The sequence below is a fragment of the Hippocampus zosterae genome, chromosome 7, assembly GCF_025434085.1.
Source record: "Hippocampus zosterae strain Florida chromosome 7, ASM2543408v3, whole genome shotgun sequence".
NCBI lineage: Eukaryota > Metazoa > Chordata > Actinopteri > Syngnathiformes > Syngnathidae > Hippocampus > Hippocampus zosterae.
In genome coordinates, this window is record NC_067457.1 from 21,845,562 (window position 1) to 22,068,540 (window position 222,979).

At 43.7% G+C, this 222,979-nt stretch overlaps 1 protein-coding gene, 1 long non-coding RNA gene and 31 other non-coding genes across 34 annotated transcripts; 31 read left to right on the forward strand and 2 right to left on the reverse strand.

The window, feature by feature from the left end:
* Positions 1 to 1,440: 1,440 nt before the first annotated feature.
* rbms3 (RNA binding motif, single stranded interacting protein) lies at positions 1,441 to 173,181 on the reverse strand. Of its 2 annotated transcripts, none has more exons than XM_052072594.1 (14): positions 171,926 to 173,181; positions 134,729 to 134,883; positions 122,519 to 122,577; positions 107,752 to 107,843; positions 59,124 to 59,281; positions 54,633 to 54,712; positions 32,074 to 32,180; positions 27,748 to 27,791; positions 26,935 to 27,031; positions 23,710 to 23,760; positions 14,544 to 14,654; positions 9,243 to 9,344; positions 6,773 to 6,897; positions 1,441 to 5,928 (listed from the first exon to the last, which is right to left on the reverse strand). In XM_052072594.1, exons 1-14 carry the CDS (start codon positions 171,998 to 172,000, stop codon positions 5,925 to 5,927), a joined length of 1,260 nt encoding a protein of 419 aa, XP_051928554.1. In that variant the 5' UTR covers positions 172,001 to 173,181; the 3' UTR covers positions 1,441 to 5,924. The 2 variants fall into 2 exon arrangements, with proteins under 2 accessions (XP_051928554.1, XP_051928552.1); XM_052072592.1 differs by having other exon boundaries at positions 134,729 to 134,886; positions 171,926 to 173,180.
* On the forward strand, positions 138,744 to 138,856 carry trnal-caa (transfer RNA leucine (anticodon CAA)). Its single transcript has 2 exons — positions 138,744 to 138,781; positions 138,811 to 138,856. It is a non-coding gene; the product is annotated as a tRNA-Leu (tRNA).
* trnal-caa (transfer RNA leucine (anticodon CAA)) lies at positions 139,016 to 139,128 on the forward strand. Its single transcript has 2 exons — positions 139,016 to 139,053; positions 139,083 to 139,128. It is a non-coding gene; the product is annotated as a tRNA-Leu (tRNA).
* On the forward strand, positions 139,288 to 139,400 carry trnal-caa (transfer RNA leucine (anticodon CAA)). Its single transcript has 2 exons — positions 139,288 to 139,325; positions 139,355 to 139,400. It is a non-coding gene; the product is annotated as a tRNA-Leu (tRNA).
* On the forward strand, positions 139,560 to 139,672 carry trnal-caa (transfer RNA leucine (anticodon CAA)). The gene is made up of 2 exons: positions 139,560 to 139,597; positions 139,627 to 139,672. It is a non-coding gene; the product is annotated as a tRNA-Leu (tRNA).
* On the forward strand, positions 139,813 to 139,925 carry trnal-uaa (transfer RNA leucine (anticodon UAA)). Its single transcript has 2 exons — positions 139,813 to 139,850; positions 139,880 to 139,925. It is a non-coding gene; the product is annotated as a tRNA-Leu (tRNA).
* trnal-uaa (transfer RNA leucine (anticodon UAA)) lies at positions 140,085 to 140,197 on the forward strand. The gene is made up of 2 exons: positions 140,085 to 140,122; positions 140,152 to 140,197. It is a non-coding gene; the product is annotated as a tRNA-Leu (tRNA).
* On the forward strand, positions 140,356 to 140,468 carry trnal-uaa (transfer RNA leucine (anticodon UAA)). Its single transcript has 2 exons — positions 140,356 to 140,393; positions 140,423 to 140,468. It is a non-coding gene; the product is annotated as a tRNA-Leu (tRNA).
* On the forward strand, positions 140,628 to 140,740 carry trnal-caa (transfer RNA leucine (anticodon CAA)). The gene is made up of 2 exons: positions 140,628 to 140,665; positions 140,695 to 140,740. It is a non-coding gene; the product is annotated as a tRNA-Leu (tRNA).
* trnal-caa (transfer RNA leucine (anticodon CAA)) lies at positions 140,901 to 141,013 on the forward strand. The gene is made up of 2 exons: positions 140,901 to 140,938; positions 140,968 to 141,013. It is a non-coding gene; the product is annotated as a tRNA-Leu (tRNA).
* trnal-caa (transfer RNA leucine (anticodon CAA)) lies at positions 141,173 to 141,285 on the forward strand. The gene is made up of 2 exons: positions 141,173 to 141,210; positions 141,240 to 141,285. It is a non-coding gene; the product is annotated as a tRNA-Leu (tRNA).
* trnal-uaa (transfer RNA leucine (anticodon UAA)) lies at positions 141,445 to 141,557 on the forward strand. The gene is made up of 2 exons: positions 141,445 to 141,482; positions 141,512 to 141,557. It is a non-coding gene; the product is annotated as a tRNA-Leu (tRNA).
* trnal-caa (transfer RNA leucine (anticodon CAA)) lies at positions 141,717 to 141,829 on the forward strand. Its single transcript has 2 exons — positions 141,717 to 141,754; positions 141,784 to 141,829. It is a non-coding gene; the product is annotated as a tRNA-Leu (tRNA).
* Positions 141,989 to 142,101, forward strand: trnal-caa (transfer RNA leucine (anticodon CAA)). Its single transcript has 2 exons — positions 141,989 to 142,026; positions 142,056 to 142,101. It is a non-coding gene; the product is annotated as a tRNA-Leu (tRNA).
* Positions 142,261 to 142,373, forward strand: trnal-caa (transfer RNA leucine (anticodon CAA)). The gene is made up of 2 exons: positions 142,261 to 142,298; positions 142,328 to 142,373. It is a non-coding gene; the product is annotated as a tRNA-Leu (tRNA).
* Positions 142,533 to 142,646, forward strand: trnal-caa (transfer RNA leucine (anticodon CAA)). Its single transcript has 2 exons — positions 142,533 to 142,570; positions 142,601 to 142,646. It is a non-coding gene; the product is annotated as a tRNA-Leu (tRNA).
* Positions 142,787 to 142,899, forward strand: trnal-uaa (transfer RNA leucine (anticodon UAA)). Its single transcript has 2 exons — positions 142,787 to 142,824; positions 142,854 to 142,899. It is a non-coding gene; the product is annotated as a tRNA-Leu (tRNA).
* trnal-caa (transfer RNA leucine (anticodon CAA)) lies at positions 143,060 to 143,172 on the forward strand. The gene is made up of 2 exons: positions 143,060 to 143,097; positions 143,127 to 143,172. It is a non-coding gene; the product is annotated as a tRNA-Leu (tRNA).
* On the forward strand, positions 143,332 to 143,444 carry trnal-caa (transfer RNA leucine (anticodon CAA)). Its single transcript has 2 exons — positions 143,332 to 143,369; positions 143,399 to 143,444. It is a non-coding gene; the product is annotated as a tRNA-Leu (tRNA).
* Positions 143,604 to 143,716, forward strand: trnal-uaa (transfer RNA leucine (anticodon UAA)). The gene is made up of 2 exons: positions 143,604 to 143,641; positions 143,671 to 143,716. It is a non-coding gene; the product is annotated as a tRNA-Leu (tRNA).
* Positions 143,876 to 143,988, forward strand: trnal-caa (transfer RNA leucine (anticodon CAA)). Its single transcript has 2 exons — positions 143,876 to 143,913; positions 143,943 to 143,988. It is a non-coding gene; the product is annotated as a tRNA-Leu (tRNA).
* On the forward strand, positions 144,148 to 144,260 carry trnal-caa (transfer RNA leucine (anticodon CAA)). The gene is made up of 2 exons: positions 144,148 to 144,185; positions 144,215 to 144,260. It is a non-coding gene; the product is annotated as a tRNA-Leu (tRNA).
* On the forward strand, positions 144,420 to 144,532 carry trnal-caa (transfer RNA leucine (anticodon CAA)). Its single transcript has 2 exons — positions 144,420 to 144,457; positions 144,487 to 144,532. It is a non-coding gene; the product is annotated as a tRNA-Leu (tRNA).
* trnal-caa (transfer RNA leucine (anticodon CAA)) lies at positions 144,692 to 144,805 on the forward strand. Its single transcript has 2 exons — positions 144,692 to 144,729; positions 144,760 to 144,805. It is a non-coding gene; the product is annotated as a tRNA-Leu (tRNA).
* Positions 144,946 to 145,058, forward strand: trnal-uaa (transfer RNA leucine (anticodon UAA)). Its single transcript has 2 exons — positions 144,946 to 144,983; positions 145,013 to 145,058. It is a non-coding gene; the product is annotated as a tRNA-Leu (tRNA).
* Positions 145,218 to 145,330, forward strand: trnal-uaa (transfer RNA leucine (anticodon UAA)). The gene is made up of 2 exons: positions 145,218 to 145,255; positions 145,285 to 145,330. It is a non-coding gene; the product is annotated as a tRNA-Leu (tRNA).
* On the forward strand, positions 145,491 to 145,603 carry trnal-uaa (transfer RNA leucine (anticodon UAA)). The gene is made up of 2 exons: positions 145,491 to 145,528; positions 145,558 to 145,603. It is a non-coding gene; the product is annotated as a tRNA-Leu (tRNA).
* Positions 145,744 to 145,856, forward strand: trnal-uaa (transfer RNA leucine (anticodon UAA)). The gene is made up of 2 exons: positions 145,744 to 145,781; positions 145,811 to 145,856. It is a non-coding gene; the product is annotated as a tRNA-Leu (tRNA).
* On the forward strand, positions 146,016 to 146,128 carry trnal-caa (transfer RNA leucine (anticodon CAA)). The gene is made up of 2 exons: positions 146,016 to 146,053; positions 146,083 to 146,128. It is a non-coding gene; the product is annotated as a tRNA-Leu (tRNA).
* On the forward strand, positions 146,288 to 146,400 carry trnal-caa (transfer RNA leucine (anticodon CAA)). The gene is made up of 2 exons: positions 146,288 to 146,325; positions 146,355 to 146,400. It is a non-coding gene; the product is annotated as a tRNA-Leu (tRNA).
* On the forward strand, positions 146,560 to 146,672 carry trnal-uaa (transfer RNA leucine (anticodon UAA)). Its single transcript has 2 exons — positions 146,560 to 146,597; positions 146,627 to 146,672. It is a non-coding gene; the product is annotated as a tRNA-Leu (tRNA).
* trnal-caa (transfer RNA leucine (anticodon CAA)) lies at positions 146,831 to 146,943 on the forward strand. Its single transcript has 2 exons — positions 146,831 to 146,868; positions 146,898 to 146,943. It is a non-coding gene; the product is annotated as a tRNA-Leu (tRNA).
* A 28,516-nt stretch (positions 173,182 to 201,697) lies between the features above and the next one.
* Positions 201,698 to 203,190, reverse strand: LOC127605068 (uncharacterized). The gene is made up of 3 exons (XR_007963449.1): positions 203,088 to 203,190; positions 202,215 to 202,489; positions 201,698 to 202,082 (listed from the first exon to the last, which is right to left on the reverse strand). It is a non-coding gene; the product is annotated as an uncharacterized LOC127605068 (long non-coding RNA).
* Positions 203,191 to 222,979: the final 19,789 nt, after the last annotated feature.

Sequence of the window (222,979 nt, forward strand, 5' to 3'; positions counted from 1 at the left end):
CAGCCTTTTTCCGAATGATTGATGCACGGTGTATTTCTCACGGAGCTGATTTAACTCATGACTGCGCTCCGAGGCCCATGTGGCCAATCAATAGCTTTCATCAAAAGTCAACCGAAGCATCAATTAAAAAGCAGGAGGTCCCTGTTCTTGTTGGGATTGTGTTTGTGTGTGTGCGTGTGTGTGTGTGTGTATGGAAACGGTGCTGGTGCACTCGGAGCAATTTTCTCGCTGTATTATGCGCAGTGTGTATTAGCCTGCCATGTGATGAGTTATCGAACCACATCTCTCGCTTCCACCCGATGGTGAAAGTGAAGTGAACGAATAGCGAGCGCGCATCGAGTGGGACACACTGAACGCAGTTCAGGATGGCTGAAGAGATTTCTGAAAGAGGAGTAAAAACCGACAGACTGAAAAAAGGGAATAAAACGGCACCTGAAAACTGGAGGGGGGAAGGACAGGACGGAGATACGATTTTTTTTTTTTTTACCCTCTCAAATTTCCCATCCCGGTCAAATATCTCGGTATGTACATGGGCGGAAAATCCAGTTAGCGCGAGCTGTGCCGAAGCTGCATTTTTCCAGCGACGACATGCTTCCAGTATGTTCCTTGCACAGACAGTAAAGGCCCTGATGTGACTTGAAGAGAAACAAATGAGGGTCATTTACTGCAGGGAAGTCATTGTCAACAAACCGCCTAAATTCACACACGTAGATCAGTCAAATTTGGAAAAAAAAAAGGAAAAGTGTGATGAGCACCATTGACCCCCCCCACCCCCACCCAATAAGTCAGTCACCAATAATGCTGGTGCTGCGTGTTACCTTCATGCCGTCATATTTCCTAAGTCAGGGGAGAGACATCGCAATTGGATTCTTTTTGAAAATCGTTCCATCGCTTGTAAGGAACGAACCTCCACGACAGGCTTGTTGGCGCCAAATTAAATGCTCCACTGTGTCAGGAGTCATGGACGGATGATCAATTTTTTTTTTTTCACAGAGGCACGCGTCTCTTTCATGAATGTACTTGCACAACTATTCTAAAAAATGGGACGCGTACACACCTGAAGAAACGCAACAATTCACTAGCTAGTTCAATGTTTACGCCTGAAGGGGGCAGTCACGGTACACATTTTCAAGACAACCCACCCGATCTGCTGCCGATATGTGAACAGGGTTCCAAATTCTGCATGAATGATGATGATGATGATGATGATGCCGCAAACTAATGTAAATGAGACACAATTTGCAGCGGAGCACACGCATGCCGCAGTCGCGCCATCAAGGAAAACTCCACTTGCGTTTGTTTAGCTCGGTCATATTTCAGATCTGTGGGGAACTATAATAAATGTGGACCAGGAGCAAACTCACTCTTCTTTCTGCGCATTGATTCTCCATTAGCATAAAAAAAAATGATGCATGCCTTCCTATTTGAGGTGTTTTTCCCCCCCTTCCTTCTCTCATAATTCCATTACGATTGAATCTCAGGCCATTTTCTGGGAAATCGCTAGACTCGCCAATGTGCACATTTTGTATTACGAGTCCTATTTGGATAATTAATGTCAGGAGAACTTTATAGCCGCGCCACGGCCGTACCCGCGTTGAGAAACACTATTGCTCAGGAAAACAACTCCTTGCGCACACGGGAGGCGAAGAAATCACAGGAAAGGAATAAAAAGTGGGGGCCGTGGTAGTACTACCACGGCCCAGAATTTCATAGGAGGTAAACCTCAGGTATGGATGGCGAGCGACGGGTCAAACGAGAGCTGCGATCAATCAAACAGATCAAGAATGTAGAAGAACAAAAAATATCGGAGCTGCTGTAAAGGCAGCCACCGATATCGATGCTTTAATGTTACGTACTTGGCGTTACACTTTTCAACCAAGCCCCTTAATGTGCTTTACACAACACAGAGGCCGTGTAGAATGACATCTGTTAAAAGGCACTAAATGTACAGTTCGATTGCAAAGAACGAAACACGACCAATCCGAATCAACCACACTTGCTGGAGCCAATCCAGTGAGAATGCAACAGCACAATTGCGAATGGAGTTCAGCGCTGTTGCAAAGGAGACTTCAAGTAGCACTCTTCCCACCTGTGGCCCAACCAGATGTGCCCGGGAGGGGGCAAAAGGTCGGCTACGTCTTTTCAGGCAGTGTCAAGCACGTGGAAGGAGCTACCAGGAGACAAGCTAGCAGAGCAGGAAGGCAACAACAATAGAATAGAAGGAGCACTGCCGACGACCTCCCGGAGGCCGCTAATGTGCATGCTTGTGCTCAAACTGACTCCATGAGGGTGGTGCGGGAACTGACTAGTGGGTCAGATCCAGGTCTGAGAGCAGATCCCTTTTCCAGACTACAAGTCTAGCGAGCTACGTTGTGTTGGAAAGTCACAATTGCGATTCGATTGTGATCTCAAATGTTCACTTTGACTGAACGCCATTCTGATTGCAGTCCTCGATGGGTCATTTTATTCTCAATGAATTCTACTGAGAAATCAATAAAGTTGCGGCCCGGTAGTCCAGTGGTTAGCACGTCGGCTTCACAGTGCAGAGGTACCGGGTTCGATTCCAGCTCCGGCCTCCCTGTGTGGAGTTTGCATGTTCTCCCCGGGCCTACGTGGGTTTTCTCCGGGTGCTCCGGATTCCTCCCGCATTCCAAAAACATGCGTGGCAGGCTGATTGAATACTCTAAATTGTCCCTAGGTGTGAGTGTGAGTGCGAATGGTTGTTCGTTTCTGTGTGCCCTGCGAATGGCTGGCCCCCGCCTACTGCCCGAAGACAGCTGGGATAGGCTCCAGCACCCCCCGCGACCCTAGTGAGGATCAAGCGGCTCGGAAGATGAATGAATGAATGAATGAAATCAATAAAGATTTGCAGATAGAATCATTCATTAATCAGAATCTGGGAAATGCGATTTGTGGAACACTCTAAATCACGGGTAGCAAACTCAAGGCCCGGGGGGCCAGATCTGGCCCGCCACATCATTTTATGTGGCCCGTGAAAACAAATCACCTTACATGATGCTTGCTAAAATCTCTACCAAGCTTTAAAATTCTCATATGTAATAAATAACAGACATATTGTAAGAAAAAATTGTCCCTTGGTGTGAGTGTGAGCGCGGATGGTTGTTCGTCTATGCCTGCCCAGCGATTGGCTGGCAACCAGTACTGCCCGATGACAGCCGGGACAGGCTGCAGCACACCCGCGACCCTTGCGAGGATAAGCGGATTGGAAAACGGACGGATGGAAAATGCGATAAAATGCAACAACACTGGATTTAAGATTCGAACGGTTCATCGGGCAGCCAGGGCTTGATTACGATCATCAGCAAGTCAAAAAAAGCTTCCCCTCTTTTTCTGGAAGGAATTGTTATATTGAGCGACAATGGAGTGGATCCGATTGTCTCAGAAGGAGACAAATTGGACTGGTCAGGCCTCATTTAGAGCATGACTGAAATTGGTTTGCGGTTCTGCTTCTGCACTCCCACATAAAGAAAACAAAAATCATGGAGGGCATGAAGGTTTGGGGGGGGGCACAAGGGAGAGAAAGACACTGAGGTGATGCCAGCGAAACAGGGAGGGACAAAAGTTCTAGCACCATTGTGGGGAGGAGGTGGGGGGGGGGGTTAATGCTTGAAAACAATTATCGAGGATGAAATCTTGTGGATGGAAAGGTCGAATGAGATGAGCAAAGGTTTTTTTTGTGCAACCCAACAAAGAAGGGTATTGACAGCTGGCCGGATGCTGATAATCGTATCGGCGTAACGCCAGATTGCGGACCGGACTTCACTACTCTGGGCGTGCTGGCAGATTTACACTCGACTGAAAAGAGACGCTTTGATTGGGCATGATTGAAGTTGAATGTGATCACTCCCTCTGCTGCGCAGCCCTCCCTCCCGAGTGTGCCAGCCCGGGCTCATCTAAGAAAGTACCAACATCAGATCTAACCTGCCTCCAGAGAGAATTACGCCATGCGCCGTGCTTTGCAGGATTGTCACTGGTCAGGAATGTGAAGCCCTAAAAGTCAAATAAAAGTCTTGCAAGATAAAACGAAAGCTCAAATGCTGAAATGCATTATAATCGGTTTGGACTCTGGTTGCTTGTACAACTTCAAGACCAGTTGAATTTCCTCTGGAATTGTTTCTTGTAATGGTGACGATGTATTGGCTCTAAAGAATGCAGTAAAGAACCCTCATTTGTTTTGTTTTGATGAAGTTAATGTCATTTAATATCCAACGGCCGTGTTGAATTCGAGCAAGATTCCCCAATCTGTTTATTTGAATTTCCCTGTACGATTCTACAAAAAATTTGAAATGGAAAAAAAAAAAACTGCCATTGGTGCCATGTCATGCATCAAAATACATTTTTGACGCATGTGTGAGTGTGTGTGCATGTGATTTGAAGGATCCTTAAGGACCGGCGCGGCCGTCAAGGTAAAAAAAAAACAAACAAAAAAATAACAACATCAAGAACAACCAGAACAACAACAGCAATACCAACATTGACAACATCATTAACATCAACAACAACCAACAGAAAAAAAAGAGGCGTGGGAAAACAAACACAAAAAAAATCAACAACCTCTTCATCTTTGGTATAAAAATGGCCGTCCATGGGCTGCATTTGATCCACAACTAGGAAAGACTACAGAAATTGTCAACAATTTCCTCTATTGCTTTTGCACTGATTGATCTCAACCGTAAGCTCCTATACTCTATCTACTGTTTTTGTTTCACTGCCAGTTTATTTTTTTGTGTGTGTTTTTGTACATTTTATACATTTTTTTTTCTTGTTTTCATGAAGATTTGCAGTGTGACAAGCAAAGCGGGCTAAAAACATTTTAAAGCTCATAAAAAAATGTAAAATGTGGCAGATAAAAAGCTGTAATGTCATTGACGGCAACATTGCTTCGTAAAATAAGAATGATGACCATTAAAAAAAAAAAAAGCTGCATCCACGACACAGCACATTTCCTTATATTTTTCTTTTTTTGTTTCCTCATTGTGAAAAATCTCTTCAGCGCTCAAGTCTTTTCCGCAACAGGCATTTAGTTCTTTTAACACATTTGTTACATCTGACATAATCGTTATCAAAGCATTCTTCTTGTGAAGAAAAGGAAAAAAAGAAAAACTCTTTTCTATTAAACCTGTACAGCTTATGTGATAGATTCTTCTTCCTTTTTAATCGACTTATCCAGTTTCTTGAACCTTCCAAGTGGTCCAAAATATTGATTCGCTTAGACTTCTGTCCCCCTCATCCCCAACTGCCAAACAGACGTCAGACTTGAACTTGCGAAGTCTCTGGTGCCCTTCAAATTAAGGCCATGAAGATTCAAGAAAGAAAGAATCCCCCCCCCCCACCCCCCCCCCCCGCCAAAAAAAATTGTTTTCAAATATATCTAGAAAAGTAAAATTGAACACTAGAACATAAAAAATAGTGAAAACAACCTTTAGCTTAGTTTCTGAGGAAGACAATCTCTGTGTGTATCTCAAACATGACTCCCCATTTCTAATTACAAAATAAAGTTCACCTTCACATTCAACCTTTTTTTGTGTCGTTTTTCTGTATTTTTTGGTTGTTTTTTTTTTTGTCTTGTTTAATTGGTTGAGGATTTTCTTTGAGAAAATTTCCTAGCTTCAGCCCGGCCCTTTGGGCAGGTTTTCACACATAACAATTTAATTTCTTTGCACTGTGCCCCGTAATATCCCACACCCCTTTTCTCAGCAGCCATTGCTTCCTTGTTTTTTTTCCCCCCTAGTTGACCAGGTCGAAAATGAAAAAAAAAGTGTCTTTTTTTTTTTGGTGCCTGGGCAATCTGGAAGCAATCGCTTTTTTTTTTCTCTTCCCCTACATTCCCCTCTCACATTCACAGTGCAGCCACCTTTTGTCTCAAGGCAACGCTGTCACAGGAACATTCTCTCAGGCCGTTGCTATCTGATGGGAAAGGAGAAGACACGGAGAGAAGAGATATAGTTGCAATCAAAAGATTCCACACGTACACAAAAATAAAGATGGCACACCAGGCTGGGCGACCGAAACTAAAAGAGACACTTGGAACAGCATCAGAAAAGTTCTAACTGCTGCTAGAAGAGGCGGCAGTAAGTCATAGACATGCAAGTCACAAGCCTTAAGCAAGTCCCACCATACTGGGGGGAAAAATATTCGGCAAGTTGAGTCGCCACCAAATTTCAAGCAAGTCGAGTCATTATTTGGTTCAAGCGAGTCAGGAGTCAAAACATACTGGCATGATGGAGTGATATTTCGTTTTTCACTGACCATACAACAAAAAGAGTATATTATCGGTCGAATATATATGAATTTTTTTTTAAACTAATATTTATATGACTGTCACACTGTTAATTATAAATACCGAATGTGGGAGTAAACATGTATAATTATCATTTTAAAAATAACATAAAAAATACATACATTGTTTTTGGCACCAATTTGTTGCCAAAATCTGAGTGTACGCAAATGGGTGAATGAGACTCATTAATTTTGTGAATTTCTTTGTGAAGTTCAGTGAAATTTATGAGGGCCCTGCCACATCAAATATGGCGGACATGGTCATGACCCAAAAAGTACTAAAATGTAGTCAATGTACAGATGTCTTTGATTAAATAATGATTAAAAAATATATATTAATGGTAGAGTTATCTTCTGTATTAGCTTCTCAATTACATTTCGATTTGAAGTTCACTTCATATTTGACAAACTAAATTGTCCAGCTCACCTCGAGCTAGCTTAACTTGACAGCTAGCTTAGTTGTTAGACTTACTTGGACTGGTACGAGTAAGCAGAAACGTGGTCGGTGGCACCGTCGACTTGAATCTGTTGCTGCTGGCCAGTCACCTCCTGTGATGAGGGAGCCACTGTCTGCGGGGAGGCATCCGTCACCACTCCCTGAGAACACACAGTTGAGGTGAAGAGGGAGCTTGGGATACATGAGCAATGCTTAGGAAAATTTAGCATCCCCACCACCAAAAAGGCTAAGTGTTACAAGCAGGACTAAAACCAAAACAATACGTTTCACAGCACTAAAAATGACAAAAACAATTGAACTGGACATCCGTAATTTAGCTAATTTGTGTTTTGTTTAGTTTTGTGTGTGGTGTTCTTTTTTTTTTTAAGGTAAATGCTTACTTTACGGGAAGAAAAGGTTCGAGTGCTGCCGTTTGTCATATTGTTCATTGATTTACATGTAAATATCGTAAAAACAGATGTACGCTATATAGTCATAATATAATAAATTATGATTTTTTTATCATAAAAATTGGGTTGACGCTAATGAGGAAATTCAGATTACAAAAATGCGGCTAATTGAAAAAAATGTGGAACTCAGATGCGCCGTCGCTTCACCGAGGACTGAGTTGTGCGTGTACTTCTTAAGAAGGCCAATCTAAATAACAGACAGAAATCCACCCAATCTTAATTCCTCATTGGTCACGAAAACCCTGAATGTCAGGACCACGTTTGCCCAGCATGGTGTCAATCACCGTTAACAAGCTCTCAAGGATACTGCTCGCTGTCTATATATCAGCCCCTCCAGACACCACATGATGCATTGATATCCACCCGGCTGCTAATGCCGGCACTGAGAGGACACTGGCGAGCAAGATGGAAACGGTAAACAAGGGGCCCCGGGCGACGCTGCAACTAACATATCTCCGCCGCCGTCCACGCTCCTGCGTGTGCCTTTCAGAGACGAGAAGAGAAACTAATGTGTCTGTCATGGGGGAAAGTGGCATCGTCTGTGCTTGCGGGGCGAGCCAGAACGATGCGGCTGATAGATGTGTGTGTTTCGGCTACCGACAATCCTGCAAGCCTGTGTGTGTGTGTGTGTACGCGTGAGGGAGGGAAGACAGCAGTGGCTGGGCACTGTATCTCACTTGAGCTCCTGTCATTTGACACACGACTGATAGTCCATCTAAATACGACCGCACTGTCAGTTGCCAGACAGCAATGCCACTCATTCCGCCTTCCTGATTTGTCATATGCTCCAGAAGTGACTTCAATGTAACATAAAAATACTCTGAATTATGGTGGCCATATTTGGGTACCGTATTTTTGACACTAAAAGGCGAACTGGATTATGAGACGCAGCTTCAATGAATGGCCTAATTTTTTTCATACATTGGGCGCACCACATTATAAGATGCCATCTAGAATGCATCCACTAGATGAAGCTACGCTCAAGGAAACGCCAACAGAATGATCAGATGTCAGTGACACCTGTTTTAAAACTTGAAAATGGCATTTTCAGACCCTTTCAGACCCTTTTCAAGTACAGTCAATATAAAATGAGGAGTTGGGATTAAATGTGTGGCGTCTGAAAAGACATCTAAATACGTCTTTGAGAGTGAATGAGTTAATAAAGCAGCGACGCTATTCACCTAATCAACAGCAAGTTATATCGCAAGTTTGAACTCTGCATTGTCGGCATGTCTCGAGAAAGGAGCCATTTTGGGCTCAAAATATTACCGTAATGACCCTACACAAGCGGCATCAGATTTTAAGGTGCACTGTGAGCTTTTAAGAAAATGGGAGGTTTTTAGGTGCGCCTTTTAGTGCGGAAAATACGGTATTCAAAACAAGGAAGTGGGCAAATGGGGGGCGGGGAAAAGGAAGAAATGCAAACGAGAGGAATGCTAACTGATGTATTTAGAGTGGTGTTCAACTGCATGCGAAAGAGGACGGCTGGTAAAGTGATGTAGAGTTTATTTTATCGCGTGGTGTTGGCTGCATGAACAGCCAAAAAACAGCATACAACTGAAATTGCACTAAAAGTGCAATGGAGCAATGCATGCCAACTAAATTAATGTTTACTGGATTATTCGAAATTCCTGGCAACAGTTTTGTAAGGTAAAATTGTATTTATTATTTTTTTTTGCTGACTAAGGGAATAACATCCTGGACAATTTTAAAAGTTACGGCGAAAAAGGGTTGCTCGCAAAACCTCTGACTCAGCTCGCTGTACTTTTTTATTTGTATTAATTGGTAAGGGGCCAGCACATTTCAGTGAAAAAGAAGAGCAATTGAAAGTATGCTGTGAAAATGTGCCCTGTGAAAGGGGGAGGGGTGTGTGTGTGTGTGTGGGGGGGGGGCTGTTTCTGTGTTGAACAAGAGGTTCACAACTGGTGAATGTTATTGGCACATAAGTGATTGGGCTGTCAGGAGTAATGAAGTCTTCTTTTGGTAAACTGTCTCCCGATTATTGATTGTGAGCACAAGGTGCAGGGGAGTCTTACTTCGACAGGGACGGCTGTTGGAGGCACAGGAGTGTACTGGGGAATGTAGGTCCCTTGCATAGGCGCTGCTGCTGCGGCGGCGGCGGCTGCGGCAGTCATGTACTGAAACACACAAAAAAAAATGACATCCATGAACGTCCCCGCAAAGAATCTTTTTTGAGAAAGTTCCCTCGGGAGTCAACAGAACTTCAGGCTATTGTTATCCCGGAGGTGTCCTTCGGAGCTTGATGTAGGTAGAACCAAAATAGCAGGCACTAAATTGTAGTTTGATGAACGTAAAGATAATTTTGAGACAATTTGATTTGCATCTCCGATACGTGGGGCACGATACAATTCAAGACTGGTTCATCTGACATCAGAACATAGTCACGGGAACCTCTCGAAGCTGCACTGTGATGGTCTGCTAGCCTTTATTTTTTTCATCTCCTGAGACAATTCGCTGGCTAAGTCCAGATCAGTTCAATACATTTGCATTGAATGTTTAAAGAAAAAAATGTGCAAGATAGTTGAATGCAGTCATTATTTTAAAACCAGTTTGAATTTTCAATTGTCACTCTTCATACTGTGCATTGGGCGAAACTATACACGCAATGTCCTTTGGAGGGCGCCAGAGGAATATCGGTGCACTCTCACATGAGAGCCAAACACAGGAGCATGTGAGGTAAACTAGCAAAAAGGAGGAGGACGAGGAGGAGGAAATGCCCCGCTGTATCATCAGGACTTCACAGGCAGGCAAATGTGCATGGCCACAACTGAGAAAAAAAAAAAGGAATGAAAGGAGAAGAAAGAGAAGGCCCCTTGCCTGTGGCATCTATATTCCTTTCGTCCTGCTTCTCCCGTGCCCCCCTTTTTAAGTGGCTCTTAGCTCGCGCCGTGATGGACGTTTTACAGATGTGACACAGGTTGGGTTACATGAAAGCTAGGGGGCTTTCACATGTAATATGAATGAGGACGCAACATGGGGCTTTTTCGGTTTCTTTTTTGTCTGTGAGTGCCAGAGAGACTGTTTTTAATGACTGCATGCTTTCACATAGAGAATTATTTCTCTGGAGTGTTAGCTTGAGGTACTTGATTATATGGACTATGGGGATGGGATGGGACAACCCCCCCCCCCCCCCCCCCCACACACACACACCCCAAACCCCACCCCAATTGACTCATTGATTGACTCGGTATTGGACAGGACCTTTTATACCCACAAACTGAGGAGTTGAAGTGGGATGGGTAGATGGGGGGGGGGGGGGGGGGGGGTTGTACTCTGGTCAATTGAAGAATCTCAATTGTCCATAGGTAGAAATGTAACTGGAAATATGCCCTGCGATTGGTTGGCAAGCAGTCTTGGGTGGCTCAAAGTCAGCTGGGATCGGGTCCAGCTCAAACACATGCGTAGTAGAAAATGGATGCAAGTCAAAATTGTACAAACAACACGGTAAGTCATGATTTCATAAAAAATGAAGTTGCAAAATTTTTTGTAGTTTTTTTTAAATTAGGAAAACAAAAAAAAAACAAAAACAAAAAATATTTTTTGAATACTTTCTCAAGCCAAAACAAACAAAACCTAAAAAAATGCTAAAATAATGAAAAAAAAATCAGTAAAATAAAAAAAAGTTAAACGGCTACTAAAAACTAATTAAAATAACATAAAAAAAAGTCCAAAAAAAAAAAAAAAGAGCGAGACACTAGAAAGGAAGCCTTTCTACATTATAGCTGCCAAGTGGGACCAATTCCATATTTTCCATTTCCTGTAGCTGCAGTATAATAGGCATGCGTCCCATTACTTGAATAAATAGTGGATATGTTTGTGTGTCTCAAGGAAGCTGGAACGATCGTGTTGCAGTACACTGCAAACGGATGTGGCATCAGATTCAAGTCACCAGGTTTCCAACTTCACCTCCAGCCAAAAAAAGTAATTCCGTTCTTCTTTGCACCCCCCCCCCCCCCCCCCCCCCCCGCCCCCCAACTCCATCCCTTACTTGTATTAAAAGTTAGTGACAGCAGTCCACTGTAGAATGTAGTAATAGCATTATTTGGCTGCAGGCCCGGCGTAGTGTCATTACGAGCGCCATTGCTAATGAATCGGGCACGGTTTACCCGCTCGCCGCTAATGAGAGCAGCTAAAGGCCATCGACGTGGGTGATTAAACCCACCCTCTCCTCACTGTTTCCGGTACGCACGGCCAGGAGGTTGCCCCGAGATGGAAAGTCGTAATGCGAGATTGACTCTCGGTGACTTGAAGGTTATCTCACCCTCCTGACTGTCACGCTCACAAAAGGGCTGAGGTGAAATATCCCAGATTTGGTGACACGCTGGTACGCCCGCCTTCTTCTCTCTCACCTTCCTGTCACTTCCCCTTTCCCTCTCATCCCGCTTAGCGGCTGAAAGGACCTATGAGATTGTTCAAGTGACCTTCTCCTCGGCAAATCAGAATCATGCATACCAATTGATCTGCCTCCCTTTTTACCCATTCGGCCGACTCGCTTGCGAAGGGCCGCGTGAAAGCAAATGAGAGGAAGAAAGTGATCATTAGCGAAATCTGAATGTACCTGTCAAAAGGGAGACTTCCTATTTGAAATCTTAGAGTTGGCTTCAATTTAATTTGGCGCTAATTGCGGGGCCCCATGTCGACGAACGACAAATTCGCATTCGCAAGGCTGAAGGGTCTTCGTCTCCTCTGTCAAAGGAATGGAACCGAGCGGAAGGTGCTTCACACAAATCTGTCTCCTCGGGACACTGCAGCTGTCAGTTACCACTGTCACCATGACAACAGAAACCTCGCTTGTATATACCGCTGACATGAAAAAGGATCGACCGTGGAGGGAAGGTCACCTCTTGTCATGTCAAAACAACGTCGCCGACGCTCAAACATGGGCGGAAAACCGAAACAGAATGAACATCGAAAATTGAGTCGCTGTTTTAGGCTATCGAGCACAACTTCTTAATAACCAACCGACACCAAAGTGCTTTCGACAACTGGCGCGGGTTTGGCGTTTTTGACTCCAATTTGACTCGCCCGCGACCTGACACAGGGGAGCTCGGTTTTGCATCGATATGAGATTTAGCGAGCTGTGAAACAATAACAGACACTCAAGCAAGAATACACTTTTTACTGTTTAAAAGCAATAAAGCCGCATGGCCGCACATTAAGGGCGGAAAGTCGCAGAGTAACTCAGACGAAATGACGCGGGGATGTTTTTCCAAGAGTGTACTGGCGTGAACAAATTGACAATAAATCCACTCTTTATTAAATCAAGAATCTTGCACAGCAGATAATGTCTTAATCTATTATAAAGCTTATAGTTCCATTTACGGTTTTGTAGTCTTTCGCTTGATATGTCAGGGTTACAACCAGCACTGCAATTGATTGATGTGGCTTGGTGATTATTTTCACATAACATGCAGCGTTGGTTGGAATAATGCTGAAATCACGACTCCAATACAAGCCTTCCTGAATTATTAAATCGATTGCATTTCTTCCTTTTTCCCCGCCCCCATTTGCCCATGGCCTTGTTTTGAATACCGTATTTTCCGCACTAAAAGATGCACCTAAAAGCCTTCCAATTTCTTAAAAACTCACAGCGCGCCTTAAAACCCGATGCGACTTGTGCAGGGTCATTACGGTAATATTTCGACCCCACAAGAAAGTTCAACGTTAACGAGTCAGCGTTATAACTTGCTGTTGGTTAAGTGTCGCTGCTTTATTAAATACGTTTTACTGACGTCTGATCGTTCTGTTGTTGTTCTCTTGAGCATAGCTCCATCTAGTGGATGCATTGTAGATTGCGTCTTATAATGCGGTGCACCCAATGTATGAAAAAAATAACAAAGTAGTCCATTCATTGAAGGTGCGTCTCATAATCCAGTTCATTTTTTAGTTTGGAAAATATGGTACATTCCAAAGCAGTGACCAATACACGAGCGCTGAGTCACACGTCCTAAGTACAAGGTGAAGTTTTTCCTTGCTTCGCCGGTCACAACGGGCCAAACGTGCAAGATGAATGTCATCAGAAGCGATTTCTCGGAAAGCGACGCTCACCAAACTCGGAACATCGCGTTCTTTTCGTGATGGGAGGAGGAAAGCCACAACCATACGCGGGTAGCGTTTGGCGAGCGGCCGCGAGTATTTTTGAGGTCTGGCGCCGCTTTTTGAGGACCTTCACAGTCAAGCTACATTCCCACACCGAGGGCAGCAGTTCAATGGTAAACCTTGGTTTGGTTTGCACCACTTCATGTGCTTTCCAGAGAATTGCACACGCGGTTCTTGCCTTAAAATGGAACATTCAAGTTGCAACCGGGATTCTAGTTGATCCCCAGATTTTACCTGCCAGAAGATTTGGGTTGTCATGCATCTCATTTCTGCATTTAACCCTTTCGGGTACAGCGGTTACTACAGCTTATCATGTGATCCCATATATACAAATATAAATTATAATATCCAATTGACAGTAAAAATGCATCATTATTTTGTACTTTAGTTCTTAAATTTCTGTTTATATTTTGTAATTTTAATTAGTTCTTCAGGTTTTACCATTTTATTTTATTTTTTAGTAAATCATGTGACCAGAAGGAGGGTGTTCAAAACGACCCCCGGTACACGTGCACATCATGTGGGCCCAATAAAACCTAAGCAGGCAGAAAGTGGTGGAGCAAAGAAACTAGCAAAAAAAAAAACCCACAAAAAAAACCCTAAACTAATTAAAAAAAAAAAAAACACCGCCTCTACTCGACTTTCTTGTTCTACTCAAACAGATCATCCGACATCATAAGCCATCATCACAGATTAGCCTACAGGATGTCTAATCCTGGCTGTTAGCACATCTGGGGCAGATTATGCGACGCTTGGTCATTCATGACAGGACCAACATGGCGTCGCAGTCCACGACGGCTCAAGCGGCAAACGCGTCGGTGTACGGCACCGCCGTTTCAACCATGCGCACACCCACATTGTGACTAAAATCTGAAGGCAGAGAAAAGCTGCGCCGTCGGGCGTGAGGGTTAACGCAAGGGAAGACTGGTGACAACTTTAAGCCGCCAAAGATCCGGGAATGGAGGTGGTTCTTGATTTGAAGGCAGCGAGTGCAAGCACGCGTATGCCCGAGTGAGAAAAGCAATGGGGGTGATATCGTATGAGCTTTTGTGTGTTTTTTTTTTTTTACCATGCACAAACCCCAAATCAATCAAGACTGACCAATGGTATACAGTGTTTACAATGAAGCAGAATTATTTTTGAAGCCCTCCGACATGCTCATGCTATCAGTGACCTCAGAGACTTGCTTTGTCCGGTCAATTGCAAGGGTTACTCACACTTCCGGTGGTGCCCAGGGACAGATGGTTCATCTGCTGGGTGAGGGGACCCATCATGCTGGCAGGCTGCATGGACATAGTGTGGTCCATGGCTGGCGTGATCACTGCACCCTAGATCGATATACAAAGCCAAGCACAAAATGTTCAGCCCAACTACTTATACGCATTAAATTCGTTCTTCAACATTGGCCAGTTTACTACATGCCAAAAAAAGTGTTTGGGGGCTTTTGTAGGAGGTTGCTCTGGGTTTCCAGTTATCGTTTTTTTTTTTTTTTGTTCCTTATAAAGACAACGAGATACAGCGATCCCTCGCTATATTGTGCTTCACTACATCGCTGTCCCCCCCAAAGTACTATATTCAGAAAAAAATGCAGAATGACTCAGAGGTTTTGTACATGACTGTATGCATGATTGGTTCCGACATGGACCAATAACAGTACCAGTGGATTTATCCCATCAGCTGATTGGCTAGATGCCACACCCAACACCTCCCCTTGCGTCTCATCAGGTGCTTGACTCTGATCAGTGTCTCGTCACGTGGTTGCCTCTCTGATCAATGTCTTATCACATGGTTGACTCTGATCAGTGTCTTGTCAGCTGTGTACTCTCTGATCAGTGTCTCTTCGTGCAGTCGTGTTTGTTACGTGCATGTAGCATGTTAATCGTTTCGTTGTTCGGGTTTCGATCTTTCAATGGAAAAGTAAGCGTTTTAACTTTGAGACCCCAGAGACTCAGAAATGGAGTCTGAAGAACTCGTTCTGGCTCCCCGCATGGCTGTATTCTAAGCCCACAGTTGTTTTGCCCATTTACGGATTAACAGCATCGAGGTCGCAGCGGAGTCACAAAGGATGTTGTTCATGCAAAGGGGATAGAAATGTGAGAAACTGAAAGGAATTATAAAGCAGAGGAACAAGATGGTGTTAGGAAAAGAGATAAGCAATGCAGTGAAGATAAGAAATGGAGGGGAGGGAAAAAAGGTGCGGGGGACTAAGGCAGGTGTCATCCAGTATAACGTTGATACTGCCAGGGATTAAAAAAAAAAGACAAGTCATTAATTACCAATAGAACACAAAGATTGGCACTGTTTTCGCAATCAATACACTCAGCCATCTTCTCTCCATCAAAAGGGTCAGGATGTGCTGCTGGTGCATAAATAATACTAGCTGCTGTGGCTCATTGATTGCTAAGAAGCTTTTTTTTTTTTTTCCCCCGTCCTCAGTTCTATTCCCCTTGGTGCAATGCTCGGCAGGTTTTCCCTAATGGCTGGATGCGAATGCCGGAAGCTTTTACAGTGCCAAGGAGCACAAGGGAAAAGCGTTGCGCTTCCTTTCCCTGTCAACGAGAGCACCACTTCCCAAATGCTGATGCTCATACATAAACCCTTCAAGGTATTTTTGACAGCTCAGCTTGGGTCTCCCTTCTCTTTGTGTTTGTGTGTGATTTAAAAAAAAATGTCAGCAGACAAAGCCTGTCACAATTGTATATTTTCATGGTGCAAAAAAAATAAATAAACTTGTTTCGATTTGCACACCAATGATTACAGTGTGAGTGGCCGGATATCAAGACGCACAAGAAAGTAGAGTGAGAGAAAATAGAGAGAGAGAGAGAGAAGTTATGGAAGAGCAGCAGGGAAGGTGTGAGAGGAAGAGGAAGGCAGAGGCGAGAGAGGACGGAAAGGAAGTAGCACCTGTAACCGATTCAGCCGCTGACAATGCCTTCATAATGGGAAAAGGGGAGAGCAAACGGAAGGGCTTAATTCACAGACGTGTCGGGGAGAGTTAAGCCGATTTGTGATTTCGATTTTCCGTGTTTGTGAGAACGAGTGTCTGAGCGAGAGAGAAAGAGAGGGCGAGACGGGCGGGGGTGTTAGCTTGCGCGCGCGAATGTGCGTGTGCATGCGTGCGTGTGGTTTTATGTCCCTCAGCCAACAGACTATAAAAGAAAATTAAAGACACACCACAATCGGAAACAATGGACAGTAAATAAGAAACGTTACAACCAGCAGTCTATTATTATTTTTTTTTTAATGGCCGCCAATTACTAGCGAAAAGCGACTTCAATGACTGATGGATCGCTGATCAGTATCAGACGGTTTGCGCACTCGGTCACCGCACGCTCGATAGAGCGTATAAATGTCACAAACACAGCAGGTGTTTAGCCTGACTGATTCAATTATGACACGGGTGTCAAACTCAAGGCTCAGGGGGCCAGATCTGGCCCGCCACGTCATTTTATGTGGCCCGCATATGAAATATGTCAACTTCCATCATCTTTTCTAAAATGTCGACCAAAATTTAAAATTCTCAAAGGTAAATAAATAAGAGATATATTCCAAACATTTTTCTTGTTACTAAACCACTCATGATAGTAACCTGCATAGTTAAATCAACAATTATTCTTGACCGAACTAAATGTGGCCTGCGCCAAAAGCCGAAGCCCTTGTCATTTAAGAGCAACTAAAACTGATTGGGCGAAATGGAATGTCCAACCCTCAGTATCTGACAAACACGATTAAAGGATATCTAAGAGAAAAAAAAAAATTTACTGGCATGGGACCTTTAAATCTGTCAACAATCTGAACTGGAGTTCAACGAAATGTATACTACCAGTGCTATAAAAGCGACGTATGCAAAACATTCCAAAAGTTTACGCGGTGTAAGATATAAATAGAAATACAACTGTATAAAATGTGGCCGAGAGGGAAATATCTCCTGTTCTCCATTGGTACCTGATCCTATTTGATCTAAAATGCTGGAGGTAAGCATTCCGACATCTCCGATAATTTTGATCTTTCTGCTCCTTTGCCGCAGGTGAACACATCCAACACGACGCCTTGGGCGTATCTACTCTATCATCGCTTCAAATGTTCACTGGCATCGTGCTTGCCTGGTGATCATTTCCTCACCCCCCCCGCCACTCCCCCATCCTCCGAGTTCAACCGCCTGAAGACACAAGAGAATCTCACGCTGGACGCGAGTATTCAGACAGTAATAAGATCAAAAACTGACCCGCAGGGAGGATTTGATTTGCAAATACTTTGCAAGAATTTGCTTCCCCGAAAGGTTCGTATTCACCGAACAAACTTGCACCCGCCGCATTATGATACAATTAGCGAGAGCGCTTCATCGCTGACCACAGTGCAGGTGTGAGCATTTTGTATTGGTGTACATGATCTGCGCACGTGTGTGAGTACATCCACATCCTGTGTGTTTTATTCATGCTGTGTAAAAAAAAAAAAAAAACCACACACACACACTCATAACCACCTTTTGTCTGCTGACTGCGGACAGAGAATCCACCCTGAGGCACATTTCTATTCATGTAAGTCCCAAAAAAGGAGCCAGCGTGTGGGGGGGCTTTTCACTCTAATCCGCAGCATGAATCCCCCTCGGAGCAAATATAGCACTATGGCTGTTCTGCGACTACCGACGTAGTAGGAGACACACTGAACTTATTTCCAAATACCTGGACTGAGTGAGTCGAGAAAAACATCAAATAGTTCACAAGTGCTCAGTAAGTGGCCTGCAGCATACCGTAAATCGAATTCCAAAATGTCCGTTGGAAAATATGGTCAATAAATAACGCCTGGCCTGTTATGACATTTCTCAAACCTCAGTCTATATTTCCTCTTCATCAGGATATTACTGTGCTTTTTTTTTGGGTGGAAAAAATATGAAAAAATAAATACGGTAAAATAATCCGCGACCCTAGTGAGCATCAAGCGGTTCGTTAGATGAATGAATGAATGAAAAATATGTCCGAAAAGACAATCTGGTCAATCATGACATTACGTAAGACCTTCCCTTATTTGATTGAGCTTAATTAAAAAACAAAAAGAAAAAACAAATGTATTTAACTAGCCCTAACAAAGTTTTCCATTACTTATTTTATCAGATTAAAAAATATATATATATAAAATTTTAAAAAAGGGGCTCAGTTTGAACTGTTTTGACAAATAAAAGTAAGTAAATAAATAAAAAAATATGAATCTGTACACAATGAACAATTATTTCGAAATGCGGGTTTAATCATATTTTATAAAATATCTCTTTGCTATTCTTTATAAACGATGAGCAACTTCCCGAGTGTTCGGCTTGTCTCTTGACTTTTGGGCGTCAAAATAGCACCGGTGTTGGCAAAGCGGAACCGAACCACGTCGGAAAATGGCAAAAATCCCAGAAGAATTGATCAACACAATTGAATAATGACCGCGAATAAGACGCGGTGGAGGATGGGTTCGCTTCGTCGACGCAACACGCCGACGAAGGATTTAGCTCGTCCGCCGAGGATGTTTGACGCTCGTCTAAGTATTTTACCCTCAACAGATGAAATGAAAACGAAGGATGCGATGGATCCATCACCACCCGTCGATTCATTTGTTCGTCCGTCACGGGCAATATCTCTGACGAACGACGTGGGGTTGAATTTCAATTCCGCGTTTTCGCTCTTGCTCAAAATTGTCAATTGGAATGTAATCGACTTGCTGGGCTACGAGTCCAATTACGGTGACATATGACAGTTGTAAGCAATCGCTTGGCTGCGATAGTTTGCGTTGGAATACATTCCATTAATCTAAGCAAAGTACTCGAGGTAATGAGGTAATTATCAGAGCCCTCTTACTGAGGAGAACATTCGATTTGGATGGACGCATAGCGGCGTGTGTTTGTCAGGATCAAGGTGCTCGCTGAAGCATGTAACACTATTTGTCACATCTTTGCGGGAGGTCTTTTTACTCCCCAGCCACTTCGCTCCAGCACATCTGCAGGGCATCCCGAGGTGTTCCCTGGCCAGAGAGGAGACATACTGTCGTCTCTCCAGCACAGCTTTGTTAGCAAAAAAAACAAACAAACAAACCCCAAAACACGTCTGGAAGCCATTAAAGTTGCACAACGACAAACAAAATTGATTTTATGCGGTTTTCAGAACAGGAAGGAAAAATGAAGCGGACCGGTTTTTACCACGCAGTTATGATGTAAGATGTTTGGATTGCAGCGGGGTAATAGCTACACTCGCAATAGCGATGACGATGACAACGAAGCAGAGTGAAAGACGGCAGAGGTAGGCAGAGAGTGATCGGGGGAGGAGGAGAAAGGTCAACTGTCTCAAATTCGGCCTCAGTAGTCAAATCCATGAGACTGACAACGTTCCTCCCTCTATATCCGCAGTGCGTTTTTAATGTCAAGCACCGATTCCAACACCCCCTTCGCCACTCTGCTGTCTGATTAAGGCAGATAGTTACGGTCCAATTCTAAGAGGGCCCCCCAGCAAGCGTCTAACTGGCACCGAGAACTGGCTGAGGCGCAACAGAGAAGAATTCAATATTTCACCTACGGCATGTAAGGGCCGATGCACTCCAGCAAATACACATTCTTAGCACAAACGCTTTTAGTGAAGGGGAGGAGGTTAAAAAAAAAGTGGGGGTGGGAGGGTCTGGCTAAGTCATGGGGAAAGACAGCAATGCTGCGCTTGGTTGGCGCTACGGCTACGCTTTGCTCTTTGGAAGCGTGAGAATTTGAGTGTGTGTGACTGCTTATCTATCTGTATGTAAGAGAGATTTTGCTGTACTTTCATGGATCAAAGCAACAACAAAAAAAAAGATCAGTAGTCGTGCAAAACAAAGAATCCGAAAAAAAAATGATATTTTGTGGTGTTACTTTGTGACAAAAGAAAAAAAAAAACAATACAACTCCAGGAGCAGCTAATAAGCAAGGTTATTAATGAATTACCTTTCCTTCCTCAGTTATGTATTTATTCATAATGATTAAAGGAAAACATTGGAAATTTGAAATAGCCGAATAGGAAGCGCATTGAAGGGTTTTGAATATTGCAGCTGAGGAGAATACCGGTTTGCACGTCTGCCACAAGTAAGAAGGAAATTCTTTGAGGAGGCCCGTGAGTCCTTGAATGTTTGGCTAATTTGCTGTGATTCAATGAGATGCTGGCAAGCTGCCTGCGTGTGTAAGGGGGGCCTTTCACGGTTCAGGGGGGCTGGGAGCAAGCATACTGTAAGCCCGGGCCATAAAGCGAGACAGCTTGGTAGCTATCATGCACTGATGGTTTGTGATAGCCGGAGTTGGAGCCGAGCAGCCGCTTTGGTGTCGGCTAAATCAGCGAAACACAATGGGGGAGTGGCCACGGGGACAGATACGGACACATGGCTGGCACAAAACTGTGAAGATGCACCGATGCAACGTGCCAACAATTTCAAGAGGTCTCGTGACATGTTGTTGGAAGATGGACAACAAGACAGTCAAACAGGCTGGATGGGGATAATTGGCATGCTAGGAGTCACGCAAACGGTATGGCAGCAACACGACAATAAAAACAACGACGTCATCGATAGAGGCTTTTTTTTTTTAATTATCCGTTGCTAATTTCAAAGAAATCACATTGCATTGCAATTGCATTTGGAGAGACACATACAGACGATTTGCAAACAAGCTTGTTCAAGTAGAAGGAAGTATTAGCTAACAGTGATTCTCAACTGGTGGGTCGGGTTGCAAGACCTATTTTATGTAGTAAAAAAAATGCATTTGTGTTCTGATTTTTTTTTTTTCAGAACAGCACTGAGACGTGCCGGTTTGGTGCGTAAACCCAAGGATATCGGATAGGCTTCAGGAATTGTTATAGTCACGAGCGACGATGTAAACAAAGACGGTGCAGTTCCACCCCTGTCTTGATGTTACGTCAAACTCATTTGAAAAAGCGTTTTAAAATGTTGCACACATATTTTTTAGAGGCTACTTTTAAACACAAAAAACAATGTTATTCTTCTTAACATCTTGAGTGAGTCTTCATGAGTCGCTACTTTCGCAACAATAGGAAGATACCGGTCGCAGGGTGACGACAGTTGAGGACCACTGACCGAGAATTTACTTGGGTTGTGTGGAATGTTTGACATCTTTTTGAGTCTCTAGTGGGACACACAAGATTTATTGAAAGAATTAAGATTACATTAAGATTTCATTGAATTCAATATGATTAAAATGTACAATGTCTGAAACTAGCAGATACATCAACTGCAACTATTATTTTAGTTATCGATTAATCGGTCGATTATTTTGTCGGGTAATCGACAAATTGGATTTTTAAAAAAAGTTTTAGTTTCCAACCTTTTCATAAAAACCAGGACATTCATTCAAATTTACAGTGCTGAAAATGCACCAACATTCATTAAATAGTCTTAAGTGACTGGTTTGGTCTGTCACATGTCAGAAAAATGTTGATCATTTTAAATCGCGCATGGTCTTTAAATGCGTACTCATCGCGATATATCAATTGATATAAAACATTTCCGAAATTCAAAAACACAGTTCGCTTGCTAACTGAATCATGTCGCTGAAACAGGGTCTACCACGTCCTCATAAAAATGCTAACATGCTAATTTTTCTGTTTGCATGTACATTATTCATACATTCATTCATCTTCCGAGCCGCTTGATCCTCACTAGGGTCTCGGGGGGTGCTGGAGCCTATCCCAGCTGTCTTCGGGCAGTAGGCGGGGGACACCCTGAATCGGTTGCCAGCCAATCGCAGGGCACACAGAAACGAACCACCATTCGCACTCACACTCACACCTAGGGACAATTTAGAGTGTTCAATCAGCCTGCCACGCATGTTTTTGGAATGTGGGAGGAAACCGGAGCACCCGGAGAAAACCCACGCAGGCCCGGGGGGAACATGCAAACTCCACACAGGGAGGCCGGAGCTGGAATCGAACCCGGTACCTCTGCACTGTGAAGCCGACGTGCTAACCACTGGACTACCGGGCCGCGCGTGTACATTATTTCCTTGCAAAAAAATTTTAATTTCTAATAGCATCACATCTTAAGACAATGAACATCAGGTTCAGATATTTGGGTGTGAAATAGGGATGCCTCAAGTGCACCTTAAAGTGATTTTGACCCACCTAAGGTTTGTCCTTGATTTGGGTCACGTAAGTGGTAACACATTGTTCGAAAAACAAGCCCTTTTTGCAACAATAGCTTTCCGCTGACCACAATAATTGCCCCAAAAAGTGGAGTATGATGCGAAACACCGAGACGCAGCGGAGGCAGAGTGAGTTCAGACAAAGAAGTCAGGAGTTCATGCGCATCGAAGGCAGGGCGTGAGTGGATTGGAGGGCAGCGGCTGCTGAGAGTGTGTTGGCCTGTTTGGTGACCCGCTGCGCCCAGATTACATGTTCTCTGTCCCACAGCGGGAATGGCAGTGAGAAGGATCGGTCTGAGTGGTAAATGACCACAGCGGGCAGCATCACGTGACTGCTTGAAAGCACTCACGGAGTTAGTGCCGGACCCGACGGTCCATTTTCTCTCACTCTTTGCTAACATTAAATTCTATCGACACATTTCATCAATGGCGCCATCGTCCATTTTTTTTTTTTTTATGGCACCCGTCTACAAAAATACCAAAAGAGTGTGATTGAAAGCTCAACAAATGCGTTGTCCAATTTGCCTTCAGAGATGTTGACTGCAAACCATCCTGCACCACGGCCTTGAGAAAAGACCGCAGTGAATATGAGCCGCGTGACAGTTCGTGTTCGCGCTGCTAAAAGTTTATTGCGGCAGTGGGCGCCCCCTGAAGTGTGATTGTTTGCATCTGTACTTAAAAACCGAGGAACTCCAAAGAGGGGTGACTCAGGTAGAAGTTGAGTATCGGCCAGCCCCTCAGAGGACCGTTTCCTTGGATACTGCTCCACGTTGCGCTGTAGCAGCCTTTAACTAAGGCATCTATTATGGTAATCATTTGCTGTGACGGAGTTAAGAGGATATTAAGGAATCAAACGTGCCGCTATTACTGATTTCCCACTCCCATTCAATGAATGAACTGAAAGAAGAGAGAGAACAAAGTGCACTCGATGTGCTTTAGGGGGCACAAAAAGCCCCGAGCTAAGCCTCTGGCAGAAGGATTTAAAACATTTTATGGAGCTAAACAAGAACAGTTATGCCGCTAGGATCAATTAAATTGCTCAACCCAAAAAGCCTTGATCACTGATGTCTTATTATCTTCACCGTGACCAAGACTATTCGAGGACATGTTTTCTGTGTTAGAGAACAAAACCCAAAAGCTGATCCGCCAAAATTTACAAAACCATCACAAAAAACTGGAAATCGATCCAGCCTTTTCATGGGGGCATGTTGAATGAAAATGAATGGTTGAAGACTTACTGTAGGTTGCATAACGTATTGTTGATGAGGCATCCATGATGTACTCTGGACCTGGAGGAAAAATATATCAGGGTTTAGAACACAGGTGTCAAAGTTAAGGCACGGGGGCCAGATCCGGCCCGCCACCTCATTTTATGTGTCCCGCAAAAGCAAATCAACTTCCATGACCCTTGCTTAAATCTGTACCAAAATCTCAAATTGTCATATGCAATATTTGACGGTGACGTTTTGCAATAACTTTGTGACCCGGTTTACACTCACTTGAACAATAACTGACCAAATACTTGACTGATTTAAAAAATAGCGAGCCATCTTTGTGTGTGTGTGTGTGTGTGTGTGTACAATTAATAATATGACGTAATGATTCAACATTTATTCGGGTTCACTGTCGTAACGGCCCTCCGATGGAAGACGCAACTTCAACAAAAATGAGTTTGACACCCCTGGTTTACAATGACACAATGCCATTACATACGTCGTTTCCTTTTTGACTTTCCGCATAAACTGACATCCACAAATCCTCTGGGGAGTGGAATTTAAACGTGGATGAAATGGCTTAAATTCACCAAGTTTAAGCGACTCGCAAAAACTACCAGAGGTCTTGAAAAAATGGACCTCATTATTATGAACGGTACAACTTGCTCAAAGACTCCATTAATTAGAGCCTTTCTCTCTTATAATTAAGTCACGGAACACATCGTCTCAGAGGTGGAGAGCAGTCGGCAAGGGTGAGGATGGAAAACAGGATTTTCTTCTTTTGTGGCCAAAGAGTCAAATGAATACCAAGCAACACAAACATGCACTGTCCCCAATATTATATACGGGCTCTGACAGTTAGGAAGAATAGAAGAGCAAAGCAATTTTTTTCCCGACGCGCTGGAGAGAATTAGACAGCTTGGAGCAGACAAACACACAGACTGGCCACTGATCCTGCTAAAATGATTTGATTCAACCAAGACAAACAAAGAATAATCTGCTCTAAGAGCAATAAATCCTCTGAGTCAAACCAAACCCGTGATTTGGACGCGCATCTAAACAAGCATGATGCTCAACAAAATTAAGCCAAATCTATTTGTTTAGACAGGCAGTGTTTGCTCTCCCCGGCTTCGCCTAAGATGGACTGAGTTCATTCCGCAATGAAAATGTTGGCATATTTAGGATGATAATGTCACAAAAAAACAGAGATACATAGACAGGAAAATGGTACAACAGTAACCAAAATATTTCGACGCTGACTTGCAGCTACAGTGAGTGCGACATTAACCCTTTCATGCACCCTGTAACTTGAAAACACGATACAATGTCCACTGTAGTAACTGCTGTCACTGAAAGAGTTAAAAAAGAAACATGGGGAAAAAAAAGGATTCCCCATTTGAATCATATTTTTTGGTACTCTAAATTTTCAGTCAATCAGTGTTTGTCAAAATGTGACTGACTGACAACCAGTCCAGGGTGTACATCGCTTTTTGCCCAAAGTCAGTCTTGATAGACCAAGTGGATGGATAGAAGAAATATCAGATCTTGCGCTTGCACGCAATCTCCCGTTTATAAAGCCGCCTTCCGGGAATGCACGCCACTTACAGTAAGTACAACCAAAAGCAAAATATGAATGAAAATGTTTATCAATTAATCTGTTTGTGTAATAGCCCCTTACAAGGACTGTGGCAGTAAGTCGGAAACCCAAGTCGGAAAACAACATTTTGTGTCAGAAATTGAGGCGCTTCAGGGTGAGGAGGAGATTATACAGTATTGTTTGCTGTTCAAAGGATTGATGGAGAAAACTAAAATTACAATGCCGGTGGCAACATGTCGCTGATACAGTGCTTGGATTTACAGGGAAGGAAAGATAAACTCTTGTATCACATGGATGTGATACAGTGTGTCACAGATGGGGGGCACGCAGCACATTTGTAGGGAAACAATCTAAACAAACAATGTGAATGCTAACTCACCACCTAGCTGGACAGCTAGCTAGAAAGTTGGCTAGCTAGCTAGTAAGAAAGTTAGTTCGATAGCTAGCCAGAGATACAATAGATAGCTAGCTAGATGGATAGCTCTATAGCTAGCTCTATAGCTAGCTAGCTAGCTAGATAGATAGATAGATAGATAGCTAGATAGCTAGATAGCTAGATAGATAGATAGATAGAGAGGTCTACGGACATTTGAAAATGATCACGACAAAGCCAAGAAACATTCATTTTGTCTGGTGCATGTGGCAGCTCGAAATGACTTTGTCTTTTCTTTCCGTCTCGTTTCTCAGAAGATGAAGGACTCACCTTCCCGCCGTGACTGGCTGAAGGGCAGAATTACTGGCTAGGTGGCGGAGCTGCTGCAAGGATTAATATTCCTCAAAAGCCCGGCCATTGTTTTTGATAAATCAATTTGGGAAGCCTTCCAATGGCAGATTACAGACGCGCCCTGGCCCACTTTTATCCTCTCCCCTCCTTCCCACCCTTCCACGCGCAGACCCTTGACGGGTTTTAATCAAGTGAGCCGCAAAGTCGGGCGCCGCAACCTTCAGCAACACAATCTCGGCCGACTTCTACCACTTGAGCCGACGCCATTGCCGCCGACACCACTACCGGCCCACCTTTCCTTTGTTTCCATCTGTCGCTCCCGGTCTTCCACCTATCCTTCATCCTCCTCTCTGTGGGAGTGTTCTTGTCTGTCTGTGCATACCAAGCATAACTAATGTTAAGCGATAGCGTCTTGAGTAAGGAGGACAAAGTAGCGACGACGCTTGATGTTTAGATTTTGCTAACGCCGCTGCGTGAAATGCGGGCTGACAGAAAACCGTTAACACGCCTGACATCTTACACAGGGCAATTTTCACAATCCTGATCTGTTCTGTTTCGTTACCGCCACGCAACACAGCTATGAAGAATATGGTAGCAATTTTAACTGCGCTACAAAATGAATACTCCCTTCACTGTATCAACTGAAGTGAGGTCACAAAACTAGATGGGAGGAGAGTTTGTTTGTCCACGGTACTTGATTTTCATCCTTTTTTTTGGTTGTTTCCCTTCAGATGCCTGTTGTGCTTTCCGCCTATGAAACAGATGTCATCGTGCACAGCTGGGGCAGGCAAGGAAATGATCAGAGAACGCATGCTGTTTTGCAACCTGTCCCCCCCATTCCATTTCTTTCTCCGTAGACAAATAACAGCCCCCCCACCGTCAATTTCATATGCAGCCATTTCTCACGATGCCGCGTATTACGGCCCACCTGATATGTGGAAACGGGTGAAGCAGCGATGAAGGGCGTGATGGAGGTCTGTGCGATCATGCGGTTGGTGGCGATGCTGTAAGGCGAAGAGTAGAACCTGTGAATCGTCAAAGAGGGATGTTAAGAACAGTGCACAGCAGAGAGATAAAACTTACTTGTTGTTATAGAACTGCAACAAACACTAGCATTAGTCTAAGAAAACTGGATTTTTTTTCACATCAAATGGCGCATTGTCATTGTATAAAGATGATTTTATTTTGTCACCCCCCCACAACTAAGGCCTACAGAGCATCAAGCTGTGACTGCCTAGATTAAGGAGCCAGCTGGTGTGCCGAGCATGGAGAAAAATCTGCGCATTTAAAGGAAGCAAGGTTTGAGTTTGGGCAAAGGGAAGTGGTCTGAAATGCTACTTTAGCACATTCCCCAAAGTCTGAGGTTTTGCGATTCTAGTCCAACACTCGCCCGTCACATGACCTGAAGACAAAATCTGAAAACAATATAGAAAATTGCTGTTTTCATTTTTTTTTTAATGAGTGCGTGTGATAGGGAGCATGGAACGAGTTTCTGGGCAAAGTTTCTCCGGGACCCACAAAGGGAGACGCCTATTTAAACGCATTCTCCTTTTGTGCACAGCTGCCACTCTTTACCTGATCCTTACAAAGAAAAACTGATATTACAAGTTGGTATTGATTACCTTAATCAAACAAGGAGTTGGAGGGACTACATTAATCTTTATGTATGGCGGCCGTATTGATTTGGTCCCCATTTGGCAAAAGGTGAGTGTATTAAAAGATGCCAAGGTCAGACTCTTACCCGTTCTGCACTGCAGCAGGATCATATGTTAATGCCATGCCAGTCTGGAAGAGAACAAAAAGAAACACAAAAGGATGAGGTACAAATTACAGGATCAGAAATAGATGACAACAAGGCCCATTGGACGAGAAACGGGGGAACCGAATGATTTCATCATGATGGTCAATTACACTTTTGTCTTTCACACCATGATTGGGATCATTTCTATTCTGGAATGCGAACGATGCGTTTGCCCAAAAAACAAGGAGATCACGGAGCGCCACAGCAATTCATTGGTCCATTGCACAAGCAACAAAGACGCTTATGCGGGCATCAAAGGAACTTATCGGCGACTGATACAGTCGGCAATCATTCGCCGCAAGCGTGGCTGCAGATTCGGGAACTGTTGAACCCAAATCTTTTCCAGACGTGACCAAGTGGGACCAACGTGGGAAATTAGTGCTTATTCGCCTTTTCAATCTCTACTCCCCCCCGAAAAAAAAACAACTTTGCTGAGATCACTTAGTGTGCCCCAAAATGCATTTTTGACGCATTTTTGCCAAAGGCATTTTTGTCGCGGGCCACATTTTGGTTACCGTTTCCCTTGGGGGGGCCGTTATCACTGAAACCATATAAAGAAGTCAAGAGTAACTGTTGATTCAACTCTTGTTTAAGTTACGATTATGAACAAGAAAATGCTTAGAATGGCTCCCTTATACATTTATAACATGAGAATTAGTATTTCTGGTAGATATTTTAGAAAGTATGATGGAAGTTGACATGTTTGATCTGATTTTGCGGGCCACATAAAATGAAGTGGCAGGCCGGATCTGGCCCCCGGGCCTTGTGTTTGACACCAGTGCGCAACAGAATCATATATGCTATTATTTTCATCCATATATATATACTAGCTGATGAGCCTGCAGAAGGCTGGTAAGGTGGTGGTTCGCCGCCCTCCGGGCGGGTCATCAGTTAGTTCCTGCAGAAGGCTGGTAAGGTGGGCCTTCGGCCCACAAAAGTGTTGTTGCTTGGTTCAACTTTTTGTTCATCTTCATTGCTTATCGCGAAAATAAAGAGATGTTTAGCTCCACTAAATAACTAATAATTTTATTGCAATGCTTGTGGGTAGACAACATTTTTTCGCTAAGATGCCCGCGCGATCGTAATGAGCCACTGCCTGAGCGGCGCAATGGCGGCGCGGTGAAGTAGGTACGTTTTGAAAAGGGACAGACGGAAGGACAGACCGCGTGCGGGACGACGCGCAATATATATATATATATATATATATATATGTATATATATATATATATATACACTGTATATATTATACATGTACACACACACACACACACACACACACACACACACACACACACACACACACACACACACACACACACACACACACACACACAAAGAGCGTATATAACTTGTGAAAGCCAAATGGAAGATTCAGATGTCAATTTGTCGAAGTAATGAAGGATGATATTTCATCACGTACAATTCATTTTTTATGAATGAAATGATCAAATGCCCTTGAGGGAGGTAACAAAAAAACGAGTGAATCACCAGTGAATGTGGATGATTGTTTAAATGAAAGCCGATCGAGAAATCTGCGCGATGCGTTCCGTCATCTGCATTCCTGAAGGTTCTCGCTCCCAGAGGAGAGCTAATCCGATTTCTTTTTAACCAGAGGTTACTGAGGACGGCAGATTTCATCAACATAAACACACGCGCGCACGCACAATCACACACACCGAGCTTCCCTCCGCTTCTCTTTTCTGTTAACATCAACTGGGATTGTCTCCCTTTTCGCCTTTTCTCCCTCTTCATCCTTCAAGCCCCTCCATACAAAATCTCTTGGCCTTGTTACTCCAGAGAATCACCTGCACAGAGCTGAGGGAACGATGGCTGAGAGAAACCAGTGAGGGCTGGGGGTGAGGATTGGCGAACCAAGACCAATTCCACAAGTGAGGGGATCTTGAGTGAACGATAAAAACCCCTTTCGAACACAGAGGCGTGTGTGTCTCGCAACGTCGCAGGATCAAATTCACCCCCCCACCCCCCAATGACGTTGAGCTCGCTTTGAACACCCAATTCATGATCCAGCCGCCCCTTTGTTACGGCGCATATCTTTCAGCTTCTTGTGCGTTCGCATGCTCACTAATAGCGGTGGGAGACATGAGCAGCTGTCTGGCGCCCACCAAGCCTCCCCCCTAAGTGCTGCCCTTGGTTTGATGTGCTGATGAATTCCACAGCAAAGCATCTCCTGACCAGGGACTCAGCATGGCCAATGAGGGATTACTGATGCAGTCAGCTTCTGGCTTCTGCCGCCGCTGCTGCTGCAACGAGGATAAAGGGAAGAACCATGACAGGCTGCGTATGCTGCTGGTTGACCCCCAAAACTTTCAAACACAGTGAAAAGCTGCGGCGGCCCGGCTTCAAAGACAGTACTGAACTGCGAGAACATACTGTAATTCCGAGTGGTTTGAGTACTAACGACTCTGAATTCTTGTCCCTGGGGTTTGTACGATTATAAAGCACCTGTCAAGTCACAAGCAGTAGTGGGATCGGGGTGAAATTTCAGCACAGCATCAAAGGATGGTGTTTTACTTGTTCTTTTTCTTCAATTTTTTTTAATGGCTTTGATGCAACATTGCCAAAAGATGGATCACATGCAACCAAGGGAGTTTAAAAAATATATTTAAATATACATTGGTTGTGTAAAGATTTTGTGTGTGTAATTGCACATCCACTAGACTAGGGGGCAGTGACGCTCTCATTTATTATTATTTTGTAATTCAGGTAGACTAAATAACATTTTAAACTTATTCTATTTTGTAAGTCAGTCTATTTTTTTCCCTTTTCTTTACTGGTAGTAAGGAAGAGGTGTACTTATAACAATTTGAGACAAAAAGAAAGAATTGGTGGTGCACAACAGAAAATAATTGAGAAGCACTACCGGAAAGGGAATAAATGTTTCATAACAGCAACAGCGTAAACCTGAAATGGACAGCTTCCCTTTCGACTAATTCTGATTTTCTTTGATTTGTTTGAGAATTCAAACAAATCAAAAGTTGCCCAGCATCTGTTCATGGCTAACCTTTGACCTTTGTTCCACTGTGTACTGTTTGGCATACAGACGTTGGGCATTGGTAGCACGGAGACGAGTTTGAAAATCACTTCTGTGAGGAGACTGAATGTCATTATTAGCTTATAACAATAGCATATTTTGTGTCATGGCCCCCCCAAAAAATGCTGGATCCTTTGAGAAGACAAGATTTTCTGTTCCGTCATTCCTACAGTGAAGGCAAACAGAGAATTAGACCTGAAATACAGCCTCTATTCCAGACTTTAGCCCTTGAGAAGCAGACACAGATTGTTCCGGAGCCTCAAGCAGGAATGACTAACAACTGGATTTTTTAAAAAAAAGTGCTTGAGTTGAAAAAGCACTTTCAAAGTTTGAATAAATTTGAATGTCGAAGTTAGAGACTTGTGAATGCTGTCAGCTCAAAATTTATGTTGAGAGCACATAACTCGATTGTCCTAGGTTAAAAATAGTACTCGTCTGTTTGTGCGGTATTTGAAGTCGTTTGCCAACCTAAACAATACCATTTATCGGATCAAAATGTGTTGATCCGTGGTGACGAAAAGAGAAAATCAATCAATCGAGCTGCATCTTTGTGGCATCAGCATCAAACCGTCACGGGTGTAACCACGGTCGGGTACACGTTAGCATTACGGCTTTAAATGAACCCTTTGAGGGACAGCGGTTACTCCGGTGGACAGCTGATCCTGTTATCAGGTTTATAAGGTGCATGAAAGGGTTAAGCGTGCATCGGTTGAGCTGTGTGCCATCGCCAATTGATCATGTAAGAAGCCGATTTCAGCTCACGGAAAGGGCGGAAAATGATAGCAGGGTTTAAAAAAAAATTTTTTTTTGGTCCCATTTTGCCGTTGCTGGGTGTCTGATTGCACTGCCTGATTGTACATGCATGGCCAAGTCCACACTTTTTTTTTTTTTTTCGGTGGACAACAGGGCTGACCCAGGCAATGTATGGGGCTGCAAAGGTGCCGAGAGGGTTGGGGTGGAGCAATGTGATTTAGGTTCAACACGCTTCACTGCTTTGGTGGTTAGGGGGCTGCTGAACATGTGATGGACAGACACACGCGCACACACCTTTTTTTTTTTTTTTTTTTTTTTGGAAGGAGAAATTTCATCTCCCCAAGTCCCAACATTGCTGTTTCATCACAACTGTCGAACACACTTGAACGTGCGTGTACGTGTCAAAGGAGAAATCTGTGTTGCTACGGTTTGTTGACGGCATCTGCTCGCGTGACACTCACCTCGCCTTCCCTGTGCCACGGCCTCCCGTTCTGAGGGTACTTGCTCTGACTCTGGCGCTTCTTTTGGCCACCGTCGGCAAATTTACACAGCAGCGGCTCCGTGGGAGCTGCGGAAGCAGAAAGGGAGGACAAAGCCGCGTTACACAGGGCGACATGCCGTTGACCCCGCTGTGGCCCTTTGAACTGCACTCCAAATCTCTTCCTTCGCTCCGTCCCACATCCCTCCCCCCCCCCACACCCGCTCCCTGGCCTTCTATAAGAGCTCTCAGGCAAAATTCCCAGATGGCTGATGTTGGCAGAGGCCCACCCGAGCCCATCCCGAGCTGGCGGCACATGAAAGAGCATTGGAGGGTATTGTTGAAATAATAATCACAGTAATCGCTCTTGTAAATACCTCCGAGATGGTTCTGTGGGACCGATCTGTCAGCCGAAGCTTATTTCTACAAGGCGTTCCTGTTTGCTATCATCCCTTTGTGTTTTTACTTTGACAGCCACGGTCTCTTTTATTGGAAATGGTATGCCTTTTCCCCCCTCCCACTATGAAGCCATCGCAACCGTTATTCGACCGGGCTGTGTCATTAATGTGTAATGAGCATGTATGATTTAAAAAATGCATTAAAAAATCATGTTTCCACCTTACATGGCATTAAATATATTGTACAGTGAAACTCCTCTACAACGAAATCAAGTTTGCAGCAAGAAATTTTTCACAACAGGGGGGTTTTCACTGTAGCAAATATGATCTCAGATGTAAACACACAAGCACGCAAGCGTATATGTACACGGAAACGCAAGTGTACTCTTTATTTTTATTCCAATAGTGCAAAAGTATTAGCATACACTTATTTGACACATCATATAGTCAGCGTAGAAAGAAGAAAATGGGAAAGAAATTGCGAAATTTACGATCAGGATTCACTTTCACATTCATCAATTTCTTGGATAATGTTTTTTATTTTGTTTCCTCAGTCTTGCATCTTGATCACCCTCTCTTCCAGCATCAGAGCTCTTCTTGTCTTAGCTGCTTGACATCCAAAGGTCCGTTTTGTAGCCATTTTAGCAATGCAACGTTCTTGCTGAGTTTGAATCTAACAATAACAAATACTTCCTGGACTACTGCACATGTGTAAACCAGTGTGGTGGTGGCTGTTGCCATTTCCGAATGAAGCAGTAGAGGTCACTGTTGGATTAGACTTCGTTGAAGTGAATCTCGTCACGAGGCAAGAGCAAAGAAAAATATTTCATATCAAGCAACAGGGGGTTTTGTCGTTGTATGGGGGGCAGGAAAGCGGGAATGGTGTTAATGCATGAATATTTTTTCACACTAGGGGGTATTTTCGCCCATGTAGGTTTCGTTGTAGAGGAGTTGTACAGCAATTAGAGCCGGTCATGAATCACGCTTCATCACAATTGCTCATCACCATGTTTGCAGGTCCGCTAACTAAAAGGGCTGCCACATGTGTCAGTAAAGATGAAATAAACACCGTAGCGAGGCCAACGTGCTGGCGTATGACCATTTCAAAAGGTTAAAGTGTGAATATTTCTTTGTTAAGGCTGACTAGCACAACCGTAAAGAGGATAAGGGTCACCAAGATGCAGACATTGCTCATTGGTGGTATCGAAAGAGAAGCTTCTCAATCGTCAGCGAGCTTTATCCAAACAGTGCTGCGGTGCACCTGTTGGCCTACGAGGGACCTGACATCTCCTCCTGTCATCGCGTTCGCATTACGAGCCCGGCGACTCGTGACGACGCGGGCAGTTGACAAGGCGGCTGCGCCAGAGATGACGCCAACGAAAAGAACTGCTGACGCTGTAATCTCCACTCACAGAGATGTTAAAAGGCGTTGAAAGTGAGAAAGTATCACATTTCAGGAGGAAGGAAAAAAAAGACAAGAAATAAAAACCCGATGCTGTGTAAATTGAGGAGAATAAATCACCAATAAAAGTGATGAGAGCGCATGACAGGGGACTTGTGCATCTTAATGAAATGATTTGGGCATTAATGAGCGAACATGATTTGTGGATTATTTTATTTTGTCTGATGTCACTTCAGTTAGAGCAGCCGCGCTGAGAGACGGACGGGATTGAAGTGTTTCGTTGGTCGGCTTAATACTTCTGAGATCCAGATATCAAGTGTCGAGCCGGGCGGCTTTGTATGCAGAGTTTGCATGTCGTTACCCGCCACAATTTCAAAAAATAAGTAACAAATAGATGACATCCGTTTTGGTTTAATGAAGACTCGAAATTGTTGATAGGTGTGAATGGTTGTTCGTCTCTAACTGGCCAGCTTTGTGGCAAGACAGTGTCTGGCCCAAAGTCAACTGGGATCGAGTTCGGCTGTGAATAAGCAATTTTTTTTGGTGGTGGAGGGAGGAGGGTTACCCTGATCAAGTTTGCATTTCCTCAGCGGGGTGTGTGGAAAGGACGCCGATTGCTGCATCAGCTTCATGGTGTGACATGAGAGAGAGAGAGAGAGCGCATGCAACTCGCCGCATTATTCAACAAATCGCAGCAATGCTACATGCTACGATGCTGAGCAAGCAACATGAACATCGATTCTCTGTCGACCTATCAACAGACGGCGGGAGCTTGCGCCTCCGCTTCCCGAGTGATTCATGCCATCCGTTTTCAACCGGCGCACCGATGGGAATAGCGATGTATGGCTATGGCAATGATTCGTTGAAATTACTCATTTATTGCCTGTTGTGAGAGAACATAATGCTCATAATTTCCACTCGGGGGTCAGGGGGGTGGTGGGCAAAGTTACAGCCGGGTTCAGATAATTTGCGATATTTTACAATGACAAATATGTAAGCAAACATGGCATGACGAATTACAGAAGTGTTTATGAAGGAAAACTTTTCAGGCTAGGCAGAAGGACATTAATGGTAAAGGAGACACGAGGGTGCGGGGGGGTGGGGGGGGGTTGTTCCCATCATTCCTGGTACTGAGGGATATAATTAGTGAGTACATTCGTAAAACCTGACAAGGAGAAAGTCGATTTTCCCCCTGTGGCAACATCCGTGGTTCATAGCAATTCGAAGCTAAAGACCAGTCAGGAATGGTTAATTTGACAAATACATGTCTACTGACTTCTTGATCATAAATTCTGACATTTTAAATGTTGCCCCCCAGTCATTCTCACCATCATCAAAAACATTTCAACAGCACTGACTCCGCAAGGGGAGATCTTGCAGGACAAATAAATGCATTCTACATGAGCGAAGAAGATCGACAGGTGGATAGATTGATTGCCATATGCCGTAAGAGTTTGAGCATCACTTTTTGAATTTTCAAAGGCATGAGAACATAACTTCTATGAGGCACCGAATTAAAAAAAAAGAAATCAGCAGCAAAAGGAAACTTAATTTCGAGGTGTCTATGGGTTCTCGTTGCTTCGAGTCAGGCATCTCTGAGAAGCCATTCGGACGTCTTGATCCGTTTTTATTGCAAGGACGTGTTGGGAGAGCACAAGGATAATGAAGAAAGAAGAAGACATCGTTTTATTGGAATTCAGATGTTCTCTGACGCTGCTCGAGGGGATCTCTAATTGGATCAACAACTGTCTGATTCCCATCAGCCGGCTTGACCTGTCTGCCCACGTTGGGAAGGCAGTATTTGTGGGAAAGACATGGCAAGGAGAAGGTGGAGGGGGGGTGGGGGGGGGGGGGAGGGAGACGCAGTCGGAGAGAGAAAGACAATAGGAGAAGATAGTAGAAGCAACACATTTGTGGAAATAGCTTCTGATGAAGTGGTCCGTGCACGGATGGCATTTGAAATAAAAACTAACGTGGCAACAACCACTAAGATAGGCAATAAACTGGAAAACAATACACTCGCTAAGTGTCGAATGTGCTCCTATTAGTTACTATAGCCCTTAGAAAATCAATGTACGAAACCACTCGGACAGTCAACGGGATTCATTCCAAAGAAAAACCTCACAACCAAATTAGAAAAATAGCTTGAAATAGCAGATGCAGCATTTCCTCCCCAGGCGGAGTCAAGGGAGCACAATCGTTTGCGCCCCGAAGCCAGATTAATAAACCGCACATGCCAACCACGCCAACGACACCGTTTGAATGGCAAATTACTGTGCAGACAGCATTGTTCCGCACGAGAGAGAGAGAGAAAAAGAGAAAATGTACGGCTATTGAGAATTCTGTTTATTTTGGCATCTGCTGTGAGGGCAATATTTCTCTCCGTTTCAAAAAAACAAACAAAACAAAAACTTTCGAGTTTAGTCCTTTCAAGAATGAGAAGAGCTCTTAACAGCATGCCGTGTCGAGGAAATCTGAAAAAAAAAAGAATTCAAACACTGCCACCTATCCGTCGCCATGTAACGATGCCATTTACAGCCCTCAAGGCGCGTCTCCGACGGATCGCAGTCAAGACTGCTCGCAAGGGCCAAACTGTCCTCGCATCCTTCAGCATGCAAATTCAAAGAGCCCGCAAGAGGTTTTGCTGACGAGGAAGAAGACACGCGTGACTCGGTGCCGAGGTCCGATTAAAAAAAGCGTTGGCGCTTGGAGGAAAATGTGCCTGAAGGTACAACAAAAAAGGAGCAGTGGGAGTTATTGAGAAAAAAAAATCTGAGCAGGCCGCTATGACAAGCGATCCGCCTCACACTCGGGCGAGATCTTGGTTCGAATCTCATCGAGGGCTGCGCCCGCTTTTAAATGAATAAACGCTAGCTTGATTGAGGACTCTAAATTGTCCATCTTGTACATGTGAGTGTAAGTACGAATGCTTGTTTGCTTGCTATGTGCCCTCCTGGCTGACGGTCAAACGATCAAATGCTACTCCGCTCCTCACCCAGAGTCAGCCGGGTTCGGCTCCAGCTCCCCATAATGAGGACAAGGCTATGGGGTAGACGGGAGCGGCATAACGAGTCGGGTCCTCCGCTCTGCGATTGATCTGCCATTACTTCACATTTCCCATAGAGGGCCCCCCCTACGGCACACCGGCCACTATAAGCCCGAAATGATATTATGGATTACAGGAAGGCGAGAGCCGTGAACGTGGGTGGCAGAGGCCTGATCGATGAGCCGTTGCAACACTTGAAGAGTGATGTGATGTGGGTTAGCGCTGACATGCTAATCCATCTCCTGCAGTCTCCCACAATTGCATCCATCTATCTATCTATCTATCTATCTATCTATCTATCTATCTATCTATCTATCTATCTATCTATCTATCTATCTATCTATCTATCTATCTATCTATCTATCTATCTATCTATCTATCTATCTATCTATCTATCTATCTATCTATCTATCTATCTATCTATCTATCTATCTATCTATCTATCTATCTATCTATCTATCTATCTATCTATCTATCTATCTATCTATCTATCTATCTATCTATCTATCTATCTATCCATCTATCTATCTATCTATCTATCTATCTATCTATCTATCTATCTATCTATCTATCTATCTATCTATCTATCTATCCTCAACTTGATTTTAACTCATCCAGAGGTATGTGAATATCCGCGACCCTCTAAAGCAGGGGTGTCCAAACTTTTTGCCAAGGGGGCCTGATTTTATGTGGTAAAATGTCGGGGGGGCCGACCTTGGCTGACATTCTTTACATTGAACTACAATATTGTTCAACAAATTTTAAGTAAGCCAGTCTGTTTCACATTTCCATTTTTATTTTAATTTCAACAATCTTAAGAATTTCTTTTGGTTCATTTGAAACAGGTATATCACATGCAACTGCTTATTCACTTGACTTTTTCTTAAACAGAAGTCCCCCAAGTGCAAATTGATTGATTTGAAACAAAAAATGTATCACCATGACTTTTCAATAGTCACAAAACCTTTGACTCGAACAACAGGGAAATGAACAAGCAATACACATATCCACAACTGCAAGGATCATTTGAAATATGACATATCAGTCAATATAAACACGGAGTGATGTCTTGTTAACTCGTGAGTGATGCCCTCTAGTGTCTAAATGCTATTACTCATTTAGTGAATGCTATTACTCATTTAGCCACTAGGGGGAAGCAGTACTCTATGAAACATCACTCACCAGTCTACGAGACCTCAGTCAATGCAACACGTGTTCCATTGCGCCCAACCTGCGGGCCAGACGGCACTGATTTTATGACAGGGGCCGAGGGCCGGATGAAATTCGACCGCGGGCCAGATTTGGCCCGCGGGCCGGACTCTGGACATGCCTGCTCTAAAGTCTGACGAACAAATTTACATTTAAAGCGGAACGAGCCAACGGCGTTTAATTAAACGTAGCAGTAAAGTGCCGTTTTTATGGTTTTCTGTTGTCAGTTCCCGCGTTTTAAAAGAGGGGCACTGACTTACGGCCAGAGCCATCACGCCGACATCTTGCTTCCAGTAAAACGGGCCTGCTTTACACAGCTGCCTGGTGTGGCAATTACACGTGACCACATTGTACTTGGCTGAACGTTAGGATCGTATGAGAGTGAAAGCCATATTTGTGTGGCGGAGTCTAAATAACATCCCAGCTAAGAAAACAACATGAGTGACATTCGGATGCATTTGGACGGAAGTGAGCCAAAATCGACTCGCTTGGCTTGGTGGAGCTTTTCCAGTCAACCGGCCACTCCACTTTCATGCATTTAATTACGTTGGAATATTGTCAAACTCCAATATCAAAACCTTTCAACCAGAAACACTCGACTTTTGATCAGCGTTCTTACAAAGTAAATATTCTCATTTCTTTAATTTTGGAATCCAAAAGATGTTTTATTTTGAAAAATAACCAGATCCTCCGTTACATCCGTCAACAGTATGTCACTCTTGACGCAGGTCACATGATGGGTTATCGCTAAAATGAAACCCGGGAGCTAGCAAAATGAGTAAAAATACAAATGTCTTTGGGAAGGGGGGGGGGGCAGCCAGGAGACAGAAGAGGAGCCTACGACTTTCAAGAAAAAGAAGGCTCCATTTAATAAGACAGTATCAGGAGTCCTACTTAAAAGTTCCCTTACATTCAGGAAGTGGTCATAATTCTACAGCCGGTAGATGAATCAAAATACTTTTAGTAGACATTTTAACTTGTTCAATAAATGACAAAAAAACAACAACAAACTGTTACAGTGAAGCTATAATAATAGACCAAAATAAAAAAAACTTTACCGGTCTATGTTTTATAACGCCTTTTGGTACAAACTACAAACTGAAGTCTCTATTTTTTTGGTCTTATTTTGTTCTCAGACAGTTTTAGCTACGGTCGACAGACTGCGCCTGTGGGCTTTTTCTTACGTTGCTCCCGTCTGCCTTCCTGCTTGTGTGGGCCGACGCTGAGACTAACCCTGTCCCTGTTAGCCGAGTAGGATAACACTGCCAACGCCTCCGGTGACGTGTGAAGCCTCCCCAGCTACAGAGATGAATCATCCCGATTGTAATTTAGTATAAATGCCCATCCACCTGACCTTGAGCGAGCATTTATCAGATTGTTGATGGCCCTGTTGCCTTGCAAGTAAACCAAAAAGAACCAGAAAGGAGACAGACCTCCACCAAGGCTGATTAATGTGGAATGGAAAGGGAAATTTGTAATAATCACTGTGACAAAATTTTGGGGAAGATACAAAATTTAAATCCAGTTAAAGTTGGATTTTTTTTCATATATTTGCGGTGCACCGAGTGGGTATGAGCGGTGCGCAATTACTCGACCCCAATAAGGACAAGCAGTGTGAGAAATGGATGAATGGGTGAGCACCAAATTGCACCGCTCAATCATGGAATATTATTATCCACTCAAAATTTGTCAGGAGGTTGTGGGGTAATGGTAGCAAAAGGAAGAAAAGCAGGATGAAGCTCATTGAGGGGGGGCACAACGAGGCACACTTGGATGAGACACAAGTAGGGAGGTAGCTGGGAGCTGACTGGTTGACATTAAGTTCGAGTCTAAAGGGAACAGATGAAAACTGAGATGAGACATGAATGTGGGGCGCTGAAAAACAGAAACAAATTCATTCCCAACAAAGTCAACGCCTCAAAAAAAAAAAAAAAATCACAGATACATTAAAATCAAACCTTAAGAATGACGGTGAACTGGATTGATAGACGGTCGCATTTAAAGGTGAGCTTTGGCCTGTCATTCATGCTATTTTGGGGGCAGCTCCGCTTGACATTTAAAGAGTTCGGCAAATTCACACCCAAGGTGCATTTTAAAACAGCCCGCTATTGTCGGCCAAAGAGGAAATCAAACAAAAAATTGAGTTTTCGCGGCCTATCTAAATGCTCGCATGCTTCCCGTTTATTATCAGCGCTGGTCCGTGGATTCAAAACAACTTTTCACTTAACCTTAACTTTTATGCTACCGTTACCTGTAAATTGATTATGACAGCTCCAAAGGTGAGAAATGTGCTTGAAAATGAACGCAAGAAGCAGCCCCCACCTCCACCCTCACACCACCCCACAAAATATTAACAGGGCCTTTTAAAAATACGTGGTTTCATTTTTCGAACAAATCTGTTTTCGAACAGCCTTCTGGAACGTATTATGGTCGAAAACCGAGGTTTGACTGTATTTTCTTTGTGAACGCCAAAGTGATACGATGCTTAGTATGCAGTGTACACTAACACTAAAATATATAATATCAATAACACACACACTAATCTTTTTTTTTTTTTTCGCGATCAACTGGTTGGGCACCCCGGCTATAGACAATAAAAAAAATGAAATTACATCCTGATAAATGAATTACCAATAAAGAGGCCTCGATACTGTACCCAGAGGTGATCGATACGGCCTGACGATAGCACGGGCGGAGGGCACAAGCCTCTTGCCGCACCATCAGTCAGATCGATGATGTCACTGGTGATTGACGATCGATGCTGCCCTGCGTTGTTGATTGACGGTCAAGGTTCCTTCCATACTGTATGCGCGCACACAGCGATTGGGGGAGGGTGTGTGGGGGCGTGTGACTTTTGTGACAGGGGGAGAAAATTTGCTCGGCTGCAGCGACGGCTGCCAGCTGTCAGCGGAGTGTTGCCGAGGCCGTAATGAACATCGCGATGAAAGCAACGATCCGCCACTTGACAGAAGCTGCAGGTACAGCGTTCCTTATTTTAGGTTTGTTTGTCCCCCCCCCCCATCCAAAAAAGAGCAGCTTCGCAAACACACAAAGGCGTGTTGCAAAACCGGCTTGATATTTGTCTGCCGTTTGGTCTCATAAGAATCAAATCTTTGATCCAAGTTGTCGTGGACGTGACGTGCATCGATTTTGCCTTGTCTCGCTCTTTGCTTTTCAGTATGCTGCCTCTTAAAAATACATATTTTTGAAAATACCATAACCTAACATGTATTTTTTATTTTTTTTAAATTACAGATGGGGCATCTTGTGGTCGGGATCGGTGATGGATCGGCAATCGGACTCAAAAATCCCGATCGCGTAATCGCCTAATCAGCTGTTATTTCGACCCTTTATGAAGATTAGCTGGTAGCAGAATCACAATTAAAAATACAGGATATCTTTCAGAATATTATATTTTTCATTTGTTTACTTCACTAAAGCACAGGTGTCAAACTCAAGGTCCCGGGGCCAAATCCGTCCCGCCACATCATTTTATGTGGCCCGTGACAGCAAATCATGCGTGTCAACTTCCACGAACCTTGCTCAAATCTGGACCGCAATGTCAAATTGTCACATGCAATAACCAGCGTCGAGTTTTTGCACTCATTTATTTTATCCTGTTTATATTCACTTGGATGATAATCAAATAAACAAGAAATAAACAGTTGACTGATTTTAAAACAGTAATCCGTCAACTGTATTTGTTGGGTACAAGTAATAATACAATGCGATGATGACATAACTCCAAAGTGGCCCGCGACAAAAATGACTTTGACGAAGAAATGAAGCCGTCTTGCCTTGCCTCGAGTCACCATATTAACGCAGAGAGACATCATCTCACATCGTCTCCTTTTATAATCTTTGGTTTTGTTTGCCTACGATCATAACAAACCGAAGAGAGCCGTCTTTTCCCAACGAGGGAATAGTCAACATTTCAGCAACCTTGATTCATTCATCAGCTTTAGCAGCCATGCGTCACAATAAAAATACAAATCAGGTAAACATTCAGAGGCAGAAAAGCTTCTTTTGAGTCGCTCTGACTTTCTCGGATTTAATGAAAGGCTTTGTTTTTCTCAGTCGGCGTTAATGGATCACAATCAATACGGGAGAGCCATGTTCTCAACGTGTCCTGACCCTTGGGGAAACACTAAGCGCTAATGTGGGAGGGCAACATCGATATCTCGGAGCTTCCCAAGCCCCGGCGAGCTAACGCGCAGCTACTGCGTCTTCCCGCGAGTTTTCTGTCAAGGAGCCACCATTGCCAAATCAAGGTCGTTCAAAGTGGGCTGCAGTTTCTTATCATACGACAAGAATGAACATCCGGAGACCGGCACAGCAGAATCCTACGACGCAAACAAATAAGACCGTGATGGAGCCCGGCGCCAAGCCCAGACGAGCAACGCCGTCGAATCGGTTCTCATCTGTCACCAATGGCAACCGAGCCACCAACCGCCACGCCGAGCGGCCTTAATTAGGGAAAGCTGATGAGGTCTGATGAGGACGCTACTTATTGAATTCCCCAGCCTGTTATTTAGATAATGTTGAAGAGAAACGGCCTTCCTATCATTTTTCCCCATTCGCTTTCTCAGCAGGGGGTCTCCTGGCTAATCCACTCTTGTTTGTAATGGCTGCGAGAACGGTGAGGGCTTGGACACGCTTTCTCCTTTCCGCCAAATATCTAACACTCCCCCGTGGTTGATTTGACGAAATGATGTGCCAATATCCGGTTCCAAGATCCCCAACACTCATTGGAATCACTTTCACCCGGTTTTGTTGTTGTTTTTTTTTTGTGGGGAATTGGTGATTTTTTTTGTTGATTTATTAATATTTTTGGAAGAGCTGAACAAACAAAAGAAGGTAGGTCGGAAAGAATGACCTCAGAGGTACATTTATCCAAGTTGTACTCTCAGCAACAGTTCATTTTTTCGTAATGCCCCCTAAAAAAAATTTTGGGTGGCGTTGGGCGGGGCTGGGCTGCAAAGTGGCCCCTCTCCTCTTTGTCTTGCCTCTGCACAACTGACAACATCTTTGAAGTTTGTTTTATTGTCTTTTTGAGTTTTTTTGTTATGTCACCATTTTACAGAATTAGAATGTGCCCTGCGATTGGCTGGCAACCGATTCAGGGTGTCCCCCGCCTACTGCCCGAAGACAGCTGTGATAGGCTCCAGCACCCCCCGCGACCCTAGTGAGGATCAAGCGGCTCGGAAGATGAATGAATGAATGAAATAGCAAGGAATAAAAATGTGATGATGAACGCAGGACCAAAAATGGAAACTTAGGACGCTAAGTGTAATAATAGAACTTGCTGGTATTATATCTGGTTGTTGTTACTATTAGACTATCTTAAGCTAGCTAGCCCTCTCTACTTAATTTCAATGCTTTGCAGCTCGTTAAAAAGTGAGCAGGATTATTTGAAAAAAACTCTTTCGAACAAATGAGTTGCTCCACTTCTACATTCCAATTCAAAACTGTTCACCTGGACGGATTCAAACCATTTCAACTCCAAGTCGCACCTTGCACATTTCAACACTTGAATTAATCCCGCGGCGTTTTACTTCTTGAGCTCTGAACGTGCAGCATGGGGCATCAATCTTTTCCAATCGAAGAAAAGAAATCGTTGGCATGAAAGAGAACAAAATGATCATTTTTTAGGAGGTCGTTTACCGTAGCCTTGCGGATCTCAAGTGGGGCGGTTGGATACTTATGAGGCAGCGGCATTTAAAAGCTTACACGAAGAAGCTACAATGTGGAGTTCACCAGGGGGCACCGTGAATCAATAGCGGCTCGACTTGGAAATCTGCGGTATAATCCTTGATCTCCGAGGCCATTTGCTTTGCAGCATGAAATTAGATATACACTGACTACGTGGCTCCTCAGTCGGGCCCCTCCCTCCACAGAGTCGGCAGCTCACTCGACAAATAAGACATCGTGAAAAATTGATCTGGATGAATCCGTAGCGCAGATTAGATCTGCCCCCCCCGGACCCCTAAAAAAACCTGACTGGTTCGACGTGGGTCTTAAATCTGTTTGCGGACGTGTAACAGGATCAGGACAGACTCTGTTGGCTCGATTATCAAAACTGCATGTTTGGGGAGGAAAGGAGTCAAAAGTAATTAAGAGCATTGGGATGTGTCAATTCTCACTGGTTCGACACATCTGGACAATTGCATTTTCTCCATAACGCACCGGGCCTCTCCTTTACCGGGAATGTTGTTTTGTACTGCCGACAGTTTGCCCTTGAAATAGATTAGCGTATTTCCCGCACTATAAGGCGCTTCGGAGTATAAGGTGCACCTTCAATGACGGGCCTATTTTAAAACGTTTTTTATATATAAGGCGCATCGCATTATAAGGCTCATGGAATAGAAGCAACAATAGTGGCTAAGGTTGTGTTACGCATCCACTAGACGGAGCTACGCTAAAGGGAATACAATACAGCTTTATTTATATCGCGCTTTCACAGAACATTTAAAATACTACGTCCAAGAAATCAGAATATTTATCCAGATATAAGGCGCATCGGATTTTAAGATAGGATAACCTTTATTTGTCCCACACTGGGGAAATTTGCAGTCTACAGTAGCAAAATTGGGAGGGGGGAAGAAAAAAAACAAAGTGTTTCATTGCACAAAATAAATGTTTCAGAAAGAACTGTACACAGTTCAATAAAAGTGCAATATAAAATATAGCATTAGCAATATATTTAAGGCGCTCTGTCGGCTTTTGAGAAAATTTAATGCTTTTAAGTGTGCCTTATGGTGCGGGAAATACGGTATTTTTACTTCCATTGTTTTTAAATGCACTACTGTAAGAATTGTAACCATATATATATATTTTTTTGCAACCAACCAAACATTACTGTCCGGAAAAACACCAAAATGACTACATGATGTTGACTACTGGTTTTACAGTTGCAAATTGCCCCAAAAAATGTAATTGAAGCACAGGTGTCAAAGTCAAGGCTCGGGGGCCAGATCTGGTCCACCACATTATTTTATTACTGTCATGTACTCACATTACGTCTACCATAATCACTATTTTTGTTTCACATTAATGTTTTTGTTGTTTAACGGCGCTTACTATTGTAGAGCAAATGAGTTCTTTTAGGGTTTTTTTTCCCTTTACTCTCTGAAGCCATTGCGCTCTATGTTTTCCTCCCTTAGAGTGTACTCTAACTGGGGACAGGCAGCTGTTGTCAGACGCAGTGCAGCACGGCAACAACAGGGGTGGTCTCTTGATAGCACCGATTCATACTTTGCACCTGGCGCACGGGAGAAAAGAGAACAGAGTACCGGCAATTACCAGAATTCTCTCGCTACGCACCGCAAACCTGGCGGTTTGCTCTGCTGTACTTCACTCTGAAGGCTGTCTTAGGGCCAAACCGGAGGTAATGAAAGCAACACACTTCTAATGGACTATTGATGTGCGAGTGTTGGAGTGAAAGAGGTACAAAGAAAGTAGCGAGGGACAATTTTTTTCCCCCTGCTGGTGGGATTGGTGTAGTTTCTGTGCTTTTTCTGATGCCACCTACAACAGGGATAGGAAGGCTTTGATGATAATGAGAGTGAATTATGTTTTATCCAGTAACACCCCCCCATGAGCTGAGCAAAAGTAGGGGAAATAATACGGCAATATTCAGGACGTCTTGTACTCCTCGTCAACAAGATATTGAGTCATTATCCTGCAAAAGCAGTGGAATGCTCTGAGATGACTCTAGTCATAAAGAGTATGAGGTGCGACCGCACCGTCAAATCCCACCAAATTTCCCTTTCAAAAACACAATTAAAAAAAAAATGTTTTACAGAAATTATAACGTCCAGGTTTTGATTGTAATTTGTGTTTCTTTCATTTTGACTGTAATTATTTTTTTAAACAGTTTCTGTTTTTTAATGCTTCTTTTTGTTTACTTTTAAAAATTAGTTTTAGTATTAGTTTTAGTTTTTTGTTTTTTTTCAAAACCATGTGGCATTTCTCCTGTGCAAGTTTAAAAACGGGTCAGAATTGTACAACTCCACACACGCACGCGTGCACACACACACACACACACACACAAAAAGAGATATTTTAGAAAATAAGCACTTGAACAAAAATCTACAAATCAAAAACAGAGCCTAAATAGCAGTTATTGTGAGATCGTTCTATAATCATTACGAGTACTCACTCACATTGTACTGCGAATGGTGCCATGGCACCAAGTGAGACTGAGAGGAGCCTCTTTGATTGGCGGTGGAACCACTAAGCTGTAAAAACTCCCACAACGGGGCAGTCCGCCCACTGTCAGATCCGCCGACCAGCGCTCATCTACGAAATTATCAATATTGCTCCAACCTGCATGTGGCCCTAAATTGCTTCGCTCGCCGCACTGAATGTAGGATGAAGACAAAAATAGAACCCGAGGCCGCGGACGTGCAAAACTAGTCCTCCGTGCTTATATCCACTATACGTGGCCAAATTAAATACATAATAATGTTGCAGCTAATGAGCGCTCTAGTCGATATTTTGGCTTGACAAAGATCAAAGTTTTACAAGCCTTTTGATGTTTCCTTTTGTTGATCGGAGTGCGCTAAAAGTGCATGACATGGTGTTTTCGGAAACACCATGTCGGTGGATTTAATGGAAGTAGACCTACAGCTGCGGTAGGAAGCCAGTGTAGACAGAAAAAGACAAAAATAGCCTCGGGTGATCAGAAAACAAAACATTGACATAGCAGTTGTCATTTCCGTCCTCATACGTGAGAATTTCTACCCTCGTTCTTTGGTTCATACACACCTTTTTGTCCCCTACCCTGCTGGCAGAGCGTTGGATGAATGAATGGCTGTCCATTCCTGAAGGTCTGGTGATGGCGACGGAAATAACTTGGCTGACTACCGTGACCTCTGCTTGTCCCCACACCGCCTGTGTCCCTTTGTAATGGAGGTTTGCATGCTATTTTGGGGGTGGTGGTGGTGGTGTGGGGGGGGGGGGGTCAGGTGGAAGCAGCTTGATTTATCTCACCGCATCCTAGCGCAGTGACATTGACATTGCCAAGTGTAACTGATACCTGCCCGGGGGAGGGAGGGTGTGGGGGGAAAGTTGCTTCCCTGAAACGCACGCGGGATACACTTTGTCATAACTCATTATTGCTCCTGGCTTGCCCCAAAATAACTTCTGAGCAATAACTATAGATCAAATGATATCTGTGTCTATGAGTGAGTTATAAAAGAAACAAATGACGAGAACCAAGGCAATCCTGCTCCGGATTGCCTGCCGTCACGTCAACCCTGCTCACGCACCCGAGAGGACCATCTCCTCTCGACTCACATTCATTTAACAAGCCTTACACACAGCTACATTTGCAAAAGAAAAAAAATGTATTATTAATATGCTTTATTATGAATTCATGGACATTTTTTACATTCTGTGGCCTCCGTGCACTACACCTGACCTTATAACTGAATCGCTTGAAAGCATAAGAGCTTGAAAAGTGAGTAAAAGTGAGAGAAAAGAAAATAAGATCAGCCTCGGGCGCTTCTTTTGCGTGCACTGAAATTGAGGCTGCTCAACTACTCCATACCGAGAACTGCTGCAGGCCGCAGAGGTTGTTTCATTGAGTTCCACTGGTGCTGTTATTACACGACACTTTTGGATCAAGTCAGTTTGTGAACCCCCACCCCCCCTTCCCCGCCTCCCTTCCAGAATAAACTCTACGTTTTATTATTGCAAACTTGAGGGAACTCTCACAAGTTACCGCAGCGATCGCAGTGCCATTCGCCAGATGGACTAGTGTGACGCATGCCACGGCTGGACAGAAGAATGTCCACGTCCATGTCGCCCCCCAACAGATTACACACAACTAGAATATGCGGGGTTGGGTGGGCGGGGGGTTATTTTGACAGACATTCAATAGACTGGCATATCAACCCAGAGTTGGGTAAAACCGCGTTGAGGTGGACTAAAAATGTTCATCCTTATATCACCTTTCAATTTCACACGAGCGTTTTGATGTAAGGTGCCATGTTTGTTCTTAAACCGAGCAAGAAAAGCAAAAAACAAAAAAAAAACCTGGAAATGTCATCTGTGAGCATCTCATTTAGAACAGAATTGATTGAAATCCAACGCCTAAGTGTATTTCCCATAACACGCAGCCTTAGCGACGACATGAATTAGAGTTCCATGTTTTTTTGTTTATTTAAAAAGAGTGTAGATTTGAAGGGCCGAGTTTGATTTAATATAAAACCGAGCAAGTACAATGCACTCGAAAAGGTTCTGCTTCCTTCTGAGGAATCGCAATATATTTCAACGTGGAACAATTCGATAGGGTTTGATTTGACGTGCGCGCATCTTTTATACCCCATTTAACATTTTAACATTTACAGTACATGTTTTTACCTACTGTACATACAAAATATACGTTTACGTAGACATATAAAGTCTCTTTCTTTCTCTCTCTTTCTCTTTGTTGTTAAAAATGTGTTTAGAGCAGGGGTGTCAAACTCATTTTTGGCGCGAGACACATTTTAGCTACCAGGGGTGGGGGAGAGGGGCTGTTATACAAATAAAGAAGTGAGAATTTCAAATTTTGTTTGACATTTTAGAATGCATCACGGAAGTTGACATGTTTCATTTGCTTTCGCGGGCCACATAAAATGAGGTGGCGGGCCAAATCCGGTCCCCGGGCCTTGAGTTTGACACCTGTGGTTTATAATAATAATAATAATAATAATAATAAAAATAAAATAATACATTTAATTTATAAGCGCCTTTAAAAACACTCAAGGACACTTTACAATTATAGTATTTAAATGATCGCTAAATGGAAACATGATCACGAAACGGACATTTCGCCCCCGCTAAAATCGGAACCACAGCGCAGGTTTGACAATTGTCCTGACACAGATTGTATTCGCCGTTTCCATTTAGCCATCGCAACATGGCTAAAACGCCAACGCCGCGAAGGGAGCGTGCACAAGACGACATCCGTGGGCATTAGCGCGAGATGGAAACGGGGGTCGTGATGCGGGCGCGCATGGAAAGAACGGGCGATGAAAGGCGACGTCGGCCGTGAAAATAAAGAGAGCGAGCGACGGATGAGAGGGAAAAGCTCAGACGACAAAAGGTGCGAAGAGAAACGCTACAAGCGAGGTGAGAGGCAGAGAGATAAAGGGAAGGACGGGGGATTGGGGGGGCGGGGGGATCAACAGCGGACAGCTGGGCCGACGGTGCACAGGTCAGGCTCAGGAAGTGGCTGAAAAGTCAATGTCACGCTTTCATCTCGCCTGCCGCAGATGCGGCAGCCTAAACTTTCCTCAAACGTAACCTTGCAAAAAGCACGACTTGATCCAACTTTCTCCTCTGTTTCGCAACACCACCCATCACTTCCCCCCCACCCCGCCCTCCCGCTGCCCTCTCCCATCTGTTCTCCCTGGCCTTCCTCTCGAATCCTGTCACGTTTATTCATCTTAGTCCGCACCTCCGCACCATATTTCTCACTTTACGTATCTTTCACTCATGCAACCTTTTCATCCGGCGTTTACTCTTCATTAGATGCGGATGAGCGGAGAGCAAAAAGTCCCCGAGATCAGCCAAAAGCTAGCAAAGCATCCCTCCTCTCTGTGGAATGACACAGGTGAAAACATTCCTATTTGAGTGACACGTCCTCACAGCGAAGTCCCCCCCCCCCGCCCCCCTCCCCCCGCCCACACCTTCTTTTCTCGGCTAATTCATGACTGATATATTTCCGCGGCGAAACAAACAAAGCGTGACAAATCCAGATTATTGTCTGAGGCCGAGATAAGGTTATAATGAGAAAGTGCATCAAGGGAAATTGATCGGGTGTTGGGGGGGGGGGGGTGTTTTTCTTCCTTTTTCAGGAAGCTGAATGACTTACCGGGGTTGCCAATATTAACTTCCCAAGTCCCGCGGACTCGCATGGGAAAGCGGTAGAATGCGGGAAATGGTTGAAGGACAGATTTCATGAAAATATTTTAACTGTGGAGGCGTACTGTAGTTAAAGTGTCTCACCAGAAAGAATAGTCCACCAGGAAATGAATAAATAATCACAAATAAAAAATTCTACGCATTTAGTTCCGCAAAACCTGGACAGTATGGGTGCAAAAACAGAATGACGTCGCAAAGCATGGCTCTATAATATTTGTCATATCATAAATTCCATTCAATTATTCGCCGTGGTTTCACTTTAGTAAATTGCTACACTCTCCAAAAAAAAAATTCAAAGTGAAATCACAGTACCTTTGCCCGACTTCTTTATACTTTACAACTCACCTTCACCTTCGAAAGCAATAAAGTACCGGCAGTACTTTTGTGTAGCCTTGTTAAAGGAAAAGCTCTCATAAGAAACGACATAGAAGACATAAACGTGATTCATGGCGGTGTTTCAAATCCGCACAGCCGGTCCCAGATATCATCATGGCAAATATCTGCCTCTATCGAGACTTGGTGGCATGTTAGTACATGCTAAACACTATACGGGCTTAACGACGGGCCCGTCGACGGGGAGGCTATTAGCTTACCCGGGGGGTCGCGGGTGGAGGTGGAGTGGGCAGAGCTACGGAAATGAACAGAGATGACTCAAGTATGACTGGCGGCTTCTGAAGGGCATTTGGTGACTTAATGAGGAATTTGCGACTTGCCTTAATTCTGCAGAGGATGTTTTAATATTGTGGGTTGTCTGTCATGTACGTGCGTGTGTATACACACACAGCGGTAGCTCTACTTATGAAACTTAATTGGTTGTGAAAGAAATCTCGTAACTAGAAAATTTTGTAAGTAGAGACGTGTTTTCCATTTAAATGGCCTAATCCGTTCCAAGCCTCCCCAAAAATGAGACAAAAATGTTTCCTAAAGCATCAAAATGTGTCAAAAATACATGTTACAATTAGATCATTGCACAATAAATGAGAGTTGTGCAGAATGTAAAAAAACAAAGAAGAGAGAAAAGAATAAAAATGGTCATTTCAGTTTTAACTGCATCCACATTGTTTGTTTGCCCTTTTAGCTCATGTTTTCTCTCAGAAATGGTTTTTGCCTGTCATCTTGTAAATAACTAATCCATGGACGTTTGCTCTTGTTTTTTTTAATTCTTTGAAAATGTCCAAAGCAAACATCAGCATAGTGAGCGATCGCCCAACTTGGTGAACCCTTTTTCTGGCTGCTTTTCGTATCTTGAAATTTCTTTTGTAACAAGAGGCAATATTTTCCTGGACAGTTAGGACGGCGGAGAAAATCGTTGCACTGCCCTACCCACTCTTGAGGACTTGCACACTGCAAGAATCAAGACAAGGGCACGGAAAATCCTCCTGGATCCCCCGCACCCTGCCCACCACCTTTTCCAGCCACTCCCCTCAGGCAGACGCTACAGATCCATAGGCCACTTAAACAGCTCCTTCCCTCGAGCCATTAACTCCTTAAACAGTCACTGACGTAGTCACTCTTCTTGTACTACAAAATGGTACTACAAAACTACTGGTTACTCTAAAATGGTTCAATGATTTTGTTGTTTACGATGATACTAGTGCAGCGTGTTATACCGGAGACAAATTCCTTGTGTGTTCTACATACTTGGCCAATAAAGATGATTCGGATTCTGTTGAGGCGCTTCGTAACTTGAACATTTTGTATGAAGAAACGTTCGTCAGTCGAGGTACCCACCGCATAGAAATCAGCCTTGCGCGGCTGTATTTTGTGTTAGGTCCTTAAAGCGCATTTCCTTTCAGCTGTTGTTTGACTGCTGACAGCGCCATCCATACAGTGTGTCAAATGTTTCCAATTTCCCCTCTGCCAACCTCCAACAATGCCACGGGACGTACAACAGATGAGTCGCCAGCCAAAACACGACGCCGGCTAATGTATCTGCAGTTTGAATGACATTAACCATAAGGTGTCGTCTCTAAGCTGTTTAATGCATTGTGGGATGACGGGCTTAATCAGACTCAGCGGAGCCGGCGGATTAAATCACTTTTATCTGCACTGCCTTTGACTTTCCCGTTGCTCGGGGGTTGCAATGTAAATCATAATGCGTCCCTGTTGGTCACACGTAAGTGTACTTTATTGCTGTAGTCACATTTCGTAGATTTCATTTATTTTGTCCATTGAGTAAATCCACATGCTCTGACCCCCCCCGCGCACCCCAAAAAACAAAAACAAGGATAACTCTTTGTGCTCACCTAGGCATGATTTTTCTAAACAGTGATTGTTCTCTCTGCACGAGGTCATCAATCTCTCTAAACGCGGCGCTTACAATACAACGCGTTTGGAGCATACATGCTCAAGAGATTGGATCCGTGCGCGAGCTATATGCGCGATCATGGTTCGACGACGGCGGCGGCTGCCGCCTTGCTCGGAATTGCTAAACAGCTGTAGCGCTCCATCACAGCTATCGATCATGTCCCTCTTTCTGAATCCAAATCAGACGTGGGCAGAGCAGAGCGGCTCGAGTGGGCCCGTGTGCTGGACAGCTACACGCGGCTCATATCAACTAGGCATCAGTGAACAAACCTGACGGCTGATTACATGCAGCGCGACACGTGATCGCCGTCCAACTTGAATGCATAAACAACGAGTCAGAGGACAGATTTTTTTCCTCGCTGTAGAATTTCCATCCATCCATCCATTTTCTGATTCGTTTCATCCTCACAAGGGTTGCGAGTGGGGGGGTGCTGGAGCCTATTCAAGCAGTCTTCGGACACTTGAACCAGTTGCCAGCCAATCGTAGGGCACACACAGACGAGCAACCATCCGCACTCACACTCACACCGAGGGACAATTTTCGTGTGTTCAATCAGCCCACCATGGATGTTTTTGGAATGTGGGAGGAAAGCGGAGTTACCCGGAGAAAAACCACACAGGCACGGGGTGATATGCAAACCGGGCCACCGCTGTCGAATTTCTTCATTGCTAACGTTGATAACATTGCAATCAAGCCAGTTTTTAACCCTCAACTCATTCAGTACCAGCCAAGTCTGAAAAGACGTTTAAATACGTCTTTGGGAGTGAATGAGTTAACGGTGACGAGGGTTACTACAGTGGGCAGCTTATCATGTCATCAGGTTTCAGGGTGCATGAAAGGGTTAAAGTGCAATTTACCGTGTGCAGCAGTTGTACTTTTCCAAAAGTGAAATGATGGGAGGCGCATTGAAAATACAGTATGCAGCGCATTGACATTCATTGGGGGGCGAGGAGAAGGGGGGGGGGGTCAACATTAGTGGAGCGTGACTGTATTTATGCTCGTGCGGTTTGTGCGCGGGTAGAGAGCAATGGTCACGGCTGTCGCACGGGTTGATACACGCACACGTGGTGGTGCTGCGCTTTGTGTTCCCCAGGGGGGGAGTTGCGTCGGACCTGTCAAAAAGAGGATGGATGAAGAAGCTGCCCCGCGCGGCGAGGTACTCGGGGGAAATACCGCGGTGGTGGAATGTCCGCGTTGGACACGGCGGTGGGGGGTGGGTGGTGGGGGGGTGGGGGGGGTTTGGCGGGAGGTTTTCTGAAAACATGATCATTGACGCTGAAAAATTACGCCTCCTTACATTTTGCAGTTTGCTTGTTACATATCTGAATGATCCATTAACAATCTTGACAGATTTTTTTAAGAATCCAGGCATTCATAATCCCAGTTGAGGCAAACATTTAATTTAAACGTAATTTTTTTGGTAGAGTAAAGAAGGGTTTAAAAATGGCCGGCACTGAATGAGTTTTAAAGACGAAGGTCAATCCGGCTATTACTGCTTTAAAGGTTTCCCCTAATGGCTCAACTTGAATGCAACTACTCACCTTTTGCCTTGAATAGCTGCTGGCTATGCAGTGGCTGAGCATCGATGGAGATTTTAAAATCCAGACTCTCTGAGATATTACGTAGAAGTGGAAAGCAATTTATAGGGCGTCTTTCCGCCATACTGGTCGGACGGAGGTGTGAGTATTGTTAATGAAATTGCCCCGTGGGTGAAGGAGAGCTCCTTGGTGGGGCTTCGTCTGCCCGGGAGATGTCGAGCGGTACCTGGCATCAAAACTGCTTAGGCGGCACTTTACGTGCCTTCGTTGAGGCCTTGCCCTTTGGATTTTTTTCTCTTTTCCTCCTTGACTCCCCTCCGCCCCCCCCATCCCCTCCATTGCATTCTCATTTTCGTGTCTCAAGCTTTTTGAGCATTAATGGTGACTTTCAACAGAGAAGACGACATGCTGCGCACAGCCCCCCCCCCCCCTCCCCCCACTCAACTTGAAAGAGGACGCGGCGACGGTGAGCAGAGAGAAGCGAGTGCAAGCTCTTAGCAAGATTGCAAAGAATGTCACAAAGGCATGAGGGTGAATATTAAGTCGTCGCTCGCTCACTTTCTCTCTCTCGCTCACGTTTGTTTGAGAAGTTCCAGCCTGGCGCGAGTCGCAAAACAATCACAACGGCACATGTGACACGCGGAGTTATCATGAGTGAATCCGGAGGAAAATCTCGTTGCTTGTGAGCGCAATCAGACAGAAAGAAAGGTGCAAAAAGGTCTCACTTGGAATTCCTGGTGGGGTCTTCAGGTATTTTCCGTTGAAATGCTGGATAACTACTTCGCATTTCTCCGTCGACTCCATCCTGTAACAGCAGAGGACACATTAAGTGTTTTGGACTCAGTCCATTATAGCCCCCCCCCCAACCCCCATCACCCCTCAAAAAATAAAAATTGAGTACAAGTGCAGAAAATGGGAAACAAAAATTGTCGTTTGATGCACCACAAAGCGAAACGTGGCCAATTCGGGACCGGGCGTCGCTGTGATATCAGATGTTAGAAGGGTTGGCAGAGTGATATCAGAGCGCAAAAAGATTTGGGCGGATTTATTCAGTTTAAGTGGCGGGGGGAAAATGTGGTGTCCCGGTGTCCGCAGGGTTAATTCTGAGTTCAACTTGACAGTTGTCAACGGACTGCCTGAGCAAAACAATGAGAAAAGCCAATGACTTCTTCCTGCAACTTCAGTCGAGTGCCGCGCTTGATTCGCTCTCACCGCCGAGAATACTCTTATCATTCTGTCAGCCGCCCACTCCTCCGTCCTCCTTCTATCATATCTCCACCGTCATCCCTCTTTTATCCTTTGAACAGAGCTTCTTTATCGCTCGCTCTGCCCCATCCATCTTACTCCCAGCCCCCCCCCCCCGTCTCAACCTCTTCCTTTTGACGGCTCTCTCATTCCTCCCCGTCTTTCAACCTTGCTTATTTCCTCCATCTTTTACTCTTACGCCACTCTTTTCCGTGCTCCGCCGCTTCATCTTTTTGTTTCTGCGCTCGAGCGTTTCGACATCATCCACCATCTTTTGCGTCCTTCTTGCGGCTCTTTGTCGACTTTTGGAAGATGTCAACTTTTGCACTTGCGAGAGTCATCCATCTTTTAGTTTTTCGGCGTCGCAACATTTCACTCCATTGCAATGGCACGTAACCGGTTTGGGTCATCTCAAGTGATGTTCAAAATGCTCGCATTGTCCTTCGGCGCACTTTTGGAGGGTCGAGTCAAATTCCGGTAGCATATAAAAAAAAATTTTTGGATAGCATTTTATAAAGATCGGAATGAAAGATTAGCAGCATTAGCTCGGCGGTGTCACAAAGAAAGAAAAACACAACATCACAATATCAAAAGGGAGGACATCTGTATCTACACCGGGGGTGTCAAACTCATTTTTGTCGCGGGCCACTTTGGAGTTATATCTTCCCTCGGAGGAGGGGTTATGAAAATTAATTGGATTGCTAGTTTTGAAATCAGTCAACTGTAATAGTTTGCTCAACTGTCGTACAAGTGTAAAAACTGTGACAAAATGACTGTAAAATCTCAAGGTTATTTATTACACGTGACAATTTGACATTTTATAGATTTTAGCGAGGATCATGTAAGTTGATCATGATTTTTGCGGGCCATATAAAATGACGCGGCGGGCCGGATCTGGCCCCGAGGCCTTGAGTTTGAAATCTGTGCCCTATACCAACATGGACTTTTTGTTGCATTAGGACATAATAATAAGCTTGCAATGTTAACTAAAATGTGTTTCTTTCTGGCGTATTTTTGGGACTTCATTCAAATTGAGAACAGCAAAATATTTAAATTATTTAAAAAAAAAAATTCTTAACGATCGAACCTGAGGGGTTCGGCGAATCGGTCTCAGGGGTTCGACGGAGCCTCTGCCACGGAGGGTAAGACACACCCGACTCAACATGTCAATTAGTTCCGACACGCCCGCTTGGCCATCACTGGCTGCAGATGATCACATGACATTTTTGTCCAATCAGTGCTGTGGGAAATTTTGCTCGATTAGACGTCGTGATAGTACATCTTACAATTTAAAAAAAATATATACTTATTTCTTGAATTTTTATTTACTTTTTTCTGTTTTTAATAAATGCGTTTTTTTTAAATCTTGAATTTGATTCCACTCATGTCGCAGTCTGAATATTCTGTACTATGTCTAGTGTAAAAGTGGTACAAAGTCATGACTGCGGTTTGTGTACTCTCATTTTTTTTTCCCACCCGGAATTGAAATCTTAACATTGAACCGCCTCTCCGAGTGCCGCTCGTGTCTGCGGGTAGACGTTCTTATAAGGCAATGATTTATGTGGTCGAGTTTCTCCATTTTTAGAAAAATTCTCTTTCGTATATCGCCGGGTGGGATGGTGTTCACTGCCCATGAAAATCTGACGGAATCCATTTCTTTTCACAAAAATTTTCAGTGATTTTTTTTTGCCCCCCCCCCCCTCACCCCCAGCAATGATTCGTCGACTATTCTCATTCTCGGCCATTGTTTTATTCATGGTCTTCAAGGCCCCCTCCGGCCATTCATTTTCTGCCTCCTATTGTGTCGCCCCCTTCTCGTTCTCCAACAAGAGAGCAGGGAGGTAGACAGTAAACAGGTGGGTAGATGCGGAGTCAATAAGGCCGACAGGTGGTTTTGTTTCATGGGAAAACGAAGCGCTTAGCCAGACTGTCTGGCGACCGCTAAGGATGTTGAGCTCGCCGGTCGCTGGCTGAGCTGAGCTGAGCGAACCAGGCTGGCCGTGAGGCAGGCGGCCGCTTCTCTGCGCCGCTGCTGGTTAATGGCATCAAGTGCTGCTGTCTGCAATGATTAGTGCTCAGGCTGGAGTAATGGGCTCTGATAACAGTAATGGATCAGCCCACAAACACTTAGCTCGGTTTACTCTCTAATGCCCCTCGAGGTCCAACCTCCAAGCAGCTGTCGGTTGACGCGGGGTAACACGGGACTCGCAAGATTTAGATATAGTGGAACGTCAAAAGCGGGAATGCTAAAAAAAAAAATTCTCTTTTTGCCAGGTCAGCATATACTGCAGGAGTGGGTCAGTTTCCGCAAGTATCAAAAGAGATGTGAAGGAAAGAAAGTGAGAAGAATGGGTTTATGCAGCGCGGTGATTCTGAAAGTGTGATGCTCGTACCCCGAGTGGTACTCAGACTCACTCTAGTGGTATAATTTTCTGATTTCTAGATGCTGGTGTTACGGAAACTCATTCAATCGCAGCCATTTTCACTGGAGCAACCCCCTCAATCCCAGCGTTTTACTGGATTTTGACTGGTCTTGCAAGGCCCACAGAATATTTGCTTCTAATGCCATATAAATACGGAGCCTACCAAAATAAAGTTTAGACTCTCTTCTGTCAGCAAAAAAAAAAAAAGAAATTGTTTCCATCTTTTTCTATTCTTCAGCATTACAAAATGGCTAAGTTTCATGAAAATGGCGATTCCTGGGCAAAAAACGGAGAAAAAGAGCTTTTTGTAAAAACATGCATTTCAAGCAGGGGAACACCACTGCCACCTACTGGTCCCTTTTTTACATGATTTACAATGCAAACAGCTAATTCTCATTCATAGATTGCATCAGATCCTCCTCCTCTCTATGACGCAAAAAAAAAGACTAAGACATTCTTGGTAGGCGGGGCCTAATTTTAAAAAGACGTACAAGCACGTCTTGTGGAAGGAAAGAGTTCAAACTTGGCATCATCCGACAGTGATTTGCAATAGCATTATTATTATTTTTTGCATTACGTACTTTCATCTCAAACTGCTTCAAACAAAGCGTGTGACGGAAAAGTGGTTAGGACTGCACGACTGTGTTATGTGTTGTGTTTATTTATTTTACTTTATTTTAACTGTTTTGTTAAGCGCTTTGTTACAGCTGCCGCTGTTGTGAAAGCGCGATATAAATCAGCATGTATTATATTGTATTGTATGTATTGTACATCATCTTTTCAGTGAAGCTAACAGAAGATACTATCCGACATTAGATCGGAACATTTGCCGACATTTGCAACGGCGCTGTTTCAACTGCGCATATTCAAATGATTTCCCCCCAAAACATCACAACAGTGTCAGCAAATTAAGATTAGCGTCGGCTCTCGGGCAGATGTGTCTACTTACACTGCAGACACAAACGAAAAGATTCTGATCGGATTTTTATCCACATATAATAGAGGGTTGATTCACCAAAATCTGCATATATATAGTATGTATTAGAATGTCGATATTGTATGTATTATTCATGTACAGTTGCCACATATGGTGCTGCTCGGATTTTGCTCAGTCTCTGACGTTACAAATATGTACATACATCTTTAGGATTTTTGGTACTTTCGTATCATTTTGTTTTTTTCAACTACCGTCCACGTTGCTGCAGGGCAACTGGAATTTCAATTATATTGTACCCTGTTTTTGGTGCATGTGTAGAGGACTGCCGGTGCATATTCTTGTATTCACATTTAATTGCCTGTTGCTGCTTCTGTCAAAGCTGATTGAAATGGGAGGAATTTTTTTTTAAATCACCAAAGCAGGTGAAAAAAGCCAAAATACAAAAACTTCGCACTCTTTTTGGAGTGTATAGTGAGTACAGACCGACTATTATTTTGTTTGATGATGCATAAGAAGCAGGTACGGGATGTTATTCTACATGAATCCAAAACTAATTTGGGTCTAATACATTCAAATTTCAATTCTTAACTGTCGACCGAGTTATTGTTTACCTGGCGAAGCCAACTCCCCGGCTGACTCCGTTGGCGTCCCTCAAGATCCTGGTGGAGATGACATGACCAAGAGGTTTCAACATATTCTCCAGCTCCTGCTCGTCCATCGAGATGGGCAGGTTGGAGATGTACAGGTTGGTCGGGTCCTGCTCTTGTTGCTGCAAGGGCACAGAAGAAAGAAGAGAGAGGAGAAGGTATGAGAGCTGAGGCGTCACAATCATGTATCGAAAGCATGAAACCCGCTTTGTGACGGGGCAACCCGTGGAGTGGAGTAAAACTGCCGACTGTGCAACCAACTGCTTATTGCGCTCCCATACAGTGGTACCTCTACTTACGAAATTAATAGGTTCTGGAAGAATTTTCTTAACGAGAAAATTGTGTTAGTAAAGACGCGTTTTCCATGTAAATGGCCTAATCCGTTCCAAGCCCCACAAAAATTCAGGCATAAATGCATCAAAATATGTAACAAATAAATGTTACAATTAGATTATTGCACAATAAATGAGAGGTGTGCATAATGTAAAAAACTAAGAAAAGAGTAAAGAATGAAAATGATGGTCGTCTATCTTTTAACTGCGTCGTCATCGTTTTTTGCCCTCTTTAATTCATGTTCTCGCTCAGAAGTTGTTTTTGCCTGGCTTTTTGTCAAGAACTGATCCAAGGACGTTTTCTTTTGTCGGTTTTTAACAATTCTTCGAAAATGTCCAAGGCAAACATCAGCGTAGTGAGCGATCGCCCGACTGGTGAACACTTTTTCTGGGTGATTCACATTTCTGTAAAACTATCGGAACGCCTCATGGCCCCAGGGGCGAATGACGAGGACGCTACATAGACACCTATATATCCATCTACACACATGGACACATCCAGTGTCCACTTATCCAATGGGATGCCAGGAAGATGCCAGCTAATAGCCAATGGCAAAGCAGCTATAAATATGTTGCGTTCGGGAAACTTTGAGCTGCGAGAAGCAGACCATACTGTATTTTTATCTTTCGTATCTTGATCCTTCATAACAAGAGGCAATTATTTCCTGTTGAGGCATTTCGTAACTTGAAAATTTCATATGAAGAGACGTTCGTAAGTAGAGGTACCACTGTATTTGGAAATAGGAGTGCATTTATCTACAAGGAGTGTGCAATAGTGCAAGGGCAGGCTTCATGAAAAAGTGAAAGATTATAATTCATCATAAGGCGCGGGTTAACAGTTAAGGATAATTGAGTTTATTAGCACCCGGGATATTACGTTGCGATACAGTTACTGAACTTGGTTATCATTGCATTAACATTTTTGCTGGCATAGAATGACCAGGGACACTTTTTGTCCAACATAACATCATAACTCTGTCCGCATATTCTACTTGGCCGCGCTGGGACTTGGAACCCTTTAATTAGCGCTTCAGTGTACGGTCTGATTGGAGTGTCACGGGATGGCTTATTAGGCACCGTTAACGCAATCATTGCTTGCTCTTAAATGTCAATCGCTATGGTAGCACCATCGATTCGCAGAGTGTGTGCCTATAAATCAATACTGCCGTGGCCTGATACAAAGCGCTTCCTGACCCACATTAGCATTCGGTAACTCTTTACCTCTTGATGTCTTAAACAAGGACGGTCAATACTCCATTCCTGTATTGCAGAACCTTCAAGCTATTCTTAGTCATCACCACAGATAATATCCTGAATTCCAAGGTTTAAAATGTGAAGCAGAGATTTGTCGGGTCGATAATGTAAACGTGTTTTTAATTGCAGTGCCCCGAGGTTGCTGTTAGCTAGCTAAAAGTGCACAGCTGGTTGTGGCTTGAGCCCGAGGTAACAGAGGGCCCGGTGAGTGCAACTGTTGAACAGCTGGGCCCTGCAGTGCAGCCAGACAAGTCAATCAGTTATCAAGCCCGCAAGACAGAAGGGCTCAAGTCCGTCAAATTGACTACAAACTTGGGAAAAAAAAGTGTTCTACGAACACAGCAACAACTTCTTCAGATGATTAAATCTAATGCATGGCGTGTTTGAAAAGAAGATGTGATATATTACAGTCCCATTATGAGGTGTGATTCATGCATTCGAACATGTCAAAGCCATTAACTGAGAAATTAAAAATAAACAAATTAATTAAGGCTATTATAGAATGGTACAGAAAAATGGCAACCACGGAGTTGTTCGTGGGGACGACCCGATGGTCGAGTGGTTAGTGCACAGGTGTCAAAGTAAAGGCCCGGGGGCCAGATCCGGCCCGCCACATCATTTTCTGTGGCCCGCGGAGTAGAAGGCGCACCTTCAATAAATGACCCATTTTAAAACGTTTTTCATATATCAGGCTCATTGCATTATAAGGCGCATAGAGTAGAAGCCACAAACGTGACTGAGGTCGCGTTATGCAGCCACTAGATGGAGCTACGCTAAAGGGAGTACAATACAATACAATACAATACAGGTTTATTTAACATTTAAAATACTATGCCCAAGAAATCTGAATATTGATCCACATATTAGGCGCATCGGATTACGGAAAATGGAATGCCTTTAGGGGCGCCTTATAGTGTGGAAAATACTGTCGATATTTTGCAATAATTTTTTTTCCGTTTACACTCACTTGAATAATAATTGAACAAACTCTTGTAGTGGCTGTTTTGTGATTTTTTTTTTTCAGGGTAATGTCAATCCAAAATTGGCCTGATTAAACTAGTGACACATTTCCTGTATTAATGCGCGTGTACGTTTGAATGAAGCGCTGCCTATACTCCACAGGCGTTTAAAAAAGATGCGACAAAAGTGCGTTGATAGCGGTGCTCAGCTTGCGGCCGGATTATCACGAGCGAGCTTCATGTAAGCACGGCCGCCTCGCTAAATTTTCCCTTTGATGACGTTCCACGCTACAAAGCCCTTAACACCCAGATGAGTAGATTATGTGTGGCGGTGGTGGAAATGGGAGCGTCTTAACCGGAGGTGAGATGGGCTGGCACATTCCACAAGGAGATTTAATTTCCTTTAATGTCAGCCTCGGCGTACGCTTTGCTGTCAGGCTATGAATGGGAAGAGTAATTGAAGGTGTGCGTGCATGCGGGTCTGTCGCCAATCTGACAGTAATTATGCTTTTATGTATTATGCCTATTGTAGCTAATGTAAAAAAAAAAAAAAGATGCATTTGTGTCTATTCCTTCCTCCCAGGGGTACGAGCTCACCCCAGGTGGATTGGCATTTGTCTGACTCATTGCCATTGACCACTGTTGTAGAAGGTTAATGGAAAGGCTCGAGGCTGGACTGGGCCTTTGATGGGCATAATTCCTTCACCTTGCCATCAGGAGGAACAGGAGGAATCCAACTGTGTATGTGACAGGAAGAACCGGGCTGTTGCGGCGATGTGTCATTTACCGCTGAGGAATGGCCCCAATGTGCAAGAGCTGACAGCCTAGCAGCTATTTTTTTTTTCTTCCCACATTTCAAGCCCCCTGCTCTGTTTATACCTGCCTGTAATTTCTGAGAACATTAGCATTCGACAAGGCAGGCGGTGTTAGTCAAGAAAGTAAAGGAGGAAAAAAAAATTCATGTATAGATTGACAAGAGAAAACAAAAGTGAAGAGAAGCAGAATATATTTGCAGCATCCGACCTCAAAGGATTCCTGGCACACGTACGGTAACGAAATAATTTTGGTTACAGAATCCTAAGACACAATTCTCAAAATGAAGAATCATCAACAACAGAATTCATTGGTAATTTCACATTTGACGAGTGGGCACCGGATAGACGCTCCAGAGACAAAACTATTTGCTTCCAAGCAATTCAAAAGTCCAAGCCTGATAGTCAAGGCGATAAGAAACTGGCCACAAGCATCCAGTGGGACGGGTTCCATCTAGACCAGGCCTTGCCGTGGCCGATAAAATAAGCACATGTTTAGTGTCATGTGCAGAGTTTATCTTTGGAAAGTAGACATGAGTGTTGCCAGCGTTGCCGCAGAGGTCGAAGGGGGTGGGGGCACTCTGCTGGGGGCTCAAACCAAACACAGCACACTGCATCAAATTGGTCTGAATGGCTGTCGACCCGGAAGGAAGAGTCTTTAAAACACGATGCACAAGAAAGGCCACAAAGAGTTTTAAGATAAGAAGGCTATTGACATGGATTAATGGGACCGCTTCCTGTGGTCTGATGAGACCCCGATAAACCTATTTGGTTCAGATGGAGTCAAGAGTGTGTGGCGGCAACTAGGCGAGGAGTACAAAGATGAGTGTGTCTTGCCTCCTGGCAATCATGGTTGTTGGAATGTCACGGTCTGGGGGTTAAAGTGAATTGCGGGAACCACAAATGCTAGCTAGCATGTGCTGTGACACACTGAAGCAGATCATTATCCATCCAGTATTCCAACATTGTCCCAATCCCAAACTCTTTTCCAAGACCACCATTCATTCATTCATCTTCCGAGCCGCTTGATCCTCACTAGGGTCGCGGGGGGTGCTGGAGCCTATCCCAGCTGTCTTCGGGCAGTTGGCGGGGGACACCCTGAATCGGTTGCCAGCCAATCGCAGGCACCCAGAAACGAACAACCATTCGCACTCACACTCACACCTAGGGACAATTTAGAGTGTTCAATCAGCCTGCCACGCATGTTTTTGGAATGTGGGAGGAAACCGGAGCACCCAGAGAAAACCCACGCAGGCCCGGGGAGAACATGCAAACTCCACACAGGGAGGCCGGAGCTGGAATCGAACCCGGTACCTCTGCACTGTGAAGCCGACGTGCTACCCACTGGACTACCGGGCCGTCCTCCAAGACCACCACGGTGTTGCTAAAGAAACTAGGGGGTAAGTGTCATGAATTGCCTTCAGACCTAAAGCCTATCGAGCCTCTGTGGTGTATCCTTTTTATCGAAAGTGGAGAATCACAAGGCCTCTGAAATCCACCAGCTGCTGGATGTTGTCATAGAGGAGTGGAAAAGAATTCAGATGCTAACCTGTGACGCTCTGGTGAACCTGATGCCTAAAGAGGGTTAAGCCCGAGCTAAAATTTAATGGTGGTCAAAGAGAATATTGCCACATTGTGTCTATTCCTTCCTCCCAGGGGTACGAGCTCACCCCGGGTGGTTAGAGAATCCTAAGACATAATGCTGAAACTTTCCCTACTGTCAACAATTTTACGTTACACTTCTCCCTACCCCCCCCCTAATCAATCCATGACCTTCATTGACCCCACTGGGGGCATTTTTCTTAGGCTTTTCTCTTTCTGTTCTCCCGCTTCCATCAATACGGCCTACTCGGGAGATTAGCAGGACGCATAATTGGCTCTACAGGGCTTCGCGGTTACCCGTGTACACACTGGATTGATCAACCTATCTCGTCACCTCCTTTTTAGTCCCTCCAGCACTCCTGTCAAGTTGGGTAAGGTGTAAGAAGAACAATGTGTGCCAAAAGGGGATAAAATTTCTCTATGGAGATTTTTCCATGAAAACAGTCAAGTAAGATGGACGTTAGGGGGTTTGACTGAATGTCCTTGAACGACCGTGGACAAAAAGAATTTTTCAATAAATGATCCCTCTGAATGTTTTGAACTCCTTTTTCAATGCCCGAGCGTTAATGCTGGCTGCAGGAGCTGACATCATGTGGGTGGAGGGCTATTTCCTTCAATGAGGTCATGTTTTTATTTTTAAGACTCCAAACTTGATAATGAACAAACTACGGCTGGCCTGAGCATCTTCCAGACGCAATCAACAATTGGCCTCACCCAAGCAACATCATTCTCGGTGAGCAAATCATATCGCATCTTGACACAGTAAATCCAGATCACACCTTGGAGTGGTCGCGAGCCCAAAATTCTCATCTCGGCTTCGTGCAGCACCTTACCGATGAACTTCCAGAGGTCATATTTGTTCTCAATGCTTTGTCGTCACTCAATTGAAAGCTTCAACACAGCTCAAAGATAACGAATCTTTGTCGCTGCAACAAGGTCAGGCGCTCACCTATTTATGAATAGCTCTGAGCGAAGACCAAGTCACCAATACTTTTCATTCATTCATCTTCCTAACCGCTTGATCCTCACTAGGGTCGCGGGGGGTGCTGGAGCCTATCCCAGCTGTCTCCGGGCAGTAGGTGGGGGACACCCTGAATCGGTTGCCAGCCAATCGCAGGGCACACAGAGACGAACAACCATTCGCACTCACACTCACACCTAGGGACAATTTAGAGCAGGGGTCACCAAACTTTTTGAGAGTGAGAGCTACTTCATGTGTCCTGATTGTGTGAAGGGCTACCAAATTGATACGCGTCTGAAATAACATTTGTACAAATTAAATTTAATAATATTAGAACATTAGCTAGCTAGACGTATACTGTAGCTAGCTAGTTAGATAGCTAAATAGGTCCTCACGGGCTACCTGGTGCTCGCGGGCACTACGTTGGAGACCCCTGATTTAGAGTGTTCAGTCAGCCTGCCATGCATATTTTTGGAATGTGGCAGGAAACCGGAGCACCCGGAGAAAACCCACGCAGGCCCGGGGAGAACATGCAAACTCCACACAGGGAGGCCGGAGCTGGAATCGAACCCGGTACCTCTGCACTGTGAAGCCGACGTGCTAACCACTGGACTACTTAAAAGCTCAAAAGATTCGAGGTTCGCCAATCGCTCGCAGCGCTACGCTCGGCCCGGATACAAAGATTCAATTAAAAAAAAAAATGATACAAATGACCAGATGTTGCCGCAGAGCGATAAACATTATACATCACTTCATCCCGCAACAACATTCTCCCCATGAGTGCAATATATGCTAATGGCAACGGCGAGAAGTGTGTCGTTGTCGTCCACAGGCGCCGAGGCTGTTCCGGTTTCAACATTCACACTCGCATTCACTTGCATAATGACAGCACACCTCATAGAAGCTCACTCTAATGCACACACACACACTGTAGCTGTAATGTTTTCATACACACGCGTACGCACAATCGCTCACCGAGTGTCATATTACGGCTTTTGGAAAAAATACTTTTTCGAGCGGCGTTGCATTATAACCGCGATGACAGATGGCAGCATAAGGGACAATTACAGGTGATGCATGATTGAGCCCGCGGCTTGTCTAACATGCTTAGACTGCACTTTGTTTTGGGTTTTTTTCTTCGTGATATTTGGGTCCTTGCAGTCTGCCGACGTACGTCCCCTTGTAAAAATGTTGAATGATGAGTTTAATATTCAGATGCTATTCTCCTCGTCGTCGGTTGCGAAAGGGATTGGTGTGATTTAATACCAATGGCGAAGGGTCTCAATGGAGTGGGATTGGTTTACCCATGAAAATAATAAACTTCGCGCTCAACTGGGACCGTTAAGACGACGGTTTTTCCTCGGGTGAGCACGAGGTGAGCACGATGCAACTCCAGGGGAACAATTTCTAATCACTCTGGATTTGACGCTACATAAAACTTAATTGTATTGTTTTTATTCTGGGTTACTTGACAAGTGCATACAGTATATTTATCTTTTTTTTCAACAATGTAATCGTCTCGGTTCACTCTGGCAGACGCGCGGAAACAAATGCCGTCGTTACATAGTAAAACAGACGCAAGACCAATATATTAGGGTGCCATCAATGTCACGGCTCATACATTTTGATGCGGGGTTAATGTGAATTTAAATGGGTGGATATGCGCTTCGGCAGATTAATCACGACCCCCCCTCCCGATTTGATTTTGTGTCTCCCTCGGTGAGCTAATATTCCAAAGATTAAAGTTTCATGCGGTGCTATAATAGAAATGTATTATTAAGACGGGAAACGGGGGATGCTGACCTTACCTCAGTTCGCTAGCTAGCTCATGCGTTTAGCGCTCAAGAGGCACCACCTACATATGTACATTAAATGCGCTTTTATTTCTTTGTGGTCGTTTCCATCCAAGCTGCGGTGGCGCTCGCGGTGCCGCCTCGCCGAAGACAACGTAGCACAAATGTCTTCCCCCTTTCGAGAATACATTTTCATCTCCATAACCTTTGTATTTTTCCATTAGGCTGTTTGCATCAACTGCTCATTGTATTGTTGCTGGGGTAAATGTGTTTTTCTGTCTTATAAATCATTCATGATATCATTTCTGAGATTGAATTTTTTTTTTTTTCCCTGACGGAGATCATGCCATGGCAGAGAGTGCTGCTGATAGTTCAGAGGAGGAAGAAGGGAGGCATGAAAAATAAATAAATGGCGATGAGCAATTTGATTTCCACTTTGAACCTATGTGGAAACTTTTAGCGGCTGGAATGAATCGAAGCTATAATGTGTCATCAACAAATCGTTTATATACTGCGTCGGCCAATGGGAAACACTGAAAAAGCAATTCCAACAGATCACCATTGGGAATCTGCTTGGTTAATATTGACAATTGAATTCTGGGTTCACTTGAATGTGTGTATTTTTCCAATTCATTTTGACTTTTTTGACCGTGTGCAAACTTAGCCGCTGCAGACGGATTTTTTAAAATTTACCGAATGGGCTGTTTGTTGGCAGCCAAAATGGTTGCACTTCACAGACGGGCCATCCAGGGGGCTTCACAGGGGCCATTTGAGTCCGTACCGATGTATCCAAACGAGCCCCGACACAAGATTGGTGTTCCAAGGCGATATAATTGCTCACATCGCACGCATTGCCCCGACTACATCATCCGCAAGGGGAGAGTTTGCAGTTTACCTGTCGACATCTTGCACAAACACCTGGCGAGTTTATTTCAATGTCAAACACGGCATGTGGTTATTGATGATGCATTGAAGATGAGTTGACCCGATAGTTCACGCTCCACTTTTCTAACAGCAGCTATTAATTGCTTGATTTGTGTATACGTTAACACGACTTAATCCGGCAAATAAGAGTTGCTCCTCCTAACCTGGGAAGAAGAAGTCTTCGGAATCCTCGAGGCATTATAATCTTGCCTCTTGAGAGATGCTCTAAATATGTGAGCTTTTCGAGTCATTGACCACGCCCTTCCACTGAGTTGAATGCATCATCAAATCACCACGCATGCTCAGTCCATAGTTCATGGGCCAAATGAGCCGTACCGAGTGAATGTTACGTGACTTCAACCTTATTCCTCCTCTGTCTCGCCGGCGCATTATCTGTGGGAGGAATTTGCTCAGCCAACCATTTAGGGTCAAAGCATCAAAATTTGCTGTCAGGGAAGAGAGCAAAGTCACATGCATGCGCTTTGACATGCATCAGTGATTTGTAAACAACAGTAACTTGAATCTGCCTCCACAACTGCACTGAATGATTTCGACTGTTTTCTTATATTTAATGTATATGTTAAAGCGAAAGAAAACCCTGTGTATGCTCTGAAAACGGGTGTCACTCTCCGTTTCCCTTTGCATGACTCGTTCTCCAAATGGAAGCACGATCCAATTTTCACTTATGAATCTCGCGCAAAGTAAATAGCGTAGGCTGTTTGCGTGCTCCACAACCGCACCACGAATAACCCGGGGCCACAGACTCATTTGTTATTCTTTAATGTGCCACCGCTCACCGGGGAACAGTAACCCCCGCTGCTGTGAAACTACACCACAATGTGAGCATTTCATGGGTAACTGCGGCAGGAATTCTTGGCCCCGCTTCTGTCACGCCAGCGCGGAGAAACAACACGGGCGAACGGCGAGTGGCGCGGAAATATTGAAATACATATTAAAGAATTATTTCTCAATGGGGGAAACGGGCAACAACAAAAGTAATAAAAAAGCAATATTGCCAGCGCCATGCGGGGAAAGCAACTCTGAACAAATCAACATTTATGTGGCATCAGTCAAGTTCAGTGGCGGAAGCGAGGCAATGATTTTCAATTACCAAATGCGGAGGTGGAGTATTAGTCCTCAATTCAATCACACAAACTACAAATACAATTACACTGCGTATGCATATGCTAATTTTACACCACATTCTTAATATATTCATATCCAAAACAAGAGCCGTTATCACTTAAAAGTATCCTGCCTTCACAATCATCAATACGTTTTGGAATTAATACCTATCTGCAGTACAGTGCTACCTCTACTTTCAAACATCCCTTCATACGGAATTTTCAAGTTACCAAACGCCTCAACAGGAAAATGGCGCCTCTTGTTATGAAAGAAATTTCAAGATACGAAAGGTAAACGTATAGTATGTGCTGCTACTCACAGCACCGAGTTTCCTGAACGCAACATACTTGGAGCCGCTCTGCCATTGGCCATTACCTAACATCTTCCCGGCATCCCATTGGCTAAGAGAGACCTCTATAATATGTGTCTATGTGTGTAGATGGATAGGAAAGTGTTTATGCAGCGTCCTCGTTATTCGCCCCTTGGGCCATCAGGTGATAGTTTTACGTCAACGTGAATCATTCAGAAAAAGTGTTCACCAGTCCGGCGATCGCTCACTATGCTGACGATGGACAAAGCAAGGTGTCCTTGGATCAGTTCTTTACAAAATGCCAGGCAAAAACCACTTCTGAGCGAGAACATGAACTAAAGAGCAATTCAAAGTTAAATGACAATTATTTTTATTCTTTACTTATTTTTTTTTACATTATGCACAACTCTATTTAATGAGCAATAATCAAATTGTAACATGCATCCGTTACAGATTTTGACACATTTTTATGCTTTAGAAAACATTTATGCCGGCATTTTTGGGGAGGCTTGGAATGAATTAGGGCATTTACACGGAAAATGCATCTCGAAGACAGTTCTTCCAGAAACATTTAATTTCATAAGTAGGTGTTTCACTGTACTGTATATTTTGAACATTAATGAATAGGAGGCTAATTATTTGACAGATCTGACAAGCGGCGCTGCCTGCCAGAGAACAGAATGGAACGGGGCTACCGTGGTCCTTATATTAGCATATAATCAGGAGAGCAGGATGTGGAAGGCTCCACGGGGTATCCACCGTTTTCATCAATCCTCTTTGTGATTTTCATTAATACAAGCTGGCAGGGCAGTGGTTTCGTCTGCGTGTTCTCCCCGGTGATTTTTCTTTGCGGGGTTTGAGTTATGTGGGTGACAATGGGAGCCAAAAAGCCCGAAAACAAGCATACCGGAGCTCCCATAAAGTCAGTGAATTTGATCTTTGGGGTCTTTTATTCACGGTCCAATGATGATTTGATTGGAAATGCTGGGGTTTTCTCATGTAGCGTGTATTATTTGTACTAATTGTTGTACGAGACTGTTGACGGTAGTAATTGGGACTTGGGAGAAAGTGGCATTGATGGACGGAGGAATTAATTTTGTTCTTTAAAAAAAACAAACAAAAACGACAAGTCCGCATAAGTTCATGTTTTGTGTCTGGCACCGGTGTACTGTCCGTATATGTCACCTTTGCATAAATAGAAATAATATTCATGTCGTCAAGTGCACGGCTCCAATTAAACGAAGGAATGAAATGAGATTTCGCCGTGTGTTAGCAGTTATGGAAACATTTCATGGACATTAAGCAACGTTAATGAAACATGAGCGAAAACCTGACAATCGAGTCAAACCGCCCCAGAATAATGCTACGAACCCGCAGAGCATTTTGTTCCCATTTTTTTTGACAGCTTCCCTTTTGGCACAAGACTGTATGTAGTCAATCTGGAGATTAATAGGCGTGCTTGCGGGCTAAATTAAGACAACAGGTATTGGGTTGAAAGGAGGATATTGGAAGACCGCAACCAATAAAAGTGGGATTCTTTTCTATGACTGTACTTTCTTCCACTTCTCACCATCTATTCAAAACATATACGTACATATATCTTTTATGGGCCACTTTTGAGTTGCGTCTTCCCTCTGAGGGCCTTTATGATGTTTCATCTCATTATCGCATTTTTATTTGTTAGGGTACCAAAATTATTGTAAAATCTCAACGTCATTTATTACACATGACAATTTGACATTTCGGTACTTTTTTTTTTAACAAGGACCATGCAAGTTGACACATGATTTTCCTGAAATGTAATATGTAAATGTAGTATAGTCCCATCAACGAAGCAAACTCAAAACAACATTATCAATCAATTCGACTGACAGCAAATCCTTTTTTGTGACTTCATTAGAATATCTTACGGAAGGCTGAAATGATATATTGAAATGAAATAATGCTTCGTACGGCGCAAGGCGAGGCTTCTCTGAGACAGTCGCCTTGCAACTTGGCGGCGGAAACGGTGCAAAGAAATGACCGCATCCCGACAAAACAAAAGAGAACGGCGGACAATGTGAAATGATGGGTGAGGGATGAGGATGGGTCACCTTATCTCGAGGTCATCGTGACTCGGGAAGACGCGTCCGAGGAGAAACGCGGCGACTGACTTTTCAACAAACGTCGTCCTTGAACGCAAACACACCTGCTTTAAGACTCCAGATAATTAAGTGTCATACGCATCTCGGTGGGGTTTATCATTTCCATAGTCACTCCATTTATCACCGCTACACAAAACGCAATATCACTCTGGAAAAGTTTCGCTCCATTATTCAAGATGTGCTGTTCGGATGTCAAAGCAACAAACGATTGAATTGGAAAGCAAGTTAATGGGGGGGCGCCCTTAAGAAGTGACGCTAAGGACTAGTGACTATTGCGTTAGCGGCCAGAAGCTCGCTACTAGCTGCTCGTCGCTAGCTGCTAGCTGCGAGTGCCTGGCTGGTAAAAACAAGTAGCCCGGCGGCTGTTGCTTTGTTTTGGTTTCTTTTCCTCAGGACTTTTCTGCAGGACCACACAATTAACAGAAAACCAGGCAACTTCACAAATCATCCAACAAACTATCTCGTCTGCGTACTATCTGCAGAGAAACTAATGAGCAATTTAATTAATCTAAGGGTCTGGATCATTAAAAGAGCTCGCCGTTTGATGCCAAAATCGACTTTCATCTTGGTGTGGCGACAGCTGATTAGCTCAGACAGGTTTACATGCCCGTCTGTTTAAAATGATGTAATGTTGGAAGATCATTAGATGTAATGAGTTACAACGAACTGTGTTGAAAATGGGAAGGAATATTTAGAAGGGAGCGCACAGGGCCCTGACTTGGTAGACTGGCGCCGGTGTACTCAGTGTCAAATCGGGCGGAAATTTATTTTCGGACCGCCGCAAGTTTATTGTACACAATGTTGCGCCACTCTGGCGTTCCGGTGCCAATACTCCACCTACAATTTGGTAACAGAAAGTGGTATGCGCTCGGTGTAAAATTGATTGTGAATTTGGTAGACGCGCTAAACCACACTGGGAGTTCCTGCCAAGCCGACCGACGCATTTGCAAATTTGGTTCCAAATAGTAGAGTCGATTTTAGACTTGCAAGTCTAACTTGAGGCGCAGGTGGTGCAACCACGATTTCCATGGAATACACTCGACAAACATTTCCACCACAACACAATTTAAACCTCGTTTTTTCAAACTTTATTCATCCATCCATTGATTTGATCATCGGCTTATTCTCACAAGGGTTGCAGGAGTGTTGAAGACCATCCCAGCTGTCTTCAGGTAGTAGACGGACAATTTAGAGCAGGGGTGTCAAACTCTTTTTAGTCGCGGGCCAATTTGGAGTTGCATCTTCCCTCGGAGGGCCGTTTTGACAGTGGAACCACAAAATGATTACTTGTACACAACAAATAAATTGCTTACTAGTTTTGAAATCAGTAAAGTCAATTATAGTTTGTTCAAGCTCAACGTTATTTATCACGCAGGACAATTAGACATTTCGGTACAGATTTCAGCCAGTTGACACACCTGATTTGCTTTCGCGGGCCACATAAAATAATGTGGCGGGCCAGATCTGGCCCCCGGGCCTTGAGTTTGACAACTTGGATAAAGGTATTTACATGTATTTGAATCAATCAATTCAATGCATTTGCTTTTTATTTTTGGGGGGGGGGGGTGCATATATAAATGCTTTTGCTTGCGTCCATAAAAATTATACGGGGAGACTGCAGCTGTCAAGACATGAATTTGAAGACGACGGAGGGAGTAGTTTGTCCTTTTACAAGCCACAACAAGGGGATTCGGCTTCATTACGTCACAGTGTGATTAACAACACCTCCGTCCTGCCATTAGGCTGACCTTGTTAAGTCTGTGAGGTGATTACATGGCGCGTCACCATCAAGTGGTCCCGCCATTACTGACAACAGCATACACTCCAATATACTGTACAGCCGTTGCTGTGATGTTGCTCACATTTTTATGTTTCAATGTGGCGATGACACTCATTACGGGGTAGGCGCCTACGGTATTTTCCGGCTTTTAGTCTCGAATAATTTCTGTTGCTGCTATCATCCCTGGCTGCTATAGTGAGAGTAATTAGAATCAGATGATGCTAGCTTGATTGGAAAGGAATGCATCAGGGGCTACAGGGCGTTTCTGCATGAAGAAATCAGAAAGGAGCACAAGAGACAGTAGGTAGACATGGCGGACAAACGAACAGCGAATTGTGGCTGCTCTGACTTTAATAAACATTTGGTGAAATGTGTTATAAACAAATTCCAAGACTTGGTAGAGTCTGGTTCTGGCTTAAAAAAATACCTGAAATAAAAAAATATAACGGGAATAGGACGCAATAAGGCCCAAGATGAAATTCATTCCACTTTTCAGATAGTCACTTTGTGTGCTTTCAGATCAGAAATGACTTCATAGTGAGGATTACAGCGGCATAGACAGAGAGCAATACATATTGCATGATGAAAGTTTGATATACACTTGACAACAAAGGGACAGAATATTAAAGGTTAGAATCCATTGGTAAGAGGGCAAGTTTCATTTTAACTGTGCCAGAAGCCAATTCCAAGTTGGAAGCAACTGCTAGGGAAGCAAAGGAAAGCGAATGAGTGGAGCGGGGCGTGAGAAGGGGTGGGGGGGGGGGGGGGGTGTGCTCGACCGAGTTGGTTTCATTCTGCTGAAAGTCGGGCCTGATTGTTTGCTGTTTGTATGCAGCTTTCACCGATGCGTGGGAAGAGTGGAAGATTCCCCGGAGGCGCTCGAGGCTTCATGAAGACACACACACCCACTCGAGAGCAGGGACTTCCTCATTTACTCGCCACCCACGGGGCGGGGTGGGAGGGTGGGGTTCAATGCAGAATTTGGCCTCTTTGACAAGAGGGGGCACTGTTTCCAATAATTGGCTTGTTTATCCAAGGTGGGCTTGGTTGACCGGTACTGTAAATGTAATAGTGTGTCTTGGCTGCAAAACTTGTCGCGGGTTATCATTATTATTTTTCGGTCCATTCAGATTTCAGCGTTGCCGTGTTGCTATACCCGTATAAACTGTCTAATAATTCTTGCCTGTACTTATAGAGCACTTTAAAACAATCACAAATAGCCATCCATTCATCCATCTTCGGATCCGCTTTTATCCTCACAAGGGTGGCGGGGGGTGCTGGAGACTATCCCAGCTTTCTTTGGACAGTGGGCGGGGGACACCCTAAACTGGTTGCCAGCCAATCACAGGGCACACAGAGACAAACAACCAACACTCACCTAGGGACCAAGGGAACATTTAGAATGTTAAATCGGCCTGCCATGCATGTTTTTGGAATGTGGGCGGAAACCAGAGTACCCGGAGAAAACCCATGCAGGCCCGGGGAGAACATGCAAACTCCACACAAGAAGGCCGGAGGTGGAATCGAACCCATGACCTCTGCACTGTGAGGTCGACGCCCTAACCACTGGCAAAGAGGCCGCCCCCAACCACAAACAATAAATTAATCACGAATGCAGCCAAAAGCACAAAATTAGTCAAACAAAAAAAAAATCAAGGCTCATGCCGAGACAAAAGCCGACGAATTAAGAACAAGTTTTAAAGATGGGCAGTGAACGGGCTCCCTCTTACGACTATCTGTCAAGAGCAGCAGCATTTTGAACCAACTGGACACACTTAATGGAGGATTGCCTGATTTCAAAGTGAAGTGCATTACAGTCATCTGAAGGATTGATGGTTGAAGCTCCTTTGTTCTCGTCTGCTGCCGGACCTCTTGCGATGCTCCCCGAATGTGTGTGTTACAGCGTCTAATTAGTGCGGTGCGACCGGGGTCCCAAGCAGACACACAAAACTCATTAAATTCTACCAGCCTGCTTTTTCACCGGCATGCTCTCCTTGCCCCATATTAATCTTTCCTCCCACCCGTGCTTTAATCCTGAGCAACATTTTGTTTTTGTTTTTTTCCTTTTTAATGGGAATAATGGCTTTTGCCATACGATCACCCCAAGCATGTACATTCTGTTTGTTTTTTTTTGTCCTCCTCATTGAAGGCTTTCAATGTGCTGCTCCAAGGTCAGGTCTAATGAGCATCTGAATAATAAAACGCCACGTGTTACAGTTCCCTGATGAGTGCAGCAGGTCGGGGATGAGATGAGTGCATTTTCCGGTTGCTCTTCCTTCTGTCTTTGTCACTTCTCTCCGTACTTGCCTTCATTTCGAGACAATGGCCTGGCTCATTTCCGGACTCCCCTCCCGCCGTCTTCCTCGCGACTAACAGAGCCACACAAACAAGGTCATTGAGACTGCTGTGAGAGGAAGATGTATCATTTACTGGGAGATGGATGACATGATGTCTCCGCGAAAAGCTTTTATTTTGACCAGAAGTATTACTGCAAGCCTCCGGCTCTCTCTCCCCACCCTCTTCCCTAATTGAACAAGGAGGAAAAAGACAACTACCACTTGGCACCGCAAAGGAAATTGCCTCTTCAGTGGCGTGAAAAAATACACAATTCATTGCTGAAACACGACTGCGTTCTTTCAACAGCCTGGCCGAAGAGGGCGCAGAATTGAGCGTACAAATTGGCAATGCGGGGAGGGGGGGGTCGGGGAGGGGGGGTCGGGGGGTCAACCTTGATGGCCTGCGCCTCTCCCACAATTGACTTGCATTGGGCTTGCATTTGACGTATATTTGTTGGTTAGGAAATTGTCAAGTGCTTGGACGTGTGCGACTTCAAGATTGACACCGGTAGTGTCAAGGAAAGAGCAGTAAATGTAGCCGCGTCACGGCTCAAGTGACAGCTCCTGCAGGGGGCTCCTCGACCAGACAAGTGCAGCCGTTGATCCCTTGAGGCCCCGCAGCTGCCAGATACGGCGGGATGCGAGTATGTGACAGCAGGACGGCCAAAGTGCCATCCCCAACAAAGAGAAACCTCACGACGGGTTTGGCAGAGGAGCAGCTGCCACTGCAGCATTTCTGCCCATCGCATTTAGTTAACCTCGCGGATGGGTGAGCGGTTGCATGAGATTGACATTCGCCTCTGGCACAGTCAGTGCTGTCAAATTAGCGGCAGTAGTCGTGGTTTTATCGTATTTATGATTTCATTTTGAACCGTTCTGTTCAGTTTGGTACAACATGAATTTGTACAATAGTGCACATTTCAGTGCTGACCAAAGTCGTTTGAGATGGTAAGGCAGTGTAGAACAACGGAGAATTTCCACTTCGTGTGAAAATGGGATGCATTAAAAATGAAAAAAATAACAATAAAAGACAAAAACAAAAAGACTTAAAAGCCACGTTTCTACTCTGTGGTTTGATTCATTGATTCGGACGGGCAAATGTCAGTAAATACAGTGGTACCTCCACTCACGAAATTAATTGGTTCCGGAAGAAATTTTTTTAACTAGAATATTTTGTAAGTAAAGACACGTTTTTCATGTAAATGCACTAATTCGTTGCAAGCCCCACCAAAAATTCAGGCAAAAATATTTCCTAAAGCATAAAAATGATTCAAAATACGTAACAAATACATGTTACAATTAGATTATTGTGCAATAAATGAGAGTTCTGCTTAATGTCAAAAACTACGAAGAGAGTAAAGAAACCAAATGAGAAAACAATATTCGGAATTGAACTAAATCTTTTGCAATGCCCGTTCTGGACCTTTGCTCCCACACACACACATTTACATTTGATATTCAACATGTCAACAAATGTTCCATCAAGTTACGGCCTTACTCGGTCGGGTGCGAACCAGACCAGATTATTCTGATATTTTTCTCATTACAATACCGCGGCAATCCAAATTGAACCGTTTTGCTTGGTGGAAATGTGGCACGACAGCCCTGTAATTTAAAAGCCCACGGTCTATAAAACAAAAACGAATTCTCCATTAGAAACACAATTAACTGCATTAGCAGCTGTGACCCTGAAATGACAGTGTTGAGAAAGTTGAAAAATAAATACAGAGAAGAAAGTAAATCTTTAAGCACAGACTATTAAAAAAAAAAGATCTACAGCTGGGACACCAAAACACATATTGAAGCAAGAGAAGTTCAAACTCCGGGATATGGACTTTTCCAGCTCCCATGGCTCATGTTTTTGTGTTAAGTCCATTCAGGTCATTAGTAATTGTGTTTTGCTAATGTCGAAAGCTACCCAGGCAGGTAGCCATCCCCGGTTATAGTCACGGCACACCCATCTCTTTCAGGTCTCACCGACTGTGATGGTGACTCGAGAGAGGGATTGCAGGGTAAGGCCCTCCAGGGACTCATTAGTGAGGAGAGGAACTATTTGAGGGCAGCGTATGGAAGAGTACCGAGCAAAGGGAGTTTTTTTTTCCCAACCCTCCCCTGCCCTCACTCCCTTTTCCAAGAGAAAACAATACCCAGAAGTGTGAAGCTACACCGGAGAAGAGCAGTACAGTCTTGTCGCTTGGGCTCGTTACGTGGGCAGGTCATATGGATTAAGTTCGATGAGCCTTATGATGAAAGCTATGAAAGAAGGAAAAGTGTAGAGGCAAAAATAAAAAAAAAAAATGCTTCTTTCCGTGAGGAAGATTTTGAGTGGAACAGCATTGCAGTGTCAGAGTAATTAAAAGTTGGCATTCAATTAGGTTAAATTGCTTTTTTGATTCATTCATGCCTTGTTATGCAGGCGATGTGGACTGTTGATGTCTAACGTGACACATGGTATCCAACATTTATTTGAGGCGTGGCATTTATTCATTTCACATACTTTCAAGACTATGTGACGCTACTTTTTCCCCCCACTGCTTTCCGAACCCTGTGGCTTTTAAAGTGACACGGTTTATTTGGGAATTTTTTTTACTGACGAGCTTCACGCCGCCACTGGATTTACCCAGAGTTCTCGTCACATCTAGCCAATGAATTAACCGAACACGTCACAGCCATTTGCAGTTTGGAGCGCGGTCGCGGGAGTGGCGAGAAATGTCGAAGGAGGAATATCGAGAGTATATTGTATAAAGTGGAGCGAAAATAATCATGAATTGAGTTTAAAGAGAATAGCGATTTATTGAGCAGAGGGAACGAGTGCCATAAATACAGCGATCGCTACAGTGCGACCCCCGTCTGTTGTGTTTTTGAGCGACCAACTCCCACCATCGCTGGCATTGGGGACAGCAACTCCGGCCATGGTGTGACATCCCCTGTCAACTCATTCAATCCCAGCCATTTTCGCTGGAGTAACCCCCTCAATCACAGTGTTTGATTTTGACTGATCTTGCAAGGCCCACAGAATATTTGGTTCTTATGCTATACTAGCTGGTTCGCCGCGGCTCATCAGCTAGTTCCTGCGGAAGGCTGGTAAGGTGGGCCTTCGGCCCACAAAAGTGTTGTTGCTTGGTTCAACTTTTTGTTCATCTTCATTGCTTATCGCGAAAATAAAGAGATGTTTAGCTCTACTAAATAACTAACAATTTTATTGCAATGCTTGTGCGTAGACAAAATTTTTTCGCTAAGATGCCCGCGCGGTCGTAGTGAGCCACTGCCTGAGCGGCGCAGTGGCGGCGCGCAGCGGCGCGGTGAAGTAGGTACGTTTTGAAAAGGGACAGACGGAAGGACAGACCGCGTGCTGGACGACGCGCAATATATATATAGATAGATAAACATGGAGCCTACCAAAATAAATTTGGACTCTCTTCTTTCAGAAGAAAAAAACTAAATCGTTATTTATTCTTCAGCAATCGGCATTACAAAATGGCTAAATTTCATGAAAATGACAATTCCTGTGCAAAAAACTGAGAAAAATAGCTTTTTGTAAAAAAATGCATTGCAAGCACGTGAGTCACCACTGCCACCTACAGGTCGCTTTTTTCCATGATTTACAACGCAAACGGCTTATTCTCATTCACAGAGTGCATCCGACCTCTCTATGACGCACAATAAAAGAAACTTACATGTACAAGTACGTCCTTGGTAGGCGGGGCCTAATTTTAAAAAGACGAACAAGTATGTCTTGCGGAATGAAAGAGTTAACAATTAGGTTTTTTTTGTAGCTTAAATTTCTCCATATATTTGTCTGCTTTGTTTTTGAAGACAAAACTAATTCCTCACAGGTGCTTTGAAAGATCGATGGAAAAACCTCTTGGAATTATATCTACTTTAAAATCTGGTGTGGTCTTGCTAGGCATTAAAAAAAATCTCACTGACACACACACACACACACACACACAAACTGTCAAGATTTGGTTTGTCATGCATACTCCCAGTTGGCCATAAGTATGAATTTGCAATCTGAATGAAACACAGCCAGTCTGTTATCATCCTTCTTTAGATCTGGACCAAATTAAAAGGACCGTACGTGCATAGTGATTGCAGACACCGTTTGAAATATGAACACCATACAATCTGTTAAAATCTGGAATTCTGATCTTGTTTTTGCCTCAGCCGTGTCCCAAAGCGATCCAATTGACAAATCAACTTTCCATCCCTATTCCGTCAGATGACGAAAACAAAACCAACAAGGCAGAAAGTGGCTGAGCATGAGTTGTTCGTTAACTGGTAGAACTTGTCTTTAAAAAAAAAAAAAATAAAATATATATATATATATATATATAAAAAATAAAGACCCCCAGCATTTACATTCCTCTAAATCCATGCCTTTCATGCCAAGTCTGCTTTCAATATCAAAGCTTTTTGGAGAGCCTCTGGTGAGATGATAACAGAGGGAAGGGGACTTTAGTGAAAAATGTAGGATCTTGAAAAGGACCAAAGAGATGAGGAGAACCAGCGATGGGGATGGGAGGATATCAATCGCCCCTGTAACTGACAAGTATTCTGAAGTGAGTTGAATATTATTTAATTTTTTTCATAAACCACACAGAACCCCCCCCCCAAAAAACGTGAACATGTCACAAATTCTGATAAGTGTTTCTGGTGGACGGGCTGCTTCATTACAAGCGGCGTGCTATTTAGGTTTGCCTTTTTTTTGTTTTTTGTTTTTTGTTCCGGTAATGATGCGAGTTTGTGCATGATTGCGTGTATATGTGCTGTATTCCTCCAGCTGAGAACACCTGGATGCAGTTTGACGCACGCTGTGGCTTAGTAACTAGCAAAACATACCACGCATGCTAATTTGGACGCCCAAAAGTGCGTTTATCTCTAACCTGCAGACCATTTATTCAAACGTATTAGAAAACAAAAGCCAGGTCATACATTTATATTTTATCCATATGATTCCTTTTGTTAAACATCCAGCCAAGACCAAGGTTGAAGTAGTTTTTGTGTAACTGCGTGAGAAGAATGCCACAACTACAACAACCAATAATGAACTTGAGAATCGCAGCTGATAAAAAAGGTTCCAGGAAGTAGTTTTTAACAACAGTTTCAACTAGGGGGTGGGGGCGGGGGGGACTTGTTACAGGCTTCCTGTGTTTGGCTGCCGCTGCATCATTTGGTGCATTAAGTCCCCGTGTCATCTCATGAAATGCAAAACAGGCAGCTGTTCTCAGACAAAAGCAACAACGTCGGCGCGCGGTTCTGTTCTTGCTTCGGTTTTGATCTGATCTCATTTGCTACGGCGTCTCGCGCGCATTAAAGCCATCGTGACTTATCTTGCTCAACATACTGTATGTTATCGAATGCTCAACCCTCTTTAAGATAAAAGGAAACTACACGCGCCAAAAAAAAAACAGTTAATCGGACTAATCAACACGCGACGACATTCAAGAGGAGCATCAGATGAAGGACAATCACTTCGGGGATGAAGTGGAAGGACGGTGATCCCGTCTCGAACAAGTTCGAGAGAGGAACACCATGGTGTTTTCCTCTCGCTTGCATTTGAAGCATACGGAGAAGCCACGAGGGAAGCGTTGACCTGCCTTCCATTCTCTCATTATCACTCACTCCGATGCCGTAAACAACACCCTCCAGGCAGAGACACTGAGGGGAGTCCCCGACCAACCAATGCAAAGGCTGGGCTCATAATTGGAATTTAATGCATCTGTGCATATTATTAAAAATTAATAAATAAGAAATAGTACACATCATAATAGTATAGAGAAGACAAGATGTTTTGTATCACGATATTCATTTCTGTTTATGGGGTCATCACCAGATATTTATTTTTTTTGGCCATGAGGTTTTCCAAATGTGAATCACCCAGAAAAAGTGTTCACCAGTCGGGCAATCGCTCAGCATGCTGATTTTTGCCTCGGACATTTTCGAAGGATTGTTAAAAGCCGACAACAGCAAACGTCCTTTACGAAACGGCAGGGCAAAAACCACTTCTTAGAGAGAAGATGAACTAAAGAGGGCAAAAACCGATGCGGACGCAGTGAAAAGTTAAATGAACATCATTTTTATTCTTGATTCTGTTTTTGACGTTATGCACAACTCTCATTTATTGCGCAATAATCGAATTGTAACTTGTATTTGTTATATATTTGGATGCATTTTTATGCTTTACCAAAAATTTTCGGATTTTTGAGGAGGCTCGGAACGGATTAGGGCATTTACATGGAAAATGCGTCTCTACTTACAAAATTTTCTAGTTAGAAAATCTCTTCCGGAACCAATTAATTGTAGCGCTACCACTGTATTAGCATTGTCATTCTTTCATACTTCATAAACTGTGATCACTCACTCTCACATTTCATTTGGAATTATCCGGAATTTATACAGACTGCTTTGGCTGAGCTGTTTCCTTGACACTTTGAGAAAAAAAAAAAATGAAACAACTACCGACGGCTAAGCTCATCTGGAAGAACAGACCAGCATGGAAGATATTATCAGGACCTATTGAAGGCCTCATACTAATCAATCCATGGCAGAAATTCAACAAGCCATGATATCGACCGACGCATAAAATGAATGACTAAGAACACCAAAGACGTGATTTTTTTCCCGACAATTCATCTTCCGTGTGTCTGCCTGACAATCAATGGAACAGCTTCCATAATTAAACCCTCCCAATGCTCGAGCGTAACCTTGGGAAAAAAGCCAGCATTCGTAACCAAACGATTTAACACCCGCACGACGTATATAAAAACTCAAAATGCAAAAAACAGCACGATGTCTGTCAGTCCCCCCCCCCCCCCCCCCCCCCCGCAGAAGAACAAAAGCTCCCAAGGCAACACAATGGCAGTTTACTTCTTTTTGTGTTTCTGACTGGCAGTATCCACAAGAGGGAAAAATATGAGTTTTTCCTCTGGGAGGGAGTTCACGGCATATTGAGTGCTTTTCAAACGGAGGAGGAGGAGGCCTGGCATATGCTACTGAAAACAAGATGAGATGCAGGGAAGTTGGGTGAGTGAGCGGCATCCTGTGTAAAGCCGCTCCAAAATACGGTATTGCTTTACGATTGATGTGCAGGCCAAATCTGTATTCTGAGCTATGATGGTTACACAGGAAGATGCACTCGTACACCCACTCTGGGACGCATGCAAAAACTGCAAGCATTGTGTAGTGGAATGGTCCTTTTTTTTTTTTTTCAATTTCAGCGACCATTTGTTGAGCGCAAAAATAAAAGTAAACTACAATTTCCTTCTTCGGTACAACGTAACACCAAAATAAAGGCTTTTAAAATCAACCGAGACAGCTCACGGCTGAAGTTAATTGGCAAAAACGGAAATGGACATTTTAGCGATAATTATTCTTAGTTGTAGTTATTTTTATAATTTTAAAGTGGAGTTTGTTGTCATTTCTTTCAGGGACAGCGGTTACTACAGTGGACAGTTTCTCATGTTAGCAGGTTACAGCATGCATGAAAGGGTTAAAAGCATTTGCAATATAATATATTTTTATTATAATATATTTGCGTGCCTGTGTGTGTGTGTAATGTTTATATTGTGTTTATGTAATTGACAGGCGATGTGACAAACGCGATGTAGTTGTACGGCAGCTTTTATAAACGTCACCACAATTCCACACTGTTGTTATTGTCCGACGCAGACTTTTTCAGCACAAACTACGGAAGACCTAAAAGATAAAAATGATGTTATGCTATTTTTAAAACTTGGTCTAAAAACACTTGTCCGAAAAGCGGACATGCCATTAACTCATTCAGTGCCAGCCAATTCTGGACCAAGTCTGAAAAGACGTTTAAAAACGTCTTTGGGAGTGAATGAGTTCACATCAACATTTCCAAAAAAAAGACAAAAATGGACATACGAGAAACTCAAGTTTAATTTTTCGACCAATTTTTTTGGTTCCCATGTGCTTAAAATGCAAGCTAGCTCCCGTATGCTTAAAGATAATATGTCACAACTCTCGACAATTTGTTAAAGAGAGACAACGCCTCCAAGTAAAGCTTCCTTCATCCATTTTAGCATGACTGCTGCGTCTCAGTGCTCTTTTTTTGCGGCACACCTTTCGGTAGTTCGCCCGAGGTACTAAGTCAGCCTTGGATGTCTGCATAAATGGAACAATCGGCAGCTCATTCTGAGTGAGGACACCTTTTTCAAACGATACAAATCCTGCCGTTTTGCAGCATCAACACGACTGTGACGTTCTGCGGAAACAAACGAGGCAAAAACTGTGTGGAGCTCCCAAAGGAAGGCACTGTTTTGAAATGGATGCTACAAGGAAGGAGGCAAGAATCTTCAGCCGTCATTCCATTTGCTGCTGAAGCAATGCTATGCTGACCATTTAAGATTCGCTCTGTAAATAGCAAAAAAATTGCAAAAGGCTAAAATCCAACATAACCCCCGTCTTTCCTACATTATTCATCGTTTATCGGTGGATTTGTATTGCATATATTGAAAATGTGGCGCTATATTCCAAGGTGGTGCAAATGTCGAACCGTTTCAACTGCATCCCGCCACACGTTAGTGAAATGAACACTGTGGCTAACAAAAACGGAAATCCAATGATCAAAAGTTAGCGGGCTTTTTTTATTTTTTGGAAACCCTTGGCAAGGCGCAAAAAAAAAAAAAGACTTTTATGGTCATGCTGGCACAGTTGAGAGCAATGACCATCTGGTTTCGCTGTGTTTACTTCTCTCTGGGTTCAGTAGTAAAGAAGTGGATCCAGACTTTTTGCATGTAGACACCACAGCCGGGCCTGCACTCAATCACCACCTTGCAGCTTGACCGTCTGCGTATATTTTAATGAAATATCAACTTACTATGAAATTGCCCCCGCCCCAGAACCCCCCACCTACAAAGTGTGACAGACAACAATTGCGTCTAGAGAAGTGTGATATCCTAGACAGAGTGTATGGAACTAGAAGAGTAGGCCTCAACCTATTCAACGCGGTCAGTGGTTTCGTGCGCACAAACCCCCACACACACAATAATATTATAATCACCGCTTTCCTTGGTAATGAATTTTTTTCGGTCATGAAAAGAGCAGCTGTTTCCACGGACAATCCCACCAGCCGGATTAGCCAAGCTACCGGGGTTGTTCCCAGGTCAGTTTGCCAAACCCGCGATGTGATGTCATGCCGCCACAGGACAGTGGACTGTACACGCAGTACGGCGGGCTGGAATGTGAGTAAGTAGAGGATGAAAAGACAAAAGAAAGAACGGGGCGAGTAGAACACATAGACCGACACAAGATAACTCCATGTGCTTCCCACAGCTAAAGCGAGACCCCCCCTAAAAGCATTTACACACCGTGGCAGCTTGTCGGCAATGCAAAGAGAAGAAGAAGTAGGTTTGTAAAAATGACTCTGCTTTTGCACTTATTCCAAAGAAAGTCTTGGGGGGGGGGGGGGGAATCCATCATAATGTCCACGACTATTGGCGTCATGGAGACAACCTGAAGGCGATGACGAATGACAAAATGACAAGAGTGACAACAATGACCTTTATAGATTGAGCCGTGAGTGCAGTACCGGAGCACCTGGTAAGACGACCGTGGCCACACGGATTTAATAAGTGGTTGCGCATGACTGAAGGTTGAGACCATTGCCAGTCTGCCAGTGATGAGGTCACGGCATTGGGGAGCTCGCGGGCGGCCAGTTAGTCATCAACTTGGCCCATCCATCAAGTTGTTTGGAGAATAAATCTAAACAAAGTACCACCAGGACATGCCATTCATTAGTCGTAAAGGGTGTAGTCCAATATTCGATCGGAACGAGAGAGGGTCATAGTAGGGATGGAAGTAGTTTTAACTTCGGGCAATAAATCCACCTAACTACTGCCATTACATTTGTGTTTATTTACTGGGAAAAAAATTAAGATTAAAAGACTGCAGCTCGCTCCTTTTATAGGCCGTTACCATCTGCCACCTTCTATATCAGCCTCACTCTTATCCCCCCCTCCTTCCCTCTTTTTTCTCATTCCCTCTTCCCTCTAATTTCTCGAAGCCCGAAGGCTGCTTTCTTTCTCAACGTCACTCCGAGATACAATCGCTTTCAAACTCAAAATGCGTCCCGTGGTGAGAGTTCATCCGCTTCTATCATTTATGCATCTTGCCGAGAAGCATTCAAGCCTCCCAGGCTGCTCAAGTCTAAACAAAGAAAATGAGATGCCAGCCTCTCAAAGGGCCATTTTTTTCCCCCCCTAAAGAATCATCCAATCATCCAAGTCCAAAGTGTTGTCGAGACCAATTGAAGGCGAAATCAGCAAAAGTAGCTCCTGGGAATTGGACTCCAAACCTCTCTGGAAATATTCTGAAGTGCATGATTACTGCGGCACGTAGCCGACCAAAAATGTCACCCTGCCCTTTCCTCTTGTCACAAAGATCCCGTCAGAGTCCTGGGGGCACCAACTAATTACTCTTCACTGTGCCATATAGGACGACGTGGCCACATGTGTGTATGTCACTGTGTGTGTGATCTCTCTTGAGCGAGTGCGTCGTCTACTAGGGTACAACAACAACAAAAAGTTCTGTAAGGTCAGGCGCAACTCACCATCAGCTCCTGGGAGATATGACAAGTGGATGCGCAATAAACAAGCGAGGTCTTTACTTGTCGCAAGAAGGAGCAATTGGATGTATTTGTTGAACGGCGGAGGTAAACAAAGGTGTGAAGGGGGGCTTACTTTTACAGAATGGCGAGAGATTTAAAGCTAACGCAGCAGAAATGCAGATAATGAAAGTGGGGAGTTTGCGTTGGGGGTGTGGGGGGGTTGAGATTCCATTTTAACAGTCAAACAAATAGCACCCTTCCCTTTAGTGACTGGGTAGAATGATGCATCTTGCGTTCTGAGACCGTTTAATTTCCATTTATGAACATTGACACAATCTGAATCTCGGGACTTTGTTAGCCTAGCTTAGACCATTAGCCTAGCTTAGACCATCTGCTATATTATACAACAGCGATGCCTTGCCGTACCTTCGGGAACTGAAAAAGGAGGACAATGTTCAGTAACAAAAAAGAGGCGGCTCACAATCTCAGTTTGACTTCACCCTCCAAAGCGTTTTATAGGGTTGAGGTCGGGGCTCTTGACGTCATATGGTTACGACCGCGCTGTGTGCACTGGGACATACTCACGCCGAAAGAGAAACAAACATATTCCCAGGAAGCAAATAGTGACGGCTAAACTCAGAAGACAATGTTTACTTTGTGTATCCAATCGCAACACCAGGGGAGGAAAACCACATTATTCCCCGAAATGGTTCAGCTTTAATGGAGATGACAACCCACCCTGTCAGCCTGCCGCCACCGGTGGAGCAAGCAGCATAGATAAAAAAAAAAAAAAAAGAACAACTGTGCAAAAGGCTAGTTTAGAATCTTATTTAAAGGCAGCGGAAAAGGAAGTATCAGCTAATTAAAGAGGCCAACCACGGGCTACACCTGCTTCGATATTCAAATTATGTATCAGACCTTTGTGGTAGAAGAATCCAGCCATCAGCAAGTTGTGGACGGGGAGCTTCATTAGCACAAACATTGCTTGCCAGCTAACTCGGCATAATTTTACTCCCCCACTCGACCCCTGCGTGTGCGTGTATGTGTGTGTGCGTGTTCGTGTGTGCGCCCTATGAGTATCATGGCGCAGCTCCATTAGTTTGTAAAGATCTCTGTGTCCACTACACATCAGTCCCCCACGAACTATTTTTCATTTTGATATGGATCAAAAATCCTGAATTGGTGTCAGGTTTTCGACAGTGAGATAAATGCAACGCTTTTGCAGGAAAGTTGCGCTGCTTGAACTCGAGGGGGCTGGGGACGGTGCCTTTCTCAAGGACACCTGGACTGTAGCTAGCAAACAGACTAGCATCTAACGCTAGCAACCAGTTGCAATTTTGACATTTCCAAGTCCTTACAGATGAGCCCCCCGCCCCCACCCCATTAGTCATGTGCTCATTGCAAAAGAACCAATATCGTTCAGATCGATTGTATTTTCAGCACACATGGCATCTCATTGGTGGGCAGGATGCTAATTACTGCAGAGCAGGGTGGTCAAACCCATTTTCGTCGCGGGCCACATTTTAGTCACCATTTCCCTTGTAGGTCTATTATGACTGAAATCATATAAAGAAGTGTTTAAGTATTGTTTAAGTTACTGTCATGAGGTGTTTGCAAAAGCAAAATGGCTACAATATCTCTCTTGTTTGTTACATGTGAGGATTTGAAATTTTGGTACATTTTTTAGCAATCATGGAAGTTGCCATGTTTGATTTGCTTTTGTGGACCACATAAAATGATGTGGTGGGCCAGATGTGGCCACCGGGCGTCGAGTTTGACACCTGTGCTGTCGAGCAACCCTCCACACGAACGTGCAGTGCATTTTTTTTTTCTGTCGGAATATAAATAATCTTACACTGAAAGAGGCATGCTCCTTAAAACAAGTTGGGCCTTTCAAATTCGTTTTGACCCTTCCCTGTCTCCCGTTTGCCTTTGTTCTTTTCAAGAACACACACTCTCGTCTTCTGAAAACATGGCCCCGAATAGACGCTATCCAGGATTGTCGTAGCCTGCTAATGCGGCACAGACAGATTCTCAGATGTTATTTTTGGCTTCTTCGCAAATACCGTGGCCACGAAGAACCAAGCAACCATGACAAGTTTATTCAAAAGCAACGGATGGAAGCTATCGATTTCATTGCCCAAAGTCAGGGAATTGCACTGAAAGGCATCAATCCGTCAAACTGGCAACCGCTCTGGTGAGGGTCGATTAAGACAAACTGATGTCAATCGAAGAATTACCCAAACGCAGTCTTTTACGTTCTATTTTGGATTTTAATTTGATCATTACCAACATGGTGGACTTTCTGACCGTTGCTAATAGACACATTGTCTACTTTTTCCAGGCTCTTTTTTCCAGAGTCGCCTGCAGGGTTGTCCTCAGAAGAGCTAATCATTTTAGCGAATGAACGGGCTAGTCTATCCAAGAAGGAGTTGGCAGAACGTGCATGACCTTCATTAGTGGCCTGTTTTCCATCAATGGCTTTTTGGTCCGTGACTCCCATGAACTTATCTTCTTGGTGAACTAGAACTTTGTTGGAAGTCCAATATTTCTTTGTTATCTGACATTTTAAGATCATATCCCGTTGGCTGGGATTAGAGTTTGAAGTCAGCTAAGCACTTTTGACACGATTTGAGCATTTTGTGTGGAAGGTGTTTCGACAAATGTTTTCCATCAATGAAAAGGCGTGATGAATGAGCAAAAAAACTCACTGGGTAATCCGTGCAATGCTTGGGCACGCTTTCATCAGCGACATTATTTGAGGTTTGTCCTTATGGGGACGAGGGTGGTGTCGAAGTAAAACCAACTGCAAGACCCAGACAGAGCAGCAGCTGGGAGAGCAATTAAGTATTAAACGTACCTTTGTGGGGATCATTGAGATGCAAGAGAAGAGGAAGGAGAGGAAATGAAAGTGGGGTGAATAGTAGCCAAAGGAGCTTCTGAATCATACACTTCATCTTTCTCTCTTACTTCCTTTCCCCTGCCAGCAAAAACAGTCAATGCTCTTTCGCTTCTGAGGCAGTCAAAACCAACTGAATGGTTTTTAAAGGAATTAAAAGTCTGACAGAGGACACTCGGGTACATCTGCAGAACATGTACTCGACGCAGCTAAATTGCTACCGCGTTGGCTCCTTCTCTGACGCTTTCCAACAGAAGCCAAGGCCTGGAGAAAAAAAAAAAGGCACTTGGCTCACATGATAGCGAATGCAGCTCCTTCCTCCATCCTGCCACAGACGAATCGACCCTTCGCTTGAGTCTAATTGATGTTGTATCGGTGAGCAGTGGCTTTTCGATTATTTAGGCGGGACATTTAACCAGCTCTCAGGCTGTCGGCAAAAAAAATAAATAAATGTCTTGGCCTGAAATGTTCGTGATACACAAATGCATCAAGTTCATTTCGAATTGATTTTACATTCATAGACCATATTAGAAACAAAATACATCAATTTTTGAGGTTAAAATCCATTTCCAAATTGTTCATATTTAAAAAAAATAATAATTAAAAACAGGGTGAGGACATTATAAAAACTGACAATCTCAACAAATAATAGAATTCTCAAATTGATCATTTGGATGCATTTCTATGATTTAGAAAACATTTATGTCTGAATTTTGGGAGGGGCTTGGAACGAATTAGGGCATTTACATGGAAAACGCGTCTCTACTTACAAAATTCTTGGGTTAAGAAATTTCTACCACAACCAATTCATTTCGTAAGTAGGACGTACCACTGTATCCAAAACCCGCGTCAAAGAATGTCGAAAAATAGGATGTTGTATTCCACTTTGATTGACAGCCTAGCTCACCCGGGGTGCATTGTGTGCCTGATTGAAGGGCCACCTGTCTGATATGACAAGGTGATCCAGGGGTTGCAGTGCTAACCAGGAACACAGCGCTTGCCCCTTGTCGCTGCTCGCCGGATCCTCCTTGTTAGCAACAGGAGGTGGGGGGGGGGGGTCACCTTCCATCATCTGTGCGTTCTCAGTTTGTGCAAGCGGTTCTATATTGGCACTACGGATTAACTCAGCCTGCAGTGATGGAAGTTGGGGTGGTTGCGAAGAATATATATGAGGCGGAACATGTACACATATTGTACACTGATTACCGGCGCCATGAAAAGATAGGGGGCTGGGGCTGCTCATTTATGGTATGACAATAATAAGCCTTCTAGAGATGGATGCCTGTCACCCAAGAAAACAACACACCCAGGGGACAGAGAGACAAACTTGATCACACTATTCGGTTTTTGCTTTTGGTCTTTGCTATTTTTTAGCCTCAACCTCCAATGACTAATTTCACGACAGTGATTGGGAGGGGTGAGTCAAAGTTCATAGGCCCCACAGCAAACAAAAAACTAAAATAACCTGTGGCAGGAGCGGAGATGACTTCAACTGCCTCGAGCAAGCTGTTCCCCTGGCAGGCATTGCCGCAACGTACGAGCGCCGCATACGCCAGCGTCTCAGCGAGTGTGCACGCGGGGTTGTAACGACGGGGCGCTTCGAGAGTCAGGAAACCCTCGACATGCAAATCAGTGCACGCTCACGAGATGCTGAAAACAGAGTGTGATTTGTCACTCAGTCAAAAGCCAGTTGATCCAACCTCTCTCTCAGCCTTGCTTTTTGACACATTCTTTTTCCATACATCCATTCGTTCCATTTTATATTCTGGATATCAGAATTTGACTCGACTCACATGACTTGGATTGCAAGGTTTGAAAAATGGAAAATGAGAGACAAAATCTTTGCCGTCTTCTTTCAGCGACTGTGAAGCAAAGCTAACTGGTCAAATATTCCCCCGTGTGGAGTTTGCATGTTGTCCCCGTGCCTGTGTGGGTTTTCTCCGGGTACTCCGGTTTCCTCCCATATTCCAAAAACATGCATGGCAGGCTGATTGAACACTCTGTGTGAGCGCGGATGGTTGTTCGTCTGTGCGTGCCCTGCGATTGGCTGGCAACCGGTTCAGGGTGTCCCCCGCCTACTGCCCGAAGACAGCTGGGATAGGCTCCAGCACCCCCCGTGACCCAAGTGAGGATAAAGCGCATTGGAAAATGGATGGATGGATAATATATGCTGTGACTGAAGAAGATTTTATGACTTGAACCTTGTAACGGTGTAATAACTTCACTTGCATGAAATTCAATGAAGAGTCAACTTGCTTCATTTTTAATTTACAGTTATAGGGGGGCCGGATCAGATCCCAGCCAATAAAAAATGATGTGAATCAAAATTTTGAGTCGACATCCTTTCATTAAAATCGCATTGTGTTCAAATGAGGCAGCGTGGTGGAATATTATGTTTACAGAACATCAACGATGTATTCCGGATGGATAGTTCAAAATGAATTTGGAGGCCATTGTAATGGGACTATAACTAGGTGGTCATGGCAACCAGAAGTATGAGTCAAATGTATCCCGTGCGAGGGGTGGGGGAAGTGGGTGGGAGGGACAAACGCATCAGAACCTTACTCGGTAATTGAGAAAATGAGACGTGTTGCCATTGGGTAATTCAGCGGCGGCGGATGGCAACACGGGGGGGGGGGGGGGGCAACCTCCCACCGTTGCAAGCCTGGATTGAACACATACTCATCATTTTGTCCTACGTTCATCAACAAATTCATTTCAACAAATGGGAATTTCTCATTTCCCCACACAAAAGCACCCCCGCCCCCAAACCCTGAACCCCGAGCCTGAATGTTCATGAAGAGCCACCCCCCCTTTGAGCCTTTAATGCCCCGACAATCAGATTAAGGATGTCGGTGTAAGCCTCGAATTACTCATGTTATGATTTGATTGGCCAATAATTTGATTGCGGCCACATCTAGACTCTCCCCCCCTGGTTCTTCAGATCTCATCTTTCCCTTTCCCGCCTTCTGTATGTCTACAACACACACACACCCACATACAACACTTTGCTATCTCTCATGTGTGGCTGTCTGCTTGGGAGAGAGTGGGTGCAGTCATGGGTATTGTCGAAGTGGATTATCAAGAGGAAAAGATGCTTCCTAGCCGTAAATCAGATACACCATCTTAAAGCATCAAACACAACCCTAAAATTCTCCAGAGAGAGCCCCACACCCTTTTATGTTCATTTTACTAGACGACGAAGCGCTGTATGAATAAATACAGTACAGGAAAGGGGGGGGGAGGGGGATAGGTATGCGTGGTGCAAAGGTATCAAACAGGACAAGGGGATGATGGGATGCATGTTCCCTTTACATGCCCATTGGGACATTTTTTATTTTTTTCCGAACAAACGGATCTTTGTCGGAGAAACAACAAACGTGCGAAATGTGTGCCAATGCAGCTCGGGTGTAAAATCAAGCTTGAATAGTAATCAACATGCGCTGACCTTCTATGATCATGACATTACGGTCCAACGGGTGTTGCAGTTGTTATGATTGCCAGGTGGACCAATGAACTGAAATGCATTTTGACTGTCCAGTCTGATCATGCAGTCGAAAGGTCGTCCTATTCATCCCAAAGTTTCAAAACTGACACTTGAGATGGTCAAATGGGACATTTTCAAATCCAGGCCACTTCGTTTTTTTGTCAGAATGCAAACAGAGAGAACTGAACTGCGTCTTCAGCGTTTCGTGATATTGAACAAAAAGCTTTGATCCAGACTTAAAAATGTGGCCGGCTGTGCTTTGATCCATCCTTTAAACTCCATCGGAACAAGTTGCTGATGCAACAACGTCCCACTGGACCGCAACGTCGGTTACGCGACGTACAACCTTACATACCGGTCGAATATCTTTTGTGCGTAGTTTCAACGGGGGCAGATGAGATTAGAAGCGATGTAGTGTAATGAACAAAAGCACCGCAGGGACCCTGATCATTATTTAACATGGCGGAAACTCCAAAACCAGTCAGCTTGCCGGGGGTTGAGCGCTCACTACAGTATCAAAGGTTGCAAGCAGTTTTTTTTTCTCCTTTTGAGGAGTGTTCAAAATTTCCTCAGTTGGATTCAGACTTATTTAAGCTCTTATTTAAATGTACTGAAGCGATGCACGGGAAACAGGAAATGGGTGCACGGAGCATTTTATACATTTTAGATTACAGTGTTCCCTCACTTATCGCGGCTAATGGGGACCGGGGACCCTGCCGCGTTAAGTGAAAAACCACGATGGAAAAACCAAAAACGCGATGTAGGGAAGCCGCGATAAATGAAGCGAGATAGCGAGGGATCACTGTACATTAATTTGTATACCGTATTTTCCGGAGTATACTGTAAGTCGCAGTTTTTTTTTTTCATAGTTTGGCCAGGGGTGCGACTTATACTCTGGAGAAATTTATGTGTGAAATGGTTAACACATTGAAGAGTAAGTGCTGGATATTCTACCTCCGGAGTTGTTTAAAAGTAACACCGAGCCTGAAGATTTCATTGGATTTACGCTGATGGTTTGGTAAAATTGTTAGCATATTCTTTGTGCTATAGTTGTCTAAATAACTTAATGTTACGTGAACAGACCAGGCACATTCACAGTTTGTTGTTTAAGCGTCATCTAACGTTAACATATCGTACACTTATTCAGCCTGTTGTTTTATTTTTATTTGAAATTGCCTTTCAAGATGACATGGTTTTGGTGTTGGATTTTATCAAATAAATTCCCCCCAAAAATGCCGCTTATATATATATATATATATGTTTTTTTCCCTTCATAATTATGCAATTTGTTGGTTGGTGCAATTAATCCGGAGCGACGTATAATCCGAAAAATACGGTACATTAAATATAAAGTATTTTGTTGTTGTTAACCACAGTGGACAGCTTATCATGTGATCAGGTTAACACAGTGCATGAAAGGGTTAAACAACCTCGAGGTACTGGTAAATAAGATAAGAAAACCTTTATTAGTCTCACAATGGAGAAATTCCCAATTCACAGCAGCAAAGTTATGAAAGTAAGAAGTAGAACAACAAAATATAGGAGCTGCTGGAAAGGCAGCCACTCTCGCGGCGCCATTTTGAAGTAAAAATAACAAAAATAACACAAGACAACACATAGGACACAGACAGTCGTTCAATCTTCACCAATTTTCTGCATACACTTTGTTGTCTGAAGCAGTTCTAGATGAAAGAGGAGAGGATCAAAGTGTCCTTTCTCCAGTGGATCAGAGACGTCATGCTGAAAATGTGCACACGTCTGCTACAAGCTAAGTTTTGAAAGCAAACACAAAGCTGTAGCATCCATTGACGAAAAGAGATTAGTTCACTTCTCCTGTCCCACGTAATCCGCTTCAAACTCCAAGCTCCAAATCCGCATCGGCACTCCGCGCCAACGCTCCTTTCTTCTCATCGTCGGCTCCTCAAGACCTCCATCCATCCAGCCGCAGACCGTTCAACAGCACCGATCTCTCCGCTGAACAAAGCAGGGCTGTGAAAAATGCTGCCCATTACAGGCGCAAGACACAAGCGCCCCGGGACTGTCCAGCAACGACAGTCAAATGGCGCCGACATTCCTCCAGTCAAAAACAGTGCTGGTATACCCATGCTGCCGAGAAGGCGCAACCACCAAGCACAGAGTCTCCTCCTTGATGAATGTCGTGGCCAAAAAATGCTGAAAAAGGTCCACATCAAGTCCACACGATGTAACAACAAACACAAAGTGACAAAAGAAACACAAAAACAACAAGACTAATGATGAAATGTGAAACATTTTCACAATTTTCATTGACCTTGCACAATCTAGGGGGGACAATTTTGGATCGTGTATTAATCGCGGGAAATTTCAGTATTCAATTCTGTTCAACAACCACATTTTAGGTCTCATTCTGCGACGCGTAGGCTGTTCTTCTGCGATTGCTACCTTCAAAAACGATTCTTTAGAGCATACGACTAAACAAATGAGCCTCAGAGACATTTCCCATCTGCAGTATGTCATCGGAACAGAGACGCATGTGGAAGCGCCCTCAAACTGAGTTGATGGTTTGATGGTAATCATGCTGTGTATTTCCTCTCTTTTCTCTCTCCCGTCGACCATTTTCAGTATTAACTGTCTTCAGCTGTCATTCTCCGGCGGAATCGGCTACGAATCCAGCCGGCACCGGCTTCTTTGCAAGAAGCGCAAACACAGGCATATGCAATCATGGCGGCAGACAAATCACAATCCCTGGCAGAAACAAACTAGCAAAACATGTTTGACACACACCGCGAAGGTTCCAAAGAACGCACACATACGGGCAAACATGACAAAACAACTGCAAACGCTCACAATCATCGCCGGCAACAGCCGGGAGAAGTTAAAAGCAGGTGACGGAACATTCCACGAGAGCATTTTTCAGATGTGTGAGAGAAAGGTCATGACTGTGTTATTGTGGCAAGCGATGGGATGGAGGACGGGGGGCAGGGGGTGTGGGGGGGGCACAACCGCGTACGGATAAACCAAGAGATAACGCAATGATTAAAGGCGAGATGGCAGCACGATAACAAATCGCGTAAACAACACTAAAATGGCATGAAGAATACAGCGATAACGCTCTAATGCAATGTCATGTACAAACAAGTGCTACAGCGCAAAGCCAAAATTCGGATATACCCGGAGGCTCCAGAAACATAGGAAAAGTCAGTGGATTGTATTTTCTTTTTTAACTTATTTTTAAAAAAATAAATTAGTTTGTTCATTCCAATGTGTGAAATTCACAACTGTAAAGAAAATAAAATCCAAAATATACCGTATTGGCCCGAATATAAGACGGCCCTGATTATAAGACGACCACCTCTTTTTCAAGACTCAAGTTTGAAAAGAGACTTTTTGAACACCAAATTAATTTTTATACAGAAAATAATTACAGTATATCTGAAACAAATGATTCTAACAATATATTTAAAGAGAAAAAGCATGTTATTTTTCCTCATTCAAATCTTAATATCTGAACATTTAAATATGTAAAGTACAATCACATTCGTAAATGAATGGCTTCTGGTTTTTGAAATGTAAATGACATCATAACTTCTCCTCAGCTGCCGGTTAACCTGGCCAATCCTCGACGCACTTTTCTCCAGACTGTCCCTACGTTTCTCCATTTTCTGTTATCTCTTCTATTATTTTCTTCTTTTTTCTTTCTGACCGCTATTTTTAAAATTTTTCTTTTGTGCTCCCGCGATTTAAATTGTTATTCTACGTTCACTTTGGCCAGGGGAGTCAAGTTTAGCATTCGCTTCAATGATATCTGGCGCCATCTAGCGTCGTGAATGGGTATAATGTCTAGACCCCGAATATAAGACCACCTCCACTTTTCAGTCTTATATCAATGCAAAAACCACCGTCTTATATTCGGGCCAATGCGGTATTTCTCCACAGTTTTATTTAATTATTATTACATTTCAAATGTTTTTTTAAATAAAAGAGGAACTGCCTTATTGCTTCACTCAGTTGTAACTAACTGTTTTTACGCTAAACAGCGTGCCGAAGAAAGACCAAGAGGACATCGGAGGCTTGCACTTGACAACACGTGTGCTAGATACATCAGGCTGTCTGCTCCCACGTTCTCCCTCGGAACTGCTGAGGTTGCTTCCATTAATTCTGCCGCCTCTGCTACTTCCCTGCGTGTGCGCGCGTGCGTGTGTTTACGCCATGGGGGCCCTGAGGTCCTCGAGGTTGTGACCGTTGTGAGCTCCGGCAAACTCCAACTGACCTTGGCGTTTCACGCCTCGGAGACAAACTAAAAATGATGGCTCATCAAATCCTGCGCTCTCCATGAAAGGTCAGAGAAGCCTTTTTAGCTATGAGAGCAAAATTAGTCGTATTTCCTCAATCGGGACACATTGAGAGTGGGTCTTTTCGAAGGTGATATCAAATAGACGATTAACAAAAGTTCAAAAGGGCCTGCAGAAAACGGCGAGGGCATTATTGCAACAAACATGACGTGCACCGTTTTTTTTTTTTTAACAACACTGAAGGACGGTGTTGTTGGACTGGGCTGATGGATTAATCCGCAGAGGGTAAAGTAGCCAAAGCCTGGACTCCATCGTCCTCCTGCATAGCATTCACATATGAATGAAACCAGCGGAGATGGAAAGAGTCGTAATAATTCAACATGACAGCCTTGGTGTATAGGAAAAGGCGAGGCAGCGTGGTTGCGGAAAGGAAGGCACATCCATTAAAAAGGGTCCCAAAATATCCGACTCGATCCATCGCACTCGTTTGACAACCCTGGTTAGCTAACTAAGGCAAACCAAACTGAACTGTACGATGTAGAAAGAATGTCAGAGGAGGCCAAGAAGAAAACGTTTGCAAATCAACCTGAATGAGTATGTAATGTTTACAATTTTAATTGTTCAGAAATTCTTGCTTCGTTCCATTTTGTCACCTGTGTCGCTACGGTTTTGACGATCAATTTCAGCTCACGCGGGTTGATTCATTTTGTGAATGTCCATCCATTTTTTGATCCGCTTTGTCCTCACAAGGGTTGCGGTTGGTGCTGTAGCCAGAATCGAACCCGGTACCTATGCACTGTGAGGTCGACGCGCTAACCAATGGGCCACCGGGCCGCCTGTTGTGAACTTAAACACCCAAAAAACGTTTCACGTGAATAAAATGTGGTTAAAAAAAATAAACAATCTAACACATTAATTCTTCGTTGGGCACTTGGATCCGAATAGTAAAGCTGGACTAACTGCATCATTTTCAGAGTGGTGGCTTATTTGTTTATTTTTTTACTGGGGAACAAAGACACAAAGTCTCCAGACAGCATTTTATCTTGACGCCGTTCCTACATTTAGTGTTGTCACCGCGCACGTGGCGTGTTTTATAGAGCAGGTTGAATAGCAGTTCAATTGGGCTGCGCTCCGCTGACCACACAGGTTCATAAAAAAAGTGATTCACACATGTTCTATTGATGGATTGAGTGATGAATTGCGCGCTGTTAAGCTGCAACCACGGAGCAGCTCAGGCCTATGAAACGCATCCATCTGCATGTCCGCAGCTTACAGGGATTGTTAATTAAATCATAGCGCAGTTGCTCCGTCGTTTACAATATAGCGTGGATACATACGGTTGCAGTCGGGGTTGTCAGTTCTGCACCGCTGGCAGCGGAAAGTGCTGATCGCGACATTGCCGTGTCGCCGTCGCTCTTCTCACCGCAGCTCCGACTTAATGAAAAGTTACACAGATTCGGTCCTAATTGCCACAAATGGAACCGGAGTTAAATTCCGTCATCGCACCGCTGGAAACTGTGACCGAAGCTCGGCGCCGCATATTTTCAGATTTTTATACCACCCGCACATAAAACGCGATCGTATTTCTAACCAAAGGCAAGCAGCGTAATGAAATGGCTAAAACGATACAAGGCGAGATAACATTTTAAAATAATAAAAAATACAGCACTCTTGAGGAAAGAAATCAACTCTCATAAAATTCAATGAAAGAAACGTATTGCGCGAGTACGTGCCTGCGCGTCGGGCAGGTAAGGCTCGATAATGGGATGTGCGGAAGGGTCGCGGGGTAGCTGGCACGGCGGAATCTAATCGACAACCTAATTGGTATGACTGATGAAGACAAATTGAAAACGGGTCAGCCGAGTGAAAAAGAAAGCAGGCAAAAGGAGACGGGTCGTGTGCACACGTAGTTCAAAACGCGTCAGTAGTGTCAAAAAAAAAAATAGATATATTTTTTTTAAAGGGCCCAAAACTTCAGAAAGGTAACTTGCTGGTCGTTAAAAATTTACCAGACATTCCCTGAGCACTGAAATCGTTCCAATGACCCCCCCCCCCCCCCGCCCCCCGCCTCCTCCCTCCCTCCCTCGAGCCTTGTCACAGTTTGTTATCTCGGGGCCTAGCTAAGTAAATAAATTGAAAGCGCTTCACCTGGCGAATGTGTGCCACAAGTTGAGCGTGGAATCCCGATCCTTTGAACGTCGTCTCCGTGGGGCCCGGCTAATTGAGCTGGATCAATTCGCGGCGAGCGCGAGCAGGTTGGCACAGTTGCCACATCAAAGAGATTCTAATAACAGCACACGGTGGCCATTATCGAGCCTGGAAATGCCATATTTGTGTTTGCTTCAAATCGAGCATGGCTGTGCTGGAAAATAGTCACAACGCGGGAGGGCGGGGGTGGGGTGGGGGGGGGGCATTGCCGTTTGTATTCCATGCCTGTGAGGCCATTTAGGAATTATTGGGGGAAGCTTGTCACCCGGACACGAACGAAATATCACCGCACCGACCGTAGTTCAAGAGCTTCTGTTTCAACCAAACTGCTCTAATTGCAATGTGGTTTGTGACACGGACAGTCGTCGTCGAAAGTCTTCAAAAAGTCTTACGCCGGAACCAAAACGCCTGAAGCGTCTGGAAGAAAATAAGTCACGGCCGCCCGCAGAAAGCTTACCAACTTTACTACTCCAGTATCATTTTGTTTATTTCTATATTGATGTCTTTTTATGCAGTTCAGTTTTGCTGACTTTATTTTTAGCGGTGTGTGTTTTAATGTACTGCATATTTGCACTGTGGTTGAGAGGTGCACAAAGAGCACATTTGACAATAGAGCTTGAACATTTGTAAGTAGAGACGCGTTTTCCATGTAAATGTCCTAATCTGTTCCAAGCCCCTGAAATTTCAGACAGAAATGTTTTATAAAGCTAAATATTTAACAAATACACGTTACAATTAGATGATTGCACAATAAATGAGAGTTGTGCATAAAGTGATGCTGGTCATTTAACTTCATTGCGTCGTTTTTTTTCGGTCTTCGGTTGATGTTTTCCCTCAAAAATGGTTTTTGCCTGGCGTTTTGGAAAGAACTTATTTTTAACGATCCTTCGAAAATGTCCAAGGCAAACAGCATAGTGAGCGATCGTCCGACTGGTGAATACTTTTACTGGGTCATTCACATTCACGTAAAACTATCGGAACACCTCATGGTCCGAGGGGCGAATGACGAGAACCCTGCATAGACAGATCTACCCATCCACACACACACACAGACAAATTCGGTAGAGGTCCCTCTTAGTCAATGGGATGCCAGGATGCTGCTCGGTATCAGCCAATGGCAGAGCGGCTATTTGCATGTTGCGTTCAGAAAACTCGGAGCTGCGATTAGTCACCCATACTGTATTTTTACCTTTGGTATCTTGAAATTTCTTAGTGCCCGAAAAAAATCTCAGTCTACGAGTGTCAAAAAAAAGTATAGTTTTTTTTTTTTTATGAGCTTGTAGCACACACCAGCCGGCGAAGACATTTTGTCTTTATGTTGAGATTATGCCTGCCTCCGCCCCCATTTATCTCTACGCCATTCGCCCCAGTCCACAATGATTTCCAGTTCATCTCTGGGTTTCTCTCGCCACGGTTTTCTCATCATTTACCGCAAGCGGCGCTCTGGCGAATGATTGAAGTCTAATTAGATGGCAGAGACAGTGGAAAACCAGCGGAGGTGCTTGGGAGCCGGAGTCTGTCAGATGGTCCGTTTCACTCTCGCTGGCTTTGTCCTTCAAAACTAAAGAGTTCTGCAGTATTGGCGTGCAGGGCGGCGCGGTGCACTCATGTCCGCTGAAGCTAATTATGCTATGACAAATGACAGCCCAGTGGATGATTATACAATAGCCATTTGCTCCTGGATGTGCAGCCTAAGATGTGTTATAGTATTTATTGCGCAGCCATGTTTATTATTTGGCATTTGTTAATTACCTCCAGGGAAACTGGAAAAATCGTCAACGTCGGGGAATCACAAATAAAAAACAATCAAGCATGACTGGGTTTCGACAGCAGGAACATAATCAGTTTAGTTTTTTTTATGTTGTTTCGTAGATGAGCGGAAAATCAGCCCGCCACTAAACGGTACTCCGTCACGAGGTTTGCTTCGAACTATTTCTTACCCCAATTAACTCTTTCATTCCACAAGACGTACTTGTACATCTTTTTAAAATTAGGCCCCGTCTAAGTCTTTTTTTTTTTGCGTCATAGAGAGGAGGAGGGTCTGACGCAATCTGTGAATGAGAATAAGCTATTTGCATTGTAAATCATGTAAAAAAAGCCACCAGTAGGTGGCAGTGGTGCCTCACATGCTTGAAATGCATGTTTTTACAAGAAGCTCTTTTCTCCGTTTTTTTGCCCAGGAATTGCCATTTTCATGAAACTTAGCCCTTTTTGTAATGCCGATTGCTGAAGAATGGAAAAAGATAGAAACAATTTCTTTTTTTTGCTGACAGAAGAGAGTCCAAACTTTATTTTGGTAGGCTCCGTGTTTATATAGCATTAGAACCAAATATTCTGTGGGTCAAAATGCAGTAAAACGCTGGGATTAACGAGGTTCACCTTCACCTTCTTCACCTATTCCTTGACCTCGGTTGTGGTCGTTGGGGCGCCTGTGAAGACCCTTTCACCGTTTCTTTCCAACCGTCTCGGTTTTCTGCCTCTCTCTGGGACTTTGCGAAATCCAGGTTGGTCCACTCTCTGATGTTGTCCTCCCACCTCTTTTTCTGCCTTCCTCGTTTGCGATATCCTTGTACAGTTCCTTGTAGCACCGTCTTTGCAAGGCCTGATAATCTCGTAACATGGCCGTACCACTGTAACTTCCGTCTTTTTACGATGGTGAGTAGGTTGTCATGGTGCCCGATAGCTTGTTGTATCCTATTTTGAACTTCCTCGTTTGTTACATGATCGGTGTAAGGGATGTTTAATATCTTCCTGTAGCATCTCATCTCCATTGCAAGGATCTTTCTTTGGAGATCTGCCGTGAGTGTCCAGGTTTCACATGCATATAGGAAGATTGACATGACAAGGGAGCGTAGAAGGTGGATCTTTGAGCGCAGAGCTATGTTCTTATCTTTCCAGATGGTTTGGAGTTTTGCTATTGCTGTTGATGTTTGAGCAATTCTTGCCAACATCTCTGGCCTCGAGCCCTCGTCTGAGATAATAGAGCCTAAGTATTTGAATGACTGCACAGTTTCTAGTTTTTTCCCACTGACTTGGATATCAAGATTGATGCCTTGATTGTTGTTGGTCATCAGCTTTGTTTTTTCGGCAGATATTTCCATGCCATATGAGGCAGCTGCTTCGTCCAGGTGTTCTACTAGTTGCTGTAACTCAACGAGGTTGCTCCAGTGAAAATGGCTGGGATTGAATGAGTTAATGATGACATGTTTGTTTTGAACCGCTTCTGGCGAGAAGGAGCGACGTGATGGACACTGCCGAGCGGGCACTTGGATCCCCCCAAAAAATCTGTCCAATTACCCGGGCCGTATTTACGAGACAATATATTTCCCCGAATTATCCACATAATTAGGCCTATGTGCCCTGAGGGTGGCAAGCGGGCTCCCCCGCGCAAGCAATGTTGTCAGCAACCATCTGTAACGGCGCTCCGAGCCAGAGGTCACACCGCTGTCGAGTCAAACTATGGGCTCTTATTCTCCTAATGCGGCGTACACATCAGAGAAGTAACCTTTAAAAAGGGGATAACGTGAAGACTGCTGACTGAATACAGCCCACCCGCAGGGGGAATTCTTTCCCCGGCAAATATAAATGCCGTATTGACAGCAAAGATTCCCCGTCCACCCCCCCTTGAGAGCAAAAGGGACAAGACCCGAAGCGGAAGGACGTGCAAATAAACAAAGACGGGAGGGAGCGAACGCCGTTAAACCCCGCAAAGCATGTGACTCGCCGTCGATGGGACGGAGCAAGCGCCGCGTTCCCATAAACATTTGCAGAATCACTTTATTGAGGCGCTTTAATGATGCTTTTTGCATAATTTGCCCACAGTAATGTGAAGTGAAGGGCAGGGCGAGCCTTTATGTCGTTTCCTGTAGCTTCAGCGGTCCTGTTATATATTGGCCACTTTAATGAGGGACGGTGACAAAACCGCGCATCCTCCCTCCTAAAATTCACAAAACCGCTGCTGGAATAAAGCGAAGCCCAACATGAATCACATTGTGGGAATTTCAAGGGGAGTTTTTAAGACGGAAACACATTTTTCGTGACGATCTTGTGAGAACTATGTCGGTCCCGATTCGCGTCACTTTGTGTCCGCAATGTCAATTTAGCAAAACGGGTTTGCGTCGCGTGATCACCTCTTTGTCTTGAAGCTCAGCGAAGCAGCATGTGGCTCACGGCGCTGCGTGTTGATGATCGCAAGAAGGCTCTTTGCCCACTATCAGTCAGAACATGCATTTTGCGCATGTGCGCGGTGCAATTTCACCCCTTGAAAGACACCCCTTGGTGTTTTGCAATATTTATGACAACAATTAAGAAAATACTACCACAATAACGACCGCGGTTGTGTCCACAATAACAGAGATGCTATTAAATTTACTTAGCAGTTTACGAGCAAAACACTTTTTTTATACTTATTTTTTTTAACATAATTTTTTTATGTAATTAAACACATCTGTTTTGTAGTTCATTTTTGTTATGAAAAAAAAATCATTGATTCAAGCGATGATGTTCCCTAACTGTGGTAAAAGACAAAATAAGCCACAAAAAAAAATAATAATCATAAAATAAAAAAAATATTTTAGTTAATTGCAGTTCCGCAAAGGTACTTACAAAAACAAATAAAATGCCCACGATGAGAAGCGTTGGTCTAATTTCAAATGCTATCAGCAGAAGGCAACTTCCGGCAGAATCGGGATGATTTCCATGAAGACTGGCTGTTGTCTGAAAGCAAGCAGCTGTCAGACGGAATTACCTCTCTGACACAGACACCACAACTGAGGGTGCCCTTGCCGTAATTCAGTCTGATTGGCTCAAGGGGAAAATGGCAGCCTGTGGAGAGCGAGGTGAGTGGCGGGTTGACAGGTTTTGCGTCTGCAAAAGCGAGACTGAGACCGTTATCGCTGACACTGTTCACCGTTTAATTAAACCTTTCGTTCTATATCTATTTTTTTTTTTACATAAATTGCGTATCCTATTTTTGCAACCTTGGGTGAGGTGCGCCGGATGGGAGTGAGGGTTGCTCGGACTCGTCAAAACACAATAAAGGCAGCGATAAGGCAGCGTAACGATGCCTTAACCTAAATTCCAGACATAACACAGATGACATAGCGGGGAGAAAACGCCAGGTGACTTTAGAATATGCAAATAGTGACCAACATGCCTTTATCTGTGAATAAAACAGGAACTGCTGCAAACGGCTAGCGGTCTCATGTGTCCGACTGATCCAGATCAAGTACTTAGTTTTCATCATGAGCTCAGATCCATTATTAAATGAATGAAAATGGATTCATGTTGGATGAGCATATCCACATCATAACATTCTCTGTTCCGGCTACAGAAGAAGAGACACTCAAACTCACCAAAGAAGCTAAGTGCTCTTATCGGTGACTTGTGTGAGGTGAGTGACAGGAGTGGGAGGCTCAGGGGGGAAGTGTCCTTTAGGGGTCTTAATTATGGCTCTTCTCCTCCCTCTCCCTGTCACCGTTCCCCAGGGGAGGGCAAGACAAAAGCGGGGCAATGTTTCATCTCTGGTGCATTGGTATTTCAAATTCCGAAGGGGAGTAAGATGAGAGTGACATCCGGGCCGTTGGGCTGCATATCAAGACACACTCGAAGTCCCCCCCCCTCCCCCCCCCCCATTTGTATCTCTCGTCCCTTCACAGCTGTGTTTAAAAGAAGGCTTCTTAAGAGTAAATGCAGTTTAATAAAATTAGGGCAGCAGGGGGGGCAGAAATTGATTACAGCGATGGTTTCACTTAATGAGCCCAAAGCCCGTGGCTCTTATTTGTTCTTTAGCTTTTACTTTTCAGAGGAGAGATATAGGTGAGAAAATGGGACACGAGTGGGTTGTCGAGCAATTTGAAATGCACGATGAAGCAACAAGCACTTAGCCAGTCGGTAGGCTACAAACTAGTGCAACTATTCTCCGACTTCCGACGGCGCTCTCTACCTCAACTCATCCACAACTGTACTGACCTTCCATCCTTCTAACCATTTTTTTACCTGTCCGCAATGTTTTATTACATCTTTCAGTCTTTGTTACACATTTCTTGCTTTGTTTGACCTTTTTTGACATATCTGAGTTTTAAAAATGTGTGTGTATTCTTGTTTTAAACGGTCTATATATATTTTTTTTCATCCCCTATCTTTTAATTCTTGTTGTCAAGCAGAGGTGTCAAAATAATTTTTGTCGCGGGCCACGTTGAAGTGACCGTTTTCCTTGGAGGGCCATTATGACTGTGAAAGCATTTAAAGAAGCCAAGAATAAAGGTGAATTGTACGATTGTTTAAGTTACGGTAATGAGGGATTTGGTAACAAGAAAATACTAACAATCGCTCTCTTATTTATTACATATGACAAGTTGAAATTTTGGTCCAGATTTTCGCAATCATGGTAAAAGTTGACATGTTTGACTTGCTTTCGCGGGCCACATAAGATGATGTGGCGGGCCAGATCGGGCCCCCGGGCCTCGTGTTTGACACCTGTGTCGGTAGAGTGTCCGAGTACTGTGAAAAGAGCTTTCAAAACAAATGTATTATTATTATTGTTATATGTGTACTTTGCCGATATATGACACGGCCTTCCTAGTCCACAAACACAGTCGATTAAATTCAACCGCTGTTATGTTATTGTTGTCATATACCGTTGTTATGCCTTTATTGTTTTCTTGCTCCTTTTGCTCCGCTCTCTCATCTGTCTCAATGCGCCTCCTCTCAAAACCTTGTTGTGTCTGATTTCCAAGAAATATCCATCTCAATACAAATGGTATCGCTGGGAGTATCTCGAGAACAAGTGGCACAAACTTTCTTGTTTCATTTGGCATGCGCAAAGCCGCGGTGGCAAGCTATCCGAGAAGGGTTCGGCGTCAAATTGTACGATTAATAGCCTCGGAGTTAAAGTCAGCTTCACGGTGCGCTTCGCACAGCCGCAGTGAGGGTAGTGAATGAATACAGTCAATGTAGGGGGGAAAAGTAATCACGGCTGATTTGCCAGAAACAAAGTGCTAATGCTAATCACTCCTCCTTGCACACCGCATGATTAAAAACTCAGAAAATTAACTCAGATTCAAGAGTAAATCTGCTGATTTGAAATCAGGTTAGGAACAGGCGTGATGGTGAATTTACAGACTGCGGACCGATGCACGCCGAGTGACGCGACGGACGCTAAGTGAGCCGAGGTCGCTGTGCTATTTTTTTGTGCGCGGCCCCGCCGCAATAACTTTTGTTGCGATTTGAAATGTGTGTGTGTGGGGGGGGGGTGTATATATTGTGATTTAATGAAAAGTAATTCTGTACAAGGACGTTAGCCACATTAGCCCGCTATCGTTAGCCACAGAGGGAGGCTAGGCTAGCTCTACGGTGGCCTGCTTATGTAAATATATTGGACTCAACTAATACATACGAGCTGAAGGAATGATGGATGTGAATACAAATTAGCTTCCGTTCATCGGAGAAAATATCGATATTTTTAAATACTATAAAATAAATAACAGTGGTGGAGAAGAGAAGGGGCTGCCGAATGATAGCCCGGCAGAGGCATTCGAGAGATGTGGAGTCTATAAAAGCCAACTACGCCTTAATGTCTCTCGCAAGTGTGATAAAAGCAGAGTGCTGTAACACGGATCGTTTGTGTGAACACAACACGTGTTCTTAAAATGGACAAGAGTGTTGCGTTGGGCCAAAGGACCTCTACCCTGAAAATATGGACAGCGAGGCAAATGACGCTCTTAAAAGGTAAAGAGCAAGGCATCCTATCAGTATTCCAGATGGAACGGACTCTTATAAATATTAGAAGAAGGACACCGGTGGGGAGAAAGGAAGAGCCAAACGATGCATTTGAGAAATGGCACACCTGAGCTTTCAGCAGAGAAGATCATCTCCTGCTGTCAGCTCTCATCCCATTTGATCAAAATAATTGCCACCCTCATCGTTATCATCAAGTCTGTCATCTGCGGTTGCGCCGTCGCCATTCTCCATCTCATCAGCGTGTCTTTGACTTTCCGTAAGGAGGTGGCTGAGGATTTCGGGATCCGATTTAAAAAAAAAAAAAAAACATCCACATCTCCGGTAAGAAAAATCACTCCCAGCCATCACCATATTCATTGCCGTAGAGCGACCGACATTGGGACTCTCAGACGCCCCGAAAAAGAAGGAAAAAAATAAATAAAAGCTTGATTTAGCTTGTGCAGGCTCTCAAAGACGAGAGGCGGCCGTGCTGCGCGTTTGCCTCGGCTGATTTCTCCTTCAGTCTTAAAAGGCAATAATTTTAGATGATGCAAATTGTGAAATATGAATCGCTTATGACCATTGACGGATCATCTGCTTGCTTCACAAAATGTCGCCATTTTCCCGCGGTTTCATTTTGAGGCCGGTTCAAACATTCCACAGACTCGCGGTTCAAAATGACCCGCGCGCTCACTCTAAACAAATGCAACTCAAGTGAAAATAGTACGAACGCTTCGCCGCCATTTTTCTTCCTATGTAGGAGCATCACCAAAGCTCAACATCCCAGACAATATAATTAGCCACTTGTCAAGCCCACGTTTAACGAGATCCACGCATAAATATGCGAGCGCCGGGGGGGTTCACACCGTCATCGGCGGTGGACTGCGGAAATAAAAGCAGCAAGGCGCATTTACCTCTCCAACAAACAAACAAAAATCCAATCCTGTTGTGTGTAAATTCAAACTGAATAAACCCCCCCCCCCCATCTCTCACTGGTGTGTCGCTGGCAATGTGTCTTGAGTGTGTGGCGTGAAACAAGTGGAAGAAGGCGTGTGCGACAAAAGGCCACCGATAACACACGAGGAAGTGGAAAGGGAGCCTACCTTGGCCATTTGCGCCTGCACCCCGGTGGCTTTGAGAGACGACACGGCTTTCTGCGCCGCAGCTGGGCTGTCAAAATCAACAAAGCCATAGCCTGGAGAAAGGGAGAGAGAGAGAGAAAGAAATGTAAAAGAGGGAGAAAATAAAGACCGGCATTAGTAAATGGGGAGAAAAAATTCATGGCGAACAAGGAGAATGACAGACGCTTGGTAATTGCAGCAGTAATAGGTTAGTAACATGACTACAGAGGCTGCCAGTTCTTATATCTGGTGAGCACTACATTGTTTGATAATTAGCAGCACTGACGTTCAGGGGGATGCTATGCATCTTAATTAGAGGCACGGATGAGCGCTTTTCTAATAACAAACTCTGCCCATCTCAACCTCCGCGCAGAACACGCGCATCAGTCTTGCGCTCGCGAACAGCCGCGGGGGCAAAGTCCACGATGAGTCGAACGCAAATGTGGGCATTTTGGTTTGCTTGTTCCTCATTGTATAGACTCATTGAACCCATAAGTAAGAGCTTCAAATGAGGACTGCGAAGCACTTGCGACAGAATATACACGCGTGTGCGTAGATTTCTTTCTACATACAGTATGTGACCTCTTTTAATCCATCCATCCATTTTGCGATCTGCTTTATTCTCACAAGGGTCGCGGGGGGGGGGGGGGGGGGGGGGTCTGGAGCCTATCCCAGCCGCCTTCAGACAGTAGACACTCTGGACCGGTTGCCACCCGATCGCAGGGCACACAGAGACGAACAACCAGTTATGCTCACACTCACACCTAGGGACAATTTTTGAGTGTTCAATCAGCCTGCTATGCATGTTAATGGAATGCGGGAGGAAACCGGAGTACCCGGAGAAAAGCCACGCGGGCCCAGGGAGAACATGCAAAGTATACACAGGGAGGCCGGAACCGGGATCGAACCCACTACCTCTGCACTGTGAAGCGAACCACTCATCACTGGGCCGCCGGCTTGGCTTTTATATTTAATTAAATTTTTAAAAAAATAATTTTTGGGTCAGTGAGACTGATAGGATGCTCAGGGGTGCAGTTTGTACTAACACAAAAAAAAAGTCTCATATTTGCACGCAGACGGACACAAATATTTTGGATTTTTTTCCCTCTACACACCTCGCGATCGACTTGGGATAAGTCAATCGCGAGCTACCGATCGATCGCGATCGACGTATTGGGCACCTGTGCTCCACAGTGTAGGTCGCACACCCGGCCAAACTACGCAAAGAAACTGCAATTTATAGTCCGTAAAATACAGTGTGTGTGTGTGTGTGTGTGTGTGTATTGTAGACGCATGACCTTGTGATCATGTCACAACACTGGGGTAACCGAGGTGGCAAAACCCTGCACCCCGCCTCACACCCGTTATCCTTTCATAATTACACTTTCTTTCTGAAACAGTGGATCAGAGGGCACCATTGACCGCTTTTAATCCGCCACCAAATTTTAATTAACACAGACGTGACACCCCCCCGATACATCCCGGAGAACGTGGCGATCTCAATAACTCATAAATCACAGCCATGGGTTTCATTCCCTCAGCTTTCCTCTGTGTGATGAATTTCCAGATGGGCTCTGGCTGTTCATGTCGGGGAAAATATGAGTGAGAGAGGGAAAGAGAAGAAATACAGAGTGAGAAAGAAGGGAGCTTGGGGAAGGGGGGGTTGAGGTGTGGATGGACAGAATTACGATATTTGCGAGAAATATAAATGTGAGTTTATATGTGTGTGTGTAAGAAAAATTACAGCATCGGCTGGAGGAAAAATGGCAGCGACTCTGGTGGGCCGTCAACCTTTGAGATATTTGTTACTGTGGAGAGGATTATGGAGGCTGTGAAATGGGGTCGTGTTAATATGCTGTGTGTTGAGCGGCGCGATGCGGGCCAGCCAGATTCACGGTCTCTGAAAAATCAAAAGCCCGAAAATGATTTAGTGATGCTCCGGAGAACATTCTGTCAAGTAACTGCATGTACGAGTGGGTGCTTGAATGTGACACTTTTTTTTTTTTAAATAAATCATACACTCGTAATAAATTACCATTTAATTAATGACTTTTATTTTTAAATAAAATGAATATTAATTGATATGCATCATAGAGAAGCTCCGAAGTAAAACACCATGAGGTCCTCCAAATTGGAATGGATTTTGTTTTTGCCGGCATCAAGTGTCAAAATAATGCACTGATGAAATATGAAAACCGGTTCGTTTCAAATAAAGGGAGGAATATTACATAATATGCTGATAACGTGGAGCAGGGCTATGCAACAAGGGGAAAAATGTGAAGTGGGGTGGTGGGGGGGTCTTGACCCAAACTCATGACGACAAAAAGTACACACAGACGTTACAAAATTGCGCATGTGAAACGTGTCAATATATTCCCCATCTCGGAATCCAACATTTTAGAATTTACGACTGAAGATCCAGACAGGGGGGAGGGCAAGCCGCCTGTGGAAGCCTCTGATTCTCCATTTCATATTCACCCCAACCACCACATTTATCAAACTTTTAGGAGTGTTTTAGAGAATGCTGACCTAAATGTGGGCAAACCATGAATGAATGCAAGAGTGTGTGTGAGTGTGTGTGTGTGTGTGTGTGTGCGAATGAAAGGCAGTTAAAGGGATTTTCCAGGGGTCAGCTGAATCAAGTGCAAAAGACTGAATTGACAGCAACCTGCCTCCAGGAATTAAAGCATTTGGCTCCTCCCACGTACCGCTCTGGTAACTCATAGGCGTACGATCTGTGAAATGTGTGATCTTGAGGCTCCAAACTATTTATGGACAACGTTGGATGTGAGAACACAGCAGGTACAGGTATCCACTCTCTACTTGTGGTTTTAAGAAAGAGCCCTTTGGACAATCATAATTGAAATCATGGCTCTTTCGAGTTCACGATTTTAACATTCAAATCTTTTTTGAAATTATTTTAAAGGACTGCAAGTCTGATTGCGAATTATTCATTTCAATTTTCATAGATTGGGGTATTTAAATTCAATAGCTCTGATTGTGTCCTTATACTATCTTGAAACAAATCAGGGCTATATAAATGCATCTGGCTTGACGACTGTCACGGCTGATGTAGAAGTAAATGTAGAAGTTGCAGTTGGCAGCCAATCGCAGGGCACATAGAGACGAACAACCATCCACGCTCACAATCACACCTAGGGACAATTTGAATGTTCAATGAGCCTGCCATTCATTTTTTTGGAATGTGGAAGGAAACCAGAGTACCTGGAGAAAACCCACGCAGGCCCGGGGAGAACATTCCAACACCACACGTGGAGGCTGGAGCTGGGATTGATCCCGGTACTTCTGCATTGTGCGGTCGACGAGCTAACCACTGGACCACTGGGCCCACCCTTCTTATAAATCCATTGATAATTATTTAGACTTTATCATCTTCCGAACCGCTTGATCCTCACTAGGGTCGCGGGGGGTGCTGGAGCCTATCCCAGCTGTCTTCGGGCTGTAGGCGGGGGACACCCTGAATCGGTTGCCAGCCAATCGCAGGGCACACAGAAACGAACAACCATTCGCACTCACACTCACACCCAGTGACAATTTAGAGTGTTCAATCAGCCTGCCACGCATGTTTTTGGAATGTAGGAGGAAACCGGAGCACCCGGAGAAAACCCACGCGGGCCCGGGGAGAACATGCAAACTCCACACAGGGAGGGCGGAGCTGGAATCGAACCCGGTACCTCTGCACTGCCGCCCATTATTTAGACTTAATATAATCAAATGAAGAGATATTTAAGGCTAACAATTAGCCAGCGAGCCTCTGAGTCTGATTTTGCAGAGCCCGTTCCAATGGGAGCAAACCATTTTACACCAATACAAAAACACCCCGATGTCGGCACGGAATACCCTTGAAGAAGAAAAAAAAGCGGAGGAAATCAAGCCAGGCACAATCTGTTCTGCGGCAGTGTTCACGGCGGGCCTTCTAAAGTTACTCGCACAAAGGGGAATGCAGGTGGGGGGCTGGGGAGGGGGGGTGGTGGTGCTGCTGCAGCACCCCCTGTGAACTCAGCTTCTGTAGTAACACAAGCATCAACTTTGTACCTGTCACTTAAAAGCTGACTGACTGCATGCTTGTTTTCTGCTGAAACGAGCACGCAAAGGCACGAATAAAGCTCCTAAAATGTATTGACACAAGCGCACAGGCAGGATAACACACACACACACACAGACACACACACACACACACACACATATATATATAGGCAGTCTTCTTGAAGGAGTAAGGGGGAACGAGCTGTCATATCATATTTCCTGGTCTGGCTCCAAGACGGAGCCTGTCAAGATAAAAGGGACTATCGTCAATCAGTTACTAGCGGACGGCGCTTCTCTTCTTCGGGAGACTGAAAGCGGTGCCGTTCCGCTGTGAGCGTGTCGTGTTTGTGTGTGAATGACACATTGGCGTGGGGGGGTGGTCACTTTTGGACATCACCCCCTGGAAGGGGTCGACAGTGATAGAAAGGTCGCATAATGCATAAACGTCCTCCTTGGAGACCTGAGATAAGAGCGTCATTAGGACGCATGTATCGATGAATCAATTGGCCATGCAACATTCATGCAGTCGCTATCAAATTATGCAAATCCTTAATTACCTCAGCGGTGGGGGTGGGGGGGGGGGGAATTCCACCATTCTTTATCTGCTAATCGTCTGGATTGTTTGGCGTTCCTACATTCCATATTCGCCACCATTTTTCCGGCAGAGTTCTCCATTTTTCACATTCTCATATTCATCACTAATGACCCCATTTTGCACAGGGTACAATAGAATAATACCCCCGCCCCCCAAGGTATGAATAATGAACCAAATAAACGGCATATAGCGTTATGATGGTATGCAGCACGAGCACAGCAATTGTTTACGTCCTTCAGGACGAGTTGGACAACTGACGTGAGTGATTCATCATCAATGAAAATAATTGAGTTTGGCATCTTTTAATACCCATTTGGTTAATAAGGAAGATAAATGGGGTAATCAACACCCAAATATGGATGACAACACTGAAATATGAGTCCTTCGATTCATGGAAGACCTATTTCGGTGACGAGCGCAAGTCTAGCATAAAGCACAGTATTTTGTGAGACACTGCACACGTAGGATTGGGCAAAAACAGGGCGTTTGCGCGGTTGTGGGGTGGAAGTAGAATTTCCCCGGCTAACCCTTGTGGCGTTTGCATCAAAATCAGGGAGTTCTGAGCACAGCACGCATGAATATGCCATGCTAGATGTTGCGGAAACAAAAATAAACTGGCTGAAATAAACTTTGTGCATGACAATGTCATGTAAACCGCAGGCTCTCCCCTTGCGGACGATGTACATGTGACAAGGCTGCTTTAACGCAGTTCCAGGCAGACGTCTGTGACTAGTGTACTCGATCACCCACGCAGTAGCTGCAATCGTGAACCACCCAGCCTAGCCTCATTGGTAGCTAGCTTGCTCTGTAGCATAAGTTGCACCCAACTTTCCTCGACCTGCTACTTATCACGTTTAGTTGAGATACAGATTTGTATTTCTCAGTTTTGCTGTTCAGTGTGGTTAACTGATGCGCAAAATGCTAATTTTGACTTATTATTCTAGCTAGCTATTATTAAAACTACTCTCGACAAACATCCCCTCGTGTACTTGTTCGGAGTCACCATCTGATCCGTCTTGTGAATGGAGTCGATAACAATGAGCAACAAAATAAATCTCACAGGCAGTTCCTTTGTATATGACAATGTAATAGCGGTTTGAGCAATTAACTCATCAAGCGCGCAACATGGATTTATGAACAAGGCATTCATTTCCCGAGGCAGGAAGCCCATTCGCTGAAATATACTGTATTTCTTGGCATGTTTTCTAGCAGGTGTAGGAGTGTCCTTATCCAAGAGCTGCACTCAACCTCGGCAGAGAGCAAAATGCCACGGGTCGGGGGACAAGTTGACCAGGGGAAACTCGTCGTGCGGCATATTAATTGACTAAATTATTGTTATCTGTTGGCAGAATGAGGCGCCTATGTACTATGTTCATACGATTACAGAACGGAATGTAAGGAATTTCTGTTTCGGCATGTCTGTGCTCAGAAAAACAAAGCAAGGTCCATAAAGGATGAGTTTTATGCGAAAGAATGACACCAAACAGCGTCAGTGACTTCTCACAAACTATTTTGGATGAGGGGTCAAAAAAATCCCCACAGACGCATTCAAAATTTGTGGAAAAAAAAATATATACCGTATTTTCCGCACTAGAAGGCACGTTTTCTTAAAAGCTCACAGCGCGCCTTAAAATCCGATGCGACTTGTGTATGATCATTACGGTAATATTTCGACCCCAAAATGGCTCCTTGCTCGAGACATGCTGACAACGCAGAGTTCAACCTTAAGGCGATCGGTTACGCAGTTGAACACGGAAATAGAGCAGCTGCAAGAGTTCAACATTAACCTTTATTCAAAAAGTTTTACTGACATCTGATCGTTCTGGCGTTTCCTTGAGCGTAGCTCCATCCAGTTGATGCATTGTAGAATGCGTCTTATAATGCGGTGAGTCCAATATATGAAAAAAAAGACAAAATAGGCCATTCATTGTAGGTGCACCTCATAATCCAGAGCGCCTTTAGGTGTGGAAAATACGGTATATATTCCCACAAGAGCGGAAGCTGTCCGAACAGCGTACGTCTACAAATAACATTAAAATTCATTCTGCCATTTACGGTGTCACCACATTTATACACGCGAGGTTTGTAATAAGAACGGCAATCACATCGGGTCCGGGCTTGAAAGCTTCGGCGCAAGGTGAGGGAGCAAGCTAAATATTTGAGCAACGATGGATCAATGGAATCCAGCAGGGGCCCTGGGAACATGGATAAAATCTCGAGACAGAGCAAACATTCAAATGTGTATCAATAAAAAGTGCCCTATTCATTTGTACGGATGTCTCTGGGTGAGTGTGTGTTTGTAATTCACAAGAAGCAGCTTTGGCCGACCTCAGCTCACAAGAACTATTTTTTTTTTTTGGGAGGGAGATCTCAGCTAATCAGCAAAATGATCATTCCTCGGGGGTTGGGTGTGGGGTGTGGTCCGGGATCTCGTCAGGTCAGGTCTTGAATTGGCGGCGTGCCAGCCGCAATGAAAAATAAATAAATAACGAATCTGTTAGAGACAAACACCTTGGGAAACCGATTTCTATTTTGAGCGGAGATTCTGCGACGGATGTATGTCGCCTCGCCATGACCTTTATACACACACGAGAACATCCCACATTGCATGCAAACGAGCGCAGGAAGCGGAAGGTCAGAGCGAAAGGAATGTAGACCCGATGGCGCGATTTGCTTCCATTTACGACAAACCTGGACAATCCGACGCCTCCTTGGCGAGAGGCCAATTTACTGAGGAAGCAAGGAAGCAGTGGGGGGGGGGGGGAGTGGAGGGGGCGTGGCACTGAGAAAAAGGGATTGTGTGTTTTGTGTGATTAGCTAACAAAGGCTGCGGGTGTTATCCACTGAGGTTTTGCATACGGAATCTGTCCAAATCAATGTGATTATCCCTGTGCATTTGCTAATTACAATCGTTAATACGCAAACATAAGCAGGAACACAAGCATTCACTGCCCCTCTCTTTTCTCCTGACAATCCTGACACTTTCTGCTATGCGGAAAAAACAAAACGAAACACAGTGGGTCTACTTGTGTCTATAAACAACATACTTTCATTTATTTCGTTTAAGTTATTTAAAGTAAAGCGCTTCGTAGTAGAAATGCACAATTGGAGAAGATCACATTGTGTTACGGAGACAGTTTGTGTCTCCATTGAACCTGCCGTATATATGGGTAGTTTGCGCCGCTGTGAGCGTGGACGCAGTCGAAACAGCTCCTCTTAAAATTAGGCGCGTGAGAGACACACGGTTCTTGTTGTGGCGGAAGCAGAAACTGATTTATTGGAGATTTGCACATGTTCCTTGGTTTCTCCTTATGCTAAATTTAAGCAACAGATAACATAGCAAATACTAAAAACATTGATGCACTGTAGCGAACAGTAAAATAAAAACTTTTTCAGTTATCCAAATGCAATTGTGACCTCCCTCTATTTCCCCACTGTCGACTGAAATTTAATGTCAGCCTCAGTGGGATTATTCTTTAATTGTAGTCTCATACTAGATGATTTAAAAAAAAAATTAAAAAAAGAAGTCAGTTTTGGTTCTAACTTTAAACAAAATTCCTCCAGGTACATAATTCACTTTCAAAGGGCAGAGGGGCGAGCAAAGCGAGTCCGTAATTGCACCTGCACAGTGTACAACACAGACAAATGTTGATATCTCAGCCCTCTAATGAGAAACCAATAATGCATGCAGAAAGCTTTCTTAGCAGTCATCCTACCCCCCACCCCCACTCCTCAAAAAAAAAAAAGCCCACACCAAACAGGCTCTTCTCGAGGGGCCCATCTCATTCATCAATAGTCCTATGCTCACAGTCTCCACTCGGCCACCGATGCAGCAATAAATCTCCTTGTATTTATTTATTTTTTTAATAGAACATCCATTGCCTATATTTCTCCATTAGATGGGTCCGTGGTAAGCGGAAGTGATGTTTTGCTCTGTACTGGTCAAGCATTTGACAGGCCTTTAAATCGTGTCATAAAACTGCTCCATGTGCAGCAAAAAAAAAAAAGACGACTCAAAATTCATCACTGCAACGTACATCGGCAAACAAACAAAATGACTGGTGGATATTTCTGCAGATTTGCAAGGTAAGTTTTCGTTTTGTGTAAATGCTGCTGACTGAAAAGGATTGGCATAAAAAAAAATGAAAAAAAAATGTGAACAACTGACTATTGTCAAAAAACGCCTCAAGAGACTCCACGTCTCATCGGTTTCCCCACAATTCAGTGCAACGGGCCAATGTCGCGGCGCATCAGTCAGGCCGTCGAATTTTCTCCGAGCTTTATCTCACAGAGAGCGGAGAGGGAAGCGGAGGTTCCTTTAAAGGGTTGAGGTCATTTCCTCCGTCTCCAGGCCCTAGCGAGGAAAATAAAATGTCTCCATTTGGTCTGCCCTGCTTTATTTCAAACACTGCCGCCTTTTCAAGAACCGCTTCTGGCAAATGAGCCGTTCGGGTTTCTTACAATGGGTTCCTTTTTCTCTCCCTCAGTCATTTTCTAGCCTGTAAACGCCAAATCACTTGTTTTATTTCTTCCAGAATAGGGGGGAGGTCACACCAGATCCTTTAAAAAAGAATTTTAATGGGGAAAAATTACTAAGAGACTTTTCCATAATGACAACAGGATATGAAATGTCGCACGATTTTTTTTCCTACTCTGGCATCTTTAACATTTTCAACATTAAATGCTTTGAAAAAAAAATAGTTCGGAGCATCACCGACGATGGACCATTTGATTTGTCCAAAATGTCTTTGTGAGATGGATAATCATGATTCAGGTGAAAACCTGTTCAGTGCCAAGGAAGTTTTAGTACGGAAAATACGGTACGTCTTACGTATTTTTTTCCGCCCCCCCCCCTCCCCCCCGTCCTAAAGTAAAGAAGGGTCTGAATATAGAGAGTACTGATTGTATTAAAGAAATCACAAATAGTATGTCCCGAGACCTCTTTCTAAATAGGATATAAAACAAAACTGGAAGGGGTGGGGGAGGGGGGTGGGACAAACAGAAGCGACCATTCAGAGTGTGCTGGAGCAGACCAAGATGCCTCCTGTGACCTGTAGTGCACGACAGCACACAAGCAATTCATACAATTACTTCCTGTTATCGGTTTCCACGAGACCAAACGAGTGTGTTTATGGGCATGTCTCGTTTCTACCCGCTAACATTAGAAGTCTAACAAACAACTAACTGTTCAAATTTTTGTGACGTAATAATTTCAAAACCCTTTTCCACCATTAAAAAAAAGAAAAAAAAACTAACAACGGCAGCGTAAACTAGGATGAGGTGGTTGCACAAGTGTGCACACCCTTCCAGAACTGGTGTGCAGAACTAATCACGTCACGTTAATATTCGGTTGTTTAGTTTAATGACACCTCTATTTGAAATTTGTATCCCCAATTGGTTTGTACAGCTTATATCAAGGGTTTATCCTCACAAGGGTCGCGGGGTGGTGCTGGAGCCTATCCCAGCCATCTTCGGGCAGTAGGCGGGGGACACCATGAACTACCCATTTCCTCATCCCACCCCTTGCGGTCAACTTGGGACCAGTTCACTGGCTCCCGGTCAATTCTGGTCGACATATTGGGCAACCCTGCCTTAAAATCAGAGGTAATTCAGTGACTAGCTTAGCACCGTTGTTTGCGCATGAGCGGTGATGCAGTCATCTGATTAGTTGCCCTCTACGTCAATCAAGTAACGGTGCGATGATAGGCTGACGTCGTACGTTCTGTGTAGTTCGCGCGCCTTTTTCGAATGGCATCGCCACTTCCGAGGCGTTTGACGCTTGTCGTGTGAAAGCCCGGGAGCCACATTGAACCAGCCAAAGAGCCGTATGCGGCTCACGAGCCGCGGGTTGCCCACCGCTGCGCTAACCTCTGGACCACCGGGTCGCATGTTGAATGTATTAGAAAACGGAGAATCGGGCGTTCCAACGCTTCTATTCTTAACCGCAGCTACTATGGTGTTGTTTCTTTTGAAATTTTGATCCCTGGGTGAACATCCCACTCCCCTGACCTTCTCCCACACCCTCCCCACGCGAAATCACTTCTAAAATGTACCCTTGAAAGAGTACAAATGAAGCTCTTGTTGCGTGTGTGTGTGTCAGGGCAATAGCGTGCGAGCTCTGTCAAAAGAAAGAAGGAGAGGTTCATGGAAACATGGGGTAATAGAGGAGGAGAGAGGCCAGAAGAGGTAGACAAGCTGTGATGTTAGCAGCAGGATTGATGGTTCTGTTGCATGGCCACTACTCCTGCCAGAGCACAGTACACCTCAGGCAGTGCAGGGAGTGGAGGGGGGGGGGGGGGGGGGTATGATTAGTCACTCTCAATACGTGTGTTTGCACTCTTTGTGTTGGAGTGTGTGGGAGAAGTGTATTACATTGTGTTGACAAGTTTTGTGTGTGCGTGTGTGAGGTGGTACGGCAAACTGGGCTTTATAGCCATCTTAAAACTCTGGTGAACTGTCAGGAAATATACTGATATGAAACGTCGTATAATGAGAACATATTTGGACACCACTAATTAATAGATTACAGTGGTACCGCTACTTACGAAATTAATTGGTTCTGGGAAAAAAAATTCTTAACTAGAAAATTTTGGAAGTAGAGACGCGTTTTCCATGTACATGCTCTAATCTGTTTTCTAAAGCATAAAAACGCATCAAAATATAGTCAAGTCAAGTCAACAGTATTTCTCGAGCACTTTCAAACAGCCATCGCTGCATACAAAGTGCTGTACATGGAGCGATTTAACATACACAATAAACAGTAAGACAAATCGGTAATAAAGGCGGTAGAAAGCACCAAGCAGTAAAATCAAGAACAAATCTAAGTCATGCTGAGTCGAACGCCAAAGAATACAAGGAGGCTTGCCGAATGTTCAGTGGGAACATATATAGAACAAATACATGTTACAATTAGATTATTGCACAATAAATAAGAGTTCTGCAGAATGTAAAAAAAACAAAGAATAAAGAAGAAAAAAGGTGATTTAACTTTCAACTGCGTCATTGTTTTTTTTTTTTTGCCTTCTTTAGTTCATGTTCTCTATCAGAAGTAGAAGTTTGAAAAGAACTGATCCAAGGACGTTTGCTTTTGTCGGCTTTTAACAATCCTTCGAAAATGTCCATGGCAAACATCAGCATAGTGAGCGATCGCCGGTCTGGTGAACACTTTTTCTGGGTGATTCGCATTTACGTATGACTATCGGAACGCCTCATGGCCCGAGAGGCGAATGACGAGGACGCTGCATAGACATATCTATCCATCTACACACATGGACACATTCAGTGTCCACTTAGCCAATGGGATGCCAGGAGTATTCTAGGTCATAGCCAATGGAAGAGCAGCTATTAGTATGTTGCATTCAGGAAACTCGTAGCTGTGACTAGCAGCCCAGACAGTATTTTTACCTTTCGTATCCTGAAATGTCTTTCATAACTAGAGGCAATATATTCCCTGTTGAGGCGTTTCGTAACTTTCCTATGAAGAGACGCTCATAAGTAGAGGTACCACTGTATTCGTTTTGAAATCACACAAGTCAATCATAATAGTTTGTTCAATTATGTTTCACGTGAGTGAAAACAGGGTGACAAAATGATTACAAAATCTCACTGTTATTTATTACACAGTGACATTTCTGTCGAGATTTTTAGCAAGTTGACACACATGATTAACTTTCGCGGGCCGCATAATATGGCCTGGCAAGCCGGATCTGGCCCTCCGGCCTCGTGTTTAACACCTGTATTTTAGCTGATTGCTCAGACATTTTTGGCCTGACAGTGCATTAGGGACCGGGCTCCAGACTATGTTGTTGTTGTTGTTTTTTTTTTTTAATATAATGGCCCCTGATTGATAAATTACTGTAGTATCGGTTTTCAGTCCCTATAATTGTGCTATGTGACAAGCAGCAAGTGAATATATACAACAGACTGCTGTCCGATCAGTGTGACGATACATCGGCCACACAAGGTTTCATACGAAGGCAAGGTACCACCACTGTCTTACAATGCTAAAAGTGAACTAAATCAAAGTTTACCAACGTACGTTTAAAATATGCCCTTGTGCAGTTTATCAGCGCAAACTGAACAGATGTTGCAGGTGAGGAGACGTCATTGGCCAAGTTTGAGATAACGGCATAAAAGGCAAAGCTACACAATACATTTGGATATGGAATATATTTCCTCAAGACACACTGAAAACAGAATTTTTAAAAAAGTTTTGTTCTCAGTCGCCCGAAACTATTTCTGTGCGGAGCAAGAAGGTCAAAATGCACACAGAATGCATTTTTCAAAAGATTGCGGACATGACCAACATTTGCATTATGTCCGGGGATTGTTGTGCTGTGTTTAACCCAAAACTCGGTCCATTTATTCCAAAGTATTTAAACACAATTTGAGCTCCTTTCAACACCCCCCTAAAAACAAAACAAAAAACACACAATATTTCTCTTTTCAAGGTTACACAGCCCTCTCGCTGTCTCCCTTTACATCTCTGTCCAGCAAGTGCTCTCAATGGACGCAATCCATCCTTTCCACTCATAAAATATGCGTGCCTTTATACTATACACACACTGTATACATACAGTATTTTTATTTTATTTATTTTTATTCCTGTCATCTCAGCAGCACTGCATTCTGGGAGGGTGACTCATAGGGAAAACCCGCGCGGTGCCAAAGTGGAGAGGAGTAAAACTTGGGTCAGCTTGAAATGGAGAAGAGCAACCTGTGATCGAGCCCGAGCTATTACCTCATCCGAGAAATAAGTTGACTTCACCTCTCCGCTGCCTTTTCCCGTGTTAAGACCAGCAAAACTCCACATCACGCTACTCGAAATCCCCCCTCCAATGTACAGAAGCTATGCATCGATTCTTTTTCTCTCTCCTCTGCCTACTACACCAGCATTTCCCCCATTTTGTATTTTCCCCATCTAAAAGAAAATGGTCCTTTCCAACCACATTTTGACCCCCGCGTATCCATGCTAAGATAAACTCAAGCGAGGGTTAAGGAGCCAAGTTCGCCGCCCCTTTTGAGACACACTTAAAGCAATTATAGAATGATCGAACGTCAGTCGCTTTTTAACAGGGCTGCTTGGTACCGCAGGGCAAGTAGTAAAGCCGCACACTCACCCCAATCATTCTATTTGCCCTGTCACTTTTTTCCTCCCCCCTCCCTTTAAGTTAAGCCCAACCAGCCTTGCTAGCAGCTAATGGACAAAATTCAAACGTATTTACAAGGCTGCCGTGGTTGAAAAGACCCCGGAAAAAGATGATCAGAATTTCAATTTCTAAACAATGATGCAATTTTAGGTTTGTTAATTGGTCTTATACGAGTACAGTGGTACTTCTACTTACAAATGTTTCTTCAAACGAAATTTAACGAAAGATACGGAAGAGAAAAATACAGTATGGGCCGCTACTCACAGCTCAGAGTTTCCTGAACGCAACATACAGTATATATATAGCTGCTCTGCCATTGGCTATTACCTACAATCCTCCTGGCATCCCAGTAGCTAAGAGGTACCTCTACCGAATGTGTCTGTGTGGAGATGGAGAGATATGCGTCTACACAGCATTCTCGTCATCCACCCTTCGGGCTATTAGGTGCGTGAAAAGAAAATATTTGAATTTTGCGGGGGCTTGGAACGGATTAGGGCATTTTAATGGAAAATGCGTCTCTACTTATAAAATTTTCAAGTTAAGAAATTTCTTCCAGAACCAAATTAATTTTCGTAGTATTATACATTTAAACACGTAAACCGAACAAAAACTCAAAGTTAACACTCATGCTAATTTTACCCATTAGTGACCACACTCACTCAGTGATACTGCAAGAAATGGAAGAAAAGGGAATCCGAAAAAGCACGAGTGCGACAAGTCATTAAATTTGATCCAATACCGGTTTGGCTTGTTCACTCGTTAATTGCTCTTGTACTCGAGTATGTTCAAGGACATCTGTGTGTACAATGTCTGCTCTAGAAACAATTAGCAATGAGCCAATCTAAGATCAGGAGCATATGTACACACGATTACACAGTAATGCAGTATATTCTGTACGTTCTGAAGTTGGGCTTGACATTTGGTGTGTTCAACTTGATTTTATGTACAAATGACCTACCTTTGCACTGGTTGGTGTTCTTATCCAGAATGGCCTTTGTCGACACGATCTTTCCGTACCTGCAAAGACAGAAAAGTAAATGTGTAAACAGTTTGCCACGTGTGAGGATTACTTTGATGTGTGCCTTATTTTTCTTTTGTTTGTTTGAATTGTTTTTTTCTTTATGTCAACTTGGGGCTCAACTGGCAATCCCAATTACGTTCTTGCTTTGTGGCTTCACAATAAAAGCCATTCAATGAGATCTACTGTCTCCGGAGCAATGCATGTTAATTGAAGAGACCAACGCGTGCTACAACGTGGTCGGACAAGAATATGGTTCTCTATTGGCTGCCGTTCCATTTCGAGTCATTTATTAATACTCGGAATTGTAAAGTAGCCGACTTCTATCGGCCACTGAGAGAAGCCACTTGAGGTTAATAAGCTCAAGTATGGATGACTTCAAATCTACACGCTGCTCAATGACATTTCTGAGAGTCACTGAACATTTTTTTTTTTCAAAAAGGTCGAATGCCAGACAGGTCGTGGAGAAGTTAAGTGGTTTGTACATGGCATTCTGATCAAAAATATATTTTTCAATTCTGACTGAGAATGTAGAATCTATTGAGAAGGCCCGGCTGTCTCGTGTAGAGCCACGCAGTGACCGGGGGGCGGAGCTTGGGGCATTGCCAGCAGTACAAAAAGGTGTTTGAATGACGATCATGTTAAATGAAACTAGTCTTTGAATCACTAAGCATTCCAAAAATGAAATCCCAAGTGTGTGTTTGCTTTTCCCTTGGCTCGTTCGCCATCAGCCAACAGTTGGCAAAGAAGAAGTGTGATGACACTCAAAGCATGAATGGTATTATTGCGACTTTGATCGGCGCTAAAGACTTTCCTGCCGCGGTTGCTCGATACAATATGTCAGGCACATCTGATGTCCAACAATATACTGAGAGGGAGCTTTTTAGAGGAGATGCAAGAGGAAGAAAAGAGTGCATTGGACGAGAGATAAGGAGGCAAGCGGATGATGGATGACAAGACACGGGTAAAACTACTGATGAGAGCATTTGGGGGAATGGGGGGGGGGGGGGCGACAGAAAGGAAAATTCAGAAATCTATATCTTACCAGAAATAGTGATTCAACCTAAACTGTGTGTATCAGACATGTTTGGAAATATTTGCATTTATTATTATGTTTTTTTAATCTGACATTGCCCTCAAATTGCACTGCCGATAAAAAAAAAAAGTGTCTGCAGGTGTTGCCTAATCAACACTGGGAATTAACCGCATCCGGGAGGTGTGTGATGTTACGATGAAAGCGGACCCCAAATTCGCAAGCATGTTCAGAGCAGTTGATGGAAGAACTCCAAAGTTTCCCATTTTTGGTCCCTATGATGTGACTGTGGAAACAAATCTACATGATGTCCCCGTAATATGACAAATACACACACACACACACACACACACACACTCATGCTCTGTGCGGAAAGAGCAGTGAAGCATCCCGGCCCATATTTCACCAGTGGGGGATAATTGTGCCATTTCTCAACGAGTGGCGGGGACTCTATTTACTGCACGCTGCGGTGGGGTGGGTGGTGTCTCTGAACTGATGAGCTCTGAGAGAGAAAACTACCAGTTCGTACAAATTCAGACACTGCATAAGTACACACACAAACACACACACAGAGACAATCAGTGGATTGTCACTCTTCAGTAGATAAACAGGCCATATGGGTAATAGGCATGTGCATTCTCTTCCAAAACACAACAGGGAATACAGAGCAGTGCACGTTCCCTTGGAAAGACACGTGTGCTTTGCTGTGAAGCTAATATTGGAGTTACTAGCCTGAGAGTGAAGCAAACAAAACAAAAAAAAAACAATTACTCATTGAAGTCAAGATGATAGTGATAGCATAAATATTAGTACGGCTAGCCACAAACAAATGAGTATCTGTTAGCTAGATAAACGCGCCACCTCTACTTGCGAACGTCTCTTCATTCGAAATGTTCATGTTATGAAATGCGTCAAAAGGTAAAATATTGCCTCTTGTTACAAAGATATTTCAAGATATGAAAGGTCAAAATACAGAATGGGCCGCGACTCGCAGCTCCGAGTTTCCTGAACGCAACATACTTGGAGCTGCTCTGCCATTGGCTATTACCAAGCATCATCCTGGCATCCCATTGGTTAAGAGGGACCTGTACCGAATGTGTCTGTGTGTGTAGATAGATATGAGTTTATGAAGCATCCTCGTCATTCGCCATGAGGCACAACTCTCATTTATTGTGCAATAATCTAATTGTAACGTGCATTTGTTACATATTTTGATGCTTTTTTATGCTTTAGTGAACATTTATGTCTGAATTTTGTGTGTGTGTGGGGGGGGGGGGGTGTCTCTACGTCTCATGCGTCTCTACTTACAGCCATTTCTAGTTCAGAAATTTGTTCCAGAACCAATGAATTTCAAATGTCGAGGTACCACAGTATAGCTACATATGACTCAAAAACATGGTTAGAATGTTAAACATGGTATTGCATTAAGATGTATCAATTTTTACAAGGAGCGTTGGGTTCGAATCTTCAGTGTGGCTTCCCCTGTTCTCCACCCATGTTATTTGGAGAACAAACTGTCCAGATGCGCAAATGTTTTTTTGTGTCTACGCGTTATTGCCTGGCGACCAGTTTAGGACGTACCAGCGTCATACTCTATGTCATATTGGAGAGATTCCAGCGGTGCTGTAAAATCTTTCCGTTGATTAAAATGCCTAGAATCGTGCATAATATTGAATTTCCTGAATGATCTGGACATTTTCGCTGACTATTTTTTTCAATGAATATTTTATATCTGAATACATCCATCGAACAAATGTCAGTTTAAATCCAACTTTGGGTATGAATAATTCCGGTCATAGCTGCACGTTTTGAATATGGGGATACGGTGGGTTGAGTATAATGCAGTATTTCAAATGCCAACTCATTCCTTTTTGGCCTCGTTGAATTTTAAGAGATGGCCCATCAATTTGGTCCAAAGAGGCCTGACAAGAGCACGGCGGTTGAGATGAAAAAGCAAGGAGAAGTCGGCAGCTACCTCCTACCCGTAATGGAGACATACAGGTAAGAGCGCGATATGAATGGATGTGGCGGTGTGCAGCTGCGGCCGAGCCTGCCCGGGTGACTCTGTGGCCTCAACGGCAGGCGGGCCTGAGGGAAGCTTTGATGTGACAGAGGCGGTCCCTGTGAAGCGCAGGTTTAACACTGTGATGCTGCGGCCGGGATGCAGGGCCTGTCTCGGTTAATCCTATTTCAATCACTCTCACAGCCTCTTATCTCTGACTCGGCTGGCCCTCAGCCCTCCCCCCTCCTCATCCATCTTCTCCTATCTCCTGCTTCTACTCCTCTCTGTCGCGTTTTTATTTATTTTATCTCTGTAAAATCGAGCGTTGCTCCTTCCTCTTCTGTATCCTTCATTGTTCTCCTTTTGTCCAGTGGCAATCCCATGCTGATCAGCATTGTGATGTAATCATGGATCAACACCGCAGGATGCCCCACTTTGGTGGGCGTGAAAACATAACTACGTTGGTTTGACAGCTGTCTGAATGTTTGAAAAGAGAACTCGTGTTTTGCTCCAGTTCCCCGTGTTATGTTTGGGGCAGCTGGGATACCGCACGCCATTACTGGATGGCGAAGAAATGGTACAGACGGATTCCGTTTCTAGGGTGAGGCTAAAAGGAGTGGCTTTTTGCTTTCAATTTTACACCTCGTCTATTTGGGCGGGCGAACAAATGCAAGTCAAATCCACATTGGTGCAGTTTTTGAACTAGTCCATCGTAAAACATTCTTAAGTCTTTCATTACACAAGACGTACTTGTACGTCTTTTTAAAATTAGGCCCCGCCTACCAAGGACGTACTTGTACGTCTAAGTCTTTTTTTTTTGCGTCATAGAGAGGAGGAGGGTCTGATGCAATCTGTGAATGAGAATAAGTCGTTTGCATTGTAAATCTTGTTTTTAAAAAAAAGCGACCAATAGGTGGCAGTGGTGCCTCACATGATTGAAATGCACGCTTTTACAAAAAGCTCTTTTTCTCCGTTTTTTGCACAGGAATCGCCATTTTCATGAAATTTAACCACTTTGGAATACCGATTGCTGAAAAATTGAAAACGATGAAAGAAGACATTCCAAATTTTATTTTGGTAGTCTCCATGTTTATGTAGCATTAGAACCAAATATTCTGTGGGCCTTGCGAGATCAGTCAAAATCCAGTAAAACGCTGGGATTAGGGGCTTGCTCCGGTGAAAATGGCTGGGACTGAATGAGTTGATGAACTTGAATATTTGTATGTACAAACAGACTATTTTTGTGCGTATCCTCACAATACCAAAACCGCCATAACAATACCATACTGCAACCGCCGTAATCAAGCCCAATGCTCAATTGAAGGTGTTTTGCAGGAAATGTTATGTAACATGTGGAAACAAGACATTACGGCTAAACATCCAAAATAAAAACTAAAACAAAATGACTTTCAGGAGTTGAGGTACGAGAGCACCAAAAAAGAGTGATGAAAGTCAAGTTTCCTGTCCAAAAAGAGGGGGGGGGGGGGGGCAGCTGGACCTAAATGCCACAAAGACAAATAAGGCGAGATGTTGGACACCTGGCAGAAGGCAGAGCAGCTGTACACTCCACCATCACCACTGAGTTGACGTCATGAGTACACCACTGAGCGCTTCGCATGGCCTTGGAGCCGTTACTCATCCGCAAACATAACCCAGCATGAGACCTTTTTTATTTATTTTTTTATTAACGAAATTAGCATCATGCCACTGTGAGCTGATAACATGAGAAGCTGTCCACTGTAGTAACCGCTGTCCCTAAAAAGGCTTAAAACAAAAAACAGGACTACCGCTTGAGAAAACAAGTGGCCTTCAAACTTAGCTAAACTGATGGTGTGTGTGTGTGTGTGTGTGGGGGGGGGGGGGGGGGGGGGTCAGTTTACTGTAAACATTTACACGCGCATGACATCACAGGCATATATTTCGAAAAGAGAACTTGAACTATAAACCACCACGCAATGTTTAACTTCCCATTGCGACTCATTTTTCTGATGTTATTTCCACTAATAACTTTCATGTGAAAAACAAATGCTCCAAAAAAGTTTTTAAGGAGTTCATTGGAACCGTGGAAAGTTCAAGAGTGGATTTAATTTGGCGGTCGCAAGATAGACAGGCATTTTATGAGAAAGAAAAGGTCACGCAAAAAAAAGGGTCTCGAGTTGACGATTCAATTTTAAATCGAGTTTGTTGCAACAAGGTAAAAAAAAAAGCTATTCATTGATACGGTTAAATTGCTTTGAAAAATTCTACTTATGCGTCATTAAAAGAGATCCGAACCAATGACTCATTTTGGGATGTCACGTACTGGAAGTCTTTTGCACGCAACACACCTAATTCAAAAAGTATGTTTTAGCTCGGCACCAAAACTAACCAATCCGAGTACGTCATTCATGGAAAAAGTTATGGGAGGGGTTTGAGGGGGGAGATTTCAAATATCAGCCCTAAGTCTAAAATCATTCTTCTGCTCACCAACAGTCCACAATCAACTGTTGGAAAGAAAGCGCAGAAATTCGGTGCAGTCCCGCCCAATAAAACATTGGTGCGGATAAATGGAGCGATAAACATCATAAAAAAAAGGGGAAAGAGATGATGGAAGGTGAGAGATAAGGTGGGGAAGGAGAGGATGGAAGTGGCAAAGAAAGAGTGCTTTGTGTGAGAGAGTGAAATGAGAAAAAGGGGGGGTTGTGAGAAAATAAAAAATCATTTGACACAAAAATTGTTCAGGTTCCAAGGAGAGCAGATGCTTTTGCTCAGCATGTCGCAGTCTGCACATTCCCATCGCTATCTGTTGTAAGTTTATCACATCTTGGCAAACTCAGCTTACCGGTTAACCAAGAATTTTTTTTTTTTTAATTTAAAATTTACAAAAACAGTTTAGGCATGCTTCAAAAAGTAATGGGCAAAAAGATTTTTCATTTGAATAAAATATTTTAACTTTAATAAATATTTTAAAAATATTTTTTTAAATAAAATATTTTGAGCGCTGTTGTCAAATTCAAGGCCCGGGGGCCTGAGCAGACCCGCCACATCATTTTATTTGGTCCACAAGGGCAAATCAAGCTTCTCTGATGATCGCTGAAATATGGATCAAAATTTCAACTTTTGATAAGTAATTTGTATTGTATTTGTAATGTATTGTAAACATTTTCTTATTACCAAAACCCTCATGACACTAACTTAAGCGTTCAACGAACCATTATTCTTGACTTCGTTATGTTTTCACAGTCAGAATGGGCCTCCAAGGGAAACAAAAATGAGTTTGACATACCCTGATTTAGAGTCTTCACAATTAACGCATCTGACCCATTTCGGAGTGTCAAAAGCGTTGCGAGCACTTGAAAATCAAGAATCCCTCGGAATTGTGAGACAGATGCGCAGACGGCGAGCCGCCAAAATATCAGTTGGCTTATTTTCACAACAGATCGTTCGGCTCTCATATCCGAGTTGCGGCTTGTGAATTAGAGAAAATCCGGTTTAAAAGCGAACAAAAATACCCTTTTCCAAGGTCATCATTGAACTTTTGGGAGTGTGGTTGAGTCTTTAACCCAAGTGTGCGTTTATGTGTGTGTGGTCTTTGAATCTGGTCCAGAACACCTTTACACACACACACATCTCGCCCGCCCGTGTCAGTTTGTTTTTCAACAGAACCCGCACGGGGTGTCTCTGATTAGCAGGCGGCAAGAGTCAACAGTGGACCTCGGAGAGTCATTAGGACTAATCTGACAGCGTTGAGTATGCAGGCACCGGCTCCCTAAGACAGGTGGTCCCAGGGTCACCCCTTTACTTTTCTACTTAGCATACCTCAAACATTTGAGGTCCAAGCGTCTTTCCGCCAGCACACACACGGGAGAGGTGATCCGGCCAATTGATGGTGATTAGCCATCGCTTTGGCTCGCCTCGTTCCAAAGTCATTGTGATTGAAAGTGCCGGCCCCCGGATCGCAAATTGGGTGAGGGGGAAGCAGCCAAATGAGAAGTAATGAGCATGTTTTAGGGGGGGGGGGGATGTCCAATGTGTGGTCTGTGTTTATCCAGATGAGAGGGAACAAAATCCCTGGCTTTCTAACTTTCAACGTTTTTTTTTTGTATGATTAAAACCATGTTTGGATTCCACAAGCGGGACTGCAAATAAGAAAAAAAATGTCTCTTTAATCATTGGAGGGTTTAATGGTGTGTCAAGTCTGCTTTAACCTACGGAGTTTGGGGTTCCGCAGGCTGAGTTGTACATTTTGGCAATTAAGAAAAAAACAAAACATCTTTGGTTTGGACGGGACTAAAGTTGAGCTTTGGTTTGGCCCCGAGCCTCAACCTGGCTGATTGAAGCCAAGAAGTTTTTCTCACAGAAGCGGTCGTTGTGCACCCCCTCGTTACGAGCCTCGCCAGGCAACTAAGAGGGCCTCTTGCTATTTGGCTGCGCACCCAACAAAGCTGCTTTCCATTCCTTTGGCTTGACGGTACACCGATATATCACAATGATGGCTGTGAAGAATCTAAAAGCCATCCAGTTGTGTAAAAACAAAAAATAAGCACGCACCCGATTCATTTCATTACTCGCTCAACCACTATCGGCAAGTCATTCCAAACAATGGGAGAAAGCTGTAGCTGTACAGATGTACCTCTACTTACGAAGTTAAATGGCTGGAAGTAGAGACGCGTTTTCCATGGAAATGCCCTAATCCGTTCCAAGCCACCCCAAAATTTAGATATAAATGCTTTCTAAAGCATAAAAATGCATCAAAATCTTTGGTACTGAGATATATGGATATTTCATGGCAGGACATTTCCTTTAAATTTGTAAAAAAAAATTATAAAAAATTAAAAATTAAATAGGGCGGCCCGGTAGTCCAGTGGTTAGCACGTCGGCTTCACAGTGCAGAGGTACCGGGTTCGATTCCAGCTCCGGCCTCCCTGTGTGGAGTTTGCATGTTCTCCCCTGGCCTGCGTGGGTTTTCTCCGGGTGCTCCGGTTTCCTCCTACATTCCAAAAACATGCGTGGCAGGCTGATTGAACACTCTAAATTGTCCCTAGGTGTGAGTGTGAGTGTGAGTGCGAATGGTTGTTCGTTTCTGTGTGCCCTGCGATTGGCTGGCAACCGATTCAGGGTGTCCCCCGCCTACTGCCCGAAGACAGCTGGGATGGGCTCCAGCACCCCCCACCACCCTAGTGAGGATCAAGCGGCTCGGAATATGAAGGATAAAAATTAAATATAGCATTTACCAACATTGCAGTTACAAGCAATTTGTCACGCCGCTTTCGCAAGAGTAGAAAATTACACCCGCATCGCCTCCACCCCAAAAAAATAAAAAATACAATAAGTGGAGAATATTTATGTTTGTATGTCATACCACATTACAATATTTTGATTCTGATTTCGGGGTGAATTATTCCATCATGACTTTTTTCAACATGAGGCTCTGGGGGGGGGGGGGGGGGGGGGGGGGGGACTATGAAATGATTACAGACTGCGCTGGTGGGAAGTAAACAACATGTCCTTTAATTATGTGTGGTGCTTTTAATACATAATTCAGAAACGGAAAGGTCTTTTTTTTTTTTCCGAGAGGGAAGTGTGAACTTTTGGAGGTTAATGAAAATGTGCCAACGTTGTGGCAGTGAAAAATGACGGCTCATAACTGGGAGGGTCCGACCGCAGTTGAAATGCTTTTCTTGGCGCCGTGCAGGAGCCTTTGGGAGCAGCAACATGTTCTGCTGTCAAAAATGTTACGGGGATAGTGGCAAAAGAGCGTGGTGGGGTCGTCTTTTCGGTGATAGTGTGTCATGCAACAATTTGGCTTTCCTCTGTCTCTCGCTCTCACAAACACACACACGAGCACACTTTTTTTTTCAAAATGGCAGACAAGTCCATGATACTGATAAGAAAAAAAAACAGCTTAGCCAGCTAATGGAATAGAAGTTTTTTCATATCTGAAAGGCCTCAGTGCCATTTTTAGTCTGCATTAATGTTTAACACGGGTGAGCTGACAGTCTGGATTTGTCGGCTGTTAGAGCGGAGCATGAGAAGGGGTACGACTGGCTCCAGATTCTGACCTTTCATCGAATGCTACAATCTGCCTGCCGCCGGAACGCCGCATGGGCTAATTAGTTTCGGTGGCATTGAATTTTGACGGGCACGGCGCACCTCAGGCAGCGTTGGGGCCACTTTTGATAGAAAGCATGCATAGACATAAAACGAGAGGGTCGGGAAAAGATAAGGGCAGCGAGACGGATCCATGGAGTCGAAATTGCAATGCAAACTGCCACAAATGTAGACATTCCTGATGGATTTTGTACAAGAAAATAAGTTCATGAAAAATTATACCCGGAGCTCATGTCAGGCGAAAGTACAGCTCATTTCAAAGATGAACTCCACAAATGTGATTTGCTTCTTGGCTTGTGTGTGTGTGTGTGTGTGTGTGTGTGTGTGTGTGTTTAATTCGCAGTATTTCCTGCTTGTTATTGTTTTCAGAGCCGTTGGGGCCCCTCAAGGAATTTGTATGAAACAACTGACTCCTAACATGATTACCAAAACAGACTGGACAACACGTTCCCGACTGAAAATGATTTGTGAATCATTGGCCGCATGAACTTGATGATGCAACTCGAGTGTTGTTTTGAGGTTTAAATTTTCCCAATGACCAAGCCTCGCCTCCCAGTCATGATCTCGAGCCCTTTTTTATTTTTGTAGTATTTTAAATGTGAACAGGCCTAACAGAAGTGAAGAAATTTATGTGCGTATCCGTGTTCACTTTTATGCGTCTGTGTGCGAAAGAGAGAATTTCATAGAGAGCCAACAACACTCTGACTGCGTGTTTGAGCTTGATGAGGTCTCGGTCCGCAATTCCTCGGGGACGTGGTCCAATCTAGGATTTATTAGGCTTTATTGAGCTTTGTGCAGGCAAGGCTTTTTTTTTTTGGGCCTCTCTATCGAGAACATTTTGCGGAACTGGAAGAGTATCTTTGTGGGGCTCGAAAATTCCCTACAAATACTTGATCGCAGTGTAATTGGGTGCACGCAGGATTGAACGTGACCTTTTGTCCGTAATTCTGTATTGTGTGCGACCTTTTGCGAGTGTGTTGGTTGGTAATTGAGTTTTAGTTTGATCAAATTGGCATTTTGAAAGCTTAATTACGTCCTGTGATGGAAACGGCAATGGGCTTCTACGATGACGACATTGTAAGGGGCCAAGAGAAAAGCAGATCATCAAGTACTTTGATTGTTTTCATGGTAGTTTGATTTTTGGTTTGTTTGTTTATTGAACATAAAACATATACAGTAATAATTTGACAGAAAATAAGGTAGATAAAATAGAAAAAGAAAGAAATCAGTCTTCATTCAACACAGTTATTATGTTCAAGGGAGTAGGAAGAAGTAAAAAAACGTAACTAGTCCTACCCCGTTATGTGTTTATATCTAATAAATCATTTTTATATCAATCAGAAAAGAAAAAAGTAAGAAGAAAGAAGTCTCCATTAAGGCTCATAACTTTACCCTTAACCGTGATATTTTTACAACTTTTACCCTGGTTCATTTTGCCTTTCATTTTTTTTTAAATTAGTTTTTAATTTCCATTACCATATTTCTCACACTAAAAGGCACACTGGATTGTGAGGCGCACCTTCAATGAATGGCCTATTTTGTGATTTGTTTCCAAACATTGGACGCACCGCTGTATAATATGCAATCTACAATGCATACAATGAACTCTCTTGCCGCTGCTCTACTTCCGTGTTCAATGGCGAAACCGATCGCATTAAGTTTGAACTCTGCGTTGTAAGCATGTCTCTAGCAAGGAGCCATTTTGGGGTCGAAATATTACCGTAATGACCATACACAAGTCGCATCGGATTTTAAGGCACGCTGTGAGCTTTTAAGAAAATGGAATGCTTTTAGGTGCGCCTTGTAGTGTGGAAAATACGGTACTTTGTTTTTTATTTAAATATATGGACTGTGTGTTAAGTCACTCAATACTGCATATTAAAAGTAAAATAAACTACAATTGTCAAAGGACTGTTTACCCTTCATTCTTCTGCGGGGACGCAATCAAAAGCCTAAATGAACCCTGAAAGCTCGTGGTTGATATTGATTGAAAAAGACAACAACAAAAGGACCATTTGACTACGATTCTAGTTAGTTTGAGTTGCTTTTACATACATAAGATGTCGTTTCAGTTTGGGGTTTTTTTTTTTGTTATTGGAAGGCATTTTCGATTTATTTATATTTTGTTTAAGATACATCAAATGAAAAGAAATTGCGCTTTAGGCATTGCTTAGTGCATTTTGATCTAAAGTCAGTCACCATCTAGCCATGGTGCTTCTCGTTGCCTCACAGAACCTTGCAGTGCATTTCCATTTTCATTTTCACGTCGTTACCCAGCCTGAAATCCATTTAGGTCTCGCGGGGGTGCTTTTAATTTTTAGTCTTATGCAGAACCTGCTAAGCATGAATCCAGTTGATGATGGCGCGTTGGAAAAATGCAAGAGGTGAACTTAAATTACACAGGTCAAAATGGCGTCCGTCTCCCACCAAGTAATGTAAATTATAATTAATAATTATTTCCATTAACGCACTCGCGCCCGGTTGTGAGCTACGCTTGCACAAGGTAATGCGGCTTATATTAAAAGCTGCCTCGCCTGTAGGTGAATAAAATATGCACAATTATAGAATCAGCTCTCAGTATTATGCAGCGCGGCCCTAAATAGTCGCAAATGTCAAACGCAATGCTAAACGGAACAGCTCATAAAGTATTCTCTCACAAAAGGTGAGCATTAATATGATTGTATTTTATCTGATTGAAAAATGTGGACGCGTGCTGTATTTCATTGCATTGATTTCACTTTTTTTAAATGATTATTAATTTTTAAAAAAGGAATTTTAATTATATTTATCGACTCCGCCCCACTCACCTATTTTTAATATGCTTATATTTACAGTTGATATTTTATATTTACGTACTGTTTGTCTTCTACTTTCTCCCTTTGATAATTTTGCTGCTATAAATTGGGAATTTCTCCATTGTCAGACAAATAAAGGTTATGTTATCTTATTTTGAAAGATGTACGAAGTGTGCCGCCGGTGTGAAGGTATCTTTATTTACAGAAGTGGAACTGTTGCCAGGACTTACGGTTGACAGAGTTTGATGAGGTCCTGGTCGGTGGTCCCGGGTGGCAGGCCTCGGATGTACAGGTTGGTCTTACTCAGCTGCTCCGCCGCTCCCTGGCTGCAGTTGTTGGTGCTGGGGCTGGGAGGAGCCATGGGATGAGGGGGTGGAGCATAGGGCTGCTAAGAAGAGAAGGGAAGAAAAGATCATCATGTTCATGACATTTGAGTTGACTTTACATGGAATTTCAAATCATTTCAATAATTATCAATGATTTCATGCTCTATTTGCGTATTGGCCGTTCAAAGACGTGGGCAAATATGCTTTTGATTTTTTTTTCTTGCTGTCACATTGTGAAACGGTGCGGAATTGACTGAAGCATCATCACAAGCTTTGAAAACATAAATTCAAAAATTCACTTCTGGCCTTATTGGAAACGTATGTTTCAGTGAAGCTCAAAATTGAAATAGAGGCTAATCCTCTACCTAGATTTGGTTTGTGTTTTTTATATTCCAGTCATGAACCTCACTGCACTGGACAGCATGGATGACGGCAAGTCAGGCTCTTAATAAGACCTTATTTGTCTGCAAAAAAATTATATATATATATATATATATATATATATATATATAATACAGTAATAACAATAAATTAAAAACGGACAAATAGTCAGATTTTTTAGGTTTCGCTCCATCAAAACTAAGCCCCTAATTTTGATCCCTTGGGCCATGATCCAAAATGCATAAAATATGCAGTCTGCTCTGATGTGCTTGTTGTGCTGTTAGCGGTGATGCACGGTGGTGAGGTTTTCCACCTCGTCGCTATTTATATCTGTGCAGGAACACTGCACACACTAACACAGATGAGGAATCGGAACACGGTGGGCATAAGCATCAAAGATGAAAAGAGAAATTAGAGAAGAACGAGAGGTACCAAGAAACAAAAACTACCGGTACTCGAGAATTATGGCTGGCAAAAGGAGAGAAGAAGGAGGGGAGGCCCACATGACTAAATATCACCTCGGGTTAACCAAGTTAACCTATTGCCCTCCCCAGAGAGAACCTTCGTAACCCGCTGAGTTCCTTTTACACACACACACACAGTTTTAACACGCCCGTAAACTCACACGCCATTAGCTCTCCATTCTTCCCCACATGTTAGCGGCGTTTGCTGGAGCATGGCTGATTTGATGCGCTATTTTAAGCGCCTGCGCCATTGCCAGCGTGTCGCCCGCAAGTCCTCAGACAAAGTGCCGGGCTCCACTGAGCGTGAAGAGGGAGCCGCGTCCATCAATGGACGGCCAATTACCATGCTGAGCTAAGTGGAACTAATAGTCAGCTACTCGCAGGGTACAAACACACACACAGGTGATAAAACAGAAATACACACACACACACAATGAACTTTAAAGCTATTAAGTCTCAGGTGGAAGTTTAAAGGTTTAACCTTTAGCCTTCCATATGCAATCTGCATCCAATAAAATATGTATTGAAATTATTGCGCTTAAGGAACGTGTCCAGTAATAATAATCCTAATAAAATCCACGATGACCTCGCCCACTGCCCGAAAACAGCTGGGATAGGCTCCAGCAACCCCCCGCGACCCTTGTGAGGATAAGCGGATTCGAGAATGGATGGATGGATGGATCGTTGTTCTTTTTCCTAATCCCAGCATGTATCGGTTTGGAAAGTTTGAGCCCAAGGACGATAAAAAATGTTGTCACAACATCAGTGGATGCATCCAATTAGATTGCTGCGACATCTTTTTCCAATGCGGCTCACAGTCCCTGGGGGCCATTTTATGCAGTATGTGGGGATTTCGATAGGATGCGGTCATAAATTAGCCAGTGTTGGTGTCCTTCAATACTTTTGTTTTGGTTATTTTGGCCTCGCCTACAGTATTTTAAGCGATCGGCATTAAATAAATGCCACTATAGTCTTCCAATTGAGCGAAAACAAACAGTGCAATGTCCCCTACCATTTCTTTATAGATATATATATTTTTTAAACGATTTTTGCAACACACACACACACAAATGCAATTACAAAGCACTTGAAATCATCATGTGATGGGAAAATGGGACATGCAAACAAGATGCTACTACCCCCCCCCCCCCCCCCCGCCCCTACTTTTGACTTTGACACAAAGCCCAGCCAAGTTGGATACAGCTGCAACATTGTGTGTGCTTTCACGCAGCATCTACACAGACTGCCAACTGCCGGATAAGAGTCGTAAAAGTGTTGAATTTTACAAGCAGTGTAAAAGGGGCTTAAAAGGTGCAGTAATCATGTTAACATGCATTAAGTGCCACTATGCGTCACCTGCTGTTCCCTGTTGTCTTGACATAGTGTTCCCCTGCGAAGCTTGGCCACTGTTACCTTGTATCAGGGGTGGGGACTTGTGGTTCCTCTAAATCCATATTATGCCTATTTTTGATCACCACCCCCCCACCACCATTACTCCAACACACCGAATTCAAACGATGAGCTCATCAGCACGCTCTGGAGACGCCTGCAACAATCATGATCAGTTGAATCAGGTGTTTTGGGAGTCGGGAGGGATCGAAAACATGGCAGGTTTGGCTTTCGAGGAACCGGAGTTCACCACCCCTGGTTTATATCATGTGCACAATGTTTATACAGCATGATGCGTGACGAAAAACAGAATAGCACGCAAACCGCAAACGCCGCACAAAGCGGCGGCGGGTGCTGAAGGTTAATTGAAAACATTTGCCTCATTCTCACGTTTTCTTTGTTTTAGACTCACTTGATGTCCCCCTACCCCCCACCCTCCCAGCCCCAGTGTTGGCTTGCATCCTGGGATTTGGAATTCATGTGTCCTGCCCTATTGATTTGCTTTCATTTTTTTAAGGTCAGAAGCTGAATTCTTACACAATGAGGTAGTGAGGGTCAAGTGCAGCCCATTACTTACAATGCTGGGTGCGAGGAAAAGTGCAAGGTTATCAAAGGTTAAAGAAAAAAAATGAATCCCCTGGGATTAGGAATGCATGTCGGTGCAACATGACCTCATGGGACATGCACACATAAAGATCAGCAATGTTTCCCTTTGCTTTGCCTTTGGTTGAACATTTTAGCTCCCCCAAAAAAATTATTTCGTGGTAAGACCTTGAGTTACTGCAGGCGGAGTACGAACAGTGAGGTTAAGAGGTTGGCAAAGTGGAAAAATAAAAAAGCAGCCGACAGTAACGACAAAATCATTTCCTTTCCTTTATGGCCGCTGAAAGCAAAATCGAGATAAAAGCTTGGGTACACTGGATGCTTGACCTGGAGACATCCATCCATTTTCTGATCTGCTTATCCTCATAAGGGTCACGGGGCGTGCTGGAGCCTCGATTAGCTGGCAGTCGGCCGGTAACACCCTAAAACTGGTTGCCAGCCAAACGCAGGGCACACACAGACATAAAACCATTCGTACGGGGGGCAGCCCCGGTGCTACACCGGAGTAAAGGTTGCCGTGTGAACACCCCTTAAGACTCAAGAGTTCTAGGAGTTTGGAGAACAAGAATTATACTTTGCTGGAAACTGTAAAGTTGAATGTCTCTCTCTCTCTGTGTCTCTCTCTTTCCGCCACCCCTCTCTGTCTCCATGTGGCCCTGTGAATATAAAACTCAGCCAACATACAGCATCCACAAGATTTATCATACTCACTTAGCGCGCTCATAAATATTTCTACGTGACACAAGCTCTAAACCTCCCCTGCATTTCTCGCTCACTAAATTAGGGATGTGTAAAATATTCCGCTTGTCTAAAATACAGTGTGGCAAATTGGATCCCAAATAATCCTCTGTCGCAGCATGTCACAGCTGGATAGGGAGAAGAGAGAATGGAGATTTTTCTCATTTACCTCCTGGAGAGTTTTGAAGTGTCATAACTAGCAGTTCTGCTAGACTTGCTAGTGTAGTGCTCTCAAAATATCTTATTCTTGTATTTCTTTGTCTCTCCCTCCCTCACCACAAGTCCGTTCAGCCCAGTAGTGCACTTTTCAAACCACCACCAGTAAAGAGTCACACCTTTCGTGTGTCAGGATGGCCGAGTGGTCTAAGGCGCCAGACTCAAGGTGTGGTTCCTTCCCTGTGGATTTGGGGTTTCTGGTCTCCAAATGGAGGCGTGGGTTCAAATCCCACTCCTGACAAATAATCTTCAATGAATGGGGATTGAGTTTGTTTTGGGGATATTTTCTTTGGGAACAGTAACTGGCAGGTTTGAGACAATGTTTGGATCACAATTTCATTCTGTAGTAGAATAGTGCACCTTTCAAACCACCACCAGTAAAGAGTCACACCTTTTGTGTGTCAGGATGGCCGAGTGGTCTAAGGCGCCAGGCTCAAGGTGTGGTTCCTTCCCTGTGGAATTGGGGTTTCTGGTCTCCAAATGGAGGCGTGGGTTCAAATCCCACTCCTGACAAACAATTTTCAATGAATGGGGATTGAGTTGGTTTAGGGGATATTTTCTTTGGGAACGGTAACTGGCAGGTTTGAGACAATGTTCGGATCATAAGTCCAGTTTTTAGTACAATAGCACACCTTTCAAACCACCACCAGTAAAGAGTCACACCTTTCCTGTGTCAGGATGGCCGAGTGGTCTAAGGCGCCAGACTCAAGGTGTGTTTCCTTCCCTGTGGATTTGGGGTTTCTGGTCTCCAAATGGAGGCGTGGGTTCAAATCCTACTCCTGACAAATAATTTTCAATGAATGGGGATTGAGTTGGTTTTGGGGATATTTTCTTTGGGAACGGTAACTGGGAGGTTTGAGACAATGTTTGGATCACAATTTCAGTCTGTAGTAGAATAGTGCACCTTTCAAACCACCACCAGTAAAGAGTCATACCTTTTGTGTGTCAGGATGGCCGAGTGGTCTAAGGCGCCAGGCTCAAGGTGTGCTTCCTTCCCTGTGGAATTGGGGTTTCTGGTCTCCAAATGGAGGCGTGGGTTCAAATCCCACTCCTGACAAGTCATTTTGAATGAATTGGATTCACTTGTCCACTGGAATAACTTGCAATTTTGAGACAATGTTCGGATCACAAGTCCATACTCTGTAGTACAGTAGTGCACCATTCAAACCACCACCAGTAAAGAGACATGTCTCGTGTGTCAGGATGGCCGAGTGGTCTAAGGCGCCATACTTAAGGTGTGATTCCTTCCCTGTGGAATTGGGGTTTCTGGTCTCCAAATGGAGGCGTGGGTTCAAATCCCACTCCTGACAAATTGTTTTGAATGAATGGGGATTGAGTTTGTTTAGGCGATATTTTCTTTGGGAACGGTAACTGGCAGGTTTGAGACAATGTTCGGATCATAAGTCCACTCTTTAGTACAGTAGCACACCTTTCAAACCACCACCAGTAAAGAGTCACACTTTTTGTGTGTCAGGATGGCCGAGTGGTCTAAGGCGCCAGACTTAAGATGTGATTCGTTCCCTGTGGAATTGGGGTTTCTGGTCTCCAAATGGAGACGTGGGTTCAAATCCCACTCCTGACAAATAATGTTCAATGAATGGGGATTGAGTTGCTTTAGGGGATATTTTCTTTGGGAACGGTAACTGGCAGGTTTGAGACAATGTTCTGATCACAGTTCCACGGTCTGTAGTAGAGTAGTGCACCTTTCAAATCACACCAGTAAAGAGACATGTCTCGTGTGTCAGGATGGCCGAGTGGTCTAAGGCGCCAGACTTAAGATGTGATTCCTTCCCTCTGGAATTGGGATTTCTGGTCTCCAAATGGAGGCGTGGGTTCAAATCCTACTCCTGACAAATAATTTTCAATGAATGGGGATTGAGTTGGTTTTGGGGATATTTTCTTTGGGAACGGTAACTGGGAGGTTTGAGACAATGTTTGGATCACAATTTCATTCTGTAGTAGAATAGTGTACCTTTCAAACCACCACCAGTAAAGAGTCATACCTTTTGTGTGTCAGGATGGCCGAGTGGTCTAAGGCGCCAGGCTCAAGGTGTGCTTCCTTCCCTGTGGAATTGGGGTTTCTGGTCTCCAAATGGAGGCGTGGGTTCAAATCCCACTCCTGACAAATAATTTTGAATTAATTGGATTGACTTGTCCACTGCAATATTTTGTTTGGGAATGATCAGTTGCAGGTTTGAGACAATGTTCGGATCACAAGTCCAGCCCCTGTAGTACAGTAGTGCACCTTTCAAACCACCACCAGTAAAGAGTCACACCTTTCGTGTGTCAGGATGGCCGAGTGGTCTAAGGCGCCAGACTCAAGGTGTGGTTCCTTCCCTGTGGAGTTGGGGTTTCTGTTCTCCAAATGGAGGCGTGGGTTCAAATCCCACTCCTGACAAATAATTTTCAATGAATGGGGATTGAGTTGGTTTAGGGGATATTTTCTTTGGGAACGGTAACTGGCAGGTTTGAGACAATGTTTGGATCACAATTTCACTCTGTAGTAGAATAGTGCACCTTTCAAACCACCACCAGTAAAGAGTCACACCTTTTGTGTGTCAGGATGGCCGAGTGGTCTAAGGCGCCAGGCTCAAGGTGTGGTTCCTTCCCTGTGATGTTGGGGTTTCTGGTCTCCAAATGGAGGCGTGGGTTCAAATCCCACTCCTGACAAATAATATTCAATGAATGGGGATTGAGTTGGTTTAGGGGATATTTTCTTTGGGAACGGTAACTGGCAGGTTTGAGACAATGTTCGGATCATAAGTCCATTCTTTAGTACAGTAGCACACCTTTCAAACCACCACCAGTAAAGAGTCACGCCTTTCCTGTGTCAGGATGGCCGAGTGGTCTAAGGCGCCAGACTTAAGATGTGATTCCTTCCCTGTGGAATTGGGGTTTCTGGTCTCCAAATGGAGGCGTGGGTTCAAATCCCGCTCCTGACAAACCATTTTGAATGAATTGGATTGACTTGTGAACTGCTATATTTTGTTTGGGAACGGTCAGTTGCAGGTTTGAGACAATGTTCGGATCATGACTTCCACTCTTTAGTACAGTAGCACACCTTTCAAACCACCACCAGTAAAGAGTCACACCTTTCGTGTGTCAGGATGGCCGAGTGGTCTAAGGCGCCAGACTCAAGGTGTGTTTCCTTTCCTGTGGATTTGGGGTTTCTGGTCTCCAAATGGAGGCGTGGGTTCAAATCCCACTCCTGACAAATAATTTTCAATGAATGGGGATTGAGTTGGTTTAGGGGATATTTTCTTTGGGAACGGTAACTGGCAGGTTTGAGACAATGTTCGGATCATAAGTCCAATCTTTAGTACAGTAGCACACCTTTCAAACCACCACCAGTAAAGAGTCACACCTTTCCTGTGTCAGGATGGCCGAGTGGTCTAAGGCGCCAGACTCAAGGTGTGTTTCCTTCCCTGTGGATTTGGGGTTTCTGGTCTCCAAATGGAGGCGTGGTTTCAAATCCCACTCCTGACAAATAATCTTCAATGAATGGGGTTTGAGTTGGTTTTGGGGATATTTTCTTTGGGAACGGTAACTGGGAGGTTTGAGACAATGTTTGGATCACAATTTCAGTCTGTAGTAGAATAGTGCACCTTTCAAACCACCACCAGTAAAGAGTCACACCTGTTGTGTGTCAGGATGGCCGAGTGGTCTAAGGCGCCAGACTCAAGGTGTGGTTCCTTCCCTTTGGAATTGGGGTTTCTGGTCTCCAAATGGAGGCGTGGGTTCAAATCCCACTCCTGACAAACAATTTTCAATGAATGGGGATTGAGTTGGTTTAGGGGATATTTTCTTTGGGAACGGTAACTGGCAGGTTTGAGACAATGTTCGGATCATAAGTCCAATCTTTAGTACAGTAGCACACCTTTCAAACCACCACCAGTAAAGAGTCACACCTTTCCTGTGTCAGGATGGCCGAGTGGTCTAAGGCGCCAGACTCAAGGTGTGGTTTCCTTCCCTGTGGAGTTGGGGTTTCTGGTCTCCAAATGGAGGCGTGGGTTCAAATCCCACTCCTGACAAGTCATTTTGAATGAATTGGATTCACTTGTCCACTGGAATAACTTGCAATTTTGAGACAATGTTCGGATCACAAGTCCATACTCTGTAGTACAGTAGTGCACCATTCAAACCACCACCAGTAAAGAGACATGTCTCGTGTGTCAGGATGGCCGAGTGGTCTAAGGCGCCAGACTTAAGGTGTGATTCCTTCCCTGTGGAATTGGGGTTTCTGGTCTCCAAATGGAGGCGTGGGTTCAAATCCCACTCCTGACAAATAATTTTGAATTAATTGGATTGACTTGTCCACTGCAATATTTTGTTTGGGAATGATCAGTTGCAGGTTTGAGACAATGTTCGGATCACAAGTCCAGCCCCTGTAGTACAGTAGTGCACCTTTCAAACCACCACCAGTAAAGAGTCACACCTTTCGTGTGTCAGGATGGCCGAGTGGTCTAAGGCGCCAGACTCAAGGTGTGGTTCCTTCCCTGTGGAGTTGGGGTTTCTGTTCTCCAAATGGAGGCGTGGGTTCAAATCCCACTCCTGACAAATAATTTTCAATGAATGGGGATTGAGTTGGTTTAGGGGATATTTTCTTTGGGAACGGTAACTGGCAGGTTTGAGACAATGTTTGGATCACAATTTCAGTCTGTAGTAGAATAGTGCACCTTTCAAACCACCACCAGTAAAGAGTCACACCTTTTGTGTGTCAGGATGGCCGAGTGGTCTAAGGCGCCAGGCTCAAGGTGTGGTTCCTTCCCTGTGATGTTGGGGTTTCTGGTCTCCAAATGGAGGCGTGGGTTCAAATCCCACTCCTGACAAATAATATTCAATGAATGGGGATTGAGTTGGTTTAGGGGATATTTTCTTTGGGAACGGTAACTGGCAGGTTTGAGACAATGTTCGGATCATAAGTCCATTCTTTAGTACAGTAGCACACCTTTCAAACCACCACCAGTAAAGAGTCACGCCTTTCCTGTGTCAGGATGGCCGAGTGGTCTAAGGCGCCAGACTTAAGATGTGATTCCTTCCCTGTGGAATTGGGGTTTCTGGTCTCCAAATGGAGGCGTGGGTTCAAATCCCGCTCCTGACAAACCATTTTGAATGAATTGGATTGACTTGTGAACTGCTATATTTTGTTTGGGAACGGTCAGTTGCAGGTTTGAGACAATGTTCGGATCATGACTTCCACTCTTTAGTACAGTAGCACACCTTTCAAACCACCACCAGTAAAGAGTCACACCTTTCGTGTGTCAGGATGGCCGAGTGGTCTAAGGCGCCAGACTCAAGGTGTGTTTCCTTTCCTGTGGATTTGGGGTTTCTGGTCTCCAAATGGAGGCGTGGGTTCAAATCCCACTCCTGACAAATAATTTTCAATGAATGGGGATTGAGTTGGTTTAGGGGATATTTTCTTTGGGAACGGTAACTGGCAGGTTTGAGACAATGTTCGGATCATAAGTCCAATCTTTAGTACAGTAGCACACCTTTCAAACCACCACCAGTAAAGAGTCACACCTTTCCTGTGTCAGGATGGCCGAGTGGTCTAAGGCGCCAGACTCAAGGTGTGTTTCCTTCCCTGTGGATTTGGGGTTTCTGGTCTCCAAATGGAGGCGTGGTTTCAAATCCCACTCCTGACAAATAATCTTCAATGAATGGGGTTTGAGTTGGTTTTGGGGATATTTTCTTTGGGAACGGTAACTGGGAGGTTTGAGACAATGTTTGGATCACAATTTCAGTCTGTAGTAGAATAGTGCACCTTTCAAACCACCACCAGTAAAGAGTCACACCTGTTGTGTGTCAGGATGGCCGAGTGGTCTAAGGCGCCAGACTCAAGGTGTGGTTCCTTCCCTTTGGAATTGGGGTTTCTGGTCTCCAAATGGAGGCGTGGGTTCAAATCCCACTCCTGACAAACAATTTTCAATGAATGGGGATTGAGTTGGTTTAGGGGATATTTTCTTTGGGAACGGTAACTGGCAGGTTTGAGACAATGTTCGGATCATAAGTCCAATCTTTAGTACAGTAGCACACCTTTCAAACCACCACCAGTAAAGAGTCACACCTTTCCTGTGTCAGGATGGCCGAGTGGTCTAAGGCGCCAGACTCAAGGTGTGGTTTCCTTCCCTGTGGAGTTGGGGTTTCTGGTCTCCAAATGGAGGCGTGGGTTCAAATCCCACTCCTGACAAGTCATTTTGAATGAATTGGATTCACTTGTCCACTGGAATAACTTGCAATTTTGAGACAATGTTCGGATCACAAGTCCATACTCTGTAGTACAGTAGTGCACCATTCAAACCACCACCAGTAAAGAGACATGTCTCGTGTGTCAGGATGGCCGAGTGGTCTAAGGCGCCAGACTTAAGGTGTGATTCCTTCCCTGTGGAATTGGGGTTTCTGGTCTCCAAATGGAGGCGTGGGTTCAAATCCCACTCCTGACAAATTGTTTTGAATGAATGGGGATTGAGTTTGTTTAGGCGATATTTTCTTTGGGAACGGTAACTGGCAGGTTTGAGACAATGTTCGGATCATAAGTCCATTCTTTAGTACAGTAGCACACCTTTCAAACCACCACCAGTAAAGAGTCACACTTTTCGTGTGTCAGGATGGCCGAGTGGTCTAAGGCGCCAGACTTAAGATGTGATTCGTTCCCTGTGGAATTGGGGTTTCTGGTCTCCAAATGGAGACGTGGGTTCAAATCCCACTCCTGACAAATAATGTTCAATGAATGGGGATTGAGTTGCTTTAGGGGATATTTTCTTTGGGAACGGTAACTGGCAGGTTTGAGACAATGTTCTGATCACAGTTCCACGGTCTGTAGTAGAGTAGTGCACCTTTCAAATCACACCAGTAAAGAGTCACACCTTTCGTGTGTCAGGATGGCCGAGTGGTCTAAGGCGCCAGACTTAAGATGTGATTCCTTCCCTCTGGAATTGGGATTTCTGGTCTCCAAATGGAGGCGTGGGTTCAAATCCCACTCCTGACAAATAATTTTCAACGAATTGGATTGACTTGTCCACTGGAATAACTTGCAGTTTTGAGACAATGTTCGTATCACAAGTCCAGACTCTGTAGTACAGTAGTGCACCTTTCAAACTACCACCAGTAAAGAGACACCTCTCGTGTGTCAGGATGGCCGAGTGGTCTAAGGCGCCAGACTTAAGGTGTGATTCCTTCCCTGTGGAATTGGGGTTTCTGGTCTCCAAATGGAGGCGTGGGTTCAAATCCCACTCCTGACAAACCATTTTGAATGAATTGGATTGACTTGTCCACTGCAATATTTTGTTTGGGAACGGTCAGTTGCAGGTTTGAGACAATGTTCGGATCATGACTTCCAGTCTTTAGTACAGTAGCACACCTTTCAAACCACCACCAGTAAAGAGTCACACCTTTCGTGTGTCAGGATGGCCGAGTGGTCTAAGGCGACAGACTCAAGGTGTGGTTCCTTCCCTGTGGAGTTGGGGTTTCTGGTCTCCAATTGGAGGCGTGGATTCAAATCCCACTCCTGACAAATAATTTTCAATGAATGGGGATTGAGTTGGTTTTGGGGATAGTTTCTTTGGGAACGGTAACTGGCAGGTTTGAGACAATGTTTGGATCACAATTTCAGTCTGTAGTAGAATAGTGCACCTTTCAAACCACCACCAGTAAAGAGTCACACCTTTTGTGTGTCAGGATGGCCGAGTGGTCTAAGGCGCCAGACTCAAGGTGTGGTTCCTTCCCTGTGGAATTGGGGTTTCTGGTCTCCAAATGGAGGCGTGGGTTCAAATCCCACTCCTGACAAATAATTTTCAATGAATGGGGATTGAGTTGGTTTAGGGGATATTTTCTTTGGGAACGGTAACTGGCAGGTTTGAGACAATGTTCGGATCATAAGTCCAATCTTTAGTACAGTAGCACACCTTTCAAACCACCACCAGTAAAGAGTCACACCGCTCCTGTGTCAGGATGGCCGAGTGGTCTAAGGCGCCAGACTTAAGATGTGATTCCTTCCCTGTGGAATTGGGGTTTCTGGTCTCCAAATGGAGGCGTGGGTTCAAATTCCACTCCTGACAAATAGTTTTGAATGAATGGCGATTGAGTTTCTTTAGGGGATATTTTCTTTGGGAACGGTAACTGGCAGGTTTGAGACAATGTTCGGATCACAATTTCACACTCTGTAGAGTAGAGCACCTTTCAAACCACCACCAGTAAAGAGTCACACCTTTCGTGTGTCAGGATGGCTGAGTGGTCTAAGGCGCCAGACTCAAGGTGTGCTTCCTTCCCTGCGGAATTGGGGTTTCTGGTCTCTAGATGGAGGCGTGGGTTCAAATCCCACTCCTGACAAATCATTTTGAATGAATTGGATTGACTTGTCCACTGCAATATTTTGTTTGGGAACGGTCAGTTGCAGGTTTGAGACAATGTTCGGATCATAAGTCCATTCCTTAGTACAGTAGCACATCTTTCAAAATCACCACCAGTAAAGAGTCACACCTTTCGTGTTCCAGGATGGCCGAGTGGTCTAAGGCGCCAGACTCAAGGTGTGATTCCTTCCCTGCGGAATTGGGGTTTCTGGTCTCTAGATGGAGACGTGGGTTCAGATCCCACTCCTGACAAGTTGGTTTGAGCCAAGCTATGGACCACATTCAACGCCCGGAATACCTGAAATTATAGTCCTTGACTAAGGAACTGGGTTCTTCATCGAGCATATTTCAAACTACCCTTTAGTAAAGAACTGGGGTATAGCATGTTAGGATGGCACTGAAATTCAAGCACTATTGTCTTTATATCGAGATGTTCTGATAGAGGTCTGGGTTCAAATTCCTCTCTGCTCACAAGTACTATTAAACAAAATTTAAAATTTTGCTGTTGGGACATAAAGTTGCAGGTTTTGGACCACATTGAAAATGTTAAAAAAACATGGATAGGGTTAATTTATGATTCACATTTGTCATCTTTTTTTTCTAAATAATAAAACATAATGTGCGATTATCTGGCTACATGTCTAGGGTAAACCCCGCCCTCCAAACCACAGTCCGCCCATAACTCAAATGTGGACAAAGCAGGACTGACAATGGATGGTAGAATGCAAAAGTGTTTTGAATTTATCGTTTGAGCTCTCCATTCTCATCATCATCATCATCATCATCATCATAATCAAATGTGGAAAAAAAGACTTGTTCAGTACACAAAAGGTATCATTGCACCGACTGCTACAAAAGATGGGACACAGCTTCCATTTCTCCCTTCCTCCCTGTGCAGTTATAGCTGGGGGAGAGTCGAGTGAGCATCAGCTTTGTAATTGGCCATGATTTATCGGTGGTCTAGAAAGCCTGCGAGACCTCGCAGGGCACAAGCATTAGGTCAGACAGGTCTACACAGTCAATATCACAAAAGTGACCCGACGCAACATTCCTCCTCTCATCCATAACAAAAATACATTCACACATTTTTACACGTTTGCTGTCTACCGAAAATGCATAATGTCTCATTTAGTGCTCTATTTCTACTGTAGATGCTTGTTCACACACGCATACATGAGAAATCTGCGTTAAATATGCCAGACAGTACACTTCAATGGAAGAAAGAAAGAAAAAAAAAGCCTCTCCGCTCAAGCTAAATTAATTCATTCTGGCAAAGTCTGTGCAAAGACTCTTAAAAGACAAGCATATTCCCAGAGGCATCCCTTCCAAACTGCCAGAACTAACAGCTCGCACTGCGCTCCGCTGCATTGATAGCAGCTCCGCAACACAGGAATAACACAAATCCTCCATCCATCCCGGATAGCTGCTTGCGAACCTTTAGCCCTTAAACACGTGTTTTGAGAATCCCAGCTCCGTCTCGAAACCGAGAGATGAGGGAGGGGCGGCGAAAGACGGGCAAACCGGCGCTATTGTCTTTATCCCTTTGTCTCCGGTTTTTATGCGACTGTTGAGGTAAACCCAATTGCTCGAGGCGCGAAGGGTAAATCATTCCAGAGTCACCGGGGAACGCTCTGCTTCTCTGGCCAAATGTTCTCTATCAGGAGGAGACGCAGAGCACAGAGCATGGCAAAAAATGAGGATCAGACAATGAAAAAAAATCTAATAAATTAGTCGGAACCGTACAGCTGAAGGTGCAAATAAATGGACTAAGACCACAACACAAAGTGACACAAAGGTGGGTTGAGATTTAAGTCACATATGCTTCTTTTTGCAAAGAATAATAAAACACACGCACCATAAATGGGTTAGAGACACCGGTGGAGACCAACAAAACACCAGACAATAGTTCACCAGGGCAATTATAAAAGTGCTGATTCAAAACCCACAATTCTTTTTTTGTGTGTGTGTTCTCCTGTTGTTGGAGTTTTTTTCTCTCTTTTTGCTCTTGCTCTAGCTTTCGGTTAAGATAAGAGCAAGACATTATGTTCCAGGGCAAGACACGTTTCTTGATACAAACCCCCGGAGTTGTAATAGAAACCATTTTTCTCCAAAGGGGACACGGATAGGATGCCATTCATGTTATCTTACGACAAATCGGAGTGTGAATAAAACGGAGGTAAAGCGAAACAAAAACACAAAAAAAAACAAGGGGGCCGATTGGGTGGTCCAATGTCTGGAACATATCAATTCAAAACATTTCAGTTGGAAAGCAAGTGAAAGACTCGCAATCTGCAACTGATTCTCGACGTCAAGACATACAATGCGAGTGACAAATGTTAATCAGTGGAGTTTGTCACATACAATGGCACTGTCAAATCTTTTGTTCCAGTTCACAGCTGCATATACATTATGTCAAGTATCCATCCATCCAAACCCTTTTTTTTTTCCACCAGCGTTTATCCTGAAGAGGGTCGCAGGGAGGTGCTGGAGCCCATCACGGCTTACTTCGGGCATATAACACATAGGGAGATACATTATGTTCTGTGAACATGTATTTCCACGTCAGATTACTCAACGGACGCGTACATTTTGGGGTTCACAGAGTGAGCGTCAACGCCATGAAATGAAAGCGTGACAATATCTTGACGAGGTGACATGTCGGGCGTAAAGCAAAAGAAAAATATACGTTTTGGGGTTGTTGTTTTTTTTACATTTTTGCTGACACTGTACTGTTTTGTTGATGTTTTCATTTGAAATATACACAAGTAAAAATTTGGAAAATGGGGGATACATGATGGTCAGACAGACATTCAATTCCTTGTTTAACGTACCATGGTGAACAGACGTGTTCAATAAAGATTTTTTTTTAAGAGTGTGGTTTCGGTTTTCGAACAGCCTTTATTTATCATTATTTATTTATTATATATTTTTTGTTCGTCATGAAAACTACTTCAATGCCAAAGACGTTTTTCTCACATTTTTTAAGAATCCAGGCATTCAATCCTCTTTTGGAGTTTTTTTTGTTTTTTTTTTCCCCCCCATCTGGTAAGGTAAATAAGAGGCTGTAAAAATCTGTCACCGAATGCATCTTATCCGTGTGTGGTGCCTCAAAACAGAGCAACAAACCTCAAACCAAGGCGGGCCCGAAAGAAAATTCCTTATAAGCACACTAGCCAGCCGTGTTTGTACCAGATCTTTGCTAGCCATAAACACGGGTTATCAGCAGACATTAACAACCAGTCACCCGGTGTTTAGGTGACACCAAAAAAAGGCTGAAGTGTACTTGCGGGGAGTGATTAGCTGCAATGGCCGTGGCAGCCATATGGCATAAAAACGGCATACAGTGCAGAGCGAGTTGCAGGCAGAGCCAAATTGAAAACTCGACGGATGTAAATATTTGGGTTGATTTGTCATCATTACAGCCAGCTGGCTCCGTTTGCGTGCTAGCCTGTGTGTGAGCGGAGAGTAAAAGGATAGATGGAGTGAGATAATGGGAGGGCAGAAGATTTATTTTATAGAGAGTGCGCGCTCTATTTGAGGGTCTCTCAAGACACCCCGCTCTGAAATCGCAAATTCCACAACATTATGGTGTCACTGTTCCCCATTTTTTGTTTTAATGCTTTAATCATCTGGTCGTTTTGATAATCAATTATGCGAATTTCAAAATAAAGTCTTTTGGAAATGAAGATGATGATAAATAAATCAAAATGTTGCAGACTGGGGTCATATTTCGGCGAATTACGTGAGAGATATATTGTACAAGTATATCCGCACAGTCTTACTAAATTAAATGTGCAGTTTTCCTGGCCGCGATCTATTTGTACTTTCATTTAATTTTATGATGGATGTGTTATTGCGGCATTATCATCGCCGCCACGGCGGATTTTTAGAACTCTTACTGGCTCTTATCAGACCGTGTGCATGTATTAGAAATAATGTGGCCCTCCAGAGAGCAATACCTGTGCTTAAAATGGTGATTTGTCGCTCTACAAGGTGCGCCTGCATATTCAAAAACGCTGCCCGCCTACGCATTTACACAAGGGGCTGGTTGACGCATTTTCAACCACTTTCATCGTCTCCGAACCGTTCAGCTCGGATTGGGAAGATGACAATGTGGTTTTCGTCTCTCAAGATACACCAGACGTCTAACCATTTTCTCTTTTCATCAATTTAAGATCGGTCCGCACATCCACCGATGAATATGAACCGCTCCAATCGGGAGGCCCAACAGTCATGAGCGACTGTTCCAGCTGACCAGGTGGGCAGGAGAGTTATTGCTGGAATGTGAAGGCCTATCGGGGGAAGGCAGCCAACGGGGACTCGGGGCAGATTGATATGAAGAGGAAGTTGGTGCGGTGGCAGAATGCGATTTTGTTCCACTGTTTGCCAGACAAACAAATTTACGTCTCCTCTTCCAGAAGGTCAGCTGTGCTCACATTCATAAATAAGGACGTAATTGGTTGTCCGTACAATCTATATGCTTAAAGGGACAGCGTGTATAATTTAGTGCCATCTAGTGGTGAAGTAACAGAATTTGTTGGTTGAACGATTCAAACTTATTGTCCTTTATTTACGATGGTACTAACAGTTCGTGTCATTCCTGGCAAACGCGACATGCTATATGATACTTCATTTATAGGCAACATCTTCGGCATAAGGCACTGACATTCAAGAGGTCACGAAAAAATGGACACACACACATGCACACACACACATTCACACTATATTACCCAAATTAGAGTCACTGCAAGTTGCGTGTAATGGCACCCTTGTGTGAACTCTTCTTATTTCAGCACAATCTTAATCACGGGGCACACAAGATCATTATCATAACCTGCTACATCATTATTCCATTGTGCCGAATAGTGTTCGTACTGTAAATGTGGGTATCATAAAACTGTTTTACTGCTACTATTTTATCTTCACTTGAGGGCAATCGCATGCTGCTAAACGCGTTGCCTTTAATTAGGAGTGCCGGAGTGCAATATCGAGAGAATCTGGGCGGCAAGGATCTCTCGCCTGTGACCTTGCAAGCCAGAAACTTTAGCAACACCGGATGAGATCTCATTTGCCACACTACGGCATAAGTATTTTGTGAATATTTCTCTGATTATCTGTCATTTGATGAGAGAATCACATCACGATGAAAAGGAAATGGGAGTGTTGTACTTTTCTTCCACCAGCAGAGGCACTGTTGATTCAGTTAGCGTGTTAGCGCACAAATGAAGAACAAGGCAAGAGCAACGGAATGTTGATTTACACCTACGGCTCCGCACTACGCTGCTCATAATGACAGTGGAGTCGGAACAAGAGTTTCAAACAACTCAATTCATGCATTGCTTATTTTCCGCAGAGTCGAGAAAGTAAATCGAGTCGCCCTGCCATCCCAGATTGACAACTTTACTGAATTTAAATCTTTGAAAAATGAGAAACATTGCCGATCGAACCGAGTGTTGTAAAATTCAAGTACACATTTGATGGAACGTTCCGTGTCATTGTGAAACACCTTTTACATTGGTGGATAACGTGTTGACATTACGATCGGCTACATTGTATTGTTATTGTAGATTAGCGTCGGACAATTGAGCCAAAGCAGTATGACAAAGTTAAATAAAATAAAAAAGTGTGTTGTGGACATAACCCCCACCCCCCGCACCCCCGCTTATGTTTGCCTCAGTCCAACCTCCCATAACTAAATTCATCCTCCGCTAGTCCTCCAACCACCCTCGCTTTACCTTCCCAATCCCCTCAGTCAGCTCTCATCTATCTCTAAATCCGCTCCAATCCTCATCTGGCTGCTCGTCCTCCATTTCTCCTTCCTGCAGCCCCCTGTCTTATTTCTCTTCTGAGTCTCACTCTCACTCTCTCTCGCTCTTTCTCTCCACCTTTTTTTTTCTCCATCCGCTCTCAACAAGGCATTGGGGAGTTTTTGCATAGTGTTGAGCAGAGTTTAGTAGGCCAAAGAAGACGGCGTGCCAGATTCTGCACGGCGTGTTAAGCAACCCCCCCCCCCCCCACCCCTCACACCCACACCTTGAAGCGACAGCAGCATTACTCAACAGAAAAGTCTTTCGGGCTCGCAGCTGCAAATCTGCCGTCACTGGCAAAACGGTATGCAAAGGCTCGCTAAGCATTGCAGCATCGTCATATGCGGCGGTAATAACGGGAACAATTAAATGCTCAAGTTTTTGCATCCCACCTCCAACCAAATTCTCATGAGACGGCCGGACCGCTTCGTACAAATTTGACAGTATTTCTCTCGAGCCGCCACATTGGCATCAACGTTGGTGGCCCTTCAGAGGCGCTTGTATGAGTGATTTAAAGGCGGAGAGTCAGCCACTCGTTGGCAGAGCATCTCAAGTTGTCAATTCCAATGACTTACGGGAAAGCGAAGGGGGAATCATCTGCGCTTCCAAGCGCTCGCAAGCAAGCGTTCAATCACCGTTGGGGCTTTATCCAAAAAGTGTCACAATTGTGTAATAAATAATAAGAGCACCGTTGGGGCAGTCGAGTCGGAGGGGGAGGAAGGTGGAAGAATTCTGGGGAGGGGGGCAACAACAACAAATCTGGCGGTATGAAAGTAACTGGGAGTGAAAGACGGATAGAAACTTTGACATCTGCCAAAAGGAGTGAACTCGGCGTCGAGTGGTTCAGACCTCGGTAGCGTGATTTATTCATGAGATAAGTCACCGTGATTATGGAGCAGGTGAGCGTAATGGTGTAATGTTTCCTTCTCGCCTCAGTGACTCGAGCCTGATGTGTTCTTGTCTGGAGGGGTTGGCGGCTTGCTACACTTTGATGATGAGGTAAGGCACCAGTCAGATTAAAAAAAAAAAAGACATTTTAGAAATCGCTCGCTTGCAGATAAAATCAAGCCGTCAAAGGCGATGTTGGGAAACTTGTTTCCGAAAAATTGGCATTTGTTATTTATTACTCGTGCGGTCAAAAGAACCGAAGCGGAGTTATCCGTAGCGACTGAGGCAATGGAATTCTGTCTGGTTTTTCGGGGAACAAAACAGTAGAATCTTCATTTAAAATTATTTTAAAAAATAAAAATGTAACGAAAGTACAGTGGTACCTCTACTTACGAAATTAATTGGTTCTGGAATAAATTTCTTCACTAGAAATTTTGTAAGTAGAGACGCATTTTTCATGTAAATGCTCTAATTCGTTCCAAGCCCCTCAAAATTCTTTCCGAAAACATAAAAATGCATCAAAATATGTAACAAATTCAATACAATACAGGAGAGGTCCCTCTTAGCCAATAGGATGTCAGAATGATGTTGCGTTCAGGGAAATCTGAGCTACGAGTAGCAACACACACTGTATTTTTACCTTTCGTATCTTGACATTTCTTTCATAACTTGAGGCGGTACTTTCCCGTTGAGGCGTTTCGTCACTTGAAAATTTCGTATGAAGAGACGTTCGTAAGTAGAGGTACCACTGGAACTCATTGCTAAAAGCTAATAGTTAATTTACACACACGTGAAAAAAAAATACTTGGTTTTGCACCCTGCTGTGCATAATCAAACGTGTCTACAGAAGTCGTACCTGCTCATTAAGTTCCCCGGGAGGATAATTGAGCATCGCAGTGATAGCTCAATGGCTATACAATTTCAGCTCAATTGTTTCATATCAATATTCATCTTGCAAAGACACTTTATGAATTGGAGATTTTTTTGCCATTATACTTTGCCTGACAATAAATGGAGTGCCTGTTAAAGGATACCTTCCAGAGACACCCCGACCTTTCAAACGCGGGGAATAGATAAGCTGTTGGAAATCGAGAGCGGCAAAATGAACCGAGCCCCTTTTTTCTTTCCACAAGGCTATCCGGACTCTGTATTTTTATATCTTTTCAAGATGCGACCCTCGAGTCTGATACGCGCTGCACAATTGGAGAATAGTGACTGGAACATAGAATTTATACTCTGGACTCCTCTCCCCTGATAATAAATCTGACAATAAAAATGGGACTTGGTTTCAGTTTGAAACCTTTTCATGATGAAAATGTTGTTATTCAATACTGAAAAAAAGCTCTCCCGGATGGCCCTTGAGGTAAGGTGCAATTTATTCAAAAATATTCTTTTCACAGCAGTCTAAGAGGAACCACGGCACAAGTAACAAGATTGTGGTGTGGACACATGAATGATGAAAATCGAGGGTGGTCGGGTCCTTCAAGGATTTATTCAGCATTCAGCGGAGAACTTTTCAGCCGACTGTTATCGTTATGGTGCGTTTCCGACCATTCTCTTTCTGAATATGTGGGGCTGAGCTTCGGGAGAAGCCTCCCCCGTTCCATTGTATTGGCGCGCAGATTTCCACATGAACAAGAAGCTACTCAGCCTCGTCGCCCACCAGTCCAACGAGCAGACCGCCTCTTGAATAGTCAAGACAGAAGAGTCATTGTGGCGACGATTATGAACCAGTCTGCTCGCATCCTTGGAGTCACCATTATCATTACAATAAAGCTCAAGCTGTTCTGTATTTGATTTTTTTTTTGGGGTGGCGGGGTGAGGGCTACAATTTTAGACCTCTCCAAGTTGACGGGGAGGTGAAGCGTTGCACAGGAAGCAGTCATCGGGCGAGCGCTGCATTCCTTCACTGGTGGAAATGCATAATTAATCGGTTACAGGATACTTCGCATCTCAAAGGCGCCGCAACCTTGCTTGCTATAATTTCATCACACACCCAATCCTGTCAAGCATATTTTAGGACTCGTCTACTCCTCGTGACTGACATTTACGGATCGAATTATTCATGTGTTATTTCCCCAGACTTAAATTGGGATAAAGCAAACAATTACGAACCAACTAAAGTGGTACCTCTACTTACAAAATTCATGTGAAATAATCGGTCTGGTCTCATGTTTCCGCGCACAGACTGACAGATTTGACAACTGGGTTACGAGGGAGGAAAGAGTTCAGTTACATCTTGGTTTCTCAAAGAGGGACGGACTCTCCCGCAAAGCATGCTAGGTGGCGTCAATCACCGTTTGACAGGCCCGTCGTTTACAGAGTTCCCGTCAGTCCTGGTGAGTAACGGTCCGGAGGTGCTGTAGATTTACCGTGTTTATGATCGGGCTGATGGTCCCATGGAACATTAACTCCATGGTCCCCCCCCCCCTCCCCTGAAAAAAACGGCAACATGAGCAGGCGTTAGCCAACAACGCTATCATGTTTCAAGCATCGGAGCTAGCTCAAGATCAGAATAGAGAGTTAACAAGCAGTAGACAACCTCCAACTGCACCCTCTCCCCCACCCCAACGGTATATGTCTGTGAAGACCTTCTATATAGACGTGAGCTCAAGGATCACAGCACCTCATTGCCTTTGCTACTACCGGGCAATAAATTCTCCTGCAGGAATGAATCGGTTGACCTTGAGGTGAGCCCGTGTTGCAAGTTGCAATCCAATACCATACATTATCCTAAATGCCTCGAGGCCCCTCCCCCGCCCTTGCTGTTGAATAAATGCTGCATTTATTCAGCTGGTAGAGCGAAAATAATTTGAAACCCAGGGTGCATGAAGCTTATTTGGGCTTAAATGAGAGCAAAATTGGTATTCCCACAGGCACTGTATGCTTGAAACACATCAAAAGTCTCCCTTCTCTGTCGCCTCCATCACTGCTTCCAGTCGATGGCTGACACTTAATAATTTATGCTCTGTAAGAATCGCTGAGGCCTAATTTGTGGCCAAGCTCAGACCGTCGACACTGCAAGGACCAAAGTGAAAAAGCAGCATAGTATTTGACGGATTCATTTTGTCCTGAACGAGAAACAAAAGACTTGTCTGACCTATGTCCGGTACACCCCCCCCCCAAAAAAGAATTTTCAAACCGTACAAAGATTGTTCACGCCTATGGTTGAAGAAACTGAAATTGACTTACGATGGTGAGCATAGCTTCATGTGCATGACAAGTAGAATCACAGAGATCAGACATGCTTTTTTTTGTTTTGCCGATTTTCCCACGGTCATCTACTTTCTTTGTATGGTTAAAATGTAATCCACAACATTGATCGGATGCTTAACTACACATTCAGGGGCCATAATGTGTCTGTATATTCTCATTTTAGTGCCCATTGAGGGAAATTATACTTTGTCGAAATAAAAGGAGGCAGATGGTACGGTATTGGGATATTCCAGGTGCTCCGTTCAGTGAGTTAACCTCATGCCTGAGACATTGCCCGTATGATTAGTACACTAAGCTCAGTTGAATTCCCACTGCCCGCGTTGACTAAAAATATCAAGGCTACAGAATTACAAAGCAGTTACATACTGCACAACCATGTTTTACATATGAGCCATTTCCTTGGCAACGGGTATACAGTATTGTATGTGTGTGTGTGATGGACCTTTTTTCAGAGAAGGCACATTAATTGTGACCCCCCCCCCCCCACCACCACCACCACCACCACCACCAACCCAGAGACACTACTCTAAAAACAGACATATGCCGCTCAGCATTAAAAGTGTGGTTTTGAATTCAACCCGAGAGGACTATAGTTAGCAGTATGTCATGCAAATGAATTCATACTTCTCCCGACATTTTTTTTTTTTTTGCCGTTCCACGTGGATGGAGATCAAGCCTTGTGAGGCATCTCTTCCTTGAAAAGGTTGGTTGAATTATGAATTAGACGACCTCGGGGGTATTGAACTTTCGAGATCCCCATTGTAATTCTATCCACTCACTTATGCTAACCTACACTGGTCCGGTCTGAAACTGTGGCGCATTTAAATTCTTCCAACAGTAATTTATCTCATTGCGAGCTGGGGTTGCTGTGTCACTGCCACTGTGTTCTCGACAATCACCAGCACAGTGGAAGGCAAAATGCCCAACAAGGAAACAAATCACTGTGGAGAGGGGCCCTCCTTTAGATGACTCATTAAACAAGCAGGCTATCAGGCCACATGGGGGTTTAAATGGCCATCAAAATAACTTAACACGACCACTTCCCCGCTGTCTATCACTTACCCACCCCTGGAATTTAAAAAATTATTATAATAATAAAAAAAAAACGGAAGTGGACGTTTGAAAATACAAGAAGAATATGATTCTTTTTATGAGCAATCCATTATTCCATTCAACCGTTCGTCAATCTTTTTTTCTTCCTTTTTATATATACTTTTCATGTTAATCAGGGTTGTGGGCGAGCGAGCGTGAGACTTTTTGTGTGAGAGGCAGGGTACGGCCTGGAGAGGTCACTAGCTAACCACAGCAATTTCTGACTATTGATTATTTACTACACGCGCGATTCTGGATAGCGGTTATTTTTGGTGTTGGCTTTTTCACCGTCTCCTTTCAAATCCAAGACATACAATACAATACGGTGGACCAGTGGTTAGCGCGTCGACCTCACAGTGCAGAGGTATCGAGTTCGATTCCAGGTCCTGCCTCCCCGTGTGGAGTTTGCATGTTCTACTCAGGCCTGCGTGGGTTTTCTACGGGTACTCTGGTTTTCTCCCACGTTCCAAAAACACGCATGGCAGGCTGATTGAACACTCACAATTGTCCTTAGGTGTGAGTGTGAGCACTCACACCTACACTGATGGAGTATTTAGAGTATTCAATCAGCCCACCATGCATGGTTTTGGAACATGGGAGGAAACCAAAGTACCCAGAGAAAACCGGGGAGAACATGCAAACTCCATAGGGAGGCTGGAGCTGGAATCGAACCAGGAACCTCTGCATTGTGAGGTGGACCACTGGACAACCGGGCCGCCCGGATGATAAAATGTCGACCTAAATCAGAATTTCAATTTTAAATTAAGTTTCTAGTCAGCCCTCCACTCGTCTACTCTTCACAATCTCTCTTGTGTCTTGCAAGGAATGCAGTCGTATTGATAAGATTTCCACGACAGGGTTAGGGTTAATAGGGTTTAAAAAAAAAAGGCTTGCATTCAAAATGCTATGCCATAAAGCCATTTAAAGCGGGGACAGATGCGATCCAAAGTGATTAAACAAATACGCCACTGTTGACTGGGAGCCAAAAGCGTCGTGGGTCATCACGGGAGAAAACATGTCAGGCTTTATTAGAGGATTGATAGGCACATCGGAAGAGGCGTGAGGGCAAAGTTATCACACCGGACTGCTAAAACATGCAGCGTATCCCGGCGAGGAGATTGGATTCCTCACTGCAGGCTCAAGGCAGCAGCACCGAGGTCACTTGACAATCTGCACGGGTCACCGCCGAGGCAGAGCAACAAGCTGCTTTAAAGCTCTGTCCATTAACTCAATCCTTTTTCACCCACAAACACAAACCTTCGCCGCTAAAGAGAATTTAACAGCAGGGGGAACCGACGGTGAGCTACAAACCAAAAACGTGTCATTGACATTCGCAAACCACATTTGGTAATATCACTATTACAAAGTCTCTTTATTTTTTTCGCCAGTTTTCAGGAGCGACCTCAAAAGTTGAACACGCCGAAACGGTTTATGCGTACGACGTGACAGTTGTTGAAATGTTACTGAGTGGGAGGTGAACCGCAGCAGCCCAGAATGCAAGTCAGGCGACTGAACCACTACACGATCTGGGAACATTACTTTTTTTTTCTCCCCCTCCTCCGTAACGTTTGGAGGTTGACCAACATTTGAAAACGGCAAAACCGACAGCTGCCGCCTAGCCTTGAATTGCAAAACCATATATTATTGCAATGATATAATTACGAAAAAAAAAGAACCCCACTACATCGCTTACAATAAGACCTCACAGGGTGGGGAGAAGAAAAAAAAATATATAGCATTGTGAGCGTACTGTGGTTTCTTTCTGCAAAGAACACTTCTGCCGGGGGATGTCGGCCATTGCCAAAGACAACAACAAACCTCGCCAGCGTAATAATGCATGTTCCTTTTTAACATAACATGGGGGCGGGGGAGGGGGGGGAGAACATGAGATGCGTGGGAGCGGCGGGAGAGTGCGATGATGAGTGGGGGGTGGGACGCTCGGGAATACGTGGGTACATGGGTGTTGGCGTGCGTATGCGCGCATCTGGAAGACCGACTGAACGTGTGGGCGCCCGTTTTGCACGTTTGCGCGACAAGTGAACATGAAGAGAGATCTAACCATGCGTTTTTTTTTTTGGAAAAAACAGCGCGGGGCGGCGCCTTTTCCTTTGGTTTGTCGCTCAAAGGGCGACTTGGGGAAATAAGTGATACATCTTAAGATTTCAAATATTTATATACGTCAAAGTCAGAGCAGCTGAGTTGGCTTCGGTTTTTTTTTTGTTTTTTTTTTTTAGAGGAGCACTTATTTGTTAATTAGAGTAAGTAGTTGTTTAATTAACAAACTAAAGTATCCGTTTGCATACACATCACACAAAGAGAAAATTCGAAAGCAGTGAGACCTCTTAACTCAGAATCAACGGACACACGCCAACTGAAAATGCTCCATCAGAATAAACAAAATGTCGGATGAACTGGAACCGGTTTGCGATCGGTGGGGAGCTTGTTTTAAACTACTCCCCCCCGACCCCCCACTGCTGTAATAAAAAAACAATCATAACTACTGTGCTAAAAAAAAAAAGGCGAGACGACTGAACTCCATCTTGATAAGTCAGATGTATAATTAAATCAACCTGCGCACGTCACATAGCTGTAAAAACGCTGCTCTGAACGATTTAACGGCAGATCGTGAATAGATCGCGTCACATGTATACATACATTCATTCATTCATTCATCTTCCGTACCGCTTGATCCTCACTAGGGTCGCGGGGAGTGCTGGAGCCCATTCCAGCCGTCTCCGGGCAGTAGGCGGGGGACACCCTGAATCGGTTGCCAGCCAATCGCAGGGCCCACATAGACGAACAACCACACACACTCACACTCACACCTAGGGATAATTTAGAGTGTTCAATCAGCCTGCCACGCATATTTTTGGAATGTGGGAGGAAACCGGAGCACCCGGAGAAAACCCACGCAAGCCCGGGGAGAACATGCAAACTCCACACAGGGAAGCCGGAGCTGGAATCGAACCCGGTACCTCTGCACTGTGAAGCCGACGTGCTAACCACTGGACTACCGGGCCGCCCACATGTATACAGTTGACCAAAAATAATAAGGATAATTTACATGCAGCTACTGATTCTTGAATGGGTGCAAGATTGTCAGTGACGCTTACGGAATCTCGGAACTATTTCATTTATATTTATTATGACCCCTGCTCGAATATGTACAGCAGCAAAGTTATGAAAGGTGGTAGAAAGTTAAAAAAAAAAAAAAAAGTATAGGAGCTGCTGTAAAGGCAGCCACTCTCACGGCGCCATCTTGAAGTCATAATAACAGAATAAAAATGTCAATTTTTTTTTTTTAACTGTGACGTGGCGAGCGCGCTTTTGAACTATGAAACTGAATGTGCGAACAATCAGATGACACGGCATACTGTACACCGCAAGGAGAAAAAAAATAAATCCTGTACAAGCTTTCAATGTGACAGGAGTGGGTGTTGGAAAAGGAGGCAGGCGAGATCAGTCAGTCAGGGTGACCTCATGCGTTTGGGCACAGGGAACGCCGATCAGGTTTCCCTGTGTGCAGATTCCAGCTTGTTGGCCGCACACCAGCCGTGGGACTTAACTCCTCAAGGCATGTGTTGCTTTGTTAGCATGCGTAGGGGAGACGGTGATTCTCCGCGCGCGTTGATGGAAACATGCTGGTGCCTGCGTGCTCGTACAAAAAGGGTGCGAATGCTATCGATAAGTACCGAGATGTATTATGTGATTTCAATTATTCAGTTCGAGCGGGGGTGGGGGGTGGGGGGTCGGGGGGAGCTTTATGGAGCGGGGAAGTGTCAGTCCCCTCGAGTGAACTCGACAGGAGTCCCGCCCTTTTCCTCGCTTTCAGCCCCCTGCCTCTTTCCTCAACGACTCTATCATGTTTCCTCGGAGGCTGTTATGTTAGCTTGTGATAATGCGTGTTGAGAATGCGTTTGCGAAGGAAACCGAGAGAGAATATTAGATTTGAGGTTAGAATGTTGCTGTCCAATTACAGCTTGGCCCGAATGTAGTTATATTCATCTGCACAAGAGAGATTGAACCTTGGAACCTTTTGGTGACTAGATGGCAGAGTCAAACACCAGCTTATCACAAAATGTTTCCGTGCTCAAACTCAACCTCGAATGACTGAACTGTTGACCTTTATAAGGCGTTTAAATGATAATATAACAACGATCGCAATACGACAAAGTGGCAGCTGAAATCCCAAATGCGCAGTGGTTCGCCGGCAGCCTCGTGATCGACTCTCAAACGAAGCTTGGTACACGCTACTGGCAACCGTCGCTATGGTAACCGCACAGCACAGACTGACAGGCATCGTCCTAATAAAGCCTCAGAGGCTTCCCATTTTTTTTTTTTTTTTACAAATTGCCCTCGCGTCACACGAGTGAAAAGAGGAACAATAATGTGCACAAAACAATATAAGTTCGCAGCGGTGATACAATTCGGTCACAGAAGCATTGTCCGTCGTGGGGAAAGATGTGAAATTGTAGCTCCAGCTCGCTTTTCAAATGCAACTTGGAACTAAACAAATCAACAGATCTCACACGGGGGGGGTCTGTGGAAGTCGAGTAGAGTTTCGAGACCTCTCTCTCAGAGGGGTAACAACCATCAACAGACGCCCTAACGATAACACCAGATTTGTGGCAGCCACCGTGGCCTCGTCGTTGCCACTGTTTATTCAGTGTTTGCAGGAAGGTTGGCTAATGTCAGCCGGGTGATTAATAGCGGCCACAAAGTGCTGCGCACACAGAAGCTGCTCCAAATGAGGCCTACTGCATCTCCTACAAGGCTTTATTGCTTTATCGGCTGAATCCTAATGTGACCCTCTTTCCCGACTGCCCCTCAGACAATTCCACCGGTGCCGGAAAACACGGCCGCCCTGGTTAATTGACTGACGTGGTTTAATTTCGGGACTCTTTTTGTATAACGCAGAGGGATATACTTGGTCAATTCCAGTCACCTAATTGATCTCCGATTCGAACCGGGGAAAACATGCAAGTCCCACACACGAAGGTGTGAGCCTCGATTCGACCTTTGAAGCTCTCAACTGTGAGGGGAAACATGCGAACCACAACAGCAGCCTCCCATCATCCGTCCATCCATTTTCTACCGCTTATCCGGGGTCGGGTTGCGGGGGCAATGGCTCTAGCAAGGAAGCCCAGACTTCCCTCTCCCCAGCCACTTCTTCCAGCTCTTCCCGGGGGATCCCGAGGCGTTCTGGGTGACATGGTCTCTCCTAGTATGTCCTGGGTCGTCCCCGGGGTCTCCTGCTGGTCGGACATGCCCGCAACACCTCACCAGGGAGGTGTTCAGTACGTATCCTAATCAGATGCCCGAGCCACCTTATCAGGCTCCTCTCGATGTGGAGGAGAAGCGGCTCGACTCTGAGCCCCTCCCGGCTGACCGAGCTTCTCACCTTATCACTACGGGAGAGCCCGGATACCCTTCGATGAAAACTTATTTCGGCCGCTTGTATCAGCCTCCTGTCATGTTACCATAAATCACTTGGCCACACAGGTATAAACTGATTCAATCTAAAAAATGCTGCCAGAAGTCTTATTTATCCATCCAGCAATCCATTTTTGTCCTCTTATCTAGGGTCAGGTCATGGGGGGCAAGCATCTATAGCATAGTAGCCCAGACTTCCATCTCCACTCTCAGCCACTTTATCCAGCTGCTCTGTTGGGGGGGAATCCGAAGGTGACCGAGGACACCCGTGAGGAAATATCCTCTCCCGCGTTTTCTCCAGGTGAGACGTGCCTGGAACAAGCATCGGAGGAAGCATCCTTATTTCCCTAATTTGTCCTAAATTTGCATGTGTTAAAAAATAAGTAGGCGGCCCGGTAGTCCAGTGGTTAGCACGTCGGCTTCACAGTGCAGAGGTACCGGGTTCGATTCCAGCTCCGGCCTCCCTGTGTGGAGTTTGCATGTTCTCCCCGGGCCTGCGTGGGTTTTCTCCGGGTGCTCCGGTTTCCTCCCACATTCCAAAAACATGCGTGGCAGCCTGATTGAACACTCTAAATTCTCCCTAGGTGTGAGTGTGAGTGCAAATGGTTGTTCATTTCTGTGTGCCTTGCGATTGGCTGGCAACCGATTCAGGGTGTCCCCCGCCTACTGCCCGGAGACAGCTGGGATAGGCTCCAGCACCCCCCGCGACCCTAGTGAGGATCAAGCGGCTCGGAAGATGAATGAATGAATGAATAAAAAATAAGTTTCTCAAAGCAAAAAAGACCGAAAAAAGGCAAGTTTTATAACAGATAGTGACGCTGGCATATCTTCGAACGAGAGTCTGCTACCTTCAAATAACTTCTGATGTGTGACAGTATTCTCTTCTCCCTAAGGTTGGTCCTCTCGTTTGGGATAGGTGTCCCAAAATCCGTCAAATATTAACGGGAAAAAAAAGCAACAAAAAAGAAAGATTCTTCCCCAAAAATTTGCGGTTGAATACCAGTTTGTACGAGCTCAAGGCCTTTCCGATTTTTCAAAGAAAAAAAAAAAAGAACATTTTGAGAATAATTTCAGAGCGGCATGTCCGCAGAGGGCTTGTTACGCATTGCATCTCCGCGGGCTGATACGAAATTCCCCGTACAGCCTGAATCGTCCCAATATGTTGAGAATAACATAACATATGGCGGCTACACAAGCTAGCAGCTGTTGTTTGGTGGTCTACGGATAAATAATGGATACAAGGATTCCGCAGGGGGTACTCGAGACAGCTAATCAGAGACGGAAAATAGGAAATTAGCGACTAACTGTTTTTCAAAGCCACTGTTTCTTCATATTTTCCAAAGGGCCCAAGGACAAAACAACACAGGGCAAATAAAAACATTAGCATTTATCAACCCGCATGAGTAGTTAGATGCTAACCTTAGCATTTATTCAAAGCTTGTGCTCTCAACTTTAAGTGCATCTATATTCATGGTAATAAAGAAAAAAAAGTGAGCGGTACTTGCTTTAAAATCGCTTTTTCCACACACTTGATCTTCATACTTACTAAGGTGGATGAGGAGAGTGTAGCAGAAGCTCGGATGTGACACATTTTTAAGTACGTTTTCAATTTGACAGTGGTGTTTACGCATTTGTTTGTTTATTAATAATTGCCCAACCGATTTTTTTTTTTTTCGTAATCATTCAGATCGTTCTGACACAATCTGGAATAAAAGTGTTTTTCATCGTGAAGAGATTGGTAAAAAATATATAGTTTAATTTTGGTTCATTACATTTTGACAAAAAGGCCGTGACACACCTATTTTCGAAATACGGGTAGTTTAAATGTTATCTTCATGTTCTGGATTGTGCGAGAAGTTGGGCCGATGCGCTGTTTGTATTTTTCAAATGATGTTCCCAAGTTCAGTTTTGATAAGAATCTACTCATTGATGAAGTCTTAAAAACAATGATCAACGTTTCCAAAACATTTCTCTTGGGTGAACTAAATTTAATGTGGAGCTAAAAAGAAAAAAAAAAAGAAAAAAAAAGTCATTTGGTGGCAATTAAAATTTATTATTGAAAAATATGGGCGACCACGTCATTCTTTTATTGGGTGTGTGTCATATCTTTATCTCCTATAACCACAGTATTAAGATTTTTTTTTAATCTCTTGAATACAACAGAATATAATGTAAACATTATCGGCCGTGACAAAGACTCCTTCACAAAAGTTTTGTTCAACATGTCCTCTGCCAAAAGCAACCCACATATAAAACCAACATTTTTTTTTTTTTTTGCGTTGCCAATAGTCTGCTTATGTGCTACTACAGTAATTACTTTTGAAGAATGAGCCCCCTCCACCCCCTTCAACAAGACTCCGTGGGCTTGCTCCTCCTTGATCCATTACGCCTGCTTTTGTGGCTCTGCTCTCTCCCCTGCTAAAGTGTCCTTGCAATCTAATTCATGTCGCCAACCTGACACGCTCAGTGTTTTTCCATACGCTGACTAATGCGCACGCGTGAAGGCCTCGAAGGCGGCAGGAGAACTGGAAGACTCTGGCAAAGAAACCGCTGGGGCAAAATCTAAGAGGGTGGTGTGAGTCAGTTCGCTTAAATAAAGTCAGGAGAAAAGCCTGTTTGCTCACGGTAATCCTCCACTTGCTCGGCAAGGCTTCGCAAGGTTCATCTGCTGCACTAAATTGGTGCACGTGTCCTTATTTGTATAGAAGCTCATTGTGACTGGATGAGAAGGGGAGGGGGGCACTGACACGACTGGCAGCCATTCAAGCGCTCATGCCTATTTGCTTATCCCCATTCATGGCAGAATTGGCTTTTTCCGGAACCATTTTTCAAGCTAGGCGTGACACCGTGTTTTCATTGCGCTTGCCACAACTAATGCAGCAGCAGAGAGGAAATGTTGCAGGCAGTATATGCTATCTGGGAGGCGGTAACCATGGCTGCCTGCAATATTCACAGGAGGGAGACGGCGCGACCATTTGCATGTCTGCGGCTTCTGTTACCTCCTGAGTCCTCCGTGTCTAAACATCTCCCTGGCAAATAGTTCAATTGGATCACTGTCTCTCTAATTGACGAAAAGAAAGACATGTGGCTTTAAATTTTAATGAACCATGTTTGCTAAAATTGCTACACAAACGTACTTTGGAAGTAAACAGCTCAAAAGCTGAAGCGAATTGGCACACGCAGATGGCAATATATGAACACATTGAAGTCCAGATCCAAGTAGGCAGTGCTTAAAGTGGGCCACAGTATGGACTGGCAATGCAAAGGCTAACTTCAAAATAAGAGCTTCCCAAATGTTACATTGATGATGCAAATACCATACCCATGGTAGGCTTTTATTTTGAAGGCGGACCATGTGGTCACATGACAGCTAGTATGACTAATCAAAGTTTTTGTTGCTGTTACATCGTTGTTTACAACATCAACATGTCGTCACCTTAAAATCGTATTTGCTAATATAAGAAGCTTAAAAAAATTCAGTGAAGGATGCTGTCACTCTATGTTGTCCATGGCCAGAAGCTAGCCGCTAGCTGCTAGCAACGGGTGCCCGGATGGCAACAGCAAGTAGTTCGACGGCTGTTGCTTTGACATATTCCGCCGAAGGCAGCTCGTGAATACAACCAGTGATTCGACGAAACCAGATCAGGATTAAATATCTGTACAGCCAAGCAGAAGAGACGGCATTTAGAGCCGTGCTTACGTCGTTAACATACTTACGTCACAGCATCACCTATTACAATGATGCAATGCTAAAATATTTCTCATTCCGGACATGTGGAAAAAAAAAAGGGCAATTCTGTAAGCCACGCGGGAATCTTCAAGCATGCTGCTCCACAAAGTGCACAACACAGCCGCTCGTTAAAAATTCAGGAGCAATTATCCCAGCTGAATCTTGAGTCAGCGAGCATGGCTAAGAGGAGCTTCCAAGTCATCCTACCTTGTTGCCACACGACCTGAGCATTTGCCGTGCGGCCAAAGGAACGGCAACAGACACGTTGAAAGCGTATTTTGACAAAGGAAAGCGACAACGGCCTTTCAATCGGTGCGGTTAGCTCATCCAGAACCCATGACTCCTATCTAACTCTTGTTTTTTTAATTCGATTGCCATTCCAGACAAAACAGATAAATTCCTCTGAATATCTGCTGTCAAAAGAAAATATTTTATATTTTTACCCATTTTCCAGAAGCTGCTGCTGGTCTATTAAAAAATAAATGAAGAAATTGTGCCATCGAAACTTATTGAAAACTAAAGCTATTTTTAATTCATGCAAAACGTTTTTGTTTTTTGTTTTTTTGTATAAGTTAGTTCATCAACAATTGCAATGAACAAGTCCACAAGATCTGCCTCGAGAACGCCGACAATGCTCAGTTTTGATTGACACATTGACACAAAAGCATATGCTTATTATTGTGGCTGTAGTTTGCAGTCGTGGACAACCTCAGTGCATCGTAATGACAGCCGTTTGTTGCTTAGTGGGTTAGCAGGACTACGGAAAGACTACGGGCCATGGTTTCTTAATCATCAGGCTCAAACCACGGGAATGTTCTGGATCGTCAAGCCTCGGCCAGGGTCCATTTAGCGTAATCTGTGGTGGTTTTGTAAATTTTTGGGGTTTTTTTTAAAGCAATTCTGGTTCTAATTCGGTTGTTCCATATGTGTCTATATCGCATACTTTTGCAGATTATTGTAATCAGGATTGAATGATATGGCTGAAAAGTGTATCATGAATTGTACGGCATGGTCGCAAACAGTCACAGAGTCTCTCAAAAGGCTCCATTTGCCTGGCGTTGTTGCTAAAGCTGGCTCAATTTCTGGCTCGTTCAGCTTTGTCAGATTCCGTACGACCGCCACACGCTCCAGGTCACGACAGCAGCCAGGGTGTGTGCTAAAGCATTACAGCGAGTCAAACTAATATTGGCCAGAACAAGTGGTCGCTGACATTCGACTTTTAATGTCAGAGTAGTGATACTGTCTAACACATTCTCAGGTTGGATAAAGGAAATACGGAAACGCGGCATTTAAAGAATCCTCTCGCCAAAGCACGAAACCGTAGAAATACCCGTGGTATTTCTTGGTTAGTGTCCTCGAAACCCGATCCAAATTTTAAAAATGGGTGGGCGGTGCCAGGAAGAGGACAACCTGCTATGGTACGAGCCTCAAGTGCCAACAAATACTCTCATCAAAACAAGAGTCGGTAGATAACCGTAACTTTATATCAAAACCACACATGTACACAAAGAGTACTTCGGGAATCAATAATTCTAAAGAGGAGCACATGTTACGCTCCGCTGCACTAATCAATACAAAGACCAGCGTTATAGTTTCATCTCATGCCCCCGTCTTTCACATTCTAATGTGGGGCTAACAAGCACTCTGTGGCCAGCATCAGGGAATCCCATTAAAGGAAAATATTGATGCACAGTACATCCAAAGTAACCACAAAATGCAAAGGCCATTAAGACACTAGTTTTCACGTTTCTTTACCACGTACTCGTCTGCTCAAAGTAAATACGACTGCTGTATAATTTTTGCACAAACACGAAAAAGGCTGCACTTTAGAAAGATTTATGTTAACCAACCATTGCTCTATTTTTTTTTATCCATTGTGGCTATGTATGCCCCCCCACCACCACCCTCGCGCTCCCCACCCACATCTTGGGAGTATGAGGCTATACCGTAGGAATGCAGCAGTAAAGGCAAAGCAAATTTTTAACTGAGCTGAACACCCACGAATGACAAAAACAACAAAATGGCCTCACGAGTCGCACAAAATCGACCTCACAAGGCGGCAGCTTCGTGCGCATCAAATTCTGAACTCCAATACAAACGGTTTCACTTTTCTTCTGCTTTTTTTTTCATTTCGAATCGACTCCAACGGAAACGAATGCCTCAATCAGGCTGTTGCAATAAAGAGTGCGAGACAAGAAGAATGCAGACGTGAGATATGCAAATTCCCATTCAAAGCAGGATGACTCGCATTTTCACTTGATATCGAACATGACATGATATGCCCCCCCCCAACCCCCCACCGTGATTAACTTGTGTTAATATGTGTTTACATGAACAAGTGCGATGACATGGACGCACTTGTGACCCACCTTTACATTTTTGTTCCCCATTAGCAGCGCTTGACTTGTATTTTATATGCCCGTGGTGCAAACTTGTTGAAATGATGCCTGAACAAATTTGACGACGAAAAATAAATCAACTCGTGCGGATATGTGTGTGTGTGTGTGTGTGTGTGTGTGAGCAAAATACTGCGCCATGCAATTTTGATGACTGTTTACAATGGACCTGCCAACTTTGGCCCCTTCTCCCCTTTTCTGTAATGGTGCTACCGTTGAGCCACCCATGCGACATTGTCCAACACAGCCTGCCAGTTTTTCCTAATCCCCGTGGCGATGTCAAACCGACCTACTGGCTCGACCGACTAAGAAGGGAAATTATCACGGATGTTGGCGTATGGTGATTTATAAATAGAATTGTATGTTTTGCTCGCCCGTAGGTCTTATTTGCACGGCACATTTATCGAGTCAAGGATAAATCAATCGCTGACGGTGGCGAGATCGGATCTCCGGTGACCTTGGGAGTGAACTGCGGCATCGGCAGAGGAGGCGGTGGGTTGGATGGAGCCCTGTTGCAAGAGCGGATGAGGATGGAGGAAGAGAGCGGCGAAACAAGAGGAAGAGAGGGAGGGAAGGAGATTGAGGAAAGGGTTGGGGGGTGGGGGGGGGGGGGTATACCCTGACTGAGAGGCCACCGAGATGAGCAGCTCTCAGATAGGCGAGGTAGGGGAGGGAGGCAGAGGCGGATGATGGAAGGAGCAGGGGATGGAGAGGGAAGCCATATGGCGGCGGCACAAATGTATTAAACTATAAATCAGAAGGGAGTGCTGGGGAAGTGCCAGGTGGGGCTGCAGTCCAGGTCTACCCTGCTGGAAGCACACTGTACCCCGATAGATAACATTCTTCTTACATCCACGCTCTCATTGCTTCCTCGAGGCATGGCTCAGTGGTAGAATGGTCGACTCCCAACCGAGAGGTTGGGGTGTTCCATCCCCCCGGGTCGTTGTGACCATGTCGAAGTGTCATTGGGCGAGATACTGAACCCCCCCCCCCCTCCCCACGCCCACTCCGGTTGCAAATACAAACTCTGATATGATAGAGACATCTCACATGGCTCGTCCTTCAGAGAACAATGAATAAACGATGACCTACATCCCAAGTGAGGAGGAAAGTGACCATTTCGCATATCAGTCGCGTCACACACAAGCATCTCAGCTTCCCGTGACATGAAACCGAAGCGTGCAGCCCCTTTGTTTCTGAGCCGATAGATGTGTGGCTCGACTGTGCAGGTCCCAACTAGTTTGAGATGAAACGAGAACAAGAGCGATGGTAATTCATTTGCACGGACCTCGGCCGTAACTCAACCGCTTCGGGCAGGATTGTTGGGTGACAACTATGGCGAGAAAAGGGGAGTTAATGAAACATTAATTTGCCTCTTAGTTGATCAAGGGTATTGTCAAAACGGGCATCCGTCATCGTGAGTAACGCTAACGTCCAAAGATAGAAACCCTTTCCAATTGCGAAATGAGAACGCGCGAACAAGAAAAAAAAACAAAAGCTATATTTGTTTCACACGTTCCAGTTTTGGACACATTTAGGTCATTCAACAAAGAATATGGACGTTCAAAGCCACGGTTTCATTCGGCACTCGTTGATTGATTCTAAAATATCATAACCGCAAAACACAAAAGGACGAAAATAGCAAGTGACAGCATATTAACCGTATCAGCAGACAACTGCACACATTCCATTGCGATGCCAAGTGCAATCATGAAACTATGAACTAGCATTGTCACTATTGTCCTAGCCTGGCTTTCAATTCTAAGGGTATCAGTACCCTTAGAATTGAAAATACTCAACAAATGTACAAAAACTACAATGAGACAGGCTTTTTGTTGTGTGTGTTTGTGTGTCTCTCTTACATTATGTACACTTATTTAACTCAGTCACTCCCAAAGACGTCTTTAGACGTCTTTTCAGACTTGCTCCAGAATTGTCTGGTACTGAATGAGTTCAAAGGCCTTACCAGCAAATCAGCTGGTGATCTCAACCATTTTAATTCCAAGTGCAAGTGCTTGTTATGTTCTATTCAGATCTGGTGGTATGTTGAAGGCTCGGTGATGGATAGAGGAGCAATGAACGAAGGTTATTGTGTTGCTCCCAGTAAAAATGTTGAAGGCTGGCCAAACGGATCACAGCATTTGGCCCTGATCCCTGACACACACACACACACACACGTGCACATACTGATATAGATATCCAAAGTCCAACAAGGTATCTGTCCCATCATGACCAAGGCCGGCTATCAATCAAGTGCCATCTCTACTCAAGGATGCGAGGGGGATAAATTGAGGCTGTAGGAAGGGGGAGCGGAAAGTGGGGGGGCTTTGAGGGCGGGTGGGAGTCAGACAGGGTAGGAGCGTGGGAGCATGCTTGAGTAATGCGAGAGGAGTGGCGTACCTTAGTCTGGAGATAATTGGGGTAGTAGTAGGTGTACTGAGGGTACATTGGCTGCTGCTCCAATCGCTTGCCCATGTAGCTGGAATCCTTAGCACTGAGGCAGGGAATGGTGACACCGGGGGTGGGGGTGGAGAGGGGGGGCTGCTCAGTAGCAAACACTGATAGTGGAGGAGTGGAACGCTTGTAGGGATCCTTTCTTCCTTGTCCACACAGCTGTCACTCGTGGCTCCACAAGAGGGAAAGGGAAGTGTCCGCGTGCTGCAACAACAGCTGGGAAAAGACGCTAATGTCTCAATGTGGTCTGGAGCCCCACTTACAAGGCAGACTTGTCCCTCAGTCTCTCTCGTTGCCGGACGAAAAGGAAATATTCCCTCAAGATTCCAAGAGTGGCGCGCTCGTCCGCCGTGGGTGTCGGATCAAGGTGTGACAAAAGGGGAGAGGTAGAGAGGATGGGGAGGGAAGAGAAGTTGCAAAGAGAAGCTAAGCGGTCCTGTGAATGTTTGGAGAGTGGGAGAGGAGCGGGGAGAGGGGGGGGGGGGGGAAGAGAGGAGGAGGAAAGGAATGGCAAAGGAACACAGGGAGAGGAAGTATGGGTTCCCTTCTCTATTCAAGCTGGATCACTTTTGCCTCTGCCTCATGCACACACTGATTCAAACGGTCTCTCTCTCTCTCTCTCGCTCTCACACCACTCTCTATCGTACACACACACACACTCACACACACATGCACACACACACGCACATGCTCTGCCTCTCCACTCTGAAGCCTGATCCAACGGTGTCTTGGATGACAGAGGGGAGATGTCCTCAGCACCGATTGCCGACAGATGCACTTTGCGCACGGACCGGTGAACGCGAAGAGGCGAGCGCAGAAACAGAGAGTCCTCTCACTTTGCGCAACGGTTGTGCCAGTTTCCGAAGGATGCAGCACAAAGCGGTCGTACAAATCCACTAATTGGTTAGTCCGGTCCACTGAGGTTTCATCGAGAAAGTCAAGTGGATAAAAGTAGTGACTGTGCCCCTTGTGGCGAGAAGAGAAAGAGTCCCTCGTCTGCGTTCCTCCCTCTTCCTGCTCGGTAGTGTACGTTTCCTTATTTCCTCCTTTCTGCTCTCTCACTTCTCTAAGCAGCCCGTTTCATTCTCTTTGCCTCTGTCACAGAGTTGCTCTCTCATTCTCTCTCTCTCTCTCTCTTTCTTCCCTTCTCCTCAACACTGACAGGGCGGTAAAAAGGGGGCTCGTCCAAGGCTTGCAAGCACAGTGCCGCCTCTTTTTTCAGCCCAGCTGGTAGGAGGGTCTTAAAGCAGCCAAGCAGACGCAGACCATTGGGCTGCAGCGTTTCCACAACCCGGGAATATGCATGGGAGAGGAGGAGAGGGCTGGAGATTGAGAGGCAGATGGCTACAGAGCGAGCAGTCGATTCCCCCTACTGGACGCAAGTGAACCAACTGCCTGGAACAAAACTTGTCCTTTGATCATTTTTTACAGGGTGTGTGTGTGTGTGTGTGTGTTTTGTTGTTGTTAAATTGCCTATTCTTTTTTTTTTTCGTGATACTTGGGCATGTCCCAACTAAAAAGTTTCAGGTTTCGGCTGTTCAGTTTGATAGAAATTGACAACAAAACATAACTGTGGATAATGCTGGAATTAATTTTTCAAAATAAACCCGTCAAAATTCAAGGACCATCTCTAAGGAGCGGTGCATTGAAGTCAAAGCCAGTAAAGTAATCGTAGCAACCAAAATAATAACAAAGAGAAAGGCCATCCTTGACAGACATATAAAAGAAAATATAAATTACATTTAGGCCACTTTTATTTGTACGAGAGAGATGAGGCAGATATTTTGATTCTAGTTTACTAGATTAACAGCGTCTGGATGAGCTAGTCGCATAAACTCAGCATCTGGAGAAAAGGCGGTAGGAGCAGAACAAAGGGGAACAAAAACAAAAGCCATATGACAACGAAACAAGAACATCAGATCTCTTTGGAGACTGAACTTGAAAAGCCACATCAGAAAGGCATCTTTGTCATTACGTATGAGATTGATTCATTTTGGTACACAAAACAACTAAATAAACATACGTTATTTTATTTTGTTATTTTGACTTCAAAATGGCGCCGCAAGAGTGGCTGCCTTTCCAGCAGCTCCTATATTTTGTTGTTCTACTTCTTACTTTCATAACTTTGCTGCTGTGATTGGGAATTTCTCCATTGTGAGACTAATAAAGGTTTTCTTATCTTAGCTTATCTTATTTAGGCCACCAGAATCCACTCGGAGAACGTGTGGCCAAACATCACAGGTGGTGATTGCCGTGGGTGCCGAGCCCAAATTTTTTTTTTCATCTGTCCAAATGTGTTCCAGAGCAGTCAACGGGGTAAATGCAACAAAATGTCACAGTATGCAAGAATGTGATGGACCGAGAGGTAAAGTCCCAGCATCCGTAGTTCCCATTTCGGCCTCCAGGACTCAGCACCCCTTGAAACTCACAGCCCTGTGCAGATATCACTGGAGACAACACGAAAATGAAACCGGCGTGATGCCATGTGCATGAAAAGACCATTTCCATGCAACAAAAACCCCAAACTTAACCAAACAGATATAGTTCATATTATGCTCCAGTGTGCGTCTCTGGACAGGGATTGTGCATTTTTTTTCAACTTCACGTTTTTCTGTAATGCAGCAGAGAGCTGATTAAAATCGCATATTTCTAATGAAATACTGTCAGGGTTTTTTTTTTTTTCTTTTTATGATGATGAAAAACTCCCTGCAGCATTTTCTGATTTCTCATTCAAATCCAGCAATAAAGAATAGAAATTTCATGGGAGTCTCATTATACAGACATTGGGCAGTTCAATCATGAATATTGATAAGATGAAACATTAAGAATTAAGGGCAGGGAGTTGAGACTTGATTCTTGAAATGGAAAAACTTGACCTGTCGACCAACCCACCCCCCCACCCCCCAAAAAAAACAACTAGAAACTATTTGGAGGACCCATTGCCTTGGACAGAAATGCTATGTTTTATGTCGAGGCATTTTTTTGCCAAACGACTTGAGTGGTAATATACACCAACCACCAGGGATTGGTCGTATTGTTCACCGAAAGCAGCGCTAATCAGAAAGAGTATTTTTGTGGCACTCATCGCAGCACTTTGATCAAAAATCAGTGAACAGTCTAGTGCTGACTTACAAAGTCAACCGTGAAATGTTTGTCATAGCCTTTATGATAATACACGGAGCACACAACAGCAGTTACCGTGTTAATGCCCTGAATCGCTTTTGTTTCCTTTGGCTGGATGAACTGTTTTGTCTCTGGTGTTTCCCAGAAATTAACAGATGATGCATGAAATTTGAGGCACGGCCGGCAGAGCAATAGGGAAAGGGTGGTAGGAGCGGATGGAGCCAGAATACTGGGTGGAGGGAGGTACGTCGTGTTGGAAAACAGCAGGATTTTGAATTCCTCAAGGAAGGGTGTATATCCCCCCCCGCACCCCCGCCTCAATCCCACGAGATAGATTTACACGCTTGATTCAGGCCCTCAGATCGTGACCAAACAGCTCCGATACTTTCTCTTTGCCAATGATTGCGCAAGAGTAGAAAACGCGGCGGTAGGAATGATAAAAGTGGATTTGATCAAAGACGATGTGTGTCGCCTTCTCCTCCTCTCTCAAGTTAGAGGAGGACGTGCTGCTCCCAACACTGACATTTTCATCTTTATTAAGCCGATTAGACTGAGCTTGGGTTTTGAATTAAAGCAGGTCTAGAATAGATAACAATAATTACAGGACATTAGTAAATATTAATGGTCATTCCAATGAGTAACAAAATGATGAAGCGGTGTTTCTTGCGCGTTTACCATCAAGCAAATGACCAGTGAGTGCAAAGTAGAGATGGTTAATTCTTTGTAGGAGTGTAATAAAAAGATAAAAGATGCATCTTGCCAGTCTTTAAGTTTTCATTGTACCCACGTGCTGGATGGAGCAAAGCAGCCCAAGAACCTACCCCAGCTACCTTCATGTTTTATCGTGGGTAGTGTTAGCTTTGCTTTGTATTCCATTTTTGTAAACGTACAGCTGACGTGCTGTGTTAGTAAAAGATCGTACATCCAAAGGACGGTCTTCTAGGAGCTTTTAGCACATTCTCGTCTCCTCGGTTTATTATTTTTGTGACCCTTATGCAATGTATTTTTTAAAATTTTATTTTATTTTTTTTAATGGAAGGACACAAATAACTGCATCTGCACAACATGCATTAAGACTCGACAATTTAATACATGTGAGATACTGCTGTGCCTAGTTGTTAGCGGCCTAGTTCAAACGGGCTCAGCACCTAAACGTTTGTCTTAGTGTGAACGATAATATATCCCGATAGTAAACTGGGACATGTTTATTGTTCAAACAGACGACGTAGCCGGCAACTAATGGAGACAGTGCTGAGTTATTTGAAAATGTGTCCCGGTTTTTGACTCATCGTGTAAAAGGCCAACAACAGAGGGGATTTAGTTGAGTAACTCAAATAGCATCACAAAGGTTTTGCAACGGCTATGGCAAATGCTAAACTAAGCTTCATCATGTAGGGGCCACGTGGTGATTACAAGCTAGCAAGTTAATATTAGCATATTAAGCTACTTTTTAAGCTAATAGATGGGCTAATATACTGGAACAAATAACCACTTGCAAATTAGAAACATTTCACATTAGCATACATAGTATTGTATGTATTGTATGAATTGTAAATAGCACTGCAATTTATCCATTTTGTATTTATATTGCACTTAATTGAACGGCGTTTGTTTTTTCTTCTTTCTACCCACATTCTTGCTGCTGGAGGCTGTAAATTTCCCCAGTGTGGGACAAATAAAGGATATCTTAATCTTATCTTATAGCCTTTACTTGTACACAATGTAATAAATCATTCAAGTGAACTACCACATTTTTTGCTTGGTTTTATTTTTATGTCGGTTAACAGCTTTTTTTACCGAGACCAATTCAATTAAAATGTTACTTGGTTGGCGATAACTTCACCCTGAACACGTTTCCATTATTTCAGAAGTTCCACTATATTCAGGACTCTGAAATAAAGGAAACATGCTCCTAGGGGAAGTGTCACAATCATAAAACATCGATCATACAGTATTTATATGTGCCCTCTCTTATTGACTGGTAACCAGTCCAGGATGTCGTCCGCCTTTTGCCTGAAGTCAGCAGGGACTTACAGCCTCCATCTCACTGCAACGGATGGATGTAATTTGAGCAGTTTCATTAAAATGTAAAATGAGTAACTATAGTTTATAGCTCAAAGTCTCCATTTGTCTTCAGACGGTCATTTCGTTCCCGCAGTGTAATTACTAATTTGATTACGTAATTAACTCATTCACTCCCAGAGACGTTTTTAAACGTCTTTTCAGACTTGGTCTAGATTTGACTAGTACTGAATGAGTTAATTAATAATATTTAATTCATTCAAACAATTTGGAATATAGTAAGACTTTTTTCTTAGCCCCCGCCCCGAAACAATGGGAGTGCCCTGGAACAGGAATTCACAAAAAATTGTCTGCCTGCCAATTACCATCATCCATCCCTCCTTTCATTTCGACATACTGTTAAAAGGACCCCATTAACTATTGGGATTGTGTGCAACCGATTGTTGATAAACTGTCTTGGAACAATGGAGGCCAAATTGTGCGCGACTTGGCTTCAACCAGCATCGGCACTGCTGATTTAGACTCATGAAGGATTAGCAGTACAAAATGGATGGATGGATGGATCATTTGTGGTCCGGGGAAAAAAAACTGAACATCAGCTAAGGGTTGTAGTGAGCTGCCTCCCCACAGACCTCCGCTAGACAATACTCTGTTCAGTAAAACGCGTCATCCAGGAAGAGATGATCCCATTCTGCTGAAAATATATATTTTTTAAATAATAATGAACTCACAAATAAATATCTCCGTAGACATCTGCTATTATACTATTACCACTCAAAAAAGTAAACTTCTGATTATATATATACACATACACACACACACAGCCTAAAATGCATTCAAACCTTGATGGGTGAACTTAATGTAACTTTCTCCAAGCTTTTGAATGCACATGCCCATCAGCTTAATGTTTCAGTACTTTTTTTTCCACAAGTTGCTGTTCTCTAACGAGGAGTCGAACGGCAACAGATTTTTTTTTGAACCGACCAATAAATGTTCTGATTCAATTAGAGCTGGTGTTTAAACATCATGCCATTCGCATTTTGACATCATGAGACCAACACGACAGCTGACAATGGATCGACAGTACCTTGCCACTGTGTTGCTTCAAACGGGACGTTCTGACTAGTCTTGCACAGGCTCGAAACGCTGCACACCAGAACCGCAATAATGTGAAGGCAGACTTGGGAACAGCTTGAGACGACATCAAGCTCTAATTGATGCCCAAGGGCACATAACGAGTGAGTGAGACGTTGACATTTTTTTTTTTGTTGTGGCATACCCACCATTCTTATTAACTTTTGTTTCAATGAATTGTTTGAGATGACGAAATGGCCAGCGCATCCTTCTACTTAAGTGTCCTCCTTTCATGTTATATCACTGCAACGTGAACTTTTGACATTTCCCATAAATTTCACCTGAAAGCCACAGAGACCTAACTTTTTGTGAGTAGCGTGTACAGTATGTATTTTATTTTTTTTTTAATCATTTGTGATGTGTAGTTGACATTATGGGCGGGGAGCTTAACCTAGTTTTGCCTTCTTTGTTTTTTTCTTGATGAGCTCTTTGCTATACTTTGCTGTTTATCCAGAGGGTAAAGAAAAATAAAACACACACACACATACACACACCCTTATTGTGGACCACCAGCCCTGCACGGAGACATTTGATAAACACCAGGCAGACTTCCAGTGAGTCATTATGGCCTATCACAACACAGAGGAGAGGCACGCAGGGCCTAATGGGGGAGGAAATATGAAACCAGACATGCATGGCTACAAATGACTCACAGAGCCCATCGCTACCCAATGAGGGGTGAGCAACAGACCTGGAAAGAGTCGAGTAAATTGCTTACACTCGTTTTCGATTACAAATGGGTGGGTTGATCACTGTCACCCCAATGACTAATTTCCTAATTAGCATGTTTCAAAGTAGATTTTCTGCTGGGGAAAGAGATCCACGTGGAACCAGGAAATGAGATCAAGATCTTCAGATGGTCATCCTACGCAGGCATGAGTAAATGTTAGCACTCTTGGATATCGTCACGGATTTTATAATAACAGCACAAAACATGACTTGTAGAGAGAACACGGCATGAGACCTGACAGGAGCTCCGGCAAGGCCTCATCAAAGCGCTTGTATAGTGTATGATGTGCATTTTGTTTTATTCATTGCGCTATTGTCCCAGATAGCTTTAAGTTCCTGTCAGTTTGCGCTACTTTTTCTGCCTTCATTCATGTCTTTGCCAATCTCAAAATATTTGGGTCTGCTTTTGATCTCAAATCAGTCTTAGCATAAACAGTTTGGGAATATTTATAAGTCGGTTCACTCAAGTAAGCGTCTGCCAAGGCAATAGATTACAAGCGCCATGCTCGAGTAAGGGGCTTTTCAGATATTAGTAAATAGCATTTATAACGGGACACAATTAAAAATTCAGACTAGGCTGGTTGTACTCGGTCTTCCAGGAGCTGAGACGAGCCAAAGGAAGTGCGCCTTGAGCAGGGGTGCTCATTGCGCTGATCGCGATCGACCGGTAGATCGCAATCGACCGGTAGATCGCGGACTGGTCCCAAGTCGATCGCTGTGCTGGGAACAAAATGGCTGGGGAAAGGGAAATTTGGGCTTCCCCGCTGAACCTGTTGCCCCCATGACCTGACCCAGAAGAAAACAGATGGAAAAATGCGCAGTCAAACGTTGTCAAAATGACACGTTTTGACTTGACCACTGTATCAATGAGAGAACAAGACAAGTCTCTGACTCGCATGCGAATTTGTGTTTCAGACGGAAGAAGAGATGATTCCCCTAAATTAACAAGTCAATGTTTGGCTTGCCACAACGTACCTTTTTGCCTGCCAATCATACTCTAAGCCGCCCTAAAGCTTTCATACGCCGGCTCACATCAGCCCTTGTGCCAAATAAGAAGCAGGAAAGAGAGAGAGCGTTGTTCTCGAGATGAAGAATATTTCAGGGTGCTAAATGGAGCAGAACTCAATTCGAGCTCCACTCTTAACCTTCCTGTGCCTCATGCAATGCATGAAAAGCACCAGAGCCAGAAGACAAAAAAGCAGACTCGGTTCATTGTAAAAGGCAAACTTGACATAACACACAGTTAGAGACAGTGATTGGAGAGAATGTGCTTGGGTTCTAATTGCCGCTCTTAATCGTCCTTTTGTGAATTAATTGTGAAAAGGGTAAGGGAACCTACAGGCTGATCCCCCACCGGATAAGTTGCTGTTGAATTACAATACCCTCACCATGGCAACCATCCCTCCCGCACTCCCACCCCAAGTCATAAAGAATTGTGCTGACATTTTCTTCCGCTTCCTAGATGTGACGGTTAATACCGTGTTACAAAATCCTGGCACTCACTGATGAGTGCGGAGACAAAGTTGACATTTTGATGAGTGATGTTTAATGGACAACCATCAAGAACGACCCTGATCGCTTTGGCGAAAACATGATATGCATCTCTTTATACCTCCCAACATTTTGTTGATGAAAAAAAATGATGTGCTAAATGCCAGAAGTCAATCTGGTCACTGAAGCCAAATGTAATTGATCATTTTAACTAAATAGTGTTGCAAATGCATTATTAAGGGGTTGTTTCAGTGTTAATGGGTTCAGTAATATGAGGTATTTCATCCGGGTACGGCTTCATGGAACATCATGTTCATGGAAATTTAGTGCATTATCGACTGAAGCAATGATTTAAAAGTCACTCTCCCATTAAAATCGGGAGTTTTCAGAGAGCTGCTGATTTTGTCAACATTTTCAGACGAATTCCATTCATTTGAGACCTTTCAAATATGACTGACATGGTCTCAAAATTCATGAAAAAAATTAACAGATGTTGGGGGTAATTTGATGGTATGCTTTTTTTTTTTTTAAAGAAATGACAACAATTGAATTATTTAGGGCCATTTAGGGTTTCACATTCATTCGAATTTAAGTATGCTAAAATGCAAAACAGTCTGTGCCTCCACGGAAAAGAAATAAACATTATTAAATCTGTCTGAAATTTTTGAAAAATCTTTTTTTTTTAAGTATAATCTCGGCTTTAATGTGAGGAAAAACACACCGGAGCCGTTTTTCAAAGATCAATGAACACTGCAAAACTGTGAAACTATACATCCATACATCCATTTTCTGATCCTCTTTTATCCTCACAAGAGTCTCGGGGGGTGCTGGAGTCTATCCCAGCTGTATTCGGTCAGTAGGCGGGGGCCACCCTGAACCGGTTGTCAGCCAATCACAGGGCACACAGACACGAACAACCATTTATGCTCACACTCACACCTAGGGACAATTTAGCGTCTTCAATCCGCCTGCCATGCAAGTTTTTGGAATGTGGGAGGAAACCGGAGTACCCGGCGAAAACCCACCCAGGCCCGGGGAGAACATGCAAACTCCACATAGGGAGGCCGGAGCTGAAATTGAACCCGTTGCCTCTGCACTGTAAGCTCGACGCGCTAACCACCCGCCCACTGTGAAAATCAAATTTATATCAATGCAGACAAACTCAAACGTCAGACCAACAGATGTCTCGCAAGATGCCCAAGCATGTAACAGATTCTGAACGGCATTGCAAAGAGTCTGTGTGTTGCTTATTCCCTCAGCGTATTTGTATTCTCATGTGTGTAGGTGTGTGTGTACCTCAAGATCAAGGCATGACCAGAGTAAAAAGTTCTGAATTCACATCACATCTTCATCTTTGTATGTGTGATTTATGCTGCCCGTCCAGGCCTGTCATTGAATGATCACCTAAAAAGCGCAAACCAATTTGCTGACGAACTATTTCACCCGCTTCTGCTATAATCATCACTGAGAAACAGACTGGACTGTGATCACATCTAAACAAAGTCCAGGTCCATGTACACACACACACAAAAAGACTCACATAAAGATGTATTGCATTTTATAATCAACATAATTCAAAATCCACCCATAACATCTCCAAATTGTTCCCTAAGTTTACAAAGATGAAATCTCCAGCCATACTAAATGACGAGGAATGTGCATCCATTGTCGACGCCGGGGGTCGGCAACCTAGCTTGTGGCTTCCCGAAGCTTTTACAAAAATGTTTGAAAATGGAAAAAAAATGGGGAAGGGAAATATATTTTTTGTTTTAATATGGTTTATGTAGGAGGAAAAACATGACACAAAGTTTCTTAACATTTTCTAATGCTGTAAAAATGTGTAGACTAAAATTTTTATTTCAACATTTCTGTCAACGAAGATTTGCGTCATAGCCTGCGACACACGTTTCTATTAGCAGGGCGGGATGCCAGGCAGGCGGCTGTTGCAAAAAATAAAAAAATTTTAAAAACAGCCTTTATGTACAATTCACCGGGGGTACTGGCAAAGAATGGGAATCTGGAGGGCCGATAGAAGCATTTTAAAACGGGACACGTGAGCTACGTAGTTAACACGCTGCAAAAGTGCATCGAATGCCTCCGCGTCTAGTCTCGACAAAGATAGGTAGGAATGCGTGTGTAAGTGCGTGCGTATACGCGCGTGTGCGGTAACGGATCGATCGCGGGAGGTTGGTTGATCAAAAAGTAGATCTTCGGTCAAAAAAGGGTGGGCAGCCCTGCTCTACAGAATGCAGTGCAGGGAAAAATATCGTATTTGTAACCAACTTAGTCATTTTGATAGTCGGCTAATATAGATACATACAGCATGTGTTGCCTTCATTACAAGGCTGAAAGGAGGCTTTTGTTTTGATTGCGGCTCCAGACATATTTGGTTTTTGGCTTTTTTTTTTTTTAATCCAATATGGCTCCTTCAACATTTTGGGTTTGCAGACCCTTGCGAAATAGGAAATGAAATGTGGTGGCTTGGAAGCGAAGTCAGATTGCGAGTATGCCTGTGGTCTGGCAATAAGGGTGACCATGTGGCCAAGGCCTAATGATTGAAAACGCCAAGTTCTGGTCACGACAGGAAATGCCTCAGATGAGAAACTTCCACCCAGTAGTAGTAGTCGCTAATCCAAAGAAACCACGTGCAGTCTTGCGTTGTCATTTTGACTGTGTTTGATCAATTGGGTCGGACTCATTCAGACTGGTAAACCGCCGATGCCTTTTAATCACTCGACATCAAAATTCCAAATTTCACCTGTTCCACAAAGTGTCCACAAAAGCAATGGGAATGAACACGAAACAGCAAACTCGGTCACTGTCCCTTAGTATGCGCTGTTCAGAAAAATTAAGGAAGGCTTGGCAGCCTTTTAATCGTCTGTCGCAGTCTAACTGAGTCTGAGCGCTTCCAATGGAGGCAAGGCACAAAGCCCAGCGGCTCACACTTAATTGTTCACCAAAAACTGCACAATATACAGTATTTATATATATATATATATATATATATAAATATATATATATATATATATATAAATATATATATATATATATATAGTACGTAACAACATCCCAAAAATGGCACCTACGGAGAGACATGCTTACGAAGCACAGTCTAGACTGCAAGCTATCAGTTACACGGAGGACCATGGGAATCGAGCAGCCGCAAGTGAATTCCATATCAACTAATCCATGGTGCTTGATGCTTTTGTTTTATGAAACGGCGCCATCTATCCTTCCGGGCAAGGACGACCGTGGCTCAGAAAGATTCGGCAGAATACGAGGAAATGCTGGTAATTTTCCGCCCCTACAATAGGACCAAAAAATGGCCTACTAAACCACAAACTCACTTTCGACATCCCGGTGAGACGCACTTTCGAGCAGGGGATCAGCACGGTAGCGATACGCACAAGGAGAAGTCAGCTTTTACGGTTGTGGTTGGTTGCCATGGTAGTGGAATGAAACGGTGAAGTTGCGAGCGGCGTGGGAGCGATGGCAAATACAAGACGAAGACTAGAAGGTAGCGCCGGGCAACATGATTTGTGAATGGATTGTGGATGTTTGGGCTAACGTGTCCGCTTGCACTCTTCGAGCTTACGCAAAAGCCAGCATCATTTCTGAATCGCCGCACGGCAACGAGACTGGCGGGCAATGACGTGGGGGAACCTGCCGTGTTTGATTGCTGCCTTTTTAAAAACATACGCTAGCATGCATGTACGCTACCGCATTTTTTTTAAGCTAGCCTACGTTTTAACATGCCTGCGTCCAATAATACATTTTTCTTGTGTTTGCGTTAAACTGATACTCCGCCTTTTAATACAGTGCGCTATATGGTCGTGAAAATATGGTAAAATCTTTACCTAAATTAAGTTTTTTTTTTTTTAAAGGCTGTATTTTCCAGGTGTCATGTATTTTGAAGACTTTTGTACCGAGGAGATAGTAAGTTAATTCCACTTCAGCGTTACACAAAGTACTTAAAATGTCTTCATTTCAGATGCATTGTCACATTTAAACGTCCCCCAGACATTGACTATAAAATGTTCGGTCTGCCAAGTGTCTTCAATTTCATGTGGTGCCTGAAGAAATCAACAAAATCAAATACATCTGTTTGTTTTTCATTGGCTCCTCTCTCCCCAGCCTGCAAATGGGTCTTTGAAGGATGAGATGGCAAATCCTAAAACGTCTGTCCTCAATAGCTGAAGACTTCAAGCTGTGTGCCCCACAATATGTCCGACAACCTCCCTTTAATTAGGCCTTGAAGACACGACTAGTTTCAAAGTGCTGTCCTGAGAGCAAAATTAATTACGGAGACAAAGCCCGTCGTAGCTCCGGGCAAAGATGAATCGCTGGAGTATTTGTGGAATGACAATTGTTACGCATTCAAGCGCTGATGGTGGGTACAAAAAATGTCAATGACCACCATCCAAATTCTACACGGAAACAAGTTTGCCAGTTCAATATCACGTTCCTCTTAACATTTCGTGGGGCCATGCATGAAAATGTATTTTGGTTTGTGCCGTTGACAATTTTTTTTTCCAAAATGCATCGACTTGATCACCGTAAACGTTTTTGATCACTATAAACTCGGATCTCTCCACGCCATCACGATGTGAAAATAACAACCCGAATATTGCGTTACAAACTGAAATACTAAACGAGAATAAGCACGGCAGCAGAAGTTATAAATAACAGCTACGAGCCTCACATTACACAAAGTGCTGAATTTACACAAGCAGGCTAAAAAAAAATGTTCAGGTGAACAATCTCAAGGTTATGTTCTTTGACAAGCACAATGAAGTGAGCGTATTCTATTCAGCGTTCAACCCCCCCTCCCCACCCCCTTAGAACAAGTAACACTAAAAATAGGAATCTGAAAATTGAGGACCAGGAAAATAAAAATGTCCGATCACGGGGCTGCTCCAAAATAAGGTCATGCCTCAACACAATTGCGACCATTGCCTTGGCATCCATCCATAACTGCCCTTTTTTTAATTTTATTTTTTTGTATTTAGCGGGCTATTTAAAATATTCTGAAAGATACCGCGAGACATAACTACGTTCACTTCAAAGTTTATAATCAATGCCACGTCTTATTTTACGACTATCTTTTTCATTTTCGGTCGAAGAAAACTAAAACACAACCCAGATTAACCAAGGGGAAGTTCCTTGATTGTGAAACATTCCACGGCAGCCCCGTAGAGACTGGACAAATGTTTTGCAGCTGTGGTCGAATACAGATGGACTCGTTGGGGATTCCAACGTTGGGAGAAATGAATGAGCCACTTTTAAAAAGGAAAAGACAACAACATTGTTCATCATAGAGGAGGATAGATTAGGATTACGCGGGACAAGCGGGTCTATGAAGACTAATCAGTTGTAATAAACCAAAACCGGGGGTTGCGGTGCAACTTGGAGGACAAGACAAATTCGCCGCTTCACAAGAATCCATCCTGCGACAGCCTGCGACTTGGTAGACTTTCAAAGCTGTATCGAGCATTTGGATAAATGCAAACTTATTGTGGGAATTGAATTTTACTGCAGCCGCACGTTTCATCATTTCTTACAGTCTGACTTCTAGATGACTTTTCCTGCTGCCATTCTGTATTAGTGGCACCCTGAGCAATCGTCATCGACTGTATTAAGTATGGAAATCTATCTGCCTTCCACTGTAATTACAAACTCGCCGGAGGCAAAGCCTTTTGATCTCCGCTCTGCGTGTTCTTTTCCCTTTCCTTTAACTCGCCTCTCGAAGCTGACGGGGACAGTCGCATGCTGAGCTAACAATTCGTTTCCAACGTTCTGTTTTTTTTTCCTTTGTGATAGGCCATGCGTCTAGTATGCTTGATAAATATGCTATGGAGGCGGTTATCCATTTAAAGCGCGTCAGTTTGGATATAAATTACTGGGGGGGGGGGGGTTCTGTTTTGTTCAACGCGAGTCGCATGGGTAAAAAGCCTTTGAAAGCAAACAACTGAAGGGTTGAATTATGGCTTTGTTTACTTCTACTGTCTGGAGGAGAAATCTTCAGACTTTGAGAATCTTCTCTCACGATCCATGATATTATAAGACTGCTACAAGCAAAGGGGAGGGGGGAAAAAAATGAGATCATAAAAATGTCTGTCCCGGTTGTCCTTCAAAAGTGGGCCAATTACAAACAGTACGCTATCCAAGAACTTTTACCAATTCAAGAGGCAAACCGGCCTATTGTAAATGGAGAATTCATTCTCACACAATGAAGTCACAAATAGCCTCTGCATTTATCGTCACGTATAAAACAACCAGAGCAGTGTTAAAGTCGTGATCGTAGCTTTCCCATATCGAATGACGGCATGTTTATCCAAAAAAATTGGCAACCTATACCTTGACGCTGGTCGTGTAAAGTTTTCAAGATACACATATAGGTGGTACTCCAAACCTTTCAATGACGGCATATATAACGAGAACCGCTGCAAATGGTCCTAAAAGTCATCCATCAAACAAAAGAACCAACCACGGATGAGTACTAGAATGAAAACCTAATCCAACAATTCAATGCAAGTCTTTCGGTGATACCAGACATTCATTTTGTGGCAGCAAAAGTAAAGGCAGATTTGCGATAACTCCAATTCAATTTTGTATAAGGTTCTATTTATGTTGGCAAACGAATTTTAAGGAAGCTTCAGCAGTGGAAACAAATTAAAGAAACATATTTGATGTGCACCCTTGCAAATAGATAAAACAGGAAAAAGACATACACCAAAAAAAAAAAACACACACAAAATTTATTTCTGCCTTCCAGATGGAATGATGGGAGCACGGTGATAAAATGTCTAAATTTCCCTCACGCTTTGTTTCAGTCACACCCAAATATTAGCAAAGCAGATTAAAGCAATAAAGACAAATCAAATGAATTGAAGAACAGCTATTAATTTCACGGCTCATGAAAAGGGAAACCATCCAAAACGGTCTCCGTCTCAATTTGTTTAGCACTGCATTGTCGATGCGAAAACGACAACTGAAAAAAAATGGAATAAACCAGAGTGAGGAAAATAAAGAGGAGAGTCTCGGCGCATAAAGTAGAAATAATAATTAGGTTTGTCTCCGAAGATGAAAGAGCAATAAGTAAGGGAATGAGAATTTAAATAAATTTGAATAAACTATTTAAGAATTTGTATATAAATTGTAGGTCAGAAGCAACGTTGCAATTTTTCCTAAGAACAAAAATAATTTATCAAATGATAGCAACCTAATTAGCGTTGTCATCACATTTGTGAGAAGAGAAAAAAATAAATAGAATTTTCTGTTGTCTTAAATGATTGTTTGTGGCATAGATTCAAATCCATTCAACTTTTTATTTACAGAGCACTTTTAAAAAAAGAAACCACAGCTGCACACAATACTTTGGCGGCCGACATAAAAGTCAAACCTATGCAATCCAAAACAGTTCACAACAAATTAATAACATAAAATCGCCAAAGGCACAACATTCAAGGAAATCTCAAGGTGCTTCATGAAATGTTTTGTAAACGATATGTTCAAATGTATCCATGCTCCTCTTTTCCTTAACATTTCAGTTGCGTAGTATAAATGAGCAGGTTTGAGGGTGTGGCAAGTATGACACAGAAAATGGCAGATTTTTTTTTTTAATTCTCTCTCAGAGGTCAGAGGTAATTCCTAATGGTGTGCTCTGAAAGAGTGATGAAAGCAATATCGCCTCACAGGCGTGCTAGAAATCCAACCAGTCTCTTTTTCTTCATTACAGTCGAAACTAAAAGGAAACGGCGACGCAAGCGCGCAACAGAAATCTAAAATCCACAGAAACGGCTTTCGGGTAATTATTCAGGTAGACTGGAGGAGGACGAACGTTTATGAGTATAAATGTCGGTATACAGCCAAGTGCATAGAACATACATGAAAAAAATATCTCGCAGTCGCATCAGCGCTTCTGAATCACAGAGAGGTGAAAGATTTCGCTGCTGCAGTGTTTGCTGTAACCTTTCCCCCATTTTTTTATACTTTGCCGTGTTTCGCTTTACCTGTAGAATTCCCGAAGCGAAGGCGTAACGACGCGCAATCTAATGATGAACGGTCTTCCGAGTCTAATTTTCTAGAAAGTGCACTGCGCCTCCTTGTAATTATTCTATTGGTTTTTGTGACACCACGGCGAATGCAGACATACGCGAAAACAATGCCAACCTTGTGATTCTTCAAAATGTGTCAAATTGTGTGGTGACGGTTTGTATGAATGGTTTCAGGTCGACGGGCTTCAGCAAAGGGAACAGGAAAGCCATCCCACATGGCATCAGTTCGAGGAGATTGTCTTCGAGGGGGCTTTTAAATGCTCGGCTGCTTCGTTTGGCCAGCTATGAAAGAGATGCAGCCTTTCTCCAGCATCCCTGACAACAGACGTCCGGAAGCCGCGTTGCGTGAAATGGCCTCCTCTCAACTAGTCGCTCTTCTTTGCCAATTGTCATTTCCCCCCCCCACCCCCCCACCCCACCTCGCTGACACAAGCCACTTCCACATCGCCAAACATATGAGCAAAGCATAACCATGGTATGATGGGCACTTTGGGTCACTAACAGTTCCGCATCCAAATGAAAATGGTGCCTCTGTGCCCTCTACATCCATCCTTTCTCCAAAACAGGCCCAGGTTGTGTTCAAACTAAAGACGCACTAGGGTGGGGGCATACGGATTGTTTCATTGATCCAAGCTGTTAGTAGCTGGTGTGTGTGTGTGAGGTGGGGGGGGGGGGGGGGGGGGTTGAGAAACTGGCACCTTACGTCACTGGACTGAGTCCATAACCAATTTCTCTTGCTCCCTCCCTCTTTCTTTTTTTTTTTTTTTTTTATCCACCCATTGTCCACACAGCTCATGCGGTGCAGGGCTGCAAGGGACTGGACGACATCTCAGTTTAAGGCGATTGGGGCACCCTGAATCAGTCACAAATGAGGTGGGGGGGCTACTAATTTGAGACATAGTACACACCTAAAAAAAACAAGAATAATCATAACTCTGCCTTGATTTCATCGATATCTTTCCATGCTACACCTTTATTGTCTCCAATTAAACAAACTTAACACACACACACACAGTATCCTGTCTAACATTTATCAAAAGTGTTTTGAACACCAAAACAGAACCCCCCAAAAATAAAAAGTTCACAATTTTAACTGCGTCATAAAAAGTGGTCGGCCCGACTTGAATACCGCTCCGAATGCGGGTTGTCACCCACATTTTCGGTCTATTTTTTTTCTCCCCCCCAGGATGTATGCTTTTGAAAGAGCCACTTGTCTGACCCTGACACGGTTTCAGCTGGCCTCACTCTATCAGCGTTTCTTTGTCCCAAACCCTTCAATCCCTCTTGAAGCTGCACGGATGACAAATGCCTCGGCACACTCAATTGGGAGAGCCATTTTGAATGCAACACTATTAAAACAACCAACACAGTGCCACATATGATGGTGCTCTGAGAAGTGGTCCATGTGGCCGGTATAGGGTGGAGCAGTAATAGCTATATACATTTTTTTTAAAGCCGCTTAAAAAGTCACAGTGCATTCACAGCATCAGACAATAACTACTTTTACCGTATTACTGCGTGGACAGCATTAATGAAAGTAATGTCTGCAGTGATCGATTCAATTGTTAGACGCAAGCAGAGAACAGATATTTATATGGAATTTAGGAAAAGCACACACGGACTTAATGAGGGACGAAAAAAGATACAGTCATGTTTAAATCTTATGTTTGGATTGAAATCTCTCTTAGTCTTCAGTGCCGGAGCCCTGCGGAGTCTGGAAATTAAAACGTAAGACTGGAGGATAAACAAAGTTGGAGCTCACTGCTCAAATAATATTTCTTGATAAAAGTCCATTTTCCTTCCATACGGTCTTCAAATTCAAACGACAGCTTTTTTTTTCTTTTTTTTTTTTTAGTTCAACAAAGTCCTCTAAGCTCAAATGGAAATTTTGAAGATGAGGACACTGTTTCACTTCCCATAAATGCAAAAGTTGCGAGAAAGCTTATGATGCACCTTCCCTGTGAAGCTATCATAAAAAGCAGACGTTCAACAAAAACTGTGGGTCGTAAATTTTTATGACACAGTTGAGAGATAATTATCGACTAACTAGTTTTCAGGAAGAACTTGGTGTAAATATTCATGTCTAGAACAAGTGCCTACAAAATATTTCCAATTTCAGGTGGAGGCAAACGACGACAACACTCTGGAGAGGAAACCCAATTGCCAAATGTGAACCGAACTTGGATTATTTAAGATTTTAAGCAAATTGGGGGTAAATGAACATCACGTTTGATTGATTGTGCAGATTAAAATTGGGTGGCTGAAATTTGAAATGAACAATAAATGATGCTGATTTTTCAAAGAAAAAATTTAAAGGCATGCTTCTAAGCTAGCAAACAAAGTTTTGTTTCCGCAAAGTACCATAAAGTTGATGACAGCCACCTGTTATTTATATCCTGACCGTGGCGTTATTTTGGCCTCGGTGCCTGTTCCAGCAGACTACTGTATTTCATTTCACATTCTTCAAACCTGTCAAGTGAGTCACGGTGAGTGCGGCTTTGTGATACAAAGCGCGATACAGAAGACAACAGTACAGAGGATAGCGGTCCAAGTCACTTTGCACTTACGGTGAAGTGCGAGATCCGCATGTGGAGTCGTGAACACGTTCCATCTTCTCTCCCGACTGCTGACACAGGGACATGTCAGAGCAGCAGTTTTTTTAGCCCCTGGAGAAAGCAAGACAGAGACACCGTCAACATGTTAAAAGCACTGGACTACAATAGCAAAGCACTGCCACGTGTCTGATGATGTTGCTTTTTTTTTATGAAATATTTTGAAACATCTTTGCCCTAGAGCGTAAAATAAAGGGCAACACGTTCATCTCTTTGTAGTTTCTAATTTAATACATTATTTGGTTAATTTCCTCCACCTTCCTTTAATATGTGTAATCAGCAATATGGTGCCCTTGGGAGTTCAACCCGTGAAAAATGGTAGAAGGTACAGAGCTGTATTTTTGGCAGCCATTTTAGTCCTGGATATAAATGCTCATTCATTTTAGTCACATTTTATTGTTTACTCAAAAGCTGTTTCAGTCACAACGTGGCTCAATATGACAAAGCATCGTCTGCGCGTAACCGCAACACACAGAACCGACTTCAGTACAACAAATCAAACTTTAGCCTGAAGCTAGCTAGCAGTTGTACATCAGTCTCTACTTCCTGTCGAGTAACAACTGATGTAACTTTCCTGACGGCCTCGTTTGGAGTCACAGCAGGAACAATCCCGATGATTGTCGTAAATGTGATGTGCTTAAACGTGGAAAAATATGTATTAACAAATTAAACACATTACTAAGGGAGAATGCACCTCTGGAATACTATTCTTATTTGACCACTGTAGGGCAGAGAGTAAAAATAAAAACTCCCGCTGGTGCAAATATCTGACAAATGTCACAGAAAGATGACACCTAGCTTGTTTTAACTGAGAGTTTTATTCAGACTAAGGTAAAACAGTGTAAAATATTAAACCAACAATGGCTTTCGGACTACAGTCTTGAAACGGATGAAAAACTAAAATGACGTAGATTTTTTTTCTTTTGTATTTCTGTCATAATGGAAGCCAAAGGGGAAAAAAAAAGGGATGCCTGACTCTCAGCATTTAAACAAGTGTGCCTAATGTGACTTTCCTTAACGATTCACCCGAGGCTCAGGCAGACCAAGCTCAAATTGAAAAGTGCTGAAGCATAACTGTGTCTGTTGCCCGGTTTACTTGCCCCACAGCCTACAACAAACTGAATATTCTCTTTTGACATTTGCAAATCCTAAATTAGTTGATTCCCCATTAAGAATCGTCGGTTGGATTGCAAGAGCAAGCACTTCATGAACTGTGAGTAACTTTAATGGATAAACGCGCAATAGAATACTAAAACCCCGCAAGCAGCGGATGAGATTGCGAACATCACATTTTCAAGACATAGAGATTTCATAAATTCGCTGGCATCCAGTCAAAACTAATTTCCCATGAAATGAAAAACATTCAGCTGCTAATGAGACATAGTACACAACCTGACTTCATACAAGAATAATGGACTGCTGAGAAAAGGAAAAAAAATACATAAAAAAAAATCGCCAACATACGCATGCAGTGGAAAAAGAAAACGACAAGCCGATACAAGCCCAGGTGACTAAATTAGCTGGTTTTGTCCACTCCTGAGTTACTGGACAGTAATTCCCAACCCTCTCCCCCTTTCCATGGTAGGAATTATATTCAACTTTTTTGAAATAAAAGCCATGCCTCATTTTTACTGAACGCACCTACTACGTTTTAATGGCGCCACTTGGAGCGCGCGGCATATTGGTGAGTTATTACTTGGCGTGAAAGGTTTTGAGAATCCCTCCTTGAAATGCTCGCCAAGATAACGTCGCACAAGATTTGCGATGTCTCTTCACTTTTGAAGTCTTCTTTTCCCCACCACGCTTCCAATTTCAGATATGCATCAATTCAATTATTAGTCCGCTCGGCTTCCAAGTGCTCATTAAAAAAGCATCAGAAATTTGTGAAGTTGTTTTGTGTATCTCGAGAGGCAGATTCTCCTACAAAAAAAAAAAAAAACTCTAGTACAGTACAAAAGGGCCTTGTAGCTGACAATCGTATCTACGTGCTGCCGGAGACCATAGCTCGCATAGCCGCATGATGCTAAAAAAAATGAAATTAAATTAAAAAAACCAACAATGCTGTTGACAAGTGGTATCAGGACTCCAAGGATGAAGGCAGGGCCAATCGACTCCACTTCCCAGCCAAGCCTATTATCAGGATCCACAGACTTTACTAACGCCTGAAAACAAACAACGCGCAAGCATCCTACTAATTACGCCCTTGAGAAGTGATGCTAAGTGCACGAGCGTCGCTGGGTTGGATGCCTGTGAACAGGCTGACTGGATTCATCCGTACTTTTAATGTGCTCCCGGTCCCTCCCACAGGCCGCTTGAAGACTTGAATAAATATTTTGGTTAAGGCCAGATGGGAACGAAGAGACTCTCAATTATATCTGCATTATTACACAGACTGTCGTCGATAACAATTTAGATTATCAATGAGCATGTGTAAATACTGCAAACACTCAACAAATTCAATCACACAAAATGCGCTCTTTAAGTAACACCACTCAAAGTATGTGACTATACATATAATATCCATCCATCCATTTTCCGAACCGCTTGATCCTCACTAGGGTCGCGGCGAGTGCTGGAGCCTATCCCAGCCGTCTTCAGGCAGTGGACGGGGGACACCCTGAATCAGTTGCCAGCCAATCGCAGGGCACACAGAGACGAACAACCATCCAAGCCCACACTCACACCTAGGGACAATTTAGAGTGTCCAATCAGCCTGCCATGCATGTTTTTGGAATGTGGGAGGAGACCGGAGCACCCGGAGAAAACCCACGCAGGCCCGGGGAGAACATGCAAACTCCACACAGGGAGGCCGGAGCTGCAATCGAACCCGGTACCTCTGCACTGTGAAGCCGACGTGGTAACCACTGGACTACCGGGTCGCCCTACGATAGAATAATTTAATGTAATTATTCCACCATTTCAAGGACTGCGCACCTGTCAGCCGCTTCGATTGGCTGCAAATTAAGTTGGCAGTGCTCACACCCTTTACGGCGCTAGCCGCCCGTTTCTACCTGTGCCAAGCTGCATGAGTGTGAAAATACCAAAACTTGGTCTACGCTGCCCCTTCGCACACACCGTGCGCGACATGCCACCTGGGCACAAATACCGAGCACAAATTTGCTGACATCTATCAAGACAAATTGAATTCATCATGACACAGAATTAGTAAAGGACCGAAAAATGGTACATGGATTCCTGCCATGGCGGTGTTCCTACCATGAAAAGGACTTACAATTTAGCGAACATACAGGTCAGGTTTCTCTGCGCTGCTCAATAAAATAAGAGTGATGCCGCCGATGATAAAAGACGAATGGAATGCACACTCACAAGCAAGCGGCGTGGAGCGTTTATGTGGGCCAATTTGTGTGCTCCTTTCCTCTGCATGTTTATCACCGTGTTTGGGTGAGTTTATGGTCTTTGTCTTTTTATACTCGTTGAACAATGTTCCTTAAAACAGTCCCACGACCGTTAAACTCTATGATAGAGACAGTTTGATCCTTGAGAAAATATTTGTCACCCGTCTGTAGGAAGTATTTCATAAACGATTCGTGAAAGGGAGACTGGCTTGTAATAAGTAAGAAGAGCAAAATCAATGACGCTTCCCGCAAACTGAATTTGAATTAGAATCTACTTAAGCGGCACATCAAGCAAGATTAAAAAGTCCCTAAGCCCGGCAGTGCAAGCGCTTTCCTCTCACAACACTCACTAAAAATAGGCGCCTTTATAATAAACTGACTTCAGGGCAAGGCCGTGGAGGCAGCAAAGTCACAAGATGCAGCGTCACACATTACCCCAGCGTGAAAACTGAATTCTTTATCGCAGAGTAACGCTCTTAAGTTGCTTCAACATTCTGTGTACTCGCGCCTTTCAATTTGGAATGCTGGCTACTTGTCAAGAACCGCTTCCCAGGCAGTTCTGTGCCTACGCAGGCTGTGAGAAAGAAACTTTTTTTTTCTCTCTGGGAAGCTTTTTACGATTAGTTGATTACCATACGCAAATATAATGTGATTCAGGGCATACCCCACCTTCGCGCAAGCGGAACAAGGACAAGTGGTATTGAAAAATGGATGGATAATTCATTAACCTTCAGGTAGATGACACTTGCCAGTGTTCTGTATGACCATATTGCTTCATTACTTTATTGCTCAGGGTTTATTATTCAAATGCAAAGATGTGGGTACCCCTTGAGGGCGAGGCAATTAGCATGCCGCTAGAATTTGGATGCATGTAGACACATTACAGTCTAAAGTGCATGTTTACATATTACAATGTGTCCATCAAAATAAGAGTGTAGCACAATTAAATGACTATTCGAGAAAAAACAAAGAAATGACTAGAACAGATGCAGGCTGCTCAAAGGATGAATAAGAGATGCAATCCGAAAGCCGAAAATGCAGTACTGCAAAATACTACACCGGGAAGTCGTTGACAACGTTCAAGTGTGAAGATTAGCGTGATTCTGCAAGGTTTTTGTTTTCTTTTTCTGTGTGGGATTGTTTAACGGTGTGACATGTCTGTAAAATATGGACATAATTTGTACTTAATGAGAGCGTAACGAGGATGTTGGGCACACAGTACGTAAAAGAATGACATTGTGTTAATATCCGTGGCAATGATTTGTGGCAGGAATATAAACTGGCCCAAATTACAGCGGGGAAGACAGGTCGCCACATCAGCAAGCACTGCCGGGGAGAACCTCAAAATGAAAGCATAGGAAGGCACCGACGTCTAAGTCGTCTTTGGTAAAGACTTTTTATTTTTTGGGGGGGGGGGGGCTTCTCGTCAAGTGTTAAACGTCCCGCAAGTGCTAGCTTGACTGTTTTCCTGATGGTGCATGCCAAATAAAAGGGTACTCGGAATAACAGGTATAGCTTGAGTTGTCGATTTAGGTAAAAGGTGCCCTCCTCCGCACACATCGCACATCTATAGAGGATCAGAGCATATTCCGCCTCTCTCTTTACGCCTCCTCTCTCCGTAAAGGGTGGGGGGGAGACAGCATAGATAAAATAGAGTGCTTTAGCTCAGACGCTCATGGGGAAGCGTCATCTCCGGGTGGTGGTTTCCGAGCGCAGCTGAGATTGAAGTCAAATCACAGCCATTGATCAAGGCAGAGATGCATCCTACATCAGAACTGCCGGTCCGCTTTACAGGCACAGCAGCAGAGAGGAAAGATAGAGGTGGAGGAGGATGGCAGTTTTAGTAGGAGTCGAAGGATGGGGAGAACAATGTCTTTATCCATCATAACAAAGACAAAAAAAATGCTGAGGCTTCACGGGATGCCTTCCCATGAGGGTGAAATATGACACGCCGCTTTCAAGCTGCGTACAGCAGAACGCCGCTCTGGAACAAAACGCAAAGGACAGATTTGATTTGGAGCCAAATGCAATATAAATCGCCACTTCTTCCGTGCTCTTTGTCTTAAAGGCAGCCGCATAGGTGGCATCGCGGCATTTTTTTTAATTCCCAGACTGCCATCCGGCTGACCCCCACGCACTCCACAAATCTCGGGGAGGAGAAACGCCAGCGTTAAATACGCTGTTGATTATACTTTCATTACAGGCGAGAAACGCACCCATGGCTACATCATAGTTGCCGTTAACTAAAAGTCGTGGAGACAATTAGCTCGGGTTGTTAAAATTAATCATTGTAGCAGCTATAATCTCAGAGGGCAGCAGAAGCCGGGGGCATTTATGGTTTGTTGATCTGAATCCCCCAACACACTCCACGCCGACTGTATATCATCCGGCCGTGCTACTAAAAACAAAATGAGCGGTGTAGTGATGACCCATCCGTTTGAGCCTTAGATTAGATGAACAAAGAAAACACAAAGTCCACACAATTACACTAACACGGCGGTCGGCAACAAGCGGCTCTTGAGCGGCATGTGACTCTTACATTTTTCACTTGGAGCAGTACATAATCTCTCACACAATATTACTGTCCATCAACAACAGTGAAAAAAAAATATTTTGTCACACAACAGCTGCTTTAACAGCTTTTTTTTATGAAATCAAAACAGAGCAATATAACATTATAAAGTGCACATCTAAGGTAAACTAGTACTCAGCCTATAGTGGATTTTAACCATGGTTGCATACCTAATGTTTCTCAAGTTTGCTTTTTTTTTTCCAAGATGGCGCCCGAGTAGGCAGCCTTCGGCAAGTGCTCTTCAAGAGCCTTGCTTTTTTGTTCTTTTTTGCTGTTTTTGTCTTTTGTTTTGTCACATGTTGTTTGTTGTTTCATTGTGTGGACCTGCTATGGACTGTTTTCAGCGCTTTTTGACCACGACATTCGTCAAAGGAGCAGTATCTGTGCTTGGTGGTTGCGCCTTCTCGGCAGCACGCCTGTACCAGCACAGATTTTGATTGGGAGGAATGTCGGTTGCCATATTGCCATTGACTGTCGGTGCTTGGACAGACCTGGGGCGCTTGTGTTTTTTGGGCCAGTAATGGGCAGCATTTTTCACAACCCCGATTTGTTCAGTGGCTATGTCAGCGCTGTTGGACAGTTGGCGTTGGTGCGGCTGGATGGATGGCCGCTGAAGTTGAGGATGAGGAGAGAGGAGCGTTGGCGAAGAGCGCCGATGCGTATTTGGAACCGTGAGTCGCCGCTTGGAATTGAAATGGATTTCCATGGGACAGGAGAAGTGAACCAATCTCTTTTTTCGTCAATGGATGCTACAGCTTCTTGTTGACTTTGAAACTTAGCTTGTAGCCGACGTGTGCACATTTTGAGCATGACGTCTCTGATCCACTGGTTAAAGGACACTTTGATTCTCTTCTCTTTCATCTCAAACCGCTTCAAACAACAAAGCGTGTGACGGAAAAGTGGTTAGGACGGCACGACTGTCCGTGTTTTATTTTATGTGTTGTGTTTATTATTTTACTTTATGTTAACTGTTTTGTAAAGCGCTTTGTTACAGCTGCCGCTGTTGTGAAAGCGCTATATAAATCAGCATGTATTGTATTGTATTGTATTGAACACAGCAGTCTGTTTCTACACGTTTGTTGAAGAATAACGAGACACCGGCCACCAGTGTTCATTATTTGCCGCTGTATTGGGGACTCGAACGGGTGTGGGCACGCAAGTATCGAATCCAAATATTTGCAATCAGAAGGAATCTTGCAATGCGTGTATTGGGATTCCTTTTGGGGTTGGGGGGTCAAAAACGTCATCCTCAATGTTAAAAATGTTTAACTTTGGGCTAAAAATGTGTCTCACCTTGTCAGAGTTGCACGCCCCCGTGCCCAATACCTTCTGTTTTGCCATCACTTCTCTCGCTGTTTCTGTTATTAGCAGGGGTTTAATAATGAACCCAGCAGGCATCTTCTTCATTAGGGAGGCGGGTTGGAGAGAGGCCACCGAGACAGTCTGACCCTGCTACACTCTCCTCATTGGGGATCTGGCACAAGAATTTTAATAGTGAGTAAGGGGGTGGGGGTGGGGGGGTGCAGTAACAGAGGCAGGCAGGTCAGTCCAGGGGACACGGTGTGCATGCCAATCTGGGCTGACCAAGCAGCATGAGTGCAGCGAGAGCTGTGAACAGCTCGTCTGACAGTTTGTAACAAGCGTGGAGGATTTTCGGGAAGCCTGTGGGGATGAAGGTCAGCGGGAGAGCGACGGTAAAGGGATCAAGTGAGGCGTCGAGGTGAGAGAGAGAGTTTTGACAAGACCCTGGTGGCAAGTCATTGTCATTGTCATTGTGTGGCGCACGCCAATAAACACGGTTACAGCCTTTGTTAATTGCCTTATTTACGATGCGGAGAACATATTGACTGCTGCAGAGAAAGTTCAGACTACAAAATGAATCCGACCATAAATTAAGTGCATGAAATTCATTTCTGGTCATGCTTGACAACATTTCGTTAGCAAAACGTTTACTGCTAGCGCGAGTTATTTTAGCCGCTCGGATTGTCCATGGATGGGACGAATTATATTTTAACGACCACTAAATGTTGTCATCACACCGAGTTTTTGGGAAACGTAGACACATACGCAAGGTAACATGTGCTTCACATAAAAGTGCAGGAGTTAAAATCAGTTACAAACAAGAGGTAGACATTTAAAAGTAAAGAAAAAGAAGCTTCCGGAAAGGATTCAAGAGTGCACAAACGCGATTGTCGGGAAAAGAGAATGGATTGTTTCATTACCTTAATGGCTCATACTAAGGCCCTCTGTTCACAAACAGATTCTGCTAATAAACCCACAGGAGGAATAATTCAATCATCTTTATACATACTAATGTTTTCCTTCCTATTAGGGAGATTTGACTGTGCTTCACACTGATCTACGGAGGAATTTCAAATCATTTTTGGGGGGCATTGACAGCTGCTATATCTCACATCGAGTCAAATGAAAAATCCATAAATACATCACTTGCAATCGTCCGCGCGCTTGTCATCAGCACAATTACATTCAGCTTCGTCAAGAGCGGAAGACAAAGACTCGAATGAAATGCAGCGTACTGCGACTTCATATTCTTCCCATTTCTTGCCTTGTCAGGTTTATAAATTAAGAGTGATGCTTCTATTTATTTGGAAATGTGCCGTTTGAAAAATGGTTCACTTAGCTCAATACTAAACACGGGCGCTTACAGCTCCTCCCAAATCTCCCATGGAACTAAATATTGTATTTTGGGGCCGTTTGGAAATCCATAAATAGGACGCAGGTAGAAAGACATGAAAAGACGCAATACTTCATAAGAAACCTCATTCAGATTTGATTGAAACCTCCCACAATAGGTTCAAGCAAAGGACAATGCGCATCCAAACAGATGTAAACATCTCATTTACATTTTAAAAGTGCTAGGCTGGGCTTTATCGCGCACATTTTTAAATGTCACCGCCGCAGATGCAACGAAAGTCGATCGACGGTAACTCTGTCATCAACACGGTGCTCTCAGTCGCAGACAATAGAGGTTATCAGAGGCCAACCCTGGTTTAATGATGCAACAAAGTGTGACAAAGTGGCATCAGCGTGAACTTGTGATTGAATTATCTCACCAAATGATGCAGAGGCTACACAGATCGTGTGAAAGTAATATACATGGATTCTGAAATAGGGGTCGCACAGAGCAAAACTGAGTATTTATGGAAATTAACGATTACTGTAATCCCCCCTTTTCGCATGTGGATTTGTACAGGTAAACCAAAATGATCTCGGCAAATAATTCCAATCTACGAGTTTGTGGTATCGATCATTGTCTGGATGCTGCGCACATTCGATGCTAGCATGCTGGTATTGTTTTATCTGTTAAAGACGTTGCAGGCTATGAGGTACTGCTCAGTGCTCTCACATAAATAGAGACAATGGAGAGAAAAAAAATTACGTCTAATGGACACCGAACACGATAACAGCAGTGTGTCTTTTTTATCCCGCAGTAGAATAAAATTCAGAAGTCGTCAGAGTCAAGTCAAGTAAAGTCAACAGTATTTATAGAGCACTTTCAAACAGCCATCGCTGCATACAAAGTGCTGTACATGGAGCGATTTAACATATACAATAAACAGTAAGACGAATCAGTAATAAGTAATAAGTAATAAGGCGGTAGAAAGCACCAAGCAGTAAAATCAAGAGCAAATCTGAGTCATGCTGAGTCAAACGCCAAAGAATACAAGTGAGTTTTGAGGAGGGCTTTAAAGATGGGCAGCGAGGAGGCTTGCCGAATGTTCAGTGGGAGGTCATTCCAGAGAGATGGACCAGCAACAGAAAAGGCTCGATCCCCTCTGAGCCTCAGTGTAGTTCTTGGTACGTCTAGCAAAGACTGGTCCACAGACCTGAGGCGCCGGGCAGGGGTGTAGATTAAAAATAATTCTAAAATGAATGGGGAGCCAGTGAAGGGATGCCAAAGTAGGAGTTATATGCTCCCTCTTACGAGTACCAGTCAAGAGGCGAGCAGCGGCATTCTGTACCAGCTGAAGGCGCTTGATGGAGGACTGGCTGACTCCAAAGTACAGAGTTCAAAAGGCTCAAGCTCAGTTGCAGTTTCTGGACGTTCTTGATATGACTACTTTGTCATATGTGACCTTTCTAACAAAGAGGGACTGCGGATTAAGTGGGAGCTCCTCACTTGTCTACTTCTATGTTACGCACATCCGTAAGGAATGTGCTGTATTGATTGTTGTTCGCCAGCAAACTGAGTCGCCAACATTCTCTTTCAAGCTGATCGATCATGACAGGAGCTAATTTACAGGGGCCAGCATATCACGAGGGGGGGGAAAAAAAAGAAAACAAATCCTGCTGATCAATATAAACAGTTTCTGGATTTACTTTGTTCGCAGGCAAATGTATGATTTAAAAGATCAATACTGTCAGTGGATTCTCAGATAGATTGAACAACACAATCATCTCGAATCAGAAATCGAGTTGCAAAGGGCAAACCCTCCCCCCCAAAAAAACACATCACACTAATGTAAAAAAATAATACAATATATGCATGTATTACATATGAATTGCACTTCTGGAGCCAACTTGATTTTAGACATTTTAATGTAGCTCAAATATGAGACCCATAGCAGCCATCGGATCTGCACTAAATATTCTCCACAAATGGCTTTGAGTGAGTCACAATAACAGAGGTGAAGCCCATCAAGTGCGTGCCAGACTATTTAACGTAACTATTTGTGAGCTTGATAACGCTGTGTACATTCAGGTCGCGGGTATGGGCTAGCGTACATGAAAGGCTGAATATCTTTAAGTTTTCGTCGTGCATGAGCTTACCCCATCACAACTTGCTCGTCCGGTGAAGCCATCAGGCCGACACTAATCCTCCTTTGATGAGGCTTGCTTCACAGGAAAAGCACTGACATTTGGCGCTAAGGCCTTCTCCCTTCCCCTCCTGATCACGCACACAGGCGCCTCGGCTCCGGTGAGATGCTCTTTCATCCTAGTGTCGGTGAGACGTGGGATTCAGATGACTGGTGGATTAGATGGCAGCTTAAAGGAGACAGAAAGACTGATGTTATCACTCAAGAGACAAGGCCTTCGAAAAACCCAGATCAGATCACATTTGTTATCGACTCGAAAGGATTGGACATAAAAGACAAAATGTTTTAATTGTTGACGCACACTTATCAGACCGTAATCAACTCCGTCCTCGTTGAATTTCGATGCCAAGAAAATGACATCTTTTTCCCTGCAAATAAATGAAATGAAATAAACCAAAAATTGCAAACCAAACTCCTACTTGGCCAAAAAAAATAAAATAATAAAAAGGAACAAAAAGAGCACACAGCTACCATTGACTCATAGTCAAGGTTGATGCACACAACATTTTGTCCCCGTGGGTAGCAGTCCAGGAGGCCACATGTATATGTAAAGTCAGCACGCCTGTCTAGAAGTCTCTGTGAAAGAAAGTAGGCAGAGCACACGTTTCGTGCCGTTAGTTCACACAGAGAATATTTGGTGTTCTTCAAAAAAACATTAAACTGACATACATTAAATATTACTATCAGTGTTCGTGGTTTGTTTTACTGTTCAGACACAATCCTGTCCAGTAAGATACAATTGAATCCCTTAGTTTAACACATTTAAATGTAGCAAGAACTCAATATTCTTACCTTTGTAACCAATAACCTTTATTATCAAATGAATTGGTTTGAAATTCCTTCTACATGTACATAAGTTCGAACCTGTTTAAATACTCAACTTTTTAAACAATTAACCGTGAATTTGTATATAGTCAATTGTTTCACAAATTTATTCGGGAAAAGTTGTGAAATTGTTCCTGACATTCGGGCGAACTCGACCCGTTCCCCATACTCTTGGCCGTTAGCATTAGCAGGTTAGCTTATCCAACACGACCACATAAGTGACAGTACAAGTACATTCGTACATACAACTGGTTTCTAGATTTCCACTTCGAACAATATCATCTCTGACCTCTTAGAACACTTATAGTTGATAGTGTATTTTACACTTGAAATATTCATTTTTACCAACATTTGATAAAATGTTTTGGCACCGTTACGTCACTCGGAGAATATCGTTCTTTCTATGTGCGGTTGTACTACCTTTGTGCGACGTCTGCCATCTAGCGGCTGGAATAAGGAACTGCGCTCGACTCGAATGACACATAATGAGACTGGATGATTGATTACCTGAAAGAATCTTTTTTATACCCAGTTTCTTCTTATACCTGTTTGTCTAAAGTGTCATGCGTGATTGAATGCAAAAAAAAAAAGTTACCATACACTTTGGCTTTCTGTAAAAACCGTGAAAGAAAACATGACCAAATTGGACAAAGATTTCACAGATTTGTTTCCATTGTGTCTCGGGGGTTTTTTGTTTGTTTGAGGAGGGGTTTTTTTCCAAAATTTGACCCTTTCTCCTGGCTCCTCAAGGCTCTGTTCTTTCACCCTCATCTCCATTACTGTGAGCTTACTCATCTCCACAACCATTTCAACTCCAATTGGTCCAGAACGTGGCAGTCTGTAGCAAAACATCACCACCATAGACAAGAACTTGTATTGGTTACCAGTCAACAAGCTAATGGAATTGATCCATTCCCCTCACCCACAACCAAAGGGGTGCCATTTTATCATTTTGTCCTCATCCTCTTGAGAAATTGTTTAAAGGCTGGAAACCGTTTTTCCTCGTTTAATAGTCAATGCACCATATTTAATGACCTTTGCTTTCAGGCCAACATTGATCTACAGCAGGTTTTTTTTCCACCGGTGGATCTGGGTCTGTGAGCACAAATTAGCTTCATATCTGATTTTCTTACACTGCTGAAAAACGCTTGGATATGCGATCCAGTGTGTGTGAGAAATCTTTAAAAAAACAAACAAAAAAAAGCACACATTCCTCACGGCGCAAATACTTTTTGGTTTAACTGAAATATCCACCGAAACATGCCAATAATAAGAGAACAATAACAACCAAATGAAACTATTGAACCGAAACCTTCGAAGTGAGAAATAAAATTGAAAATGAAAATTTGCTTGACTGGCTTAGGTTCATGAAGCAATTTAACAGGTGAATATTCGGATACTGTGACATGCGATTGATTGCATCCACAGACCTCCCCATCCAAAGATACCTGCCACACTGAGGTGTTTCACTGCCTCCCTCTGGCACTGCAGCAGAAACGCACATTCTTGGTTGTGCCTCTCCAACGTCTTTATTTGTTGATATCATTTGAGGAGTTATGAGAGCAGAATCCATTTTCCAATCAGTCTTTTGCTTAATAAGACAAACACCACAACTGTGGAATGAAATGGCGTTGTCACAGACGCGTGTGCATATCGTCTAAGGTCAACACAAAGCGTGACGCACTTATTTACAGTTCTATCCAAAAGTATTGGGACAAACTAAAATAATCCCCAACGCCCTCTTCCCTCATTTACATAACTCTCATTCCCCTTACCCTCCACAGATTATATAATGACATTCGACCCGTGTGAAGAGTCATTATACCAATGTTAAGTGTGGGGAGAGAGGTGGTTGTCACGGTTACCTGATCCGCCATGGTGCTGAGCCATCTGCCGTGGAAAAGACAACTCCCTTGCTCACTGCAGTAATTACTGCAAACCCCGAGCAGCCTGCACACATGAGAACAGCAAGGAGGGCGTGAATGACGGAATACATCAGACAAATAATGGGCTGTTAGCTAATACCGCATTCTCTCGAAAGAAATCGTGATCAATCTTATAACGGGCTGTATTAGTTCACTTTGGGCTAAACGCGATACTTTGAAAAAGGATCCGACTGTTCTAGCTAGATTTTGGAAGGCTTGCTTCATTTCTTTGCTGTGACCTATTATGCTCCAGCTGTCAAACATTTCCTTTTGGGCTCTGGAAAAAAAAATGAAGCTACTTCCTTGACAGAGATGAAATCATTCAGGAAACAAACAAAGTCTGTAAATAACATACAACAGACAGAAGTTTAAATGAATTTTGTCCAACAGCAGTTAGCAAGCATTCAAAAAATACGTCCCCGTGACGCATTCTTTATTCAGATGGACTTTGCATCTCATTTACCCGTTTCTGGCACAAGATGATTCTTTGGAAAATGTCATCAGTTGCTTTTACAGCAACAGTTAACTAGCAATATTTAAATGCATCTCGCACCATCGGAAAATGAATGAATGAATGTTTGTTGATGGTGCATGTTGGTGTGGGGGTGAGACTGTTAGAGTCAACAATTGATGGCAAAAACCAGTTTGGGGGAAAAAAAAAAAAAAAACAGGACAGGCTAATTGTTTAAGATCAGCCGAAGAACCCAAACTTTGTCCCGGGACACCTTTGATCAGGCGTAATTTGAAATCCACCTCGTACACGCTAAATTTTGATGGCAGAATGCAAAAAAAAAAAAAAAGCAATTAGGAGCCAAGCGTGGTTTGAATGCTTGGTGATCCAATTAAAACAAAATCCCCGCAGATAGCAGTCAGTTACTAATGAGGCAAAAATTACCAGCATTAACACGGCCTCGCGCTAACAGAGTATGAAACAAACATTTGCTCCTTTCTGATAGTTCATATTTTTCCCCCTCTCCGGAAAAGTAAACGTGCATTTGGATTTATTATTGCTCACTAATTTTTCTGTAATGAAAGCGCTAGCCTGCGATGGCGGATAAGCCATTTTAATTCAAGCAGTGAATATAGGCCTGCATATTAATGACCTCATTTGCATAAATTGTGTCACTCAAATCAGGATTCCAATTAAACCCTTGATTAATTGCTCGGCTGACCCGTTAAATAGAATCCTTTAAGTGGTTCAACAGGACACCGGTGCCTGTTGACACACACACACACACACACACACACACACACACACTTAAACTTTACACATGAACTACTCTGAACTAAATTAATCTTAAGGAATTAGTGAATAAGTGAATATGCCTCCGCAAGTATGACACCCGCAGGATGAAGCCATGCCAGCAGTCACTATTTGCTTTGAATGTGAAAGACTTGATTGAACAAATAAACACCATCATCCACCGTTCAATAGCCATACTACTTTCACCGCGGTTATTTGCATGAAAAGACGCGCTCACACCTAAAGGACAATTTCGACTTTCAGGGGTGACTTTTTCAGAGCCTGTTGAACTGAATACAAAGCTTGCGGGAAGTCACAACAACGGGTGGATAAACGGGCTAATTGGAGCTTCTGTCATCACAAATAAGAGCATGTCATTGTTCTGCCAGTTGCTGGGCATACGAAGAAAAGCACAGCCTACATTATGTAGGGTAAAACAAGTAACAGAAAGTCACAATTGTGCTTACGGGCAACAATGAGAGACAAGTTCGAGCAGGATCAGAAGACAGCGAGCGGAGAGAGCGCAAGAGTACCAAAACGCTGTATCTTTGGCAATTAGGAAAGGAAAAAAATAACTTGGCATCAGCCCTGGATCTCACTGTGCTGAAGACTGGCAGCAGGTGTGATGCAGGAGACTCCGCCCACTGACGCTCTCCATGACAGAACAGGAAAGGAAAGGAAAAACCTAAAACAAAACAAAATCAACAAAAGATGAATAATGTTTTAATGTTTAGGAAATGTCTTGAGTTGCAACATGATTTCTGGAGGATTACAGAGTTTAATTACACACACACACACACACACACACACACACACTCAAACACTGCTTAAGATTTCCTTTGGACGAAACCTAACACAGATTTGTCCTCAAATTGTATTTACTGCTCGTTCCCCTTTTTTTTTCATTCATAAAATGCAACTCCAACTACCATACTTGATATGAATAAAAATCAACCCTGGCCGAGACTTGTGTACAAGGACACAGATACCCCAACGCACACACATAAAGGTTAGAAATAAAACTGTCATGACCTAAGAACCCGGGTTTAATGAGTACTTAGGATACATTTATGCACTTGCATGTGCAGACTTTGAAGGGCAATGCGTGTAAAATTGTGCATTTTTTTGCTGCAAAGCTGTTTGTCTTTATTACTATGCATGTTTTGTCTTTATCGTTATGCAAGGAGTGTATTTCAGTGGGGCGCCACCATTTGCCCTGCCAATAAACTCGACAGACAAAGCTGTCGTAAAATGGAAGTCATTATAATTCAATCAATTTTTCAAGTTTACAAGTTTGCATGTGTGAATGTGAGACACCTTGACCAGTCATATCAAATCAATCACTAAAACAGTCATTTGAAAAACATACATTGAAGTGTTGCGGGAGAAGCTTTTCCATACTTTTATCTCCAGTAGACTTGATTATTTTAATGGTTTTCTGATTGAGCTCTCTCAAAAGAGCATCAAATAGCTGCAGCTCCAGTTCTGCCCAGAACAAAGAGATCAGAAAATATTTTGCTACGCTACGCTAAACGGTATTAATAATGAGCTGCAACCGCATCCACAATCGTTAGACAAATTGAATCGTAACCCCGGTGAACGGAATCCAATTTTGGGGTGACAAGAGATTCCCACCCCCGACCCCAAAGGGTGCACCAGCCCTGAAAGATTTATTAAATGAACAAAGCAGTGACAGAGTGAAATGTGGAGTCAATCTCATTTAATACCGTTGGCTCAAATAATGAGCAGCCTTGTAATATGTGAGAAATAACGAAATTACTTGATCTCACTCCGCAGACCTCAGTCCTCTAATTATACCCTTGAGATAAGAGCGGCAGTAATACGCTTCCAATTGTCATCGGGGTTTACATAATTACACTTTACTCGCGTTGCGCACATACATCCACACAACAACAGTGAGATAAGTGCCATTTTGTAATTAGTAGTGGTGATGAAACCCTCAATTGCAGTTTATTCGCCCGCCATCACAGCACCACCCGGCTGACCTGCGTGCTTGGCAAGGAGCTGAGATTTAAAACGAGCTTAAAAAAAAAAACAGCAATGACTTCACGGGCAATCCATTCGCTGATTTTCCAGTTTATTTCCTTTCACCGTTAAAAGGAAACAATCATTTATTCCACTAATGACTGTTTTCATCGTGAGTGGGCAGTTGTCGTCAGACAGCAGAAATTAATGGGGATAGCAAAATATAAACTATTGAGGGGCGGGGGTGTGGGGGGTGTCTTTTGGTTTGGGTATTTTTTCTTTTTTATTTATTTTTTTTAATTTTGACAAGAGAGAGACGATGACAGGACGAGTGAAACCACAAACGTGAAAAGTGAAGCTACCGGCAGCCATCTTATGTTGCCACTTGCTAACCTAACTTGAATATATTCATTTCTCCGTGGCCTTGATTCGTTATTTTCTGTCTCGAATGTTTTCAACGCGGCCGTGTGTGGCGCAATGATGTACCAGTAAGTCTGCGTGAAGCGCTACATACACATTTCCTCTTGTAAGCTTATGTTATATGATTCATTATCATTTTATGTTTGAGCATCATAGTTCATGTTAAGCATCCCTCAAATTATATTCTGTTGTTTAATAAATTCTGCCCGACATGTGCTTATAACTGCAGCCAAACGTGACACATGAGACTCTTCTATTTTCTTCAATACATCAGCACAGAGTGGTTAACTTTTTTTTAACAAAGTTTTTACGGCATTGCAGGGTGTCGATCTTACATAAATTTCACTCTTTATTTCCAACTGGGCAAATTTGTGGTCGCCCACTAAAAGTGGTACGCATTTGAATTCACAAAAGACAGCCAACACTCAAAAGATGTTGCTACGATGTGCTTGATTATAATGAAACAAAAACATGTCGAGGGGAAACAGATTGGGCGAATGGAAATATTTGAGGGCCTGTGTCACAATGGAACAGTGGAGCATCTGTCAGAGCAGACCCAAGGCAGCTAAGGTCATCCTCTCATGCGAGAGCGCCGTTCTCAAAGCTGTCGAGAAAAATACAATGTGTCATGGCACTACCTTGGAATGATGACAGCGCTGTGAGAATGAATTTTCCGAGACGAATGGCTTCAGACCGCACTATGCCGCTGTCCGATAAGCATTAATTGATGTTAAATGTTGATTAGCCATTGCTTTTTGGAACATAATGACGCTAAAATAATTAGGAGAGAACATTTCCAGCGACATCAATTGCTAATTTCACAACACTGAAAAGTCTCAGAGTTGCTCCAACCTATTTATGATGCATGAAAATTTGACATGAGACACATAAGCACACTGCGTGTGAGCAAAAAAAGGTTCCTGCCAAGATAAATTGACACCGCAACAAAACCAACTGAAACTCTTTACGTGAAACGCACAGATTGGCAAAATGGAGACTCTGCTCGATGGTTGATCACAGGAGACCGCGACGAGCATTCAATTCAGCACTGCCAGGAGTCAATTCTGTCATCTACATAATGTTTTCATTTTGCTGCGTTTATTCTGCCGCAATCTCATCTGCTGGGTGGCCTGCGGAGTCTCTCGAGATGATTGACAGAAAGAGGTTCCGACTGCTACCAGGCAGGCTTGATTGACATCCTCAAAATGGAGGGGTGCCAACAAGCATTTTACCGACTTTTATTTATTTTTTTCAGATGTGTAGAGGGCTGCAAGCTGACAGATTTAATACATTCACAAATCAGCATTTGCTGAAAGGACGAGCCACTGTAGTCTTTGAGCAATTCTCAAAGTGTGTACCATAGCTGCACTTTATATGAATCAGCGATCACATTCGAGTAAAAATAACATTACCCACTGCCAAAGTCACATCCCAAAACAACTACAACTTCCAAATGTACTCATACCAAAATTCACAAGTCTTGATAGTCAAGTTTAACAAAACCTGGATCAGGACACAAAAAGCATATATTTGAATTGAGTTTACGGATTAGCACAGTGATGTCATTAAAATAAAGCGATCTGGAAAAGATATTCTTTCTAGGACTTAGCATTGCAACCTCCATTCATAATTTTAGGTCTATATCTCAACTCTATTAGACTCGGTTGATTGTGTTGTAAAAATTGTTTTATCTTGCTTCATGATTGATGGACGTACTGTATACACATGTAAATGTATTCCGTAAATTGATGGGGGGTTTTGAAGCGCTTGTTTGTGCTCTCCCAAAGAAACCAAACGCCTTCTTGAGCAAAACATAATTATGTCAAACTGACAATTTGGCAAATATTTCCGAATGTACCGGCACTTCATACATTCTCATTTTTTAATTGCATCGAGGTTGTCCACAATTTTTTAAATGTATTATTTTATTTTATTACTATTATTTATTTATTTATTTATTACATTGTCTAAACCAATTCGTATACATGCTAAACATTGAGTCCATAGATTCCTCATGTCTGGTTTTATTTGATTTTCAGTCTTACTGTCCTGAATACTCGAATTAACTTAATGGCGCATTCTTCTTAATGACGCATTCTTCTTAATGACCACTAGATGGCAACATACATCCAATAAAAGTCTCAAGTCGACAGCATGGAGCGTCCCAAATGCTGGCTTACGTCATTTTCTGTCTGTCTCTTTTAAAAGCCATTCTAGTGCACTGTCTTATCCAAACAGAAGGGAGATTACCCAAATGAGTCTGTTCCGTGGCTCTTTCATTGCCAGAGGAGACAGACAAGCAGACAGGTGGATCTGCAAGAAGGTGCCTGTGTGGATCCGGGGACGGGTCCACTGGACAGTGCCAGCGCATCATCTCCGTTTTTCCAGACAAGCAATGTGTCCTTTTCGAGCCATAAGCCAACAGTCAATTATGTCAATCGGAGCAGATGATTCTTTGAATTGTTTGTTTGCGATACCGTCATTGTTTTCCTTTTAGACCAGTCGGTGGAATGGCGTTCCAGGATGTTCAATATAATAAATTAATTCATTTTTTTTAATCGTTGGTACTTTTTATTTCAACTGCACTTTGGTTATAATTTCAGCACAGCCTTTTGACCTAAATTGTCATTTGGGGGAGTTGTCTTTAATTTTTGTTTTTTGAATGTCGAATAGGCTGTTAGCACAAATGCTAATTGCTAAAAGCTCACACTTGTACAGTCATGTTACTCAAATGAGGATTTTCGGTACAATAAAACAATTGACATTTTTAAAAAACAGTTGCCTGAGATGGGATTTAGAGTTGAAAAGATGACAAATGTACATTTATTTTGTTAGTTACGTCGACCACTGGCCCCTTCGCGATCGAATGGAACTACTTTTTTCTTTCCTCCTTTTATTAAACTGCATTGAAGGATTCCATCTCTCCATCCGTCATTCGCAAAGAAGAGCCATCCACTGAAAAACAACGACCCCCTCAACTTACCTTTGTATTATTTAGTTAAATTAATAATATTGATAAATAATCGCTACATGTTTGTGTTTAGGTTTGAGGCTGTATTTAACCACATTCTTGATTCCCCAAAAATTGAACACCACTCGTGCGAGAAACAAAATGTCATCCTGTTATTCCGTGCCAGAAATGGTTCATGTCTAATTACCTCACTTGAACTCCTGAGCCCTTCTTGGCAGCTCAAATGAAATCCGCATGTTGTGTTCACAGAGGTGCGACCAAGACGATCCACTAGGAGGCACTTTGAGACTTTGCATCAAAATCACGAGAAACGCGAGTCTAAAGTACATTCTTTTGTTTTTCCATGACAGATATATTTACCGATGACTCAATAATTACCATTATTTCTTAACATGAGCTGCAAGATTGTTTAAACAGTTCCTACTATAGATAAGAAATGTTCAAACCGTTGCCTGCACGTTTAATCATTGACTAAAATCCAGTGTTAAGACGTTCAAGGCTTTTACAAACTGATGCAAGATGTAAGTAGGTCGGTCCTAACGTGTTTCCTTTTTATTTATATAAAAATATGGAGGTGTTAAAAGCATGCAGGGAAGGCCACTTGAAAAAGCTCAAGCATAAAGTCCGCCGTTCTCACAAGAGTCTCTCCCGATTGCCAGACGACGAAAGTGAAAATAGAATCAATGTCACATCTGCCTTTTTACATTGTAATTTTTTTTTTACACCGTGCAGCACCCATTTGTAGGCATCCCGTAGCATTCATTTGTCAGCCATCTCTGTCAATTCTGCGACCTTTGTGACCTTTACGTCTTGACTTTCAGGACAAAGCAATTAATCCGAGTATAATTCTTCAGATGATCGGCAATGGTGACAAGAATGACTTGTCTTGCTTCTTGAAAGGTGAGTGCATCTATCTCAGCTAAGCAGTGATTCCGACCTGTCATGTCAATAATGAGTCAAGGGTCTGTCTCTGTATGATTGACAGGTTGCGGAAAGCTCAAAAGATGTGTCAAAAAAAAAAAAAGAAAGAACAAGTGCATTTAAAAAAAAAGAGTTTTATCCCCCAAATTACTTATGAATAAAATAACAGAATTCAAATAGTTTTGGATTTTTAACATTGCTCAAAATAGAAAGACAAAAGCATTGCGCTTGCTGGTAGACCACATGTCAAGTGTTTGTCAATTAATGGCGTACAAATAGGTGCATTGGTGTGGGGTGGGGTGAGGGGGGGACTGAAGCCGCCATATGTGCATGCTGCAAATGGCTCACAAAGATGGCAATATTTTTAACGTTAGGAGGGGGGAAAAAAATCATCCATGAATTTTAAAATCAGTAAAATATATATACCGTATATATGACATTCTCGTGAAAGGCTCGCTATTCTTAATTCATTTTAAATGCGAGCGGAAAAAGGCTTTCTTGGTGCCATTCCACGCGATATCCTCAAGCGCGCAGCAACCGCAGCTGAAACCGCCCGTGCCCAAATGTTACTTTTTTGTTTTGATGTTTCCAAGCTGGGTTGAATAATTAAGAAGTGAGTCTTTCTATCAAGGGCTAAGGAGCTGTCAGGAGACATTCACAGGCAGGTTTCGCCATTGGAGAGTGTGAGGAGTCTCATCGGGGTCTTCCATGTTTTGCTGCGCCTGTTTATAAAGAGAGCGCTTTATTTGGAGTGAATGCATTCTAGCAAGGTCTCCGCTGTTGCGGTACGTTGATTAGAAAGTGTTTTCGCGATGAGCCCGGAGTGACTCCATTCCAGGCCTAACAGGGTTACGAGCAGTCTTAATGAAGCGGGATCGTCACGACATGCGGGGTAGGGGGTTTTGTCGGGGGGGGTCTTAGGGCGTCTTTTGCTGTCTGATTATTGTGACAAAAGGGAACTCCTCGAGGGTAGCTTTGTTTTCCTTTTGTTTACGGATAAGCAGGGCTTGAAACAAAGTGGAGATTGTTTTAACGTCGTCGACGATCGCTGTGATGTGTCAGTCGGGATGAAAATTGAAATAATTCATTTCGCCCCTCTCGGTGTTCCTTCATCTTCTGCTACAGTTGTCTGCTCACGCGTTTGGTTTTTTTTGGTGTGGGTTTTTTTTTTTTTTTTTGGCTGTGGTCGGCGTCTGTCTTTGCTGGTGTGAGTGAATTTCTCACAGCTTCTCCTGAACGTGTTTTTCGAAAGTCCGATTCAACATTTGGTGCAACTATAATCGGCGCTAAGCCATCATGCAGACGCGTCTTTGGTTTCACACATTTCTGTCTTCGAGTGTTGTGCTCTCTTTACACGATTTTTATTTGATTTTTTTTTTTTTTTTTAACGTTTAGTTTTATCGAAGCAGGAATGGAAATCTTTTCAATTTAGGTAAGGCTGCCACCCATTTAACTTGAAGAGAAATCAGATCCTTACAATGAGATGTGTTGTCCAATTCACCCAAAGTGACCAAAAATATTTCTGTGCCTTCTATATTTTTTTTCCATTCCTTTGTCATTTAAAAAAAAAAAAACATTTAAATGAGAGTATATTGAGACACAGAGATCATATTTGCCTATCTGTCCCCGGGCACATTAAATACTTTCCATGATCAAATCAAACATCTCCAATCCTTGTAAGCGGGTAATTACTTTTTTTGACACAATGGCGCGCTCCTGATTAACATAGAGTAACATTTGACTCCTTCGCTCGGTCATACTCTGATGGGACCAATATCACAAAGAACAACTTGCGAAGCTATAATGAAGCGACCATCCTGTTATTGACAGGGGAGCCGGCGTTGCTTTAGTGCAAAAGCTTCCAACGGAGACCCTCCAGTGAACACATTATTACCCTGGCCGCTAAAATGAGCTAATGTTCCGCTGCCAGCGCTTGTCTCGGAAGGGATCGACACTGAATTCCCCTTTCGCAGCTGCAAAAAAAAAAGAGGTGCAAATGAAAGCTAAACAAAGTTTTTTTTAAAAATGATGCAATGGCTTGTTACAGTATGATATAATAATGTGGAATTTCCCTTCCTCCCTTGCTGGTTGACTGATTTAGCTTTTGCATAGCCTGCTCGTTGTCGTGGGCTTTACAATCAAATCCAATTCAATCATTTAGTGACAAGGTTTTTTTTTTTTTTTTAAACATTTACCCTACGGAGATGCCATCTTGATCGAAGTCTTATTTTATTCGGTTATTTTCAGGATGCGAAGTGCAGCCTCCCCACCCCCACCCCAGGTACTTATTAGCATTGACAGGAGATGTCTAATTTGAAAGGAGCGCGGCAAGTGTAAATTTCACACCCAATTCAGCTCTACACATCAATCCAATTAATTTCGGAGTATGTTACTTCGTTCGCGCTGCGCTGGCGGAGTAATAAAAAAAAAAGTACCAATACGAATTCTCTTTTCGAGACGAGTACCGTGACCCCTTTTTTTCCAGCTTCCTCCAAAGACCCAAACATGACTACATATTTATTATTGTTTCTGTAGTTTCTCAAAACGCTTAATATTGAGAAATTCATTGCAATGTGTTGATCTTCAAAAACTTTTAAAATAAGGAAATAAAATCTCGGGCAGGCTTGGGATGAGGAGAGAGGTGGGAAGAAGGGGGTGGAGGGGGGTGAATAACAGTGGCCAAATATTCCGCTTTAAGAAAGTGCAAGATCTCATGCAGTTACCTCTCTCTCACGCTCCATCCCTCCTCTCTGCTGGCGCTAAATCACACGTTAGTACAGCCAGTGGATGTGTTGACAGTTTTACAAACAGAAATGTAAAACGCCCTACTCAAGGGGGTCCGGGAGGGGGTGGGCAGGGATGGGGAGCTTGGAGCGGGGCAGAAAGTAAACGAAACATGAAATTAAAGACATGGTGATGGACATGGTGGTGAGCGTGTGTGTGTGTGTGTGTGTGAGCGTTATTATATCAAGTGGACTTCCACTTTTGTGCCCAAATGCTTTTCAGATGTACAGCATTTGGCGTGAGGGACAACGATTGGCCCCAACTTGCCGCGACGCCGGCAGGACACCGGCCTGCGCTTTCCGAAAAGGCATCATTAGAGAGTGACAAAACCGCCAAGGGCTAAACTGCCACCCCCCCTGCCCCCCCCCCCCCCCCCCCCTCCCAGCACAATGATCAATGCGACAGACAAGATTGCATTTAAGGCAAAGCAGGCTTTGGGGAAAGAGAAGGACTGGAATGAGTTGCGAGAGTACAAGGCCCCCTGCTGCTTTAATTACTGATGTGTGCGTCTCCCCATTAACGGCGGTCGGACGGCCTCTGCAGGCCTACACAAAGCTCCGGAGGAGAAAGAAGCACAGGGGGAAAAAATGGAGACACACACACACACACACCAAAATAAAGTAGGGTGCTCATTAGCGAATGGTAATCACTGGTCGAGAGGTTGGGCACCCATCTCACACAACGCCACATGTCAATTTGTCCCCTTCCATTCATGAGCCCTCTCCCATTTTTCCCCGCTCTGCATGTTCCCTTGTTGAGGAGAATTGGATGGAGCGGCCATGGGGGGAAACACTCGAAGGGAAATGTAAACAGACTTGCAAGAGGACCACGGGCTTTGACAACAACGGAGGGGGTCGGGGAAGGGGGGGGGGGCACGCTCCTCACTTGCTGGTCTTGTTTTTAGTCTGTCCTCCGAAGGCCACTAGACTTCAGATGTGGTCACGTCGACGCGTAAGTACAATCAAGCGAACTCAATCTAGATGACTCGGGACGCATCGATAATCGGGAATATTTGAATGATGACGGAGATTGTGAGCGACCCCCCCATCCACCCCATATCAGGGCATTTTATTATAAGCGGGTCCGTGTATGGTGCACAGACCCCCCCTCCCTGATCCCGATGATGTGACAACACACTGCACAGAACATATAGAGCTAATGCACCCGAGCAAATTCCGTCTCAACTGAAATTGCATGCGCTCCCATTCAAATGTGAAATCATATCCTCCAGTCAAGTGGAATCAGTCGGGCCCCGCCATTTTACTTTGAAATGAGCCCGATTTGTTCTCGTGGATTACGGCAGCGGCCCCCCCAATCTTTTTTGCCACAGGGACCGCTTTCATGTCCGACAGTATTTTCGGGCACCGGCCTTTAAGGTGTGACGACGGATAAATACAACAAAATAATATGATATGACCTGCATGAAAAGTGTGGTATTTTCAAAACATAATCGTAAAGCCGAATCATGACATGAGGAACGTCCTATCTGGCCGCAACGCTCTCTGGTCGCTACGGTAACGTTTAAGCGTCCTTTCAAAATAAGACACGGCGCCAATACAAAGTGCATGAAAAATACGACTCATCATCGTCGAATATTATGCAGAGTGGGCTCGGTGCGTGGGAATCTCCCGTTGAGCTAAATCCATATTTTAAGTAGGACTGCTGATATTGTCGTTTAAATGTCGCCAGCTTTTTCTTGAATGTCGTAGGCTCCTCTTCTGTCTCCTTGCTGGGCCTTTTTCCCCTTCCCGAAAAAAAAAAAAAACTTTCCAAAGACGTTTGTTTAAGTTTTTTTGACTCATTTTGCTAGCTCATTTTAGCGCTAACCTATAGCTACATATCCTGTTTTCGAGCTCTCCGAGGAGCAAAAACACCCGTTTTAAATAATCAAGATCATTCGCATACTGCTTCAGAGCTGGCTGATGATCTGATCATCTGAATCAGGTGTGTTGCAGACCAGAGAGCTGGAAAACAGGCAGGACAGTGGCCCTCCAGGCCCGGCGCTGGACATGCCTGCTGTAGAAGGATGTAACAGAGGTTCCGGTAATATTTCAAAATAAAACATCTTTCACAGTCAAATAAATAAAACGGAAGTAATGTAAGTTACTTATTCTTTCTGTGCGGACCAGGTACCAAATGACTCATGGACCAGAAATTCTCCAGAGATCCAAGTCAATTTTTTTTCTTAGATAGAGGTTAAGAAGATACAGACTACACCAAGTAATCCAGTTGCATTTTCAGTTGGGAAACAATGATGAAAAAGCCACGTGGGCCCAAGTGTTGCGGGGCTTTGACGTTTGGCCATTTCAAATCTTTAACACCTCCATTTTTTTTCTCTCTCTCTCATGGCAGCCTCAACAAGGTTTAATTGGTATGGAAATAGAAGTGGTTGAGTCCTGACAGGATATTCTCAAACCCCGTTATTCCTGTGTATTGCCCCTTCAACCAATTATCGCCAATCTAGAGCTCTGCAACCCCCCACTAACCTCCTCCCCGATCTGACGGCGTTTCACGCAGCGGCAGACAGGAAACCGCGGGTCGATATACAACATGCAATCCAGCGTAGTGCAAATTGAGTTTCTGGCGGGGAATTATTGTTTGAAATGTATATCGTTACAAAGTCGAATCATCGCACCTTAATAAATGGCTACAAGCAGGGAATGGCATGACGTTGTCTTTGTAAGTCAGTCATAAGCAGCTGTGTTTTGTTTTTCATTTCATAATAATAATAATAATAATAATAATAATAATATAAAAAAACTAACCAAAGGGCAAGATCTAAAATCCTCATCTAGCTGCCTTAGCAAAATAAAAATAAATGAATTCGTCTCAGCCGTACAATTGAATAGCAAATATGAACCGAAGAAAATCGGCGGTGAGAGACCGCTTCTCAGTTTTGGTGACAGCATTTATCTGTGTGCTTTATTTGTGTAGAGCCAGGAAATATCACCTTGCAAAGAAAATTCACAGCTCCCACTGTGTGCGTTTGCCACATAATGGAACACGACTGGACCTCCAAAGTAGCAGACAAGATGACTTACATCTGCACCAACAGATTTTTCATTAAAAAAAAATATAATGCCAAACATGACAATATGTTGTATTAAACTAGTACACATATTCGTTTAATATACAAACATGTTGGTAGACTCGATACCAGACTTAATCCACGGTATCCCCCATTTGGCTTGGCCTTCACATGGACCAGCTTGCTGTCTGGGCCATTGTTAACCCAGGAGGCAGGCCCGAGCCCTCCGGGCTTGGTCAGCGTTTAGGCAGGGCGGTATGGAGAAGACTGGGTGAGGCGGGGCGAGGGCTGCAAAGATGGGTGCGGGCCAAGCCTGGGCAAGGCTCAATGCCAGGCTCTCGGTGGGACACCCTTCTTTTTGGGAGCGTGCTCGGGCCCCCACCCAGGGCCCCAGCGGGGTGCTGAGCTACGTGGTCAGTGCAAGACAGGTCCATCTGCCCCGCTACCTCTATGCTGCTCATGCCAGCACCCTCATATCACCTGCTCCATCGGCACCTTATGGAAATGACCGACTGCTGCCTGACCTATCTGACACGCATGGCTCACCTTCAGCAGATGCCAGCTTCTTTTTACAAGCATTGCAACCCGTGATGGCACTGCAAAGAGATACCAGGAGCATATAAGCTTTATTCTTCTTTTTCGGGAAGTCACGTCACATTTTCATTACGTGGACAACTCACGTGTTCATCCTGTGCCAAATGGCTAGCGACCGAAACAGCAATGGAGGAAGAAGAGAGATTTGCGTCTTTAAGTGGGGTGACTGACGATGACGATAAAATAAAAAGGCTGTACGATAATTAAAAAAAATCATAATCTAGGTAAAGAATACATGTCATTTTAGTGCCACCTGTTTTACGGATTTCACAACGCACGTTTGTTTTCATGACTCAAGGGAAATGACAATCGGCAGCAAAGTTCGGCCTTCAAAATAAAAGTATTCATGTAAAGTAAGACAGTTTCAGCGAAATGTCTTTTAACAAGGGTAATCAAGCACATATCTTGTACATTTATTTTGAGTTTATTGAGGTTGGTCAGGTCACGTTTGATCATACAAAATGTCATTTTTATTGAACAGAACGACAAAAGTACAAATTGAAATAAAATGCCATTTCCAGACCGACAAGTTAGTCATTGCACCCTGGAAAGACTTAGACAATAAAGGCTCCCGTTAACAGTTGATGGCCATATCTGGCCTTGGCTTGAGTGCAACGAGAAACTGAAATCGGTTGGTCCAGACATTTTACGGTTACTTTATAAAAACAGACTGCCAGACCGAGTGCTTACGTGATCATGAAATGATTGCATGTTAACTAGCTAATGTTGTACCATCAAACCAACACCAACAGCAGCTCGATACTTTCAATGTTATTTATATAATTAATTGTTCATTTTAAATTGTTTTTTTTTTGTGCAAAATAATAATAACCCACACATCAACACACAGAGTAGTGGAATTTTTTTTGGCAGCGTACACATCACAGCTAGATTATATATTTGTAATTGGTAATTTACTGTACGTTGGCATCAATGATAACTATAAAAAATAGAAATAAATCAATTAAAAAATATTCTGACGTGCAGCAATAATTGTATATCTTATAATGTATATGTTTTTTTTCTCCAAATTTAACAAAAAGGTGAATGTTTTTGTTCCCAATATAATTTAATCTGCAATATAAAGTGAGGCTTCTAGCGCGATACAACGATTCCAAGACCACTGCAAGAACAAAACGAATTTAAAACGCAAACCAAATACTGAATGCCTCGCGGGGGCGGGGTGACAAAACAAAACAAAAAAAAAAAAACAGAGCATGCGGCACAGCGTTTTGTGACTGCCATCATTCTCAGTGCGGTGAATAGGGAGCAGTCGCGCCCTCTGAGTAGCCACAGCTGTCTCCGGCTGATAGGATGGAGGAGGGGGGGGGGGGGGGGGGATGAAAAGGTGTAAGAAAGTTCAGGAGGGCGGTAGATTTTCCACAGGATTGAACAGACTGCTGAGCTAGTCATCTCATACTAACCAACGAGCCCGCCAAGCAGTGGGCTGTTGCGTTAACACCCCGCTCCGAGGCTCCTAGCGAGCTAATTAATGCAGCCAAATGAGATCAGCAGCGGAGGCCCAGGCCAGGGCCATATTGCTAAACAGCTTCCTTCAGTGTGGGCCCGTGCGGTGTAATTACCAGCAGGCCGCTCCACAATGCCGCCTTTATTTCCCACTGAAAGTGATTTCATGTCCCTCGTTTCCCCCAACTGGCCGCAGGCTTTTTCAGACGACGCGAGAGAAGCCTGTCATGGGTTAGCGTGTGCTCTTGCTTTAAATTTAATAGCTGATCAAGGAGGGGTGAATCCAAAGCGCCAACCCGCCGACAATGAGTACTGGCGATGGATAAAAATGTGGGAAAATCGTCGGAGGCCTGGCTCAAACCACATATGGGATCATTCTTCTGGTGTGCAAAGCGATTGCTGAATTTGGACTATTAATTTTGGAAGCAGCTAAACAATCGATTGAGTTGAATGTAGTCGTCCAGCAGCTTTTGATGTGCAATGTGGCAGAAGCGTCTATCTTTGGCTCTCACTATAGTGGCACCCTGACACTGTCAAAGGTGCCACGTTGAGCCTGAGGCAGTACCACACAATCAGTCCATGGATCACAGAGGCCAGCACACCAGCAGGGTCCACTAATTCTTTACTCACCCTTACCACCTCCATTCCCCGTCTCTAACTTGTCAGAACAGGCAGCGCCAGCATCTCGTTGACCCCATGCTGCCACCACCACGCCCCCTCTCTCTTTTCAAATCTTCACTGCTTCTGCTCCCTGCTGTTCCTCCTCGGACCACCAGATGCTCCAGAACTCTGGTTCTCTTCCACCTGTCACCTGTTTGTCCAATGCCCACACAGAACCCCCTCGGTCCCAGTCCCACTTCCAGGCCCACATACCCCACATGTCAGGGTATTTTTTGTTTTCGTTTGGGGGGGGGGGGGGGGGGTTAGGTTCATTTTTATGTTAATTTTGGCTTTGTTGTGCGGTCCATTACCTGGAAGTGTAAAAATTGGAATTGTCTCCAAATATGGTAAATGTATTAAAGGCTCAGAGCATTGATATATAGAAGTATTGTAAGTTGTCGATACATCATCCTGTACCTTGTATACAAACTGATCCAGCCTGATTATCCTCCCCAACAGTAAAAAAACAAAACAAAACAAAACAAAAAAAAAACATCCCCAATGAACAGTGTGGACTGTGTGTGGACTGTGTACCTCATTATTAACGTTCGTTTTAAATTGAGGAGGTTGGAAAAAAACGACCTTGAATGGCATAAATATGGACTACTTAACCAACTTGTTCTTCCTGTGTCCTCAACTTCCTTTCACAAACTTATTTCAATCTAAAGAATAACCCTGGGATGAAAAAGGCACAGACTGAGTAGGATAAAGTGGAAAAAATGCATTATATTATGCCAACAAATAAAGGTGTGATTCATAGAAGACATGAAAGAATAATGGAAAAACCTATTGAGACAGAGATCGACGCCACCGTTCACAGGACCAGACGGATTGGAGGTGAGAATACAGGGTCAGGCTTCGACACGACTCCCTGACTCCTGATTTGGAGATTCTCATTTTCAGCTCCTGAACAGAGGGCAAGATATTGTACCTGTGAGAAGACTTCAGCCAGAAGAAGGGGACGTGTGGAAGAATCTGTTTGTGACAAGGACGGAGACTGCGCAGCTTCACTTACCCCAGTTCAAAAAGTTGACTGATCATGCAAGCGTGCACGGTTGAATCTTCTGCATTGCTATTTTTTTTAACCCATCCATTTTCCGATCCACTTTATCCTCAAAAGGGTCACGAGGGGGGTAATCCAGCCGTCTTCGGGCAGTAGGCAGGGGACACCCTGAACCGATTGCCAGCCAATCGCAGGGCACACACAGACAAAAAAAAACATCCGCGCTCACACTCACACCTAAGGACAATTTAGAGTGTTCAATCAGCCTGCCATGCATGTTTTTGAACTGTGGGAGGAAACCGGAGCACCCGGAGAAAACCCATGCAGGCCCGGAGAGAACATGCAAACGACACATAGCAAGGCCTGAGCCAGGATCGAACCCACGACCTCTGAACTGTGAGGTAGACGCGCTAACCACTGGCTCACCAGGCCACCAATTAAAAAAATATGTACCGTATAGTATATTAATTTTGGACAGAAACTCACACACCCACACACGCTTTCAGGGACGGTGGTTACTACAGTGGAGAGCTTTATCATGACATCAGGTTACACGGTGCATTTTTTTTTTAATGATGAAAAATGCAACACAGTCATGTTGTCGTCACCACAGAAAATTTTGTTTTCTTCCCAGTCCGACATGACACACATTTGGTCCGCCTTTCCTGATGAGTGGGGGTGATGGTGTCATGTCACACCACACATTTGCCGTCTCTTTGCCCCGTCACATGCACCAGCGCTCAGAGAGTTGAGCCTCTGGCTTAGCCATGCTTGGTGACTTCATTGATGAGGTTAACTTTGAAAATATGGACATACATTACATATCGGGTTACAGAGTTGCCGCTGACCATATGGTAGCGGCAAGCCGAAATGTTGGCTGGAGGAATGAGTGTCCCATCTATGAAACATTAAACCCTTTTTAATGGGTTAATGCCTTGGAATTGTTTTCTGTACACATGACTGATACCTTTCAATAATCAGATGCCTCTACAGTGGAAGCTCTCAGTGAATCTTGGATTGTGCCATTAAGATGTGATGACAAAAATGTCAGGAAAAGTCGACTAGAACATCTGAACTTTATTAAGCGACGGTTTTCTGATGACTCCCATTGAATGTGACCGGTTCACTCTGGGCAGAGCAACATCCACAGTTAAAAGTAGCCAAATTGTCACCGTTGTTTATTTTTGTTTCCTTTTGTACAGTTTATAGGACAGATTTATGGTGGGAAAAGTTTTGAAA

Bases quoted from the DNA above. Each gene is read 5' to 3' on its own strand.
- rbms3 (XM_052072592.1), bottom strand. From the start codon at position 172,000: ATGGGCAAGCGATTGGAGCAGCAGCCAATGTACCCTCAGTACACCTAC. The intron at 107,844-122,518 runs GTAGGTCATTTG...CCCTTTCTCCAG, and splicing joins GAACACCAACCAGTGCAAAG to GCTATGGCTTTGTTGATTTT. The intron at 59,282-107,751 runs GTAGGCTCCCTT...GTGCCCTTGCAG, and splicing joins TGCAGGCGCAAATGGCCAAG to CAACAAGAGCAGGACCCGAC.